A 288,358-nucleotide genomic window follows, 5' to 3' on the forward strand; every position below is an offset into this window, starting at 1 on the left:
TCTATGTGCAGTTTATCGCATGCCCACACCACATTGTGCCTTTTTGGTTAAGGGCACTGCTGTGTCTTTTTGCCAGCTATCTAGTACTTGAGATTACTGTTTCATCTTGCTTATTTGTTGACCCAGAGTGCCTGATTCCTACACTCGATGTTGACTCTGCCTATTCCTGTTATCCTTTCACCTGCCACCTGCTTGGACCCTCTGTCTAAACGCAGTGGCGACTGGTGCTCAAATTTTATTGGGGGCGCAAACAAACTGAAAAATCCGAAACACCCCCTGCCATGAATTGCGGCCTCAATGTGGCCATCAATTGCAGCCTCACTGTGCCCATCAATTGCAGCCTCACTGTACCCATCAAACCCAGCCCATCGCATGCAGCCATGTGTGCCCATCATATGCAGCCACGCTTCCAAGTATATGCAGCCACTTGTGCCCAGTATATGCAGCCACTTGTGCCCATCATATGCAGCCACTGTGTCCACCAACCCCCCTCGTGGCTCTGACAGCCCCCCCCCCAGCTTGCAGCTCTCTGGCAGCACCTCCCACCAGTCCTGAGTCCAGCAGAGCAGCCGCGGTGGCGGGGATGTCCGTCCTCATGTCTCTTCTGTGCCACCTCTACCTAAAAGACAGACATCCAATAGGTTTCCACGGCGCTTTGGCCAATCTGACAACCTGCCTCCCTGATTGGGTGGAATTGGGTGGGATCAGGGCACACTCTCTGCACTCCGCGCCCACCATATATTGAAGCCTATTAGAGCCTCTGGCTCTAATCAGGTGCTTCAAAAAGTACCCCCCCCCCCAACTCTGCCATAGGAATCAATGCGTCCTGAAAAGGGCCGGGCACATGGATGGGGGGGGGGGGGGGGGGCGGCGCCATGAGCCCACATTGCACGGGTCGCTCATGTCTGAACACCAATTACTCTCTTGCCTGCCACCTACTGTACCTTATCTCTGCTGGACAGAGATTCCCCAGTGCCTTTCTCTGCAGTCTCAGCTGCACTGAAAATCAATGGACAGGAGACAGAAGCTCCTGTTCATTCATAAGCTGAGGCATCATAAGCACAGTTTACAATGCCTAGTGATGAATTGACAGTCAGTGATCACTGACTGTGCATTCAGAAAAAGAAGGAGTTGGTAAATGACAGATTTACCAGCTCCTACCTCTGTTCTCCATCCTGACAGATCTGGGGCAGGGGGTGACCAGAGAAGGACAGAGGGGGACTGGAGGAGCATGGATGACATGAAGGGGGACCTGAGGAGCACAGAAGACATGGAGGGGGCCCGAAAGAGCACGGAGGACATGGAGGGGGACTGGAGGAGCACAGACAGGGGGACCAGAGGAGCGCAGAGAGGGGGACCAGGGGAGTAAAGAGACAGACTCTGTGCATTCAAAAAAAGAAGGAGCCGGTAAATGACAGATTTACCGGCTCCTTCCTCTGTTCTCCATCCTGACAGAGCTTGGGCGGGGGGGGGGGGGCAGAGGAGGACAGACGGGGACCAGAGGAGCACGAAAGACACGGAGGGGGACCGAAGGAGCATGGAGGACATGGAGGGGGACTGGAGGAGGACCGGAGGAGCACAGATAGGGGGACCAGAGGAGCACAGAGATGGGGACCGGAGTAGCACAAAGAGGGGGACAGGAGGAGCACACGGTGAAGGACACAAGGAACAGTCAGGGGTGATCGGTGCGTTGGTTGGGGGATTTGCAAGCTCTGATCTCCCTATTTAGATTTCAATAAAGCAGCTAAAAGCTGCAGGGGGGGGGGGGCTGGGGGGGAGAAGCGGCTTTCAGCTGCTTTATTGAAATCTATACAGGGTGCTTGTAACTGCCCCCACCACCGCACCGATCACCGCTGACTGCCCAGGTATTGAGTCAAGCACTGGAGCATTTGCAAGAGTACAAGTACAAGCAAATGCTTGGTATCTACACCGATACTAGTAACAGGCACTACCATAATAGGAGAGAAGCTAAATAGCCCCCCAAGCAGCCAGCATCAGGTAGAAACTGATTACTGGAATCTGCTGACTGCTGGGAGACAGCTGCTGGTGGACACTGGAATTACAAACCTCCGCTCAGGAAACCACAGTGCCACCAGCAGTGATCTAGGCCCTAACATCATAACAATCTCCTCCTCTGGGAGTGTCTAATTACTCTCTGTGCTGGCCCAGCAACTTTCCTCTTCCCTTCACCTTTGTTTTTTTATGTAGTTGATGGGGGTAAGAGTAAAGGGGAATACTATGGAGTTTCACTTGATTGACAGCTCTGAGTATGCTGAGGCTGCTAACATTATCTCGAAGGTGGTGTAGCCAAGCAGCAGTCTTAGGGCTTTTGGATGAATACTCAAGGGGTTGCTTTTACAGGTAAATAACATGAATAAAGGATGCAACACAACGATCCCAAAGAAGACTGAAACTGACTCATTGCTCCGGAAGATGTATGTTTGTCAAGCTGGAGTAGGGTTTGAGGTGTCAGTGAGGTTCAAAAATAATGGAGGCTGTAGACAGCACGTCCTAGAGGACAGCTAAATATTCAATGGCAATGAGGGAGGAGCATAAGAGATAGTTCTAAATGTGGATCTTTTAATACCTTTAAAAAATCTGTATGAATAAATTCCAGACATATCACACTGCACTGCAACAGTCTAATTTAAAAAAAAATTGTTATTAAATTAAGTCCGTGGACTCCAATCCAGTGACTTTGCCCGGGCTGAGATAATGCCACCAGTCTGCTGCAGGCAGGAGGAAGCATTTTCTCAATATACGCTAATTGGGATTTTCTTACCAAAAATATGTAGCAGAATACTGAATATGAAGAAATTAGATTTTTCTAATTGTTTATTGGATGTTTTATAGCAGAAAGTAAAGAAATATTGTTTTTTCAAAATTGTCGTTATTTTTTTGTTTATAGCACAAAAAATCAAAATCAAATACCACCAAAAGAAGACTCTATTTGTGGGAAAAATAGGACATACATTTTATTTGGGTACATCGTCGCATGCCCACACAATTTGCACTTAAAATAACATAGTGCCGTATTGCAAAAAATTTCCTGGTTGAGAAGGGGGGTAAATCTTCTGGAGCGGAAGTAGTAAAGAATAGGTGTAGCACCTTCCTAGATAGGTGTTAGATTTAGATAGATAAGAATTAGTTTGTGTTTTGATAGGTCAATTTAGTCGCCACACTGTAGTCAGAGTGGCTGTGATTGTTTGATTAGGTAAAAGTATAATTGGCTCACTGTACTCAGTACAGCTGCATTCTGCTAGTTAAGTCTGCACAGTGTGCTCAGTTGCTGCCAATCTGTCTGATAGCTTCCTCTGTATCCAGGGAATTTTAGAAGTTCGGATACAGCCCTGGCCAATCCCAGAGAGGTAGGCTCTGATGGCATGCTGGGAGACTGTATATATTCTGTGAGCACACTGAGCTCTGGGTCTTTTCCTGGAGAGGATTAGTCCAGCCTGGAGGGCATGCTTCCCGTCCAGGCAAGTGCTGCCATTTGTTTGCTGTTTGTGAGGTCTTAGGTGGGAAACATGAGGGCCTGGATGCTGAGAGTAATTTTACAGTTAACTACTGCTACTACAGTACTCCTACTACTAGTGCTACCTTAAAGCTGAAGTCTACTGTTTGTTACAAGCATAGACTTTGTTATAGCTTGCCCTAAAGAATACCCTCAAGAAGTCCTCAAATGTACATCGTTTTTGTTTTTGGAGTATCCCACCTAACTCCCTTAACTCTATCCAAATTCTCAAAAAATAAAAACAACATCCCCTAGACTAGTCCCTGAAGAAACGTGCAAATGAGCCCGTGTGCCTGGCTGCGAGGCAAAGGCTGTGGAGAAGACCTGAAAGTAATCATGCGGCTCCTACGGGAGTAGCGCTACATAGGGATAATTCGGTCAGGAAAGTCCACCACATTTCAGATCTCATATTAACATTTAAATCTGCCTGATCTGCAGAGAATTCCATACTTTTGCCCAATTCAATTTGTTCAGGCATCGTTAGCTGACATATCCAAATGACCATAATGTTACAATAATGAGATTTTGTAATATACAGTGGTGGGGATATGGAAAATCAGACTAAAGCGAAATCTCTTCCACCAAAGGCCTGTCCTCTGAGGAGGATACTACTCTATGAAAATAACATCACATGTCTCTCAGCAAGCAATCAGACAATAGTGCAATGGACTGCAACAACAATAAAAAAAGAAAATGTTAACGGCAAACATGGACAGGTAATAAAATAAGTATGTAAACATTTCCAATAAATTGTAACAAAAATGGGAATAATCATAAAATGCTCAGGGAGGGGGGCAAGAACTTTGTCAATGGAAGTGACCCAAGGAGCCTTTTATAAGAGAGTTCTGTCTCCAGAAAGGCCCCGCTGTGCCAGATGGCTGCCAGGTTATGGAATTTCTTTGTAGATCCCTTTGGTCCTGTATATGTATGTATGTAGGCATGTATCTATCTATCTATCTATCTATCTATCTATCTATCTATCTATCTATCTATCTATCTATCTATCTATCTATTTAATATAAATCTATATAATATCTATCTATCTATTTAATATAAATTTATATAAAAATGAATGAGCCTGATTTTCTAAAAGAGTAGATCATATTCACTTTCATTATTATTATTATTATTATTATTATTATTATACAGGAATTATATAGTGCCAACAATTTGCTCAGCTCTTTACAACATGAGGACAGACAGTACAATTCATTTTTATAGTGAATTTTCACTTATGTTAGTTAATGAGATGCAATGTGAAAATTAACTTTCAAAGAATACCCAGTCTTGTGAAAGGAATAAAAAAAAACCACAATGACTTTGGTTAAGCACAACTTAACCTCATAAGCTTCTGGAAAAATGTTCTCTTTGAGGATTAAATCTAACTGTATCTATATAAATAAATGTCTGATGTATCTATCTATCTATCTATCTATCTATCTATCTATCTATCTATCTATCTATCTATCTATATTATTCCATTATTACAAAGTAGCTCTAAATCCATCTATCTATCTATCTATCTACAGTATATATATATATATATATATATATATATATAATTCAGGAGCCTGATTTACTTCAGGAGTAGAGCATATTCACGTTCATTATTATTATTAATATTATTATTATTATCATTATACAGGTTTAATATAGCGCCAGTTTGTGCAGCACTTAACAAAATAAAGGCAGACATTACAGTCACATTACAATTTGGTACAAGAGGAATCAGAGGGCCCCACTCATTAGATCTTACAATCTAAAAATTACTTTTTACAGGATTTATAAAATGCCAACAGTTTGCACAGCGCTTTACAACATGAGGGCAGACAGTACAGGTACAATACAATTCAATACATTTTCGTGGTGAATTTTCACTTAGTGACTGAGATGCAAGAACGTGAAAATTCACTTTCAAAGAATACCCAGTCCTGTGCAAGGTCCGGGAATTAAAAAAAAAAATGACTGAGCACAACTTAACCTCATAAACTTCTTGAATTTTCACTTTGCAGATTAACCCTTCTAAATCTAAAATGTATCCATATAAATACATTGAGATTGGGAAGAGAACAGCTGACGGACTCTGGTGGTACCAGAAGGGGACAATGAAAATCCAATAGATAACATATTGTCTTTATTACAAAAGTTTAAATTGTTTATTTTCTAAGCTTCTATATAAATACATGTCTGATGTAAAATTAGGTACAATACAATTTACCTATGTATATAATATATTTCAATGTAATTAATTTTCTATCTATCTATCTATCTATCTATCTATCTATCTATCTATCTATCTATCTATCTATCTATCTATCAATCACAACCAGGCTCTGGACCAGAGGTACAAAATATAGCTGTAGAAGAGGGATATTTATGGCGAATCTCTCGGTGCCCAGACTAATGATACCAAGCCATACTTAGTGCACTCCAGTCATATAATTATCTGCAGTGTCCAAGCTCAGAGCCCGGTATTTAACCCTCAAATCCATGCAGCTTTGTGAGTTATAGAAATAAATAGAAAGTGCAAGGGCCTTATTTTTCTACTGCTATTTTCTTTTATTTACAAAAAAAAGTAATTTTTTTATTTTTTTGGGGTTTTCTGCTCAATGAGAATGTGATTTTACTTTACATTTTTGTTTAATTTGTATTTGATCATTTATTTATTTTTTCATTGATTTATTTTTCAAAGTCAAGCATGGCATTACAATACACAATGTCAAGCAGCATGGAAGCTGATGGAAAAAGATACAGTACTAGTCACATAGCAAAGTTGCAATAATAATAAGAAGAAGAAGAGGAAGAAGAAGGAGAAGAGGAAGAAGAAGGAGAAGAAGAAGAAGAAGGAGAAGAGGAAGAAGGAGAAGAAGGAGAAGAAGAAGGAGAAGAAGAAGAAGAAGGAGAAGAGGAAGAAGGAGAAGAAGAAGAAGAAGGAGAAGAGGAAGAAGGAGAAGAAGGAAGAAGGAGAAGAAGAAGAAGTAGAAGGAGAAGAATAAGAAGATGAAGAAGGAGAAGAAGTAGAAGGAGAAGAAGAAGAAAGAGAAGAAGAAGAAGATGAAGAAGGAGAAGAAGAAGGAGAAGAAAACGAATACTGTACACATATCAGACTGCTAGATGAAGCTTATATGTTATTCATTTATTTTTTAATGTTTTCTTTTTAAAGTCAAGCATGGCATTACAATACATAATGTCAAGCGGCATGGAAGCTGATGGACAAAGATACAGTACTAGTCACATAGCAAAGTTGCAATAATAATAATAATAACAAGAAGAAGAAGAAGAAAAAGAAGAAGAAGAAGGAGAAGAAGGAGAAGGAGAAGAAGAAGAAGAAGAAGAAGAAGAAGAAGAAGAAGAAGAAGAAGAAGAAAACTAATACTGTACACATATCAGACTGCTAGATGAAGCTTATATTTTATTCATATTATACTTCACCCTGATTAGCTTGCATGGAAACATAGAAGAGTAACAGCAGAAAAATGCAAAGTAGTGCATTGAGGCTGCCCCATTTCTTTTTGTCTTAGTATAGATCTATATTGTTCAGATAAAAAAAAAAAAAAATCAAATATAAAACAGAAAACAGGGACAGACTCAATGGGCCACTTGGACTTTTTTGCTGTCCCTCTTCTATGAAAGCCAATTAGGGAGAGGCATGATATGAATAATCAATAGGCTTTATCTAGCAATCTGATATGTGTACAGTGTTTGTTTATTATTATTATTTTGTATTTATTTATTATTCATTATTTATTATTTTTAGGATTTGTTTTTTCGTTTTTTTCATTTTTGAACCCAGTATTTTCCCATGTCTTGTTTGAACAGCCCGTAGGAAAGGTGTTACATAAGCTTCTGTCCTGTTTCCTCCTATCTTCCTTTCCTACAATTCAGATGTAAATGACAAATCATTAACCAGTAATTAGGCCATGACAATGTGAAATACAAAGGTCAGGGAATGACTGCACACAAGCTCACGTATCCCATACCCACAGCCTTGACAGAGCTCAGATGGCAGTATGGTAAGCACAATGACTTTTTAATTGAGGATAATCATTTATATCTGTTTTTATCTTTAACCTTGTCAGCTTCCTGCCCTCTTGTCAGGTTTTATCAGATAAAACACTCATGGGGGCATTTAAACCTGAACTTTGACTGTCATGAAAGGTGATTGGCGTTTCAAACCAAAAGACGGCTACTGGGCATGAACATACTGCTCAGTCATTAGTGTACCTAAAGTCTGACAATGATTACACTTATTTATATATAAAATAATCATTTTATAATTTCCTTTTTCAAACAAGATTTAAAAAGTATTGAGTTTAATTATTATTTTAAAAGTAACCATTGTTATTTGATTAATGACTTTTCCAGGGCTTGTTTATACTATGCTGTGTATGCTTTAGCACACGTGTTTTTATGGCGTATTGGGTTAGTAAGCCAGTTCATCGTGAATGGGCTGTCAGTGCACCTCAATGCAAAAAATAAATAAAAAATATGTGATCCTAACCAATATTTAAAAACACGATAGGTTTGATTTACTAAAGGCAAATAGACTGTGCGCTTTGAAAGGGAAGTTGCATTTTCTAATGGAATTTTCCCCAAAGCTTAGTGAATGAGGTGAAGCTCTGCTGACTTCATCCAATCGTGCGCAAGCAAAAATGCATTTTAATTTTTAATGCCCTTGCACGTGATTGGGTATTCTTTACTAAATTAAATCTTAACGTATTCACTAACCTCTGGCGAAAATTCCCTTGCAAAGTGGACAGCCTATGTGCCTTTGGTAAGTCCTATGCACAGAGCATTTGTATCTATGGTGTTGCTTTACTAAAGGCAAAAAAGGCTCCTCACTTTGCAAGGAAATTTTCCCCAGTGCTTAGTGAATGTGGTCAGTGGCGGCTGGTGCTCCAAAAATTTTTTTTGGGTAGGCGCAATTTTTTTTTAAAAATATCATCAATTGCAGCCACTGTGCCATCAAACGCTGCCACTGTGCCCATCAATTGCAGCCACTGTGCCAAACCCTGCCACTGTGCCCATTAAACGCTGCCACTGTGCCATCAAACGCTGCCACTGTGTCCATCAAACGCTGCCACTGTGCCCATCAAACGCAGGCACTGTGCCAAACCCTGCCACTGTGTCCATCAAACGCTGCCACTGTGCCATCAAACGCTGCCAGTGTGCCCATCAAATGCTGCCAGTGTGCCCATCAAATGCTGCCAGTGTGTGCCCATCAAACGCTGCCAGTGTGTGCCCATCAAACGCTGCCACTGGGCCATCACACGCTTCCAGTGTGCCCTTGAATGCCCCAAGTGTGACCCCCGCAGCTCGCCGTCTGCCCGGTCCTTACCCTGTCTTGGTGGGTCAGCGGGTGACGGCGACGAGCGGGGTCCTCCATGTGTCTCTTGCCGTGCTCATCTCCCGTCCTCTCCTCCTGATAGGCGTCCAGTATTGGCGCCTGTAGTTTCAGCCAATCAGGTGACAGGTAACAGACCTGAGCACCTGATTGGCGGAGAGGCGGTTTGGTGTTAGGAAAGTGAATAGTCATTCGCTTTTATAACACAGCTGAGATACCTGCGAGCAAACAGCATGGCACTCGCAGGTTACTTTTTTTGAAGCCTATTAGAGCCTTTGGCTCTAATCGGGTGCTTCAAAAACACCCCCGCCAAGGGGCTGGGCGCCTGAATGGGGGGTGGCAGCGGCAGCCATAGATAGAATCATGCAATGTTGAGAAAGGTTGGGTTATACTATGACATATAGTTGAAAAAAAATATTTAAAATAACTCCTACACCTTAACAAACTGATCAATTTTCATCCCTATTGTGTTTCATATTGATTACAACTTATCACTCACGGTTCAGCACATTTATCACAGTAGCATGAAATTCCGAGCTCTTTTGTCTGTGCTAACTCTTCCCCTAAATTTGCACAGCTTATAATTGTTCTCTCCTCATCTCATCACATTCTTCTCTAGACAGTATCAGTGTCGGCGTCATTCAGCGGGGAACCGTTCCTACAATTGGATGATCCCTCTTTGATTGACTAGCACAAGAATACAACTCCGAGTCGACCTTGAACAAATGACTTTTAAGTCTGGTGAGACTCAGACCTCGACCTGAGAATGCTGAGCAAGTGAGCAACGGGAAGTTGCCCGGTTTAAAAATAACTAGAGATAAGGAAATGTTAAAGATGAGGTCCTTTAAAATCCCGAAAACTTCCTGCTGAATTTTGGCTTTCATATTTGTATATACATTTTCTATTTTTGAAATATCAAATTGTTAAAGAGATCCTTTTCATGTTATTTTCTCTGTTTTTTTTTAGGCTCACACTGCTGCGAATTCTATTGCGAATTTGAGCTGTTGCGATCGCTCAAATTTCGCCAGTCATTTTAATAACATAGTTTTCCAGGAGTGCCGTTCACATTAATGCGTTGCGAATCTAAGCTGCGTAAAAAAAAGGGTCCTGTCGGAGTTTGATCCATGTGCGCTGCGAATTCGGTTCCATAGACTGCAAAATTTGCAGTAGAATCGCAAGAACACATAAAGAATTTGCGATGCAAATACGCAACGCGATTAAAATTGCGCTAAATTCGCACCGCAGCAGTGTGAACCTAGCCTCAATCCTTTAATTATTATCAATCTAAATATCCTTTGCCATGTCTTGCCCTGCAAATGCTTCCCCGTTCTTTGCTGTAAAAAAAGCTGCCAGTGTCTTTCTAAATACTGTCATCTTGCCTTCTACGGCAGCCGTTCCAACAGCCAAGGACCTCTCTACCAACTGTCAAACCATGAAAGTCATTAATTTGTTATTTAACCAGTTCAGCCCCGGAAGATTTTACCCCCTGACCCCCTGACCAGAGCACTTTTTACAATTTGACACTGCGTCACTTTAACTGACAATTGCACGGTCGTGCGATGCTGTACCCAAAAGAAATTTGTGTCCTTTTTTTTCCACAAATAGAGCTTTCTTTTAGTAGTACTTGATCACCTCTTTTTTTTTTTTTTCCGCTATAAACATAAAAAAGCGCCAATTTTGAAAAAAAATTAAATATATATTACTTTTTGCTATAATAAATACCCCCAAAAATATAAAAAAAAAAAACACATTTATTCATTAGTTTAGGCCAATATATATTCTTCTACATATATTTGGTAAAAAAATTGCAACAAGGGTATATTTATTGGTTTGTGCAAAAGTTATAGTGTCTGCAAACTATGGGAAAGATTTATGGCATTTTTATTTATTTTATTTGTTTTACTAGTAATGGCAACAATATGTGATTTTATATCAGTACTGCGACATTGCGGCGGACAGATCGGACACTTTTGACGCATTTTTGGGACCATTGACATTTATACAGTGACCAGTGCTATAAAAATGCACTGATTACTGTGTAACTGTAACTGGTAGAGAAGGGGTTAACACTAGGGGGCGATCAAGGGGTTAAATGTGTGTTCCCTGTATGTGTTCTAACTGTATGTGGATAGGACTGACTGGGGGAGGAGAGTCCTTAGTAGGAACAGCGATAGGTTTCCTCTTCCCTGACAGAACAGGGGTTTGTGTATGTACACACACACATTCCCGTGCTGGCTCTCATGCATGCGATCACGCATGGCTGGTGGCGATCGTGCCTGCCGGCCACGTGCATCGGGTCCCCCGCCATGCAGCTGTTAAAGGGGACGGCCTTCCCCATATGGGGTTTTGCCCAGCTGTGCCATTCTGTATATCTGTGTGAGGTGGTTGGCAAGCGGTTAAAAACCCTTTCATGCCTAATGCCCTGTACACACGATTAGATATTCGGCCATCAAAAGACCAATGAGAGCTTTTGGTCGGAAAATTCGACCGTGTGTATGCTCCATCGGACTTTTGAATTCGGCCAGCAAAAGATTGAGAGCAGGTACTCAATTTTTCGGTCGGAACAAATTCTGTACAAATTCCGACGCGCAAAATTTCTACGCATGCTCAGAAAAATTTGACGCATGCTCGGAAGCATTGAACTTAGTTTTCTCAGCTCGTCATAGTGTTGTACGTCATCACGTTCTTGACGGTCGAAAGTTTGGCGAACTTTTGTGTGACCGTGTGTATGCAATCCAAGCCTGAGCGAAATTCCGTCGGAAAAAACATCCAAGTTTTTTCCGATGGAAAATCTGCTCGTGTGTACCTATGTCAGCCTATTTCTGACATTTGTTGCTTACAAGTTAAAATCTGTATTTTTTGCTAGAAAATGACTTAGAACCCCCAACAATTATATATATATTTTTTAGCAGAGACCCTAGAGAATAAAATGGTGATTGTTGCAATATTTTATGTCACATGGTATTTGCGCAGTGGTCTTTCAATTGAATTGATAAAAAAAGTTAGCCCAATTTTTTTGTATAATGTGAAAGATGATGTTACACCGAGTAAATAGATACCCAACATGTCATGCTTTGAAGTTGCGCACACTTGGGGAATGGCGACAAACTACGGTACCTAAAAATTTCCATAGGCGACGCTTTAAAAATTTTTTTAACGGTTACCAGGTTAGAGTTACAGAAAAAGTATTTTGCTAGAATTATTGCTCTCGCTCTATTGATCATGGCGATACCTCACATGTGTGAATTGAACACTGTTTACATATGCGGGCGCATGCGGTTTCTTTGCTGTGTGAGCTCGCAGCGACAGGGGAGCTTTCAATATTTTTTTTTTCTTATTTTTTTTATTTTTATTTTTTTTACATTATCACTTAAAAAAAAAAAGATCTCTTTTATTGCTGTCACAAGGGATGTAAACATCCCTTGTGACAGGTAATCTTTATGGAGGGATTGGGGATCTAAAAGACCCCAGTTTTGCACTTCAAAGTATTCAGATCGCTAAAAATGGCGATTCGGAATACTGTCATTCTTTTTAATCAGCGCCATTGGCAGCTGAGTAAACCGGAATTTACATTGTGACATTGCTTCTGTGTTTTTACATAGGAGACTGGAACAAAGCTGTTTCTAGCTTTGTTCCAGTCTCAGCCGGCGGAAATGCCAGATCATGGATCGGGTCTTCTGGTGGGACTGGAAAGAGCTGCGGAAGGCAGCGGGACAGGGGGGATGTCCTCTCCCGCTCCTTTAGGATAACAGCTGAGTGGCTTTTAGCTGCATCGGTTGTTATCCCTAAAGAGTTGACCCCCTGCTCTAAAAAAACGATGCCTGCAGCCTCAAGCCGAGGCCGCATCTGTGCGTACGGTCGGCGCTGATGAGTTAACTTGTATGTGTATGGGCACCATTAGCCCTTGTACACACGGTCGGAGATTCCGACGGAATGTGTCCGATCAGAGCGTTTTGTCGGATATTCCGACTGTGTGTGGTCTGCATCCAACTGTTTCCGTCGGAATATTCGGCGGACCAAATTTTCTAACTTGCCGGAAATATTTTCCGATAGGACATACTCCGATCATGTGTAGAGAATTCCGATCGGACAAAGTGCCACGCATGCTCAGATCAAATTCCTACATCAAAGCTATTGGCTACTAGCCTGAACATAGTCCCGTCGTAACGAAATAACATCATCAACTTCGTCCGAACGTGTGTATACAACAGTTTCGGACAAAATCCGTCGGATTTGGTTGTCGGAATCTCCGACCGTGTGTACAAGGGCTTAGAGTCAGAGTGTTGTTGGAGTCATAAAAAGGAATTCAAAAATATTTGAAATAATTGCTGTTCAAAATAAGAAGGAGAGACTCTATGGAATGGAAAAAAAAATGGAAAAAAGTATTCTAGCAATCACAATGGCCTTTGGTATGCTATGGCCTCAAAATATCCATCACAGGCTACAGGAATGCAGCGTTATCTAGAGTATTTAAATATAGGTATTACAAGACTAGGACTGAACCAAATCATGAGTTTTAACTTAGCTAAAATTTTGGCGAAAAATCAGGACATAGGATATTGGAGTCAAAAGGGGATGGCAAAATTAGGTTGTAGTGGCTTTAAATGACCCTTGAGGGTTAGAGAAGCTGCTTTCAGCTATCCTGGACCTGTTCTGGTGCCAACAAGCCCAACCCTAATGGCAATGTTAAAGTTATTCCTAACCCCATTGCTAACCCTAAAACACAGTAAACAACACACCGCTCCAAAGCCCTCTAATGCCAAGTACACACGGTCGGACTTTCTGGCAGAAAAGGTCAGATGGAATCATTTCATCGGATATTACGATTGTGTGTGGGCTTCATCTGACTTTATTTTTCAAAAATTCTGACGGACCTAGAAAAAGAAAATGCTTTAAATCTTTCCGACAGAATCAATTCTTATCGGAAAAAACGTTCGTCTGTATGCTATTCCGACGGACCAAGGGCACCTATTGACTACTGGCTATTGAACTTCCTTTTTCTAGTCCCGTCGTACGTCATCACGTTCTAAACAAACGGACTTTGGTGTGATCGTGTGTAGGCAAGTCCGTTTCAGCAGAACCCTGTTGGAAAGACCGTCAGAGTTTATTCTGATGGAAAAAAACGGTCGCGTGTACGTGGCATCACAGTCAGACTTACCTTCAGTAGAAATCTCAACGGTATAAAAGAAGACCGTCTGCACTTAGTAGCTCAATAACATTCATAAAAGACGTTATTGTTCCAGACAGTACAAACTGAGCCCACCCTGGGAATTCCTCTACTGAGGCATTTTACCCAGAAAAGTGGGCTTCATTGTAGAGACCTAAGTTATTGCAGCTGGCTTTCTTTTATACCGAATTTTACCTAACCCTGGGTTTGTAAACAAAGTGATGTGATTTTTAGAAATGATATGGCAATCTCATGACTTTGTTTAAAAGCCTGGGGTTAGCAATAGGTTTAAAGTGGTTGTAAACCCAGGACCGTTTTTAAGGCAGGGCAAAAGGGGCAGCTGCCCTGGGCCCTGTCATTGTTATGGAGCCCAAAGCAGCTGCTTCATACTTGCCAACTATCCTGGTTTAAATTCCCTCGTCCCCTGAGGCTTTAGTCCTTTGATGTGTCCCAATATCTCAGTGTGAAGTGCTGCTACTAATGCTGCCCAGCTCTGCCCTATTGTTGTGTACAGATGACTCAGCTGCAGACCCTCAGTTTACAAGTAAATTACCGGCATTCATATGTAAATAGCAGTGGCATTCATATATAAATAGGGGCGACTGGCAGCACTGATATGTATATAATGCCCCCCTAATGTCATATCCACAGTAATCTCTAGCAACCAATCAACAAGCAGAAATCATGTGCTGTAAACCTCTAGCAACTAATCAGTGAGACTTAATGTGTGCTGTAACCTCTAGCAACCAGTCAGTGAGCGGTAATGATGCACTGTAACCTCTGACAACCAATTGCAATAGCCACCTAATCTGATTCAGTAAAAAGATTTTGAGTCTAGCTGCTATTTATTGTATGTCTCAGAGCAGGTGGAGAGCAAAACTGCATGGGGGGTGGCCCAAGAAAAGTTTTCCCCTGGGTCCAATCAATATTAAAGATGGCCCTATATAAACCTCGGACATGAAATATGAATAAAGCATATTCCTCTGTAGGGTGTCTTAACCCATTCTGGTCACTGTCTCATTCCTCTGCTATTTGCACAAGTTACTTCTGACAAGTTTTCCTGACACCAAGAGAAAAATGATGGCGGCGAGGAATCTCCAGCTCTGTTCCTGTGTGCTGCCTCCCTTCCCTCCAATCAGTTCTCAGAGCTCTCCTCACAAATGTAACTTCACCCCCCCCCCCCGCTTTTCAGAGCTGAGAGTTCCTGTGTAAATTCTGCACCTTGAATGGATGTAGGGGAAAGATGGCTGCAGATAAACAGGTACAACTTGTGTAGGAGGAATTGTTTCATCTCTGTATGTCACCTGGTCACCAGTCATGCCACTGGGTATATGTAATGGTTTACAACCAGTTTATTGGGCATTGTGTATCCATTTATGACCATGTTAGTGCTAAAATGGTGATCACATGGTGTTTGTGGATTTTTTACAAGCAACCCCTTCCAAGGTAATGTAGCGTTACCCACGTAAGGGCTGCTGATTTGGTTACTAGCAATCTGCCAATCACCCTGCGGCCAACCCCCCCATCCACCATTTTAAAGACAATGAACGGACACTTTGATCCGTTTTGTTGCTTTATTGTAGGGTACAACTTGGATGAGAGGAAAAATTAATATGAGATGCCCATCATACAGCACATTTTTGACATTACTCGTGACCTTGGCCTTGTAATTCTGTACTTCTGTGTGTTAACTTCTCTATTGATCGTTTTTTTTTCTTTCTGTTGCAAATGCTTTACTGAGTTACTAACTTCACTTCCAATGGAACAAGAGGAATCACTCTGAATAATTCTGACTTGTAGACCAGAATGATATTGCCTTTATGAATCAAAGACCCTCTCTTCCGGACTCCATGAAACTGACCACCCAGTCTTTGGAAGATATTACCCGTGCATTATCAGGCCAGAGAGGACACGGCATCTCCCCCCAATAACTTCACACTTGGCAATAAGTAGACTACTGCTCTCGGACAGTCCGTTACTGGCAATGCCGTGTTCCCCCCCTACACTGCTCTGACCAGCTTCTACTTGTTTTCTGTTGCACTGACCTTCTCCTCTTCAAAGGGCCACTCTCAGTACCAAAATCCAAAACAATCAGGCCTGTCCTAAAGCACAGACCTGGCTAAATTTACCTCCACTTGAGTCCTGCAGCTAGAAAAATGCTACTCTAGCACAAACCTTTATGTAGAGGGTGCTACAGTAATTTTTGCAAAGGTGAAATCAGTAATTTGGCCACAAAATCAGTTTCAGTGAAATTATTTTTCATATCCTTATACCACACATAGACAGATAACAAGAAAATGCTACCATTTATTCCAGAGTTATGGTACAGGGACATTGATAGCGAGGAGGTGTGCTATATGAGTTCCACAATCAAGAAATTGGCGGGCAAATACTTAACATAATCTCACGAGCTATGACTAGGTCTAGGATTTCCCGTGATACATAAGCATTGGCATGGATACTATTTTATCTAACCAAAGTAAATATAAAGATATGCCTAGTGGACATCTGATGAGTGCTGGCACTTTCTATTCTTGCTGTTGCTCACTTTAGGGGAAGTATGCTTTAGTACCACTCACTGCCAAAATTCCCACTATTGCCAGGGCAGGTGAGCTGATTGGTTGTCGATTGTTTGTTTGCAACATAATATCACGTTGTAACTTTTGTAATAGGTCAGTTTCAGATGGAGAGTGTTTGAGGACTCTCTCCAATGTGAGGTTTGGGGCTTCTTATCCATTTTGATCCATTAATGAAGGAGAATAAAACAAACTTCTATCCTTGCAGGGGCTCATTGATCATGAAATAGAGTTTTCCCGGCCACCTGGGTATTTGTTACACAGCTATGTCTGCTCGTGTCTCTCTCTTCCTCCATTTGATGCCACTCTTACGACCATATGAAGTTCTAGATAGATTAAGATTTGTTTAAGGGTTTAGCAATTTCGAGTTTGAGGACCTTGGGGATGTGCTGATTTCATCTTGTGGAATAAATGGATGATGTACACTAATACTGGTTTTGGCTGTATCTCCCTTCATTCGAATATTACTTGAAGTGGAGATAAGTTTGAGAGCGAGACCAGCAACCGCACCCGTGGGCATGAGTCAGAAGGGGCTTGGAACAGTGGCAGTTTGCTTCTCCCTGCTGGACTAGCTGTCTTTAAGGTCTCAGGCCCTTGGCCCATACAAATGTCCTCTACCATTGTCTCTTGACAGTTGCCCAGCTTGGCCAATGGCCTGATATGGCTTCTGGTCCGTTCTGCCTATCAGGATAGCCATCTATCAATGATATCAGGGTGTCTTCCTCAATCTGTAGCCTCACCAGCAATAGCTTGCTCAGTAGCCCTGACTGCAGATGCATTCCAGTGGTGGGCAAAATCCACCTGTCTCCAATCAGATTCCTCCAATGGGCTGACCTTTCATGGTCAGGCCTGACTCTCCCAGTTTCATTTACCACATTTAGACTCTGATATTCAGTTCTTCTTCAGTTCAGTTCTTTGCCCAGAAATGTGCAGTATAACATCATACTTTATTCCTACATCCCACCACAATATATTCCTATCTATCTATCTATCTATCTATCTATCTATCTATCTATCTATCTATCTATCTATCTATCTATATACAGTACAGGTATCTAACCAAAAATAATTTGAAGGCGGCATAGCTAAAAGGGCTATCTTATGCATAGACATAAGACTTTTTGGTGATTCCTTGATCGTTCAGTGTCTCATACCAAAATCTGTTCCATACACCCCGACTTTCTCCCCAGAGAGAACTCTATGTTTTGCAAATACATATGGGATGGGGCTGGGTAATATTAAAATAATGCTTCCAGGCCTATGAAATGTCATGTGTTACAACTAACAAACAATTGTTTCTTAAGAACCCTATTTTATGTCTTCAGCTGCAGTTAAAGCTTTCTGAGTTTACCCCAAGATATAAAATAGGGGTATTAAGAAACCATTGTTGGTTTGCCTTTGAAGAATTTGTGGCTACCTCCTCTAATGCATCTTCTTTAAATTATAACTTTTTTTTCTCTTACCGAGTCTGCGTTCTTACTGTTTCATGTCCATGTGTTTGTCATGATGTTATTATACCTCCCTCATATGATTTTACTTTGTAGATATCAGTGCTGTATACAGTATTAATTATAACGAGCATTTCGTGAAAAGAGGGTTGCATCTTCGCTGTGCTTGAAGGTTTTTCACTTCAGGAAATCCTGTTTGCTAAAGAGTTGCCAATTTTTTTGAGCTTCATCATAAAGTCATTTTAAAATACAAAGGTGGAAAATGCTTTGAAAGGGACCTGAACTCAAAGTGAAGATTTTCAACATTAAAGGGGATATCTAAAAATATGTACCCTTTGTCTGGAATTCTTGCTGGAAAAAAAACGTTCTGGTATGTAAGGGTGCCTAGGTACTCCTTTGTCTACAGCCTCAGCGCTAGGGATGAGCTGAACACCCCCCCCCCCCCCCCCCCCGGTTCGGTTTTCACCAGAACCTTCGAACGGACCTAAAATTCGTACGAACTTTAGAACCCTATTAAAGTTCGAAATCAAAAGTGCTAATTTTAAAGGCTAATATGCAAGATATGCAATGGAACAACACCAGCAATAAGGGGTATCTTCAGGTGTATACTGTGCAGGAGGCACACAACACCCACTTTAACTGCTGCAGATGCTTGTATTACAGAAACAGAACAACACCAGCAATAAGGGCTATCTTCAGGTGTATACTGTGCAGGAGGCACACAACACCCACTGTAAATGCTGCAGATGCCCGTGTTACAGAAACAGAACAACACCAGCAATAAGAACAACACCAGCAATAATCTTCAGGTGTATACTGTGCAGGAGGCACACAACACCCACTTTAACTGCTGCAAATGCTTGTATTACAGAAACAGAACAACACCAGCAATAAGGGCTATCTTCAGGTGTATACTGTGCAGGAGGCACACAACACCCACTGTAAATGCTGCAGATGCCCGTGTTACAGAAACAGAACAACACCAGCAATAAGGGGTAGCTTCAGGTGTATACTGTGCAGGAGGCACACAACACCCACTGTAACAGCGCTAGGTTCCCAAGCAAAAAGACACTGTCACTGCCTATCTTGCTCTTTCCCTGCACGCCAACACACTACACAAGGCCGCCACAATGGTGGCCTTATATAGTGTGGGGCATGTACTAAACCCCCCTGAGCTATCATTTGCCACAGGCATCCTGCATGTGGCCAATCATGGCTCTCCTCGCTGCCGGCGATGTGATTGACCAAGCATGCGGGGTCACAGTGCATGCTTGGCCAATCATGAGCCAGCAATGCACGGAGATGGCGTATTGCATTGTGGGCTGTTCATGCCACACGAATTTGGTGCCAACGGTCCACAAAGTTCTGAATTCGCGAACAGGCGAACGGCCCGTGTTCGAGTCGAACACAAGTTTGAGTCGAACACCGAGTTCATCCCTAGTCAGCACTGTATGTATATCTTTGGTTCTGCAGCCTTTGACTATTAATCTGGCCATATATGTTTAATTTTGTTCAGCCAGTGAGCTGATTTGTTTGGATGGAGAAATCTCCCCCACTGGGACATTTTATTCTAACAGTGGGACTCTGTACACTATAGTACCCTCCTAGTTAGGTTGCTAGTAGTATTGAGACAAATTTTGTTTTTGATACCTCTGTAGCCAGTGGAGCAAAGTTTGATTGCTTTTGGCTGCTTTGGGTTCTGCTGGTTGCAGGTTCAACAGCTTCCTCTTGGTTGTCCAGTAGGGGGCTGAGGAGGGCATTAATAGGCATCCTAGAACAGCAGGGTCGTTGTCCTGGTGGAGAAGACCCATCCTGACTCAGGGCTGTGGCCCTCTGGGTCACTTAGCTGAAGTTTGGAGTAGGCCATCAGGATCCCAGTGGAGAACTGAGGAGTTTTTGCCTAAATTGCTGGGATCAATTGCTGGGAGCACTATAGTACCCTCCTAGTTAAGTTGCTAGTAGTATTGAGGCAAAATTAGTTTTTGGTGCCTCTGTAGCCAGTGGAGCAAAGTTTGACTGCTTTTGGCAGCTTTGGGTTCTGCTGATTGAAGGTTCGACAGCTTCCCCTTGGTTGTCTGGTAAGTTTCATAATTTAGTAGGTTGAAAGAGGCAGACCCTCAACTTGCATATTCATACAGCCTCAGCCAATCCCTGGTAGAAAGAATGACCAGTAGGGGGCTGTGGTGTGCATTAATAGGCATTGTCCTGGTGGATAAGACCCAGCCAGAGAGCTGTGGCCCTCTGGGTCACTTAGCTAAAGTTTGGAGGAGGCCATCAGTGTCCCAGTTGTGGAGAACTGAGGGATGTGTGTCTAAAATTGCTGGGAGCAGTTTACAGGAAATCCACAGTGCAATTGACCTGGGGGCTCATATTACAGGAGCTGCCTGGTACTGCAGGAAAGCATTCAAGTACTCAGTGCACACTAAGTACAAGCCTTAAAGAGATCCTAAGGGCTGTCCTGGTTAACTCTTGGAAAGACTGCTCCAGATGTGCTGGCTCAGGGTTTGCTTTTGCATTGGAGTTCCCTGAGATGTAGTTCACTCATCACTAGCCTGAAGAGGGTTTCACCCTGAAGAAACAGTCATAGTCAGGGAGTCTCCACGAGGGGCAGCACGTCCAAATAAGGGCGTACGGGCGCTAGAGGCTCTAATAGGCCTCAATATAGGGTGGGCTTGGGTCGCAGAGAGTGTGTTCCAATTCCACCTAGGTGTGTTACAACAGCGAATTAATATTTGCTGTTGCAACACTGATCCTCCTCCCGGCCAATTAGGAAGCGGGTTTTGACACCGGTCACTCGATTGACTGAAAGGACAGGTGATCCTATTGAACATCTAGGAGGAGGAGGGGAGGAGCTGGAAGCTGCCATGGAAGAGAGGACTCTGAGCCAAGCCGCTGCACCACGCTGCCTGCCACCCGCTAACGATGGGGTAAATGCTGGATTGACTAGCAAACAATGGGGTTGGGTGTTGCTTGGGGTGGATGGGGGGTTGTTTGCCACCCACCCCCAAAAAAACACCACCAGTTGCCACTGGTGTCCTCTATTACGTCTTGCAAAAATTGGTAGTATTTCAAGGTTCACACAGTACCCTACCAAAGGTCTTCAAGCACTAAATCTAAAAAGACACTCCATGCCTGGTTTTTATGTAGAGAGACTGGGAAACTACTTGATGCCGATCAGGAATAGAACTTGGGATAAACATCAGGGCCCGTCAGGGGTCTGCACACTACAACACTTCTGATTGACTGCAGCCATTAATCAACAAACATTTTCTAACCTTCCATTCGAAAGAAGCCGATCTAACATTAGAATTCTGCCGAGCAGGGCCTGCCACACATGGATCAATATTTGGCCAATCTCTGCTGATCTGGCAGAATTTCGATCCATCTAAGGCCAGCTTTCGATTTTTGAGATTTGGTGATATAACCAATGTACTGCTCACTTTTCTTCTTCTTGGAGGCTCTGACATGAGGAAGAAAAACTGTGCCTCTACCAAGATGGCTGCCTTCCTACTGAGAAAGTAATGTCACCAGCACACCAGGATCTCCAAAAAATGGGTCCCGATCACATATTTACAGCAGAAAGTGACGTTTCAGAGCCACACAGGACCCCTTCATCAGGCATGTGCCACATTTCACGCTTTCTGTTGTAATTATGTGAACGCTGGTTAAAGCTTTGGACACATTTTTGGAGCTCCTGGTGTGCTGGTGACATTACTTTCTTTGACTATGCAGGGTTCCAGCCAGTGATTGCTTCAGCGCCCATTTATAGAGACTGCCATCTCTACAAGAATGTGTGTGTTGGGAATATTGCATTGGATGCCTCCATACAGAGACACAGTGCACTATAAGGCATGGCAAGTGAGTAATGGCGCAAACACAACCATTGTGGTGCCAACCTGGGGAAATGTATAGCTTTTGGGTATGATCATTTATCATACCCAATCAGCTCTGATGTGTTCTGCCGCATAGTAGTTAAATCATCTCCCAATTGAGATTATCATCTAATGTCTACAGGTGCCTTTGAACCTAGGGTGTATTTACAGTGCCTTGCAAAAGTATTCACCCCCTTGGCATTTTTTGTTTTTTGTTGCCTCACAACCTGGAATTAACATAGATTGTTTGAGGATTTGCATAATTTAATTTACAGAACATGCCCACAACTTTGAAGATGTTTTAGATAAAGAAGATAACAAATAGGACAAAATAACAGAAAAAGTCAATGTGCATAACTAATCACCCCCCTTAAGTCAATACTTTGTAGAGACAACTTTTGCGGCTATCACAGCTCCAAGTCTCTTTGGATAAGTCTCTATGAGCTTGCCACATCTTACTACTGGGATTTTTGCCCATTCCTCCTTGAGAAACTGCTCCAGCTCCTTCAAGTTGGATGGTTTACGCTTGAGAACAGCAATCTTTAAGTCTGGCCACAGATTTTCTATTGGATTGAGGTCTGGGCTTTGACTAGACCATTCCAACACATTTACATGTTTCCCCTTAAACCACTCAAGTGTTGCTTTAGCAGTGTGTTTGGGGTCATTGTCCTGCTGGAAGGTGAACCTCCATCCTAGCCTCAAATCATACACAGAGTGGTACAGGTTTTGCTGAAGAATATCCCTGTATTTTGCACCATCCATCTTTCCCTCAACTCTGACCAGTTTCCCAGTCCCAACTGCTGAACAACATCCCTACAGCATGATGCTGCCACCACCGTGTTTCACTGTGGGAATGGTGTTCTTTGGGTGATGTGATGTGTTGGGTTTGCACCAGACATAGCATTTTCTTTGATGGCCAAAAAGTTCAATTTTAGACTAATCAGACCAGAGCACCTTCCTCCATACATTTTGGGAGTCTCCCACATGCCTTTTCAGAAACTCAGAATGTGCCATTTTGTTTTTTTCTGAAAGTAATGGCTTTCTTCTGGCCACTCTGCCATAAAGCCCAACTCTATGGAGCGTACGGCTTATTGTTGTCCTATGTACAGATACTCCAGTCTCTGCTGTGGAACTCTGCAGCTCCTCCAGGGTTACCTTAGGTCTATGTGTTGCCTCTCTGATTAATGCCCTCCTTGCCTTGTCCATGAGTTTTGGTGTGCGGCTGTCTCTTGGCAGGTTTGCTGTTGTGTCATGTTCTTTCCATTTGCTTATAATAGATTTGATGGTGCTCCTAGGGATAATCAAAGATTTGGATATTTTTTTTATAACCTAACTCTGACTTTTACGTCTCAACAACATTGTCCCTTACTTGTTTGGAGAGTTCCTTGGTCCTCATGGCAGTGTTTGGTTAGTGGTGTCTTTTGCTTAGGTGTTGCAGCCTCTGGGGCCTTTCAAAAAGGTGTGTATATAGAATGAGAGATCATGTGACACTTAGATTGCACAAGGTTGGACATAATTTCACTAATTATGTGCCTTCTGTAGGTAATTGGTTGCACCAGAGCTTTTTTTATGAGTGAAACAAAATGATACCCCAGCTCCACTGCCAATATGATGATCTATGAACTGTGGACCGGTGTTCTAGCCAGGACTTTCAGGCTCCAAAATGCAGTACTTTAATCAGAAAAGGGCTGGCGACTCAGACCTTTTTATGGGCTTCATAACAAAGGGGGGGTAATGTAACAAAATAAGTAAAAAGCCAAGGGGGGTAAATACTTTTGCAAGGCACTGTATAGCCATAGCAGACCAGGCATCTTCTGTGGGGCCCATAGTTATCTGCCTACAAGCTAATTTATTTAGGAGCAATTCCATTTTCTTATAGAATGGTATCAAATAAGTGTCTATATAGCTATATACCTTTACTATGAAAGTACCGTATTTATCGGCGTATAACACGCACTTTTTTCCCCTTAAAATCAGGGGAAAATCATGGGTGGGTGTTATATGCCAATACTCCACGATTTCTGCACAATTTTTTGGGCTCTGGGCGGCTTTCAACCGCCTTCGGCCCTTCTCGCGGCTTTTGGCCGCCTTCGGCCTTTCTTGGCGGCTTTCGGCCGCTCTCGGCCCTTCTCGGCGGCTTTCGGCCGCTCTCGGCCCTTCTCGGCGGCTTTCGGCTGCTCTCGGACTTGCCCACACGCGGAGTAAAGTCCGTTCATTTTGAACGTGACTCCAGGTAGACGGGACTAGCGAAGGAAGTTAATGTCACCGCCTCTATCGGCGGGATTGACACCTCCGAGACCTCAGATTTTTCACTCCATAAGACGCACCTAGTTTTTAGAGGATGAAAACAAGAAAAAAAATGATTCTGAACCAAATAAAATATTTACCAGTGCCCATGAAATGCTACCTGACCTGTGCCAAAAAAAGTCAGCCTGACCTCAGAATTGCAGCCTTACCAGTGTCATAAATGCAGCTTTACCAGTGCCATAAATGCAGCCTTACCAGTACCATAAATGCAGCATTACCAGCCTTACCAGTCCTATAAATGCAGCCTTACCTGACGTCCTCACATCCGCCTGACAGTAGACAGGGCAGCACGAGCGGGGGCCTTGGCTGTACTCCATTCGGCCACTCGAGCTGCTCTGTCTTCTGTCTCAGCAACAGTGCAGCAACAGTGTCAGGCTTAGCCAGGAGATCGACCGGCGCTTGCGGGGGCTTGGGATGTCTGTCTTCCGCTCTCCTGCCTCTTTTTTACTAACATTGCGGCAGCAGCGGTGGGGGGCGGTGCCTAGTGTATATTCGCTCCATAAGACGCAGAGACATTTTCCCCCATATTTTTTTGGGGAAAAAGTGTGTCTTATGGAGTGAAAAATACGATATATATATATATCACTGACAGATTGCACAGCGCTTTACAACATGAGGGCAGACAGTACAGTTACAATACAATTCAATACAGGAAGAATCAGAGGGCCCTGCTCATTAGAGGTTACAATCTAGGAGGGAGGGTCAATTGATATGAAAGGGTAATAACTTTGGGGGATGAGCCAATGAAGAAAATAAAAGAACAGTTGTTAGGTGGAGGCAGGGTAGGCTTTTCCGAAGAGAAAAGTTTTCAGGGATCGCCTAAAAAGTAGATAGATTCGGAGACAAGGGGTCCTTTAATGGTTATTGGTTTTGCTATGGGGCCCCATTACACATAATTATGACTTTGCTTCAGACAATGAAATGTGATCAGTGATCAGCAGTGCAGATCTCCAATGTCTGATAATCATTGACTCAAAACAGTTGGAAGTTCAAAAGCAGTCAAGTTTAGAAAATATAATATTGATTGGATTAAGAATGCATTGAACATTACTGAGATTGAAGAATAGGAAATCCAGATGTTGAGAGAACAGCAGCGAAAGTGCTGCATAAATATGACAGATCTTTCGATGGCACCAAAACACGAATGTTCATTAAGTCAATTTTTATGCTTTTAAAGCTGTGCCCATAAATGTATTACAGGCATTTAATGAAGGTGTGATTTCAAATAAAAATACTTGTAGTAGAGTAGAAATAAAGTGTACCAAAACCCCAATATCTTGTAGCTCACCAGTCCCTAGATATGGTGGTTTTCTTTATTCTTCAAAGCTTTATGTTTTAATCTGGTGATTCTGACGATAACTTACTTAACTGCCCTAGCGTGACAGCACTTTGTACTGTATCTATAGTAGGGTTGTCACCCTATGGCAGGACATGCCTTAGGATTACAGAGCACCTTGTCCCTCTCTTCAGCTCCATAGAATGTGGGGGTTCAGGAGTTAACAGAAGCTAGAGCGGAGTTCCACTCATCTTTGTGTTTATTAAAAGTCAACAGCTACAAAAAGGGTAGCTACTAACTTTTAATAAACACACACTCACCTGTCCCACGGTCCAGCGATGCACCCGACTGAACCCTCGCTTCTCTTCCTCACCTCTCTGCGGGACTGGTATTGCAAGTGTGGGCACCTGGCCGTGACAGCTTCCGGCTGCACAGCTGGGTGTGCACTTAGCATGTGCGAGTTGTGCAGCTCCTCTCCATTGGTCGGGCAATCTTCTGGGACCTGTGACATGTCCCAGAAGATTGCAAGGAGGGAGGGGGAGAGGAGAACTTCCACTCGTGCAACCTAGATGGTCCCTGAATAAAGCCACCAACAAAAAAAAACGTAAACAAAAAAAGTAAACTGTTTCATCTCCCAAGGTTTTTGTTGCATTCATTTGCAAATACATGACTTTTCTCTGTGTGTAGGCAAGTCCGTTCATTTCAAAAGTCCAGTGGGCTAGCACACGGACGGGCTGAAAGAAAAAGTCCGCCGGAGCCCACACACGGGCGGATTGTCCGGCGGACTCTGGTCCACTGGGCCAAGTCCGCTGAATAGTCCGATCATGTGTATGCGGCATTAATCCAACCTCCAAAAGGAAGGGCCTCCACCTCTGTTCCCCTTAGGAAGGAAGGTTCCATACAGAGGTAAAGTACCCGGTCTTTAGGGACCTGCCAAAGCCTATCCTCCAAGCATTTTGTGAGGGTTTGATGGGAAGAGCAAAAAGATCCCAAAAGCCAAAGATACTCTCCTCTACATTAGGGCAGGCCCCAAAATACCTGTACCCTCCATCATTGTGAGTCAAAAACAACAAACCACATATAGCCGAGTGCTGCCTGCAGGCTGTGTTCTCTTGTGCCACTCTCTCTCTTCCCACCCTCACAAACACTCGCCTCCACTTCTCTCCCCACCTTCGTTCTGGCAAGAGGATCAAATCCAATCAGGGGCAGGTGTGGAGCAGCTTCTAAGGATCATGGAATATGTAATCTTTAAAGAGGCACTGCTCAATACAAATGCATGGAGGCTATAGGAAGCAGAACTACAATATCCCAAATCTCCTGTACACCAGAGGAGGATAGGACAGTTTTTCACAGGTAAACCACTGGACCTCATAGCAGTCCAGAGCTTGGATAGAGAGAGTGAGGAACTTAGCCTGGGGTGTTGATACCCACTCACAAAAGAGTGCCAAGAGACTGTGCCACCTTGGGCCTCTTGTGTGCGGGGACCTGGGGAAAAGCAGATCCATCGCTGGGGTGTCTGTACCCACACCAGGGCCACAGAACTGAGATGCTGAGAGTTCTCCTGCTGTGCCAGAACCCAAGGCTGGAAAGACCTGCTGTGTGTGTGTGTGTTTACATCAGAAATGAGAGACTGACTGACTTCAGAGGACTGCAGGCCACCAAGTGATCTGGACCAATTTTCTTTGTACCAAAGGTTGAACTGACCATCTGTGTTTATCCCCACATTGACACAGTTAAAGCAATAGAAACTGCTCCTGTTCAGCAGCCCACTATCCATCCACTGTACACACCTAAAGGGACAGCTACACATGTACCACCTACAGAAGGGCCCCAAGATAAGTTGGCCAGCACTAAAATGTTGGTGCCAGGTACTTCGCAGTCACTTTCAGGGCTACAGCTGCCTGTGGCCGATTTTCTGAATACAGTTTTAGAGTGGTAGCATACTAACGCTTAAGTTACCCAGGTAAAGCAGCTTTCAACCTACAACCAGATGTGTCACTGGGGGCCGAGCAGGTTTAAGAGTAAAGGCAGAACAGAGAACCCATCACCACTAGTGACTCCTTAGGGGTAAGCACTACACACACCTGCAGTATAAGTGCCCGTGATAAATATGTGCATAAATAACAAAGAACTGTGTGAAGTGCTATACCCAAGGCAGGTCTTTGGGCCAGAATAAAAATTGTTCTGGACTTGCCATAAGAAGCGAGTGGAAGAAAAGCAATAAATGACATGACCTAGTCCTAGTGCAACTCAGTGGGGTCCCAAATCCATAGTGCTATTCCAGCACCCCTGGGATACCACCTCAAGGTGGGCACATCACTGGGAGCTCTTTTCAGCTCCCAGTTCCTGACCAGATAAATGCAGCCCCACTCTTACCAGAAAGGCATTAGCACTTAGGAAGAATTCCGCATGCAACTGGGGATGAGTCTGGAAACCAGGCCAGATTCAGTTCAGGAGGAAAGGATCCCTTCCACAGTACCTACTTTATTACATCTAGAATTACTGACTGATTAATTACCTCCAGGGTTGCCATGCTGTCAGTATCCCCACAGCCACTCCAGTGGTCCAGGGATTTAAAATCTCAGCTCCTCTATCTTTACTCTGTCAGCACTTCTGGAATGGACCAGATAGATTCTTTTTGGATAGTGCTGTCAATACGCTGGCACTTACCATTCAAAATCAATTTGGTCCATGCTGGAAGTGCTGAGAAGAGCAGGTATTTTTAATCCTTGGACCACTGGAGTGGCTGTGCGGGTGCTAACAGCGCAGCAATCCTGCAGGTAAGTACAGCTGTGACCACGGTAGTGGCGAGGGTGTCCGTGTAAGTTCACCTTTACATTTTTTTCTCTAAGCCCTTGTACACACGGTCAGACATTCCGACAACAAAATCCATCGGATTTTGTCCAACGGATTTTCTTCTAAACTGGTGTCGCATACACACGGTCGAAAAAAGTTGTCGGAAAATCCGACCGTTCAGAACGTGATGACGTTATTTCGTTACGACGGGACTACGTTCAGGCTAGTAGCCAATAGCTTTGGTCTAGGAATTTTATCTGAGCATGCGTGTCCGATCGGAATTCTCTACAAACGATCGGACAAAGTCCGATCGGATCATGTTGTCGGAAAATTTTATAGCCCAGCTCTAAAACTTTGTCGGTCGGATATTCCGACGGAAACAGTCCGATGGAGCCCACACACGGTCGGATTATCTGACAACACGGTCTGATCGGACATTTTCCGTCGGAATGTCCAACCGTGTGTACAAGGCCTAAAGGTGAAAAAATCATTTAAAACAAAACGAAGTTGCGTGACGTCGCGTGACAACCCCTTCCGCGCATGCGTATGGGAGCCGCCTTTAACGGCATGACCCGAGCTAGAAACAGCACAGCCCTTTCTAACTCCGGCACATGCGCAGAAGAAATTGCCGTACAGTGATTTGCAAATATCTCCTACTAGACAGTACATGTCTGGGAGATATTTCAAGCACCTACAGGTAAGCCTTAATCTACGCTTACCTGTAGGTTAAAGTGGTTGTAAAGGGTTTACAACCACTTTAAAGTCTATGGGACACGAGCATGGAAAATCAAAAGTGCTCATTTTAAAGCCTTATTGCCATAAAAAGTGCCCCAGGGGACATGTATGAATGCACATTTTCTTTTTTAAAACTACAATTTTTTCAAGAGTAGTGATTTTAATCATGCTTAAAGTGAAACAATAAAAATTAAATATTCCTTTGAATATCGTGACTGAAGGCCCCCTTAGTCTGCCTGTAAAGTGGCGTATCTGTGCGTTGTTTAGAATAGTGCTGCAGCAATAATGACATTTCTAAAGGAAAAAAGGTAATCTAAACTTGGTCACAGCTGGCATGGTGTTCCCCCCCAAAATCCATAGCAGACTCTATCCGAGCATGTAGCCTGGATTTCAGGATAGGTGGGACGAGTGAGTGCCCCCCCCCCCCCTCCTGAAACATACCAGGCCACATGCCCTCAGCATGGGGAGGGTGCTTAGGGTCCCTCACAAAACACCTTGTCCCCATGTTGATGGGGACGAGAGCTTCTTCCCAACAACCCTGTTCATTGGTTGTCAAGGGGGCTTCCAGATTTCGATAATCTCCCTGCAGACCCCAAAAACCAATGGCCAGGGTTGTCGGGAAGAGGCTCTTGTCCTCATCAACGTGGGGCAAGGTGCTTTGGGGGGGGACTGCACTGCATCCATCTTTTTTCTCCAGAGGGTTGCAGTAATTTACCGACTTTCCCGGCCCTGTGTCACGTTTTCTTGACAAATTCTCTGCATGACTACCCTACTTCCTCTCCTCTGATGTACCTGCCATCATCCTTGGAGACTTTAACATTCCAATCAATGCTAACACCTCAGCCACTTCTCAACTACTCAATTTAACCTCCTCATTCAACCTAACACAATGGACACAAACCACCACTCACTCCAATGGCAACACTCTTGACCTCATATTCTCCCACCTCTGCAATCCTCGCAACTTCTCTAACACCCCTTTTCCTCTCTCCGATCACAACCTCATCAGTTTCACACTCTCCCTGTCTCCTACCTCCCATGCTGCCAGCCTGCAAACAGACACCCGCAGGAGCCTTCGCCACCACAACCCTTCCCTTATTCATTCTGCTACTGATTGCCTTTGTGACAAAATCACACCCCTGTCCTGCCCAGACTTGGCCACTGTCTACAACAACATATTGTCATCCTCCCTGGACACACTTGCCCTCATCTCCACACGCAGAACCAGGCCTCGTCTGCTACAACCCTGGCAAACAGATGATACAAGAAGTCTCAAGAAACACAGCCGTGCTCTCGAACGAGTGTGACGTAAAACTAAATCCCTACAAGACTTCACCCTCTACAAATCTGCCCTTCTCAAATACAACTCCTGCCTCCACTCCGCTAAACAAATCTACTACACCACTCTCATCAAATCCCTCTCATCCAAGCCTCGTCAATTATTTTCTACCCTTAATTCCTTACTCCACCCCCCACTGCCTCCACCCACCAACTTGCTTACTGCCCAGGAAATTGCCAATCACTTCAAAAACAAAATCGACACAATTCGTCATGAGCTATCCAGCATCCAGCTTCCTCCACCAACCAACACAGTCCAACACAACACTCATCACCTTCTTCCTTCAATCCTGTTAGTTCTGAGGAAGTTGCCAAGCTCCTTTCCACAGCCCACCCCACCTCCTGTCCCCTGGACCCTGTCCCCTTGCAACTACTGCGACCACCTTCCTGCTCTATCCTAAAGTCTCTAACTCACAACCTCTCCCTCTCTTCCGGCACCTTTCCCTCTCCGCTCAAACATGCACTGGTTAACCCCATACTTAAAAAACCCTCACTGGACCCCACCTGTTTGAATAACTTAAGACCCATTTCCCTGCTCCCATTTGCAGCCAAGCTTCTTGAACGCCTTGCCCACAACTGTATGAATTGCCACCTCACTAACAACAACTTTCTCGATCCCCTTCAGTCTGGCTTCCGCCCACAACATTCCACTGAAACTGCCCTACCAAAACTCACCAATGACCTTCTAACTGCTAAAACCAATGGCCACTATTCCATACCCATACAGACCTTTCTGCTGCCTGGCCTTTGGCACCCTGCCTTTGATTGGCCAAAGCATGCAGGTCAGGTGCATGCTTTGGCCAATCAGCAGCTGTCCATGCACTGCGATATCGCAGTGCATTATGGGGCGCACTGCGGCAGGGGAACGTACCATGAGCATCCCATATGTTTGTTTGTTCTACGAATAAATGAACACCCGATGTTTGAATCAAGCCTATGTTCAACTCATACATCGGGACCATCCCTAGTGTCCATCAGCTGGCTTTTTTTTCTTTCAAATATTGGAAAAAGAATTTACCCGCACTATGGATAATGTATACCCATGCAACGAATAATTTAAAAGAGAAGTATGGCACTTTTGTTTTTTTTAAGATTCACACTTACCTTACCTGTCCCCGACTGGCTCTAACACTGAAAACTGAGCGATCAAACACCACTGATCGCTCGACTCTCACAGCTCCCTGAGCAGAGAGCTGGTGAATATCAGGCAGTGCTCTCTGCTCTGCCCCCCCCACCGCACCCATTCACTTGCTCACTGGAGCGCAGGGCTGTGGAGGGGCGGGGTGGCTGGTTCAGGCTCTCAGCAGCTCGATGAAAGGCTGCGCCAGGTGCCGGTTCAGATCTCTGTGGGTGGATCTTGACTTCATTGTTGCGATCTTGCCGGAGCCTGGACTGACTCTGCGACGTATCATGTATATATACGTGATTTTGCTCTTCCAAGTAGGAAGGCACACGCATGCACTGTCGTTGTGCCGCTTCTGCTGTGACGATCAGCAGGTGACGGCCAATAGATGCCCGTTGGCACCCGCTGATCGGCAAGGAGACATACTGGAAAGAGCTCTGCCTATGTAAACAAGGCAGAGCTCTGTCCTATCAGTGGGGTTGTGTTAGATTTTGTTTACCTCCAAAGCGGGGATTAAAATCCAGCATATCCCTTCATGAAAGCAGTACATAGTTCACACAAAATCACTGGTTAGGCACGCATTTAACCCTTTGATCGCCCTAGATGTTTAACCCCTTACCAGCCAGTTTCATTAGTACAGTGACAGTGTATATTTTTAGCACTGATCACTGTATTAGTGTCACTGGTTCCCACAAAGTGTCAAAAGTGTTAGTTTGTCTGCCGCAATATCACAGTCCCTCTTTAAGACGCTACTCACCAGCATTACTAGTATATATATATTAAAAAAAGTATATATACCATAGTTTGTAGACACTATAACTTTTGCCCAAACCAAAAAAAATTGGCCAAAAATATGTAGCAGAATACATATTGGCCTAAATGAAGAAATGTGTTTTATTTTTTATTTATTTTTTCGGATATATAGCAGAAAGTAAAAAAAAATTGTTTTTTTTCCCTCAAAATTATCTTTTTTCATTTATAGCGCAAAAAATAAAAAACCCAGAGGTGATCAAATACCACCAAAAGAATTTGTGGGGAAAAAATAGTATATAGACAGTTAAAGATAAAAAAACTAAAAAAAGTTTTGCCTGAAGATACACTTTAATAAAAAGTTTACTATAGTTCATGTATACTCATCAAACTATAAACTGATGTAAAAGTGGAACATCCCTTTAACTGCTTGCCACCCGGCTCTCATTTTGGGATGCTGTCATATGACGGCATCCCAGAATGGCCGCTCTCGCACGCCTGCAGGGGCACGCATCGCGGCGATCGCGGCCGTGCCACGTTGCTAGGACACTGCGCAACCATGATCTCTGTGAAGAGCCGCATCTGCGGCTCTTTAACCATGTGATCGGCTGTGTCCAATCGGTCACATGTAAAGAAGGAAATGCCGGTAATCAGTGCTCCTCGTCTCACACTGACAGAGTGTGTGGTGAGGAGAGACGCTGAGCGGCATTTCCACACAGGGGGGCATCTAGGAATGTAATCAGGGCACTGATCATCAGTGCCCTGATTACAATATAGAAATACAGTGTCACCATACAGTGCCCACCATTGCCCATCAGTAACAGCAATCAGTGCCCACAAGTCCCACCAATCAGTGCCCATTAGCGATGCTAGTCAGTGCTGGCAATCAGTGGCACCTATCAGTGTGGCCCATCAATGCCCATCACTACTGTCGATCAATGCCCATCAGTGTCACCCATCAGTGCCACCCATCAGTGCCCATCAGTACCACCTATCCATGCTGCCTATCTGTGCCACCTATCAGTGCCCAGCAGTGCCGCCTATCAGTGCCCATCAGTGCCACCTAACAGTGCCCATCAGTGCCGCCTATCAGTGCTCATCAGTGCCCATAAGTGCGGCATATTAGTGCCTCCTCATCAGTGCCATCTAATCAGTGCCCATAAGTGCCTCCATCCTCATTAGTGCCCATAGGTGCCACCTCATCAATGCCCACCAGATCAGCCTATCAGTGCCCATCAGTGCCACCTAACAGTACCCATCAGTGCTGCCTATCAGTGCTCATCAGTGCTACATATCAGTGCCACCTCTCAGTGCCCATAAGTGCGACATATTAGTGCCTCCTCATCAGTGCCACCTCATCAGTGCCCATAAGTGCCGCCTCATCAATGCACATAGTTAAGCCTATTAATGTCCATCAGTGCTGACTCATCAGTGCAAAATCAGTGGAGAAAAATCCTTAGATTTACAGAGACTGCACTTCCAAGTGTACTTTCAGTGCAATTTCAAGTGCAGTTTGCACTTGTAGTTTGCATTGGATTTGTCTTTCGTAAATAACCCTCAATGAGTCATAGTTAGCAATGAATGGCACAATTTGTGCATATATTCATTTGATTGCAGTGCATTTTCCCAACATTTTAACTCAAGAGAAACTTTAATTTCACTAATGCTGGATACACACTATACAATTTACTGTAGATTTTTTTTCCTTCGGATTTACCAAAACCATATAATATGAGGTCAAACCTTAAGCCCTTGTACACACGGTCGGACATTCTGACGGAAAATGTCCGATTGGACCATGTTGTCGGATAATCCGACCGTGTGTGGGCTCCATTGGACTGTTTCCCTCGGAATATCCGACCGACAAAGTTTTAGAGCTGGGCTATAAAATTTTCCGACAACATGATCCGATCAGACTTTCTCCGAACGTTTGTAGAGAATTCCGATCGGACAAAGTGCCACGCATGCTCAGATCAAATTCCTAGACCAAAGCTATTGGCTACTAGCCTGAACGTAGTCCCGTCGTAACGAAATAACGTCATCACATTACGAATGATCGGATTTTCCGACAGCTTTGTCCGATCGTGTGTATGCAACACCAGTTTCGGACAAAATACAATGGACAAAATCCAATGGATTTTGTTGTCGGAATGTCCGACCGTGTGTACAAGGGCTTACAGTAGTTACAAAATTTACCGACAGAAAAAAAGTAAAAAACATTTTTTTTTTCAAAATTTTTGGTCTTTTTTTTTTTTTTTTTTTGTAAAAAAAAAAAAAAAAACCCAGCTGTGATTAAATACCACCAAAAGAAAGCTCTATTCATGTGAAGAAAATTATAAAAAATTAGTTTGGCTACAGTGTAACACGACCGCGCAATTGTCATTCAAAGTGCGACAGCGTTGAAAGCTGAAAAATGGCCTGGGCAGGAAGGGGGTGTGAGTGCCCAGTAAGCAAGTGGTTAAGAAATGTTGCAAAAAAAAATCAGGGTTGCCAGCCTCAATAAAACCAGGGATAGTGTGTAAAAATCTGTGTCTTTAAAAAAAATCCCAAGATTATAGCTGCCCCGCCTCTCCAGTACCTTTTCAGTGTGTGTATGTGTATTCTGTGTGTATATTGTGTGTCTGTGTGTGTGTATACTGTATGTGTGTGTATACTGTGTGGCCCCAAAATCTTCTATTGCCCGGGGGGCCCATAATCTTCTATTGCCCAGGGGCCCCATAATCTTCTATTGCCCGGGGCCCCATAATCTTCTATTGCCCGGGGCCCCATAATCTCCTATTGCTGGGGGCCCCATGAGTTGTCAGTCTGCCCCTGCAGGTATGTCATTGTAATTGCAGGATACAGCTGCACCTCCCAGCACCCCACTGCAACTCCTCTGTGCACCTTCATGATTATAAAAATACATATTAGCTTGATGGATGAATAATTCTATAGTATTCCAAATGAATAACTGAGAAGTTCCTTTATTCAAGTTTGATAGCCCTATACAATGTTAAAACTTGTATTATTGACTTGTATTGTATCATTCTCAATCAATTATATTAAAAAGGAATAATTCTATAGATACATATTATACAGATCATTATAAAGATACATACATCAAAAATAAAATACAAGTTTTGCTTATTAGGAGATACAGTTTAAGAAAACGTTTTGCTTAGAGATACAGTTGAATACAAAGTTTTCTATGATGTGTACACAGTTGATGTAAAAGTGGAACATCCCTTTAAGAAATGTTGCAAAATGTTAAAAAAAAAAAAAAGTATTTTTATCCTCCCAGCACAATTGCCTTCTTTTCGTGCAGAGCCCCCTCCTGCAGATCCCTGGTAGGGTGGGAGGTTTGGAGGATTGTGCTCCTCTTGCAGCACCTCATCCTGCACCTCCCTCCCTCCTCACAGCAGACCAGTGCAGCAGTGCAGTGCAGCTCCTCAGTCTACCCCAGTGCAGGAGGAGGAGGATGAGGAGGAGGAGGAGGAGGACAGCTCCCTGAATACATCAAACACCGCTTGTCCCCGTTTGAAGCTGCAAATCCGGAGCACTTTGTTATGCTAATGAAGTCTGACATCACTTGTGTGATCAAAGCCAATGACAGGAATATAAGCAGGTTGTGGAGCGGAGAGGGGCAGAGCAGCCTCTAGCTGGCAGTGTCCTCCAGGACTTCACACAGGCACCAGCACCTTCCACTTCTCCAGGACTGTACACTGCGCTGATCCCTATGGATGATCAGCACTTCTCCTCCTCCTCCTGACACCCAGCACCAGGGATATTACACTGCACTCTGGGATAAGGACAGGGACTGACTGCCTGCAGGGACAAGTGTCCAGGGATTCTGATTTGGCTGGACAAGTGACTCTGAGATCACACATCATGGTGAGTGCTGCTGGGATCTGTGCATGGAAAGGATGAGGGTGATCCAGGATTCATAGCAGAGATCAACTCTGTCTGTATGGACATTGCACTTATCTGGAGTTTTCACTGTATGTCCCAGAGAGGAGGGAAGAGGGGAGAAGAGAAGAGGGGGAGATGGGACAAGAGAAGATGGGACAAGGGAAGAGGGGAGAAGGGAAGAGGGGAGACGAGGGGAGAAGGGAAGAGGGGAGAAGAGAAAATGGAAGAGGGGAGAAGAGGGGGGAGAGGGGAGAAGGGAAGAAGGGAGAAGAGAAGAGGGGAGAATAGGGGGGAAGAGAAGAGGGCAGAAGAGGGGGAAAGAGAAGAGGGGAGAAGAGAAGAGGGGCTAATAGGGGGGAAGGGAAGAGGGCAGAAGAGAAGAGGGGAGAAGAGAATAGGGGGAAAAGAGAAGAGGGAAGAAGAGGGGTTCAAGTAGGTGTTCCAGCTAGTCTACTATATCTATCATCTATTCTTTTCTATCCATTGAATTATCCCTTCCTCCCTCAATAATCTATCTATCTATTTCAATGGTCTCACTATTTATCCATCCCTCGCCTTCTCTATCTATCTATCTATCTATCTATCTATCTATCTATCTATCTATCTATCTATCTATCTATCTATCTATCCCTTTCTCGCTCAATAATCTTGCGCTCTCTCTCTCTCAATAATATCTATCTATACATCCTATGATTCCTATCCTTTAATAATACCTATCAATCTACTGTATCTATCTATCTATCTATCTATCTATCTATCTATCTATCTATCTATCTATCTATCTATCTATCTATCTATCTATCTATCTATCATATCCTTTAATATCTGTCTATCCCTTTCTCACTCAATAATCTTGCTCTCTCTCTCTCTCTCTCAATAATATCTATCTATCTATCTATCTATCTATCTATCTATCTATCTATCTATCTATCTATCTATCTATCGTCTTAATTTATCTGTCTAATTATCTCACCCTTTTGTCTTCTCTCCCACTCTCCATCCATCCATCCATCTGTATTCTGCCTATCTATCTGATATACAAACTTCATATCTATAATTATCTAGCTATCATCTGGGTTCCCTATGAAATCTATAATACACATATTTAGGTAAACACTATATAGACTCCCCATGGTGTGATCATTCCTCCGGCTATGCCTGTCAGGTTAGATGTGTACAGTCCTCCCTCTAATAATGACAATCATTCACTCTACTTCTCACACTGAAAAAAAAACTTTTGTTTTTCTTGTGAATTTCCTCTAAATGATAATGTAATGAATTGGTCCTGTGTGCTCTCCAGGGAACCTCAGAGCGATCAGACATGCTCCATTATTTATTTTGCATTGTTGTAGTAAACTTAGATCTGTTTGTGGTTTATTTATCAATAGAAGATTCTTCTCCACTTCATTACACTGGAGGTTCTGCTAGAAACTGAGAGTGGAGGGGTGACTGTGGAGGCAAACTTAAAAGTGCTTTTCTTGAGTGTCCTGTGTGACTAAGAAGTGTAGAATAATAAAGAAGGAGATAGATAGATAGATAGATAGATAGATAGATAGATAGATAGATAGATAGATAGATAGATAGATAGATAGAATGTTTTTTATGAGTGCCTTGTGTAACCCAGGAGTGTAGAAAGAGATAAATAGATAATACATAGAAATACAGGATTAGATTTTTTTACAGTACTATAATTTTATATAGATTTTATGTAGACAGATATCTATCTATCTATCTATCTATCTATCTATCTATCTATCTATCTATCTATCTATCTATCTATAAATAGATAGATAGATATATAGATAATTAATTATATTGATACATATTACATATTAGATACATATTAGATAGTTAAATATAAAGATGCATATTAGATAGGTAAATATAAAGATACATATTGGAGAGATAATTATGAAGACACCTATTAGCTAGCTAATTATGAAGATGAATATAGCTAGTTATAAAGATACATATTAGATAGGTAAATTTAAAGATACATATTCGAGAGATAATTATAAAGATACATATTAGATAGGCACATTTAAAAATACATATTAGTGAGATAACTATAAAGATTAAAGATACACTTCAGAGAGATATTAGAGTGAAAATTATAAAGATACATATTAGATATCTAATTATGAAGATACTTATAGCTAATTATAAAGATACATATTAGATAGCTAATTATAATGAAACATATTAGGTAGTTAATTATAAGACATATTAGCTTGACAGATAAATAATTGTGTACATGCATATTGAACAGATAATTATAAAGATACATGGAGTATTATATGGATAGAGCTTGATTTACAATGGTCAGCATGCAGCCTGTGAAGATATAGATAGATATAGAAGATATAGATTAAGATATAGATTTATATAGAAGATACAGATGAAGATATAGATGGATAGAGATAGATTTACAAGGTTAGTATGCAGATAATGGGTGAACACAGAGCAGCCAGTGAAGATATTGATGGATATAGAAGATATAGATGATGAAGATATTGATGGATATAGAAGATATAGATGATGAAGATATTGATGGATATAGAAGATATAGATGAAGCTATAGATGAATATTGAAGATATAGAAGATATAGATGGATATTGAAGATATAGAAGATATAGATGAAGATATAGATGGATATAGAAAATATAGATGGATATAGAAGATATAGATGAAGATATAGAATATATAGATGGATATAGAAGATATCGATGGATATAGAAGATATAGATGAAAATATAGATGGATATAGAAGATATAGATGAACATATAAAATATAAAGATGAATATATCGATGGATATAGAAGATATAGATGGCTATAGAAGATATAGATGAAGATATAGATGGATAGAGCTAGATTTACAAGGGTCAGTATGCAGATAATGGTTGAGCACAGAGCAGGCAGTGAAGATGATGGATACTTCAGCAGAATACAGAATGGCTTGAAGGAGGCACTTTGGGTGAAGTAAGCAGTAAAGGAGAATTGGAGATAAAGGCGTAGAACAATAAGACTGGAACAATACTAGGAATGTCTTGGTGGGTAATCATTACAGGGCCGCTGGTGCCACATAAATCGGAGGAAGACATAAAGAGTGTGGGAACAAGGAGCCCCCTAAAAAAGAGAAAGGTCCATGTTGTGTGAAAACTTTGATACCAGCAGAAAAGATGACATGGACATCCATATATCTAGACTGGAACTTTCTTTGAAGACTTTTTTGAAATATTCTGTTTCTGGTACAGCCAGAGAACCATGTAATTAGAAGGTGCGTTTTTTTTGTTTGTTATAAAAAGCAAGGTTCACTCTAGCCCATAGTCATTGGTACGATCCTGCTTATGTATGTTTTCATGATTCTCTACTATATCAGCACATTTCTTTTCTTCTTAAACACCAAGCCAGGCTCAGAGATTTTTTTTTTCTTTTTCCAGGTTAGGTTCTCTAAATGTTTTAAATTTTTTAAAAATTTTAAAGAAGATTTTAAATGCCTTTATTGGATGCGTAAGTGAGTGCAGGTCACCTTGCCTGAGACATATTTAAGGTAAACAGGCCAACAGACATAGAATAATGATTGCAACAATCAGAAGGCAGAACAAGTTTTACAACGCTGTAAACATTGGAGATTGCGATTGTCCGGTTTTATAGTGTAGGGGACATACAACTTAAAATACAGAAGACCCCAAGTCTGGGTTTTCTGCTTCCTGTTGTTTGTTCAATTGTTCGTCATTGTTCAACATTAAGATCTGAATATATCTTTAAGACAACAGCAGGTAAAAATTCTCTTCTCTTTGTGCAAAATTAATTATGTACAGATGCTTGAATGGTCAAGGCTAAACTTGCTGTATTGAACATTTGATTTATTGGCCTTTTTTTGCCTTGCTTTGAATTGACTGTAGGTATAGGACTGTATACATGGAGATTTTCAATTTGTGTGTGTGTGTTTTTTTTTTTCTGTGGATTGAACTGGATGGAATTTTTTCAACCAGATTAACTATGAGGAGAAATTTACTAAAACTGAAGCACTCAGAATCCGGTGCAGCTGTACATGGTAGCCAATCAGCTTTTAACTTCAGCTTGTTCAATTAAGCTTTGACAATAAAACGTAGATGCTGATTGGTTTCTATGCAGAGCTGCACCAGATATTGCACTCTCCAGTTTACTAAAGTCCCCCGTACGTAACTATGGAAAGGAGAATATTATTTGTCTGTCTTGACTTTTAGACTGACTGTAGAGAGGTATATGTCTTATAGAGGGTATTGGGGGTTATAAGTTAAAGGCAAATCCACTTTAATTTACAAGTGCAAACTACAGGAATACCCCACTTTTAAGTACACAATAGGATTTATTTACTAAAGCTGGAAAGTGCAAAATCAGGCTTACTTCTGCATAGAAACCAACAAGCTTCCAGGTTTTATTACCAAAGCTTAATTGAACAAGTTGGGATAAGAAGCTCATTGGTTTCTATGCAGAAGTGAGCCTCATTTTGCACTTTCCCGCTTTAGTAAATAAACCCCATTGCGTACTTAAAAGTGGGGCATGCCTGTACTTGAAATTGCACTGAAAGTGCACTTGGAAGTACAGTCGCTGTAGATCCGAGGGGGACATGCAAGGAAGATAAAAAACAGCATTTTAGCTTGCACTTGATTGGATGATAAAATCAGCAGAGCTTCCTCTCATTTCAGATCTACCCCTTAGATTTACAGAGACTGCACTTCCAAGTGCACTTTCAGTGCAATTTCAAGTGCAGTTTGCACTTGTAGTTTGCACTGGATTTGTCTTTCGTAAATAACCCTCAATGAGTCATAGTTAGCAATGAATGGCACAATTTGTGCATATATATTTATTTGATTGCAGTGCATTTTCCCAACATTTCAACTCAAGAGAAACTTTAATTTCACTAATGCTGGATACACACTATACAATTTTCTGTAGATTTTTTTCCTTCGGATTTACCAAAACCATATAATATGAGGTCAAACCTTAAGCCCTTATACACACGGTCAGACATTCCGACGGAAAATGTCCGATCGGACCGTGTTGTCGGATAATCCGACCGTGTGTGGGCTACATCGGACTGTTTCCGTCTGAATGTCTGACCGACAAAGTTTTAGAGCTGGGCTATAAAGTTTTCTGACAAAATGATCCGATCGGACTTTGTCCGATCATTTGTAGAGAATTCCGATCGGACAAAGTGCCACGCATGCTCAGGTCAAATTCCTAGACCAAAGCTATTGGCTACTAGCCTGAACGTAGTCCCGTCGTAACGAAATAACGTCATCACATTACGAAAGATTGGATTTTCTGACAACTTTGTCCAATTGTGTGTATGCAACACCAGTTTCGGATAAAATCTGCTGGACAAAATCTGATGCATTTTGTTGTCAGAATGTCCGACCATGTGTTCAAGGGCTAAGAGTTTCAATTCACATGCAATCAGGCAGGCCCTTGCATTGCGTGGTTTAGGTAAATCTCAACAAAATCAGACTATACAACAAAAGTTGCATGTCTTAGTCCTCTGTGGATAAGACATTTTGCTAGTGACATTTTTCGATAAAGCCAAAAAAAGCTAATTGGAGGAGAACTTTTGCTCAATATTCCCTTAATAATTTTTGCAGAAATTTTGATGCTCAATACTAGCTGAGAGATAGGGGCCTGCAATCTCAGGTATTGGGTGCCATGACCTTCCACAGTCTTCTCTGCTTCTCAAGTGACCTGTGAAAGAGGCAAATTTGAAACGGGAAAACCAGTTGGGAAATCTATTATCACCCTGTTTTTGTGATCTTGGAAATGCTTTGGCTGGTTAATCTTACAATGCTTGTAGATCGTTGCCGGTAATGCTCAGTTCTGTTGCAGGACTGTGTATGGGCAATTTAATTCCTGAACTTCATGGACCATTTATTTTGGTCAAATTACAAGAATGAGTATGAACTTAAATGTATACTGTTGTTCAGTTGCTGAGTGAGAGGTTCAGTTGATTTTGATAAAAACGGGGCGATTTACTAAGGAAATCATTTTCACTCAAGCCTGCAGTCAAGGAACCCAATCAAGGTTTAAGAGATTTCCACAAAGAACATTCCACCGAAATGGATTTAGAACTTAAAGGATCTAAACTGAAAAACGCTACTTTGGCAAATTTAATGTTTTTTTTTTATTTTTTATTTTGACCTACAGTTTTTGCAAAGTTTGCACAGTTAAAGAATGTATTCTGATTATGCATGCTGACAGATAAGAATAATTCAGTTTATACTCTGCCAGGTGATTTACTAGAAGGGCAGTTTATAACTTTGCTGGCTACAATTGTTCCTTTGAGTTTGGGAAAAATATGGGTTATTTTTGAAATTTCCAGTAATAATTTTTTTTATTTCCTGGGGTCAGCAAGAAAAACAAAAAAAGACTTCTCTTTTGTCTTCGATCCCACACTGTTTCATCATTGTATAACAGCGCAGGATCAGTTGCAGAGTCTCCTTGTGTTTCTACAGAAATCCATTTGTGCAAAATATGTGTCAGATTGCAGCTAACTCCTATAGTTTCAACTTGCCCGTTTAGTCTACAGTGGCCATCCATGTTCCTTCACTAGCCAGTGGTGAGAACTGTTCAAGCGACAATGCAGTCATGTAGGGGCTAACAGTCAGTTAATAAGGAGCACTTTATAGTGTTGTTGCTCATATTCACACAGAGATTTTCACGTTTTGTGATCTCCCGGCGTGCGCTATTTCAGAACATTGGCCAGGTTGTGAAATTGTGATTGTGGGAATAGGGATTATGGTGGATTGAAAGATTGTGTATGCTTGAGGGTCTTTCAGAGATCAGCTTGTTTAATAAATGTTCCCTGTAGAATGTAGACGGTCTTTCATTAGCTTGTTTGCGTGTTAGCAAAATTACTTTGGGGCCCCATTTAGAGTCAACATTTACAATTGATATTCATGGCTATAATAGCTTCTCTGTATTCGTTCTCACCATACATTCACCGAGATAGAAATACAGAAGGATTTTGGTATGAACTTACATGATTTATAAAGACTTTTTAAGTCCGATTTACAAAAGAAGTTGAGAATTGCGCAAAGTGCAAATTGCTGTTTACTTATATATTCTGCACAGGATTGTGTATTCAAAGTAGCATGGATTTTGTTTCTTACACAATTAGATAATTCGCAAATTTTTTTGTGTGAAGATTCTCAACTTTTTTTGGTAAATCAGCCTCATTGGTCCTGACTTTTCACTACAATTCTACAACTTCCACAATTTATAAAGACTTTTTAGGCCTGAACTACAAGAGAAATTGAGAACTATGAGAATTGCGTAAAGTGCAAATTGCTTTTCACTTATATAAACTACACATGATTGGGTATTCAGTGTAACAGGAATTTGTTTCTTACACAATTGGATAATTCGCACAATTTTTTGTGTGAAAACTCTCAACTTCTTTGGTAAATCAGCCTAAATGGCTCTGACTTTTCACCACAATTCTACAACTTCCACAATTTATAAAGAATTTTTAAGCCTGAATTAACCTCCCTGGCGGTATGATTCGTTCTGGTTTTAGGTGCTGAAAGCGGTACAATTATTTTGCATGGAAATTTGGCGTTTTATATTGTAGTCCTGTAATTCTTAGGAATAACTCTCTTAAATGTGTTCAAACCAGAGTCTAGCAGACATCCTGGGTATGATAAAGTTTATAATATAATAAATAATAATAAAAATTATTCAATAATGTAATCAAATCCTAAAACACTGAAAAAGGGACACTTTCTGGTTGCTATGGACAATCTCCAAATTCCAGGCAGAACAAACAGTATTTATAATATAAAAGTGCATGCAGGGCACTGCACAGACCACTAGGGACAAAGGGGGTTGTGTATTTTTTTATACAGAACTGTAATCTGTAAGATTACAGTACTGTGTGTGTTTTGTGTACTTTTACTTTTTTGAATTTGGTGCTGATCTCCGCTCCCGTGCGCCGTAACATCGCAGGGAATGGAGCTCAGCAGCATTCGGCACTGTGTGAATCGAGCGGAGGACAGCTCGATCACACAGCACGGAGGACATCGCTGGATCCAGGGGACAAGGTAAGTAACTTCTCCGTGTCCTCCCTGTATCCAGCAATGCGATCCCGTGTCTGGCTCGGGGGTTACCGCTTGTGATAGTAAAATCCCAACCCGGGCCAGACTCGGGATTACCGCTAGGGAGGTTAACCTCCCTGGCGGTTTTCCCAACTGTGGCTCGGGGTTAAATTTCAGTACCATTAGCAGTAACCCAGTGGGCTCTGTCCTCCACCCGATGCCTCTGTGTGCCAGGCTCCGTTCCCTGCGAGCGTCGCAACGCATGGGGAGGAGCCCGGCGGCAAATTCAAAAAATGTAAAAATCTAAATCATAATCCCCAGTGCTTTGTCCAATGCCCTGCATGCAGTTTTATATTGTATATACTATTCTTTCTGCCTGGAAACTGGAGATCCATAGCAACCAAAAAGTGTCCCTTTACGTCAAAAGTGGTTTTAGACCAGCTAGAAAACAGCGATAATAAATTAGAACACTTGCAGAATTGAGCGATAGTGAATCGTGGGGAAATTAATTTTATTATTATTATATTATTCTTTTTTATAGTTATTTATATTTATTTATTATATTATAATTTATGATTTTGTGTTTCAAATGTCATCATACCCGGGATATCTTCTAGACTCTTGTTTGGACAGATTTAAGTGTGTTATTGCTAAGAATTACAAGCCTACAATATAAAACGCCAAATTTCTACGCAAAATAATTTTAGATGCAAAAATCTGACATAATCATACCGCCAGGGAGGTTAAAAGAGAAGTTGAAAATTGCGTAAAGTGTAAAATGCTGTTTACTTATTTAATCTGCACATGATTGGGTATTCACCATAACCAGAATGTGTTTCTTTCTTTTTTTTTTTTGTTCCATACATTTTATTGTGTATCAGAACAGCATACATCATAAAAAGTAGTAACAATAGAACAGATTTGGTTTCAAAACCATATAGTATTACACAACTGTAATAATATGCGCTAATGTAATCGAAAATGCGATTTTGTAATATAGGGAACATAACATGTTGTACACATAAACATCTTATCTTAAAAGAACTATATAACGTTCATATTATTAAAGTTATATTAAGTTATATTAATATGTATTTGTTATTTTTTTTTTATTATTTCCTTCTCACTCCTTTCCATTGTCTTTTGCCTTCTCTTTTCATTTTACTTATCATGTTATATTGCTGCTTCATAGACATTAGTAGATTTGAATTGTATCCCGTTATACCAAGTTGAAGTGAACTTTGAGATGTTTTCTTGTGATATGCTGATATGTTCCTCTATTTTCTCAATGTGATTGATTCTATGAAACCATTCTTTTTTTGAAAGAGTATTTTTTGACCGCCAATGGTACGTTATGCGTTGTCTTGCGGCATTTATTATAAACATAGGTAAACATTTGAGATATAATTTCTTAGATATTTTAGTATGGGGCAAGAGGAATTGGTTCGGAGTATAGTTTCAATTTTCTGACTTGACTGAACTAATTGTGTCGTCGACCATTTCCCAGAATGTTTGGATCATGGTACACAACCACCATATATGAATCATGGAGCCCTCTTCATTTCACATCTCCAGCATCTATTAGAGACTTGGGGATAGAATTTATTTAGCAGGGTGGGCGTTCTGTACCAACGTGTAATGACTTTATATCTGCATTCTTGAGTTGCTACATTAAGAGGCCCTTTGTGAGCATACATGAAAATTACTTCCCATTCTGTTAATGTCATTTGGATATTGAGGTCTCGTTTCCACACTTGACATAATGTACTGGTGAAGTCATTTAGTTCCCCAAAATGAGATATATATAAGATAAAGATGGTATGTCTTTGGGGAGCAAAGATTTTCTAGAGTAGTTAGAGGTCTTGTCCATGTGTTAGCTATCTCATGTTTGGTCAAGTAGTGTTTGATTTGTATATAATTCTATTGTGATATGACTTTCAGGGTAATGTCTCTGTTAACACTGTCTCTTGATTTGATAGCATTCCCTCTACAGAAGTGTTTAGGCAGAATCTCTTTATGGGGCCAGTCTCTCGAGAGGAAGTTTTGTTCTAGTCCTAGGGAAAGTCTGGGTTACCTTTCAGCGGAGTCAGATTACCCAACCAGGGTGTTAGATTGCTGGTTTTTGAGACTTCACAAAAGATGTCTAAAGTGGGACCTATTAGAGGGTGGGATTTAGCAGCCGATGGATGATGTTTTGGATGTAGCCAAGGAAGGGATTTTAAGGGTTGTGGAATTTGTATGTGTTCTATGGAAACGCAATTTTTAACCAGTTAGTGTATATTCCAATCCAAAATTCTTGCTAAGTGAGAAGCCTGGTAATATTTTTGTAAGTCAGGAAGGGCAATTCCTCCTTTATATTTTGGTAAATTTAGACGAGTATGTGTGATTTTGGGAGACTTGCCTCTCCATATGAAGGTTGAACAGGCACAACGAAAGGATGTAAAAAATTCGTTTGGCACTCGAGTGGGAGTTGTTTGCATGGCATAAAGGAAGCACATTAGAATAGTCATCTTAACCTCTATGCCAAGAAATATTTAAAGAATTCCAATGTTTTAGATCATTGTATGTTTCTTTTAAGATAGGTATATAATTGAGTTTAAAAAGGTCTGACATCTTAGTAGGAATTTGAATTCCAAGATATGTTATAGTATCTTTGGACCACGTGAAAGGAGAAGTTTTTTTGGCATAGTGTCACTGAGTCTGGTGTTAGAGAAATATTGAGAGCGTTTGATTTGGAATGATTAATTTTTAAATTTGATAATGATTGCAAATGTTCCAGGTCATGCATGAGGTTGGGGCGTGTTATGTGTGGTTCAGATAGGAATAGGAGCATATCATCTGCAAAAGCTGCATGTTTATATGTTTGATTGTGTAATTTAATACCTTTTATATCTGGATTTTGTCTTATGTTATTTAACAAATTTTCTAACATAAGGTCGAACAATAATGGGGATAGAGGGCATCTCTGCCTCATCCCATTGCGCAAATTAAAGGTGTCTGACAGGTATCCATTGAGAATTTGTTTCTACATGATTGTGACATTTTCTGTGTGAAGAATCTCAACTTCTTCTATTTTATCCTCAATGGCACTGACTTTTTACCAAAAATTTCACTTCTAGTGGTTAATTTACTAAAGCAATGGAGCATGTGCACTATGCAAACTAAATTTTCACTTTGCTAGGAGATATTCACTAACCTTAGTGAATGCTGAGAAAATTAATTTGCCAAAAATATCCGGTCACAAGCAAGGATAATTTAGAAAAACAGGATTTTTGCTTGCACATGATTGGAAATTAGAAGTCAATACAGATTCACCTCATTCACTAAGCTAAGCCAAAAGTCCCTTGCAAAGTGAAACAGACCCTATCCTTTAGTAAATCCACATGGCGTATACAAACCTTAGTGTAGCTGAAATCATTTTTTTTCACTGTTAGGAAGTTCTCAAAGGAACCTTTCTTACATATGTGTTATTGTTTTTTTTTTTTGGGCCATTTTTTGTTGTTTTTTTTTAAACCAATTATTTTTCTTATCTCTCTACTTTTATCTGTTCTTTTTTCTATTTCGCGTCAGAGTTGCAACTTAAAATCCATCAGGAGCGTGGCAGTGGGGGGAAAAAAGTAATTATCTTTCCAGTCTTTCGAAACAACTTTCTCAAATTCTGAAAATTCTATGTATAAGGCTGGTCACACTGAGACAATTTTGATAGATCCTAAATAAATGGTCCCAGTAGTGAAAGAACATTCATATCATTAATACATACATGACGTATTGTATGTGGAACACCACATCTTTATAGGAAAGACATTTTGGGGTTTATTTACTAAAACTGCAAAGTGCAAGGTCTGGTGCAGATCTGTATAGAAACCAATCAGCTTCCAGGTTTAATTGCCAAATCTTAATTGAAGAAGCTGATAGGCTACCATGCAAAACTGCATCAAATTCTGAGCGCACCAGTTTTAGTAAATCCACCCCTTTCTGTCTATAGTGCATTCCCTTTTTCTTTGTCATATGTGTGTAACACTGATCCCCGAAGGAGCTGCTGGTTTTGTTGGGCTTACCGTTACCTTCTTGACCTCGTCTGCGTCTAAGGGTTTCCCGTGGTAGATGGGCAAAAGAATTGCAGAAACTGACACTGGATCCTCTTTTTGGGATATTTATTTAAAAGATAGCACAGTTTCTTAATGAAGGGTAGAGGTTTAGGAAGGAAGTTCAGGTACTTTTGGAACTGCAAAAATAGGAAGTCTCTCACTATAGAAATCCAGAGAATTACCGTTTCACAACTGGATCCTTACAACCACCGGATAGACCTCCTCTCACTAGGCCTAGCAGCCAGAAGGTTGTTAAGTAAAGCAAAGTCTCTGCTACAGATGTGGATGTAGAACACTTGAAAAGCAAAAGTCTCTGCCACAGACTTGAATGTAACTGAGGGACATAGATAAATTTAGAGAACAATGATACGGTACCAGTATCTCTCAGCCAGTCCGGCAATATCGTATCAGTGTAGATCCATATAGTGTCCTTCAACTGAGCCTACAGGCTCTTTCTTAGAAACCAGCCTTACGCATGGCCTTCTCCCGAAGAGTCCTCCCCTGGATGCTTCTCCAGGTGCTGGGCCTCTCCCTAGATGAGACGGCACCGGACCACCTTTGAATCACTATGGCCTCATATCCATTCAGGCCTGTCCCTGCAGTTGCTTCGCCTCGGAAATTGCATGGATCCGCACCCCAGGCCAGGAGGGCCATGGGGGCTGGTCAGGAGGACCAGGACTGAACAGACTGAAAATCTTAAATACACTTTCCCAGAATGCACAGCAGGAAGACACTCCCACTGGGCTGGTTATGAGAGAAAGAAAAGCATGCAATACACCCAACTAGACTGCGTTCTGCCACTTGCTGGCGGTGACAGCGACACCTGCAGTCAAGGAGAACCCAGTGCAATCCAACTAGACTGGTACTGAAACCATAATTTGGCAAAATTAGCCCTAAAATCCAACTGTGGTTTTAGGAATATTTAATTTTTAAAACAAATAGCCCGTGCTCTTCAGGAGCCGGCGCTACATGTCTATAATATGTATTCGGAAATTGTTATGTTATCCCAAAGAATGGGGGCTAAACTATCAACTATTAGGCCGCGTACACACGCGCGGACTGTTCGCCCAACTTTGTCCGTCAAACAGTTTCGGCAAACAGTCCGCTCAAAATTAGCATGGACGGACATGGCCACACACGACGGACGAACAGTTTGCTGAAACCGTGCGCGATGACGTGAACGGCACGTACGACGGGACGAAAAATACGACGTCCTATACACTGCATTATAACCTTCGGCGTGTAAATCCTTTCTGAGCATGCGCGGAACTTAGTTTGACGAACAAGCCTACACACGAGCGGACTGTTCGCTGAAACAAGGTTTCAGCGGACAGTTTTTCGGAAATTCCGTAAAACCTTGTTCGTCAAACTGTCCGCTGAAACTGTCCGCTGAAAGCCCACACACGAGCGGACTGTCCGCCCAAACACTGTTCAGCGGACAAAGTTGGGCGAACAGTCCGCCCGTGTGTACGCGGCCTCAGAGGTTATCAAGCTGGTTGAGTTAATTAACCATCTTTTTATTGAGTCTAGACTCCAGATATCAGGCCATTCTTTTCTTCATACCTTGTCTAATAAGTGGCACAGTTTAAAACCTAGCCAAATGTATCTTTTTCTTTTGATAGCATATAATTGTTTGAACATGGGTCAGTAACCCGTTCCACATTAAGTATCAATTTACAAGTATTAGACAACCAGCTACTGAATGATAAGGCGCGTAGACCTCAGATCAGACTCAATTCCTGCATATAAAGACCTTAGATCAGCCCTAATTTATGCACTTTCAGACCCCAGAGCAGCTCCAGTTCCCACAACTTTAGATCTCAGATCTGCCTTAATTCTTCTACCTTCACACACCAGATCAGCTCCAATTCATGTACATTCAGACCTTAGATCAGTCCCAATTCCTGCACCTTCACACCTCAGTTCATCCCCAATTTCTGCACCTTCACTCCTCAATTCATCCCCAATTTCTGCACCTTCACTCCTCAGTCTCAGTCCCAGTTCTTCCACCTTCATACTTCAGATCAGCTCCAGTTCCTGCACGTTTACACTTCAGATCACCCAAATTCACCTTCACACCATGAATCACCCAAATTCCTGCATCTTCAGACCCTCAAATCACCCCAATTCCTGCACCTTCACACCTCAGAGCAGCCCTAATTCCCACAACTGCAGACCTCAGATCAGTTCCAATTCTTGCAAATTCAGGCCTCAGATCAGTCCCAATTTCTGCATGTTCAGACTTCAGATTAACCCCAGTCTTGCACATTCACATGAATCAACCCCAATCCCAGTACCTTCAAAATTGCAGTGGGTTTTTCATTTACACCTAATGCAGCTGGCTGTTCCACTAGAAGGAGGAGGAAAAGGGAAGACTGTAACGTCGCAGGGAACGGAGATCGGCGGCATTCGGCACTGTGTGAATCAAGCGGAGGACAGCTCGATTACACAACGCGAAGGACATCGCTGGATCCAGGGGACAAGGTAAGTAACTCTCCCTGTGTCCTCCCTGTATCCAGCGATGCGATCCTGAGTCTGGCTCGGGGTTACCGCTCGTGGAACTAAACTCCCAACCCGAGCCAGACTCTGGATCACCGCTAGGGAGGTTAACCAAGGTTCCTTCAGAGGTTGATTTGGAGGTTAATGTGGCTGATTGACCTCCCATTTGATATTGTCTGCATAGTTCTGGGGCCAGTGCCAAATGGCAGAGCCAACTCCAAGACACCATTGATCTTTTGAGCTAACAGAACAAGGGTGCACACACCGCTTCAGGCAAAAATGGACACACCTGGTCCAAGGTACTGATCCCGGCTCATCACCGTAGGCAGTATCAAGAAAAGCAGAAAAGACTGATTGCACACTTGGATCCAACAGATGCTGTTGAGATTTCTTTCTTGTCATGAGCCAGACAAAATTGCAATGATGATCAGTTGACACGTTTCACACAAACAAGTGCGGTTCTTTTCGTGTGAAACGCATCAACTGACCATCATTGCAATTTTGTCTGGCTCGCGACAATAAAGAAATCTCTATTGCATCTTTTGGATTCAAGTGTGCGATCAATCTTTTCATCTTTTGGACTATCTTTAATGATGGCTTTCTGACCATCAATGTAAGAGGAGCATTTTTTTTTTCACTGGCCACCAATACAAGGGGCATTTTCCTTCACTAATCCTCCAAGGAATTGGTTCCTGATTTCTCCAAGACCAACACAATTATTTCAAGGGTTCCTGTGGGTCAACCAGGTTGAGGAGGGCTGTTCTAAACACAAAACAAAACACTTTACTGCCACACTATTGCATAGCTGCTTCAGTTCCCAGGACACTGGTACAAAAGATAGTGAAACAGATTTGGAGTGGACAAGTCCAATCAACAATTTGAAAGCCACCATATATTTTAGTGACTATAAGTGCAATCCATCCTTTCAAACACTAAAGGCTCCAGCAAGTATTCCTCCTTGGAAAATTTTAGGAGAAGAGAGGAAAGTTACTTTTCACAGGTGTAAAGGGGGCAGCTTTCAACAAACCAACTCTTCCAAGCTGCAAGATTTGACCTTGTTCTTAGGCAGATATCACAAGCTGTCAGCAGATAGACTTACATTAAAGTTAGAGCATCAGCAATGCACAACCACAGTGTGGCACTATGTTGACTAAAGCTTGCATATATAATGCACAAATATGGCTATTCTCTTGCACTTATCACATTACAAACTATACACAAAAATTTTGTTTTCAAAACTTTTAAGGGCTCGTCTACACTTGTGCTTGGGGGGTGGGCAGCAAAAAGAGGCATTTGAACCTGTCTCCTGACCATTCCCTAAAGTAGCAAAGGCTGCAAGAAAGGGTTGTAAACATGACACATGTGTGATACTTTGCTTTGTGGCCACGGTAATGTTATACCCCATGTTGCGTTCAGCGGGCAGCACCATCACCAGACGCAAACCCATTTAAGTGACCAGAGCCGCACCAGAACAGCCCTGAAACTGCTTGTAACGCACGCGGTTGTGGCGTGGTGGTGCCAAATTGATGGGGTTAAAACAGACATCAAGGAGGTGACATATCACATCCTCATTGCCTGTCATACGATTCCGTCTCTGAACTTAGCCTAAAACACTTTGACATAAGATAGTTTACAATAAAGTGTAACTAAAGTCAAAGTATTTTTTTTTTTTTTAATAAGAGTGGTGAGGGGGTTAGAACCCTTGTCATGTTTTGCTGCTGTCAGAGTCCTGGCTGGGTAGGTTCACTGTATTTGTCTGAGTGATGGGAAATAAAAAAAGAAAATTGCACCGAGCTACAATGTGTTGTAAAAACGTATCGCTGTGTTTACCTATTTTCAGGTTTATTGAAACTTAGCAAAAATACAATTCATTGAACTCTAGAAACAACAGTGTGATGTAAGAGAAAAACTCACCCAAGATCTACCGCTATATAGTATAGTTGGTGTGTAGAGTAGTCGGTGCTCTGGCTAATTAAGCTCACAGAAGATCCATAGAAAGTACAGGCCGGAAACTCAACAGCTTCACCATAGAAAATATGTATTTAACCAGTTCCCAACCAGCGCACGCCGATGTACGTCGGCAGAATGGCACGGGCAGGCATATTGGCGTACAGGTACGTCCATTTTTATATGCTGCCCTGCCATCGCGTGTGCGCTGCCAGCGGCACGCTCGCGTGCCGGTCGGGACTCCCTTAATTCCGGTTGTGGGTCCAGCGGCCTCGATCGCTGCGAGGATACCCGCGTTCGTCTCACGGGGCGGCTGAACGGGGAGATGCTGTTGTAAACCGCATCTCCCCGTTCTGCCTAGCAACAAGTGACGCTGATCTCTGCTCCATGTGATTGGAGCAGAGATCAGTGTTCACTAGCACACAGCCAAGCCCAGCACCCCACAGTTAGTAACACGCCCCTAGGAACACTTAACCCCTACACTGCCACCCCCTGGTTAGCCCCTTCACTGCCTGTGTCATTTACACAGGAATCACTGCATTTGTATAGCATTGATTGCTGTATAAATGACAATGGTCCCAAAAATGTGTCAAAAATGTTTCCGCCATAATGTCGCAGTCACAATAAAAATCACTGATCGCCGCCATTACTAGTAAAAAAAAATTATTAATAAAAATGCCATAAAACTATCCCGTATTTTGTAAACGCTATAACTTTTGCACAAACCAAAAATATATAGAAGAATACGTATCGGCCTAAACAGAGGAAAACATTTGTTTTTTTATATATTTTTGGGGGATATTTATTACAACAAAAAGTAAAATAATTATTTTTTCAAAATTGTCGCTCTTTTTTGTTTATAGCGCAAAAAAATAAAAACCGCAGAGGCGATTAAATACCACCAAAAGAAAGCTCCTACTTGAGGGAAAAAAAGGACGTTAATTTTGTTTGGCTACAACGGCGCACGACCGCAAAATTGTCAGTTAAAGCAACGCAGTGCAGAATCGCAAAGTGCTCTGGTCAGGAAGGGGGTAAAATCTTCCGGGGGCTGAAGTGGTTAAAGGAGAATTTTACAAAAAAACAAGATTAGTTAAATACACAGTACTTTTTTTTTTTTTTTTACCACTACTGTTCCTTTATATTGGCTTTTGGAATTTACAAATGCAGCAATTTAGAGATCAGATGAAATGTTTAGCGCAGGAAAACACTTTTTGAAAGATAAAAAGTGCATTTTATATACATCTATATAGGTCAGACCAAAATGAGGGACAAATAAGGAGGAAAGAGGGACATTTCTCCAAATCAGGGACAGTCCCTCGAAAACAGGGAGAGTTGGGAGCTATGATTGCCTGTATTTGGAAAATGATCACTTAAAGTGGTTGTAAACCCTTACAGACCACTTTGACCTACAGGTAAGCCTAGATTAAAGAGGAAGTAAACCCAGATGAGTTTACTTCCTCTTTCATTCCCTGCAAAGGCAAAGCATAATGGACTACTATACATCGCATAGTAGTCCATTATGTGTCACTTACCTGACACAGGAGCCAGCGAAGTCACCGCTGTTCCCTGTAGTCCAGCACATCCATCTTCTCGTGGGGTCTTGCATCTCCGCCGCTGTCATTCGGCGAAGCCGCAATGACGTCACTCCGTCGTTGAAGATGCCGCGCTCAGTGCGCCTGCGCCGCCACTGTTTACTTCCTCTTTCATTCCCTGCAAAGGTAAAGCATAATGGACTACTATACATCGCATAGTAGTCCATTATGTGTCACTTAACTGACACAGGAGCCAGCGAAGTTACCGCTGTCCCCTGTAGTCCGGCGCATCCACGTTCTCGTGGGTCTCGCAGCTCCGCCGCTGTCATTCGGCGAAGCCGCGATGACGTCACTCCCGCACATGCGCACGGGAGCCGCCACGCGCGGCATCTCCGTCGTTGAAGATGCCGTGCTCAGTGCGCCTGCGCGCCGCTGTCTACGGCGCATGCGCCGTAGACAGCGGTGCCTGTCTTTGGGCAAATATCTCCTAAACCGTATAGGTTTAGGAGATATTTCTTGGACCTACAAGTAAGCTTTAATCTAGGCTTACCTGTAGGTCAAAGTGTGTTGTAAGGGTTTACAACCACTTTAAGGCTTAGGCCGCGTACACACGGGCGGATTGTCTGCCCAACTTAGTCCGCTGAACCGTGTTTCAGCGGACAATCCGCTCGTGTGTGGGCTTCAGCGGACTTTTTCAGCGGACAGTCTGACGGACTTTGTCTTTCGGAATTTCCGTAATTTTGTCCGTTCAAACTTGGTTTTGTCCGTCCAAACTTGGTTTCAGTGGACAGTCCGCTCGTGTGTAGGCAAGTTGGACGGACTAAGTATGGCGCATGCTCAGAAAGGGTTTACACGGCCGAAGGTTGCATTGCAGTGTATTGGACGTCGTTTTTCTAGTCCCGTCGTACGTGCTGTACACGTCATCACGCACGCTTTCAGCGGACTGTCTGTTCATCGTGTGTGGTCAAGTCCGTTCATTCAAAAGTTGAACGGACTGTCTGTCGGATTGTCTGACGAACTTAGTTGGGCAGACAATCCGCCCGTGTGTACGCGGCCTTACCTGTAGGTCCAAGAAATATCTCCTAAACCTACACGGTTTAGGAGATATTTGAAAAAAGACAGGCACCGCTGCGCCATAGACAGCGGTGTTCAGGTGCACTGAGCATGTGGCTGTTAACGGCGATATGCCGTTAGTGTTGGCTACCGTGCACCTGCGTGGGAGTGACGTCATTGCGGCTCGGGCCAATCACAGTGCCGGAGTCAAGATACCCGGAAAGAAGATGGACGCTCTGTGGAAGAGGGGACAGCGGTGACATCGCTGGCTCCTGTGTCAGGTAAGTGACACATAATGGGCTACTATGCAATGCATATTAGCCCATTATGCTTTACCTTTGCAGGGAAACAAAGAGGAAGTAAACCCATCAGGGTTTACTTCCTCTTTGACCTCCCTGGCGGTATGATTATTTCAGATTTTTGGAGCTGAAAGCGGTACAATTATTTTGCATGGAAATTTGGAGTTTTATATTGTAGTCCTGTAATTCTTAGGAATAACTCACTTAAATCTGTCCAAACCAGAGGCTAGCAGACATCTCGGGTATGATAAAGTTTGAAAAATGAAATCATAACTTATAATATAATAAATAATTATAAATAATTGTACCAAATAATAATATAACAATAATAAAACATATTCAATAATGAAATCAAATCAAAAACACTGAAATTTGCTCAGTTGCAGAATTGTCGCTGTCATTACATTTCAATGTTTGATGACGGATCTCCCCACAAATCGCTATCGCTCAATTCTGCGAGTGATTCTAATTTATTATCGCTGTTTCTAGCTGGTTTAAAACCATTTTTGCTGTAAAGGGACAGTTTTGGTTGCTATGGACAATCTCCAGTTTCCTGGCATAAAGAACAGTTTTTATAATATAAAACTACATGCAGGGCACTGGGCAGACCACTAGGGACAAAGGGGATGTGATATTATTACATACAGCAATGTAATCTGTAAGATTACATTATACTGTATGTAATGTGTGTGTTTCACTTTTTGAATTTGGCACCGTTCTCCTTCCCCGTGCGTTGCAGCGCTCGCAGGGAACGGAGCTTGGCTCTGTGATAGATCGAGCGGAGGACGGTTTGCTCGTACAGCGGAGGGACATCGCTGGATCCAGGGGACAAGGTAAGTAAGCTCTCCCTGGATCCAGTGATACGATCCCGAGTCTGGCTCAGGGTTACCGCTAATGGTACAAAATTTTCACTCCCGAGCCAGACTCGGGAATACCGCCAGGGGGGTTAATGCTGTGTACACACGACCGGACTTTCCGGCAGACTAGGTCCGACGGTCATCCCGACGGACTTCCGGCGAAGTTCGTTCGAAAGTCCGCTCGTTTTGAATGTGGTGACGTAAGACGGGACTAAAAAAGGAAGTTCAATAGCCAGTAGCTAATAGCTGCCCTTACGTCGTATTTGGTCCGTCGGACCAGCATACAGACGAACGGTTTTCCTGATAGGAATTGAGTCCGTCGGACAGATTTGAAACATGTTCTATTTCTAGGTCCGTCTGATTTTTTTAATGAAAAACAATCGGATTAGCCCTCACACGATCGGATTTTCCGACAGACTAATTCTGTCGGACCTAGTCTGCCGGAAAGTCCGGTCGTGTGTACGCGGCATAAGAATCACCTTCTGACCTTACTCCAATTCTCCAACATTGAGGAACCCAACTTTCCAGGGACAACCTAGTAATGCAATACAAGGACATTTGACAAGTGACTTCCATCAAAGCAAGTTCTTATTTTCTTGGGAATAGTGGGGTCATTGTGATTGCAAATGAAAAAAAAAAAGAGAGAGGGTCTCGCCCTCCCAGGATTATACTGAGCGCCGTAGGATCTATTTTAATCACTACAAACATGTCCTTCTTCCTCCAGTGTTGCACGCCTGGGAGGAGGAGGGTCTGTCGGGGAGTGGATCAGCTCCCTGTAATTTTTCCCTAATTAAAAATAAATGTCACTATAATTAAAGTCTATGCAAGGCATCCACCCTCACCACAACTGTGTTAACAGCCCAGGAGCTTAGAAGGGGGGGGGGCCTTTCGAAAAAGCATTTGCCGCAGAGGACCTGGAATGGTGATAAATAGACCAAAATAGTCTAACGTGCAATTAGCAGCTGCAGTTAGGGACTTGCCTTATCGCTCTTCACTGATAAAGTCAAGTAAAGAACTTTCCCAGATTAAATCTTTTCAACCAGCCACTCAAGGTGATGCTTCTAATAGCTTGCTCTCACCGGCATAAAAATACCAGACGTAATCCCTAAAACAAAAACAGGGAAAGCTCAGGACACGGCCGGTCAGGTAGAAGAGCCTCGGAGGACTTGTACAGACACACGTAGCTCCCAAACTTTGCTTACTTGTTAACAAACATGTTTCATTTCTTTGGGGATTAATTAAAGCTTTCTCTTTTTAAGGGATTATCCCAGCCAAGTACGGTTTGGGAAGACCTCCTCGGGGCGCATCCCCACTGAGAAAAGTTTTTGTATTGTCTGACGTTGGTTGCAAGATAGGTTGATGGCTTTAGTGGTGCCGGTCCTAAGTCATGGGGTCGATTTACTAAAACTGGAGAGTGAAAAATCTGCTGCAGTTCTGCTTTGAAACCAATCAGCTTCCAGGTTTTTCTGTCAAAGCTTAATTGAAGAAGCTGAAGTTAGAAACTGATTGGCTGCCGTGCACAGCCATAGCTCCCAACTGTCCCTGATTTCGAGGGACTGTCCCTGCTTTGGAGCAATGTCCCTCTATCCCCCATTCCTCCTCATTTGTCCCTGATTTCGAAGGACTGTCCCTGCTTTGGAGCAATGTCCCTCTGTCCCCCATTCCTCCTCATTTGTCCCTGATTTCGAGGGACTGTCCCTGCTTCGGAGCAATGTCCCTCTGTCCCCCATTCCTCCTCATTTGTCCCTGATTTCGAGGGACTGTCCCTGCTTTGGAGCAATGTCCCTCTGTCCCCCATTCCTCCTCATTTGTCCCTGATTTTGAGGGACTGTCCCTGCTTTGGAGCAATGTCCCCCTGTCCCCCATTCCTCCTCATTTGTCCCTGATTTCGAGGGAATGTCCCTGCTTTGGAGCAATGTCCCTCTGTCCCCCATTCCTCCTCATTTGTCCCTGATTTCGAGGGACTGTCCCTGCTTCGGAGCAATGTCCCTCTGTCCCCCATTCCTCCTCATTTGTCCCTGATTTCGAGGGACTGTCCCTGCTTTGGAGCAATGTCCCTCTGTCCCCCATTCCTCCTCATTTGTCTCTGATTTCGAGGGACTGTCCCTGCTTTGGAGCAATGTCCCTCTGTCCCCCATTCCTCCTCATTTGTCTCTGATTTCGAGGGACTGTCCCTGCTTTGGAGCAATGTCCCTCTGTCCCCCATTCCTCCTCATTTGTCCCTGATTTTGAGGGACTGTCCCTGATTTGGAACAAAGTCCCATTGCCCCTCTTTGCTCCTCATTTGTCCCTCATTGTGGTCTGATCTATATAGATGTATATAAAATGCACTTTTTATCTTTTATCTTTTTATCACTTTTTAAGGAATAGTAGTGGTAAAAAAAAAAAACACTTGTGGGTAGGGTTACCACCTGTCCAGGATTTACCCGGACAGTCCGGGTTTTGAATCTGGTGTCCAGGTTTCAGTCCACCTGAAACCCGAACACATTAATCAGGCCGGGCTGTGGCTCCACAAGCAACTGAGACAATTGCACACAAATCTGTTGCCGTACGGAAGCTGCAGGTGGCTGTCTGAGGGCAGATTTGGCATCGCTGAAGAGTGGGGTGATGATGTCAGCAAGAGCAATTTGACCACCCACCCTCTTCGCCATATTACTACTCTCCTTGGGACACCCAAACATGTCCCAGGTCTTTTATAATCCTATAATGTTTACTGCAACAAAAAAAATAAAAAATTGCCCAGTGCCGCTAAAGTGTTCGAGTTTGGCTTGCAGAAAAGGTGGCAACCCTACTTGTGGGTTTAACCAATCTTGTTTTTTTGTAGAATTCTCCTTTAAGGGGGTGTGTCCTATACCTGCATATTTTTGCTGATAGGTGTCCCTTATTCCCATCTCAAAAAGTTAGGAGGTATGTGCACAGCTGTACCAGATTTTGCACTCCCCAGTTTTAGTAAATCTCCCCCACGTTGCAGTTACAAGCACCAAAATGAGTCATTTAAACTGGCCAAAGATGGATCGAAATTCAGCAGGGAACGATTGAATATTGATCCATGTATGGTTATTCAATCTAACTATCGACTTCTGTTATACACAAATGTTGGAAAACTTTTGTTGATCAGTGGCTGCAGCCAATCGGAGGGTCCCCACTGTCTGAAAACACAATGGGGGGGGGGGGGGGGGTTATTAAAACTGGAGTATGCAAAATCTGGTGCAGTTCTGCATAAACGAAAAAACAATCAGCTTCCAGCTTTTTGTCAAAGCTTAACCACTTCAGCCCCGGAAGGATTTACCCCTTTCCTGACCAGAGCATTTTTTGCGATTCGGCACTGCGTTGCTTTAGCTGACAATTGCGCGGTCATGTGACGTTGCACCCAAGCAAAATTGACGTCCTTTTTTTCCCAGAAATAGATTTCTTTTTGATCACCCCTGCGATTTTTATTTTTTGTGCTATAAACAAAAAAAAAGCGACAATTTTGAAAAAAAGCAATGTTTTTTACATTTTGCTATAATAAATATCCCCCAAAAATATATAAAAAAACTAATTTCTTCCTCAGTTTAGACCGATACATATTCTTCTACATATTTTTGCTTAAAAAAATTGCAATAAGTGTACATTGATTGGTTTGCACAGAAGTTACAGCGTCTACAAAATAGGGGATAGTTTTATGGCATTTTTATTATTATTTTATTTTTACTAGTAATGCCGGCGATCTGCGTTTTTTTATCGTGACTGCGACATTATAGTGGACACATCGGACACTTATTGAACAAGCTGAAGTTAGAAGTCGATTGGCAATCATGCACAGCTGCACCAGATTTTGCACTCTCCAGTTTTAGTAAATCAACCCCATTGTCTCTGTGGGCAGGGTACCTCTATCCACTCTGTTTGTACGTATAGGAAGAAACACACTTTTTTTTTTTTAATCAGTCGACTGGCTGATCGAAAAAAAAAAAAAAAGTAATTTATGGCCAGCCTTAAAGTGTTACTAAACCCACAACAGTGAAATGAGTCTGTATATGCAGTAAAGCATGATTGTTATACTCACTGTGGAACCTAAGGGGTTAATCCTCTGCATTGTGTAAAAAGGCTGTTTGATCCTGTATGCACAGATCCTCCCCTACTTCTACAGCCCCAATCCATCTCCCGATAAGACAGAGCCTTCGGAGTCACTCTGCACATGCTCAGTTTGGTGTGTATTGCTACAGATTTTTTTTTATTTTCTTGGGAGGGTGCAGGTGATTAACACAGGGCCAATCAGCACTGTCCAGACAGAGGGTCAGGGGCCAGTCAGAGTAGAATGAAAACGCCTCCTTCAAGCTTTAACCAGACACTGATAGAAGTCGCAAGACTGCTATATACTGCTAATGATAAAAGGTATTTAGCAGTTTATATTTACTAAAATGGCAATGGAAGTTGCATCTCCATGTTATGTGTACTGTGGAGACCAGATAGAGTGAATGCAGGGTCCTGGGTTTAGTAACACTTTAAGTCTGCTACAAATTATGAGATTATCGGATGAAAGGCTTTACTCTGCATTACCGCAACACATAGGGGTTTGATTTACTAAAGGCAAACAGACTGTGCACTTTGCAAGTGCAGTTGCTTCAGAGATTAGTAAATGAGGGGAAGCTCCGCCGATTTCCATCATCCAATCATGTGCAAGCAAAAATTATGTTTTTTTTAAATTTCCGTTGCATGTGATTAGGTATTATTATTATTATAATACAGGATTTATATAGCGCCAGCAGTTTATGTAGTGCTTTACAACTTGAGGGTAGACAGTACAAATACAATACACTTTAATACAGTAGGAATCAGAGGGCAGCTTACAATCTAAGAGGGAAGGTCAAGAGATACAAGAGGTATGCTGTGCATAGTGAAGCTTTACCTCATTTACTAAGCTCTGGAGCAGCTGCACTTGCAAAGTGCATAGTCTGTTTGCCTTTAGTAAATCAACCTCATGGTGTGATTGGGTGCTGTTGGGGACCTTAACCGGACGGCTGAGCAACTCCCGACGGAGCTCCGGGAACCGGGAAACTCCGGCTCCTATTCTGTCGCCATTCATTTTCATAATGAGGTCATAAGCAGACTTTTTTTTCATTATCTCCAAAAAAAGGTGGTTATTTCAGGAGTGAGTAGCCAATGATAATTACAGCTGGCACCCACCTTTTAAGGGCTTTCTTTAATTGTGGTCAATGGACACAGCTCCTAAAAGAATCCTGCTGGCTTCTGTATTGGATTCAGTATTAATTGGTCCATTGCTGGTTTATTAAGCCAAAATAATAATGTAAAGACTTATTTGTTTTGTTTTTTTGTTGTTTTTTATCAGCACCCTGTTTGGATAACACACATCACTGCAACTTGCTACAACATACATATCGGTCATTGCAGTGCCATTCGCTAGGGGTCAGGACCGTATCTTAGTGAAGCAGGTCTTCACCTTCTTTTTCCACTTTCCATATTATTCTTTCCACCCTCCTTTCACACAATTGTATATATATATATATATATATATATATATATATATATATATATATATATATATAAAACCATTATTTTATTTTAGTTTTTGTAAGTTCCTTTTATTATGTAACTGACCTGAACTTGCCCTGGCAAGAATGACATAGTCCTCAGTTGCCCACAGCCCCCCCTGGCATACTTGCATCACGCATCCCAGGAGCCTTCTGGGCAATCTACAGCACATTGGAGGGGTGGACTCTCTTCTGGATACCGAGAGAATCTTAGATGCCCCAACAATTATATTGTATGACGTCCTTGACTTTGTGTGGGCATATCTGAATGGTGCCTGCAGGCATCATATCCTCTTTTCAACCGGCGATTCCCTACACCATAAGAATGATCATAACGGCTGTTCCGCCGCTTGATCGTTCTTACGGGCGGCGAGAGGGGACGTCCCCCCTTCCAACACCCGCCGGTGCTTCTACCGATTCACCGCTTCCATCAGTGAGTCGGAGAACAGATCTGCCGGCCCTGACTGTTTACCTTCGAGATTTCCGGTGGACCACATGGTCGCCGGAGTCTCTATGATCGTTCGGACGCTGGGCATGATGTTATGACGTCACACCTGGCCCTGCATTCAAACAAATGGTGCCGTCGTCAGCTGTGCAGCCAAGATCGTTTATTTATTTTTTTGATTTCAGGCTAAAGCCTAGAGGTGAGATGTGGGGTCTTATTGACCCCATATCTCACTGTAAAGAGGACCTGTCATGCCATATTCCTATTACAAGGGATGTTTACATTCCTTGTAATAGGAATAAAAGTGATCAATATATATATTTTTTTTTTGTGTTAAACTAAAAAAAGAAAAGTAAAATGAATAAAGAAAAATGTAAAGCGTCCCTGTCCCCATGTGCTCGCACGCAGAAGCGAATGCATACGTAAGTCCCTCCCACATATGAAAACGGTGTTCAAACCACACATGTGAGGTATCGCCGCAAATGTTAGAGCGAGAGCAATAATTCTAGCACTAGACCCCCTCTGTAACTCAAAACTGGTAACCAGTAAAAAAATTGTAAAGCGTCGCCTATGGGGATTTTTAATTACCAAAGTTTGGCGCCATTCCACGAGCGTGTGCAATTTTGAAGCGTGACGTGTTAGGTATCTATTTACTCGGCACAACTTCATCTTTCACATTATGCAAAAAAATTGGGCTAACTTTAAGGTTTTGTTTTGTTTTTTAAAGCATTAAACTGTTTTTTTTTTTTTTTTTTTTTTTTTTTATGTATTTGAAAAATTGCTGTGCAAATACTGTGCGAGATAAAAAGTGGAAATGACCACCATTGTATTTTCTAGGGTGTTTGCTAAAAAAAAACACATATATAATGTTTGGGGGTTATAGGTAATTTTCTAGCAAAAAAAAAATTATGAATTTTACATGTAGGAGAGAAATGTCAGAATTGGCCTGGATGGCAAGTGGTTAACTCTGTCCCTGTCCTCCTGGTGGTTTTGGGCATTCCCACCCAGTTTTGTGTTCTAGCTCTTCTTGTTAGATTGCCCGTGATATAAAATAAATATAAAATCCATGTTGTGAATAATACTAGTAGTTTGTTCATTTAAAGGCAACTTGTGTTTTAGGCTTACTGGCCCTTTAAGTAGGAGCTGGAGACCTGTGGGCCATCAAAGGACTTCACACCCCTCTGTGTATGAGCGGAGATGTGTGGGGGTTGTGGGGGGGGGGGGGTGACACAGACAATTCACGGTGTAAATGGGCTACCCTGTGACTTGATGGGGCCTCTCCGGCACTCCCTTTATGTCTTCTCTACAGGCACAGTAGGAGATGAAAGATCAGCAGAAAGTCATGTTGGAGGACATGAACACCCACATTTCATACAAGGGCAGAGCACATAGCTCAGGGCCCAATACACTGCCCACCGTGTACACCAAATACCCTCCCGAGTCAGCACAAAATATTCATTCTGATCCATGTATCTACAGACCAGCAAGAGGTGACGTGTTATAGGAAATATAGGAAACACGCAGCTAATGTGGATTACACTGGACCCAAGTCTGAAGTATTACAACGGAAGGAACGCTCACCAGATATAGATCATTACTTGTTTTCTTGAGAGTCCAACAGAGATTACTGAGGACCAGTGAGGACTTCCTGAAGGGAGAGTTGCAAGGAGTGCAAGGGGTGTTTGACCCCTAGCAGGGTCTTGTAAGGAGGTGAGCGAGCATTGCATGAGGTGGCGGGATCACGTTGCATATGGAGGTTGTATGAAGCAAAGAAGCACTTCACATCTTTCCGCATGTCAGCGGAAGAAATTTTCACTATATATCTGTATATCTATGCAGAGCTATCTCATTTACATCATCTGTCTATACATTATCTATCTATACATTATCTATCTATCTATCTATCTATCTATCTATCTATCTATCTATCTATCTATCTATCTATCTATCTATCTATCTGTCTTTATCTATCTCCATTTATCCATTCATCTGCCCATCTATCTATCTATTTATGTATCTATCTTTGTTTTATCCATATCCATAATTACTAATCTTATCTCTCTCTTGCTCTCTCTCTCTCTCGCCATCTATCTATCTATTCTTAATTGATCATATCAATCTTTATAGCATTCTTCATCCATCCATCTATCTCAACTGATCCATTCATCCATCTTTCTCCATTAATCCGTTCGTCTGTCTATCTATCTATCTATCTATCTATCTATCTATCTATCTATCTATCTATCTATCTATCTATTTATCTATCTATCTATGTATCTATGTTTTATCCATATCCACAATTACTAATCTCTCTCTCTCTCGCTATCTATCTATCTATCTATCTATCTATCTATCTATCTATCTATCTATCTATCTATCTATCATCCATCTATTCTTGATCGATCATATCTATCTTTCTAATATTCCAATCTCATGTTATCGCTCTGTATAATACATGGGTCATTCACATCCTGCACGGTTCACTCAGAATACTGCACTTACAGAACTCAACCATTTTGTATCTTTCCATTATCATATTGTAACAAATGGTCAAGAAGAAAAGGAAGAGGTGATAGAGAGGAGTAAAGCTGGGAATACACATAGATTTTATTGTTCAGTCTGTGGGCTGAACTAAAAATAAATGAAAAGATTACTCCATCCAGCTCAGTTGGACAAATCACCCCCCTGGGCTATTGTATTCTGTCAGAATACCTGAACAGAGGCTGCATCTGATTGGATGCAGGCACTGCATGGCCAACAACTTTCAGTCCAGATTATTTAAAGGGATTGTAAAGGTAAATAAAAAAATAAATAAAAAAAAATAACAAACATGTACTTACCTAATCGCACAGAGTGGGCGGAAACCTCTTCTGGCCCCTCCTCTGGCCCCTCTTCTCCATTCAGTGCCCCCCATGGGAAGCTGCTTTTTGGTGGGATACTCCCAATAGGAACACGTCTAAAGGGATGCAGGCCCAGCAGCTTTCCTCATTAGTGCCCTGCAGCTGCCACAGCTGACTGATTATGTTATGAAACCACTCCCATTAGACCCACTGAGCCCAGGGGCACAGACAAACACACAGGGATTTCTTCAGAATAACAAAAGGAAGGAATCTGCAACAAAGGTAGTTATAATCCTTGTGTACATAGATCACCCAGGGGGGATGTTTTTTTTTTTTATCAACAAAAGTGGAGTTATGCTTTAAAGTTTAATAAAGAAAAATGCAAGCACTGAGATTTAACCATGATCTGAAGGGGATGCGCACAAAGCACACCAGTGCACATGCTTATAGATGTGAATAACAAAGAGAGATGAGAGTGGAACATAAGAGAGAAAGAGGAGAGAATTTAGCATTTTAGAGAGGAGCATTAAAGACAAAAAACATGAGAGAATGAAGACTAAAGGAGAAAGAGGAGAGAGTGGAACGTAAAGGAGAAAGAGGAGAGAGTGCAATGTAAAAGAGAAAGAGGAGAGAGTGCAATGTAAAAGAGAAAGAGGAGAAAGTGGAGGGAGTGAAATGTAAAGGAGAGAGTGGAGAGTACAAGAGGCAGAGGAGAGAGTGGAGAGTAAAGGACAAAGAGGAAAGAGTAGAGAGTAAAGAAGAAAAAGGAGATAGTGGAGTGTAAAGGTGAAAGAGGAGAGAGTGAAGAGTAAAGGAGAAAGAGGAGAGAGTGGGAAGTAAAGGAGAAAGACGAGAGAGTGAAGAGTAAAGGAGAAAGAGGAGAGAGTGGGAAGTAAAGGAGAAAGACGAGAGAGTGAAGAGTAAAGGAGAAAGAGGAGAGAGTGGGAAGTAAAGGAGAAAGACGAGAGAGTGAAGAGTAAAGGAGAAAGAGGAGAGAGTGGAGAGTAAATAAGAAATAGTGGAGAGTAAAGGAGAGAAAGGAGGGAGTGGAATGTAAAGGAGAGAGTGGAGAGTACAAGAGACAGAGGAGAGAGTAGAGATTAAAGGACAAAAAGGAAAGAGTAGAGAGTAAAGGAGAAAAAGGAGAGAGTGGAATGTAAAGGTGAAAGAGGAGAGAGTGGGAAGGAAAGGAGAAAGAGGAGAGAGTGAAGAGTAAAGGAGAAAGAGGAGAGAGTGGGAAGGAAAGGAGAAAGAGGAGAGAGTGGAGTGTAAAGGAGAGAGTGGAGCATAAAGGAGAGAGTGGAATGTAAAGGCTAAAGAGAAGAGAGTGGGAAGTAAAGGAGAAAGAGGAGAGAGTGGAATGTAAAGGAGAAAGAGGAGATAGTGGAGCGTAAAGGGGAAAAAGGAGAGAGGGGAATTTGAAAGAGAAGAGAGTTGAACATAATGGAGAAAGAGGAGAGAGTAGAAAGCTTTAACATCTTTTGATTCTTCTTTGAACATAGTGTATTTTCACCCCATTGAAAGATTTAATCCAGCCTGCAGCTAGGGTTAGTGGCTTCTCACACAGGTCTTTAGACCAGCTTGTGGCCTCTGGTTCTCCCCGAAAGTCCTCCCCGACCGCCACACTCCAGTTCTATCATTGTAACGTTATTGGACCTAACAACCAATCACGTGTGTTTCCCACCATTCACAGGAAGATTGCACTTTTTCAGCCCAAACCTGATAAGGTCTGTGATTTAATGGGGATATTGATAGGAACTCTGATGTAAGAGGAGAACTCTTAGGGGCTCTGGTGTAAGGGAAGATTCTAAAGTAAGGGCAGTCTTGGATAGGGACTATGATGTAAGGGGGACTCTGAATGGGACCCTGAGATAAAAAGGAGACTCTGCTAGGTTCAAGTTTATTTGGAATTCCTTTGCTTTGTTTAACTGAAGTTTTTTTCTTTCTTCCAAATTACCGGTATACTGTACAATGCTGATTACAAAATAAGTAATTTTTTGACCCACAATTATTTGTAAAATATTAAAACTAAATGCAAAACTTATTTTTTTTTTTTTTGGTTTGGGATAGAGTGGGGAGGGGATTAGAACCCCTGTTGGTTTTTTTGCTGTTCTTTTTTTTTTTTACTTTTACTTTCAGTTATAATGGTAAACAAGACAAATAGAGAGGGAGATTCCCCCTACCATTATCATTGAAAGTGAATGTAAAAAAAAAAATCCCAATTTTTGTGTTGTCTCCAGAAAAGTAATAGAGGGGGCATCTTCCAATGGGGATACTGGTTCTGGTGACCTGGGGGGGGGCAAGGGATTCCCTTAATTTGCAGAGATTTCCTCGCTCTTCCTATTTGGCTATGGAACAGGAAGTGAAGGGAAATCTCTGCAATGGGACACAGAAGGCGCAAAAAAAAAAGAAAAAAAATATATCTGACAGAGGTTATGACCCTCCTGTACCCTATCCAAAATGCAAAAAAAAAAAAAAAAAAAGTTTTGCCTATAGTTCTACTTTAAGTGGGGCCCTTGTACTGAAAAGTTTGGAGACCCCTGGCCCATATGAACAATGCTGAGTCTTTTGCTCCAACAGTTTTCAGAACACCTAACTTTTTAGCAGCTTTTGGACTACTCTCATACTACAATTCATATTTTTGGAGCAAGTTTGTAATGTTATATTCTTACTGCTGCTTCTAATTTATCCAAAAAGAAATACATTTTTGCTTTATAGCCCCATAGCGGCAGAGGATACGATCGCTCTCAGAAGGACAGGCTGAGTGTCACAGAGTCACATTATTGTGTTCTTTCTGCTACCTGTCACTTGTATTCGTCAGTGTCAGCACACACAGGATATAAACAAACCGTCTTCTTCTATTATTATGCAGATATGGAGTAACTAAGACTAAGGGGGGGGGATGGGAGATCACAGTCCTTTGTGCAGGATGTCACATTGTCACCTCACTGGTGAAACCATAATAGATCTTTTTTTTCTGAAAACTTTTCAAACTCTAAAAAAAAAAAAAAAAAATCAAAACAAAAAAGGAATTTTTTTTTTTATCAGATCAGTTGCACATAAGCTGTCCACTAGTAGAATTACATTTGAAAATTTTCATTTGCGAAACGTTTGTTCTATGTAATGGTAAGTGGGGTCAAACCAAAAATCGTTTTAAACTGTAGTGTCAAGAAATTTTTCGAAGGAGCAGGATGGAAATTTTTTCTCAAACTAAATTCTGTTTTTATTTGGGAAAAAAAAAATCCTATTATTGTAATACGCATGTTCTGGGCAAAAAAACAAAAAACGGGGGGCGTGGCCTGGACATGGAGGGATAGAGACGTGCATCGCTTGAGCTCCCGGCCGTCTCTCACCTTGTAAGCTGCACATACCTGTTAAACCGCACTATGCCCACCTCAAAAAAGAAGGCCATGCAGAGGCAAAGTAAAACTACCCGTCCGTCGACACCCGCATCACACTCGGGTGATATTGGGAAGCTCTTTCAACTTTCCCAGCACCGCTCATCGGGGCCTGACATGGCGGCCGCGCCGGACCACGTGGACACTGATCGAGTTGTTTGCTCCTCACCGGACCTCGATTCGGAGGCTTCCCAGGCTTCCCTGCCTGCGAAGTACCTGGATACACCGGTGCCGACTCACAGTACTATCCCGGACGCTATGGAGACTCCCCGGCAGTCGCAGCCGGTGGATGCGGAGCTCCGCCTGCTCTTACGAGCGCTCCCCACGAAGGCGGACATTGCCGCCTTGATTGACAAAGTGGAGACTACTCACCGTAGGGAAATGGCCCTCGTCAAGGAGGAGGTGAAAGACCTGACAGCTAGGGTCTCTGGCGGCGAGCATTCCCTGACGGCCCTGGAACAGCGAGTGGCTGCAATGGAGGCCACACATGAGGTCCATAAAGACATGCTGCTCTCCCAACAGCTGCGATTAGAGGAAATGGAAGACCGCAGCCGTCGGAACAATCTGCGGCTGCGGGGGCTACCAGAGGCCACAGGCACAGAGGATCTCGCAGACACTGTCGCCGCGATCTTCCGCACTATCCCGGGAGTGGAGTTGCCGCCTCGTCTGGAATTTGATAGGGTGCACCGCGCTCTGGGCCCCAGATCCACGGATTTAGCTAGGCCGAGGGACGTTGTCTGCAGACTGCACCATTACAACCTCAAGGAGGAAGTTTTAAGGAAGTCCTGGGAAGCCCCTACCATAGAGTTTGACGGGGCAGAAGTGCGGATCTTACCAGACATTTCTCGGGCCACCCTTCAACGGCGTGCTCTCATGAAGCCCCTGCTGGAACTGGCACGCCATAGTGGAGCTACGTACCGCTGGGGCTACCCACTGTCTGTTACCTTTAGGAAGGACCAGAGATTTTTTACTCTCCGTACCATGGATTCCCTACCTGCGCTGTTCCTCTTTCTTGATGTGGACCCTATCACAGTCCCGAACTGGCTAGCACCTTTGCCCCATCCGCAGAGTCAAGATCCGAGACGGGGACGGCGGGGAGACCTACCACCGAGACAGCAGAGGAGCCGTCGACGACCCAGAGCGTCCTCGGGAGAGGACTCCCGTGAGCTATGAGGTACCTTCTGCTTTCCGCCCTCCTGTCCTCCGCTTCCCCCCCCCCTCCCCTCCCCTCCCCTCTTGCCGCCGCTGCTGCCAACGCTGCTATACTTGGGTCTTCCCATCGCCCTGAGTTTTGACTGGGGTTTGAGCGGCTGACACCCCCCTCAGTTTCCTCCTTGTTTTCTGCCGGACTTTCCCCCCCCCCTGCTCCCGGAGCCGCTTATGGAGCTGTCCCGTGGACTACCTGTATAGGGGACTGAGCCTCATGCGGAGACTCCTCTTCTCACGACGGGACACGGGGCGCAGCTCGCGTGCAACCAGCTGCCCGCGGCTCACGGGCGTTTATCCGATGCTCACATGCTGGACCCTGTAGCCCCAGTCTATTTTTGTCTGCCTCGCTGTAGACCCCTCTGCCGTAGGAAACTTCCCTGTCACTACCTTTGGAGCACTGATGGATGGAACTGCTTATAGAGACCCCGCTGTGGAGGTAGCGCTCTGTAGCGAATACGATGACTCCCCATTTCTGTGCCAGCCTGTTTTTCTGCTAACTATTGTGAGGACGCCTGGGCCCTACGGCCGAATACTTCTGAGACGCTACGCTGGCCAGGTTGCTTCGGTGGATGGCCCGGGCGGTGAGGGGGTTTTCTCATTGCTCCTACATTTGCACGTGTGCCGACTTTTACTTACACTGGGCTGCTCGGGGTCATGTCTGCAGTGCTCTCTGTGGGGAGGGGGGGTCTTTACTGGTGTCTTCCTTTTTTATTTTACTGCATTTTACCTTTTTATGTTTTCCATTTGATGTGCAGCAGGGGGCGCCGCTATCTGTCTAACTCGGTGGACGGCGCCTGCTGTTGCTGCGGGGTGAGGGATGTTTGGGGGCGGGGAGTGGTGGGGCTCGGGGGAGGGGCTAGCTGTGTACGTTTACTGCGGGCTCAGGTCACCCAGCCCGGATGGGGGATCGACCGCCGGGCCCTTCACCTGACGTGATGCTCATTGCTGTGTGATTACGTTTACTCTTTTCCTTTTGTATTTTTGTTTTCTGCTATGGTTTCCCTGCACTGTTTTTCTTTGCTTTCGATATTTATTTTGCATATTTTGGTTACCAATTTTTGAGGTGCTATACATAGTGCACTAGTGACTAATGCGAGGTGGGGGACGAGCCCATGGAGCTGGCTACCTGGTTCCTTGTCCGCCTCGTCTCCACCAATAGGCTAGCATATTCCACTGGGGGGTGTGATTGGCTCCCCCTGGGGGATTATATGCTTTTATTTGGTTTCTAGGGAGACAAGGGCAGTAGGCCCACTCCCGTGATACGGTTCTTTGTTTCTCCTTTTCTTTTTCTCCCCCTTCTCTATTTCTTTTCTCTCTCTTCTCTCCGTTCACTTTGACACCCGTTTTGGGGGTGATCCTCTTTGTGTCTCTCCTCTCCCTCATCTCACCTTTCCCTTTTCGGCTCTAAACCCCTTTCTAGTTCCTTTCCTCCCCCCCCCCCCCACTCCCTTCCCCGTCCTCATCCCTTCCCCTGCCTTCCTCTGACCCCTCCTGAAGCCTCCCTCTCTTCTCCCTGACCCCATCTGCCCGCCCCTGTACTCCTCCCCCCCGTTTTTCCCCACCCCTCTTCATCTGGGTTTGGTGGTTTTCTCGGTTTGCCAATGTCGGTGTCAAAAGTGAATATTTTGTCACTTAATGTGAAGGGTCTTAATACGCCCGAAAAACGCCGCGTCCTTCTAGCTGATTTAAAAAGACTACATGCTGATATTGCCTTTATTCAGGAGACGCACTTTAAACCAAATGCACTGCCTTACTTACGCAATAGACACTATCCGTGGACGTATCACTCGACCAACCCGCTGGCTAAGTCCAAGGGGGTCTCCATACTCCTCTCTAGTAAAATTCCATGGCATTGCCAGGGGTCCCTACTGGACCCTGCGGGCCGGTATGTTTTTCTTAAGGGGCTCCTGGGCCAAGTACAGGTGACCCTGGCGGCTATATACGCCCCTAACGAACTTCAAGCCACTTTTCTTGAGAGGACCATGGATAAGTTACAGGAATTTAAAGTGGGGCAGTTGGTGCTTGGGGGTGATTTTAATGTCCCGTTGATCCCATCTGTTGACACCTCGACTGGTAGGTCCTCTATGCCGATTGCTCAGCTTAAACGCATCGCGAAGACGCTGCACGACTCACAACTTGTCGATGTTTGGAGGCTCCAACATTCTGGCGAACGTGACTACTCGTTTTACTCCTCCATGCACAAACTCTATACCAGAATTGACTACTTTCTGATCCCCCACTCCCAATTACACGCGGTTGAACGCTCATCCATTGGAGATAGGACGTGGTCAGACCATGCGCCGATCTTCCTCACTTACAGACTATCTGATGTATCATGCCAGACGCATAGATTCTGGCGCCTAAACGAAAGTCTTCTACAAACTCCAGAAGTTCTAGAGGAGGTTACTAAGACTTTACGTTGTTATTTCCAGGAAAATGATATCCCGGACTGTGCTCCGGGCGTCCTCTGGGAGGCTCACAAGGCGGTAGTGCGCGGGGTTCTTATTAAACATGGGGCGCGGGTAAAACGTGAACGCACCAAACAGCTAAGCCAACTTCTGGAACAGCTACACGTGACGGAGGCCAGGCACAAACACGCACCCACACAGTCCTCTGAAAACGACCTCATGACCGTCAGGAAACAAATTACGGATATACTTCATTATAGAGCTAAAGCCGCAATTCAAACTTGCCGCAAGATGGTTTACGAGTCGGGTGACAAATGCGGGAAACTACTGGCAAGGCTAGTCCGGGAACGTAGACTTCTGACATATATTCCTCATATCATGGCGACGGGGGGTCGGAAGATCCATTTGCCCATACACATTACACGGGAGTTTAAGAATTTTTATTCAGACCTGTACAATCTACGGACGCCACCTCCCCCTCCATCAGCCTTATCCGAATACATTGCGAAGTCCCAAATGCCTTCTTTGTCACCAGTGGTGAGGGAGGAGTTGGAATCCCCCATTACTTTGACGGAAATCCACAGAGCTATAGGGACGATGAAGCCAGGGAAAGCTCCGGGTCCGGATGGCTATACCCTGCAATACTACAAAAGACTACCGGATCTGCTAGAGCAACCTATGCTCAAGTTTTTTAACACCATAGGATCGGGCGGGGAGTTCACTAGAGATTCTTTAGCTGCTCATATCTCGGTGATTCATAAAGAGGGGAAGGACCCGGCATCCTGCGGTAGTTACAGACCGATCTCTCTCCTGAATATCGATCTTAAAATTTACACTAAGATCCTGGCTACCAGGTTGGCGAGCCATCTCCAGCAGCTGGTCCATTTAGATCAAGTTGGATTTATTCCCTCCCGTGAAGCCCGAGATAGTACCACAAAGGTACTTAACCTGATTCATGTGGTGCGAAATACGGGTACTCCATGCGTACTGTTAAATACAGATGCCGAAAAGGCTTTTGACCGGGTGAGCTGGTCGTTCATGCTTGCAGTGCTCCGACACGTGGGGGTGGGGGACCGGATGATTGCCCGTATATCGGGAGTATACTCTAATCCGACGGCCCAAGTTAAGATTAATGGGATGTTGTCCGATCCTTTCCCAATCGCCAACGGGACGCGGCAGGGTTGCCCACTATCTCCTCTTCTTTTCGCGTTATCCCTGGAACCCTTTTTAGCCATGGTTAGACTAAATCCAGACATACAGGGTGTAGTGGTGGGAGGTTCGCAACACAAAATTTCGGCCTACGCTGACGATATGCTTTTTTCATTGACCAACCCCAGCGTCTCCCTACCTAACCTGCTCAAAGAATTTGAGGTGTACGGGAAACTCTCTAACCTAAAGATCAATTTCGCTAAATCGGAAGCGATGGGGATATTGATGCCACCGCGATTGCTCTCTACTCTACGATCTAGCTTTCATTTTAAATGGACGACGACAGCTCTGTCCTATCTGGGTACTAACATCCCTCCAGACCTGGCAGACCTGTTTACGTGCAATTTCCCTCCTTTGCTCACTAGGACGCGGCTGCTTTTGGACTCATGGCACAAGGGGACCCATTCCTGGTTCGGCAGATGTAATTTACTGAAAATGTGCATCCTGCCAAAATTTTTGTACCTATTTCAGACCCTGCCGATCAAAATCCCACCTATATATTTTAGACAGGTACAGGCACTGTTTACCCGTTTTGTCTGGGCACAGAAGCAGCCTCGGATACCCCGTTCCCAACTATCACTCCCGAAACAGTATGGGGGCGTGGCGCTACCAGATGTCAAACAGTATTACCGTGCTTCTCACCTCAGTAGGATAATTGATTGGGGCTGTAATCTAAACACCAAATTGTGGGCCCAGATTGAGCAGCACCAATGTCCGGTCCCATTACGATCTGCTCTTTGGTGCAGGGAGGCGTTGCCGAAGGAGGTGAAATCTCATCCTCTTATTGGCAACACTCTCTGCCAGGGTGAGAGGGCGGCATTACAGCACTCCTTGACGTCCACGGCATCGCCGCTGACACCAATTCTGGGTAACCCTAGATTTCTGCCGGGTCTACCGACCATGCAGTTCAGACAGTTGCGGGACTCCAACCTTACCATGGCCTCTCAGTTTGTAGCACGGGACGGCTGGGTCTCTATTGGTGACCTTATGGACCCCATGGGTCCATATTGTCTGGATTTTTGGAATGCCGCGCGTCTACATCACTTTCTTCAGTCCCTCCCGAACCCCTCAGCGTACTCTAGACCACTGACAGTGTTTGAGGGATACTTCTCCGCTACGGAGCCCACCTCCCGACTTCTCTCTAAAATGTATGTGTTGCTGAACACCCCACCACTGCCGCACAATATCCCGAGTCTTGTAAAATGGGAGGGGGATCTGGGTTACACTTTTACGCCCCTGCAAACGGCGCAGGTTCTGCGATTCGCCCTGAAATCGTCTATATGTACCAAAACGCAGGAGATGAACTATAAAATTCTTATGCGGTGGTACTTGACACCCAGCCGCCTTCACCTTATGTTCCCTGACACGCCGGCACATTGCTGGCGTTGCGGAGAGGATAGAGGTACGCTCCTGCATATTTTCTGGTCCTGCCCCAAGCTCACGGATTTTTGGACTGCGGTCCGAACCGTATCCCAGAAATTCACGGAATGGCAGATCCCGAATGACCCGGCATTCTTCCTCCTACATATGTCGACCCTGCCTCCTAGGAAATATGCGCGGTCAATATTGCGCCATCTCACCAATGCAGCCAAATCTTGTATACCTCTGCTCTGGAAGCAACAAACTCCCCCTACTGTGGCCATGTGGCTGCGGAGAGTGGAGGAGATCAACAAAATGGAAGACTTAATACTGACTGCTCAGGATCGACAGGAAGTTTATAGTAGGACTTGGTCGCTCTGGAATATATTTGTGTACTCGACAGAAGGCAAGACTCTTTTTGGCACATAAGGGGGAATAGATTAGCTCAAAGGAGCCCCTGAGGGGCTCCCCAGATCACCACCACTCCCCCTCCTCTGTCTTGTTGCCCGTCCTCCCTTCCCTTACCCGCATCTTCCCTATATTCTACCCTCCCCCCCCCCCCCCCCCTTCTTTTTTTTTCTTTTTTTTCTCCTTCTCTTCTCTTCTTCTCTTCTTTGTCCTAAGTTTCTCTCCTTCTTGGTTGTGCACTTACGTCCTCCCTTTTTTTTTTACAATTGCGACCCCAAGGCTGGCTCACGACGAAGTCGACCTATGATCACGGGTGAAAACCTGGTGGTATCGCTTAGACTTGGTTTGTCTTTTGCCCCCTGGCCGAATTAGGCTATGGGGATGCTGTTTGTAAGGTCAACTTGCTACTCACTGTGAAATGCATGGCTTTCGGTCGTACTACCTGTTACTGTTATGCACATTCAGGAGGCTGCGACCTTTACAGTTTACGTTGTACTTTCCTGTTTCAGGGCCTTACCCTGTCTGTGTGTAAAAATTTATAAATAAAAATTATATTTGCAAAAAAAAAAAACAAAAAACAAAAAAAAAAAAAATGTTTAATACGTCTGGGATTCTATTCATGTAGCAGGTCTGAATTTAATTTTAAGGGCTTTCAAATGATGATGACACAATGGTGACAAGGTTTAAAGTTCTGACAAACAATTGTTCAGGATTTAAACAAACAAAAAAAAAAGATTAAATAAAAAAAAAAAAAGGGAAAAAAGTAAATCATTTAAATGATGAATATGTCGATTAATAATATTAGATTAAATAAATATATATATATTTTATTATTATTTATATATATATATATGTATACACTATTATTGTAATATGCATGTTCTGGGCAAAAAAAACTAACAAAAAAAAACAAAATGTTTTATACGTCTGGGATTCTATTCATGTAGCAGGTCTGAATTTAATTTTAAGGGCTTTCAAATGATGATGACACAATGGTGACAAGGTTTAATGTTCTGACAAACAATTGTTCAGGATTTAAACAAACAAAAAAAAAAAAGATTAAATAAAAAAAAAAAAAGGGAAAAAAGTAAATCATTTAAATGATGAATATGTCGATTAATAATATTAGATTAAATAAATATATATATTTTTTATTATTATTTATATATATATATATATACAGCGGGTAAAATAAGTATTGAACATATATATATATATATATATATATATATATATATATATATATATTTATAAAAAAATAACAAATAAAAAAAAATATATATATATATATATATATATATAAATATTTAGCAGGTAAAATAAGTATTGAATACGTATATCTATCTATCTATCTATCTATCTATCTATCTATCTATATATATATATATATATATATATAAATAAAATAAATAAATAAATAATATATATATATATATATATATATACATATATACAGCGGGTAAAATAAGTATTGTACACGTCAACATTTTTCCAGGTAAATATATTTCTAAAAGTGCTATTGCATGAAATTTTCACCACATGTCGGTAACAACCCATGCAATCCAAACATACAAAAAGAAACCAAAACAAATATGTTCAGAAATGAAGTTACATGTAATAAAATAGAATGACACAGGGAAAAAAAAGTATTGAACATGCTAACTGAAATGTAAAATTTAAAGGTGCCAGGTTACGTCAATATTCACAAAATACATAATCAGGGCAGAATCATGTGCAAAAACAAATGAAAAATAAATAAAAATATTCATAAATTTAATAGGAAAACATATACACCGAGTCCATGCAACATTAAAGTCCTATAAGTTCATATATAAGTGCAGTGGAAATCTCCCATATGTGACTAGATGAAAAAGTGACCCATGATGATGTCAATGTGTGCAATCAACGTTGGATCACCTCACACGTGCCCCCCCCCCCCCCCCAAATGGGTGTAGGTTCACCTTTGGGAGTGTGACCCCTCAACTAAGCCGGGTCAAAAAGCGCTTGTGAGCCACACTAGGGCTCTTTAGGGTTAATACAATCAGCTGACATCTATGCTCCTCCAACCATCTCCACCCTAGTTGTCAGCGTCAGAGTGCATAAAGGAGACATGAAGACTAGTTGACTATTAAAGCGGTTCCTCACCCTAAAGGGGAAGTTCCGCTAATCTTATCCCTCCCCCCCTCCGGTGCCACAATCGGCACCTTTCAGGGGGGAGGGGGGTGCAGTTACCTGGATAATCCAGGTAACTGCACCCACTTCCGGGCAGACCGCCGCAGACCCCCGCAGACGCTCCGCCCCCGCCCCCGCCCCCCCCCCCGTTGTGTTCTGGGAAACACACAGTTCCCAGAGACACAGCAGGGGACCATAAGAGACGCGCAGCGCGACTCGCGCATGCGCAGTAGGGAACCGGGCAGTGAAGCCGTCATGCTTCACTTCCCGATTCCCTGACAGAGGATGGCGGCGGTGGCAGCAGCGAGACGAGCGATCGCTCGTCATCTGCCGCCGACATCGCTGGACCCTGGGACAGGTAAGTGTGATTTTATTAAAAGTCAGCAGCTGCAATATTAATAGCTGCTGGCTTTTAATATTTTTTTTTTTAGGTGCAGCTCCTCTTTAAGGTACCCTTTTTCCTCCTGTGTTGCCAGTTCAAGTACATTATTCCATACAAAAAGTCTTCAAATCTTGAAGGTTCTTTGGGCCTCTCCTATGAACTCTGATCTTTAGTTCTTTCCATAGATTTTCTATTGGATTTAGGTCAGGTGATTGGATGGGCCATTCTAGCAGCTTTATTTTCTTTCTTTGAAACCAATTGAGAGTTTCCTTGGCTTTGTGTTTGGGATGATTGTCTTGCTGAAATGTCCGCCCTCGTTTCATCTTCATCATCCTGATAGATGGCAGCAGATGTTTATCAAGAATGTCTTGGTACATTTTTCCATTCATCCTTCCTTCAATGATATGAAGTTTGCCAGTACCGTATGCTGAAAAACAGCCCCACATCATAACGTTCCCACCACCAAACTTCATGGTTGGTATGGGGGTGTTTTTGGGGTGATGTGCAGTGCTATTTGTCCTCCAAACATGGTGTGTATTATGGCATCCAAAAATGTTCAATTTTGGTCTCATCTGCCCAGACTATATTCTTCCAGTATTTCACAGGCTTGTTTATGTTGTGCAGCAAACTTTAACTAAGCTTTTACATGCGTTTTCTTCAGCAATGGAGTCTTGCGTGGTGAGCGTGCATACAGGCCATGGCAGTTGAGTACATTACTTGTTGTCTTTGAAACAATTGTACCTGCTAATTTCAGGTCTTTCTGAAGCTCTCCACAAGTGGTCCTTGGCTCTCAGAGAACTCTTCTGATACTTCTTCTCAATCCTCTGTCAGAAATCGTGCGAGGAGCATCTGGTCATGGCTGGTTTTTGGTGAAATTATGTTCTTTCCACTTCCTGATTATGGTCCCAACAGTGCTCACTGGAACATTCAAAAGTTTAGAAATCCTTCTGTAATCAATCCCATCAGTATGTTTTGCAACAATAAGGTTGTGAAGATCTTGAGAGAGCTTTTTTTTTTGCTTTTGCCCATCATGAGATGTTTCTTGTGTGACACCTTGGTAATGAGGCACCTTTTTATAGGCCATCAGTTGAGACTGAACCAGCTGCAGGATTGCTTTCTAATTACTGGTAGATTTCAGCTGGTGTCTTAGCTTTCCATGCCCTTTTCCCCTCCCTTTCTCCTTGTGTTCAAAAGTTTTTCCCTGTGTCATTCCATTTTATTACACACAACTTCTGAACTTATTTGTTTTGGTGTCTTTTGTATGTATGGATTGCATGGGTTGTTAACGACATGTGGTGAAAATTTTGGTGAAAATGTTATTAAATGGTGACGTTTTCAATACTTATTTTACCCGCTGTATATATATATATATATATATATATATATATATATATATATATATATATATATATATATATATATATATATATATATATGTGTGTCAATCTACATATGTCATATACATCATCAAATGTCCATGTGGTTTGATCTATGTAGGTGAAACCACACAAAAAGTCAAAGACAGAATAGCTAGACATAAATATTCTGTTAGGGATAAAAATGATATAAGTCTCTATATGTGTTGACCGATCTGCCAGATATTGGCCGATACGGCCACACATTATGAGATTTCTTTGTTTGTTGTTTAGTTTTTTTTCATGGTATGTGAATATACAAATTAATTTTGATGATTCATTGATTATGTTTTCTTTGTATTTTTTTGGATGAACTACATGATTCAGCATACTATCTTCAAGGGAAGGCGTCCTTTTGTCCCGTTTTTTTTAGCTATTGTTCAGATATACCCATAGATATAAAAATGATGTATGAGAGATACAAGGGGTGGTTTGTGGAGATTGATTCCAGCTGAATATAATTAACTGATTAATGATAGATGTGAGCTATAAGCCTTTATATGTGAAGTTGGTTACAATTTTTATTGCAGGTATGTGGTCATGAGGAAGGGAGATATCATGCTTAGCCCGAAACGTCACCTGAATACCTGAATTATACCTGATGTGATGTCAATTTTATCAATAAATTTACTTTTGTTTGTGCAGCAATCCCTTTTCTACTTTTTTTTTATTGAGTCTTTGGGAAAGACTCGATTGCTGGCACACCTGTTTCACTGACCGTGCGCGCATCTCACCTACTACTTTTATATATATATATATATATATATATATATATATATATAAAAAATAAAAATGGGGCAGACTCGGTGGACCACCTGACCTGGTCTTTTTTTTTTTTGCCATGACTTTTCTATGTTTCTAATTTCTGAACAAAGATATTCTACTGGTGTATGGCCAGTTTTAGACCCCTTTCACACTGGGGCGTTTTTCAGGCGTTTTTCATGCGCCTTAGCGTTAAAAAAAGCACCTGAAAGAAGCTGCAACTGCAATCCCAATGTAAAAGCCCGAGTGCTTTCACACTGAGGCGCTGCGCTGGCAGGGCGTCAAAAAAAGTCCTGCAAGCAGCTTCTTTGCAGCGCTTTTGGAGCGGTGAATACAACGCAATCCCAATGTAAAAGCCAGAGTGCTTTCACACCGAGATTTCTTTCACACTGGGGCGTTTTTCAGGCGCTTTAGCGTTAAAAAAAGCGCCTGAAAGAAGCTGCAACTGCAATCCCAATGTAAAAGCCCGAGTGCTTTCACACTGAGATGCTGCGCTGGCAGGGCGTCAAAAAAAGTCCTGCAAGCAGCTTCTTTGCAGCGCTTTTGGAGCGGTGAATACAACGCTCCTAAAGCGCCCCTTCCCTTCAATGGGAAGGGCCTGAAAAATGCCTGAAAAACGCTATTAGCAGCAGCGTTTTGTGGGAGCTTTTAACCCTTTATTTGGCCACTAGCAGGGGTTAAAAACGCCCCAATAACGCTCGAAAAACGCTGATAAAGCGATGCTAGTTTAAGTGGCGCTTTACGAGCGTTTTTCGGGGCGCTGACATTGTGAAAGGGCTCTTAAAGCACTTGGGCTTTCACATTGGGACTGCAGATGAGGCTTCTTTCAAGCGCTTTACAGGCGCTTTTTTTAACGCTAAGCGCCTGAAAAACGCCTGAAAAACGCCCCAGTGTGAAAGGGGTCTTAGTGATGACGTTGAACCCTTACCCTGTAGGAGATGGTACATTTATTTAGTTTTATTTACTAAATCTCAAGAGGAAATTGGAAAAATATTTAGGTAGTACATGAAGCTCCTTTTTCTGGATTAGAGTTTCCATCTGTCCCATTTTTCAGTAGGACAGTCAGATTTGTCCGAATTTATTAGTTAAATAATACATAATATAATAAATAATAATATCGTTTATTTATTTATTTATTTAGCTTTTTGGAAAAAAAACATTTTACCTCTACTCTGTACAACAAGGCTCCAGTCCTCTATGTTCTACACAAGGACCTGTTCATGATCAACAGTTTCCACCTTCAATTTTCACTCCTAGTTCCCATGGTCCAACCAGACAGCCAGGGTGCAGTGCTCCCAACCAGCAAGCATGGTGTTCACTGATTGGTCAAAGAATAGAGCAACATACAGGTCCTCTTTAGCACAGAGGAGAATCCACTAATAATCACTCCACATGTATTGCCCGGTTTAGCAGCAAAAATAGGAATTTGCAAATCTATTGAAACTGGTGTAGCTATAAATATTTGACCGTGTCCACTTTATACAGGCCCCTCCCATTCCCCACCTCTTTCGTTTTGCACAGGCCACATGGTTGCAATCCTATCACCAAATATTGCATAAAAGAGAAGTGCGGGATCACGGAATAATAAACATACATACTTACCAGATGGCCGCAGCATGGATCCGAGCTGCAACTGTCCCCCGCTGGCTCTAAGAACCGAGCGATCACATGACCACTGATCGCTCTGTTCTCGGTCTTCAGTGAGCATAGACTGCTAGTCACTGGCTCTCTGCCCCTCATTGGAGGGCTGGACTGTGGAGGGGGCGGGAGCAGCTGGCTCTGTGCTGTGAAAGGCTGAGATTGTTTTGCCCCATCCTTAGACATAATGTCCAAAAACAGCATTTAAGCATTTAACCTGGCATCCACAACCAATTCCGATAGTACTGCTCACCAAATGACAGGTCCCTGAGCTATCTTCAGCTATATAGAGGGATGGGGATGGTGGTGACATCTTTGGAAATGAAGTGATAGAAATAACAATTGTATATATGTTTCTTCTGCTAAACAGGGGGAAAGAAGGGGCAAAAGTTTGGGCATTCTTCTGAGCGCCTGAACAGTTCAGTCCACATCTAGGTTGGCACCAAACCATCGGCTCATTCCTAGTTAACACGTGTTTTGGTGTGTGTCCACACCGCAGAACTGTCTTCCCGCAACTTCCAATGAAAATTATTATATTTCAACATTTTCTATTTTAGAGAAATGCCTTGGAGTCAAATAGGAAGTTGAAACCTAGGCAAGTTCGTTGGCATTGAAGCACTTTAACCTCTTCAGCCCCGGAAGATTTGGCTGCTGAATGACCAGGCCATTTTTTGCGATTCGGCACTGCGTCACTTTAACTGACAATTGCGCGGTCAAGCGATGCTGCACCCAAACAAAATTGATGTCCTTTTTTTCCCACAAATATCCCCATTTTTAAAAAAAAGCTATTTTTTTTCTCAGTGTAGGCTGCTATATATTCTTCTACATATTTTTGGTAAAAAAAAAAATAGAAATCGCAATAAGCGTATATTGATTGTTTTGCACAAAAGTTATAGCGTCTACAAAATAAGGGATAGATTTATAGCATTTTTATTTATTTATTAATTTTTTTACTAGTAATGGCAGCGATCTGTGATTTTTATCAGGACTGCGACATTATGGCGGACACTATTTTGACACATTTTTGGGACCATTGTCATTTATACAGCGATCAATGCTATGAAAATGCATTGATTACTGTAACAATATCACTGGCAGTGAAGGGGTGAACATTAGGGGGCGGTCAAGGGGTTAATTGTGTTCCCTAGTGTGTGTTCTAACTGAAAGGGGGAGGGGACTGACTAGGGGAGATAACAGATCGCTGTTCATACTTTGTATGAAGAGATGATCTGTCTCTACTCCCCTCAGAGAACCAGGGATCTCTGTGTTCTCGCCGTGTTACAAGCGATCGTGGCAGCCCGGCGGTCATCAAGACCGAACACTCGCATCGCCTCCGGGGGTGAGCAGCAGTCGTGCATGTGTGCCCCTAGTGGCCACCAGAAGGAGCGACGTAACATGATCGCGATTTGCCTGCCTGTGCCATTCTACTGCAGTACAACTGCGATGGCTGGTTGGCAAGCAGTTAAATGGCTCCTGAGAGAGTTAGGCTGGGTTCACATTGATGGAGAAATATTTTTGGTAAAGTGTATATTGATTGGTTTGCACAACAGTTATAGTGTCTACAAAATAGGGGATAGATTTATGGCATTTTTATTATAATTTTTTTTTTTTTACTAGTAATGGCGGTGAGCAATGATTTTTATCAGGACTGCAACATTGTGGCGGACAGATCGGACATTTTTGACACGTTTTTGGGGATCTTGACATTTATACAGCGATCAGAGCTACAAATAGCCACTGATTACTGTATAAATGTCACTGGCAGTAAAGGGATTAACACTAGGGGGCGATCAAGGGGTTAAGTATGTTTCCTGGGAGGTGTTTCTAACTGTGGGGGGACGGACTGAGTGGGAGTAGAGAGAGATCGCTGTTCCTGATCACTAGGAACAGCAGATCTCTCTACTCCCCTGTCAGAACGAGATCTGTGTGTTTACATGGACAGATCCCTGTTCTGGCTCACTGAGGAGCGATCCTGGCCTCTGGTCATGCTGATCGACTCCAGCGTCGTGTCTCCTATAGCTCTTAAAGCGGCCGACATACACCTACGGCGGTTGGCGCAGCCGTGCCAACCTGCCGCAGTATAATGTCAGCGGCTGGTCGACAAGCGGTTAAAGGTCCACTTTAATGTAAACAATCGTATCAATATGCAATAATATTGGAAATCCCTTGACTCTATGTATGGAGGGTAATTTTACACAAAAGTGAGTACACCCCTCACGTATTTTATTTTATCTTTTCATGTGACAACACTGAAGAAATGACACTTTGCTACAATGTAAAGTAGTGAGTGTACATTTTGTATAACAGTGTAAATTTGCTGTTCCCTCAAAATAACTCAACACACAGCAATTAATGTCTAAACTGCTGGCAACAAAAGTGAGTACACCCCTAAGTGAAAATATCCAAATTGGGCCCAAAGTGTCAATATTTTGTGTGGCCACCATTATTTTCCAGCACTGCTTTAACCCTTTTGGGCATGGAGTTCACCAGAGCTTTACAGGTTACCACTGGAGTCCTCTTCCACTCCTCCATGACGACATCCCAGAGCTGGTAGATGTTAGAGACCTTGCACTTCTCCACCTTCTGTTTGAGGATGCCCCACAGATGCTCAATAGGGTTTAGGTCTGGAGACATGCTTGACCAGTCCATCACCTTTACCCTCAGATTCTTTAGCAAGGCAGTGGTCATCTTGGAGGTGTGTTTGGGGTCGTTATCATGTTGGAATACTGCCCTGCGGCCCAGTCTCGGAAGGGAGGGGATCATGCTCTGCTTCAGTATGTCACAGTACATATTAACATTCATGGTCACCTCAATGATCTGTAGCTCCTTGTGCATCATCTTTAGAAGAGGCTTCCTTCTGGGACGACAGTCATGCAGACCAATTTGATGCAGTGTGCAGCGTATGGTCTGAGCACTGACAGGCTGACCCCCCACCCCTTCAACCTCTGCAGCAATGCTGGCGGCACTCATATGTCTATTTCCCAAAGACAACCTCTGGATATGACGCTGAGCACATGCACTCAATTTCTTTGGTCGACCATGGCGAGGCCTGTTCTGAGTGGAACCTGTCCTGTAAACAGCTGTATGGTCTTGGCCACCGTGCTGCAGTCCAGTTTCAGGGTCTCAGCAATCTTCTTATAGCCTAGGCCATCTTTATGTAGAGCAACAATTCTTTTTTTCAGATCCTCAGAGAGTTATTTGCCATGAGGTGCCATGTTGAACTTCCAGTGACCAGTATGAGAGAGTGAGAATGATAACACCAAATTTAACACACCTGCTCCCCATTCACAGCTGAGACCTTGTAACACTAACGAGTCACATGACACCGGGGAAGGAAAATGGCTAATTGTGCCCAATTTGGACACTTTCACTTAGGGGTGTACTCACTTTTGTTGCCAGCAGTTTAGACATTAATGGCTGTGTGTTGAATTATTTTGAGGGGACAACAAATTTACACTCTTATACAAGCTGTACACTCACTACTTTACATTGTAGCAAAGTGTCATTTCTTCAGTGTTGTCACATGAAAAGGTATAATAAAATATTTACAAAAATGTGAGGGGTGTACTCACTTTTGTTAGATACTGTACATGGGGGCAGCAAAGTTAATTCCTTCTCATACACTTTAGTTTTCCTTTACCAAAATATACAGTACAATATGTTAGTTTTGGAAGCCTTGTCCTAAAAACGACACGGCGAGGGCTGAATTCCCCTTTAATGTGGGTCTAGGCGCACTTTGAAGGAATTAATACACGAGGCCCCCAATGTTTGTTTATTGAAGTGAGAAAGTTAATGAAGTGAGAAGTAAAATAATGGGTGTCACATATATATTACATTTCCCCCATCGTATGAGACGCACACCAACATCTGCAGTGCGGGGAGCGGGGGAAGGCGGGGGGCGTTCACGCTCAGCTCGGCGGCGAGGGCAGAGCCCTGTCCTCACTTTCTCTCCGGTGACAATTATTTTCAATGTCTAAGGATCAGCGCCGGGTTTTAAATTTGATTTTCACTTCCCTGGCATGTAAACCTATATAGAGAAAAAATAAACAGACATTTGAATCCGGACATATGTAGAGGGTTAAAGAATAAGGGGGGGGGGGGGGGGGATCGACGCAGTCAGAAGAATAATTCAAGCCATACGTTTTGGTGTTGTCCTTATAGAAAGGGGTAAAGGCTTAAAGAAAAACTATAGTCTCTTTACAGTGCATATATATTTAAAGATATATATACAGTATATATATATATATATATATATATATATATATATATATATATATATATATATATATTTTAAAGATATATATTATAAAAAAAAAATATATATATATATATATATATATATATATATAAAGATAGAAATATATATACAGATATATATAAATATCTATATCTACATACAGATAGATGGATAGATAGATAGATAGATAGATAGATAGATAGATAGATAGATAGATAGATAGATAGATAGATAGATAGATAGATAGATATTTTATAAATATATAGTATGTCTTTTTATTATTGTATAAATGTAATTAAGGTGTTCTGCAATAGAAGAGGTGCTTACATCTTCAGCAAAATGTTTTCCCACCTCCCCTCCATTTCATATATAGTTTATATTATATTATTTTATCTATCTATTGCTATTAGAGCTCCACGATTCTGGCCAAAATGATAATCACAATTTTTTTGCTTAGAATAAAAAGATCACAATTTTCTCGTGATTCCCGCAACATCAAATCTTTAACATTATATAAAAAAAAAAAAATTGGGCTAACTTTACTGGTTAGTTTTTTTTTTCTTTTTATTTAATTCATTAAAGTAATTTAAAAAAAAAATCATTTGAAAGACTGCTGAGCAAATAGAGTGTGACATAAAATATTGCAACAACCATCAAATCTTTAACATTATAAAAAAAAAAAAAAAAAAATTGGGCTAACTTTACCGGTTAGTTTTTTTTTCTTTTTATTTAATTCATTAAAGTAATTAAAAAAAAAAAATCATTTGAAAGACTGCTGAGCAAATAGAGTGTGACATTAAATATTGCAACAACCATCATTTTATTCTCTAGGGTCTCTACAAAAAAAAAAAAAAAAAAAAAGAATATATATATATATATATATATATATATATATATATATATATATATATATATATATATATAAAATGTTTGGGGGGTTCTAAGTAATTTTCTAGCAAAAAATAAATAAAAAATGATTTTAACTTGAAACCGACAAATGTCAGAAAAAGGTTTAGTGTTTAAGTGGTTAAACTTTCTTCATTTACACACAGAAGTCTATTCCATTGACAAATTGTTACAATGTTAATACTTCAGTTTCACTGCTAAAGAATGTTGTGATTCTATCTATCTATCCATATATATATGTGTATTTTTTATTGTATAAGGGCCTGCTCACACCACGATTTCTGCGTTCTGAATGTGTTTTCTTTGAGAACATGTGCATTCTGGTGCATTTTTGCTGCGTTCCAGACGTGTTCCATGCAGAAAAAAATGAAATGTTCTACTTTTGTTGACTGCAAAGGAATGCACTGGTGTAGATAAAGGAAAGTCGGCGGCTCGATCTTCCACAATGCATACATTTATAATTCCAGGTGTGGTACAAAATAACACAGGCCTGTAATTCAGGCGTTTTTTCGCCGTGGAGCCTTAGTCATAGCCAACGCTGGTGTGAACTAGGGCCATTGGAATCCATGGTAAATACTGTCCATACATTGTTTAGGGAGAATAAAAATGCACTGGACTACATCTGGTGTGAACCCGCCCTTAAAGGCCCATTCACAGCAAAAATTGCGTGTTTCCCTGCGGTTTTTGCATTTGATGCATTTTTTATGTGCATTTGCAGTGCATTTTTCTTAGGCTTGCATTTCCTTTGAAGTTACTCCCACCTTTTTCTTCTTTGGGCTTTTTATCTGCACTGTTTTGCGTTGAATTTTCATGCATTTACAGTACATGCATGTGTGTGCATTTGCAGTGCAAAAAATGCAGCTTGCTGTACTTTTTTTTTCACTGCACAGCACTGTAATGGTGTGAACTATGTCCATAGGATAACCTGGATTTTGGACTATCTCCGCAGTTAGAGTGCAGTCAAAAATGCATCCCATTGCATCTGGTGTGAATGGGCCCTAAATGTGAGGAAGGTGTCCTGAAAACAGAAGAGGTGCCTAATTCTCCGGAGGCCTGATAGATGTACGTATCTCCTATGCTCCTCAGCTCCATCTAGTGACAATAACGTGGTATTTTACTACTCCCTTCCCTTATAATAAAATAATATTATTTCAGAAGAGAAAATAGCCAAAAGAATGTTCTTTTTTTCCCCCCAATTCACACAAAACAAATGTCCATGTAGATTCTCAGGACAAATGGCTATGCAAATTAACCCCAATCGTGACGGAGCTATAGCCAAATGACAGCCGTACTTTGATGGGAGGCCGTCTTCTGACGTCTTCTTGTTCTCGCACTGCCTGTGCGCCCCCCTGCCGCGTGCATCGGCAGTGATCTATGATCAGCTAAAGTGCCGATTGGGGTAAAGAGCCAGCACTTTACCACGTGATCAGCTGTGTCCAATCACAACTGATCACAGGTGTAAACATGATTGGCTTGTTATCGGCAATCCTTCCCTCGTGCTGACAGGGCATGAGGAGAGAAGAGCCGTACACCAGCAAATCCACACTGGGGACATCTGCACTGACAATCAGGGTACTGATCACCAGTGTCCTGATTATCAGTGCAGGCCCACCAGTGCTGGCAATCAGTGCCCACCAGTTCTGCCAATCAGTGCCCATCAGTGATGCCTGTCAGTATCAATCAGTGCCGCCTATCAGTGGTGTCTATCAATGCCACCTATCATTGCCATCCATCAGTGCCGCCTAACAGTGCCCACTGCCCATTAGTGCCATTAGTGCTGCCTATCAGTGCAACCTGATAAGGTGGCACTGATGAGCACTGATAGGCTGCATTGATGGGCACTGATAGGCGTCACTGCCTATCAGTGCCCATCAATGCAGCCTATCAGTGCTCATCAGTGCCACCTTATCAGTGCCACCTATCAGTGCCACATATCAGTGCAGCCTCATCAGTGCCCATCAGTGCTGCCTTAGGAGTGACGCCTATCAGTGCCCATCAGTGCAGCCTATCAGTGCTGCCTATAACTGCCTATCAATGCCCATCAGTGCCACATATCAGTGCAGCCTCATCAGTGCCCATCAGTGCTGCCTATAACTGCATATCAATGCCCATCAGTGCCACATATCAGTGCAGCCTATCAGTGCTGCCTTTCCCTGCCCATCAGTGCCCATCAGTGCCAGATATCAGTGCAGCCTCATCAGTGCCCATCAGTGCCACCTCATCCGTGACGCCTATCAGTGCCCATCAGTGCAGCCTACCAGTGCTGCCTTTCACTGCCCATCAATTCCCATCAGTGCCACATATCAGTGCCGCCTCATCAGTGATGCTTATCAGTGCCCATCAGTGCACCCTATAAGTGCTGTCTTTCACTGCCCATCAATGCCCATCAGTGCCACATATCAGTGCCTCCTCATCAGTGCAGCATATCAGTGCCCATCAGTGAAGGAGAAGAATTACTTATTTACAAAATGTTATAACCAACATTTATTTTCAAAATTTTCGTTTGCTTAGCAAAAAATAAAAAACCCAATGGTAATTGCCTGCCACCAAAAGAAAGCTCTATTTGTCTAAAAAAAATGATAAAAGTAGTCTGGATCACCTTCATGAGCTCTGTGCGATCACCTCCCGCAATACTGACTTTCTGATGGGTAACAATGCTGCTCCGCCCCTTTCCTGTCTGGTCACCCAATTCCTCTCCTTACCCCACTCTGTTCTGCACCCTTAGCTACACCCAACCTGTCCACCACCTCATTGATTAATAATAATAATTATTCACTTCCTTTTTTCTTCCTTTTTTCTTTTCTGGTATTTGGTGATCAGTAGAACTTCCACACTGTCATAACTTCATTTTTCCCAGTGCAATGCCCAATGGAGTCGTATGGCACTTCTTATTCACGAGTCAGCAAATGTCCAGTGGGTGCCACAATTGTCTTACCTCCGATGTTATCCTCGCATTTCATTTTTTGTCCCATGTTACAGCTATAACTTTTGTCCTTACACTGATCTTTGATGATGTTTAATAAACCATTATTATATATAAAAAAAATAATAATAATATTATTCCTCTTTTTTTTTTTCCCCCCAGGATCCACTGTTGAGAAAGGACTCCTATCAGTGATAGAGGGACGGGACACTGTTGAAGATCCTTGGCAGGAAGTATTCTGGAAAGTCTCTATTACCCTGATTGTGTTGGATTAGAGCGCTTCTAAAAATGAAGATTCATCTTTTTATTGGGACTGTATTAACCTTCATTGTACACACGAGGATATGCCAAAGCATCAAATGGCTGTAAGTTTTTCATTTGACGAGTACCTGCGTTTATGTGTGTTTGACCCAATTTGCCCAGCCATTGGAATGTACTGGAACTCCAGCCAAAAAAAACCCAAAAAACTTTTGCGGCAATACTCACCTTCATTCCAGAGATGCTCTCCCACTTATTCCTTCCCACAATCAGATGTCCTCAGTCTTTCAGGTTATAATTTGATGATATATAAGGCCCTGTTGAGCGACACTACTTGAGTCATGTTTTTTGCACTTTTTTTGCCAGTTTATTTAACCTAATTTTGCCCAGCGATGGCAATGTATTTACGCAGAACTCAAAAATGAATAGCTCATTAAGAACAAACAAACAAAAAATGAAACCTTTGGCTGCAATACTCACCTTCATTTCAGAGATGCCCCCCTCACTTATTCCATCTAACCACTAGATGTCATCAGTCTTTCAAGTTAAATGGTGGCCAGCACCATCCAAACCACTTTGCCAAGGCTTTCATGGTTCTGCCCCCCCCCCCCCCCCCAGCCTATGACTGGACAGTGTAGGCATACCTCCCAACTTTTTGAGATGGCAATGAGGGACACCTATCAGCAAAAATTATGCAGGCATAGGACACACCCCTTGCCACACCCCCTTAAAAGAAAATTGTATAAAAAAACAAGATTGGTTAAACCCACAAGTGCTTTTTTTTACCACTACTAATCCTTTATATTGGCTTTTGGAATTTACAAATGCAGCAATTTAGAAATCAGATGAAAGGTTTATCACTGGCAAACATTTTGATAGATAAAAAGTGTATTTTATATACATCTATATAAATCAGACCAAAACGAGGGACAAATGTGGGACAGAGGGACATTGCTCCAAATCAGGGACAGTCCCTCCAAATCAGGGACAGTTGGGAGCTATGGTGTAGGAGAAGCAGCACACTGAGGGGCTCATCTCTCTGTCACTCCTCTCTCTCCTCCTACCAGCATGTCTCTTATCAGTACATAAACGACTGGCTACTTGTGTGGCTTCTCCCTCTCCCAGTCTGTGCTTCGCAGGGAATGCCAGTCGCTGATACCAGTTCAGATTTAGGGACTCCGCTCCAAAAATGCACTAAAAGAAGCTCATATCCCAGATTTTAAGCATGAGATGAGCACATTTTGCATTTTTTTTGCGCATTTTTTTGCGCTCTAAACTTGCAGCAAATGCGCAGCTGCTACCCATGTTTGGGGTGCCATTGGGAATTAATATCACTGCAAGCATGTCGCATGTCTTATGCCGCGTACACACGACCGGACTTTCCCGTCGGGATGAACTCTGACGGACTTTTCGATGGGGTTCCGCTGAAACGGACTTGCCTACACACGATCACACCAAAGTCCGATCATTTAATATGATGACGTACGACGGGACTAGAAAAAGGAAGTTTAATAGCCAGTAGCTAATAGCTGCCCTTGCGTCCTTGTTGGTCCATCGGACCTGCTTACAGACGAGGGATAGGAACTGGTTCTGGCGGAAAAGACTTGAAACATGTTCTATTTCTAAAGTCCGTCAGATTTTTCAACAGAAAAGGTCTGATGGAGCCCACACACGATCGAATTGTCCGACGGATTCGCTGCGTCGGAAACTTTGCTGTCAAAAAGTCCAGTTGTGTCGCGTGTACGCGGCATTAGTGCATTTTTTCACATGTTTGCAGATGTTTGTTTCTGCCTGTGTTTCTGCTACGCCCAAATATAAATGGGGCATTTATGATTACAGTCAATTTATGTCTTTTCTGCAGCTTTAAATCCCAACTCCATGAAAGTGCATTACATTTTATATTTACATGGCTTTTCAAGTGATGCTGACCAATTGGAGAAGTTTTCCCAACTTCCTGTTTTACTGACAGGTGTCACTTGGACAGGAAGTGAAATAAAATATCCTCAAACAGACACACGCATACAAGGAGAGAAAAAAGTATTTGATCCCCTGCTGATTTTGTACATTTGCCCTCTGACAAAAAAATTATCGGTCTATAATTTTAATGGTAGTTTTTTTTTTAACAGTGCGAAACAAAATAACAACAAAAATATCCAGAAAAAAACGCATTTCAAAAAATTTATAAATTGATTTGCATTGTAATGAGCGAAATAAGTATTTGACCCCTTCGCAAAACATGACTTGGTACTTGGTGGTAAAATCCTTGTTGGCAATCACAGAGGTAAGACATTTCTTGTCAGGAGGGATTTTGTCCCACTCCTCTTTACAGATCATCTACAAGTCATTAAGGTTTCGAGGCTGACGTTTGGTAAGTCGAACCTTCAGCTCCCTCCACATATTTTCTATGGGATTAAGGTCTGGAGACTGGCTAGGCCACTCCAGGACCTTAATGGCTTCTTCTTGAGCCACTCCTTTGTTGCTTTGGCTGTGTGTTGCATAGTTAGTAAGGTTGAATAAAGACACCAGTTCATCCTGAGTGTGGATGCATATCCACAACCCCTATACATTATGTCCCATCAAGATGCCCATCTATTATTATTATTTATTTAAAGCGGGAGTCCGCCGGGACTCCGCGTTTTTTATTTTTTTTAAAAGCCAGCAGCTACAAATACTGCAGCTGCTGACTTTTAAAATAGTGACACTTACCTGTCCAGCGCGCCCGCGATGTCGGCACCCGAAGCCGATCTCTAGATCGTCTGTCGGGTGCTGCCGCCGCCATCTTGGGTATGGGAATCAGGAAATGGAGCCTTTCGGCTTCATTTCCCGGTTCCCTACTGCGCATGCGCGAGTCGCACTGCGCAATAAGGACGGTCCCCGCTGCCTCTGGGATCTGTGTGTTTCCCAGCAGGCAGCGGGGCACTTGCGGAAAGGGGCGGGCACTTGCGGAAAGGGGCGTAATCTACGCCCCTTTCCGCAGAGAGCTATCCCGGAAGTGGGTGCAGAATACCTGTACTGTACAGGTATCTGCACCCCCCTCCCCCCTGAAAGGTGCCAATTGTGGCGCCGGAGGGGGGGAGGGTTCCGATGAGCGGAAGGTCCACTTTAGGGTGGACCTCCGCTTTAAGGTACCCACATAACACCATCAATGTTTTTATGCAGTGCTCCACACACACACACACACACATCGGTCCCCACCCCCCTAAGAGCTCACAATCCAAGGTCCTCAACCCATACACTAGGGCCAAGTTATTTTGGACAGAAGCCAAAGAATCCAATTAACCTACCAGCATGTCTTTGGACTGTGGGAAGAAACCGGAGTAAACGCATGCAGGCACAGGGAGAATATGCAAACTCCAGGCAGGTAGTGTCATGGTTGGGATTTGAGCCAGCGACTCTTATTACTGCTAGGTGAGAGTGCTACCCACTACACCACTGTGCCGCTCAAATGAGTGTTTTGGGTCATTGTAATGCTGGAATACTTATCCACAACCCATTTTCAATGCCCTGGCTGAGAAAAGGAGGTTCTAACCCAGGATTGAACTGTACATGGTCCCGTCTATTATCCCTTAGATGTGGTGAAGTTGTTCTGTCCCCTTAGCAGAAAAACACCACCAAAGCATAATGTCTCCACCTCCATGTTTGATGGTGGGGATGGTGTTCTTGGAGTCACAGGCACATTCTTCATCCTACAAACACAGCGAGTTGAGTTGATGCCAAAGAGCTTGATTTTGGTCTCAACTGACCACAACAATTTCACCCAGTTCTTCTCTGAATCATTCAGATTCATTACTAAGACAGGCCTGTACATGTGCTTGCTTGAGCAGGGGGACCTTGCGGGCGCTGCAGGATTTCAGTCCTTCAGGGTGTAGTGTGTTACCAATTGTTTTTTTGGTGACTTTGGTCCCAGCTGACTTGAGATCATTGACAAGATTCTCCCATTGGTTCTTGGTCCATTCCTCACCGTTCTCATGATCATTGAAACTCCACGAGGTGAGATCTTGCATGGAGCCCAGACCAAGGGAGATTGTGTTTCTTCCATTTGCAAATAATCGCACCTGTGTCACCTTCTCATCAAGCTGCTTAGCGATGGTCTTGTAGCCCATCCCAGCTTTGTGTAGGTCTACATTCTTGTTCCTGACATCTTTGGACAGCTCTTAGGTCTTGGCCATGGTGTAAAGATTGATATCTGATTGATTGATTGATTGATTGCTTCTGTGTACAGTTATCTTTTATACAGGTAACAAGCTCAGATTAGGAGCACTCACTTTAAGTGCCAGTTCACACAGGGGCGACTCAGATCCAACTTCAAGTCGCCCCAAGTCACCTCAGGTCGCACAACATGTAGAAATCAATGTAAGTGAATGAGAGCTGTCTTAATGCACACTACTGAAGTCACTCCGACTTCAGAAAAGGTTCCTGTACTACTTCAATCCGACTTGAAGGCGACTGGTACCCGTTGATTTCAATGGAGGTCGCCTCCAAGTCAGATCTCTGTCTATACAGAGGCGACTCTCAGAAAATTATCAGCTCTCAAAAGGAGTTCCCCCCTGAGAGCTCATTCCCTGATTGGCCACGGCAAGTCGCCTGGCCTGGGGCGACTTAAAGTAGTGTTGTAAGTCGCATCCAAGTCACGTCAAGTCACGTCAAGTCACGTCAGGTCAAGTCACGTCAAGTCACGTCAAGTCACGTCAGGTCAAGTCACGTCAAGTCACGTCCAGGTTGCCTCCAAAAGTCGTGTTGCCCCTGTGTGAACCGAGCCTAAAGAAGTGCTCCTAATCTCAGCTCGTTACCTGTATAAAAAATCTTGCTGATTGATAGGGGATCAAATACTTATTTCACTGATTAAAATGAAAATCAATTTATAACTTTTTGGAAATGTGTTTTCTGTATATTTTTGTTGTGATTCTGTCTCTCATTGTTGAAATAATCCTACTATTAAAATTATAGACTGATAATTTCTTTGTCAGTGGGCAAATGTACAAAATCAGCAGGGGATCAAATACTTCTTTCCCTCACTGTAGCACTAGCAGCTACCCTTGACAGATGTTCTAAACCTTCTCTTTTTGAACCAACAAAAAATTTTGGTTAGAGTTGATCTTCAAGGAAATATTTTAGAGGGACCATTTTAAAACGTTTAGTAGGCAATGCAACAAGGAGTGTGGGTGTGTGAGAAGGTCTTTGTTAAAGCTTACCGCTGCAGCAACCGTTCTGTAGCCATAGAATAGGACTCCTTTATATGTAGGCAGAAAGTGATCAACTGATGTGCACCCTGGCTGCTCCAATCTGTGATGCAACCTTGTGCCACAGCTTTGAAGATTTCGTATCAAGACCTTTTAGATGGTGGATTAAGTAGGACTAAGTTGGTTTTAAAGAGGATCTAGACTGTGGAAGCTGTGCCCAAACAAAGCAGAGGGCAACGGACTAGACACCAGTGATTACTGTGGTTTCCCTGCAGCTGAGCTTTTTCCTGTTACTGACTTGCCATGCCTCGTTCTGCATTATGTCCTTGTAAAGTTGTCCATCTTCATAGAGGCAGGACTTCTTCATATTAGAGCTGCCCCATTGATGATTGGTGATCTGATAACTGGTGGAGTATTTATGAAGGAACAGCAGGTGATGTGGAGCAAGCACAAATCTACAGAATAAATAAAGCAGGGAAATACTTGCAGTGCCAATCCTCAGGTACAGCTTCTTCTCAAGCAAGGAGAACAGTGAGCAGCACAGTAGTAATATCATCACATTTCACTCCAAATCTGGTGGCACAAGCAGTTAAGCCCCATACACACTATTCGATTTTCTGCGGATTTTTTTCTTCAGATTTACCAAAACCATGTAGTGCAAGGGCCTGCCTGATTGCAAACAAATGGAAACTCTTATACGTACACACGATCGGACTTTCCGACAACAAAACCGTGGATTTTTTTCCGAAGGATGTTGGCTCAAACTTGTCTTGCATACGCACGGTCACACAAATGTTGTCAGAAATTCTGAACGGCAAGAACGTGGTGACGTACAAGACGTACGATGAGCCGAGAAAAATGAAGTTCAATAGCCAGTGGGGCTCTTCTGCTTGATTCCGAGCATGCGTGGACTTTTGTGCGTTGGACTTGTGTACACACGCTCGGAATTTCCGACAACGAGTTTTGTCCGAAAATTTGAGAACCTGCTCTCAAACCTGCTCTCAAACACGTGTTGGCGGAAAGTCCGACAGAAAATGTTCTATGGAGCATACACGCGGTCAGACTTTCTGACAACCAGCTCACATCCAACATTTGTTGTCGGAAAGTTTGATAATATATATGGGGCATTAAGGTTTGACCTCATATGTTTTGGTAAATCTGAAGAAAATCTCATAGTGTGTATGGGGCTTAAGAGTATGAGGACCTGGATTTGAACCCAGGATCTCATCTTAGTCTGGTGGTAACTCTTCTTGCTGAGCCATCTAAAATGCTGGACAGGCCCCAATCTCTTAAGATAACCCTGCCTTATGCATTGTTTATCTTGAACCTTGAAGCCTTTACTCTCCTGTGAATGTCTTATTTAAGCTATGTCTTTGCACGTCCTGTTTGCCAGATTATTGTGCCCTCTCCATCCAAATTTCCCACTCTTGTCGCTGCTATCCTTATCTTCACTACCACTGACCTTTGGCCTGTTACTAGACTACATGTCTGCTTGAGCCCAACCTGCAATCACTTGTTACTGACCTTTGGCTTGTTTCTCAACTATGCTTCTGCTTCATCCCATCCTGCAACCACTTGTTACTGACTTTAGCTTGTTTTCTGACTAAACTACTGCGTGATCCCTCCTGCTATTTCTGCTACTGGCCCTTGGCTTTTCAACCACCTGGTGGAGCGATCCTGAGGACTGCGACCTGGTACTAACATGCAGCAAAACCCATATCCACCATCAGGAGTTCTGGTGAACACCCATTAGTACATAGACCAGGTGAGCTAGGCTATTTGGCTCAGTATAGGTTAAATTTAAAATTGAATTTGGTTCGCTCATGCCTTAGGCTGGCCATACACAGAGCAGATTTCTGCCTTGCAACCACGGGCAGTGTTGATTCCTTCCCGCCTGCCATTGTCTTCTCCCAATGGGGGGTGTGGAGGAAGCCGTCCCCGCCAGGAGAAGACAGTGATTATTGCTAGCGGCTATACCAGCCGCTTGCGATGATCTCAGGTAAAACCTGGCGCATGCTGGTTGTACCCAAGTTAATCGATCAACTTGGTACATTCAGCCTGCCCATACATGGTTTGAATCTCAGCCAGTTCCTGCTGAACCAGTGGAGATTCAAACCACGTATGGTCTACCTTAATCAGGAGGTTAAATTGTATGTGAAGCCAAAACGTTGTTTTTCTTAGGCCGCGTACACACGGGCGGATTGTCTGCCCAACTAAGTTCGTCAGACAATCCGACAGACAGTCCGTTCAACTTTTGAATGAACGGACTTGACCACACATGATGAACAGACAGTCCGCTGAAAACTTGCGCGATGACGTGTACAGCACGTACGACGGGACTAGAAAAACGACGTCCAATACACTGCAATGCAACCTTCGGCCGTGTAAATCCTTTCTGAGCATGCGCCATACTTAGTCCGTCCAACTTGCCTACACACGAGCGGACTGTCCGCTGAAACCAAGTTTGGACGGACAAAACCAAGTTTGGACGGACAAAATTACAGAAATTCCGAAAGACTAAGTCCGTCAGACTGTCCGCTGAAAAAGTCCGCTGAAGCCCACACACGAGCGGATTGTCCGCTGAAACACGGTTCAGCGGACTAAGTTGGGCAGACAATCCGCCCGTGTGTACGCGGCCTTAGAGTTTTTGAATAGAGTTTTGGGAGGTTGGAAGTCAAGTTTTTATTGCTGTCTATCTTCACACTGGGTTCACTTACTTTCTTTTTCATGCCCTTTGGTTTATTGTCACTGGGATTTAATGCTAAACTCCAGCCTTTGCTTCAGGCTTATACAATTGTACAGGCTTCTCTCCTGTACTGAAATTACTTGCTCTGTTATTACTGCATACTGTGAGCTTCATATGGCTCTCCTCATTTCCTTGATTGTGGACTCCCAGCATCTTCTAGCCCTATTCCCCTTATGCTGTTTCTTACCTCTTTCATTCATTGCATCTCAGTTCTTTCAATCGTGGAGGCTCAGCATCTCACATGGTCCTTACCTAAGGTGGTCTGTCCAGTTCCCTCCACCCTTCAAGACATTTTGATATTTGCATAACTCCTCCCAAGAGACAGCCCATTGCTTACATTAGGGCTGAGGGTTTTTAAAGTGGAACTTTAATCTAAAAATTTAAATTTGTGACCAAGCAGGATGTGCAATAAAGTTTTTTTTACCTACCTGTCCACACTGTACAGGTCTGTGCTGTAATCCAGTGTGAGACTTTCCATCTGTGCAGGAACTTCCTGTAATAAAGACCGCTCATTGCTGCTCTCTCTACTTGTGCAGGGTGACTGGTCTTGTCTCCGCCCCCTCCTGTAGTTTTCTGCAGGCAGCCTGTAGTGGGTGGAGCCTGCTGGGCCCCTTCCACAGTTCTGCTCTCTGTACAGCACAGTGATATAGCACAGCATAGGATTGGGAAAAATGAAACATTACAGGACTTTAATTGTGCCCTAACAGGAATACTCAACATAATACTGTTAAAATATAAAATCTTTATTACAATGGTTAAAAAAAAAACATTAAAGGTATGCACCAGAGTACATCAAATGACTTATCCTTAACATTACAAATGTGATGATAAACACACACATGCAATTACATAATAGCCTTATAGATCAACGCGTTTCACAGTATAGTTGCTTCCTATCTTTTCTTGTTTTTTTTAACCATTGTTATAAATAATTAATATTTTACCAGTATTATGTCGAAAATTCCTGTTAGGCACACTTAAAGTGCCATAATATTTAACCACTTGTTGTCCTCCACATAGCAGTTTTACTGCTACAATGTGGCTCTCGCTGGTGGGCCCCTTCTGCTGCCAGTCGGTGGGTGCTGGACAATGGATGTGCGCCAACACCTGACGATCATCAGTAATACACACAGAACTGAGAACAGCCTATGTAAACAAGGCATAGCTCAGTTCTGACAGGGGGGGAATGAATAGATTCTGTGTTTCTACAAAGCAGGGAGCAAAATCCATTTCTTGCCTTGTAAAAGCACCTAGATGTTTAACCCCTTCCCAACCAGTGTCACTAGTACAGTGACAGTGCATATTTTTATCACTAATCAGTGTATTAGTGTCACTGGTTCCCACAAAGTGTCAAAAGTGTCAGTTAATGTCCGACTGTCCGCAGCAGTATCGCAGTCCCACTATAAAATGCTGATCACCGCCATTACTTGTATAAAAAATAAAATAAATAAAAATTCCATAAATATATCCCATAATTTGTAGACTCTATAACTTTTGTGCAAACCAAATAATATACGCTTATTGGATATTTTTTTTTACCAAAAACATGTAGCAGAATACATTTTGGCCTAAATCATGGGTGCCCTCCAGCTGTTGTGGAACTACAAGTCCCATCATGCCTCTGGCTTTGGGAGACATGCTTGCAGCTGTCAGCCTTGCAATGCCTCATGGGGCTTGTAGTTCTGCAACAGCTGGAAGGCCACAGGTTGAGCACCCCTGGCCCAAATTTATGAAAAAAATAATTTTTTTTTTTTTTATTGAATATGTTTTATAGCAGAAAGTATTTTTTTTTTCTCCTATAGTTTGTAGATGCTATAACTTCTGCTCAAATCATTCAATATACACTTATTGGGATTTTATTCACCAAAAATATGCAGCAGAATACATATTGGACTAAACGGATGAATACATTTGATTTTTTTTTTTTTTTAATGTATTGGGTACATTTTGTAGAATAAAGTAAAAAATTTTGTTTTTTTTTTTCAAAATGTTCAGCCTTTTTTTTTTTTATAGAGCAAAAAAACCCCAAAACAAATACCACCAAAATAAAATTCTATTTTTGTGAAAAAAAAAAAAATGATATAAATTGTATTTGGGTACAATTGTCAGTTAAAGTAACGCAGTGCCGTATTGCAAAAAATCTACCGAAGGTCAAGTGGTTAAATAAAGCCACATAATATTTATTATAATTAAATCATATTTATTTTTTCCCATTCCTAAATTGTGAAGTATGGGATAATTTGGATGAAGTCCCATATCAGTTATTTTTTTATGACTTTTATTAAAAAATTTGGTGACATTTTAGTATTTAACGGAAATGTTTCTAGTAGAACAGCACACTGGAAGTTTGTATTAAGCTTTTCTACATTTTTGTAGACCTGCAGAACTTTTTAGGAAAAGAAAAAAAAAAAGTCCTTCATTGTCCTCCAAATGATGTTATTCGTGAGTCTCTCTTTTAGTCTCAATAGACACAAAAGAAGCTCCATTCAGTGCCAGGAATTCAGCTGTGGATAAGCGTTAAATGGAATGATATGGGCGATCAAGTTTGCACAAAGCCGCCCAGCCGCATATTGTGTGTGAGCCTTATAGGCGAATGTTATGGTTTTGAAAACACAGCAGCTACACAATTGGGCATCATTCATGCAGCTAATTATTGGAACATATCAGCGCCTTAAGAAAAGTTTTTCTCTACAAACCCCCCCCCCCCCGGCTTACTTTTAATTTACATTTACTTGTTAAACAAATCGTTCATATTATGGCTGCCTTTGCACGTTTTTCTTTTAAAGATAATAACTTGTTAAAGAATTTATCGTTATTTTAAGGCCAAGCCACGCTAGTAAACACCATTTTATTTGTGAAAGGTTACTAATGGCCTGATTACCGTTTATTCTTCCTTAATACCTTGTTAAATGGCAGCGATTAATTAAATTGACAGGCAAAAGGCGCTTAGGATTGTAAAAGAGGAAGTTGTTGGTACAAGCCGGAACAGGCATAGACCATCAAGTATGGTTTCGGAAAGTTGGGAGTTAATTGGCTCATGGAGAATGGATCCCCTTCCGCCCCCAGATGGTGCGCGGCATGTAAATTTTTGAGACAGATGAAAAGTCTGATTAAGCTGGTATTCCAAGTATGACATGCAGCCAGGTGTAGTTTTCCCGAAGTCACACCTGTTGTGTATCCCTTGGAACGCAACGCTCGGCTTCCATTTCACAACTGGAAACGTGCCCAAATTGGATTTTAGAAGAGCACGATCCTTCTATCCACCCTCGTTTGTTAATAGAGAACTGCAGGCAAGACACGAAATACAGAACTTTACACATGTAAAGTGAAAAGTTTAGAAGGCAGGGTTTTTTTTTTTTTTCGAAAATGTTATTTCCTCCTTGTGGGACAGTTATGAATTGACATTATTCAGGTGAAAGTTGAAGTTGATCAAATGGGAATGAAATCCATCCTAGAACTAGATATAGGTTTTTATTTTAGCCCTTGTACACACGGTCGGACATTCCGACAACCAAATCCGTCGGATTTTGTCCGACGGATTTTGTCCGAAACTGTTGCATACACACAGTCGGACAAAGTTGTCAGAAAATCCGATCGTACTTAACGTGATGATGTTATTTCGTTAGGACGGGACTACGTTCAGGCTAGTAGCCAATAGCTTTGGTCTAGGAATTAGATCTGAGCATGTGTGGCACTTTGTCCGATCGGAATTCTCTACACACAATCGGACAAAGTCCGATCGGAGCATGTTGTCGGAAAATTTTATAGCCCAGCTGGAAAACTTGGTCCGTCGGATACTCCGATGGAAACAGTCCGATGGAGCCCACACACTGTCGGATTATCCGACAACACGGTCCTATCGGATATTGTCCATCGGAATGTCCGACCGTGTGTACAAGGGCTTAAAGAGATCCTTCCCAAAAGGCTATATGTGCTTTTAATGTATATCATGCATGTCATTTTCCAGTAAAAACCTCCTTTGTGTAGATATCCAAAAGCCATGAGACTGCTGCAGGACACCACCATCTAAGATGGTGGCGCCAAGCCGCAAGCTCGAGGCTTTTGAATGTCTACATAAGAGAGGCTTGTGTGATGTTGGTAGCCCCAGCAGAGTCAGAGCTGTCGCCCAACTGACACTCTATATCGGCCATTCTCAGCCATGGTTGTGGAACTCTAGGGTTCCTCCAGGGGTTACATAGTTACATAGTTAGCAAGGTTGAATAAAGACACCAGTCCATCCAGTTCAATCTGAGTGAGTGTCTACAATTGTCCCTATCCCTGCACATTGTGTCTCATTAAGATGCTCATCTGTTATATTAAAAAAAAAATTGGGTTGTTAGGAGTTCTCCAGGCTGTGGCTGATTGACATCCATTTGATGGTGCCTGCATAATTCCAGGATCAGTACCACTTGGCAGAGCCAAGCATGACCCCAATGATCTTATTAGCTTTCTGTAAGAGGGACATTCTGACCACCACTGTAGGCGCTGCATTCTACCCACTGGCCACCAATGTAAGAGGTATCCTTCTCAATGGCCACCAATCTAAAGGGCACTCTTCTCACTGACCACCAATAAAAGGAGGGCATTCTTCTCACTGACCACCAATGTAAAGGGCATTCTTTCCTCTGGCCACCAATGTAAATGGAATTCTTCTCACTGGCCACCAATGTAAGAGGTATTCTTCTCACTAGCTGCCACTCTAGGGAACATTCTTCCCACTGACCACCAATGTAAGAGGTATTCTTCTCACTAGCCACCAATCTAAGGAACATTGTTCTCACTGGCCACCAATGCTTGTTTACATTAGCATCTCCCCGTTCTTCCTCCCCGTGAGGTGATCACGGGTATCCCCATGGCGATCGAGTCCGCGGGACCAATGACCCGACTCTCGAAACTTGCCGCTGGCCATCTCTTAAAGGGCCGCGTATAGGTATGTGACTCTGCCTGTATGAGCCCTTCTGCAGACGTATATCGACGTGAGGCGGTCAGCAAGCGGTTAAATTGATTGTAAAGGTTTGCTTTTTTTTTTAAATAAACATATCATACTTACCTCCACTGTACAGCTTGTTTTGCACAGAGTATGCCCGAACATCCTCTTCTGGGGTCCCTCGGCGGCTATCACGGATCCTCCTCTTTTCAGATAACCCCCTTGGAGAAGCCCCCTCCTGGGGGGTTACCTTGTGGACACTCTCCTGGAGTGCAAAGAGAACTTGTAAAAAAAACACGTGAAATGAAACAGCTCTAAAGGAAATGAGCTAGCATCCCTTCATCATAAGGGTGGTGGTGTGACCCCGGAAAATCCGCCAGGTCCAAGGTGTAAATGCACTTTGACATAGCTGGAGAGTCTCAAATTCCCAGGTTGAACCCAACCTAGGCCGACTACAGGAGGAGCTCCTATCCCTGCGCCCCTCTCGGGATCACACTGCAGAGGGAGAGGGCCCCCCGCACATAGAGCGGAAGCTCCCGATCACCCCCTCACAAGGGTTTACAACCCCTTTAAGGGCATACAGTAGATAGAGCAGTCGCTGCTGCAGCCTCCCACCTTGTGACTTGCTCGAAAGTTACTGGGGGGAGGAGACTAAGGAAATGCTTCTTTTTTTTCCTGCAGCAGAATGATGACATCTTCTCAGTCTATGCAGACTAGAACTCCAGGATGGCTTTTTAACCACCTGCCAACCGCTGCATGCAGGTATACATCGGCACAATGGCAGCGGTGGGCAAATGGGCATGCCTGTACGTCCCCTTTAATTGGCGGGGCTAGCGTGTGTGCGCACCCTCCACGTACAGCGTGACCGTGCCTGCGGGACCCGCGGACTCCATGTGAGAACAGGGGAAGTACTTATATAAACAAGGCATTTCCCCGTTCTGCCAGGTGACATGACAGAGATCACTGCTCCCTGCCGTCGGGAGCAGTGATTGCTGTCATGCCAGTGGTAGCTCACCCCCCCCCCCCCCACAGTTAGAATCACTCTATAGGACACACTTAACCCCTTGATCACCCCCTAGTGTTTAACCCCTTCCCTGCCAGAGTCATTTACACAGTAATCAGTGCATTTTTATAGCACTAAATGCTGTGTAAATGACAATGGTCCCAAAATAGTGTCAAAAGTGTCCGATGTGTCCGGAACACATGCCGCATAATGTTGCAGTCACGATAAAGATCGCAGATAACTGCCATTACTAATAAAAAAAATGAATAATAAAAATGCCATAAAACTATCCCCTATTTTGTAGACGCTATAATTTTTGGGCAAACCAATCAGTACACTTATTGCAATTTTTTTTACCAAAAATATGTAGGAGAATATATATCGGCCTAAACTGAGGAAAAAAATAGTTATATATATATATATATATATATATATATATATATATATATATATATATCTTTGGGGGATATTTATTATAGCAAAAAGTAACAAATATTTCTTTTTTTTCAAAATTATCGCTCTTTTTTTGTTTATATCGCAAAAAATAAAAACCACAGAGGTGATCAATTACCACCAAAAGAAAGCTCTATTTGTGGGGAAAAAAGGACGTCAATTTTGTTTGGGTGTAACGTCGCATGACCGTACAATTGTCAGTTAAAGCGACGCATTGCCGTATCGCAAAAAGTGCTCTGGTCAGGAAGAGGGGGTAAAGTCTTCCTGGGCTGAAGCGGTAATGAACATGCCTACAACATGGCGTCACACAATATGTATGTTTTTCCAGGAAAAAACGTATTCATCTAGCTCCTTAGAACTGTATCATCACTACAGTTAAATATGATCTCCATTTGACTCCACTAACCATTAGAAAGTCAAACAAATGTTCTGAAAATTTATTTTTTTCAACTGAATTCTGCAAGTGTATAGCCAGATTTTGGAAGAAAGGCTCCATGGGAATGAGTCCGGAGATCTACTTTAAGGTAACTCCGACCATTTTCAGTGCCTTTGCAGTAACGGTAGAAGCCTGATTGATTTTTTGCTGAATTGAGTTACCCTTTAATGATTTACTAAGTATTTAGGAATAAGAAGAGAATTTCCATGGTCCATTCAGCCTTTGTTACGTCTGATAAATGAACATATAGATCTGGAGTCTTTTGTGCTTATATGGGTGAGAAATTTGTACGGTGTAAGCGCCAGCTCTGTTATTCTCTCCTGTTCAATAGTAGTGAGGGCAAGGGGTAAGCATGAGTAGATGACAGACAGAAGAGTATTAAGCAGGTCTTCAAAGTAACCTTTTCATGGGTTTCCTCATTTGAGAATGACCCTATCCTCTCCCGCTACCCTCCTTCCATGCCATGTACATACAGTAGATGATAATAAACAGGGCACTGGACCAGTTCCTGCAATAACTGGTCAGATGTTGCCAGGCAAAGGTTCCTAGTAGAAATGTCTCAGGCTATGAGCATTCAAATATGTACTTATCCTAAACAAGCATTGAATAAGCATTAAAACAAACCATCACTGACCTCTGTAGCTGCATGTTCCCTTATAGGGGGACAGGAGGACCTCAATTACGAGGAACGACTGAAAACACTAAATTTATTCTCGTTGGAGAAACGACCCTTGAGAGGAGATATGATAGCGATTTACGAATACGGTGCCTTGAAACCGTATTGATACCTCTTGAAATTTTCCACATGTTCTAATGTTACAACCAAAGGCGTAAATGTATTTTAGTAGGATTTTACGTGATAGACCAACACAAAGTGGCGCATAATTGTGAAACAAAATGATAAATGGTTTTCCAAATTTTTTTTAGTGGAACCAATTTCCTTCTGAAGTCACCTAATTAGTAGAGTCCACCTGTGTGTTAATTAATCTCAGTATAAATACAGCCTTTCTGCGACGCCATCACAGGTTTGTTAGAAGAACCTTGGTGAACAAACAGCATTATGGTCAGGGATAAAGTTGTGGAGAAGTTTAAAGCAGGGTTAGGTTATAAAACTACATCCCAAGCTTTGAACATCTCATGAAACACTTCAATCCATTACCTGAAAATAGAAGTATGGCACAATTGAAAACCTACCAAGATATGGTCGTCTACCTAAACTGACAGGCTGGGCAAGAAGAGAATTAATCAGAGAAGCAGCCAAGAGGTCCATGGTAACTCTGGAGGAGCTGCAGAGATCCCCAGCTCAGGTGGGAGAATCTGTCCACAGGACAACTATTAGTTGTGCCCTCCACAAATCTGACCTTTATGGAAGAGTGGCAAGAAGAAATCAATTTTTTAAAGAAAGGCATAAGAAGTCCTGTTTGCAGTTTACGAGAAGCCATGTGGGGGACACAGCAAACATGTGGAAGAAGGTGCTCTGCTCAGGTGAGACCAAAATGTAAGTTTTTGACCTAAAAGCAAAATACTATGAGTGGCGGAAAGCTAACTCTGCACATCACCCTGAACACATCATCCCCACCTTGAAACATGGTGGTGGCAGCATCATGTTGTGGGGGTGCTTTTCTTTAGCAGGGACAGGGAAGCTGGTCAGAGTTGATGGGAAGATGGATGGAGTCAAATACAGGGCAATCTTAGAAGAAAACCTGTTAGAGTCTGCAAAAGACTTGAGACTGGGGCGGAGGTTCACCTTCCAGCAGAACAACAACTCTAAACAAACAGCCAGAGCTACAATGGAATAGTTCAGGTCAAAGCATATTCATGTGTTAGAATGGCCCAGTCAAAGTCCAGACCTAAGTCCAACTGAGAATCAGTGGCAAGACTTGCAAATTGATATTCACAGAACCTCTCCATTCAATCTGACAGAGCTATTAAGCTGGTAGAGACATCCCCAAAAAGACTTGCAGCTGTAATTGCAGCGAAAGGTGGTTCTATAAGTATTGACTCAGGGGGGCTAAATACAAATGCATGCTACACTTTTCAGATATTTACTGTATTTGTAAAAAATCTTGAAAACCATTTATCATTTTCCTTCCACTACACAATTATGTGCCACTTTGTGTTGGTCTATCACATAAAATCCCAATAAAATACATTTACGTTTTTGGTTGTAACATGACAAAATATGGAAAATTTTGGGGGGTATGAATACTTTTTCAAGGCACTATACCTCAATGACGATCCCAGCATAGGAAAAAAACTATTCGGTTTCAAGGAGTGTAAGCCCCTGTACACACGGTCGGAGATTTCCACAACCAAATCCGTCGGATTTTGCCTGTCGGATCTTGTCCGAAACTGTTGCATACACACAGTCGGACAAAGTTGGCGAAAAATCCAATCTTTCAGAACGTGATGACGTTATTTCGTTACGATGGGACTACATTCAGGCTAGTAGCCAATAGCTTTGATGTAGAAATTTGATCTGAGCATGCGTGGCACTTGGTCCGATCAAAATTCTCTACACATGATCGGAGTATGTCCGACCGGCCCAGTTGGTCGGGAAATATTTCCAACATGTTGGAAAATTGGGTCCGACGGAGATTCCGAAGGAATCAATCCGATACATACCACACACAGTCGGATTATCCGACGACACGGTCCGATAGGACACATTCCGACGGATTCTCCGACCATGTGTACAAGGGCTAAGAGGACACGGGCCACACAATGAGATTGGAGTAGAAGCGGTTTAACCTTAAACTGTGCGCAAAGGGGGGGGGGGTTTCACTGTCAGGGCAATAAGGATGTGGAACTCTCTTCCACAATTGGTGATGGCTGTGGGGAGTATTGTTATTTATAAGAGACTCTTGGATGTGTTTCCTAAAGAATACAACATACAGGGATATACAGGAAACAATTATAGGCACTGACACACGTGCACCTACACAGGTTGGACTGGATGGACTATTGTCTTTATTCAACCTTACCTACTATGAAACTTTGATGAGGAATGCCATGTGTGAATAGAAAGTATTGAGAAACTTCAGCCGGTTGAAGAGCAATGATCACTTTATAAGTGTTATTTACATACAGTACATAGCCAAGATGTTTTGGGGAATGCATGTCTTCCTTCTTCGGGACTTTAATAGTGCTAGGAAAACAAGATAACAGTACTTTTCAGTGTCTACTGTGCCTTCTGAGTTTTTTTTCCACTGTAGGCACAGCAATCACTCTGGAACGCCGTTACCACGAAGATGCAGACTACAATGCCCACAGCCAACATGTCTAACACTACCAAAGCCCTGAAGTAGGGGAGCCGCAAACCCTACGAAATGCATTGGATGTGTTGGATGTGTTTTAAGCCATAAACCATACGTTCTCAATCTTTTTTAACATAGAGGAACCCTTGAAATAATGTTCCAGTCTCAGGTAACCCCTGCTAAAAAATTACCATAGCTACAACTCATGATACATTCCTGTGATGGTCAGTGGGAAGAGTGCTCCTAAAGCCCCATACACACTATCAGATTGTCTGCTGAGTTTTTCCTTCAGATTTACCAAAACCATGTAGTAGAAGGGCCTGCCTGATTGCATACACATTGAAACTCCTAAGGTTTGTCCTCATATTATATGGTTTTGGTAAATCTGAAGGAAAAACTCAGCAGATAATCTGATAGTGTGTATGGGGCTTTACACTTGTGGTCATTGGGAAGAATTACCTCCTTACAGATAGCTAAAAAGATAATTGGTGTGAGTGGGAACCTATCTAACTGGCAAAAATTGATCATTGCTTAAGGAAACCTATGGAGGAACCTTAGGGTTCCACGGAACCCCGGTTGAGAAACTCTGCCATAAACGAATAAAGTGATAACTGTTCTTCAACCAGTTAAAGTTTCCAAGACTTTGTATTGACGCTTAGCACTCCTCACCCATCTTTACATGTTTGAATGGACCCGCTCCTAGGACTCTTCTTGAGCCACCACAGACCTACTCAACACTGACAGGGCTTAGCTCTCACTGGTACACTACAAATCTCTGGGGGTTATTTAAAGGCAAATCCACTTTGCACTGCAAGTGCACTTGAAAGTAAAGTTGCTGTCGACCTGAGGGCGACGTGCAATGAAAATAAAAAACGTCATTTTAGCTTGCACGTGATTGGATGATAAAATCAGCAGAGCTTCCACTCATTTCAAATCTAACCCTTATGCTGCGTACACACGATCGAAAGTTCGGGCAGCAAAAGACAGATGAGAGCTTTTCGTCGGAAAATGCGACCGTGTGTATGCTCCATTAGAATTTTGCTGGCCAAATTTCCACCAGCAAAAGATTGAGAGCATGTTCTCAATTTTTCCGAGGGAAAAAGTTTCGATTGGAAATTACGATCGTCTGTAGCTATTCCGACGCGCAAAATTCCTACGTGTGCTCAGAAACAATTCGATGCATGCTTGGAAGCATTGAACTTCATTTTCCCAGCTCGTCGTAGTGTTGTACGCCACCGCGTTCTTGCCAGTCGAAAGTTCAGCGAACTTTTGTGTGACCGTGTGTATGCAAGCCAAATGTGAGCGTAATTCCGTCTGAAAAATCATCATAGTTTTTTCCGACGAGAATTCCGATCGTGTGTATGTGGCATTAGGTTTAGAGCAACTGCACTTCCAAGTGCACTTGCAGTGCAAAGTGGATTTGCCTTTCGTTAATAACCCCTTCTGTATCTACAAGCACTGTAGAGCAATTCATCCTCAATAAACAGTAAAGTCATCCAGGTGGTGTCTCAACAATGTGCTTTTTTTATTTTCTGTGCATCTTGCCTTGTGTTTGCATTCAAAATGGGAAGTTGGGCAAATTCCAAAGTCACTGCTGGAAAGCTGATGAAATGAAAGTGAGTGTTTTTTTTTTTAAAACCTTGAGAAAGACCTACTCCACAGTGCTTGCAGCTATAGCGGTCAGAAAGGGCTTCCCTCAAAGCGTATTTACTGCTTGTTACAGATAGAATACATACAGTGGGGAAAAAAATTATTTGATCCCCCGCAGATTTTGTAAGTTTGCCCACTTACAAAGAAACAAAGGGTCTATAATTTTATCATAGGTGTATTTTAAATGATAGAGACAGTAAGGGCAAAGAGACTGTGCACTTTGCAACTACAGTGACACTATACAAGTGCAGCTGCACCCACTTTCCCCAGAGCTTAGAACCCTTTTGGGTATCCTTTACAAAGTGTAGCTTTTTACCATATTGACAATTACTAAGAAAAATTTGTGCAATTGCACTTGCAAAGTGCACAGTCTATATTGCGTTTAGTAAATCAACTCCACTGCCTTGCAAAAAAGGGCAAAAAGGGCAGCAGCGACTGGGGATGGAGGAGATATAGAGGGCATAGAGGATTGTTTAATTGGCTTTGGGTGCAGGCGCCAGCATCTTAGGTAAGGGAAACCAGCAGTCAGTTTCGTACTGCGCATGTGCAAGTCGCGCTGCACTTTTTGAATGGTCCTGCTGTCTTCTGGGACCTGTGTGTATCCCAGAAGGCTGCGGGGGGGGGGGGGGGGGGGGAGGTGCCGAACATCCTTGCAGATCGCCGTGGTGATCTGACCCAGAAGTGAGAGCGGGTACCTGTCAAAACAAGGTACCCACTTCCCCCTCAAAAAGTGGCAAATGTGGAAATGGAGGGGGGGGGGGGATGCAAACAAAAGGAACCTCCCCTTTTGGGTGAAGTTCTGCTTTAATAACTGACCATCAATGGAATCCAAAAGAAGGATTCTATGGTGAGTACAACAATCATATTTTCTTTTTCATCCATTGAGGGGGGAGGAGGAGGGAGGAACAGGGGCGTGACTGGGCTACGGGGCTGTTTGTTGATATTGATGCACACAGCGCAGGAAAACATAACTCTAGTCCCTGCATGCAAGGGTGGCTCCATAGGATGCTGCAAGAGAAAGGAGCCACCCGGAAACAGGAAACCTGGGGCAGCAGTCATTGCACTAGCTTAAACTGGAACACAAGGATTACAAGATATAAAAAAGCTGCATACTCAGTAGGTACCTAAATCAGTTGCTTAAAGTGATTACTGAGGGTTTAATATCACTTTAACTGTCAGGTTATACTACCACCTTTAGGAGGATACAAGAAGTTAACTGTTGGGTTATACTGCCGCCTACAGGAGGATACAGGAATTTAACTGTTGTGTAATACTGCCTCCTACAGGATCATACAGGATTTTAACTATTGGGTTATACTGGTACCTACAGGAGGATGCAGAAATTTAAGACCCCTTTCACACCACACTGCCCATAGTGTCGGCGGTAAAACCGTCGGATTTGCGGCGCATTTCGGCCGTTAGCGGTGCACTTTTACCCCCTGCTAGTGGCCGAGAATGGGTTAAAACCGTCAGCAATATGCCACAATAGCGGCGTTTTGCCGGCGGTATTACAGCGCTGCCCCATTGATTTCAATGGGGAGCAGCGGTGGAGGAGCAGTAAACACACCGCTCCTTCACCGCTCCAAAGAAGCTGCAGGCAGGACTTTTCCCTGAAGTCCTGCCAGCGCACCGCTGTAGTGTGAAAGCCCTCAGGCTTTCACACTACAGACAATGGTGCAGCTTTTTTAGGGCGGATTGCAGGCGCTATTTCTCACGCTATAGCGCCAGCAAAACGCCCTGGTGTGAAAGGGGTCTAATTGTTGGGTTATACTGCTGCCTACAGGAGGATACAGGAATTTAACTGTTGGGTTATACTGCCATCTACAGGAAGATACAGGAATGTAAGTGTTGGGTTATACTGCTGCTAGCAGGAGTATACAAGAATTTAACTGTTGGGTTATGCTGCAGCCTACAGGATGATACAGGAATTTAACTGTTAGGTTATACTACTGCCTTTAGTAGGATACAAGAAGTTAACTGTAGGGTCATACTGCCACCTATAGGAGAATACTGGATTTAACTATTGGGTTATACTGCCAAAAAAATACAAGGAGAGTTCCAAGCTCATATTTACCAACCAGTCAGCGACAAACCGCATTGACCTGTCTAACAGTAAATACATGTGTAAGCTACAGGCCCAGTCAAGGCACCCTGTTATCTGTAGTCCCTAACCCTGACTTCTGGGTCTCCACAATAAGAGAACATGCATTTTTATGGACAAGTAAGGACAGGTGGCCTGGAAGGGTTCCACCGTTCCTTAAAGGGTGCCTTGATGGGGCCTGAAGCTTATGAATGTATTCGCAAATGTGTGCAGATTAAACCACTGTCCTTAACGCATATTGTTAGACAGTTCAATTCGGTTGGTGGCTGGCTGGTTGGTAAGTTTGAGCTTGGAAGTGTCTCTGTATTTGTTTAACATGCATCACCCCCTTCCAGTGGTCCTTGCTGCAATAGACCAGCTATAGGTGGGGGCAGTGACCACTTGTTTGTATTTGGGTTATACTGCCGCCTGCAGGAGGATACAGTAAGATAAATATTCGGTTATACTGCCGTCTACAGGAGTATGCTGCAACGGTTGGGTTATGCTGCTGCTTAAAGGAGGATTGGGCACTGGCAAAAAAATGAAAGATTTCCTGTGTCTCTTGATTTTAAGAAAACTGACTTTAAGAAAATAATCTTACAGTGAGTACAAAACTGTACTTTAAAGAGGAGTTTCCCTTAAAAAATAAAAATAAAAATAAAAATTTAAAGTCAGCAGCTACAAATACTGCAGCTGCTGACTTTTAATAATCGGACACTTACCTGTCCCAAGGTCTAGCAATGCAGGGAAACGAAGCCCCGCTCACCCCCCCCCCTCTCAGTGGCGCTGGCATTGCAACTGTGAGCACCCACAGCGTATGCACGAGCGGCTCCACACACCGTGATTGGCCGCGCAGTCATCTGGGACCTGTCACATGTCCCCAGGGCAGCCATCAGAAATTTTGGGCCCCTTACACAGCTTTAGGCCGGGCCCCCAATCCCCCACCCTGGGCCTGACCATCAACATTTCATAGGGGCTAACCACTGGCCTTACCACCGAATCTGCTCACTGACATCCCAAATCAAGTCCCACTCTTCCTCCTTCCCTTGTCCTCTTCTTCCTCCTCCTCTTCTTTAAAGCCACTTTCACACTGAGGTGCTGGCCGCATTGACGGTAAAGTGCCGCTAGTTTTAGCGGCGCTTTACCATAGTTTTAACAGCGCTTTTCGGCAGCTTCCATCCACCTCCCCTTCCTCCAATCACAGTAGTGCATCCGGAGGCTTCTAATCGGCGGCGCCTGTGAGGAGTGAGCTTAGCATTGCCCTGGCAACCAAGAAGTGCGGCAAAATGGCTGAAAAGTGTCTGTCAATCATCCATCCTTCAGGCAGCGGGTGAAAATACCTTGGAGGTCTGAGTCGCTTGGGACACCCGGGCCCCTTGGGATGCCAGGGCCCCTTACATGAGTGTGGGCTGTACCCCCCTGATGGCGGGCCCTGCGTGTCCCAGATGACTGACAGGAGGGAGGGGGCGGAGCTGAGCCCTTCCTGCGCCGAAGGGAAGTGACGTCAGGAGCCCAGGCACCGAAGGAGGCAGACTACGAGGTATCCCCTAGCAACAGGCATTTAGAGGTGAGTTAAAAAAATAATAATTTCCAAATGTTTTTTCTTTTATTTTTTTAAGAATTTTAAGAATTTTTTTGTGGGTGGAACATCACTTTAAGTGCAGCAGAGCTCCTGTAAGGACTAATTTTTTTTGTTCCCTGGCACTGAATTTTCGAAACGACAGTATTTTATCTTCCCAAAAATCAGGCCTCCAGCCTTTGTATATGTACGGCAGGGACAGAACATTGAGTTATGACACTCCGACAATGTTCCCATTAGCCGTCCATTCATCTCCCCTACGAATGATGAATCACAGCCAGTGTTCCGCTCTTCTTCCTAGGAATGAAGGACATTTTTTTTTTTTACTATATCCGTTTTCAAAACATTGCGTCCTCTTGAAACCGAACGCCCAGAATGGGGTCACGGGTAGGGGCGCCTTTTCAATCCCCAGTAATGATCTGTTGAAGGGCTGTGATCCAGGCGAGAGCTCTGCCTTTGTTCTGCTGTCACCCGATAGCCCGCACCTTGACGTGTGAATGAAAAGGTGAGACTGGACAGGGAGAAGTGGCTGTTCTCCTCCTGGTGACACCACACTTGGCGTCTAAATATATCACCCGCATTCATCTGGAGAGACGTTCTCTGGGCCTGGATACTGTTCTCTATTTGTTGTCACTGACCCTTGAGCTGTTTAGAGGCCCTAAAGAAGAACTTCTCTAAGCACTGTTACCATCTAAAATATTGTATAGAGACATGTCCACCAAGAAGCCCTCATTTTATGACCACTGGCAGCTTAAATAAGTAACATTCATTATCTCATTACAATGGCATCTGAAAGTCGGTGGGATATATTAGGCAGCAATTAAACCATGACGTTGATGCGTTGAAAACAGAAGAAATGGGCATAGCCGTTTGTTGTGTATGGGGCTATAAAGCCTCAGACCACTCAGACCAGTCAGGGTACCCATGCTGACCCATGTCCACAGCCAAAAGCACCTACAGTGGGCGTGTGAACATCAGATCTGGACTATGGAGCAAGGGATGAAGGTGGCCTGGTCTGATGTATCACATTTTATTTTACATTATGTGGATGGCCGGGTGCGTGTGTATCGCTTACCCAGGAAAGAGATGGCACCAGGATGTAGTATGGGAAGAAGGCAAGCCAGTGGAGGCAGCATGATGCTTCGGGCAATGTTTTACTGGGAAACCTTGAGGCCCCATTCACACCTCAGCGTGTTGTAGCTCTAAGCCTGAAGCTCCAAAAAGCTGTAGGAGAAAAAACAACAAATATTCTGTATGGCGTTGGTTCACATCTCTACTCCAAGTCGCCTGAAGCCAAACGCCTGAAGCTCAAAAAAGTTCTGGAGCTTTTTTTTGTATGTCAAATTGGGCAGATTTGCGCATTTTTTGCGCTTGTTTATTCCCATAGAATTAAATGGAAACGTGCAACTTGTGCGCGCAAATTGGGCAGATTTGCATGTTTTGTCACGCGTTTTTGTGCGATTTTCTGCTCAAATGTAAAAAAAAATAAAAAAAATAAATAACTAATAATATATGAATAAACAAATGTAAAATAAACACACAAATAACTAAAAATCATCATAAATAAATAAAATAAATTCATGTTATGTAAAAATAAATAATAATTAACCCTTAACTTTAAAAATGTTTTAAGAAATTAATAATAATAATTATATATATATATACATATATATACATATATATATATACATATATATATATATATATATATATATATATATATATATATATACATATATATATATATATATATATATTAAATAATATATAATATTATATACTAATTGTTATTATTAATAATAATAATAATAATAATAATAATAGTATTATAAATAATACTAATTTATTATTATTATTTATTTATTGATCTATTTTGTGTTAGGGTGCTTATTTATTATTATTCTTTTTATTTTTTTTTATTTTTTTATTGACGTTAGAGGGCAGAGGTTGGCACCTGGGTTAGGGAGTTAAGGGTAGGGGTTAATTATTTATTTATTATTACATAGTATATTTATTGTATTTATTCATGATTATTTTTAGATATTTGTGTATTTATTTTATATTTATTTAATTATTTATTATTATTATTATTATTATTATTATTATTATTATTATTATCATCAGTAGTAGTCATAGTAGTAGTAGTAGTAGTAGTGGTATTAACACCCTAACCCTAAAAAAAAAAAAAAAAAAAACTAAATTAAATAACAACCATATACTTACCTCAACTGTGCAGTTCGTTTTGCACAGTGTGGCCCCGACCCTCATCTTCTGAGGTCCCACGGCAGCGCTTGTGGCTCCTCCTCACATCGGTAAACCCCCTAGTAGAAGCTCTCTCCCTGGGGGATACCTTGTGGGCGCTCTCCGGAGTCCAGCATTTGCGTGCATAGACACAGAATGCCGGACTCGGCTCAACCCCACGACGCCTGCATCGTTGGATTTGATTGACAGCAGCAGAAGCCAATGGCTGCGCTGATATCAATCTATCCAATCAAGAGCCGAGAACCCCCGGGAAAAAGAAGAGCGCGTCACCGCCAGGTGAAATTCCAGGTCTCAGGTAAGTAAAACGGGTTGAAAGTTTGATCACTTTCTATTTTTATTTTTATCCTATTTTCCTGTTATTTATTATGCACTAACATATTGGGTTGGGAATATATGATTAAGGTATATTGATTTGAAATTGCAAGGTAGTGCTGCATGTAACATGTGCAGCGCAATCAACGTTTTAATGCATAGCCACCCTGATGCATGCATTTATGTTCGTATGCGCGTGTTTGTGGGGGTGGGCTTAAAAAAATTGAGTGGAGGAATTTGAAGTGCTTGGGTGTAACTTTTTTTTTTTTTTTTACTTTTTCATCACATAGGGAACAAAAAGTCTGCATTTTTGGTGACAGGTTTCCTTTAACAAGACCCCTGATGTCTCACCTGTCCTCCAATGAATCGAATGGAATGCCGATCGCACTGCATTGGTTTCTTCCCTTGTGATACCAAGACCCAGAAGTGATGTTTTACACGTCATTTCGAGATCAGTAACAGGAAGGGGGGGGGGGGGTTACCAGCAATCCCACGCTATCATAAGGGATGTTTTTCATCCCTTGTGATAGCAATAAAGTTGATCCAAAAAAATGTACAGTGTAAAAAATAAATAAAAAATAAATAAAATAAAATAAAAACATTTTAAGCACCCCTGTCCCTCACCGTTCTCATGTGCAATTAAAAACGGGCACATAGGTCCCACAAGCATGGTGATTGCACCACTCATGTGAGGTATCACTGCGAACGACAGAGCAAGAGCGATAATTCTAGCGGCAGACCTCTTGTTTAACCTGTAAAGGCTTTTAAAGTGTGTGTGTCGCCTGGTCATTTCTGTGCAAGTCAGGAAAGTGCATGATTATTCTGAGCACTTTCCTAACACGCATTTATAGGAACCCATCCTAGATTCTTCCCTGGGAAAGGTCAGAGAGGGGATAGCTTATAAGGTCACTTTAAATGGATATATCATATTTTTTCTGTAGGCCACTTTAAAACATGTCCACGTTTTACTAAGGATGAGAGGCATCTGTCTGTCCCGAAACCTTTTGCTATCTCTTTAGTAGTCTATCCAAGATGAATCTTGTCCAGTGGTAATACACAGCTGTCCTCTGCCCCTACACAGAACAATGCAAACTCAAGTCCAATGGATAGGAGATTTTCCGGGATGTTGGAACATCTCACCATGTAAAGACCAAACACTTCCAAAGCTTAGACAAGCTCAGTATAATTCCTTGGGAGGTCAGAGATGGCCCGATCAATGCAAGCTCCAAACGACGAACTTTTAAAACTTACGTTTACAGAAATGAATGTTCAATGCATGACAAAGGATACTCGTAACACTATGGGTTAGCTAAAGTGATATCAACACATAAGTAGCGCCTTTTCAGACTCAGCGGACTCTCAGTGAAACTTTGTACTGAGTGCTCTGAAATGTACTGAGTTACTGGTGTAACTCATACAGCTATTTCTGTTTCTTTTCACCTACAGCTATTGATCTTGTGAGTGTTAATTTTAGTCTTAGGACTAAAATGGCATTTTAGTTTTAGTCCCATTTTAGTCTTTTGCAATTGTTTTAGTTTTATTCGTATTTAGTCGACTAAATCTCCAGTACATTTTAGTCGACTAAAATGTCTTACGTTTTAGTTGACTAAAATCTCCAGTACATTTCAGTAATGAAAATTTAGTTGTAGTTATAGTCTCTTGACTAAAATGGCTTTTAGTTTTCGTCATATTTTAGTCATCTCAATTGTTTTAGTTTTATTTGTATTTTAGTCAACTAAGATAGTATTCATTTAGCCGACTAAAATGTTTACTCAACTAAATTAACACTGCAATGGGGATGGTGGACCTTTTATTTATCTGCTAATCCTTCATTCATAGAGTGTTTTTTTATTGTTAGAAGCTATAGCACAGCTGCTATGAATGGTGGCGGGTCTGGAAAGGGAGGAGCATAGTTGGCACTTTTGATGTGTGCCTTTGACAGTATTACCACTGAGATCACAGCTGCGGGGGGTATGATGGTGGTGGTTAATTTATGATTGTTTATGAGCTAAATGAATAGAGCCACAAGCAGGGCTGCTGCTGATCAGGGCTGCTGTTAGAAATCAGGTGGTCCAATACGGCTTACCTGACAGGGCCCCCTTCCTCCATTTGAAAGTGACATCGATTTATCAGTCCCTTTCTCTGTAGATTCAGCTGCACAGATGAATGAACACGAAGTGCTCTGAGGCTTCCTGCTCATTCACAAACTGAAGCAAAGTAAACACAGTTTACAGTTTACTATGCTTCACTGAGGAATGGACAGCGATTGCTCACTGTGTTCATTCAGGAAATGAAGGGGTCAGTAAATTACATATTTACCAACATCTTCCACTGCTCTCCCTCTTCCGGCAGGAGAGGAGAGGAAGGAAGCTGGTAGTGCTTAGGAGGAAAGGAGCACACAGGGGAGAAGATGGAATGGACACATGTGTTAGAACCAAACCCCCTGCAGTGCACCCGAGGGGGAAAGAAGTGGAGAAGCTGGCAGCACTGCAGTGGGATGGCAGAAGAGGATTGGTGTTTGCAATAAGACAGCACAGCCGGACCTCCTGCTCAACAGGTGCCTGCCCCCCCCCCCCCCTTTTGAACTTATAGGGCACAGGCCCAGTACAGGAGGGTTGGCTGTACTGCCTTATCAAAGTGCTCACTGCCCCCACAGTGCAGTGAGCAATCGGTATCGATCGCTCACTGTGTTCATTCAGGATGGTGAGCATCCCCGCTCACTATCCTGAAATAACCCTCCTGTGTGCCCTCAGCTGCTGCTGGTTGGATAGTAGTGAAACCAGCAGCACTGAGGGGAAAGGGGCAGGCAGGGGTTCAAGACAGCAGGGAGTGCAGATACTAGAACCGATCCCCCTGCAGCATAGATGGAGGGAGAAAAGAAAAGTAGAAGCCAGCAGCACTGCAGAAGAGCCACAAGTGCCACCAATATGGCAGTATTGCCGGCCCTTCTGCTCTGCAGGTGCCCGAGCCCTTTCTTTTTGAACTGATGAGGCCTGGATCCAGTACAGTAGAGGTGGCTGTCCTGCCTTATCAGTGGCCCTGGCCACAAGTGTGATATACATTATTTGCACATAGTATAGTGTGATTGCAGCTTTTAGTGTAATGCCTCGTATACACGACCAGACTTTTCCGGCAGAAAAGGTCCGATGGTGTTCCCGACGGAGTTATGACAGACTTCCAAACGAACTGACTTGCCCACACACAAACGGACTAAAGTCAGTTCGAAAGTCCGTTCATTTTGAATGTGATGACGTACGACGGGACTAGAAAAGGAAGTTCAATAGTCAGTAGCCAATAGCTTCCCATGCGTCGTATTTGGTCCGTAGGACCAGCGTGCAGACGAACGGTTTTCCCGATAGGAATTGAGTCCGTCGGACAGATTTGAAACATGTTCTATTTCTAGGTCCATCTGATTTTTTAAAGAAAAGCAATTGGACTATCCCACACACGAACGGACTATCCGACGGAATGATTCAGTCGGACCTAGTCTGTCGGAAAGTCCGGTCGTGTTTATGCTGCATAAGTCTTGTCTTACCTCTTTCAAGAAAAGCCAGCCATTGTAATTCATGTCTACATTTTGACAAGATAAATCACTTCCTTCTCATAAAAGAACTTTGCTGGACATAGGGTGCCTATAGATGAGATCACATGACACTGTGCAGGGTCTGATCGTCACTTTTCCTTTCTTCTGATGCAGAGCACTATCGAAGACTTCAGCAACTCTCGCCCTGAACCAGACCCAGCACTGCAAGCAGCTGGACGGCCTGGTCTCCTCTCAGACGCAGCTGTGCCGGAGTAACCTAGAACTGATGCAGACCATCGTCCTGGCAGCTAAGGAGGTGAAGAAGACATGCATCAAAGCCTTCACTGACATGAGGTGGAACTGCACGTCCATTGAGCTGGCACCCAACTTCAACCAGGATTTGGAGAGAGGTAGGGAACCCGGAATAAATTGATAATCTCGCTGTGCTTTTCCCGTTTTACTGATCACTGTGACGCACTTAAAGCGGAGCGCCACCCTATTTTAACATAATATCTCAAGCTGATTGAATACATGTCATCCTTCAAAAACTGAAAGTTTTTTTTTTTTTCAGCATTACCTTTTTTTTGTTATCTTGTCCATTTCCTATCTATGGTGATCGCGGATATGGGCGGGGATAGTGCGGATATGGGCGGGGATAGTGTGGATAGTTCGTAATATCCTCAATCCGCACTGTCTCCTGGGAGCTTGTGTCATAGTTCCCAGGAGTCAGTGTGGCGGCCCGCTGACGCGAGTTATCGCGTGATTTCTTACTTGCACAGCTCCGTTGCCATCACAACGGGGCGGGACTTCCGACGACGCCGCCTGTTGCGATGGTAACCTTAGCTGTTGACGGCGCTCCTCTTTACAGTTACTGCGCATGCGCGAGATCGGGAATACAAGGCGCAGTGCCTCCTGGTTGAGAAGGGGCACTGTATCCTGGAAGAGGATGCCTGTGGGCTTCACATGCCCACAGGTAAGATGAGACCCGGCTACAAGAATTATTAAAAGTTGAAAACGGACATCTTTAAGACCGAAAACATGCAACAAGTGAGTTATAAATGTTAAGGACATAATCTTTGTGATTGTACCAAAAAAAAAAAAAACGTTTAGGGCAGTGGAGCGCCGCTTTAAGACTTTTCTAAAATATTTCTTCGAGAGTTGTAATAACAATAGAAGGTCAACCGTAGTACAGTGTATTTTGCCAGATGCCTCTTGTGATTTTTGGCCACTCATGTTTCTCCTCTCATATGGTAAAATGTAAAATTATTATCAAAAAGTGGAAGGAATTTAAGGGATGCGAGATATGTGTCTTGTAATTAATCAGACAGGTATGGTGACCTTGGCCAAGCATTATCCTCCCCCATAAAGCATGAAGTACTTTGTTTCCTTCTTCTTGAGCTGGCCATAAGCCAATAGAAAAACTTTCATTTTGGGAACAGTTGTTCGATTTTCTAATGCAGCCATTTTCAACCATGGTTTAATGGTACTCTAGAGTTCCTCAATGGTTGACTAGGCATTCTTGATCTGTGGCTAACTGATCCCCCATCTGATGGTGCTTGCAAAGTTACAGTTCCAACTCCACTTGACAGAGCCTGCTGCATGACTGCATGGGCGTAATTCCGGCCACACCTGTAATAACCACATTCTTCCCACTTACCGCCACCGATGTAAGGGGAATTTACCCAATGGCCCCCCAATGGACTAATCTTACTAGGGGTTCCCTGAGATCTGAAAATTATTTCAAGGGCTTTTCTGGGGTAAAAAAAGTTTGAGAAAGGCTCTTCTAATGGTTAGTGGGGTCAAATTGATGTGCGCTTTTGACCTTAGTTATGAGAAAATTCAATGCGATAGGAATTTTCGCACAAACTATCAAATTTGTAACTGAATGTGTTTTTTATTAGGGAAAAATCATACATATTTTAATGCATATGTTCTAGGCGCAAAAGAAACCTGTTGCATAAGTCTGGGAATCCATTCAAATAGCAGGTCCGGATGAAATGTTAAGAGGCATGGTCAGAGTGATCAGAAGATGTCCTTTTCAAGGAAATCTGGCCATATAGGAAGCTGATATGCACACCTCAACATATCCTGTAAAGGTCAACCATACTCCTCCCACACCCAAGACTCCATGAATGCCAGTGAGGTTTCTTAAAGGACCATTGGGCCGGTTCAGGTGGGAAGGGAATCAAACTCAACTTCTTCATATAACTTTGGCAGTCATTGTTTCTGGATTTACCATTCGTTCTGACATATGGTTTTCATTAGGTTAACTCCTCATATGTGTTTTTCTGCATAGATTGAGTTTAACCACTCGTGCACTGTGGTGCATTTTTCCACGGCTGATCAGTGGCCATTTTTTTACCCGGTGCCATTTATGAGTGGCACTGCATAAGTAGCCTTTGGTTGGCTAATGGTATTCGCCGTGTACTGAACTGACATTAGACAGCTGGGAAAACAGAGACACTGTACCCAACCGATCCAAGGGGCTGGGTACCATGTGATTGCTGTGATTGGTCATCACAGTGATCACATGGTATTGTTTACAGTGCTGATCCCTCCCCTTCTCCTTACAAGGGGGAAGGAGAGAGATCAGGAGGGGAAGGAGAGTGACACAGGCATCCTTTTTTAACCCTTTCCTGTCCCCCTCCTCTCCAAAACATACTATATCCAATACTGTCCTAGTGACCTGTAAAATTAACCCTTCGCTTCCCTTATCCTGCCCATCTCAACATTAACTCCTTCACCTCCATCCTGCCACTGAATGTGATTATTAAATTAACTCCATCACCTCCTCCTTCCTGTACATTCATTTATAGAATGCACTGTTCTCAAGCTCTGTGTTTAACCCTCTCAGCACTGGAATGTTTCCTAATTTCCCCAAAAATTGTGACAATAAAAGAGATCACCTTGCGGTGTCTACTTTCCAAAAAAAAAAAGGGCCATTTCAGGGGTTTTTGTACTGTTCTGGCATTTTAATTATTTTTTTAATGAAGTTCTGTTTATTGATTTTAAGTTAGGGCCAGTTCACACCATGCATCACACAGGAACACTCTGTATTTTCCTGTACGATTCACATGCAATCTGGATGCAGTGCGATTTTAGCCTATATGGAAAGATTTGACAATTGGTTTTTACCAAAATGACCAAAACAAATCGTACAAGTATCCAACGAGAATTAACAAATTTCTAATTGTTGAATTTGCTCCTGGATGAGAACATTTTTAACTATTCTTTTTCTTTATGCACTTGTCACAGTTAATCCCGAAGTTGATTGTTCATTCTACGGGAATTGTGATATTGACACAATGGGGTTTATTTACTAAAGCTAGAGTGTGCAAAATTAGTCACACTTCTGCATGGAAACCAATCAGCTTCTAACCTTAGCTTGTTCAATTAAACCAATCTTTCTCAACCTTTTTGCCCCAGAGGAACCCTTGAAATCCTTTTCATGTCTTGAGGAACTCTTACTAAAACGAATTGGTGGTCATTGAAAAAAATGCCCTTTACATTTGTGGCCATGCGGAATAAGGCAGCCCTTACAGTGGTTGTCAAAATGCAATTGCTACGGATGGCTTAAAAGCTTGTTGGCTTCATGCAACTGGCTCTACCAAGTGGTGTTGACCCCAGAAGTATGCAGACATCTTAAGATAGGAGGTCAATCAGCCACAGCTCAAGGAACCCCTAGCAACCTTTGGAGGAACCCTAGGGTTCCAAGGAAGCCTGGTTGAGAATGGCTGGATTAAACTTTGGCAATAAAACCTGGAAGCTGATTGGCTTCTATGCAGAAGTGTGATTCATTTTGCATTCTTTAGCTTTAGTAAATAAACCTCAATGACCTGTTAAATGAATGAAAAGTCATTAAAAATAATTCAAGTCCAAGAAGGCACCATCGAATGGTCGGATGAGCAATTTTTATTTTTCTGAACATTCGAACTAAATTCTACAGGCATAAGGCCAGAATAACACTTAAATCTTAATGTATCCCCAGGGAAAATATGAATAGAACCCGAAAGAATATTTTAATTATTCTGCAAGGAAATATTTAATGGGTTCTGAAGGAAAATTTTTGTGGATCCCAAAGAAGGTTTTATTGTTGCCACAAGGAAAACTTTAATGGAACCCGAAGGACATTTTTTGTGGATCCCAAAGGAAAGTTTTATTGTATCCCCAGGAAAAAATGTTATGGATCCCCAAGGAAGATTTTATTGTTTTCTCCAAGGAAAATGTTTGTTCCCCAAGAAAAGATCTAATGTATCCCCAAGGAAAAGTTTAATGGATTGCCAAAGAAGACTTTAATGTGACCGCAGGGGAAAAAATTTAATGGGACCTAAAGGAAAATTTTTGTGGATCCCCAGGGTAAATTTTAATGGCTCTCCAAAGATTTTATTGTTTCCGCAAGGACAACTTTACTGGAACCCCAAGGAATTTTTTTGTGGATCCCCAAGGAAAGTTTGATATATTGCCAAAGAATAATTTAATGTCTCTGTAGGGGAATATTTAATGGCGCCAAGGAAATTTTTTATGGATCCCAAAGGAAAATTTTAATGGATCCTCAAAGAAGATTTTAATGTTTCCACAAGGAAAAAATGAATGTATCCTCAAGAGAAAAATAAAAATAAGCATTGTTATATCAGATAAACATTAAATATATTACAGGCATACCCCACTTTTAAGTACATAATGGGGTTTATTTACTAAAGCTGGAAAGCGCGAAATCAGGCTCACTTCTACATAGAAACCAATGAGCTTCTAACCCCAGCTTGTTCAATTAAGCTTTGGTAATAAAACCTGGAAGCTCATTGGTTTATCATGGAGAAGTGAGGCTGATTTTGCACTTTCCAGCTTTAGTAAATAAACCCCATTGTGTACTTAAAAGTGGGGTATGCCTGTACGCTTCTAAATGTTACAACAAACTTTACCAAAAGTTATTGAATCACAATTTCCCAAAAAATAGCAAACTGCAGTTTAGAATTACAAATTTCCCATAGAATTCGGAGGTATGCTATGGACAGCGGCTTTCTACGAGGATGGTGAATCGCGGAAATCTGCCTATTTTCACAAATACCTCTTCAGGAAAGGTTTTTGTCTCCTTGTCCTAATCAATTACAAGGAATAAAAGGGAGTCCTGACCAGACAATAATGGGCGTCATGTCAGAATTAGCGAAGGATTCTGGGTAGGTTTCTTTGTTTTGACAACAAGCAAATAGCTCAATCAGTCGTGTGAAATACAGCGAATTAGTAAGCAAGACAGGCAGAAGTGAGCGACAGAGACAGGGATAATGGGGAGTGATGAGAGAGGAGCAGAGAGGTGGAGACGGAGAGATGAATCCCAGGCAGGGTGCGACCATTTGAGGCTCATTTAATGTCTATTTCAGCATTTCTTTTAATTACGTATAGAAAGCTTCTGCACATGGATGCTGCTTCTCCTTATACAATGTCACACTTCCGTCATCTTCTTATTTAAGGGACACATGCTAAAAACTGCAGTCATCTTGACATTTGTAGGACTCAACCCAGTGTTGTATCTATATACCTCGTAACCTTAAACCCGGCTTCCCGCCCCCTCCCAACCTTGTCCCTCTTAAAAAATGACTGGACAGATTTTGGAGTAAATGGCCATCAGGCCTAAACTTTTTATTATTAACCAAAATATAATCTTTAATAAATACCAACATTAAATAAGAAAATAACTTTCCCAGCCTTTCCAAGGGGTCATGGGTACGTAGCATCCCAACATCAAATTGGTCACTGCCTATAACTTCAACTGTAACCTTTTGACCTCCAGGCGGCAACCCCTGTCTCGGAGGCTATAACCAACTGTAGCAGTGACCTACCCGTTTTAAACCCTTCCAGGTTAAACCCTCGTAACCTGGAAGTACCTACAACCACTCCCATCCCATGGATGGGTACAACAGGCCTTTTTACCTGTACCTCACTTCTTCATCTAAAGACCCCTGAACCGCACAATGAAGAAAACAAGCACCCGAGACAAAACCCCGTACCAAAAAACCAGGGAGGGTGGGTGGGGATTCCTTCCTCCTCCGCTCTGCAACTGCTATCACTGCCCCTTGCTGACACGAGATGGCCGCCGTGGCTCCGCCCCCGGCTCCGCCCACCCCATGTTCTTAAAGCGGCCACACCTCCCCTAAAAAACGGCGACTGTGCAGTCCAGCACATGTCATGCCGTCCCTGCGCCTACCTCCCCCTAGTGGATGCTAGCTGCGGGACTCCCTTTTTGACCGAACCCAAAAAGTTTGCGAAGACTTTTTTTTTCCAAAAACCTCTTCCCCTTGTCTCCAAACCCCTTTGCTCCTTTCTCGGCACATGCACAGTGCAATATACATCTTCAACCCTTACCAACCTGTGTAAGATGTTGGAATTCTACAATTCCAGAGCACATCTGCTGAGATTAGATTATTGGGGACTGCCCAACGGTGAAGCCGTATTGAATGTGGGGTTAGGAGCACCTAGTAATGGTAACTTGATCATTGGTACAAGAATGTTTATTGATTAAGAATTGCATACTGCCCAACTTTCTGAGATGGGAATGAGGGACACCTATCAGCAAAAGTATGCAGGCATAGGACACACCCCTTGCCATGCCCCTTTAAAGGAGTGTTGTACAAAAAAAACAAGTTTGGTTAAACCCACAAGTGCTTTTTTTTACCACTTATATTCCTTTATATTGGCTTTTGGAATTTACAAATGCAGCAATTTAGAAATCAGATGAAAGGTTTAGCACTGAAAAACACTTTTTGATAGATAAAAAGTGCCATATAAATCAGACCAAAATTAGGGGAAAATGAGGAGGAATGAGAGACAGAGGGACATTGCTCCAAATCAGGGACAGTCCTTCAAAATCAGGGACAGTTGGGAGCTATGTATATCCCAGAAGTCTTATAGGAGTTGTAAAGTCAGAAGTTTTTTTTTTATCTTAATGCATTCTATGAATGAAGCCTTCTGTGTGTAGCAGCCTCCCCAGCACCCCTCTACTACTTACCTGAGCCCCTCTCTGTCCAGCGATGTGCATGAGTCCTTCAGCCATCCGGGACTCTCCTCCTGATTGGCTGAGACACAGCAGCAGCACCATTGGTTCCTGCAGCTGTCAATAAAAGTCAGTTAGCCAAGCAGGAGAAAGAGGGGGTGGGGCCGAATGGCAGCTTTGTGTCTGAATGGACATACAGAGCTGTGGCTCGGCTCGGGTGCCCCCATAGCAAGCGGCTTCCTGTTAGAGGGTGGCTATGTTCCTTCTCCGTGGTCCCTCTGTATGTAGGAATGTAGCCACCCTCTCTTGCTCGCTCCAGGGATGGAGTATGGGATGTGTAGTGTACATAGAACAGTGCACATGACCACAAGTGAGAAGAACTAAGAGTGGTAAAAAAAGCACTTGTGGATTTAATTAACCTTTTTTTGGGTTCATTCTCCTTTAAGGGGGTGTGGCGGGGGCGTGTCCTATGCCTACATACCTTTGCTAGTAGGTGTCCCTCATTCCCATCTCAAAATGTTGGGAGGTATGGACATATGACATTAACATTCCAGGAGTTTGTGGCCAAGGGGGCAGTACAGGCTTCATCAGTACAGGGACAAGAAGCTAAAAAAAAAAAAAAAAAAAAAAAAAAAAAGGTATTTACCAAAAAGAAACCAAAAAGGAGGGGGGTAAAAAAGTAATATTAGGAAATGTGTAAAATGAGGGTAAAGGTCACCACCACAGGTGCAAGTGACAGGGTGATAATGTAGGAGTAAAGTTGGGTAAGGGTTGTCACTCCTTAACATCAAGTGCTTAATAAAGGAATTTCAAGCATACCTCCCAACATTTTGAGATGGGAATGAGCTACACCTACCAGCAAACATATGTAGGCATAGGACACACCTCCTGCCACACCTACTTAAACGAGAATTAACCAAAAAAAAAAAAAAGTTTAATTCAATCCACAAGGGCTTTTTTTTACCACTGCTATTCCTTTATATTGGCTTTTAAAATTTGCAGCAATTTAGAAATCAGATGAAAGGTTTAGCACTGGGAAACACTTTTTGAAAGATAAAAAGTTCATTTTATATACAACTATATTAGGGCTGTGGAAATTAAAGATCAATTCCTCAATTAATCGATTCATTTTTTTGATCGATCAAAATTATTTTGATCGGTACTCACTTCCGGGACTTCAGGGAGTTCCGTCGGAGATCCGGTGACGTCACGGATATCGACGTCACTGGACTCCTCCCCCCTTCCCTAAGTGCCTCCGACTGCTAACGAAGGGAAGGGGGGAGGAGTTGGTGATGTCAAAGTTCTGATTGAACGTAACTCGTACGGGGGGAGGAGCTACACATGACGTCACCCACTGCTGCCCTACAGAACTAACACGATTGTCGGCTTTACATGCTGTGTTTTTATCATCTTTATGTGAGTAGTTTGTGTTTGAACACAAAAATGAAATCCTATACTTAAGCGGTGAGCACTTAGATCTTTTCTTTCTACCCATGACCCGGCATCCTTGCTGAGATCTAAGGAGACGTGAGAGAAGTTTATGGCCCGTGTTAACCCTTTTGATACCCGCTTGCATGACCACCTGTTTGCACAGGGGTCCATGCCATAAGGGGAGAGTGATTAGTTAGACCGGAGGTGGAGGGATTGTCACACTACTGTGGGGAAAAAAAATGACTTACGTCAGTGCTACAGTTTGAATCTAAAATGCATTTGTGTGAACTGTGAAGTTAAGTCATGGATTGTGGAAACGAACTAGTGTCAGGTGATTGTATATAGTGTATACCACATTTACCACTGACTAATGCAGAGCTGCAATGCAAGGAGATCAGCTAAAAGTAGTTGGATCTGTGTGTGCGTTATAATTAATTGAAATCAGTCAATTAATTGATTTTAAAAAAAATCGATTAATCCCACAGGACAATTTGAATCAGTAACATATATATAGATATATATAGATCAGACCAAAATGAGGGACAAATGAGGAGGAATGAGGGACATTGCTCTAAATCAGGGACAGTCCCTCCAAATCAGGGACAGTTGGGAGCTATGCCTTCAAGGTCGGGTCACCAGGGATTGTTTTAGAGAAAGCCGCAGATTCAAAAAAAGAACAAAAACAGCTTTAGGAATTACAATAACACATTAAAGCTTGTGTGAGATTTTAGGGGTTTAGATTTCTGTTATTGATTTTGGCATTCCTGTATAGTGCACTAGGCCAGTCCACAGTTAAGCCGCCTTTACCGCAAAGAACCCCTGCCCGTGTCTGTAGTAAAACCTGCTTTCCTCCATGCAGCACTCATGTCTTTTGTACAGACCTTGGAATAAGGAGTTTGTGAAATCTTTATGTTGACCTTGGATATTTGTATTTATACGTAATATGGAGATTACCGCTAAGGTGTCTCTTTTCCCCCCAATTAAACAAACCAGATTTTTCTGTGATGTGGGTGACTTGGAGCCGCTCGGGGTACACACACACCAAAGCAGACCTCTGGGTGAACTCTCACTTCTAAGGATTCATTTCACTCATTGTGTACGTACAAAGCCGCGTTCTCTTCTAATGGCATTGTGACAACAAGAGCGAGCTGAGGGCAGTGTGGCGGCTAAAAATTAGATATATTTTTATTTTATAAATATATATATATATATATATATATATATATATATATATATATATCCTATAATATTTATATATTTTTCATTTATCTATTTCTTTCTATCTTACTATCTAGAGCTATAGACGCTTATTTACCAAAAGTTTTGGGACACTTGCCTTTACACGCACATGAACTTTAATGACATCCCAGTCTAAAGCCTGGTACACAAGGTACGGAAATCAGAAGGAGACTGTCATTTGACAGGCTGTTGTCTGAAGTTCTTACCGTTAGTACGCTCCTTTTTGACAATTGTTGTCCAATTTTCGGCCAACAAATGTTGGATGACAGGCTAGTAAGTTTTCGGCGGACAACAGCTTGATGCCAGATTTTCATATGGTCAGTACACAAATCCGTCACACAAAAGTCGAAAGTACAAACACGCATGCTTGGAATCATTGCTCACCAAACACGAAATTAGCAGAAGGGGCCCAAAGGGTGGCGCTCAAGGGCCGAAATTCCTCCTTGTACATTCGTGTTTGTGGCACGTGTAATGTTAGTATGCAAGACAAGATCCTGGCACACGCCCTTTTGACAAAAATCAGACCCTCAGTTGTCCAAAAATCATACCGTGTGTACGAGGCTTGAGGCCTCGTACACACGGTGCGATTGTTGGCAGGGGATTGTCTGTTGACAGACTGTTGTCCTAAAATCTTACTGTTAGTAAGCTCCTTTTGACAATTGTCCAATTTTCGGCCAACAAATGTTGGATGACAGGCTAGTAAATTTTTGGCGGACAACGGCTTGATTTTCGGATGGTCAGCACACACGCCCTTTTGACAAAAATCAGATGCTCAGTTGGCCAACAATTGTACCGTGTGTACGAGGCTTAAGAGTTTCAATTTGTATGCAATCAGGTAGGCCCTTGCACTACATGGTTTTGGAAATTCTTAAGACACAAATCTGCAGAAAATCTATACCTTATACAATTTTCTTGTAAAACTTTTCTTTAGATTTACCAAAAACATTTCAATTTGTATACAATCAGGCAGGCCCTTGTACTACATAGTTGAAGGTACATGTAAAGAAAATTGAATAATAAAATTGTATGGTGCATGGGCAGCTTTAGTCCGTAGGGCTCAATACAGCTACCAGTGCCCATTAAATGCAGCCCACCAGCGCCCATAAAATGCAGCCTCTCCGGCACCCATCATTACAGCCTCAGCAGCACCCATCAAATGCAGCCTCACCAGTGCCCATCAATGCAGCCTCACCAGCGCCCATCAATGCAGCCTCACCAGTGCCCATCAATGCAGCCTCTCCAGCACCCATCAAATGCAGCCCACCAGCGCCCATCAATGCAGCTTCACCAGCGTCCTTAAAACGCAGCCTCACCAGCACCCATCAATGCAGCCTCACCAGCGCCCATCAATTCAGCCTCACCAGCACCTCCATCAATTCAGCCTCACCAGCGCCCCCATAAATACAGCCTCACCAACTCCCATCAAATGCAGCCCACCAGTGCCCATCAGTGCAGCCTCACCAATGCCCATCAAACACAGCCCACCAGCACCCATCAAATGCAGCCTCACCAGCGCCCATCGATGCAGCCTCACCAGTGCCCATCAATGCAGCCTCACCAGCACACATCAAATGCAGCCCACCAGCGCCCATCAATGCAGCCTCACTAACACCCATCAAATGCAGCCCACCAGCACCCATCAATGCAGCTTCACCAGCATCCCTTAAATGCAGCCTCACCAGCACCCATCAATGCAGCCTCACCAGCGCCCATCAATGCAGCCTCACCAGCGCCTCCATCAATGCAGCCTCACCAGCTCCCCCATTAATACAGCCTCACCAACGCCCATCAAATGCAGCCCACCAGTGCCCATCAGTGCAGCCTCACCAATGCCCATCAAACACAGCCCACCAGCACCCATCAATGCAGCCTACCAGTGCCCATCATTGAATGTTTGCTTGCTTCCATTCATTCGGGAGTCAGAACACAGACACAGTCCTCTGCCACGGCTGCGCCTCTGAAACTATGTGCGAATGCAGCGGCAGCTGCCTGCTGATGCTGAGACTTAGTTGCTTGCTTCAGAGAGAAGAGAGTAGAAACACCAGTAACCAGGTGCCCTAGGCAGCTGCCTAGTTTGCCTAGTGGTATCACCGGCCCTGCATAGGAGTGCAGAATCTATTTCAACCCTGTGATCCACAGGAGAAGTACAGCCAAACCAGCTTTGGCTGTACTTCTCCTTTAATAACATTGAGGACACAAGAAGAAAAAGGGTATTATTGTGAAACAAAAGGTAACATCTTATTTGTTGTCCTCCTACTACAAGAAACAGAAAGGTTAACCTTTTCTTTCCTGATCAGTTGAGGGGGATAACCTCTGCAAATCAATTTGTTCTCCATCTCATTAAGCATGTCATCACGATCTATGTGATCACTCACAATTCTTATTACTCGTGTCATTTGTGATCTAGGGATTGATTTAAAGACACCAGGCGGATGAAAGCTATTGTAGTATATTCAACAAGGTGTTGGAAACATTCCTCAGAGATTTTGATCCAAGAAAGTGTTGCTGCAGATTTGTTGGCTGTACATCCATGATGCCAATCTCCCGTTCCACCACATCCCAAAGGTGCTCTATTGGATGAGATGTGGTGACTGTTTAGGCCATTGGAGGACAGTGACCTCATTGTCCAGTGGTGAGATGATTGGAGCTTTGTGACATGGTGCATTATCCTGCTGGAAGGAGCCATCAGAAGATGGGGACACTGTAGTCATAAAGGGATGGACATGGTCAGCAACAATACTCAGGTAGGAGGTGGGGTTTAAATGATGCTCAATTGGTGCTAAGGGGCCCAAATTGTGCCAAGAAAATATCTTCCACACCATTACACCACCACCACCAGACTGAACCGGTGATACAAGGCAGGATGGATCCATGCTTTCATGTTGCTTACAACAAATTCTGACCCTCCATCTGAATGTCACAGCTGAAATCTAGACTCATCAGACCAGGCAACTTTTTCCAATCTTCTATTGTCCAATTTGGTGATCCTGTGCGAACTGCAGTCTCAGTTTCCTGTTCTTAGCTGACAGGAGTGACACCCAGGTGTGGTCTTTGGCTGCTGTAGCCCATCTGCTTCAAGGTTCAATGTTTTGTGCATTCAGAGATGGTATTCTGCATACCTTGGTTGTAACGAGTGGTTATTTGAGTTACTGTTGTCTTTTTATCATCTCAAACCAGTCTGCCCATTCTCCTCGGACCTCTGACATTAACAAGGCATTTTTCTCCACACAACTGCTCACTGGATATTTTCTCTTTTTCGGACCATTCTTTGTAAACCTGAGAGATGGTTGTGTGTGAAAATCCCAGTAGATCAGCAGTTTTTGAAATACTCGGATCAGCCCGTCTGGCACCAACAAACATGCCACGTTCAAAGTCACTTAAATCCCTGTTCTTCCCCATTCTGATGCTCGGTTTGAACTTATGCAAGTCGTCTTGATGCCTAAATGCACTGAGTTGCTGTGTGATAGTATTTAGGGGGTGACAGATACCCTTTATGGAGATATCAGGAGTCCCTAATGCCGCGTACACATGAATTTCGTCCAGCAAAATACAGATGAGAGCTTTTCATCGGAAAATGCGACCGTGTGTACGCTCCATCAGAATTTGGCTGTCCGAATTTCTGCCAGCAAAAAATTTATAGCATGTTCTCAATTTTCCCGACGGAAAAAACTTTCTATTGGAAATTTCGATCATGTGTATGCAATTCCGACACGCAAAAAATCACGCATGCTCAGATTCAGCTACGAGACGGAAGCTATTGGCTACTGGCTATTGAACTTCCTTTTTCTAGTCACCACGTTATAAATGATCGGAATTTGATGTGACCGTGTGTAGGCAAGACAGATTGAGCCGAATTCCGTCGGAATTCCGTTGGGAAAACCATCAGAGCTTTTTCTGACGAGAATTCCGATCGTGTGTACGCGGCATCAGAGCATAGTACCCACAGAACCCAACACATTCAAGTGAATAGGAACGCTCCGCAAGCGTCCTGCCACCACGTGCAATGCATGCAGTTGCTGCACACTGGTGCAGGGATCAAGGGTAAATTGGCGATATAGCACCTTCTCACCGTCTGTCAAATGTTCTCTGAAGAGCGATCCGAATACAGATCACACTTTACAGGCCAAAGCTAGTGTGAACGAGCCTTAAAGATAAATTCCAGATATGGATCTTTTATACGTTAGCTTGGTCCAGCTTGAACTAATGTGACTATGTACAGTATCTCACAAAAGTGAGTACACCCCTATTTTCGTAAAGATTTTATTATTTCTTTTCATGTGACAACACTGAAGAAATGACACTTTGCTACAATGTAAAGTAGTGAGTGTACAGCTTGTATAACAGTGTAAATTTGCTGTCCCCTCAAAATAACTCAACACACAGCCATTAATGTCTTATGCCGTGTATACACAACCGGACTTTTCGACAGCAAAGGTCCGACGGGACAAAACCATCAGACAATTCGACTGTGTGTGGGCTCCATCGGACCTTTGCTGTCCAAAAATCTGACGGACATTAGAAATAGAACATGTTTCAAATTTTTCCGCCGGACCCAGTTCCTCTGGAGAAATCCGCTCGTCTGTGTGCTAGTCCGACGGACGAAAACTGACGCGAGGGCAGCTATTGGCTACTGGCTATTGAACTTCCTTATTCTAGTCCGGTCGTACGTCATCACGTTCGAATCCGTCGGACTTTGGTGTGATTGTGTGTGGCCAAGTCCGTTCATTCGGAAAGTCCGTCGGAACTCCGCCGAAAGCCCGTCGGGAAGACCGTTGGACCTAGTCTGCCGGAAAGTCCGGTCGTGTGTACGTGGCATAAACCGCTGGCAGCAAAAGTGAGTAAACTATATAAATATAAAATATTTTCAAGAATGTGAGGGTTGTACTCACTTTTGTGAAATACTGTATATGCCATACCTGGCCAATGCCCCTGGAAGCTGGAATTCAGTGGGCACCGCTACCCCGGCGATCTCCACTTGCTTTTGAGCCCTGTGCTAAGCAGCTGCCCTGCTGCATTCTGAAAACAGGAGGACCAGAGCTTGGCACGGGCGTTATTCAGGGAATGTATTGCAGGGGCATCCAGGGGCATGGGTCAGGTATGGTATATACATAGCTACATACTGTAGGTCCAAGCTGGATCAATGCAACAATGTAGAAAATATCCAAACCTGGAAATCATCTTGAACCTCTGTTGGACACCAGTAGAGTAGGGGTGTTACTCTGCCTTTAAAGAGATGCTCCCAGCAGGGCCAAATGGTTTTAGCATGTAAGGGAGTCTGAAGGAGCGACGTGACATGAATTCCAGGTGGACGCCGGGGAAAGTCTCAGAAGTTGGGCCAGCATAAAGTCCCTTGGCTGACACTGTCACATTACCCTCCCAGTGTGGTGCCGTGACTCGCCGTATAGATGAGAGTGATGGCACGGTGTCAGGGCATGCTGAGAATTCCTGTCCACACTCTCCTGCTGTTTACGAGGATATATGAGTGCCACCTACTAGTCACCCGCCTTCTGTACTACGAGCTCTGGATCTGTACATATGAAATCCATCCGCTCCGAATGCCTCTAACACAACCCATCCATGTGTAAACTGCTTCTTACAGCCTAACTCCAGACAGTTTATTTTATTTTTATTTATTTTTTTACGTATTTATTTGGGTTTGGAAGAGTCCATTTAAACCAGCGGGCATGCATTGTGCTCTGTATATTGCATGCCCACTGGTGTGAAAGGGTGGCGTTGTGTGCTGCAGTGTTTATCTTTTTTTTTATTGCTTGTCGCAAAATAACATTTCATTTAACTTTATGCACTGCAGCGCATGCAGTGCGTCACAACGTGTGTAAAATGCATCATTTCCTACTTTTCTCCGGTGTGTTGGTGGAAACTGGAAATACAGAATACAGAATACTTTGTTAATCCCAAAGGGAAATTGGGAAATTGTTACAACACAGACACACCTAACAAAGACAACACAGGATCACAACAATAGACTGAACAAGATGCAAAAAACACAACAAAATGACCAATACCAGCCATTAACACCACATAACAAAATTAAAACTACACTACAAATAAAACATCCATACAATTAAAATACGACATACCAATAAATAACACTGATTAAAATAACAGGAAAACTACCAAATGCAAACAATACACCACTTTCTCTAACACCACCCCAGATAATAATCAACACAATACCAACATACTATAAAAACAACACAAAAAACAGGACATTTGTTGGAATCTTCATATATACACATATACATATACATATATAAACATATATAATGTGAATGGACCGATTCTTAGGTTTTTATTTCTTACCCACATGTACCCAATATGATATATATATATATATATATATATATATATATATATATATATATATATATATATATATATATATAATATACAGTATATGCTGTGTATGTATATATATATATATATATATATATATATATATATATATATATATAATTATTATTATACATTATTTATATAGCGCCAATAGTTTGCACAGTGCTTTACATTTACAATATAGAGGGAGACAGTACAGTTTCGACACAATACAATACAGATTGTATTGGTAGGGGAGCCCTGCTCATAAGAGCTTACAATCTAAAATATATACAGGACTGGTGCTACCACTAGGCAAACTAGGCAGCCGCCTAGGGTGCCCAGCCACTGGTGTTTCTACTCTCTTCTCTCTGCAGCAAGCAACTAAGTCTCAGCATTAGCAGGCAGCTTCTGTTCCGTTCCCACCTAGTGCACATAGTGTCAAAGGCGTAGTGGTGGAGGAGGACTGCGTCTGTGTTCCGACTTCCAAACAAATGGAAGCAAGCAAACATTCATTGATGGGCGCTGGTAGACTGCATTTGATGGGCGCTGGTGAGGCTGCATTGATGGGCACTGGTGAGGCTGCATTGATGGGCGCTGGTAGGCTGCATTGATGGATGCTGGTGAGGCTGCTTTTGATGGGCACTGGTGAGGCTGCATTTGATGGACGCTGGTGAGGCTGCATTGATGGGTGCTGCTAGGCCTCATTGATGGGTGCTGGTGAGGCTGCATTGATGGGCGCTCGTAGGCTGCATTAATAGGTGCTGGTGAGGCTGCATTGATGGGCGCTGGTAAGATGCATTGATGGGCACTGGTGAGGCTGCCTTGATGGGCACTCGTAAGCTGCATTAATGGGTGCTGGTGAGGCTGCATTTATGGGCGCTGGTAAGATGCATTGATGGGTGCTGGTGAGGTTGCAATGATAGGTGCTGGTGAGGCTGCATTGATGGGTGCTGGAGAGGTTGCAATGATGCAATAAGTCTTAGCATTAGCAGTCAGTTTCTGTTCCGTTCCCACCTAGTGCACATAGTGTCAAAGGCGCATTAGCGGCGGAGGACTGCGTCTGTGTTCCGACTTCCAAACGAATGGAAGCAAGCAAACATCCATTGATGGGCGCTGGTAGACTGCATTTTATGGGCGCTGGTGAGGCTGCATTGATGGACACTGGTGAGGCTGCATTAATGGGCGCTGGTGAGGCTGCATTGATGGGTACTGGTAGGCTGCATTGATGGACGCTGGTGAGGCTGCATTTGATGGGCACTGGTGAGGCTGCATTGATGGGCGCTGGTGAGGCTGCATTGATGGGCGCTGGTGAGGCTGCATTGATGGGTGCTGCTAGGCCTCATTGATGGGCACTGGTGAGGCTGCATTGATGGGTGCTCGTAGGCTGCATTAATGGGTGCTGGTGAGGCTGCATTGATGGGCGCTGGTAAGATGCATTGATGGGCGCTGGTGAGGCTGCAATGATGGGTGCTGGTGAGGCTGCATTGATGGGTGCTGGTGAGGTTGCATTGATGGGCGCAGGTAGGCTGCATTGATGGGGCGCTGGTGAGGCTGAGTTGATGGGCGCTGGTGAGGCTACATTAATGGGCGCTAGTGAGGCTGCATTGATGGGCGCTGGTAGGCTGCATTGATGGATGCTGGTGAGGCTGCATTTGATGGGCACTGGTGAGGCTGCATTGATGGGCGTTGGTGAGGCTGCATTGATGGGCGCTGGTGAGGCTGCATTGATGGGCACTGGTGAGGCTGCATTGATGGGCGCTGGTGAGGCTGCATTGATGGGCGCTCGTGAGGCTGCATTGATGGGTGCTGCTAGGCCTCATTGATGGGCACTGGTGAGGCTGCATTGATGGGTGTTCGTAGGCTGCATTAATGGGTGCTGGTGAGGCTGCATTGATGGGCGCTGGTAAGATGCATTGATGGGCGCTGGTGAGGCTGCATTGATGGGTGCTGGTGAGGCTGCATTGATGGGTGCTGGTGAGGTTGCATTGATGGGTGCTGGTGAGGCTGCATTGATGGGCGCAGGTAGGCTGCATTGATGGGGCGCTGGTGAGGCTGAGTTGATGGGCGCTGGTGAGGCTACATTAATGGGCGCTAGTGAGGCTGCATTGATGGGCGCTGGTAGGCTGCATTGATGGATGCTGGTGAGGCTGCATTTGATGGGCATGGGTAAGGCTGTATTTGATGGACGCTGGTGAAGCTGCATTGTTGGGCACTGGTGAGGCTGCATTGATGGGTGCTGCTAGGCCTCATTGATGGGCGCTAGTGAGGCTGCCTTGATGGGCACTCGTAGGCTGCATTAATGGGTGCTGGTGAGGCTGCATTGATGGGCGCTGGTAAGATGCATTGATGGGCGTTGGTGAGGCTGCATTGATGGGCGCAGGTAGGCTGCATTGATGGGGCGCTGGTGAGGCTGAGTTGATGGGCACTGGTGAGTTTGCATTGATGGGCGCTGGTAGGCTGCATTGATGGGCACTGGTGAGGCTGCATTTGATGGGCACTGGTGAGGCTGCATTTGATGGGCACTGGTGAGACTGCATTTGATGGGCACTGGTGAGGCTGCATTGATGGGTGCTGGTAGGCCTCATTGATGGGCGCTGGTGCTCTGCAAAAAAACACATAGTACATTGTTACCATGCGTTTTGGCATACACATTAGCAAAGTGCATTTTGGCACCATTAGGAATTAATGGCACCTCCGCGCATCTGAAAATAGGACTGCATGTTTTTTGTGGGCTGCAGCAATGCCTAGGATTCCCGCTATGCACAAATGTGATCCTAAACTTGGGGTCCTTAGACATGGAACTGATGTATAAACCTCAGATCTTCCTGACAGAATAATCCCGAGCAAAAAAAAAACCACAAGTCTGGTTCGGTTTAGTATGTGTGTTTACACGTGTCTATGTGTGTAAACGCTCATTAAAATGTTGATATCCTACTATTCAGGTGTGATTTAAGCACATGCGTGTACAATGCTGACCAGTGTGTATACTATAGACCCATTGAAAGCAATGGAATGGATTCAGATCAGGGAAAACAATACCAAAAAAGGCATCAATGCGTAAAAACGTGGCTTTTTTCCACCCATGTTCATGAGCACTTATTGTACAAAAATGTTTAAAAGTGGCCCTGGGTGGCCCAACATAAGATTAAAATCACTTAAAACATGGATAATATCACATGCTCACATACACTATATTACCAAAAGTATTGGGACACCTTCCTTCACACACACACACATGAACTTTCATGCATCCCATTCTAAGCCGACAACCAAATCCATCGGATTTTGTCCGACGGATCTTGTCCGAAACTGTTGTATACACACAGTCGGACAAAGTTGTCAGAAAATCCGATTGTACATAACGTGATGACGTTATTTTGTTACGACGGGACTACGTTCACGCTAGTAGCCAATAGCTTTGATGTAGGAATTTGATCTGAGCATGCGTGGCACTTTGTCCGATCGGAATTCTCTACACATGATCGGAGCATTTTGTCGGAAAATATTTCCAGCAAGTTGGAAAATTTGGTCCGACGGATATTCCGACGGAAACAGTCCCATGCAGACCACACACAGTCAGAATATGCGACAAAACGCTCCGATCGGACACATTCCGTCGGAATCTCCGATCGTGTGTACAAGACATTAGTCCGTAGGGTTCAATATTGAGTTGTCCCACCCTTTGCAGCTATAACAGCTTCAACTCTTCTGGGAAGGCTGTTCACACATTTTAGGAGTGTGTCTATGGGAAAGTATGACCATTCTTCCAGAAGTGCATTTGTGCGGTCAGACACTGATGTGGACGAGAAGGCCTGGCTCGTAGTCTTCGCTCTAAATTATCCCAAAGGTGTTCCATTGGGTTGAGGTCAGGACTCTCTGCAGACCAGTCAAGTTCCTCCACCCCGAACTCGCTCATTCATGTCTTTACGGACCTTACTTTGTGCACTGGTGCACAGTCCTTTTGGAACAGGAAGGGGCCACCCCCAAACTGTTCCCACAAAGTTGGGAGCATGAAATTGTCCAAAATGTCTTGGTATGCTGACGCCTTAAGAGTTCCCTTCACTGGAACTAAGGAGCCAAGCCCAACCCCTGGAAAACAACCCCACACCATAATCCCCCCTCCACCAAATGATTTGGACCATTGCACAAAGCAAGGTCCATAAAGACATGGATGAGCAAGTTTGGGGTGGAGGAACTTGACTGACAGTACAGATTCCTGACCTCAACCCGATAGAACACCTTTGGGATGAATTTGGGCGGACTAACTAAAAACCGGAGACAGCCAGGAAATTTGCATTTTCAGGAGGCCAGCATTGGCAATCCTTTTTTTTCTGATGTGTATTCTGCATTTTTTTTAACCCTGTAAGGCGATGCCATAATGTGCTAGTAAGCACCGCATACTAGCACATTATGTAAAACTTTCCTTAGAACGAAGCCCTCCACCGGCGCGCTGTCCAGGCGCTATCATCTGCCCCCATTCTTCCTTCCGGGTTTGCGTCCTCCGGCCATCTGATTGGCCGCGCCGCAATGACGTCACTCCTGCACATGCCTTCTTTTTAGAGAGCATGCACGTCATCGTGCTAAACCGTGCAGGCTTAGGAAATATTCACAGTACCTACAGGTGAGCCTTTGTATAGACTTACCTGTAGGGACAAGGTAAAAAAAAGAAAGAAAGGGATTTACTTCCACTTTAATCTTGACTTGCAAATGCTCGTCAGGAAAGCATCAGCTTTTACAAAGTGTTTGATAAGCATCTGGTGTAGGGTTGCCACCTGTCCGGGATTCACCCGGACAGTTCGGGTTTGGAATTATGCGTCTTCCATATTATTCAGACTGGACTATGACTTCCCAGCAGGGTTGCTGGCTGCAGTTGTCTAAGCTGAGCGTGTCTGTTACACTCTCTTTCACAACTGCCTAAAGCATAGCCATAACAGTTCCCCCCACATACAGATGGGAGAGGAGAGAGAGCTCGATCTGCATCTTTTCCCCTCGCCCCTACCCCTCTGTGTCTGTCCACGCTCCAATCCCCGGCACGGGGCCTCAGAAAAGGAAAGTGGGGGTGGGAAATTTGAAGTCGAGCAGCCTTAGATACATCTGGATGAGAGGTGCTGACTGCCAAGGGGTTTGTGAGCTCACCATCCATCCACGTCTGTGACTGAAGTCTCCCCCTTCTCTCTCCTGCCTCTGAGTGAGTACACTAAGGCAAATCAGGGTTCTCAGAGCATCCCTTACATCAGAGTTCCCCTTTTAGGTCCGGTTCACACCGCTGCGGGTGAGAGATCCGGATGTGATTCGCACCGCACTGCAGTGCAAATCACATCCGATCTCCGTAGCGATGCGAGTTCAGCCATACAGATAGTATGGCTGAATTCGCATCGCTCCCGCCGCAAACTCGCACGGGACCCTTTTTTTGGTCCGCAGCAGAATCGGATCGCATGGGTGTTCACACCATGCGATCCGATTCCTGTGCGAGTGTGCAGATCGCACTGCGATATGTGAACTGATCTGGGGGTGTCATTAACATTTCATTGACACTCCCAGCAGTCCGCATAGGGCAGTGTGAACTGCCGGCGGGAGGCATGCGATGCGGGAAAACGCCGCGGATTTGCGGCGTTCCCGCATCGCTATGGTGTGAACCTAGCCTTACACCAGAGGCCACAGTGTTCCCCCTTACATCAGAGTCCTCACTGTGCCTCAAAGTACTCAGAGTTCCCCCTTAAATCATGGTTCCCAGAGTTCCCCCTTAAATCAGGGTTCCCAGAGCCCCCCCTTAAATCAGGGTTCCCAGAGTTCCCCCTTAAATCAGGGTTCCCAGAGTTCCCCCTTAAATCTGGGTTCCCAGAGCATCCCTTACATCAGAGTCCGCTGAGTTCTCCCTTACATCAGAGTCTGCAGAGCCCCGCCTTACAGTGTAAGAGAACTCTCCAGATGCATATGTAAAAGGGGAACTCTGTGGACTCTGATGTAAAGGGGGGACTCTTGTGATTAACTTCATATGATTATAAATGTTATTTAATTGCAAAATATACGTATCGTTTATACCAAAATGAAAAATTAGCTGTGCACCGCTAAAGTGTTCGGGTTTGACTTAACCAGTTGCCGACCGCCGCACGCCGATGTACGTCGGTACAATGGCACGGGCAGGCATAAGGACATACATGTACGTCCCTTGCCTCCCGCGGGTCGGGGGCCCGATCGGGCCCCCGCCCGGTGCCTGCGGCGGTCGGTATTCGTTCGGGAGCGATCCCGGACGAGGGGACGGCCATTCATTCATGGCCACCCCCTCGCGATCGCTCCCGACGAATAGAAATCCCCGGTGACATCACTTCCTCTCCTGTAATGTAAACACAGGAGAGGAAGTGATGTATTCTCTCCTCCGTGTCGGTATTTTTCGTTCCGACACGGAGGAGAGCGGATCAGTAAGTTGCACCAACACTCTACACACACAGTAGAACATGCCAGGCACACTCACACCCCCCCTTTACCCCCCGATCACCCCCCCAATTACCCCTGCCCCCCAGTCACCGTGACACCAATGTCATTTTTTTTTTTTTTTTTTTTTTTTTTTTGCATTGGTGTCATTTGTGACTGTAATAACTGTTAGGGCAGTTAGGGTTAGCCCCCTTTAGTTCTAATGTACCCCCCTAACCCCCCCAATAAAGGTTTAACCCCGTGATCACCCCCCGTCGCCAGTGTCACTAAGGCTGGGTTCACATTGCAGCGGTTTATGAGAACGAATGTGATTCGCACCGCACTGCAGTGCAAATCACATCCGATCTCTGTGCGATTCGAGTTCAGCCATTCGCCGCACCCGCCGCACCCGCCACACCCGCCGCACCCGCCGCAAATTCGCACGGGACCCTTTTTTTGGCCCGCAGCAGAATCGGATCGCATGGGTGTTCACACCATGCGATCCGAGTTTGCAGATCGCACTGCGATATGCGAACTGATCTGGGGGTGTCAGTAACATTTCACTGACACTCCCAGCAGTTCGCATAGGGCAGTGTGAACTGCCGCCGGGAGGCATGCGATTGCGGGAACCCGCCGCGGATTCGCGGCGTTTCCGCATCGCTCCAGTGTGAACCCAGCCTAATAAGCGATCATTTTTCTGATCGCCGTATTAGTGTCACAGGTGACGCTAGTTAGGCAGGTAGGTATTTAGGTTCGCCGCAGCTTTTTATAGCGCCAGGGACCCCCATATACTACCGCATAAAGCCCCCTGATTGCCCCCTAGTTAACCCTTTCACCAGTGATCACCATATAACTGTTACAGGTGACGCTGGTTGGTTAGTTATTTTTTTATAGTTTCAGGGCACCCGCCATTTATTACCTAATAAAGGTTTAACCCCCTGATCACCCGGCGGGTGTCATTTGTGACTAATAACTGTTAGGGCAGTTAGGGTTAGCCCCCTTTAGTTCTAAGGTACCCCCCTAACCCCCCCAATAAAGGTTTAACCCCGTGATCACCCCCCGTCGCCAGTGTCACTAAGGCTGGGTTCACATTGCAGCGGTTTATGAGAACGGATGTGATTCGCACCGCACTGCAGTGCAAATCACATCCGATCTCTGTGCGATTCGAGTTCAGCCATTCGCCGCACCCGCCGCACCCGCCGCAAATTCGCACGGGACCCTTTTTTTGGCCCGCAGCAGAATCGGATCGCATGGGTGTTCACACCATGCGATCCGAGTTTGCAGATCGCACTGCGATATGCGAACTGATCTGGGGGTGTCAGTAACATTTCACTGACACTCCCAGCAGTTCGCATAGGGCAGTGTGAACTGCCGCCGGGAGGCATGCGATGCGGGAACCCGCCGCGCATTCGTGGCGTTCCCGCATCGCTCCAGTGTGAACCCAGCCTAATAAGCGATCGTTTTTCTGATCGCTGTATTAGTGTCACAGGTGACGCTAGTTAGGCAGGTAGGTATTTAGGTTCGCTGCAGCTTTTTATAGCGCCAGGGACCCCCATATACTACCGCATAAAGCCCCCTAATTGCCCCCTAGTTAACCCTTTCACCAGTGATCACCATATAACTGTTACAGGTGACGCTGGTTGGTTAGTTATTTTTTTATAGTTTCACGGCACCCGCCATTTATTACCTAGTCTCACTAGTGTACCCCTAAATTTAGGGGTGTCTACTTTCCAAAATGGGGTCATTTGGGGGGGGGTTTGTGCCATCTTGGCATTTTATGGCCTTCAAAACTGTAACGCCCTTAGAAAGCCTGAAGGCGGTGCTTGGTTTTCGGGGCCCCGTACGCGGCTAGGCTCCCAAAAAGTCCCACATATGTGGTATCCCCGTACTCAGGAGAAGCAGCAGAATTTATTTTGGGGTGTCATTTCACATATGCCCATGGCATGCGTGAGCAATATATCATTTAGTGACAACTTTGTGAAAAAAAAAAAAAAAAAAAAAAAAGTTTGTAATTTTCCCGCAACTTGTGGCAAAATATAAAATATTCCATGGACTCAACATGCCTCTCAGCAAATAGCTTGGGGTGTCTACTTTCTAAAATGGGGTCATTTGTGGGGGTTTTGTGCCATCTTGGCATTTTATGGCCTTCAAAACTGTAATAGGTAGTGAGAAGTGAACTCAAAAATTTACGCCCTTAGAAAGCCTGAAGGCGGTGCTTGGTTTTCGGGGCCCCGTACGCGGCTAGGCTCCCAAAAAGTCCCACATATGTGGTATCCCCGTACTCAGGAGAAGCAGCAGAATTTATTTTGGGGTGTCATTTCACATATGCCCATGGCATGCATGAGCAATATATCATTTAGTGACAACTTTGTTAAAAAAAAAAAAAAAAAAAGTTTGTAATTTTCCCGCAACTTGTGGCAAAATATAAAATATTCCATGAACTCAACATGCCTCTCAGCAAATAGCTTGGGGTGTCTACTTTCTAAAATGGGGTCATTTGTGGGGGTTTTGTGCCGTCTTGGCATTTTATGGCCTTCAAAACTGTAATAGGTAGTGAGAAGTGAACTCAAAAATTTACGCCCTTAGAAAGCCTGAAGGCGGTGCTTGTTTTTCGGGGCCCCGTACGCGGCTAGGCTCCCAAAAAGTCCCACATATGTGGTATCCCCGTACTCAGGAGAAGCAGCAGAATTTATTTTGGGGTGTCATTTCACATACGCCCATAGCATGTGTGAGCAATATATCATTTAGTGACAACTTTGTGTAAAAAAAAAAAAAAATTTTTTTTTTTGTCATTATTCAATCGCTTGAGGCAAAAAAATAAAATATTCAATGGGCTCAACATGCCACTTATCAATTTCCTTAGGGGGTCTACTTTCCAAAATGGGGTCATTTGGGGGGGTTTTGTACTGCCCTGCCATTTTAGCACCTCAAGAAATGAGATAGGCAGTCGTAAACTAAAAGCTGCGTAAATTCCAGAAAACGTACCTTAGTTTGTAGATGTGACAACTTTTGCGCAAACCAATAAATATACAATTATTGACTTTTTTTTTACCAAAGACATGTGGCTGAATACATTTTGGCCTAAATGTATGACTAAAATTGAGTTTATTGGATTTTTCTAATAACAAAAAGTAGAAAATATCATTTTTTTTCAAAATTTGCGGTCTTTTTACATTTATATCGCAAAAAATAAAAATCGCAGAGGCAATCAAATACCATCAAAAGAAAGCTCTATTTGTGGGAAGAAAAGGACGCAAATTTTGTTTGGGTACAACATTGCATGACCGCGCAATTACCAGTTAAAGCAGCGCAGTGCCAAAGTGTAAAAAGACCTCTGGTCATTTACCAGCAAAATGGTCCGGTCTGAAAGTGGTTAAAGAAAAGGTGGCAACCCTAATCTGGTGGCCCTAAAGCACCTTTTAGCTGCACTCTAGTAGTGTTCCGGTATATTCAAATCATAATAGTGTTGGTTGTATCTTTAACCACTTCAGCCCCAGCAGGATTTACCCCCTTCCTGACCAGGATCATTTTTTTCGAAACAGCACTGCGTCATTTTAACCGACAATTGCACGGTCGTGCGACATTGTACCCAAACAAAATTGATGTCCTTTTTTTTACCAACAAATAGAGCTTTCATTTGGTGGTATTTAATCACCTCTGCGGTTTTTATTTGTTGTGCTAAAAATGAAAAAAAGACTGACAATTTAAAAAAACAAACAAAAAAAAAACAATATTTTTTATTTTCTGCTATAAAACACACCCAATAAAAAAGTAAAAAAACCGAATTTCTTCATCAATTTAGGTCAATTTGTATTCTGCTACATATTTTTGGTAAAAAAAAACCCCAATAAGTGTATTTTGATTGATTTGCACAAAAGTTATCACGTCTACAAATAGGGGATTAATTTATGGCATTTTTAAAATATTTTTTTTTTTTTACTAGTAATGGTGGTGATCAGTGATTTTTAGCAGGACTGCGACATTGCGACGAACAGATCGGTCTCCTAACGGACATTTAAAAAAAAAAATTGGGAACCAGCTACATTATTACAGTGATCAGTGGTAAAGGGAAGGGAAGGGGTTAACACTGGGGTGGGGGGGGGGGTGATCAAGGGGTTAAATGTGTTCCCTGCCTGTGTGTTCTACTGAATGGCAGATGGGCTGCCTGGCATATCAGGAAGAGAGGATCTGTGTGTCATCCCCTGTCAGAATGGAGATCTGCCTTGTGGCAGATCCCCCTTCCGTCACTGTGGGGAAATGATCACGGGTGGCAGGCTGGCATTGATTCCGCCCCACCCACTGATTGGCTACCCCCACTGGCCAATGAGTGTGCCCACAAATTGCTGTGTACGAGCCCAATGTACACCTACGGTGATTTGCGAAGTCGAGCCAACCTGCCGCAGTTATAATTGCGGCGGCTGGTCTGCAAGAGGTTAAATAAGCTTTTAGTAAGCACTGGCAGGCTTTAAAGTAGACATGTGCAGAACGAAAAAAAAAAATCATTTTGTTTTGTTTCGATTCGTTATTTACATACATTTTTTTCATTCATTTAATTCATTTTCGGACTTTGTTTTGTTTGTTCGTTTTCAAATTGATTCAAATTTTTCGAATTCGGATCGGTTCGAAACGTTTTCGAATCAAGTTTGAATAGTTTTCGAATTTGAAAAGCTTTCAAATTCTAATCGTTTTTCCAAAGAGAGAATAAAAAATAAAATAATGCCCCGTACACACGAGCGGATTTTCCGTTGGAAAAAACTTGGATGGTTTTTCCTACGGAATTCCGCTCAAGCTTGGCTTGCATACACACGGTGACACAAAAGTTCTGTGAACTTTCGATCGTCATGAATGCGGTGACGTACAACACTACGACGAGCCGAGAAAATGAAGTTCAATGCTTCAGAGCATGCGTCTAATTGTTTCCGAGCATGCGTAGAAATTTTGCACGTGTTGAAATTGGTACAGACGATTGGAATTTCCGACCGCAAAATTGAGAACGTGCTATCAATCTTTTGCTGGTGGGAATTCCGCCAGCAAAAGTCCGATGGAGCATACACACGGTCGGAATTTCCGACTAAAAGCTCAGACTTTTGCTGGCGGAATTTCCGATCGTGTGCACGGGGCATTAGAAGAAAAATTTAAAAAATTGAATTAGAAAATAAATTAATAGAATAGAAAAAAAATAAAAACATTTTTTTCTATAAATTATATTCCTTTATTTTCTATTATATTTTATCCTCTAATATTTTATCCTCTAATGTTCTAATTCGAATTTAAAAACAATTTGAATTTGAAAAAAATTTGAATTTGAAAAAACTATTCAAATTCGGAAAGTATTCTCTCGGCCGCCTAACTAACCATAACCCTATTACACTTCCTGTACATCATATAATGTCAAAGATATTTGTATATTCACCTGTACCATCATTGTAACAGTTTTGCACCTTGATCTTTTCCATAATAAAAATCGTTTGTAAACAAAAAAAAATTCGGAAAGTATTCGAAAACGATTCTAATTCAAATACTGCCTGTATTTCCAGTCTGGAGCTATCAACTCAAAGGCTATCAAGCTGCTCAAAACTAGTTAAAGTCTCAGTAAACCATATTTTATTGTCATTGACTCTAAATTTCATCGATCGTACTGTTCGCTCAACACTTCTTTCATGGCTATATTCTTAGATAGTAAATACTTTGTTGATCCTGGTTGATTTCTTATACAAAACGATCGCATGATTCCATATGATCCTCTGTCTTCAGCCTTGCCACTCTCCCTGTGCATGCTTCCTCCCGCAGAGAAAGCTGTGCTTTGCTTTGAGGTTAAGCATTCCATGAAAATTAATTCTGACATCCCTTTAGGGGTACATGTTCCCCCATCATAGCCACTGCGTGTTGCAGACATTAGTTGTGCTATCTGTTCCAGAAGCAGGTCTGATAGAGAATGTAATCAAGCAACTGATCAGCGGATTGCACGGCTAAAGTGGCCAGCAGAAAGGAGTATGCACTTCTAAAGCCCTCTTGCTGCCTCCCAGAAGACGTCCCATTGGACGAAACGTACGTCAGGCTAGGCACGGAGCAGCGGTGACGTTGTGGCACCCATGGAGGGTGTTGAACAAATGTTTGTTTCCAATAGGCCTATTGTAACATCTTCGCTGTAAGTAGAACCTTGAAAAAAAAATTGTGTGCTTTTAATGAATGTTGCGCAATGAGTTTATTTTCCTCTTCCATATGGTATACCGTGTGATCAGGTTTTGGTGTTCCCTAAAGCAAGGGTCTCTAAAACTTTCTAAACAAAGGGTTAGTTTACTGTCTTCTGGCTTTAGGGGGGGGGGGGGGGGCTGGACTGTGGCGAGTTAGAGTAGAAAATGCCTTGGCATAAGTGCTCCATCATTGATTTTAATGGGAGGAATAGTGCCCCATTGTTGATCTCAATGAGAATAGTACCCCACTGGTGTCAATAGGGGGAATGCTCCATCATTGGTGTCAGTTGGTGGAATAGTGCCCCAAGGGCGAAATAAAGGCAAGCAAAGGGCCACATCTGGCCCCTGGGCCACAGTTTGGAGACCACTGCCCTAAAGGATACTTGCTGTGGGAGGTGGCATCATTGGAGTCCAGTAAGTAGGCTGAACAGCTGAGGTGGTATATACCCAAAGTGAGGGGTAATTGCTTACTGATGCGCATATAGACCTTGGGAGGTCTTAATATCTGGTAAGCAGATATAATTGCAGATCTATCCTGTGGGTGTTTGCACCGATTGAAATTGAAAGGACACTCTTTTCACTTTCACCTTGTGGATCTACAATTGGTTTTGGACTTTTACATTTTATATAAGTTTACACATCTGTTCTAAAGATGGACTTTTGTTTGCCTAATTATAGATAAGGCATTTTATCAGATATACATGACAGAGCAAGACGTTCATATATATAACTTCTAAAGGGGTTGTGTTCTTTCATATAGCATTGGGGCTAAGAGCTTTGTAACTTGCTAAAACGAATCTCTGCCCTACTATTGGACACTGGGATAGGGATGGGCTTTATGTTCGGGTTGAACATGAGTTTGACTCGAACATTGTCTGTTCGCCCGTTCGCCGAATAGCGAACAATTGTCAAAAACCGTCTCTTGCCTTTTTTAACCTTTTTGACACTTTTTTTGTGAAATGGTAGGGGTACATTTATATCCCATTACCAATTCACCCAGGTGGGCCGTGATCTGGGGGTCCCCTTGTTAAAGATGGCTTCCAGATTCCGATAAGCGACCCGCCCGCAGACCCCCACAACCACCGGGAAAGGGTTGTGGAGATGAGGCCCTTCTCCCCATCAACATGGGGACAAGGTGCTTTGGGGGGACCGCTACCCCAAAGCTCCCTCCCAGTGTTGAGGGCATGTGGCCTGGTAAGGTTCAGGAGGGGGGTGCTCTCTCCCCCCCCCTTTTCCTGCAGCCTGCCAGGTTACGTACTCGAATAAGGGTCTGGTATGGATTTTTGGGGAACCCCATGCCATTTTTTTTTTAATTGGCTCGGGATCCCCCTTAAAATCCATACCAGACCTGAAGGGTCTGGTATGGATTTTGAGGGGGACCCGCACGCCATTTGTTTTTTTAATTTTGGCGCAAGGTTCCCCTTTAAATCCATACCAGACCTGAAGGGCCTGGTATGGAATTTAGGGGGACCCCCACGCAATTTTTTTTTAAATTTTGGTTCAGGGGTTCCCCTGTGGGGAAATTCCATGCCGTTTTCATCAATGAACTTTTATGTGTATTGCCGGACCGACAATTCATTATAGCTGGCACTAGTGATAGTACTTTTAAATTACTTTTTTTCCTTTGGAAATGTCATTTTGCACTCAGAGTGTTCTAAACACTGGAAGCATGCGCCCATTTACAGGCATACTATAGACACCCCCCATGTACGAAATTTTATGGAATATTATAGTTTTATTGTTTCAAGTTAAGCATTATTAAAATCACTGCTCCTGAAAAAATTGCAGTTTTTAAAACTTTTTTTTGCATTGATACATGTCCCCTGGGGCAGGACCCGGGTCCCCAAACAATTTTTAAGACAATACCATGCATATAAGCCTTTAAAGTTAGCACTTTTGATTTTTCATGTTCGTGTCCCATAGACTTTAACGGTGTTCGTGTGTTCGAACAAAGTTTTTGCCTGTTCACATGTTCTGGATGCGAGCGGGGGAGTGTTCGGCTCATCCCTACACTGGGGTGCAGAAGTATATGGGACGCACACATCAGCTAAGCTGAGGGCAGGGTGTGTCCTTTACCCCCAAATTTTGTTGCCTAAAAGCTTATCCTCCTTCCCATCTCAGAAAACTAAGAGATGTGTTAAAAATATCCAACAACATACAACCACGGATAACAAAATCCGCAGTTATTTTTTTGCCAGTGTTGCTGAGATTTTTTTTTTCTTTGCACTAAGCTCTATTACTTCTGTTTCCATCTGAGAAACTTAGTAAAAAAGACATGAAAAAAAATATTTATTTAGAAAGTAAGTGGAGAATCCCACATGGTCGCCCCTTCATGCGTTTTTATTTACAAGTTGATTGGGGAACGCCGAAAACTGCCAAAATGTAATCTGCTGAATTTCAAACCTTGCTGTACATCCCTTTTCCATGTTCTGCAATCATCAAAAAAAGGGAAATTCTGTAAAGTGAACCTGTCACATCCCAACACCACTTCCAAAGCCGCACGAAGGGCTGCCGCTGCTATCCCCCTCCAGAAAATTCTACCTGGTCTGGTTGTCATGTCAGGGGTGTTAGAATTAGGAAAGACCTGGGGTACAGAGGCGAAAGCAGTTCTGGGACATGCATAACAGTGGTCACAGGTGCCACTCTATGCGATAGTCAGTGGTCTTCAAGATGGTGGTCGGTGGCCTTCAACATGGTGGTCAGTGGCCTTCAATGCAATGGTCAGTTGGGACATGCATAACAGTGGCCACAAGTGCCACTCTATGTGATAATCAGTGGTCTTCAACGTGGTGGTCGGTGTCCTTCATCGTGGTGGTCAGTGGCCTTCAATGCAGTGGTCGGTTCCACTCTGTAATGGTCAGTGCCCCCTTGTGGTAGTCAGTAATTAGTACCTTCCCCTTTAATTGGTGGATAGTGGGAGTAGTGAGTATCCACCAGTCAGGTTTTACACCACTTCCTTCTGTGTCCGGGATCTTCTCCAGTGCCATTGGGTTGGAACTATAGAGGCAACGTGAGGCTAAGGGACTTGATCTGTTAGCTCTCTAACTAGACCTGGTATACTAGGAACAAGGCCTTGGGCATGTGCCTCCGATGTCAGGGTCTACTGCTGTCTATGTAATGGAAAGGTTTGTTCTCACTGGGTGCGATTTTTAGCCATTAGGGTTTAAAATTCCAAACAATTACATCATATTAAAATTAATATAATTTATTAAATTATTTAAACCTTTGAAATGGATTAAAAACAATAAACCAGATGATGAAATGTAAGCATAGCTAAACCATCATCAACAATCACATAAGGCCAATTATAAATGCCTCAGTAACGTGACATGTTTTGATGCTTAAACACAATGGGGTTGATTTACTTAAGCTAGGGAAGGCAAAATCTGGTGCAGCTCTGCATAGAAACCAATCAGCTTCCAGGTTTTATTTGTTAAAGTGTTTGTAGAGGCAGAATTCTGTGCATTAAGATAAAAAGTCTTCTGTGTGTAACAGCCCCCTTAAGCCACCCTGATACTTACCTGAGCACCATCTCGATCCAGCAATGTTGCACAGGAGATATGGCTGTCTTGGACTCTCTCTCCTTGGCTGAGACAGCAGCAAGGCCATTGGCTCCAGCTGATGTCAATCAAACCCAGTGAGCGAATGAGGAGAGAGAGGGGACGGGGCCGGGCCATGGCTCCGTGTCTGAATGGACACACAGAGCTGTGGCTTGGCTTGGGCGCCCCCATAGCAATCTGATTGCTGTAGGGGCACTCAACAGGAGAGAGTATAACATGTTTGTTTTTGTTTTTTGTTTGTTTTTTTAAAAATGAGACTTTAAAGCGGAGGTCCACCCTAAAATGGACCTCCGCTCATCGGAATCCCCCCCCCCCTCCGGCGCCACAATCGGCACCTTTCAAGGGGAGGGTGGTGCAGTTACCTGGATAATCCAGGTAACTGCACCCACTTCCGGGCTAGCTCTCTGCGGAAAGGGGCGTACGTTACGCCCCTTTCCGCAAGCGCCCGCCCCCTTCAGCAAGTGCCCCGCTGCCTGCTGGGAAACACACAGCTCCCAGAGGCAGCGGGGACCGTCCGGATTGCGCCGCGCGGCTCGCGCATGCGCAGTAGGGAACCGGGAAATGAAGCCAAAAGGCTCCATTTCCTGATTCCCATACCCAAGATGGCGGCGGCATGAGCGAGCGATCGGCTTCGGGTGCCGACATCGCGGGCGCGCTGGACAGGTAAGTGTCACTATTTAAAAGTTAGCAGCTGCAGTATTTGTAGCTGCTGGCTTTTAAAAAAAAAAAAAAAACGCGGAGTCCCGGTGGACTGCCGCTTTAATATCACTTTAGTTGAACACGCTGATGTTAGAAGCTGATTGGCTACCATGCACAGCTGCACCAGATTCTGCACTCTCCTGTTTTAGTACATCAACTCCTATATCTTCATCAGGAGGTAAAATATAGGTGAAATATTTACAACATCAATGGCTAGAATGAGTGTGTTCAAATATGTGCAAATCCCACAGTATAGAGTCAAAAGGGTACAAAGGACTCCATCAGAGCTCTCCCGCATCACAGCAGATGAGATGGTCCAAATCAACAAGAAGTACAGAAAGTAGGTTTCTTGGTGAATAGGGCCTGCCAGCTTAGGACTAGGGTCTATTCTCCATGTAATATAGTATACCATAGATAATGTGATTCTATAGGTCCCAACTATATATGGCACTTACATTGCTTTTTTTCAGCGGGCAAGCGCAGTTCTGGCACCTCTGGCGCTGAAAGTATGTATGTAATGGCAAAGGGTGCTGGGGTGTTCTAGTGGGTCTATTGCTGGCTGCTTGGGGATCTGTTATCTCTGGAGGAGATCTGTTGTTGCAGGGGGATTATTGTTGCTGATGGGGGATCTATTATTGCTGGAGGCGATCTACTAATGACAGAGGGGTCTATTGATGCTGGCTGCTAGGAGATCTATTGTTGCTGGGGTAGATCTATTTTTCTGGGGGGGAGGTATTTTGGTGGAAGGTCTATTGTTTCTGGGTGGGGGTCTATTGTTGCTGGGTGATCTATTGTTTGTGAGGGATCTATTGCTCCTGGCTGCTGGAAATCTTTTTTACTACTTTCCTTCTTATCATTAACAAATTCCATACAAATTACGTAGCACCACACAATTATACTTAGTTCTGTATTTTCCAAAGGGCTGGTACTTGGAGGTAGGTAGGGGGTGGAACCAAGGGTCGGTGCTTGGAGGTGGGTGAGGGGCAGAGAAAAGGGGGGACCCAGAAGGCGGGAGTACCTGCACCTATTCTCTGAATAAAAAACCCCTGGGGACTTAGAACTGAGAAAGTTCTCAAGGTTCCTTCAAAGATTCGACAGGGGCTTCTCAAAGCTGTGGCTGGTAGTCTTAGCTACTTTGTGGATCGCTGGTGTGCACTTACTTAGGACTTTCGGTGATAATGGTAAATAGAACAAATAGAAAGGGTGACTAGAGGGTGAATCTACATAACGGGGACACAGACAGCAATAAATACCTTCCAATGTTGGACTTGCCATCACTTTATGTCTCAGTGATAGTGGTCACCAGGACAAATAAAGGGGGCAAATCTCCCCAGCAGGCACACGGACATTGATTAAAAAAAAAAAAAACTGAGGGGCTCCTAACCTTCCTCTGCTCTATCAAGAAATAAAGAAAAAGGTATGTTAAATTCTCTTTTTTTTCCCCTTGAGGTTCCTTTTAAAAGTACATTTTTTTAAGCTTTGAAATGGTTTGTTTGCCTTTTTGGCGACATGAAATTGATGAATGAAATTCCTCTGTTTAATTATCTTTGTGGCATTTTCTTGTGATTACCCAGTAATAGGCAGAGAAAACCCATAAAATGAATTTTCCCTTCGCCTTGTATACTCATCAGCAATTTGCCGTTGAAAGAGACCCTTCCCATTAAAGCAGCCCTTGCGTCCCCCACACCTAGGAGTGTAACCTTAGCTGTCAAGAGGCTCTGGAGAATGGCAGTTACGGCATGGGATGATGGTGGAACGCTGGTGTGAGGAAGCTTCCCTTCATTAGTATTAATGTTTTTAGTCTGATGACTACACGGATTGTGTTATTCTTTCTCATTATGTGGTCTACGGTAGCCAAACACCGGCAGGAAATGGTAACATTCCTACCCTGTGAACTGAAATATTCCACACCTCAAAGCTGAGAATTAAAGGGCAATGGCAGATAAACAGCTAATTATCAGACCAAAGCATATATATTTTTTATTTTTCTGCTGAAGTAAAGTAATGCACATACTCCCAATGGCTTCAAGGTGAGCACCATAATTTTTTTAGAATTTACAATTCACCAGACCCTATGGGGCAGTGAATGTGGCATTCATCAGGTATTCACCGCAAGTGAACCTTTCTGGTGTATGTGTTTTCAACTACAGTGATTAATTCACCGCCAGTGAATGTTTGGTGAAAGTCGCATTGACTGCTAAATATGCCCCCTGTTAATATCCTGCCTTCTGGCTTTTCTTTAAACTGATAGTAAACATCATCACATTGGTGAAACAAATCCTAAGCTCTCTCTGTTACATTATTCCACCTGAGTACCTCCTCCTGTCTATAAGTTTAGCACCTTTTCTTCCTTCTGCCATTATCTACTATAAATATGGCACCTCTCATTGAGTACCTCTCCTGCTCATTAACCTTTAAATAAGGTATAAGGTACATCCCACTGAGTAAATCCTCCTCCTCTTTAAACGTTAGATAAGGTTCCTCCCACTGAATTCATCCTCCCGCTCATTAATCTATCGATAAGGCAACTCCTACTGAGTACCTTCTTCTGCTCATTAACCTATATGTAAGGCATCTCTCACAGAGCACTTAATTTTGCTCAACAACTTATAGGTAAGATACCACCTTCTTTTCATTAACCTATAAGTAAAACACTTCCCACTGAATACCACTTCATGCTCTTTAACTTATTGGTAGGGTACCTCCCACTAACTTAATATATAGATGTCAGGAAAGGTTGCACCTGCTGGTGGCACTTTAGATCGCAGTACTGGTGTCTACCAGCGGGTGTCTCCTGGCAGTCTGAAACTGTCAGGAAAGGTTTCACCTGCTGGTGGCACTGTCTGATCCTTGGGCCGCAGTACTGTCCTTCCGCCCTGACCTGTGATCTCTGAACCTGACCCTGACTCTGAACCTGGAACCTGAACCTGTAACTCCTGTGATCCTGTTACCTTGGACCCTTGCCCTACAGCCTGATCCAGTCCACCTTTTCCCTGTCCTGTTTGCTCCTTGCCCCCATTTGCTGACCCCCGTTGATGACCCAGGCCTGGTTACGTTTACAATTTTGGTATTTCCCACCTATTGTATATACCTGTTTACTGTTGTTATTTATGGGTCTCTGTCTGGTAGTTGGATTGTTGTACACTGTGTTGTATTGGAGGTGTTTGTATTTATATTTATATTTCACTTACCTTAATAAATTACACTATATCACTTTACATGCGTTTGGTGTCCACACAATTCTGGTCACACCTGTTCATGACAATAGATAAGGCACCTCGTACTGACTACCTCTCCTTGCTTATTAATCTATAGGTAAGACACCTCCCACTGAATAACTCCTCCTTCTCATTAACCTATAGATAAGGCATCTCCCTCTGATAAGACTCTACTGAGTACCTCCTCCGGTTTATTAACTTATATGTAAGGCAGCTCTCACTGAGTACTTCATCCTGCTCATTAACCTATAGGTAAGGTAACTCCTCCTTCTCATTAACCTATATGTAAAGCACCTCCCTCTAAATACCATTCCCTGCTCATTACCTTTTAGGTAGGATACCTTCCACTGAGTACCGCCTCCTGTTCATTAACATATAGATATGGTACCTCCCACTGAGTACCTCCTGCTGCTTATCACCATATAGATAATGCACCTCCAACTGACTACCGCTTCTTGCCTATTAACCTGTAGGTAAGGTACTTCCCACTGAATATCACTTCCTGCTCATTAACTTATAGGTAAGGTGCCTCCCAGTGAGCACGTTCTCCTGTTCATTTACTTATAGATCCCACTGATTACCTCTTCCTGCCTTTTACCCTATCGATAGGGTGCCTCCCACTGTATACCTCCTGCTCCTTCTGCTTTTTAACCTGCTCTCACTGAGTAACTCCACTTCCTGCCCTTTTTACCTATAGATAAGCCATTGCCTACTGAGAATCTCCTCATCCTGGCCCTTAGCATATATAGAAAAGCACCACCTACTGAGTACCCACCCTCCTCCTGACCATTATCCTTTATGTATGGTATCTCTCACCACATTCCTTTTCCTGTACATTAACCAATAATTTTTCTCTGTTTTGCAGGGACACGAGAGTCAGCTTTTGTGTACGCTCTCTCTGCGGCCACCATCAGTCATACAATTGCCAGGGCCTGCACTTCAGGTGACATTCCTGGGTGTTCCTGCGGTCCTATCCCTGGAGAGGCACCAGCCCCAGGGTATCGGTGGGGAGGATGTGCCGACAACCTAAACTATGGCATTATGATGGGGTCTAAGTTTTCCGATGCCCCGATGAAGATGAAGAAGGCAGGCTCCCAAGCCAATAAGCTTATGCACCTACACAACAGCGAAGTAGGGAGACAGGTAAGAGTGCTGCTGAATCCTTAGTTCATTCAATCGTATGCTAAGTTTGATAAGTATTGCTTTGGTTATATATCCACTAAATTGGTTATCTACGGTATAAAAGGGGAAGCCAAGACAGTTCCAATGCCAAATGTTCACAGTGGAAATCAACTAACACCCTTTACCAACGTACTAAATCCAGGCATAAGAAGTGATAATTATTTTCATATATAAATATTGTTAAAATAATAATTGAAAAAAAAACTGAAAGAATGAGGATCTATGATCTAACTTCCTTATCACACGCACTCATAAAGAACTTTATGGGCCTTTATATCGGCTTCCAGTACCAGCTTTATGTCCATGACACCCAAATCTGTAATTCTACTCCTCAGCTCACTCCTTCAATATCAAATTTTACTAATTTACTAAGTGACATATCAATATGGCTGTTACACCACGTCCTCAAATGCAATCTCAAAAACAGAGTTCGCAATATTTCCATTCTCCTCCTCCCCCAACTTTACAGTCGAGATCAATAGCACAGCTATCGGTCCCTCCTTGCATGCCAGGGCCATGCCTTGCAATACTAGACTCTGATCTCTCCTTTGAGTCCCACATCAAATCACTGACTAAATCTCGCCACCTTAACACCTCAAAGTAACTAATCCAGGTTATCCCCTGCCTTAACTATTGTAACTACCTTTCACTGGCCTATGTCTACACAACCTATCCCCTTTCACTCTACCATAAATTTTGCTGCTAGATTAATCCACTTTACTAACCAATATGTGGCCGCTGGCCCTCTTTGCCAACCCCTCTGCTGGCTTCCAGTAACTAAAGTTATAAAATTCAAAATACTAACTATAACATACAAAGCCATTCACAACTCTGCCCCCAGACTACATCGCCAACCTCATCTTGAACTATTATCCACATTGTCCATTTAGCTACTCCCAAGATTTCCTGCTCTCTTCCTCCCTCATCACCTCCCACATTTGCTTCTAAGCCTCCAGGACTTATGTAGAGCCTCTTCCATCCTCTGGAACTCCCTACCTCAATCTGTCTGGTTATCTTCTACTCTGTGTGCCTTTAGGTGATCCCTAAAAATGTATCTATTCGAAGATACCTACCTCGCCTCCACCTCTTGTTTCAAATTGTATTGTAACTGGTCTGTCTCATTTTATTTTGTAAACTGCTGAGCAAAGGGTTGTCGCTATATAAATCCAGTATTATAATAATGTCCCTGTGACACATGCTTCTCTGTCCCTGCCCCACACACATTTTCAATCCTTGCTCCAGGGGACCTTACAGTGTAATATCTCCACCATACAACTTCATCTCTTCCTACTCCAGAGGACCTTACAGAACAGCGTTCCTTTCACACTCATTCATCAGATCCTGCCCCAAAGGATCTTACAGTTAAGTCTCTACAATACACACTACTCTGTACTGTCCCAGAGGACCTTACAGTCTAAGCCCTTGTACACAAGGTCGGAGATTTCGACGGAATGTTTCCTATCGGACCGTTTTGTCAGATATTCCAACTGTGTGTGGTCTGCATCGGACTGTTTCCGTCGGAATATCCGACGGACCAAGTCTTCCAACTTGCCAGTAAAATTTTTCGACAAAATGCTCCTATCGGACATACTCCGATCATGTGTAGCCTACTCCGATGGACAAAGTGCCACACATGCTCAGATCAAATTCCTAGACCAAAGCTATTAGCTACTAGCCTGAACGTAGTCCCGTCGTAACGAAATAACGTCATCACGTTATGTACAATCGGATTTTCCAACAACTTAATCCAACCGTGTGTATGCAACATCACTTCCGGACCTCTTCCGGAATTAATCCATCGGAAATTACTCAGACGGATTTGGTTGCCGGAATCTCCGACCGTGTGTACAAGGGCTAAGATCCCTACCGTACACAATCATTTGTCCCTTCGTCAGAAGATCTAATGTCCCTTCCACACACACTCTAGCATTCATATTCATTGATCTGAGTTATTGAAGTAATATTATACAAACATAACAAAGACCTATAATCCCCTCTTATATAGCGGAAGTGGTAGCCATTTGGCTACAGTGCCATCCATATAACACCCAACCCTAGGGTGAAGATACACACCTTGGCTTTAACAAAAAAGAGTGCATTTTCACAATCATTTAGAAGTCATGTTTTGTTGGATGATAGACAAAATGGTAATGAAGTGTGAAATCTAATAGGTTGTTATGAGTCACTACACTTTCTTGTTCTCTGCAATATGTTATTATGACTCTTTCATACATACACTTGTGTTTTTCTTGAAGGTGCTGAAAGGCTCTGTGGAGATGAAGTGTAAATGTCATGGAGTTTCGGGTTCCTGCTCTATTAAGACTTGCTGGAGAGGTCTTCAAGAACTTCGAGAGATTGCTCTGGATCTTAAAACCAAATATTTGTCAGCCACAAAGGTGGTTCATCGCCCCATGGGTACGCGGAAACAGCTAGTACCAAAGGACCTAGACATCAGACCAGTGCTGGAAACAGAACTGATTTACCTCCAAAGTTCACCAGATTTTTGTTTGAAGAATGAAAAGTTGGGTTCACATGGAACACAAGACCGGTAAGTCAGAGGCTGACTGACCACAACACTTTAAAAACATTTGATTATTAGGTATTAGTAATTATCACTGAAAACTTTATTAAAATTTAGTATTTCTAGGGGACAAACATACTTTTATTAGCTGCAAAGTTCAAATTTAGAAGCAGGTCCTATAAACATTGGGAAATGAAAAGGCTGATTTAATTTACTATCTTCCTTCTATCTTCTGAATAAAATGCAGACAACCTGATTACCATGTGCCACTGAACACTATTCTTTTTGACATTAGAATTGCTGAGAATACAATCCATCGCTCATCATGAGTTCATCTTCAAACACCAATAAATCACCTGCACAAACTAAGAACACTCCCAGTAGTAGAACAATCATACCTCATGGCTATTACCTTGTAGTGATTATCTAAAATCTTAAAACAATCAGAAACAATGACTGATCACCCCAATAGAACAGTCACGAACCTTGCTACTATGGTTCATTGACTTACGACTATTCCAGTAATGCAAAAATATATACAAAAGCCAATCTAGAAAAGATCTTGAAAACTGATTCCATGATTTCTTGGCTGACTGATGTTGCTCAAGTTCTTTGCTCAGAATAGAGGTGTTGAGGGGAGCAGCAACTGCACACAGCAAACTTTTGAACTTTCAACAGGGAAAGAACACTCAACACATAACAATCTAATAGCTTAGAATATTTTAGTAGTTCAACAGTAAAATCAACATGGCCTTGTTGGAATGTATTGGGTCTTTCTAATGTTCCTCTTTAAAGTTGGCTTTTGCCAGTGACTCAGGACTTGCATACAACTCATATCTCAAGCCCTTCAGCTCTGTGAGACAATCACAGCTTCATAGTTTCTGTCTACGCATTATGATAATTAACCTTTTAGGCAACTGCTGAAAGTAATAGATTCAAGCGAACTTATGAATCATGCGTGCCTCAATGGCTTTTGTAGACTGTGTTCAGGAAATGTAGTTGAATATCGAGAAACATGCTTTTATTGGAAATGAATCAAAAACATTTATTACTAGACTTCTGAATGAGGGAACAACGTATGGAGCCCAAGGACATAAAAGCAGATGTTGGCTATAACAGGCGATGAAAGGCTGAGTGAATTCTTTTTTGACATGTTTCATTGCAGTAGGAGTGATGTCAGGATACTTTTCTAACGTTAAAACAAAATTGAATTGACTAAATCGTTGTAAATGTATTTCTTTCTATTCAGTCCTGTGGAAGCAAACCTCACAATCATATTGTCCACAATCCTAGTCCCAAAAACCCTTAAATAACTTTATTTTAGGGTTCTGCATATTGACCCTTTTCTATTTTCTCATATGCGCTATAGCCTATGCTCTTTTACGCTTCACAGTAAAGTGAAATTATTGAGTTCAGATGTTTCCATGTGCGAAGGGTACTGTTAATAGTACAACACACAACAAAAATTTGAGACAGTTGTGCACTTCCAGGTTTGTGGTTATAGTTTGAATAAGACCCACAGCATGATTGTACCCCTGTGCCCAAATCCAGCTCCAGAAAGAGATGGTTTGATGAGTGGCCTGCACATAGCCCTGACCTCAACTCTGCTGAACACCTTTGGGGTGAATTGGAGTGATCATTATGTCTTCTCATCCAACATTAGAACTTGACATCACAAATACTGCTTTAACTGAATGGACACAAATTCCCACCACAGAAATGCACCAAAATCTTGTAGAAAGCCTTTCCAGAAAAGTGGGGATGTTATTGTGGAAAAAAAGGGGGGGGGGGCAACTCCATATTATTGCTCATGTTTTGGGTATGAGGTGTCTAACAAACTTATGTAGGTGTATATACCTCACACTGACACCAGCTATGGGGCACTCTATCTCTTATTAACCCCAACAATGAGACACTTTTCCTTCTAGTGACACCAACAATGGGACACTCTTCCTCCCACTGCCACCAACAATGATGCACTATTTCTCCCATTAATACCAATAATGGGCCACTATTCCTCCTACTAATACCAGAATGAGGCACTATTCCTCCCACTTACACCAGCGACGGGGCACTATTTATTCCTCTGACACCAACAGAGGTAAAATCTCTTTCTCCTGCTGACACCAACAAACGGGCACTGTTCATCCCACTAGTACCAGTGATGGAGCATTGTTTATTACCAATGATGCGGGGGGGGGGGATTTTCTTCTCCTACTGGCTCCACTGGCCCTTTGTTTAGAAAGATTGGAGACATACGATCTAAGCAATACATATCCTTGGAGAGATCTCCTCCCACATCATGTTGTGTCTCTGGAACATCAAGTGAAAAAGAAGACCTGAGAGTAGTTTTAACCGTTTGCTAATCTATCCAAAACAATACAAAAAAAATCTTAGCTTTAGGAAAAACATTTTTAGCAAGTTCAGCCAGTCCAATATGCTTATAAAATGAGATGAAACCTGGTCTGATACCCCAAGGTGGTGAGCAGTTTTTTCGCTGGCTTATGGTGTCTTTCTTACACCCATACATAATACAAGTACAAGATAATACAAGAGCTTATGCGTTTCAGCATGTAGCCTTATTCATAACCATTAATAAGGCCACACGCCGAAACACTTAAGCCCTTGTATTATATTGTACTTGAACTGCTACAATAAATTAATTAATTGCAGAAGATCGAGTTGCCGGCTTTTTTTCTCTCTTCAGCCCAGTACGCATAGCCTTGTTCCAGATTTTGGAAACCAGGGTCAATAAGGCAGACCAGGGACAGAATTTTAAAAATACAAGTCAGTTGCAATTATCTGTATTTCTATCCGGATTGGGTCACTTTAAACTTATAACCTTATATGGAAGTGATGTAAGTACTATAAGTCCAAGTAATGGCATTGGAAATGATGTAACATTTAAGTAATTACTAGAGACGATAGGTTGCTCTTAACAAATACAACATTCCAGTTGGTTGCTGATGATCTAATGCAATCTAGCACGCTAATGCCCTGTACACACGATAGGATTTTCCGAAACAAATGTTGGATGTGAGCTTGTTGTCGGAAAGTCCGACCGTGTGTATGCTCCATGGAACATTTGTTGTCCGAATTTCTGCCAACAAATGTTTGAGAGCAGGTTCTCAAATTTTCCGACAACAAAACTTGTCGGAAATTCCAATCATGTGTACATAAGTCTGACGCACAAAGGGTCATCTTCTGTCACTCTGAAAGAAACAAGGAGATCAAAGCATTTAATGAAAAGGGCCAATCAAATTGCTCAGCCATTCAATCATGTTGGGGATATAACATGGCGGACAATCTTGTCTGGGTGTGTGATTATGAAGGCACAGGTCTAGGAAAAATATTCATTGTAAGATTTAGTCTGTTGGATTTTGTCATCTGTTGCAAGACTTTGTTCTGTGTTGGAAGTCAATAAAGTGCATCTCTCTGGAAGCATTGGGTTGGTGCGGAAGAGAACTTATAATAACTACTAATCATCTACCCACCACTATAGGAATCAAGCAGAAGAGCCGCACTGGCTAGTGAACTTCATTTTTCTTGGCTTGTCATACCTGTTGTACATCACCACGTTCTTGACGTTCAGAATTTCCGGCAATATTTGTGTGACCGTGTGTGAGTTTGAGCCAACATGCGTCGGAAAAAAAAAAGATGGATTTTGTTGTCGGAATGTGCGATTGTGTGTACGCGGCATTTGAACCAACATCCTTCTGAAAAAATCCACGGTTTTGTTGATGGAAAATCCTATTGTGTGTACAGGGCATTAGGGTTATTGCAGTTTAAATTGACCCTTGCTTGAATGATTCCATGCACAAATTTGGAGAGTACCGTAATTCTATGTATATATTCTATGTATATCTCCAATAAACGTTGTGCAGTCAGTTATCAACAATTTGTTTTTATGATGGATCTGTTCTTACTTTGTCCATGTTGTGGTGCATGACTGGGAAAAGACAACCAATGCAACCTCTTTTCATTACTCCAATGCTACTTTGGCCTTTGGTGCCAGAAAGCCTTGTGTTAGTGCCAAGGTCATCTAGGTTGGGTTTACACAGTGCTAAAGACTCTTCCCCACCACCATGTGACAACACTTGACAAATGGTTACTTTGGCACCCAGTACTTGGGATTGGCAATTGGGTACTTAGGCACCCATTGCGGGAGAAAGAGGAGTCACATATTCTCCATACCTGGAAGTACCAGATACACTGGAGCAAAGATATATATCGGTATGGAAGCCAAGGTTAGGTGAGTATATGCAGTGAGGCTGAGTATTAAATGAACCTCTTTTCATTACTCTATAGCTGCTTTGGCCTTTGGTGCCAGAAAGCCTTGTGTTAGTGCCAAGGTCATCTAGGTTGGGGTTACACAGTGCTAAAGACTCTTCCCCACCACCATGTGACAACACTTGACAAATGGGTACTTTGGCACCCAGTACTTGGGATTGGCAATTGGGTACTTAGGCACCCATTGCGGGAGAAAGAGGAGTCACATATTCTCCATACCTGGAAGTACCAGATACACTGGAGCAAAGATATATATCGGTATGGAAGCCAAGGTTAGGTGAGTACATGCAGTGAGGCTGAGTATTAAATGAACCTGAAGATTTTTCTTGCAATGGAAAAGCGCAGGTTCACTTTAATTCTCTTATTCCTGTCCCGATTCCAGACGCACTCTTTGCCAAATAATATATATATATTTAAATCTCCCCCAGATTTCTTTCTTCATGCTGAAAGCCGATCTTGAGTAGAATTCCCAGAGCATCACATCCCGAAGCAGGTCTGTGGATTTATGACTGTCAATAAGCAGAGAAAACTCCATCTCAGCTCGGGACACTCTCTTCCCCATCATGTTTGCGATCTCATAAGCGCACACCCTATAACTTCCATCTAATGAGGTTCTACCTGACCCTGGAAAACACATTATCGGCTCTGATTAAAGAGGAGCTGTGGACGAAGTCAGCAAATTGTTTGTAAATACAAACTCTGCCTTGTTCCTGCAGGACTCTCAAGGGTCCTACAGAAATATGTTCAAAACCAAACCAAGCCTCGCTAGATAATTAATGAGCCCATACATGCATAAAATAATAAATAGATTCATAAAAACGTCTCAGTGTAGCCAAGTTATTTTAGCAGCGCTATCCTTAGCCTTGATGGTTATCCTGTCAAAGATCCATCTTTCCAGAAACACGCAATTATGGGAAAGGAGGCAGCTAGAATGTAATCATGATTGGGTCTCTTGAAGAATATGAAAAAAAAAACGTATTTTTTTTGTTTTTGCATACATTGGGCAAGTGTTAAAGTCGATACAAATTATGGTAACTTTCTAATCAGTCACTAAATGCATTTTAACCACTTCAATACCGGGCACTTAAATACCTTCCTGCCCAGACCAATTTTGAGCTTTCAGCGCTGTCGCACTTTGAATGACAATTGCACGGTCATGCTACACTGTACCGAAATGACATTTTTATAATTTTTTTCCCCACAAATAGAGCTTTCTTTTGGTGGTATTTGATCACCTCTGCGGTTTTTATTTTTTGCTAAACAAATAAAAAAAGACCACAAATTTTGAAAAAAAATATGTTTTTTTTTGTTTCAGTTTCAAAACTTTGTAAATAAGTAAGTTTTCTCCTTCACTGATGGGCACTGATAAGGCGGCACTGATGGGCACTGATGAGCTGGCACCAATGAAGTGGCACTGATGAGGTGGCATTGATGGGCACTGATATGTGGCACTGATAGGCGGCACTGATGGGTGACATGGATGGACACTGATAGGTCGCACAAATTGGCACTGATAGCTGGAACGGATTGGCATGGATAGGCGGCATAAATGGGCATGGATAGGCAGCACAGATGGGCATGGATAGGCGGCACAGATGGGCATGGATGGGCACTGATACTTGGCATGGATGGGCACTGATAGGTGGCATGGATGGGCTCTGATAGCTGGCATGGATGGGCACTGATAAGCAACATTGTATTGCATTTTTTTGTACTGATGGATGCCAATCAGTGCCAAACAATAATGCATGCCAATCAGTGATTGGCATCCATTGTGGGCACTGACTGGCAGCCCTAGTGGTCTAGGGTGGCATACCTGGTGCTGGGCATCCCTGGTGGTCTGGTGGCGTCCCTGGTGGTCCAGTGTGGGCATCCTCGGGGGGGGCTGTGCTGATAATCGATTAGCATAGACCCCCCCTGTCAGAGGAGCAGCCGATCAGCTCTCCTCTACTAGCGTCTGACAGACACGAGTGAGTTAATGCCGATCACCGGCTCTTCCTATTTACACTGTGATCAGCCGTGATTGGACATGGCTGATCACATGGTAAAGAGTCTCCGTCGGAGACTGAGATCATAGTTGCGGGGTGTCAGATTGACACCCCGCAACAACGATCGCCGCGATGCGCGCCCCCGGGGGTGCGCAGCGGCTCAAAATCCTGAGGATGTCCTATGACGTCCGGTCAGGATTTTGAAACCACTTTGCAGCCGTCATTTGACTATTGGCGGGCGGCAAGTGGTTAAATGCAAGAAGTGTTCGTATCTGAATCTGATTACTATTGGCCTCCTGCAATCCCTGTACAGCAGGGCTGGAGTGTGAGAGGAAGTAGCAGTACAAGGAGCCAATCAATTTATGTGCTGACATGAAGCATGTTGATAGGAGGAGGGAGCAGAGTGACAGAGAGATGAGCTCATTAATGTGCTGCTTCTCTTATCACTGTCCAGTCACAGGCAGGGGAAGGTCCAGGACTTCCTGGGCTCAAAGGAAGTGGATGGAAGAATGTTGGCCATTAGATTGAGGATGTGTAGTGGCAGAAAAATGCACTCTCTGGGTTAAAGAGGAACATAGCAGTAAAAGCTGGTTTTGTTATTTTATCTCAGTAAAAGCTGGTTTTGTTATTTTATCTCTTAATGGGCTATTAATGTTTATCTTATTATTTTTGGCTGAAGTTCTGCTTTAAAATCGCAGTTAGGTTTTTATTGCTAGAGGTACTGAGAGGAAGGAGCCAAGCTGATTATATTTTCTCCAGAATATGTTTTTATTTTTTTTTTAATTTAGCATTGTGATTAATAACAAAATGTGCTTTAGGATTCCAAGGGTCTCTTTTCATCAGGGCTAAGACAAAAGATAATATCAAGGTATTTATAAAGGAATATGATGGCATATCACATATACATTTCTGTGCTGGATATATACCGTATCTCACAAAAGTGAGTACACCCCTCACATTTTTGTAAATATTTTATTCTATCTTTTCATGTGACAACACTGAAGAAATGACACTTTGCTACAATGTAAAGTAGTGAGTGTACAGCTTGTATAACAGTGTAAATCTGCTGTCCCCTCAAAATAACTCAACACACAGACATTAATGTCTAAACCACTGGCAACAAAAGTGAGTACACCCCTAATGCCGTGTACACACGACCGGTCTTCCCGACTGACTTTTCAGCGGAGTTCCGATGGACTTCCGAATGAACGGACTTGGCCACACACGAACGGACTAAGTTAGTTCGAAAAGTCCATTTGTTTTGAATGTGATGACGTAAGACGGGACTAAAAAATTAAGTTCAATAGCCAGTAGCCAATAGTTTCCCTTGCGTCGTATTTGGTCCATTGGATCAGCATACAGACAGGAATAGGAATAGGTATTCCCGTTAGGAATTGAGTCCGTCGGACAGATTTAAAACATGTTCTATTTCTAGGTCCATCTGATTTTTATAACGAAAAATGATCGGATTAGCCCACACACGATCGGATTGTCCAACGGACTGATCCCGTCTGACCTAGTCTGCCGGAAAGTCCTGTAGTGTGTATGCGGCATAAGTGAAAATGTCCAAATTGTTCCCAATTAGCCATTTTCCCTCCCCGGTGTCTTGTGACTCGTTAGTGTTACAAGGTCTCAGGTGTAAATGGGAAGCAGGTGTGTTAAACTTGGTGTTATCACTCTCACTCTCTCACTGATCACTGGAAGTTCAACATGGCACCTCATGGCAAAGAAATCTCTGAGGATCTGAAAAAAATGAATTGTTGCTCTACATAATGATGGCCTAGGCTATAAGGAGATTGCCAAGACCCTGAAACTGAGCTGCAGCATGATGGCCAAGACCATACAACGTTTTAACAGGACAGGTTCCACTCAGAACAGGCCTCGTCATGGTTAACCAAAGAAGTTGAGTGCACGTGCTCAGCGTCATATACAGAGGTTGTCTTTGGGAAATAGACATATGAGTGCTGCCAGCATTGCTGCAGAGGTTGAAGGGGTGGGGGGTCAGCCTGTCAGTGCTCAGACCATACACCGCACACTGCATCAAATTAGTCTGCATGGCTGTCATCCCAAAAGGAAGCCTCTTCTAAAGATGATGCACAAGAAAGCCTGCAAACATTTTGCTGAAGACAAGCAGACTAAGGACATGGATTACTGGAACCATGTCCTATGTTCTGATGAGACCATATACTTATCCTTACTCAATTTCCGCCAGTGTGCCATCAAACACAGCCACTGTGCCCATCAATTGCCGCCACTGTGCCATCAAACGCAGGCACTGTGCCATCAAATGCAGCCACTGTGTCCCCTAAAATGCAGCCACTGTGCTCCATAAAATGAAGCCACTGTGCCCATCAATTGCTGTCACTGTGCCCATCAAATGCAGCCACTGTGCCATCAAATGCAGCCACTGTGCCCATCAATTGCCGCCACTGTGCCCATCAATTGCCGCCACTGTGCCATCAAACGCAGCCACTGTGCCATCAAATGCAGCCACTGTGCCCCATAAAATGCATCCACTGTGCCCATCAATTGCCGCCAACTGTGCCCATCAATTGCCGCCTCTGTGCCCATCAATTGCCACCACTGTGCCCATCAATTGCTCCCACTGTGCCCCATCAAACGCAGCCACTGTGCCATATCAAATTCTGCCAGTGTGCCCCCCCCCCCCCCGCCCGCCGTCTGCACTTACCTGTCTCTTGGGACAGCTCCTCGATGTCTTCTCCCGACTTCTCTTCCCGTCCTCTGCTATGATTGGACGCCTGGCATCCAATCATAACACCTGTCGTTTCAGCCAATCAGGTGACGGGTAACAGATCCGAGCACCTGATTGGCGGAGAGGTGGTTTAGTGTTAGAAAAGCGAATATTCATTCGCTTTTCTAACACACAGCTGAGTGACCTGCAAGCGCCCAGCCTATGGCTCTAATCAGGTGCTTCAAAACCACCCCCTCCCCTCCGCTGTATTTCAGGTGCCCGGCGCCTGAATAGGGGGTGGCAGTGGCGGCCATATATAGATTCATGCAATGCATGAATCTATCTATTGGTGATAGAGGGGGTGGCAGGAGAGAGGGGGCGGCGCCCGTGCGCCTTTATGGACGCACCGCCACTGTTAGCAATAGCTTAACAAGTAATTTTCAACCTTGCAGCACAATTGCTTGCTATCTGGGAGAATACAAAGACTCAGCAGGAGGGATTCCCCCATTCATATCAAGTCTGTGGATTGGGGGGGGGGGGGGGCGAGACATTTTCTTTTGTTCAACCTGCTAGTTGAATGAACAAAAAAAATTGACTGGTTTATGACCTGCCTTAGGGGCAGAATTGGCATAGAAGATATGTGACATGATAGAATATCTATGGCCAGTTTTACATGCTGCATTATTGAATAGAAGCGATTTGCCAGACAATGGTGACTCCATACAGTAGCAATGTGATATATCCAGTGTACAGTGTAATGTATACATCATAGATACACAATCACATCCACCAGCTGTGTATCACCAGCATAGCAGGATGTCTCTTACTGTAAGGAGGATCACTGATAGTCTGCTTCATGACAATGAACTTGTCCTTAGGCAAGGTAGGTTGGCTTCAATGATTGAGCAAAACTCTTTCTCTGAAATGCTTCTTTCGTTTCAGAAATTTTCATTGTTTTTCTGAATGATGGAATATAACGATTCCTGCTCTTTATTAGCTGGTAGTCCACACAAAAAAAGTACAGTACTACACCGGCCAATGCAAGTTTCATAGGTTAAAAAGACACATCATTCGAGTTCAACCAACAGAAAAATGATTAAAAAAAACCCAATTGAAAACCTACCTATACATAACCCTAGACCTTCAGCTGATCCAAAGGAAGGCAACAAAAATCTTATGAAGCATGATCCAATTTTGATGTAGGGGCACGCTGATGGGCATATTTTCTTAAGGGGCACACTGATGGACACATTTTGGTGTGCCCATCAGAGTGCCCCTTAACATAAAATGTGCCCATCAGCGTGCACATTAAAAATATACCCATCAGCGTGCGCCTTAAAATAAAATGTGCCCATCGGTGTTGCTCTTAAAATAAAATAGTGACCCTTATTTTATGTTGAGGGGCACACTGATAGGCACATTTCATGTTAAGGGGCACTCTGATGGGCATATTTTATTTTAAGAGCATCAAGTGCCCCTTAACATAAAATGTGCCCATTAGCGTGCCCCTCAAAATAAAATGTGCCCATCGGTGTTGCTCTTAAAATAAAATAGTGACCCTTATTTTATGTTGAGGGGCACGCTGATGGGCACATTTCATGTTAAGGGGCACTCTGATGGGCATATTTTATTTTAAGAGCAACACTGATGGATACATTTTGTATTAAGGTGCACTCTGCAGATTTTACATTAACCTCCCTGGCGGTATGATTCATTCTGGTTTTAGGTGCTGAAAGCGGTACAGTTATTTTGCATGGAAATTTGGCGTTTTATATTGTAGTCTTGTAATTCTTAGGAATAACTCTCTTAAATCTGTTCAAACCAGAGTCTAGCAGACATCCCGGGTATGATAAAGTTTATAATATAATAAATAATATTAAAAATTATTCAATAATGTAATCAAATCCAAAAACACAGAAATTTGCTCATTTGCAGAATTGTCGCTGTCATTAGATTTAGTGTTTGATGCCGAATTTCCCCACAAATCGCTATCGCTCAATTCTTCAAGTGATTATAATTTATTATCGCTGTTTTATAGTTGGTCTAAAATCACTTTTGACATAAAGGGACACTTTTTGGTTGCTATGGGCAATCTCCAAATTCCAGGCAGAAAAAACTGTATTTATAATATAAAAGTGCATGCAGGGCACTGCACAGGCCACTAGGGACACAGGGGGTGTGTATTTTTTTTTATACAGTACTGTAACCTGTAAGATTACAGTACTGTGTGTGTTTTGTGTATTTTAACTTTTTTGAATTTGGCGCCGATCTCCGCTCCTGTGAGCCGTAACGTTGCAGGGAACGGAGCTCGGCAACATTCGGGCACTGTGTGAATCGAGCGGAGGACAGCTCGACTACACAGCGCGGAGGACATCGCTGGATCCAGGGGACAAGGTAAGTAACCTCTCCCTGTATCCAGCGATGCGATCCCGAGTCTGGCTCGGGGTTAACGCTTATGATAGTAAAATCCTAACCCGAGCCAGACTTGGGATCACCGCTAGGGAGGTTAATGGGTACTTTTTGTTGTGCCCATCAGAGTGCCCCTTAATATAAAATGTGCCCATCAGGGTGCCCCTTAACATACAATTTGTCCATCAGAGTGCCCCTTAATATAATAATAACTATATTCTTGTTTTGAAACAACATTGATTCTTTCTTAAAAAGGGCAGGGCGCAGTTTGGCATCTTTGCCCTGGGCACCAAATGGCCTTTTTAGAAAGGAGGCTCTGAGGCTGCATTGTTTTTGTTTCTGAGGTCCTCACTAATTCAGGACAATCCTTCGGTGATCCTGTCACTGATGACAAATTACAAGTGACAAAAAAATGCAAGATGTTGCTCCCTTGTTTGAGATTGAGATTCTAGGTGATCGAGGGAGCGATACCCTTCCACCTGCTCCCAGAGTCAGACTATTTTCTTTACAGAAAGCTTCTATGACCACTTACCTCTATCCACCGTGCCATGATCTTGTGCCGCAATGGTGAAGGAAGGCATTGAGCTTGAGCAGTTCTGTATGCAGTGGACTGGTCTTGTTCCACCCCTTTAGGCGGCCATTGTCATATGTCATATCAACAAGATGGCCCGTGGTCACTGCTGAAAGGACTATTTCATTTTGCAACACTGGAGATCAGAGAACTTAGATCATGGAGGAAGTTTAGTATAAGTGGGTCATGGAAAGTTTTTTTTTTTTTTTAATTGTAGTAAATGGAGGGGTAGAACTCTTTAAACTCTTTAAAGTAGAACTCAAGGAATTTTATGTAGGATGGAAAAAACACCCCTGAGTTATTTTATTTTTTTTGTCATCTGTGTGCCATTGGGAAACAGCTATGCCCCAAACACACGGTCGGACATTCCGACAACAAAATCTGTCTGGATTTTTTTCAACAGATTTTGGCCGAAACTTGCGTGGCATACACACGGTCGCACAAAGTTGTCAGAAAATCAGATCATCCTGAACGAGATGACGTCAAACACGTACGTCGGGACTATAAATGGGCCAGTAGCCAATAGCTTCCGTCTCTTAGTTTATTCTGAGCATGCGTGGCACTTTGTCCGTCGGAATTGTCTACGCAGGATCGGAATTTATGCGATCGGATTTTGTTGTCGGAAAATTTTAGATCCAGATCTCAAACTTTGTGCTGAGTGGAAAAAAAAGAAAGAGGAGGAAGGCGCGTGATCAACCGATAGGATCAAGACAATACAATTTATTCAAGTTCAAAGTAAACAAATGCATATATAAAACCATAAAAAAAGTTCCTACGTTTTCATAAAAGCTGGGTTACAAAATATACACATTAAAAGTTTAAAAATTAGACATGCCCATGCAAGGGCAAATACGCAAAGTGGGCCGACGCGTTTTGGGGGAATTTCCCTCTTCATCAGAGCCTTGCAAAAAAGGAGAACAATCTGTATAGTGCAGTAGACCAAGATGAAAGGACCAGCTAGTTTGGAGGTATGTCATGTGGTGAGTGATCAGTTTTCCTACACGCTAGACCTGTCCACACCCCAACGGTCTGCCCTTTATGGTGTAGAGGGATGTGTATTTCTCTCTGTGTGGGTCTGTCAATAGTACCTGCATCCAAGAATTGTGAGGGTGCTGCAGCCTGCATGCATCAGTGAAAATACAGGAGGCAGATGTTTCTAAAAATGACTGAAAAGCCTCTTGCCAGAGAGTGCCTTCAGCTTCGGGAAAGCTTTTAGAGTTTTCAAATGTCTTCACCCTGAGAGACATCAGCTCAAACTTTGTGTGTCGGAAAATCTGACGGAAAAAGTCAGACGGAGCCTACACACTATTGGATTTTCCAACAACATGATCCGATCGCACATTTTCCGTCGGAGAATCCGACCGTGTGTATGGGGCATTAGTGAGAGGAAATCCCTGCAAAGTGAGGGAATCATTTGTCACCAAAACTAGTGTCCATAATGGAAGAATTCCCCTCTAGTCCCATTCTAGTGACAACCCAAAATTTGGGATCTTCTTTCACTTTTACACTTGGTGATATCAGTCACTAAGAGAAATAGAAAGGGTTATCCTTTATAACTGAGGCAGATACAGCTATAAAAACCTGACCATAATTTGGCAACCTTAACCACTTGCCAACCACGTTATAGCCAAACGACAGCTACAGCACAGCCGGCTAGTTCTGGGAGGCCATCTTATAACGGCCTCCCTTGATTGCGCCCCCTTCACGCCCACTGCGGGGTACAGGCGGCACGTATGGTTTCCGCAACATCCCTTTAATCAAGGACACATATATATTACACGGGTTCTGAGGCTGATTTAATGCAGATAAGGCACCAAGTGAATTTAATTACCACCGTAATCAGCCACAGAACCTGAGTAATTAATAAGTGTCCTGGATTAAAGGGATGATGTGGCAACACTAGCGGCACGCTCTGTGATCACAGTATCCTTCAGGCACTGCTAATCACAGATTGAGCTAAAGAGCCAATCAGAGGTTCTTTACTACGCAATCAGCTGTGTCCAATCACAGTTGATCATAGATGTAAACAGAAGCCGGTTATCTGCACTCGTTTTCCTTACGCTGACAGCATGAAGAGAGGAGAACTGTTAACCATCTTCTGTAAAAGGGACATGTACACTGATAATCAGTCCCAACAGTGCTGCCAATCTGTGCCCATCAGTGCCTGCTCGTCAGTGTCACCTATCAGTGCTCATCAGTGCTGCCCATCAGTGCCGCCTATCATTTTAGCCTCATCAGTGCCTATCAACGCCCATCAGCACCACCTGTCAGAGCTTCCTATCATTACAGCCTCATCAGTGCCCACCAGTGCCGCCTCAATAGTGTCCATCAGTGCAGCCTATCAGTGCCTATCAATGCTCATCAGCGCCACCTGTCAGACCTGCCTATCATTGCAGCCTCATGAGTTCCCACCAGTGCCGCCTCATCAGTGTCCATCAGTGCAGCCTATCAGTGCCTATCAACGCCCATCATCGCCACCTGTCAGAGCTGCCTATCATTGCAGCCTCATGAGTTCCCACCAGTGCCACCTCATCAGTGTCCATCGGTGCAGCCTACCAGTGCCTATCAATGCCTATCAGCACCACCTTATCAGTACAGCCTCATCAGTGCCCACCAGTGCTGCCTAATCAGTGTCCACCAGTGCAGCCTATCAGTGCCGCTTCATCAGCCCACATCAATGAAAGAGAAGAATTGCCTGTTTGAAAAATTTTATAGCAAACTATGAAAAAGTTTTTGTGTTTTTTTTTTCACATTTTTTTTGCATTTATTAGTTTATTTAGCAAAAACTAAAAAACCCAGTGGTGATTAAATACCACCAAAAGACAGCTCTATTTGTGTGAAAAAAAAATATATAAAAATGTCATCTAAGTGCAGCATTGCATGACTGCACAATTGCAACAGCTCTGAAAGCTGAAAATTGGTCTGGGCAGGAAGGGGGTGAAAGTGCCCAGTAGGCAAGTAGTTAATCACGTCCACTATAAAAACCAAAGGTGGTCTGAACACATGTAAGTAAACTCCAAGCTGCAATAGCTGCCAGGGGCCAGTTTACAGGGCTGAGCTGTAGTGGTAGAACTTACGTCCATGGCAGTAAAAGGGTTAATATGCTTTTTTTGTGAAGAAAATATAAAGTCTGTAGATTCTTAAAATGTTAAAAATGACTTTTTCTTGGTTTTTATATATGATTGAGTTTTGATAACTGTAAAATCTCATCTGATTCACTCCCTTGCTATCTCTCACCTTGACTATTGCAACTCTCTCCTCATAGGCCTACCTCTTCATAGGCCAGTGATGGCAAACCTTGGCACCCCAGATGTTTTGGAACTACATTTCCCATGATGCTCACCTACACTGCAGAGTGCATGAGCATCATGGGAAATGTAGTTCCAAAACATCTGGGGTGCCAAGGTTCGCCACCACTGTCCTAGGCTATCCCCTCTTCAGTCTATCATGAATGCTGCTGCCAGACTCATCCACCTTACCATCCGCTCAGAGTCCGCCACCCCTCTCCTCCAATCCCTACACTGGCTTTCGATTGCCCAGCGAATTAAATTCAAAATACTAACCACAACATACAAAGCCATCCACAACTCTGCCCCGAGCTACATCACCAACCTTGTCTCCAAATATCACCCAAATAGTCCTCTCCGCTCTTCTCAAGACCTCCTACTCTCAAGCTGCCTTGTCTCCTCCTCTCATGTTTGTCTCCAGGAGTTCTCTTGAGCCTCTCCCATCCTCTGGAACTCTCTACCTCAATCTGTTTGGCTATCTCCTAATCGGGCTGCCTTTAGACAATCCCTGAAAACGTATCTCCTATCACTTCCATCAGCTCATTCCCCACAGTTATAATCTTTTGTAAGACCTGCCCCACCCTATTATTGTAAGCTCTTATGAGCAGGGCCCTCTTAACCCTCTTGTATTTTATTGTATTGTAACTGTACTATGTGAATCGCTTTTCAGAGGACATTTGACAGGTGACAAACTATCGTCTCCTCACCGTCTGATTTAACCTTTTTAAAAGCTACACCGCAGTCATAGGGCGGTCACGGCACAACCCAATATTGCCCCTGCAGGGGGGCAGGTGTGGCAAAGCATCAGTAAAAACGTATGCTGTGGCACGTGTCCGAATCCGGCCCAACAGGCCTTGCCATGTGGCCCTTGCAGCGACTGCCGGCCCGCCACCTCCTGCTCTCGCCATCTGCTTTGTGCTGTCACGGAAAACAGGTTTCCTTGGCAACAAGAGTTAACACTTTCTGCACTCTCTTCCTCAGTCTCCACAGCGGCGCTGGCTCTGTTTGTAGCTTAGCGGATGCACTGTTGGTCCAGCATAGTCTGTCAGTGGCAGAGGTACCTGGCGGCTCCGGTGACTGTATGTTCTAATCTACATCCAGCGGCTGCCTCTTGTGGGTGGGCTTTTGAGTACTTGTAGCAGTTGGAAGCATCCTTGTAAATGCCAACTTACATCAGGTAGGAGAGAGTACACAAAATGTGAGGTATGCTTTGGTAGGTGGGGGGGGGGGGGGCTATGGAGGTGTGGAGGAAGATGTGTGCAGAGGGGGAGGGGGATATGGGCAGATGGTTTCAGAGGTCAGAATCCAGGAGGAGTGGAGATGAGATGTTGCACATTGGGCACAGCACAGCCCTGACTCCCTGCACTCCATACATAGTGCAGCCCTGACTTTCTGCACTCTGTACATAGCATACCCCTGAATCCCTGCACTCTGTACGTAGCACACCCCTGAATCCCCACCCTCTGTATGTAGAGCACTCCTGACTCCCTGCACTCCGTCACGTAGCATACCCCTGAATCCCTGCACTCTGTAGATAGCACATTCCTGACTGCCCACACTCTGTATGCAGTGCACCCCTGACTCCCTGCACTCTATACATAGCGCACTCCTGAATCCACATACTCTGTACGTAGTGCACCCTTGAATCCCCGCCCTCTGTATGTAGCGCACTCCTGGCTCCCTGCACTCTGTACGTAGCACACTCCTGAATCCCTGCACTCTGCATGCAATGCACTCCTGAATCCCTGCACTCTTTATATAGCACACTCCTCACTCCCTGCACTCTGTATGTTGTGCACCCCTGAACCCTGCGCTCTGCATGCAGCGCACTGCTGAACCCTTCACTCTGTATGTAACATAATCCTGACGTAATCCTGAACTCTGCACTTTGTACGTAGTGCGACCCTGATACAAATAGCCCTTTGAGGGCAACCACACTGCTGATGTGGCCCACGATGAAATTGAGTCTAACACCCCAGTCCTAGATGTACACATGCTCCCTCGTTCGGGCGGGCGTTTTTTTGTGTGAGCAAACCCTAAGGCTTGCTCTGTCCCCACAGTAGGCTGCAGAAAAAATGTAGAAAAATAATATGACATTGTATCTCTACTTCAGATTTTACTCTATAACACTGATGTCCATAAGCCTTAGCTTCTCAAATATCCTCCTACAATCCATAGCGCAGCTGAATAGTGTCTGCCTGTGGCATGCGAGTGCCCACGCCCTGCTATCTGGGACTACTACTACGAGGACTGTGTATCTACTGAATGCTGTTCTCCATCACATCCTGTGTAGGCTTTGATTTGACAGGAATATATTTTTATGACCTGTGTACATTACCCAGGAGACCCCTGAGCTATATTGCACAATATGATTAATATTTCCATAAAATATACACAGTGAGCTTGTCAGGCTGCTGGTTCCAGGCTGATTGTACAATCAGGCTCATTCAGCCAGGCAGCGTAAAGAGCAGTGATGGGGTGCAGAGGGTAGCAATCTATAGCAACTGGCTCCGGAGCAGAACGTTTATGCTGATCTCTAATCCCTTACGGGATGAGCGCATTCTAAGTTGATATTTCAATGCTTGGTGGAGTTAGACCAGATCCCCATTTTTACATTAAAAAAAATACCCCCAAATGCCATGAGGAAAAAGCAGGGCTTGACCACCTCTTGTGGCACTGTCCTCAAATTCAAACCTTCTGGCTTTATGTTCCAACTCACTAAGAAAAAAAGAATCCCAACCATAGTCACGACCCTTCTTCACGTAATCCATCAACCAGCAGCAATCGAAACCCAATTGATGAAATTTGAACACTCCTGTTTATTGGTTGCCAAAAAACTCATAATGACATGTTGGATTCAACCCCAAATGCCGTCAAAGGGGGATCTAAGAAAAAAACCTTTGCATAAACTGATGATGTTACACAAGCTAGATACCATCCAACAAAAACACAAAACAAAGCAACTGGAGTTCTGTTTTCAAGCACTTGATATTTTCTTAAAAGACCCCATTGGTGAGATCTCTGGCTGACTTCCCAGGTCTGCACACTGGCTGTGGCCATTATCAGGGGTCCCCACCAACCCTACTGGATTTTTATTTATTTTAAATGTAAAAGGAGTACCTGGAACACACAAATGTTTAGGAGGAGCACAGAAACTCCCAGGTGAAGAAGAACAGAGCATTTTGATGGGAAGTTCTCACTAAGTATATAAAACATATAAGATTCCAAGGGCTGACTCAGCACGTCAGGCTCCATCTTGACCTAAAATATCATTTTTGAAAGGACTGACCCCTAGGCAAGCCATAGATGATCGCTCAATTCCACCATCAACACAGTCAGTGTTGATGGAGGAATCCCTCCCGCACATCTATTGTGTTCTCCTGGTGGGGCGTGGCGGATGGGCTTGTTGCGAGAACACAGTGATGATTTCTAGCAGCTATAGCCACTGGAAACAATCACATGTAAAAATTTGACATACTGGTTGTACCCAAGTTGGTCAGCCTGCCCATAGATTATTCAGATTCCCTCACATGCCCTCTCTCTCCCCTGTCACAATGGGCCGGACTCTATTGAACCAGCCCATGGAAGGTTTGAATCTTAGCCGGTTTTGCAGGGACCAGCTGAGATTCAAACCATCTATGGCTGGCTTTAAAAATGGACCTATCATTAAAGCTAAACGCCTGGAAATTTGAAAGACACTTGCTTCCTCTCAGTGGGGGCTGGTGTCTAATATTTGGGGGGGGGGCGGAAAACAAACCTGCCGGATGGCGGCGATCAGTGGCATTACCTTAGGCCAACTGAGGCTGATGCTGCTCCTTGCTCCAGGAAAGAACCCTTCTCCTCCTGAATAGGAACTGGGTCCTCCTGAGACCCGATTGGCCGGGAATCCTAGAACTCCCTGGCCAAGCGGGTCTCAGGACCCGCTTCCTGATTGGTCGGGAGGAGAGTCAGGAAGACATTAGTGAATATTCATTTGCTATTGTCACACAATTGGGTGGGCTCAGAGCACAGTGCTCTGTGCCCTGAGCCCACCCTTTTTTGAAGCCAATTAGGGCCTCAGGCTCTAATCATGTGCTTCTAAAAAAAAACAACCCTATTGAAATCCATGTGTCCAGCGCCCTGCATGCAGATAATGGGCTGGGCGCATGGATTAGGGGGGCAGCACCCCAAATAACGAGCCGCCACTGCTTCCTTTAAAGGGATAAGACATGGAGAACTGTGCATGTATTGCTCAGATGTACTGCATATACTTTACAGTGGTATTAATGTAAAAAACCAAAATGTATTCTGTTGCAATTTCTTAGCTGTGATGGCTGCATTAGATTTATTTTTTTGGCTTTTTTTTTTTATTAGGGGACTCCCTCCCACAACACTATTGTGTTCTGGCCAATTGTGATGGTGGAGAAAGAGGACATGCGAGGGAATTTGAATAATCTATAGGCAGGCTGACCGACTTGGGTACAACCAGCATGTCAGATTTTTACTTGCGATTGTTGCCAGTGGCTAGAGCCACTAGCAAGTATCACCGTGTTCTACCAGCAGGGACAGCTCCCCCCCCGCCAGGAGAACAAAATAGATCCGTGAGAGGGATTCCCCTATCAACATGGACTGAGTTGATAGGGTAATCAAGCGATTTTCTTTCCTGCAACCCGTGGAAAGAAAATCACATCCTCTCATCCTTTCAAAACTGATATTTCAGGTCCAGATGGAGCCTGGCGTGCTGAGCCTGCCCTTGGCTTCTTATATGTTTTGTATACTTAGTGAGAACTTCCTATTACAATTCTGGGGTCTGTTACTGTCTACCTGGGAGTTTGTATGCTCCTCCTAACCATTTGTGTGTACCAGGTACTTATTCCTTTTACATTGTGCACGGAAGAGAGGGGAAGCAAGAGAAATTTAATCAGCTGGGAGTGTCTTAGCAACTTCATTGCAATAAGCAGGGTGGGATGATGCCATCTATGAGTTTTTTTTTAACCAGGCTTTAGAAGGTACATAAATGGTCTATACCTATAACAAGAGTATTATTTAATTTTGGTCAAAGCCGCATAGGCGTCCCTCACCTGCATAGATAGTTCTTGGTAGAGGTGAATTATGCCCTTTAAAAAGTGCTCACTGGAGTTCAGCTTTAACTTGCTAGTCCATCTGCAGTTAGGCCTCGTTCACATTGGAGCGACTTGTCATGCGATTTGACAGGTGAAATCGCATGACAGGATCGCACCCTATTGTCGGCAATGGCACTGTTCAAATCGGTGCAACGCCGACTTTGCTGTGCCGCATCGATTTGAAAAAAGTCGCTTCTGCACTACCTTTGGCGGTTTTGGGTGCGACCTGCATAGACATCTGTGCATGAAGCCGCACAGATGTCTTCAAAGTCGCGCATATGTCTTCAAAGTCGCACCTGAAGTCGCGTTGACATGCAGCTTTGAAATCGTGCAATTTCTGATGTCACACATATTCAAAGCTGCATTCAATGTGAACGAGGGCTAAATCTGCTAGTCCATATAACACTAGCCTCTCCCCAGACTGACAAAGCTTTTGTCCACAGGTGTCCAACCCAGACAGCAAGCAATTGAGCTGCAAGTTTGAAAATGACTTGCTAAGCTATTATTAGACTTGTCATGCTTTACAAGTTTGTTGCACAATTGCAGCAAGTCCGCATTGCATGACTCCAGATGAAATTTCTTTGCAAACATTCTGCAAGTCTGCTGCAAGTTCTGGTTCAGTTATGTTGTACAATAGTCATCCCACCACAGGGGGTCGCTGTGGCTGAATTTTCATGCTGTAGACTTGTAGAGCTCTTGCTGTAGACTCACCACTACAACTTTGCTCTTGCTAGAGACTTGCAATGCAAATTTGCTACAATATGGAAAAGTGTCAATTTGAATTTGTGCTTCGGGTGCTTTGGATTTTTCGTTATAATCGCAATTTGTAATTTCATCAATTCATAAATTTGTAAATTCGAAAATTCGAAAATCTTAAAATAAGAAAGAAAATCCAAAAATTCTAAAGAATAACTAACTAACCAATAATAACTAACTATTAAATTATAGGTATTGGAATTTCCTTTCAAATTTAACAAATACGAATTTATCTGAAGTTACGAATTATCCGAAATAACGAATGCCGCATATAAACGAATGGAACGGAACAAATTAATAATAATTAATAATAAATAAAAAGTTTTCATTATTATTATTAATTAGTTACGTTCCATTCATTGGAATTTGGTGCAGCATTAATTCGTTAGTTGGAATTTCGTTTCAATTTTGAACGTAATGAATACGAATTTATCTGAAGTTACGAATTATCCGAAATAACGAATGTCGCAGCTAAACAAATGTAATGGAATGAATTAATAATAATAAATAATAATAATAATAATAATAATAATAAATAAAACATTTTTATTATTACTATTGTTATTTATTATTATTAATTCGAAATAACGAATGCCGCAGTTAAACAAATGTAACGGAACAAATTAATAATAATAAATAATAATAATAATAATAAATAAAACGTTTTTATTATTATTATTGTTATTTATTATTATTAATTCGTTACATTCCATTCGTTGGAATTTAGTGCATAATGAATTAATTAGTTTCAATTAGTTGGAATTTCGTTTCAAATTTGGCTGTTAGTGAACGCAATGAATACGAATTTATTTGAAGTTGCGAATTATCCAAAATAACAAATGCCGCATCTAAACAAATGGAGCGGAACAAATTAATAATAATAAATAATAATAAAAAGCTTTTATTGTTACTTTTGTTATTTATTATTATTAATTTGTCATGGCATTCGCTATTTCGGCTATTTCGTAACTTCGGATAAATTCGTATTTCGTTACGTTCACTAATAGCCAAATTTGAAACTAAATTCCAATACCTATAATTTAATAGTTAGTTATTATTAGTAATTATTTCAGATTTTAGAATTTTTAGGTTTTCGGATTTTTGAATTTACGAAGATTCGGAAAAATCCGTTAAACGGGTTTTCGTTAATTCGGATATTTCCGAATGAACGAATTTGTCTAAATTCGTTAAACTAATTCGGAACGAAACAAATTGCACATATCTAGTAAGCTGCAATATATTAATTATTTGTTTTCCAGTCTTATCTCTGTACTGACCCCAGCTATGAGAAAGAAAAAGGGGAGTTACCTAGACCTCTCCAACCAATCACATTACAATATTCACATACCAAAGTTATCTTTTGGGACATGTTGTACCTTATACCATTGTATAGTTTGTTGCGATAATGCTGACCCTGCAGATGGGTTACAGCCTGCAAACAATACGCAGGGCTTAGATTTGCCAAGTCCTTTCCACCGAGTATAATCGGCATTTTATGCAGTATCAGAATGACATCTTATCAGTAGTTGCACTATTATCACTATCTCCTCTTATGTTCTCTTTTCCTTTCTTCTCCATTGTGGCAGTTATCACACTTCTCCCACACCGGCCTCCCCCATGATAAGTAATCCGCTCCCATTTCCTGGCCGTATTGTTGAGCCTTTCAGATCAGTTTTCAATATCTGCCTTGTGCTCCCGTGTGTTTATATACAACCTGTCATTCTTCCCTTTCATCAATGCAGACTTCATAAGACTCCGCCAAACAGCGCTGATTGTTAGAACAACGCCCAAAACCCACATATGACTGTAAATGAAGTTTAATGCTGTTGGCACTATATAAATCCTGAATTATAATAATAATAATAATAATAATAATAATAAAAAAAATAATCCATTGTCACTGGAGCATGCACAATTCTGGCTAAAATTAGAATCACGATTTTTTTTGCTTAGAATAAAGATCATGATTCTCGTGGCGTAACATCATCTTTCACATTAGACAAAAAATTGGGCTAACTTTACTGTTTTTCGTTTTTTTTTTTAAATTCCTTAGGCTAGGTTCACACTATTGCGATGCGGGAACGCCGCGAATCCGCGGCGTTTTCCCGCATCGCTCACCTCCCGCCGGCAGTTCACACTGCCCTATGCGGACGGCTGGGGGTGTCAATGTTATGTTAATGACACCCCCAGATCCGTCGGCATATCGCAGTGCGATCTGCCGACTCGCACAGGAATCGGATCGCATGGTGTGAACCCCCATGCGATCCGATTCCGTTGCGGACCCAAAAAAGGGTCCTGTGCGAGTTTGCTGCGGGACAGCTGCGAGTTCAGCCATACTATCTGTATGGCTGAACTCGCAGTGCTACGGAGATCGGATGTGATTTGCTGTGCGAATCACATCCGGATCTCCCCCCGCAGCAGTGTGAACCCAGCCTTAAAGTGTATTTTTGCGCAAATACAGTGTGACATAAGATATTGCAACTACCACCATTTTATTCTCTAGGGTCTCTGCTAAAAAATATATATATATATATATATATAATGTTTGGGGGTTCAAAGTAATTTTCTAGCAAAAAATACAGATTTTCTCTAGTAAGCAACAAGTGTCAGAAAAAGAAAAAGCTGTCTTTAACCACTTGAGATCCGCGCTATTGCCAAATGACGGCATTAGCGCGGACCTACATTTCCAGGACTACGTCTATTGACGTCGTCCCAGTTACGAGCGGCCTGCGCGCCCCCTGAGGGGCGCGCGCGGCGCGCTCTGTGATCGGCGAGTCCATGAGACTCGCCTGATCACCGATCCGTGTAAGGGGTCGATCCCGACCCCTTATCACGTGATCAGCTGTCAGCCAATGACAGCTGATCATGTGACAGAACGGAGCCGGTAATCGGCTATTATTCCTCCTCGCGCTGACAGCGCGAGGAGAGAAAAAAAAAGCCGATCACCGGCGGCCGTGATCGGGACATCAGTCCCGATCACGGCCAGCAATACAGCTGACCACCTGCCCCCTGCCAGTGCCCACCTGCCCACCGCAGTGCCATCCTGAATGAAAGTAAGTGCCCCCCATCAGTGCCACCCAGCAGTGCCCATAGTGCCCCCAGCGCCACCCACAGTGCCACCCACAATGCCACCCACAGTGCCATCCAGCAGTGCCACCAACAGTGCCACCCACAGTGCCCACAATCTGCCGCAAAGGTGCTGCACCCCAGTGCCGCCCATCAGTGCCCAGCAGTGCCGCCCATCAGTGCCCAGCAGTGCCGCCCATCAGTGCCCAGCAGTGCCACCTATCAGAGCCACCTATCAGTGCCACCTATCAGTGCCCATCAGTCCCATCTATCAGTGGTACCTATCAGTGCCCATCCGTGCCACTTATCCGTGCCACCCATCCATGCCATCTTATCTGTGCCCATCTTTGCCCATCAGTGCCGCCTTATCTGTGCCGATCGGTGCCGCCTTATCTGTGCCTATTAGTGCCGCCTTAACTATGCCTATCAGTGCCCACCAGTGCAGCCTATCAGTGCCCACCAATGCAGCCTATCAGTGCCCACCAATGCAGCCCATCAGTGCCCACCAATGCAGCCCATCAGTGCCCACCAATGCAGCCATCAGTGCCGCCTAATCAGCGCACTTCAATGAAGGAGAAAAATGACCCGTTTGCAAAATTGTATAACAAACTATTAAAACATGATTTTTTATTTTTATTTTTTTGCATCTTTTTTTGTTTGTTTAGCAAAAAATAAAACTCCGAGCTGTAACTAAATACCACCAAAAGAAAGCTCTATTTGTGGGAAAAAAATGATAAAAATTTCATTTGGGTACAGTGTTGTATGCCCGCGCAATTGTCATTCAAAGTGCATCAGCGCTGAAAGCTGAAAATTGGTCTGGGACTGAGGGGGGTTTAAGTGCCCAGTAAGCAAGTGGTTAAAGTTCGCTATTTTTTTGCTTAGAATAAAGGTCACGATTCTCGTGGCGTAACATCATCTTTCACATTATACAAAAAAATTGGGCAAACTTTACTGTTTCATTATTTTTTTTTTAATTCCTTAAAGTGTATTTTTTCCAATAATATTGCATTTGAAAGACTGCTGCGCAAATACAGTGTGACATAAAATATTGCAACAACCGCCATTTTATTCTCTAGGGTCTCTGCTAAAATATATATATATATATATATATATATATATATATATATATATATATATATATAGATCTATATATACACCCCACATCAAGTACCGCCACTACCACCCCCCTCAACATCACCGGTGCCCCCCCCCATGTGCCACCGCTGAGACCCCCCTCAACACTACTGCTGCCACCCCCCCTCATGTACCACCCCCTCAATATCACCGCGGCTACCCCCCTCAACACCACTGCTGCCAATCCCCCTAAAGTACCACCGCTGCCACCCCCTCAACATCACCACTGCCACCCACCTAAAAAAGTCATGCCTTTTTCGAGGGGGGAGGGCTTCATGATTTCTTGCACCGGGGCCCTCAGTGCGCATGTGCCACCCCCCTCAAGTACCACCCTCTCAATATCACCAATGCCACCCCCCTCAACATCACCACTGCCACCCCCCTCAAGTACCACCACTGCCATCCCCCTCAACATCACTGCTGCCACCCCCCCAAGTACCACCCACTCAATATCACCGCTGCCACCCCCCTCAACACCATCACTGCCAACCCCCCTCAAGTACCACTGCTGCCATCCCCCTCAAGGACCACCGCTGCCATCCCCCATCAAGTACCATCACTGCCACCCCCTCTCAAGTACCACTGCTGCCACCCCCCATCAAGTACCACCACTGCCACCCCCCTCAACATCACTGCTGGCCTTCCCCCTCAAAAAGTTAAAAGTCAGCAGCTACAAATACTGTAGCTGCTAACTTTTAATATTAGGACCATTACCTTTCCAGGATTTCTGCAATGTCGGCACCCCAGCCTATTTTCCAATTGGCTCTCAGGTGCTGCTGCCCTTCATTGCAAGGGAAACCACCAGAGCAGTATTGTATCGTCACAGATGGTTCCCTACTGCGCATGTTCGAAGCGCTCTGTGCTTTTTCAATGGCCCGGCGGTGGGGGGAAGCAGCAGGGGGGCCGAACTTCCAAGGGACCTTGTTGCGGCAATGTCTCCCAGAAGTGGGGATCGGCACCTGTCAAAAACAGGTACCCGCTCCACCTGGAAGGTGCTAAACGTGGCAGCGGAAGAATGCCCCTTACATTGGGGGTCAGTGGAAAGAATGTCTCTTACATTGGTGGTCAGTGAGGAGATTGGCCCATATATTGATGGTCAAGAGGAAGTATGCCCCTTACATTTGTGGTCAGTAGGGAGAATGCCTGTTAATTTGGTGGTCAGTGGGGAGAATGCCTGTTAATTTGGTGGTCAGTGAGGAGAATGCCCCTTCCATTTGTGGTCATTGGGGAAAATGTCCCTTACATTGGTAGTAGGCAGAATGCTCCTTACATTGGTGGCCATTGAGGAAAATGTCCCTGACGTAGGCTGCATCTTAACCCTCTTGTATTTTATTGTATTGTAACTGTACTGTCTCCCTTTTTGTATTGTAAAACGCTGGCCAAACTGTTGGTGCTATATAAATCCTGTATAATAATAATAATAAGATGTACTTTTATGTACATAACTCATCAATGTACATTAAAGTGCATCTAAGGCATTTTTTTTTGATTGTCAATATAGTAGGGAAGGGTTAGAACTTCTTTTAGTTTTTCTATCCATGACTATCCACTATTATGCATCCAGAGCTTTGCCCAATTTGCCTTCTCATTTATTGGTTAAAAAGTATAGATAGTGTGACCGTACGAGCCCCTGTCATTGTGTGAAGCTAGGCAGAAGACACACAGGGGTTGATTTACTAAAACTGAAGAGTGCAAAATTTGGTGCAGCTCTGCATAGAAACCAATCAGCTCCCAAGTTTTTTTTATCAAAGTTTAATTGAACCAGCTGAAATTAGAAGCCGATTGGCTACAATGCATGGCTACTCCAGATTTTGCATTTTTCAGCCTTAGTAAATCGGCACCATGGGATTTGCACGAATGCAGAGTGCGAAGCACCAGAGTATTATCTGTGGGAAGACTGGCTTGTCAGTGTCCTCCGTGTTTTATAATCCCTGACTGTGGGAAGACTGGCTTGTCAGTGTCCTCCGTGGTTTATAATCCCTGATTGGGGCCTGGAGCTTGGAGACTTTAAAGAAATTTGCGCAGGAAGAAGTTTTTGATCCTGCGTCCAGGTCTTATTGGAGGCCTGCAGGTTGTTTGAGTGTGCAGGTGTAAGTACTCATTGTAGGCAAGGCATGGGTATAGCTCAAGGGCCCCATCAGGCTGTGTACTTCAGCCCCAAGGGATGTGTGTTCCTGCCAGTAGACAGAGGTGCTCTACTCAAGAGACTGCATTCCATGTGGGAAATATTCCTTGTCCATTGGACTGAGAGAGCTGAGACGGCCACACAAGTTTGGGAGACTAAAAGAGAGAATCTGGGAGACTGGGAAAACCAGGACAACTAGGCGAGTCTCGGGAACTGAGGGAATCCATATGTCTCAGCGAAGTAAGCCCTTGTACACACGGTCAGAGAATCAGTCGAAATGTGTCCTATCGGACCGTGTTGTCGGATAATCCGACTGTGTGTGGTATGCATCGGACTGTTTCCGTCGGAATATCCGTCGGACCAAATTTTACAACATGTTGGAAATATTTTCCGACCAACTGGTCCGATAGGACATACTTCGATCATGTGTAGAGAATTTTGATCGGACCAAGTGCCACGCATGCTCAGATCAAATTCCTACATCAAAGCTATTGGCTACTAGCCTGAACGTAGTCCCATCGTAACGAAATTACATCATCACGTTCTGAAAGATCGGATTTTTCGACAACTTTGTCCGACCATGTGTATGCAACAGTTTCGGACAAAATCCGACGGATTTGGTTGTCGAACTGTCCGACCGTGTGTACAGGGGCTTAGAGAGTTTGAGATGTCAGGGACACCCTTATTAAGAGGTCAGGGAAGGGGTCTGTGTTGCTGGGAGCAGCAAATGTATGTTTACACTGACCAGGGTGACTTCTGGAATTACAGTGCCTGCAGGAAACATCAAGTAAACCCTTTTGTATTATGGACTGAGGGCGCTGTAACTGTTGGTTGAGTGGCCCAAGAGAACCAGGAGAGCTGGGTGATACCCTCTGAGAGACCAATGACAAGAACAGCAGTGCTGCTGAAGAGGGAGCCAGGTGGCTCAATATGTTGAAATTCCCCTGTGTGGGCAACCGTATTTGTGGAACTTTCAGTTAATAATGCCCTGTACACACGATAGGATTTTCCGACAACAAAAGTCCGACCGTGTGTATGCTCCATAGAACACTTGTTGTCGTAAAATTTCTGCCAACAAATGTTTGAGATCACGTTCTCAAATTTTCCAACAACAAGACTTGTCAGAAATTTCGAGCATGTGTACACAATTCCGACGCACAAAAGTCCACGCATGCTCGGAATCAAGCAGAAGAGCTCCACTGGCTATTGAACATCATTTTTCTCGGCTGGTCGTACATGTTGTACCTCATCGCGTTCTTGACGTTCGGAATTTCCGACAACATTTGTGTGATCGTGTATATGCAAGCCAATTTTGAGCCAACATCCTTCGGAAAAAAATCCATGGTTTTGTTGTCGGAAAATCCCATTGCGTGCCTCAAAGTGGTCCAAAAAAGAACTGAATCATGGTTCAGACTGGCATGATTCACTGAAAATGCTCCCACCACTGAGCTAAGCAATTCCAATATCACAATAGACATTTGTATATTATAGATAGGCAATTGTTCAAAATGAAAAGGTTAGGTTGGGTTATGGTGTGAAGGAACATTATTTACAAGCCAATTTTATATAATAAGAAGGTCTTTAATGACTTATTTATGACTTTAATCATTGTAGACATATGACATAATTTTTAATACAAGCCTGATCAAGATTAAAAATCATAAATATGCCATTAAACAATAACACCCAGCCGCAACATATCCTAAGGCCTATGAAATGAACCTCTGACAAAATGATTCAAACTACATTAATAACAAAACAAGAACACGTCTAATATGTCTGCTGTGGTTAGTTTGTAGAAAACCTCAAGGCGTTTGACTTTGTGTGTACATTCCACTAAGAGACGGCATCCAAGGACATGTAACCAGCTCATCCGTGGCCTTGGTGCCCACCCACACAAAGCATTCTGTTACCCCTGACAGGGACACTTTATTCTGCAATAAGTTGATGCATCTGCTGCCAAGTCTCGTTTGACATTAACTAGTCTGTTTTCTGCCAAACAATGCCATACGTTGAAGGTGACATGATTAACGCTCTTTGTTTTCTTCCAGACAATGCAATAAAACATCCAATGGAAGCGACAGTTGTGACCTAATGTGCTGCGGAAGGGGCTACAACCCGTACATGGACAAAGTGGTGGAGCGGTGTCATTGTAAATACCATTGGTGTTGCTATGTAACCTGCAAAAAATGCGAGAGGACTGTGGAACGATATATTTGCAAATGAGAAGCTTTTTGGATAAAGACGAGGCACAAAAAAAAGAAAAACAAAAACCAAAGCACTAACTTTCTATATGAACTTTTTTTTTTTGTTTTTTTTGTTTTTTTTGCATGGACATGGACCTCTCAAAGAAAGTGTGCCAAATGAGATTTACTAAGGATTAAGGGGAAAAAGAATGTTAGACATCTATTTTTCTTTGACCGACCTGAATGTTTTTTGGAGTAAAAAATAAAATTAAAAAAAAAAAAGGACTTTGGTCAACATCTATCAAAGCAAGACCGACAATACCGACCGACAGATATCATTTTGCTGGATTGTAAATATAATTAAATCCATTGATTTTTTTATTTTTATTTTTTATTGTGGCGAACCATTGCTGTTACACAACTTTGATGAATCCGGGAATTAATGAATTAATCTGTGAAAACATTTGGACTGGAAAAACGAAACCCGTCGATTGTATGTTCTGGTGAGCTCCACAAGTGCAATGAACCCCAGACTCTTATCATCTACATTGTTTACATTCTTCAGAATTCCGCAACGTTCAGCGCAAAAAAAAAAAAAAAAAAGCCGTTCCAAGCATCTCAGCTCATTGCCCAGACAACAGTGTTGTGCCACTGTCGGTGGATGTACAAATTTTCTTGTGTATTCAGAACGTACAAAGAGTTATTTATAAATATAGCGTTGTTTTTTTTTCTTTTCTTTATTCTACTTTTTTATATATATAAAATTATAAATGTAAGTAAACAGCTTAAAGTTTGTATGAAATGTATACTTTAAAAAAAGGTAAATATAAAATGTTTTTACAGTATATTTTTGATATTGGTTTCCTGTGTTTTTTTAACTTGCCGCTAAATAGGCAACTTAAAGCAGACCACCTAAGCACTACATGCACATGGACTTTAATGGCATCCCAGTCTTAGTCCATACGGTTCAATATTGAGTTGGCCCACCCTTTGCAGCTATGACAGCTTTAACTCTTCCGGGAAGGCTGTCCACAAGGTTTAGGAGTGTGTCTATGGGAATGTTTGACCATTCTTCCAGAAGTAAGGTCTGGCACTTATGTTGAATGAGAAAGCCTTGGGTCGCAGTCCAAAGGTGATCTATCGGGTTGAGGTCAGGCCAGTCAAGTTCCTCCACCCCAAACTCGCTCATCCATGTCTTTATGGAAGAGAAAACTCTTGCAAGCTGTACCGCTGTATAATGCAAATTAGCGTGCGGAGTGGTCAGTGCTCTGGCTGAATAAGTTCACAGTGAGCCCATAACAAGTAAAAGCTGGCAACTCAACAGCTTTTCCATAGAAAACCTTATTTTATCTTCGTAGCAGTAACATCATCCAAAGACTGACGCGTTTCAGCCGAAGTCTTCATCGTAGAAAGACCATGTGTTTATGGACCTTGCTTTGTGCACTGGTGTGCAGTCATGTTGGAACAGGAAGGGGCCATCCCCAAACTGTTAACATAAAATTGGGAGCATGAAATTGTCTAAAATGTCTTGGTATGCTGATGCCTTAAGTGTTCGCTTCACTAGAACTAAGGGGCCAAGCCCAACCCCTGAAGAACAAACCCACACCATAATCCCCCCTCCACCAAATGGTTTGGACCAGTTCACAAAGCAAGGTCCATAAAGACATGGATAAGTAAGTTTGGGGTGGAGGAACTTGACTGGCCTGCACAGAGACCGGCCCTTAGTGTACTGACGGTTCATTTCCTGAAAACACCAGGACAGTACCAATACCCCCCAAATTATTATTATTATTTTACAGGATTAATTTAGCGCTGACAGTTTTCAAAGCACTTTACAACAGATGACCCCTGTTTTGGAAACTAGACAGTCCAATGTATTTAGTAAGAGGCATGGCAATTTTTTTTAAGTTGTAATTTTATTGTCACATGCAGTACAGCATTATCATATAATGGGTGTGGTAGTGATCAGGGACACTGACAGTATGATTTTTTTCTAACACACTATGACCAGAGCAATACAGTGTTACCACAGTAACACTGTACTACTCTGGGGAAGTGATCAGGACTTTTTTTTTTTACACATTATGATTTGTATTTGCAACCATTTTTACTAAATTAATGTCTTTTGTTGTAATTAGCTGTGATTGGCCAAAGCTAATCACATGGTAAAGATGGGTTTGATTGATCCTGTCTGTACCAAGTTATCGCTGTGACCAATTGCAGCTAGCAACACGATTGTATACAATGGAGGGCGTGAAAGGAAGTCATCTATTGTTTACAACTGTTATGTGATCTGCTGTGATTGGTCACAACGATTACATGGTACTGGCAGCGCGCTGGTGGATACAGCTGGTCACAGATCATGCCGCTGTGTGGCCCTGCGAGAGACACATTCTGGGATGACATCATATGATGATATCACAGAACAACACTGGTCCCACCCCGCCATCATCTTACTATTCGCCAGGCAGGAAAGGGTTAATACACAGTGCTTCAGCTCTCCCTTGCCCTTCAATGCAACTAATAAAGCACAGGTCATGAAGGGGGAAGCCTGCATATCTGAGCCCAGTAAATGTGATTGGGGGGCTTTAGAGCCACCCGGATAATTTTTAATTTTAACCTCATGTTTGGCATGCTTTTGGTAGACAAGCGGTTAAAGGGATTGTTTACTTAGTTGTGCCTTGGTTGTTTGGTTGAAGATTTCCACTGCAGGTATTCATTAGCTTACAAAGTAATTTACCAGTTTCTATCCATGGGGCCAATGCTACATTTATGTTTCTCTGATGCTTTTCTTCTCACTGAGAAGGAAGGCAGTACTTCACTACAATGGGGTACATATGGAGGTCCTACACAGCACATTGCGACATGTCACAATGCATTTGAAGACTGGCAAATGTCCTCTTGTGTTTTATTCATGAGGAGACATTTGTCCACCTATGGCCACCTAGAAGACAGCAAAGTGTAAGACGGTTCATGATTGTGAAGAAACAACTTAGGCCGCGTACACACGCGGGGACTGTTCGCTGAAACTTTGTTCGTCAAACAGTTGCCGCAACAGTCCGCTCAAAATTTGCATGAGCGGACTTGCCCACACACGAGCGGACTGTTTCAGCGAACTGTTTGCCAAACAGTTCGCTCAACTTTTGAAATGAACGGACTCGCCCACGTAAGGCGGAGGCAAGTCCGCCCATTTCGAGCGCGTGTACAGGTAGGCGGGGCCCGCGAAGGAGACGTCGCGGGCACCGCCGCCTGGAATGGACTTAAAGGGACACCCAACGCCGAAAAAAATCGGCGTGGGGGTTCCCCCAAAGTCCACAACAGACCCTTGTCCGAGCACGCTACCCGGCCGGCCAGGAAAGGGGGGGCGAGCGAGCGCGCCCCCCCCCCCTGAGCCGTACCAGGCCGCGTGCCCTCAACATGGGGGGTGCCTTGGGGAAGGGGGGGCCGCGCGGCCCCCCCACCCCAAAGCACCTTGTCCCCATGTTGATGAGGACAAGGGCCTCTTCCCGACAACCCTGGCCGTTGGTTGTCGGGGTCTGCGGGCGGGGGGCTTATCGGAATCCGGGAGCCCCCACCCTATGTGAATGAGTATGGGGTACAATGTACCCCTACCCATTCACCTGTAAAATAAAAGTACCCAAAAAAAAAACACAACACACGAGAAAAAATATTTTATTGCACAGCTCCGGGGGTCTTCCGTCTTCGGGGGTCTTCTCGCCGGACTCCTCCGCTATCTTCGTGTAGCTCTTTTGCTAGCGGAGGAGTCCGGCTTTCTTCCTCCCCGCCGCCGGCCTCTTCTCCCGACTTCGGGGGTCTTGTCCCCCTCTTCGGTTCTTCTGCCGGGCCACCGCGCCTTCTTGTAGCTCTTTTGCAGGCGGTGGCCCGGTCTTCTGTCGCCGCCGCCTTCCATTCTTCTGCCGGGCCACCGCGCCTTCTTATAGCTCTTTTGCAGGCGGTGGCCCGGTCTTCTGTCGCCGCTGTCGCCGTCGCCGCCTTCCGTTCTTCTTCTTCTTCTTGTTCTTCTTCTTCTTCTCCAGGAGATGTTGACACGACGCTCTCTCCGGCCGGAATGCCAGAGCCGCCCTGCGCTGCCACTTATATAGTGACAATGGGGCGGTGTCACATGGTATATGTCACATGGGTTGGTCACATGGGTTGATGTCACATGGGGACTATGACATCGTAAGGGGCGGGGTCACCATGTGACATCAACCCATGTGACCAACCCATGTGACATATACCATGTGACACCGCCCCATTGTCACTATATAAGTGGCAGCGCAGGGCGGCTCTGGCATTCCGGCCGGAGAGAGCGTCGTGTCAACATCTCCTGGAGAAGAAGAAGAAGAACGGAAGGCGGCGACGGCGACAGCGGCGACAGAAGACCGGGCCACCGCCTGCAAAAGAGCTATAAGAAGGCGCGGTGGCCCGGCAGAAGAACGGAAGGCGGCGGCGACAGAAGACCGGGCCACCGCCTGCAAAAGAGCTACAAGAAGGCGCGGTGGCCCGGCAGAAGAACCGAAGAGGGGGACAAGACCCCCGAAGTCGGGAGAAGAGGCCGGCAGCGGGGAGGAAGAAAGCCGGACTCCTCCGCTAGCAAAAGAGCTACACGAAGATAGCGGAGGAGTCCGGCGAGAAGACCCCCGAAGACGGAAGACCCCCGGAGCTGTGCAATAAAATATTTTTTCTCGTGTGTTGTGTTTTTTTTTTGGGTACTTTTATTTTACAGGTGAATGGGTAGGGGTACATTGTACCCCATACTCATTCACATAGGGTGGGGGGCCGGTATCCGGGGGCCCCCTTCTTAAAGGGGGCTCCCGGATTCCGATAAGCCCCCCCGCCCGCAGACCCCGACAACCAACGGCCAGGGTTGTCGGGAAGAGGCCCTTGTCCTCATCAACATGGGGACAAGGTGCTTTGGGGTGGGGGGGCCGCGCGGCCCCCCCTTCCCCAAGGCACCCCCCATGTTGAGGGCACGCGGCCTGGTACGGCTCAGGAGGGGGGGCGCGCTCGCTCGCCCCCCTTTCCTGGCCGGCTGGGTAGCGTGCTCGGACAAGGGTCTGTTGTGGACTTTGGGGGGACCCCCACGCCGATTTTTTTCGGCGTTGGGGTTCCCCTTTAAGTCCATTCCAGGCGGCGGAGCCCGCGACGTCTCTGTCGCGGGCCCCGCCTACCTTCACACGCGCTCGAAATGAGCAGACTTTCCTCCGAGCGGGAACAGTTTGCTCATTTCGAAAGTAGCCTACACACGGGCGGACTGTTCGCTCAAACCAAGTTACAGCGGACAGTTTTTCGGAATTTCCGAAAGACTTTGTCCGTCAAACTGTCCGCTGAAACTGTCCGCTGAAAGCCCACACACGGGCGGACTGTCCGCTGAAACACTGTTCAGCGGACAAAGTTGGGCGAACAGTCCGCCCGTGTGTACGCGGCCTTACAGTTGTTTCCAGAGAGAAATTAACTTGAAGTAGAGCTGCACAATTAATCGTTAAAAAATCGTGATCTCGATTCACCCCCTCTGATGATCTCTCTTGCAGAGGTTGCTGATTCTTTCATATAAACAAGTGGAGAAACTATCTGCTCACTCAGCTGTCAAAAGAAAACATCTGGGCAGTCTGCCAAGTTTTTTTAACTTGCAACATTGTAACTAAGCTTTCTTATATCAAAGGGATAGAACTTCTGTGTAAATAAATAGGCAGACTGCCAAGTTTTCAACAAGTGTAAATGCAGGAAGTTTAACCACTTAAAGTCTAAATCTTTTTCTGACACTTTCTTCAGTTAAAATCAATATTTTTTGCTAGAAAATGACTTGGAACCCCAAACATTATATATATTTTAGCAGAGACCCCAGGGAACAAAATGGCAATTGCTGCAATATTTTATGTCACGCTGTATTTGTCCAGCGGTCTTCCAAATGCAATTTTTGGGGAAAAAAATTCACTTCAATGAATAAAAAAAAAAACGAAACCGTAAAGTTAGCCCATTTTTTTTTTTTGTTTTAATGTGAAAGATGATGTTGCGCCGCAAGAATCGTGATAGAATCATGATCTATCTTCTAAGCAAAAATATTGTGATTTTCATTTTAACCAGAATCGTGCAGCTCTAACTTGAAGCAATATATTGGGTGGATATAAACCAGGGATCTGAAATTAGCAGACCTCCAGCTGTTGCAAAATTACAAGTCCCATCATGCCTCTGCCTCTGGGTGTCATGCTTGTGGCTGTCGGAGTCTTGCTATTTCCCATGGTACTTGTAGTTCTGCAACAGCTGGAGGTCCGCTAATGGCATATCCCTGATATAAACCATGGTCAGTTTATATATTTTTGTTAATTTGTATTATGTGTCTTAAGTAGACCCAAGGAGGCTTTGGTCCATACCATGTGGTTGTCGAACAGTGCAAATGTTCTAGAGCTATACATTGTAAAGCATGTTCTGTTACCTAATGAATCAACAAGGAAAAAATGTATGGAGTGACTAAACAGATATAGCCTGGTATGTTTATTTCCCTGGAGTTATGTGCACCAAGGACCCATTTGTATTGGTATCTGCAACTAATCCCTGGCTGCTACTCTCTGTGTCTGGTTCATGTCACATCTTCTGTCCCTCAGCATAAGATGTTTTAAAGCTAAAAAAAAAGCACCCCCAATGATAAAGTACTGATCTATGAGCATTCACAGACCTGTAACTAGCTGATATGAATATACCAATAGACATGGGATTACAGTCCACACGATCTTGCTCCTGTTTCCTAATTACTCCATCGTGTTGTCACCCTATCACATGTACTTCCAGTGGAAATAAATAGGCAGCCATGCCAATGCTCATTGCATAGGCATAGTCCACCATTGTCCCCATCAGGATCTATGATGTGCAGCTGACACTGGAGAAAATTCATGTAATCAAGAACTGACTGAAAGAAGCCGGCGGAGATAAGCAGTACTGAAGCAAAATGGGATAAAAAAAAGGGAAAACAGATATTTATTATAAGGTAAAAAAAAGATACACAACGCTATAACAAACCAGGTGTCATAAAGTTAAGGCGTACATCTACTTTAATGGGAAATTCTATCAAATGGCCATTGAAGACCCCTATTGCGAATGTTCTGCTCTTTAGCATCATCCTTTGTGTGTGATTGCAAAGTCCCAAAATTCCCTGGACAGTTGCCTCCACATTCTGTTTGCTCCACTAGATGTTAGGCCTTTAGGACTTAATCTTCTACAACAGCCAGAGAATAGCAAAGGCTATCAGGTCAAAAATGTCACTTAAACAAAATCATTAAGGTCCAACTCCATTCAAGCCAATATTTTGGCTTCATAACGATAAGGCATATAACTGCTTTCAGGGGAAACTCCACTAAATAGCCTTTGAAGACTGAAGACTAGGGATGAGCCAAACACCCTCTGGTTCAGTTTTTACCAGAACCTTCGAACGGACCTAAAATTTGTATGAACTTTAGAACCCCATTAAAGTCTATGGGACTCGAACGTTCGAAATCAAAAGTGCTCATTTTAAAGGCTAATATGCAAGCTATGCAACAGACAACACCAGCAATAAGGAGTATCTTCAGGTGTATACTGTGCTGGAGGCACACAACACCCACTTTAACTCCTGCAGATGCGTGTATTAGAGAGCACCAGAAATAAAGGGTAGATATAGGTTTATATTTCACTGGAGGCACACAACACCCACTAACTCCTGCAGATGGCTGTATTAGAGAGCAACAGCAATAAAGGGTAGATACAGGTGTATACTGCGCTGGAGGCACACAACACCCACTAACTCCTGCAGATGGCTGAGAAAAGAACACACTGTCCCTGCCTATCTAGCACTTTCCCTGCATGCCAACACACTACACAAGGCCGCCACGCTGGCGGCCTTATATAGTGTGGGGCGTGTACTAAACCCCCTGAGCTATAATTGGCCACAGGCATCCTGCCTGTGGCCAATTATGGCTCTCCTCGCTGCCGGCGCTGTGATTGTCCAAGCATGCGGGATCACAGTGCATGCTTGGCCAATCATGAGCCAGCAATGCACTGCGATGGCGTAGTGCATTGTGGACCGTTCGTGCCACACAAATTTGGTGCAAACTGTCCACAAAGTTCTGAATTCGCCGAACAGACAAACGGCCGATGTTTGAGTCAAACATGCGTTCGAAACGAACACCGAGCTCATCCCTACTGAAGACCCTTTTTGTGAATGTTCTGCTCTGTAACTCTGTCTATCAGGTCCCACATGTGACTTTAACAAAAACTTTAAGGTCTAACTCCATTTAAGCTGACATTTTGGCTCCAGTTAGTTGAATCACCTGCTATAGCCTCATGGTCTCAAGCAATGCTATACATCAGGAATATTTGTTATTTTTGTGCTGACTTTGGCCATCCTAAGACAGGCACAACTAATAAGAGTCAGACTGTAAATTAATATTTGGCAAGTTAGGGCCACTATTAAAGAGCTGGGCCAACCACAAGGTATATTTTGGTTATAGATGGATCCTAATGGGCTGAGTTAGCCTCTGGCTTCTTATATATTCTGGATACTCCGATAGCAAGATCTCCATGGAATAATTCCCTGTTCTGTTCCTGTCCATATGAGAATTTGAAGTGTTTCTGCCCACCTTTGTGCTTCATCACCTGCTGTTTCATTCTCCATAATATATTATATAATAAAAATCCAGCAGGAACCCAGTTTGAGGCCTTGCCTGTTGTAAAACCTCCATCATGCACTTCCAACAAATTCAGGCTGATGTTTATTTTCACAGCAGCTAAGGCTTGAAAGTCAAGGCTGCCTACCATAGCACAAGTTAAACAAAATATGTCATAGTATTTAATCAACAAAAAAATGGCTACCACCTTATGTGACAAAAAATAAAACATTTAAGAAAGATTAAGAACCCCTGGAATTTTGAATTATCTATCATTAGGGGGTTCATTTTGTGGATGGGAATCAGATTTGGCCCAACTCCAACCTGTTCTTTTCTTTGCTCTTCTTTTTCTCCTTTTTCTCTCTTTCTCTTGCTCTTCTCTATTTGTTTTCCTAAACTTTATATCTATTCCCTATTGTGTTCATTCAGGGTCAAGGCTGTAGCTTCATCAACGTTTTGCCAGTTTTTTCAAACAAAGGATGAAGCTTCTAATATAGCCATATGCATGCAGTCTTTCATACTGATATCATATCTTGAAAACTGAGCCCGTTATATGTTGCACCCATTGGTACTTGGGTTTATGCCTTTTCTACCCTCTTTGGCTGAACTTAATGTGGTTTGTAAAGGCAGAAGTTTTTTTTTATCTTAATGCATTCAATGCATTAAGATAAAAATCCTTCTGTGTGGAGCAGCCCCCCTAATGCCGCGTACACACGATTGGACTTTCCGGCAGACTTGGTCCGACGGACCAGAGTCTGTCGGAAAATTCGATAGTGTGTGGGCTCCAGTGGACTTTTTCTTCCCAAAAGTCCGGCGGACCTAGAAATAAGACTGGCTTCAAATTTGTCCGCCGGACTCGGCTTTTAGCGGACAATCCAGCCATCTGTGTGCTAGTCTGACGGACTAAAACCGACGCTAGGGCAGCTATTGGCTACTGGCTATGAACTTCCTTATTCTACGTCATCACATTCGAATCCGACTGACTTTTGGAGTGATCGTGTGTGCCAAGTCCGTTAGTTTGAAAGTCCGGTGGATCTCAACTGTAAAGTCCGTCAGACTGTCCGCCGGACCAAGTCCGTCGAAAAGTCCGGTCGTGTGTACGCGCCATAACACTTATATTAGGTCCCTCTCTGTCCAGCAATGTCCAAGAGTGTCTCAGCCATCCGAGATTCTCCCTCCTAATTGGCTAAGACACAGCAGAGGTGCCATTGGCTGCCGCTGCTGTCAAAGTTAGTTAGCCAATCAGGGGAGAGAGGGGGCAGGGCCGGGTCAGTCTCCATGTCTGAATGGACACAGGGAGCTGTAACTAGGCTTGGGTGCCCCAATCGCAAGCTGCTTGCTGTGGGGACACTGAACAGGAGGGAGGGGCCAGAATCACAGAATAGGGACCAGAGAAGAGGAGGATCCAGGCTGCTCTGTGTAAATCCACTGCAACAGAGCAGGTAAGTATAACATGTTTGTAAAGTCTCGTATTTTTCCTATAAAAATAACAATGATGGGCCACTATTGTTTCCACTGAGACCAACAATAGGGCACTATTCCTCCCACTGACACCAACGAAAGGGCACAATTCCTTCCATTTACACCAACGATGGGCCATAATTCCTTCCATTGACACCAATGATGAGGCATAATTTATTTTATTAATACCAACAATGGGCCACTATTCCTCCCACTGACACCAACGAAAGGGCACAATTCCTTCCATTGACACCAATGATGAGGTATAATTTATTTTATTAATACCAAAGATGGGCCACTATTCCTCCCACTGACACCAATGAAAGGGCACAATTCCTTCCATTTACACCAACGATGGGACACTATTCCTCTAATGACACCAACAATGGGGCTTCCCACTGACACCAATGATGGGGCACTAGTCCTCCCACTGATACCAATGAAGGGGCACTAGTCCTCCCACTGACAACAACGATAGGGCATTGTTTACTTTTACTTAATACCAAGTCATCTCCTATTCCCACTGGCCACAGCCCAGCTCCCCTATAGTCTGAAGGACAGTAAACTGGCCCTTTGTTTAGAAAGTTTGGAGACCCCTGGTCTAGTCTACTAAGCTTACTAAGAATTAATTGACACTAAAAATCCAGCAGGGACAGTGGGAGCCCCTCATAATGGGCACATCAGGTGTGCAGACCCTGGAATTATACACAGAGATCTCTCCAATATAGTCCCCAAAGGGATAGAAGGGGTTTCACTTTCAAAGATTTGCAAAATCATTTAGAGCCCTTCCAGAATTTTCTAGTGGGGCATGCTGTGTGAATTTGCACGTTAACGCAATGCATGTTAATACCTGTTATGTGTGTCAGCATTTTGGAGTACCATTTACTGTCAATGGGCACTCCAGTGTATTAAACCAAGACACCTCTGATGCAAATGTATTGCAGCACACTGTAACGCACCGCTGCATGTTGGATTGAAAAAAAATGTTAAATTTTTTTTGCCCATTCCGGTATGTTGGCAGCCCATTCATTTGAATAGGCTACCTTAATGCAGCATATATGAAGATGTGATCTAATATGCATTAACGAGGAAGTAAAGGCAGTTAAAAAAAAATATGCAACCTGCAAGGCAAAGGCATAATGAGTTAGTATGCATAGCATACTAGCTCATTATGAATAACTTACCTGAGAACGAAGCCCCCGAAGCGGTCCTCCGTCTTCATCTTCGCCGCTGCCATGTATCCCGGAGTGACTTCCGGGTCTCACTGCTCCGGCGCTGTGATTCGCCGGAGCCGCAATGACGTCACTCCCACGCATGCACACGGGAGCCGACACAAGCGGCATATCGCTGTGATTTGCAGCCTACCCAGTGCGCCTGCGCCGCAACTGTCTACGGCGCATGCGCCGTAGACAGCTGTGACTGGCTTTTTGTAAATATCTCCTAAACCGTATAGGTTTAGGCTATATTTCTTGGACCTACAGGTAAGCCTTAATCTAGGGTTTACAACCACTTTAACTCTCCTGCGTTACTTCAACACACTAGAACAGTCGGAGTGAATGGGCCCTAAAGAAGCTTGACAGATTTAGTTATGTCAGTTGCTGCTTTCAAAGCACTTCACCTTATTTCAGCGCCAACAGCTCTAGAATATCCAGAAAAGCAAAACTGACAACGTCCTTCTCAAAACAGAAACGTTTAACAAGGAATTATTAGATCCTATCAGGGCCGTCTTTAATAATGATTGGACCCCGGGCAAATGTTTTCTTGCCCCCCCCCCCCCCATGCAGTTTTGCTCTCCACCTGCTCTGAGACACAATAAATAGCAGCTAGACTTAAAATCAGTTTACTGTATCAGATCTGGAAGCGATTGCGATCAGTTGGCAGAGATTAAAGTGTATAATCACCCTTACTGACTGGTTGCTAGAGGTTACATCACACATTACGGCTCACTGATTAGTTGCTAGATGTTACAGCACATGATTTCTACTTGTTAATTGGTTGCTAGAGATTACTGCACAGTAATAATGCTCACTGATTGGTTGCTAGAGGTTACAGCACAACATTTCCTCACTGCAGGGGGCATGATGTACATATGAATGCCGCCTTTATTTACATATCTATGCCGCCGGATGCAGCTTTTCACATACGAATTCCGGTTATTTACATGTAAACACAGGGTCAGCAGGTGAGTCATCTGTACACAACAATAGGGCAGAGATGAGCAGCATTAGTAGCATCACTTCACACTGAGATATTGGGACACAGCACGGGACTAAAACTTCAAGGGATGAGGGAATTTAAACTGTTATAGTTGGCAAGTATGAGGCAGCTGCTTTGGGCCCCACAACAATGACAGAGCCCAGGGCAGCTGTCCACTTTGCCCTGCCTTAAAAATGGCCCTGGGTCCTATTTACACTGGGCATAGCAGGAAGGAGTGTTCCCGCTCGTGCTTTTTAATTTTTTTTGCACATTTGCATGTCATGCATTGAGCAGCCCATTCATTTGAATGGTTTGCTCTATGCACAACAAATGCACCAAAGAAGCTCATGTACCAATGAAACCGAGCCAGACACTTTTGATGACATGCAACATGCTGCCAATTATGTGCTTTTTGTCACGCGTCAAGCGTGGCAAAATCGTACCGTGTTTGGGTTGCCATTAAGAAATAATGGCACCGCAAGCACATTGTGCGTTTTGCCTAGTTTCTGAAAACGTGTGCAGAAACGCACAATTTAGTCTGCCTTTTCAGAGCAACCAAGTGTAAATGCAGGCTTGGAGCAATACTGCCAGCCAAAAGCATTCTTACAAAATCATCCAACACGAGAAAAAGAATTGCTATGGTTTTAAAAAGGGCAGCTGAGGTTCTAGCCCTTTTGCCGCGTACACACGATCGGACTTTCCGGCAGAAAAGGTCCGACGGAATCATTCCTTCGGATAGTACGATCGTGTGTGGGCTTCATCTGACTTTTTTTCTTAAAAAAAAAATCAGACGGACCTAGAAATAGAACATGTTTCAAATCTGTCCGACGGAATCAATTCCTATCGGGAAAACCGTTCGTCTGTATGCTGGTACGAGGGACCAAATACGACGCAAGGACAGCTATTGGCTACTGGTTATTGAAATTCCCTTTCTAGCTCGTCGTACGTCATCACGAACGGACTTGCCCACACACGAACGGACTAAAGTCTGTTAGTTCGGAAGTCCATCGTAACTCCGTCTAAAGTACGTTGGGAAGATCGTCTGACCTTTTTTGCCAGAAATTCCAGTTGTGTGTACGCGGCATTTCCCTCTCAACCTGAAACGAATCACTTTGGGGTGGAGTGCTGTTAAAAAGTAGATCTAAACTAAGAAATTACAATAACATATTAATGCCATTTCAAAAGTTGTTTTCAACCTTTGTAAATCTGCTTTGGAATCCTGCCATGACAGTCTTTTTCAGGCACTTCTTGATATGGGGTGACAACTGTCCCTATCACATACAATGCCTTGAAAAAGTATTCACACCCCTTGAAATGTTCCATAATCGTAAATGTATCTTATTGGGATTTTATGTTATAGACCAACACAGAGTGGCACATAATTATGAAGTGGAAGGAAAATGATGAATGGTTTTCAAAATGTTTTACAAATAAATATCTGAAAATTGTGGCATGCATTTGTATTCACCCCCCCCCCCCTTTACTCTGATATCCCTTACTAAAATTTGGTGGAACCTATTGCCTTCAGAGGTCACCTAATTAGTAAATAGAGTCCACCTGTGTGTAATTTAATCTCAGTATAAATACAGATGTTCTGGGAAGCCCTCAGAGGTTTGTTAGGGAACCTTAGTGAACAAACAGCATCATGAAGGCCAAAGAACACACCAGACAGGTCAGGGATAAAGTTGTGGAGATGTTTAAAGCAGGGTTAGGTTATAAAAACATATCCCAGAAAGCCAGAAGTCCTGTTTGTGAGAAGACATGTGGGGGACACAGCAAACATGTGGAAGAAGGTGCTCTGGTTAGATGAGACCAAAATCTGACTTTTTGGCCTAAAAGTAAAATGCTATGTGTGGCAGAAAACGAACACTGCACATCAAACTGAACAAACCATCCCCACCATGAAACATGGTGGTGGCAGCATTATATTGTGTGGATGCTTTTCTTCAGCAGGGACAGGGAAGCTGGTTAGTGTTGACGGGAAGACGGATAGAGCCAAATACAAGGAAATCTTAGAAGAAAACCTGTTATGCTGCATACACCTGATCGGAATATCCGGCGGACTTTGAAGCGAACGGACTTGGTCACACACGATCACTCCAAAAGTATGGCGAATTCGAACGTGATGACATAGAATAAGGAAGTTCATAGCCAGTAGCCAATAGCTGCCCTAGCGTTGGTTTTAGTCCACCGGACTAGCACACAGACAAACGTATTTCCGCTAAAAGCCGAGTCCGGCGGACAAATTTGAAGCCAGACTTATTTCTAAGTCCGCTGGACTTTTCGGAAGAAAAAGTCCACTGGAGCCCACACACGATCGATAGTCCGATTGTGTGTACGCGGCATTAGAGTGTGCAAAAGATTTGAGAATGAGGCGGAAGTTCCCCTTCCAGCAGGACAACGACGCTAAACATACAGCCAGAGCTACAATGGAATGGTTTCAATCAAAGCATATTCATGTGTTGGAATGGCCCAGTCACAGTCCAGACCTAAATCCAATTGAGAATCTGTGGCAAGACTTGAAAATTGCTGTTCACAGACACTCTCCACTAGGGATGAGCTTCGAGTTCGAGTCGAACTCATGTTCGACTCGAACATTGCCTGTTCGCCTTTTCAGCGAACAGTGAACAATTTGGGCTGTTCGCAGCAAATTCGAAAAGCCGGAACACCCTATACAAGTCTATGGGAGAAATCTAAAGTGCTAATTTTAAAGGGTAATATGCAGGTTACTATCCTAAAAAGTGTTTGGGGACCTGGGTCCTGCCCCAGGGGACATGGATCAATGCAAAAAAAAGTTTTAAAAACGGCCGTTTTTTCAGGAGCAGTGATTTTAATAATGATTAAAGTGAAACAATAAAAGTGTAATATTCCTTTAAATTTCGTAGCTGGGGGTATCTATAGTATGCCTGTGAAGGGGCGCATGTTTCTGGTGCTTAGAACTGTCCCTGCACAAAGTGTCATTTGTGCAGGAAAAAAAGTCTTTTAAAATCACGTGCGGCTATATTGTTGGGTCCCGTAATACAGAGAACACTCAATGAGTGTTCTCTGTATTAGCCGACAATTCATTCATTCATTGATAAAAAAAAAAAAAAGCGTGGGGGTTCCCCTAAATTCAATTACCAGGCCCTTCAGGTCTGACATGGATATTAAGGGGAACCCCGCATCAAATTAAAAAAAAAATTGACGTGGGGGTCCCCCTAAAAATCCATACCAGACCCTTCAGGTCTGATATGGATATTAAGGGGAACCCCGCATCAAATTAAAAAAAAAATTGACGTGGGGGTCCCCCTAAAAATCCATATCAGACCCTTTATCCGAGCACGTAACCTGGCAGGCCCCAGGAAAAGAGGGGGGGACGAGAGAGCGGCCCCCCCTCCCTCCTGAACCGTACCAGGCCACATACCCTCAACATTGGGAGGATGCTTTGGGGGTCTGTGACCCCTCAAAGCACCTTGTCCCCATGTTGATGAGGACAAGGGCCTCATCCTCACAACCCTGGCCGGTGGTTGTGAGGGTCTGCGGGCGGGGGGCTTATCAGAATCTGGAAGCCCCCTTTAACAAGGGGACCCCCAGATCCCGCCCCCCCTGTTTGAAATGGTAAGGGCGTACAAAAGTACCCCTACCATTTCACAAAGAAAGTGTAAAAATGGTTAAATAAGACAATCACACTTTTGAAAAATTCCTTTATTAAAAATAAAAAAAGATTCCAGCGGTGCTAATCCACTCTTGCTATCCAGCGACGAATCTCCGGGGTCCAGCGATGGATGATCATATCCAGCGAGGGGGATCACTCAGTCCAGCGCTGTCCATACATCCGTCTTCTATCTCCACTGCGGAGACACTGCGGAGATCCCAGCGCTGACGTTTCTTATATTAGGAGGGCGGGGCCACCCGTCACCTGACCCCGCCCCCTCTGACGCTGGTGAAGGGAGCCAGGGGTTCCCCAGTGATGTGTGGGTGACCCCGCCCCCTCTGATGTAACAGAAACCTGCGTTACATCAGAGGGAGTGGGGTCACCCACACGTCACTGGGGAACCCCTGGCTTCCCTCTCCAGCGTCAGAGGGGCGGGGTCAGGAGACGGATGGCCCCGCCCTCCTAATATAAGAAACGTGAGTGCTGGGATCTCCGCAGTGTCTCCGCAGTGGAGACAGAAGACGGATGTATGGACAGCGCTGGACTGAGAGATCCCCCGTCTCTGGATATGATCATCCATCGCTGGACCCCGGAGATTCGTCGCTGGATAGCAAGAGTGGATTAGCACCGCTGGAATCTTTTTTTTTATTTTTTTTATTTTTAATAAAGGAATTTTTCAAAAGTGTGTTTGTCTTATTTAACCATTTTTACACTTTCTTTGTGAAATGGTAGGGGTACTTTTGTACCCCCTTACCATTTTAAACAGGGGGGGCGGGATCTGGGGGTCCCCTTGTTAAAGGGGGCTTCCAGATTCTGATAAGCCCCCCGCCCGCAGACCCTCACAACCACCGGCCAGGGTTGTGAGGATGAGGCCCTTGTCCTCATCAACATGGGGACAAGGTGCTTTGAGGGGTCACAGACCCCCAAAGCGTCCTCCTAATGTTGAGGGTATGTGGCCTGGTACGGTTCAGGAGGGAGGGGGGCCGCTCTCTCGTCCCCCCCTCTTTTCCTGCGGCCTGCCAGGTTGCGTGCTCGGATAAAGGGTCTGATATGGATTTTTAGGGGGACCCCCACGTCAATTTTTTTTTAAATTTGATGCGGGGTTCCCCTTAATATCCATATCAGACCTGAAGGGTCTGGTATGGATATTTAGGGGGACCCCACGTCAATTTTTTTTAAAAAATTTGACACGGGGTTCCCCTTAATATCCATGTCAGACCTGAAGGGCCTGGTAATTGAATTTAGGGGAACCCCCACGCTTTTTTTTTTTTAATCAATGAATGAATGAATTGTCGGCTAATACAGAGAACACTCATTGAGTGTTCTCTGTATTACGGAGACCCGACAATTTAGCCGCAAGTGATTTTAAAAGACTTTTTTTCCTGCACAAATGACACTTTGTGCAGGGACAGTTCTAAGCACCAGAAACATGCGCCCCTTCACAGGCATACTATAGATACCGGCCGGCATACAAACATGCGCCCCTTCACAGGCATACTATAGATACCGGCCGGCATACAAACATGCGCCCCTTCACAGGCATACTATAGATGCCGGCCGGCATACAAACAAGCGTCCCGTCCTCCCCTCGTAGAGCGTGGTGGCGTCACTGCGTACCTTCCCAGACGCGTTTCGTCATAGATGACGTTATCAATGGGGAACGTCATCTATGACGAAACGCGTCTGGGAAGGTACGCAGTGACGCCACCACGCTCTACGAGGGGAGGACGGGACGCTTGTTTGTATGCCGGCCGGCGTAGTTTGTTCTGTTCTAATGCCTGACAGAAAGCTGCTATATGTAAGTGCGATTCTTTTACTTTAATACATTTTCTGAAGTTTTTACGCTATGGAGGCATTTCTTTTTCTTTAACGGTGTTGCTGATGATATATCCATTGGAGCTCCAAAGACTGGGATTTGGCCATTTATCTACATTGGGGGTTATCTGGATGCAGGAGCCTTGATTGATGCTCTAACCTCTCTGCTTCGAATTAAATACCATTAAGGCTGTAATTGTTCATTCATCTGGTAAGCGCATCACTTATCTGGTGACGGGCACAGAATCTCTGAGTGTGTGTGTGATCACAGTGGTGATATGCTAAAGTAATAGACAAAAGTATCCCTGCGCTATCAAAAATCTATTAAGCCTCAATTAGGGTTGCAGCCAAACATCGACAGAGGTATAAGCCCTACCACTGAAACATATAGCAACAAATCAAATAAATGATCCCTGATGAAGTCACATGACGATATGCGTGGGAAGGAAGTGCTTGTGGATACAGGAAGCCACGTCTGAGAGACGAAAAGGAACATTTTAAACTGCTATCTGGCGTTTTTAAACTGATTTGTTTGTGAGTACCTTTCCATTTGTTTGAGTTTTGTAATAAAAGTGTATACATACTTCACCATTTGGAGCCCTCCTGTTTCCTTCTCTGTGAGATCCTGCCTTAATGTGGGGAGAAGTCCTCCTAGCTTGGAACTAAGGGTACACCGCTGTCACCATCTGAGACCTTGGTCTCTTTATGCTGTTTGCCTTACAGCAGTAAGGTAAGGGGCCACCCTATATGTTAACTGCGGGACACTGAAGAGACACCAGAGTGTGCACAGTTTACGTTGTATTGCACCTGCTACTACGAGAAGCACTTTACGGATTTTTTTGCCACTTTTTTATTTTTGTTTGCAGTTTGAGAGACTTCTACATTTGTTTGCACTGAATGTTTCACTATTTAATTTTGCTTTATACACACTTTGTGTGATACTTTATTTATTTGCATTTATCACTTTATGGGTATATGCGATTTCTTTTCTATTTATGTGATTTTATGTGTTTCTATTTACACCGAGTAAGAAAATCTATTTATTGGTATTCATCACTATCACTGTGTGATTTTATACTTTATTTATTTGCATTTATCACTTTATGGGTATATGCGATTTCTTTTCTATTTTTGCGATTTTATGTGTTTCTATTTACACCGAGTAAGAAAATCTATTTATTGGTATTCATCACTATCACTGGGTGATTTTATGAGATTTTTACTTTGGTCTATGCGATTTTATATATGTGGTTTCTATTTCTTTACATATATATATATTCGTTTGGAATGCTTTGTTGCACTAGTCACTTTGATCACTGATCACGATTTATCACGGGAATCAGAATTTATGCACAGATAATTTATGTTTTTATTGGTTAGCATTTCATGGATTAATATTATTTAGTTTAAGGGAGCGCAACACCATTTACCAGTATTTGATTTGGTGGTGATATGCTGATCGCTTGGAATATTGGAACATCTTAATGGACTTTAATGTATAACAATTTTTATGTTTATTTTTATTTTTATGTATGGTCCCTATTTTTCATACATTATTTAAATTGATGCATATATCTTTTTGTGAACACTATACGCATGTTTAGTGACCACTTTTGGCAATAGACATCTATGCCATATGTTCTCTGCATAGTTTATTATTTAGTGCTATTGGCGCAGCTCTTTTTATCTTTCTTTGTATTTTTGTGCTTGTATCCCACTTTGAGCTGCTGCCTATTATTTATGTTTAGTATAATTTTTAATTTATAGTTTTTTGTTCACTTACATCCAAGCGCAGTTTACACATTTTTCTATACTATAGATACCCCCCAGCTACGAAATTTAAAGGAATATTACACTTTTATTGTTTCACTTTAATCATTATTAAAATCACTGCTCCTGAAAAAACAGGCCATTTTTAAAACTTTTTTTTGCATTGATCCATGTCCCCTGGGGCAGGACCCAGGTCCCCAAACACTTTTTAGGACAGTAACCTGCATATTACCCTTTAAAATGAGCACTTTAGATTTCTCCCATAGACTTGTATAGGGTGTTCCGGCTTTTCGAATTTGCTGCGAACAGCCCAAATTGTTCACTGTTCGCTGAACAGGCAAACAGGCAATGTTCGAGTCGAACATGAGTTCGACTCAAACTCGAAGCTCATCCCTACTCAAAATCAGGGACAGTTGGGAGCTATGGCTGTGCACGGCAGCCAATCAGTTTCTAGCTTCAGCTTCTTCAATTAAGCTTTGACAGAAAAACCTGGAATCTGATTGGTTTCAAAGCAGAACTGCACCAGATTTTTCACTCTCCAGTTTTAGTAAATCGACCCCATGATGTAGGACCGGCCCTACTAAAGCCATCAACCTATCTTGCAACCAACGTCAGACAATACAAAAACTTTTCTCAGTGGGGATGCCGCTCTCTCGTCCCCCCCTCTTTTCCTGCGGCCTGCCAGGTTGCGTGCTCGGATAAAGGGTCTGATATGGATTTTTAGGGGGACCCCCACGTCAATTTTTTTTTAAATTTGATGCGGGGTTCCCCTTAATATTCATATCAGACCTGAAGGGTCTGGTATGGATATTTAGGGGGACCCCCACGTAAATTTTTTTTTTAATTTGACACGGGGTTCCCCTTAATATCCATGTCAGACCTGAAGGGCCTGGTAATTGAATTTAAAGTTTTTAAAACTTTTTTTTGCATTGATCCATGTCCCCTGGGTCAGGACCCAGGTGCCCAAACACTTTTTAGGACAGTAACCTGCATATTACCCTTTAAAATGAGCACTTTAGATTGTGAACGTTCGAGTCCCATAGACTTTAATAGGGTTCTAAAGTTCACACGAAGTTTAGGTCTGTTCGCAGGTTCTGGTGCGAACCGAACAGGGGGGTGTTCAGCTCATCCCTACTCTCCACCCAATCTGACAGAGCTTGAGGTATTTTGGAAAGAAGAATGGGCAAAAATGTCACTCTCTAGATGTGCAAAGCTGGTAGAGACATCCCCAAAAAGATTTGCATCTGTAATTGCAGTGAAAAGTGGTTCTACAAAGTATTGACTCCGGGAGGTGCCATACAAATACAATCCACACTTTTCACATATTTGTGTTGGTCTATCACATAAAATTCCGATAAAATAAATTTACGTTTTTGGTTGTAACATGACAAAATTTGGAAAATGTCAAGGGGTATGAATACTTTTCCAAGGCACTGTACACCCTTGGTGGGGTCTTCAACCGAACATGCTGGCACACATACCCGGGTATGGCCCACTGTGGTCTCTACCTGTACCAGAGCAAAGAGGTTGTAACCTTTGCATGATTTCGAGCTAGATAAAAAAGTCTTGCCTGGAGCTGGGCTTTAATTTAATTGAAGGAACAGATGGTAACAATGATTAATTTAATTTAAGGCACCTTACAGAAAAGGGAAAGTAAATCGGTTATGCCCCGTACACACGTTCCGATTATCGGACCACAAAAGTCGCTTTCGGACAGATCGTTCGATAATCTGATCGTTAGTACGCAGCTTTCGACAGCCGATCACGACAGTCCGTCCAACTAAATCCGAAGGAACAAACAGGAAAACTTTGGTCGGATGACAGCCCATCGTACGACAGTCGTGTAGTCAGTACAGTATGCGTCCGATAAAAGTCATTAGACAAACACCACGCATGATCGGAAACATGAAAATAAACCAGAAGGACACACAGGTCACACGTTTTTGACATCATTTAAAATACGTAGCTACGCACGACGGAAGATTTTTCCAAAATCGTACGATAAAAGTCTTACACACATTTTGCACTGTTGTATTCAATCTTAGTTGTATACAACAAAATGTGAACGATCGGTCGTACGATAATCGGAACGTGTGTACGGGGCATTAGTGATGTACTAAAGACATTCTGGAAACATTGCCAATAAAAAAAAAAAAAAAGACCAATTGAGGAACTTTAATGCGTGTGTTATATTATCCATGGGCTGTGTGCTGTGCAGAGAGAACACTGTCATGCATGGCTGCATATATGCAATATAGAACAAAAAGAGTGGCAAAGCACAGGTCAAGTTTTATTGATAAAAACTATTTATTCTAAATGGGTTCCACTATTTACCCCATTCAGTGTGTACCATCCCTAATACATATGGATAAACTGGAATACAAATCTGACTTTTTAGGTACAAATATCATTAGCGCAAAATATGTTGTTATAATGTTATCCTTATTTCATTACCCGCTTCAGCCCCGGAAGATTTTACCCCCTTCCTAACCAGAGCACTTTTTGCGATTCGCCACTGTGTCGCTTTAACTAACAATTGCGCGGTCATGCGACGTTGCACCCAAACAAAATTGACGTCCTTTTTTCCTACAAATAGAGCTTTCTTTTGGTGGTATTTAATCACTTCTGCGTTTTTTATTTTTTTGAGCTATAAACAAAAATTTTTTGAAGAAAAGCAATATATTTTACTTTTTGCTATAATAAATATCCCCCAAAAATATATAAAAAAAAGTTTTTCCTCAGTTTAGGCTGATGTGTATTCTTCTACATATTTTTGGTAAAAAAAAATCACAATAAGCGTATATTGATTGGTTTGCGCAAAAGTTATAGCGTCTACAAAATAGGGTATAGTTTTATGGCATTTTTATTATAATTTTTTTTTAGCAGTAATGGCGGCGATCTGCGATTTTTATTGTGACTGTGACATTATGGCAGACACATCAGACACTTTTAACACTATTTTGGGACCATTGTCATTTACACAGAGATCAGTGCTATAAAACTGCACTGATTACTGTTTAAATGACACTGGCAGGGAAGAGGTTAAACACTAGGGGGCGATCAAGAGGTTAGGTTTGTCGTGATTCTAACTGTGGGGCCTTCAACTCACATGACAGCGATCACTGCTCCCGATGACAGGGAGCAGTAGATCTCTGTCATGTCACTAGGTAGAACAGGGAAATGCCTTGTTTACATAGGCACTTCTCTGTTCTGCAGCTGCGTGACATGATTGTCAGGAGACTGGCGGACATCGAGTTTGCGGGTCCCGCAGGCACGGTCATGCTGTACGTGGCTTTAAAGGGAATGTACAGGGACCCCCACTTGCCCACTGCTGCCATTGTGCCGATGTATATCGGCGTGCGGCGGCCGGCAAGTGGTTAACTACTTAAGCCCTGGACCATTTGGCTGGTCAAAGAACAGAGCACATTTCGCGATTTGGCAAAGTATCGCTCTAACTGATAATTGCGCGGTCGTGCGACATGGCTTCCACACAAAATCGACGTGCTTTTTTTCCCAACAAATAGAGCTTTCTTTTGGTGGTATTTGATCACCTCTGCGGTCTTTATTTTTTGCGCTATAAATAAAAGTAGAGCAACAATTTTTTTTCTATAAAAAATATCCCCAAAAATATATTAAAAAACTATTTTTTTCCTCAGTTTAGGCTGATACGTATTCTTCTACATATTTTTGGTAAAAAAAAATCGCAATAAGCGTTTATTGATTGGTTTGCACAAAAGTTATAGCATCTACTAAATAGGGGTTAGTTTTATGGTATTTTTATTAATAATTTTTTTTTTTACTAGTAATGGCGGCGATCTGTGATTTTTATTGTGACTGCGACATTATGGCGGAAACATCGGACAATTTTGACATTTTTGGGACCATTGTAATTTTTACAGCGATCAGTGCTATAAAATTGCACTGATTACTGTAAAAATGATACTGGCAGTGAATGGGTTAACCACTAGCTGGCTAGAAAGGGGTTAAGTGTGTCCTGGGGGTGATTCTAACTGTTAGGGGGGGTGGCTACGTGTGACACATCACTGATCATAGCTCGCGATCACAGGGAGCAGAGATCAGTGACAGTGTCACTAGGCAGAACGGGGAGATGCTTGTTTACATTAGCATCTCCCTGTTCTTCCTCCCCGTGAGACAATTGCGGATGTCCCTGCGGACGTCGAGTCCGCGGGACCCGCAATCCTACTCAGGGAGCTCGTGGCAGGGGCGCGTGTGCCGCCGACGGCGCGCAGGCGACCACATGTCGGCAAATTCGAAGGGACGTACCTGTATGCCCATTTGTCCAGCCGTGCCATTCTGCTGAAGTAAATGTACATGCGGCGGTCGACAAGTGGTTAAAGACTCATATAGTTATCATTTATGTAACTATAGGTTTAATGGATGTAATATAAACAAGTATTTCCCTAATGCTACCGTATAGTACAGGGGTCTCCAAACTTTCTAAACAATGGGCTAGTTTACTGTCCTTCAAACTTAAGAGGGGTTGGACTGTGTCCATTGGGAGTAGAAAAGATCCTGACATTAGTGGGAATAAACAATGCACCATCTTTGGTATCAGTGGGAGGAGTAGCACCCCATCATTGGTGTCAGTGGGAGGAATTGTGCCCCATTGTTTGTATAATTGGAAGGAATTGCACTCCATCATTGGTGTCCTTGGGCCCCATTGTTTGTATCATTGGGAGGAATTATGCCCCATTGTTGGTGTCATTGGGAAGAATTCTGCCCCTTCGTTAGTGTCGGTGGGGAGAATCGTGCCTCATTGTTGGTATGAGTGGATGAAAATAGTGCCCCAAAGGCCGGATCAAAGCAAGCAAAGGGCCACATCTGACCCCCAGGCCACAGTTTGGACATCACTGGTATAGTATAATAAAGTATTCATACAATTATAGATATCTCCTACAGCCTTCTGAGGAAGTGGAGCCTTGGTTCCTGAAACACCTTCAGAAGTTACCATCTTATTATCTATGAATTATGCATCCGCATCTTTGGTTGATAAGTATTTCATGAAAAAAGATCTCATTCTATAACACCGAAACGTTATCTTATCTACACTCCTTAAAACATGTAAAAAGATGGTTTATTTGAAGTTGGTTTAGAGTTTCTATACATCAATAGAACCTCCCTGTCTACCCGTCACCAAACATTTTGCAGGTCTATTATTTGCAGATGAAATATACACTATATTACCAAGAAGTATTGGGACGCCTGCCTATCTTTACACGCACAGAATCCTGACCTCAACCCAACAGAAAACTTTTGGGATGAAATAGAGAAGAGACTGTGAGCCAGGCTTTCGCGTCCACATCAGTGCCTAACCTCACAAATGCTCTTCTGGAAGAATGGTCAAACATTCCCATAGACCAGTGATGGCGAACCTTGGCACCCCAGATGTTTTGGAGCTACATTTCCCACGATGCTCATGCACTCTGCAGTATAGTTGAGCATCATGGGAAATGTAGTTCCAAAACATCTGGGGTGCCAAGGTTCGCCATCACTGCCATAGACACACTCCTAAACCCTGTGGACGGCCTTCCCAGAAGAGTTGAAGCTGTTATAGCTGCAAAGGGCGGGCCAACTCAATATTGAACCCTGCTGACTAATGCCTTGTACACACGGTCGGACATTCCGACAACAAAATCCGTCTGATTTTTTCCGACTGATTTTGTCCTAAACTGGTGTTGCATGCACACGGTCAAACAAAGTTGTCGGAAAATCCGATCATTTGGAACGTGATGATGTTGAGGCTAGTAGCCAATAGCTTTGGTCTCGTAATTTGATCTGAACATGCGTGGCACTTTTTACAATCGGAATTCTCTACAAACGATCTGAAAAAGTCTGATCTGATTTTTTGTCGGAAAATTGAAGATACCGCTCTCAAATTTTTTTGAGAAAAAAAAAAGTCTGATAGAGCCTACACACGATTGGATTTTCCGAAAATATAATCCGATCGGACCTTTTCCATCGGAATTTCCGACCGTGTGTACAAGGCATAAGACTGGGATGCCATTAACCACTTGCTTACTGGGCACTTAAACCCCCCTCCTGCCCAGACCAATTTTCAGCTTTCAGCGCTGATGCACTTTGAATGACAATTGCCCGGGCATACAACACTGTACCCAAATGAAATTTTTATTATTTTTTTCCCACAAATAGAGCTTTCTTTTGGTGGTATTTAATTACAGCTGGGAGTTTTATTTTTTGCTAAACAAACAAAAAAAAATGCAAAATAAAAAAAAATAAAAAAATCATGTTTCTTAGTTTGTTATAAAATTTTGCAAACAAGTCATTTTTCTCCTTCATTGAAATGCGCTGATGAGGCGGCACTGGTGGGCACTGATAAGCTGCACTGGTGGGCACTGATAGGCACAGTTAAGGCGGCACTAATAGGCACAGATAAGGTGGCACCGATAGGCACAGATAAGGCAGTACTGATGGGCACAGATAAGATGGCACAGATGGATGGCACGGATGGGTGGCACGGATGGGTGGCACGGATGGTTGGCACTAAGGGGCACTGATAGGTACCACTGATAGGTGGCACTGCGCGGCACTGATGGGCACTGATGGGCACTGGTAGATGACACTGATGGGCATGGATATGTGGCACTGGGGTGCAGCACTGTTGTTGAGGCAGATTGTGGGCTCTGATAGGTGGCACTATGGGCACTGATGGGTGGCACTGATGGGGGGCACTTTTTATTATTTAGGTGGCACTGACAGGGGGCAGGTGGGCACTGATAAGCTGGCCGTGATCGGCTTTTTTTTTTTTTGCTGATCACAGAGCAGGCTGCTCGTGCACAGGACAACGTCAATAGACGTAGTCCCGGCAAAGCAGGTCCGCGCTGTAGCCATCATTCGGCTAAAGCGCGGATCTCTAGTGGTTAAAGTTCATCTGGAGGCTCCCTCCCCATGAAGGAGGCTCCCTTGTCACCTCCTCCCATGCTCGCCTCCAGGATTTCTCCAGAGCTTCTCCCATCCTTTGGAACTCCCTACCCCAATCTGTCCGACTGTCCCCTAATCTATCCATCTTTAGACAATCCCTGAAAACCCTTCTCTTCAAAGAAGCCTATCCTGCTTCTAACTAACACTGTTTTACTTCCTCCATCAGCTCATTCCCCCACAGCTATTACCTTTTGTATCAATTGCCCCTTCCTTTTTTAGATTGTAAGCTCTAACGAGCAGGGCCCTCTGATTCCTCTTGTACCAAATTGTAATGTAACTGTACTGTCTGCCCTCATGTTGTAAAGCGCTGAGCTAACTGTTGGCGCCATATAAAACCTGTATAATAATAATAAATAATAATAATAATGTGCGTGCAAAGGCGGGTGTCCCAATACTTTTGACAATACCGTGTATATAGTGACAATAGTAATTTATTTGTGAAGATTTGTAAAGTTACTAAAAGGTTCAAGTTTATGCTTTTTTCAACCAAGATACAATTCTCAAACATATTCTGGAACTCAAGTATTTATTGAGATTATTTTAGAGATCAAGTAATAATAAAAAAGCAAAAAACGGTGAATTCGAGGCTCTCTACAACCTTGGTTCCTCTAAAAAAAAGTTTACACAACCTTGTACTCGTGTGTCATAAGAAATAAGTGTGAACATTGAAATTCCACTCGCTTTGGTGCGTCCCAGATAAGAAACACATGTCAATAGTCTCTTACATTAACCAGTTGTTTTCGACCGACTGGCCGGTCTGTTTTCCCTGGAGGGTGGCGGACGTCAGGAGAAATATTAGAAGAAGAGGTTTTTCTACATTCGATGAAGAATTTCATCAGGAGTTTTTCTTTAATTAAAACCAGCAGCACAGTAGTCAAAATGAAATCGCTTCTCTAGTCTGGAAGTGAGGATGATATAATGGAGCTCTGTGCGGAGGAACAATAACTATACAAGCTCTTGTTTCCTAAAATAAAACATGTATAAAAAAAAAATGTAATAAATAATGGATCTTCCCTGGGAAATGTTATAAACTATAAAAAAGGTAAAGGTTCAAGAAATAAAGTAACAAATACAGTAAAAGTGTAGGCTACAGTATATACAGTATCTCACAAAAGTGAGTACACCCCTCACATTTTGTAATTATTTTATTCTATCTTTTCATGTGACAACACTGAAGAAATGACACTTTGCTACAATGTAAAGTAGTGAGTGTACAGCTTGTATAACAGTGTAAATTTGCTGTCCCCTCAAAATAATGCAACACAGCCATTAATGTCTAAACCACTGGCAACAAAAGTGAGTACACCCCTTAGTGAAAGTGTCCAAATTGAGCCATTTTCCCTCCCCGGTGTCATGTGACTCGTTAGTGTTACAAGATCTCAGGTGTGACTGGGGAGCAGGTGTGTTAAATTTGGTGTTATCGCTCTCACTCTCTTATACTGGTCACTGGAGGTTCAACATGGCACCTCATGGCAAAGAACTCTCTGAGGATCTGAAAGAATTGTTGCTCTACATAAAGATGGCCTAGGCTATAAGAAGATTGCCAAGACCCTGAAACTGAGCTGCAGCACGGTGGCCAAGACCATATTGCAGTTTAACAGGACAGGTTCCACTCAGAATAGGCCTCGCCATGGTCAACCAAAGACATTGAGTGCACACGCTCAGCGTTATATGCAGAGGTTGTGTTTGGGAAATAGACATATGAGTGCTGCCAGCATTGCTTCAGAGGCTGAAGGGGTGGGGGGTCAGCCTGTCACTGCTCAGACCATATGCCACACACTGCATCAAATTGGTCTGCATGGCTGTCATCCCAGAAGGAAGCCTCTTCTAAAGATGATGCACAAGAAAGCCTGCAAACAGTTTGCTGAAGACAAGCAGACTAAGGACATGGATTACTGGAACCATATCCTGTGGTATGATGAGACCAAGATAAACCTATTTGGTTCAGATGGTGTCAAACGTGTGTGGCGGCAACCAGGTGAGGAGTACAAAGACAAGTGTGTATTGCCTACAGTCAAGTATGGTGGTGGGAATGTCATGGTCTGGGGCTGCATGAGTGCTACCGACACTGGGGAGCTACAGTTCATTGAGGGAACCATGAATGCCAACATATACTGTGACATACTGGAGCAGAGCATGATCCCCACCCTTCGGAGACTGGGCCGCTGGGCAGTATTCCAACATGATAACGATCCCAAACCACCACTGCCTTGCTAAAGAAGCTGACGGTAAAGGTAATGGACTGGCCAAACATGTCTCCAGACCTAAACCCTATTGAGCATCTGTGGGGCATCCTCAAACGGAAGGTGGAGGAGTGCAAAGTCTCTAACATCTACCAGCTCTGTGATGTCATCATGGAGGAGTGGAAGAGGACTCCAGTGGCAACCTGTGAAGCTCTGGTGAACTCCATGCCCAAGATACATTGAACCCAATTTGGACATTTTCACTTAGGGGTGTACTCACCTTTGTTGCCAGTGGTTGAGACATTAATGGCTGTGTGTTGAGTTATTTTGAGGGGACAGCAAATTTACACTGTTATACAAGCTGTACACTCACTACTTTACATTGTAGAAAAGTGTAATTTTTTTTCAGTGTTGTCACATGAAAAGATATAATAAAATATTTTCAAAAATGTGAAGGGTGTACTCACTTTTGTGAGAAACTGTAGTCAAAGTGAATAAGTGAATGTGTGCTGAACACATTCAGATGACTAGTTACCAGTGTTCCCTGTGGTCTCCCTGCAGCTGATTTTTTTCTGACTTACCATGCCTTCCCTGTGTCTTTGAAGAAGGTGGCCATCTTGGAGCAGGACTTTGCTTCCTCTTGTCAGAGCTGCCACCAATGACTGGTGGGGGAACGGTCAAGAAGAAGCTGCAAGATAGGTGGAGGAAACACAGATGTACACAATGCTAAAGTAGAAGCAGGGGGATCCTTGCATTGCAGGTCTTCAGGTACAGCTTCCTCTCCAGCAAGTATAAGAGTGAGCAACACAGTAGGGGTATCACCAAATCTCCAGGGCCAGCAGATGATCTCACACTGCAGATACACAACTTTGAAGCTACAGAACCAGTGCCTAGCACAGAAAGTACACTGCTATTCAACATAAGTAATTCAGGAAAAAGGGTAAATTTGTAGAGTACGGTTAAGCCCATTTAACATTTCTAGATGTTCCCTATACGATAGCAAATCTTCACCTTTTGAGTTCAGGTTTACTTTTGTCAGAAATTGATCTCCAGGCAGATATATAAAAAAAAATCTCATGCCATCTCCACAAAGTGACTCATTTCTAATCTCTATTCCTCTATTCTTATAGGAGTAATCACTCACTGTGTTCATTCATAGCCGAAGCATAGTAAACATAGTTTACTATGATTCAGTTTGTGAATGAACAGGAAGCTCTGTACAGAGCTATTCCTGTCCATTAATTCAGTGCAGCTGGGGCTGCAGAGATAGAGAATGAGGATTGTGTCCTCAATCTCATTTCGCTGCCTCAAAAGTGAGACAAAGGAGTCTTTTTGACCCCAGATATTTCACCAAAGCACCCCAACAGTTGCATTTTTTTTTTTTAATTTATAAAAACAAAAAAAACTGCTGACACCGTCCACTGCCCTACTGACACTGTCCTCTGCCCTAATGACAAAGTCCACTGCTCTACTGACTAACACCATCTACTGCCTTACTGACATCAACCTCTGTGCAACTGATATGTCTATTGCCCTACTGACACCATCCTCTACCCTACCGACACTGTCCACTGCTCTCCAGACACCATCCACTGCCCTTATTATATTTTTCTAAATTTTCGTTATTTAGTTAGGGCTTGCTAGTTAATTTCCTAACTAAAAAAAGGGTGCTGAACCCTGGCGATTTTTGATCTCTTTCATGTTATTCAAGTAGATCTACACCTCTCAAAGGTTGCCTACCCCTACTGTGTCTCTGAAGAAAAGCACTTGTCGCCTCACCCTATGTAGGTAATTTGGTAAACTCAGAGGGTCCAGGCTAGCCAGGCAAGGGCCCGCCTTGGATCGGTTTTACTTACACAGGGTGACGGGGCAAGCCCTTTTCCCCTGTAGTGCACTCTCTACTCAACTCTACTAGGGGCAGGCAGGTCACACTCTGAGAAACCGGGTAAAATCTTTGGGCTTGTTTGTGAATCTGAAAGTCAAAGTGCCCTCTGAGTTTACACTTTTATATACAAGTCCACTCGGAGTATCTTGGTTTGTGGTGGAAGTGGCTGGTGGTAGTTTGGCGGGGGGGGGCAGGTCAAATTTTGCATTGGGATCCACAAGCTTCAAGCTACACCTCTGACACCTTCCAAGCAAATGACTTTGGGAAAATGACTTAGGCTGCTTTCACACTGGGGCGGGAGCAGCGTCGGCGGTAAAGTGCCGCTATTTTTAGCGGCGCTTTACCGTCGTTTTAGCGGCGGTCTGCGGGCGCCAGCGGGGTGGTTTTAACCCTCGCTAGCGGCCGAAAAAGGGTTAAACCCGCCCGCAAAGCGCCGCTGCAGCGCCGCTTTGCCGGCAGTATTGCCGCGGTGTCCCATTGATTTCAATGGGTAGGAGCGGTTTAGGAGCGGTGAATACACCGCTCCTTCACCGCTCCAAAGATGCGGCTAGCAGGACTTTTTTCACCGTCCTGCCAGCGCATCGCTCCAGTGTGAAAGCCCTCCGGCTTTCACACTGGAGTGAAAGGGGCCGGTTTTTTTCAGGCGCTACACAGGCTCTATTTTTAGCGCTGTAATGCCTGAATACCACCTCAGTGTGAAAGCAGCCTTAGGAGAACTGAAGGAAGATCAATGACCATACAATGCATCCGGAAAGTATTCACAGAGCTTCACATTTTACGCATTTTGTTATATTACATTCCAAAATGGATTAAATTCATTATTTTACTCAAAATTCTACAAACAATACCCCATAATGACAATGGGGCTGATTTACTAAGATGAATGCGCTGCGCCGGTTCATACCTTAATTTGTGCACCAGATAAATTATTAAGTGAGCGTATAAACCGGCGCACGCATAAGCGCAAGAGATGATAATATGCCGCCGCACGCGATAATAATATCCCATTGATAATAGCGCATGCCATATCATTAACAGTCTATTCACACAGGGGCAACACGACTTCCAGCGCGACTTTGGGAGGCAACTTGGACACGACTTGAGTGTGAATCACAGCGCGACTTGGGGCGACTTACAACACGACTTTAAGTCGCCCCCAGGCCAGGCGACTTTCATTTTAAAAAAAACGGCATGGGTTCCCCTCCAAGAGCATACCAGGCCCTTCAGGTCTGGTATGGATATTAAGGGGAACCCCGTGATAGAAAAAAAATTACGTGGGGGTCCCCCTCAAAATCCATACCAGGCCCTTCAGGTCTGGCATGGATTTTAAGGAGAACCCCGTGATAGAAAAAAAATGGCGTGGGGGTCCCCCTCAAAATCCATACCAGACCCTTCAGGTCTGGCATGGATTTTAAGGGGAACCCTGCACCAATAAATAAATAAATGGCGTTGGGTTCCCCCTCAAAATCTATACCAGACCCTTATCCAAGCACGCAACCTGGCAGGCCGCAGGAAAAGAGGGGGGATGAGAGAGTGTGCGCCCCCTTCTGAACCGTATCAGGCCACATGTTCTCAACATTGGGAGGGTGCTTTGGGGTCCCACCCAAAGCACCTTGTCCCCATGCTGATGAGGACAAGGGCCTCATACCCACAGCCCTGGCCGGTGGTTGTGGGGGTCTGCTGGTGGGGGGCTTATTGGAATCTGGAATCCCCTTTAACAAGATCCCAGATCCTGACCCCATGTGAAATGGTAATAGGGTACAAAAGTACCCCTACCATTTCACCAAAGAAGTGACAAAAGTGTTAAAAATGACAAGAGACAGTTTTTGACAAGTCCTTTATTAAAGTCTTCTTCTTTCTTCTGGTCTTCTTCCTTCTTCTTTCCTTCATCCTTCGGTTTCTTTCTCCATCTTCTTCTTCCTCCGATCCTCTGCTTCTTGCTCCGGTGTTCTCGTCCGGGATCTTCCTCCATGGCGTCTCTTCTTCCTCGCTTCGTTCTAGGGCCGCCCTGCGCAACGGGAGGCTCCCGCTGTGTGACGCCAGTATGATGTGCTGATTACATGGTCCTGGTCCTCCTGACCAGCCCCAGGAAGGCCATGGCCTGGGGTGCGGATCCACCCGACTGTAATGTCTCAGGGCTGGCTAGCCCAGGGCAAGGAAAATAAAGGAGGATTCAGAGGTGGTTGGGTGCCGTCTCCGGTTCGGGAGAGACCCATTGTACTTCGAGCATTCCAGGGGAGGACTCTTTAGAAGAACACCACGTACGGGTTGGTTTTCTTAACAGTTACAGTTACCAAAAGAATCCGGTCTTGTGGATATCGCCAAGCAGGCTGAAAGATTCAGGTATCCTACAAGTGTTCTAAAGCTTAGTTTCCCTACATGTTCTGCAACAACGTCTGTGACAAAGACTTTGTTCCTGAGTAAGCACCTTGTTGGCTGCTAGGCCTTGTGAGAGAGGGACTGTCCGACCTGAGTGTTCATCCAGCTGCGAATGGCTATTCTCTGGATACAGTCAAAGTAAGCAAGTTCTTTAATGTTTTTTGGACTTCGATATTGAGAGTACATGAACTTCCTTTCCAACCCTCTGATCCCAAGTTGAAAGACCGTTCAATGGTTTGAGTTTTGCAAATAAAATCTATTCAAGTGGACCTATTGTCAGTCTCAAGTTACTGGGTCATCTACCACGGGACATCCCCTAGACGTGTCACAAGGAGAATGGAAGGTAACGGTAAGCCCAAAAAATAACCAGCAGCTCTTTCGGGGGTTAGTGCTACATTATTATTACTATTATTAAACAAGTGTGATTTAACTGTACTTCTGTCTCAGTCTGATTCATGGTTTCTGACAGAATGTCGGTGCACAGCCATTTTCAGATTTCTTTAGAGATGTTCAATCTGGTTCAAGTCCAGGCTCTAGCTTGGCCACTCAAGGACATTTCTAGAATTGTCCCATAGCCACTCCTTTGTTATGTTTGCTGTGTGCTTAGGGTCATTGTCCTGCTGGAAGATGAACCTTCACCCCAGTCTTAGGTCCATAGCGCTCTGAAGCAGGTTTTCATCAAGAATGTCTCTGCACATCGCCGTATTGATCTATCCCTCGATCCTGACTAGTCTTCCAGTTCCTGCTGCTGAAAAACATCCCCACAGCATGATGCTGCCACCACCATGCTTCACTGTAGGGATGGTATTGGCCAGATGATGAGTGGTGCCTGGTTTCTTCCAGACATGATGCTTGCCATTCAGGCCAAAGAGTTCCATCTCTGTTTAATCAGACCAGAGAATTTTGTTTCTCATGGTCTTAGAGTCCTTTGGGTTCCTTTTGGCAAACTCCAGGCAGGCTGTCATGTGCCTTTTACTGGGGAGTAGTTTTGGTTTCACCACTCTACCATAGAGGCCTGATTGCTGGAGTGCTGCAGAGATGGTTGATCATTTGGAAGGTCCTCCTCTTTCCACAGAGAAACACTGGAGCTCGGTCAGAGTGACTATCAGGTTCTTGATCTCCTCCCTGACTAAGGCCCTCCCCCCTGATCGCTCAGTTTGGCCGGTTGGCCTGCTTCTTCCATTTACAGATGATGGAGGCCACTGTGCTCATTGGGACCTTTAATTCTGCAGAAAATTTTCTGTACCCTTCCCCAGATATGTGCCTTAATACAATCCTGTCTCGGAGGTCTACAGACAATTCCTTGGACTTGGCTTGGTTTGTGCATTGACATGCACTGTTAACTGTGGGACCTTATATAGACAGATGTGTTCCTTTCCAAATCATGTCCAATCAACTGAATTTACCACAGATGGACTCCATTCAAGTTGTAGAAATATCTCAAGGATGATCCGTAGAAACAGGATGCATGTGAGCTCAATTTTAAGTGTCATGGAAAAAGCTGGGAATGCTTATATATATGGGATTTTTTTTGTTTTTTATTTTTAATAAATTTGCAAAAATTTCAAACAAACTTCTTTTGCGTTGTCATTATAGGATATTGTTTGTAGAATTTTGAGGAACATAATACATTTAATCCATTTTGGAATAAAGCTGTAACATAACAACATGTGTAAAAAGTGGAGCGCTGTGAATACTTTCTGGATGCACTGTATATTCTGGGGGCTCCTACCCTTGTTTCCCTGTCACCCTCACAAAAATTTGCTAAGTTATTTATACTCCATATATTGTACCAAACACCTCAGAAATAGTTTCTTTATGGTTCTGTGCAACATGCCAGAAATGTGGACACTCTCCAAGTGCTCTCATTGATATGCTTTGGAGGTGCAAGAATTAACATACAGTAGATACTGGTCTGAAGTTCTATCTACTTGTTTTTGAAACCTCTTTTCAGTTGGGCCCTAACCTGTGTCTACTGAGCCTAATGGACAAAGAAGTAAATCCCTTTAATGTTACTCTTCCTCACCTGTAAACAGGGCCGGACTGGCCTACCGGGATACCGGGAGATTTCCCGGTAGGCCGCCTGACCTGGGGCCGCTTTTAGTTGCTCATTGCGCAGAGGTAGACTGCTCCTTTACCCCAAACCATCCAACCTAGGTTAAAATGGTTACTGATATGCTATTAAGAAAAAAATTATATGCACCAGATGCATACCTCCATACCAGATGGGAATGAGGGACACCTACTACCAAACGTATGTAGGCCTAAGACCCCCCCCCCCCGCAACCCCCCCTCAAAGGAGAATTAACACAAAAAAAGGTTAATTAAATTCACAAGGGCTTTGGTTTTACCACTACTATTCCTTTATATTGGCTTTTAAAATTTACAAATGCAGCAATTTAGAAATTGGATGAAAGGTTTAGCACTGGGAAACACTTTTTGAAAGATAAAAAGTTAATTTTATATACAACTATATAGATCAGACCAAAATGAGGGACAAATGAGGGGGAAAGAGGGACATTGCTCAAAATCAGGGACAGTCCCTCGAAATCAGGGACAGATGGGAACTATGCAGACGGGGTTGTCCAGTCAAATTTGATAAATTATGGGGAGAATGGCTCTATACTCCAGGTATAATACAAACTACCTAAATACTAGATAGATTGTTGTCTTGATCTATCAATCCCAAAGCTGAAATAAGTAATATCTATTTCTCTTTTTAGTATACACTATAATACAGAATCCTTGGATCATGGGAGGGAGCCCTGCAATGTATAGCTTTACCACAACTCAGCTAATGTATGACTGTTATATGACTCTTCATACATACTTTATTTACTGTTTATATATTGTAAATGTTCAGCTGCATTTGGCCTTAAGGAAATGTATTTTTGTATTGTACTAATTGACTATTTGTAGACCTCCCAGCTTGTAATTATGTATGTGTATTTGTATTTCATTTTGTTTTTGCAGCCCCAATGTTGGGAGAATTGTTGGATGGGAAGGGCACTTTTTTGGGGAAGGGGAAAAGAAGTTATTGTTTTTTTCAACCATACCAAAACCTCAATAAATATGTTTTTTATTTAAAAAAGAAAAAAAATCAACATGAATGAATGCAAGATTTTTATATATAAAAAAAACAAAAACAAAACAAAAACATTGACAGTATTATATTCAACTCGTTTAAGTCCCTGAATTTTGATATCGGTTTCCTGCACAGCAAGCCAAAAGAGGAAGGGGCAGTACCAGGAGCCAATCTGGCTCTCTTACATGCACATGTGCAGACAAGGAAACATACAATCAGGAGGAGAGAGCAAAAGGAGGAGTCCGCCACTCTGCTGCGTCTTCATTGTCCAATAACAGACTAGGGCACAGAGCTGACCAAGACTAACTACAGTTTATAACAGTGGTCTCCAAACTGCAGCACAAGGGCTGAATGTGGCTCTTTGCTTGCCCTCATCCAACCCTTGGAGCACTATTCCTCCCACTGATATGAGATATTATTCTGCCAACTAATATTAACATTGGGGACCCATTTCTCCCACCCTACACCAACAATGGGGCACTATTCCTCCCAATGATATCAATGATGGGGTGCGATTCCTCCACCTAATATTAAATATGGTGACGTTTACTCCCACTGATGCAAAGAAAATTTCCACTCCTGCTAATGGCAGTTTGACCCCCGTAAAGTCTAAAGGACAATAAACTGGCCATTTGTTTAGAAAGTTTGGAGACCCCTGGTTTATAATATGGCTCTACTGGCTGAAATAGCTGGGTAAATCGCAAGATTGGCTGGACAGGATTATAAACCCTTTGGTATGAAAACTGCACTTATATATGTATCTCAAATGTGTATTTAGGTGTTTGTCAGAAGCAATGTTTCTCAGCCATTTGGGTCCACCCGGGGGGCGGCAAGCATAAGACCTTGTACACACGGTCGGACATTCCGACGGAAAATGTCAGATCGGACCGTGTTGTCGGATAATCCAACCATGTGTGGGCTACATCGGACTGTTTCTGTCAGAATATCTGACCGACAAAGTTTTAGAGCTGGGCTATAAAATTTTCCGATCGTTTGTAGAGGATTCCGATCAGACAAAGTGCCACGCATGCTCAGGTCAAATTGCTAGACCAAAGCTATTGGTTACTAGCCTGAACGTAGTCCCGTCGTAACGAAATAACGTCATCACGTTACGAACAATCGGATTTTCCGACAACTTTGTCCGACCTTGTGCATGCAACACCAGTTTCGGACAAAATCTGTCAGACAAAATCTGATGGATTTTGTTGTCGTAATGTCCGACCGTGTGTACAAGGGCTTAGACTACATTTTCCCTGGAACAGAGATGGATGAGGGAACTCTGTAGTGATGTGGGACTTTAATGTGATGGGGAGACTCTGGTGTGAAGGGGGAGTCCGCCATAGGTGTATTCTGATATGATGGGGTTCTCACCTCTAGGAGAAACTGATGTGATGGGGAACCTATGATGGGGGAACTTTGTGGTAATGAAGGGCTTCTGATGTATTGAAGGGGCTTTAATGTGATAGGGGGGCTGCTAGCATGAAGACGGGGCCTCTCATGGGGTGGGACTTTGATGTGAGGGGGGGGGGGTCTCTGACTCTGTGATGGGGGGATTGTGTGGTGATGGGGGGGCTTTGATGCACATGGGAACCCTGGCGTGAACGGGGACCTCTGACATTATTGGAGCCTCTGATGTCAAGAAGGCTTCTAATGTGCAGTTCTTTTTTATCAAGGTGGTTGTGTGCATTATCCCAGGATCATGTTTCTCGTTAGCAGGTAAGATTTATGTTTTTAAACTTTAGTTTGGGGTGCCTTGAGATTTTGCATTCTTTTAAGGGGTGTTGCAACTAAAAAAAGAAAAAAAAAACTGGTTCAAGAAAATGTGATCTGGCCAATTCATTATTAGATTGGGGGAAAATGACAATGTATCTGCATTAAAAGACAATAGATTACCTATATATATATATATATATATATATATATATATATATATATATATATATATATATATATATATATATATATATATATATAGGTAAAGTAGCAGATAAAAATATCATTTATATAAAAAAAACACAGTGATAGGTGTAAAGAAATTAATAGTCCAAGAATAACTTCATAATCAAACACTTTGATTATTGGGCTAAGCAAACCAAAACTTCACCAGTCAGACGTACAATCACCAACTAATATTAAAACGACATTCCATCAGATAGAGGTCCAAGGAAAATCGTAATATGTGGAGAAAATAAACTCCAGATAGTGTGATACCTTATATAAAAGTTTATTTAAACATATCATTACATCACCAGCCTAATGGTAGTGCACTTACCAGAAGGCAATGAAGGTTTTGCACAGGTATCGTGTATGATGGCCGAAATATCATGTCGCGGCGAGCATAAGAGAAACCTACAATTTTGCCCGACTTCCCTTATCCAAAAAACACTCGAAATGTAATTTTCAGTGGTACGTGATCGTCACTGCCGGTTGCCGTACAGCCATGTCCCGGCACGTTTTGTCACATCAGTGTCGTCTTGGGATTGGCTGAACGGCACGGCAACCTCATTTAAGTACTCCCACTTTTGCAGATATTTATGCAACACGTATGAATGTATACGGGGGGATAATAGATATATCATTCCCATTGGGACATCGGATGGGCTGGGTTTTGGATCTATTATATTTGCATAAGTGAGAGTACTTAAATGAGGTTGTCGTGCTGTAAAGCCAATCCCAGGACGAAGTCGGTATGTACGGCAACTGGAAGTGACGATCGCGTACCACCGGAAGTGACGTTACGAGTGTTTTTGGATAAGGAAGTTGGACGAAATTTGAAGTTTCTCTTATGCTTGCCACAACGTGATATTTCTGGAATCATACATGATACCTATGTGATACTTTCATTGCCTTCTGGTAAGTGCACTAGGCTGGTGATGTAGTGCTATGTTTAAATAAAATTTATATACGATATCACACTATCTGGAGTTTATTTTCTCTACATATTACGATTTTCCTTGGACCTCTATCTGATGGGATGTTGTATTAACCCTGAGGGGTGACTCCTTTTTTTGCCAAGACACGAGAGTGTGAGGTAATATTAGTTGGTGAGTGTGCATCTGACTGGGGAATGGGGAAGCGGGGGCACGTTTACTCACATGGAGTGGTGACAGTTGGAAGCTTGGCCACAAAGTGTTTGATTATGAAGTTATTCATTGACTATTAATTTCTTTACATCCTATCACTGTGGCTTTTTTTTATAAATTATATTTATTGATCATACATCACGGGACACAGGAGCTTCATTACATAGTGGGTTATATAGGCACCTCTGGTGATTGGACACTGGTTAACCCCAATTAAGGAGAATTCCTCCCCTATATAACCCCTCCCATATGGGAGGCACCTCAGTTTTTTCGCCAGTGTCTATGGTGGTTGGTCACATAAAACATGTGCTATGAAGAAAGCTCTGTGCAGGTCCCTGCGGGGGCCTAAGGGCTACAACAAACCGGATCCATATCTCGGGCCGATATTTGACTCCCAAGATGGTATGGTACCCGGGCCTTGTCATCCGAAGAAACGAGGTTTGGCCTGTAAGTCCTCTCCTATTGGAAGACTGGGCTCTGGGAAAACCAGACTTGGTGTACTGTTTACACAGATGGCAAGAAAGTTTCTGGCAGAGTCTTTTACAAGGTCCAGGTAGGAGGTTCTTCTGAGAAAGAACCCCAGATAAACCTGAAGGTTGGCAAACTCTGCCCGCCGTGATGGGTGAAGGCTGGAATCTGTCTGTTTCAGCAATTCCTGCGGCGAGGACAGGTAAGGAAAGTTAATCCTATATATAATTATATTGTGGATTTCTTCATTTTGAGTAGTAGTATGTCTTACCTGGTTTCCACCACTAGAGGGAGTAAGAGCAGCCTGATGCATACTTACATGCCTTTCAGTACACACGCTCAGTGAAGCCTGGTTCTCCAGAGGTCTCACGTCTCCACTGCAGTCCCTGCCACAACAAGGTAATACAGGGGTCCCACGTAGTCTGGGGGTCCCACGCAGCTCTGATGGAGTTTCCTTTCCCCCCCTGTATTCCGGCCGAGCGCGCTCCCGGGCTAATGGAAGAGGGGAGAGTGTGGTTGTGAGCCGTGCACGTTGGTGTGCACGGCGCTGTACTGCGCAGGCGCCAGGCGGCAGTTTTAAAAGCCCAGAGCGTCAGGGGGCTGTAAGTGTGAGACACAGGAGCTGAGGGGATTGGATCCAGGCAAACCTAGACAACTACTCAGCATCAGGTTGTGCAGTATTAAGCATATATATGTATTGTGAGACTTTAAGCACAACAGTGATTGCACTTTATACTAGTACCTCTACTTTGTAGCTTAGGACTATGTCTCCTCGTAAGAGGGTCTCAGGGGGAGGTAACAAGGGCACTGGTAAATCACCGCTCAGGTCTAGGGGTTCTAAAAATGCCTGTAAGTTACCATCCCCCCCTGCAAGACTGGAGCCAGCCTCACAGGACGAGTCAGTGCCCTGTCAGGTTTTGCTGCCTCTCCTAATGTCTCAGCCCCAATATACGCCACTGAGGACTCCCTTAGGGCTACATTGGAGGGTTTTGAAGGGAGAAGCATGAATTTTATTTCTGCTTCCCTGAAAGATAGCACGAAAAGGGGTAGATCCCCTCCCTCTGCTGAGATTCCTCTTTAAGATGATTCTTCTGACAATGAGGAGAGATCCCTATCTTGGGACAGGGATCTTGAGCAGTCTGAGGAATCGGAGGAAGAGGAGAGAGTCCCCTCCTCCCAGGCGCTCAGAAGACAGGTGCAGTATTATACTGAATTGGTGCGTACCACATTCAGAATGCCTGCTGCTGAAGTCGCTACGTCCTCTGTTTCTTCCCTAGGAGTCATGAAAGTCCCACAGACTGCTTTTTCCTTTCCAATTCATCCCTTAATGGATAAATTGATGTATGAGGATTGGGGACATCCCGATAAACTGTTTACTCCTCCTAAAAAGTTTTCTATGCATTATCCTCTGGAGGAAAGTTTCACCAAGAAATGGGGGGTCCCATCTGTTGACGCAGCTGTTTCTTGTGTGAATAAAAACCTGACCTGTCCGTTGGATAATGCTCAGGTATTTAAAGATCCAACTGATAAGAGGTTGGAAACATTATTAAAAGCCTCCTTTTCCATGACTGGCGTGGTAGTGCAACCTACAGTCGCAGCCGTGGGGTTGTGTCAGTTCCTCAAGGAACAGGTTAAGCAGATGCTTGGCCTCCTTCCCAGTGAGGAAGTGGAGAATTATGCAGAAATACCTCAAATTCTGTTACATGATTGATGCGATTTTGGATTCTGTCCAACAAGCATCTCGTTTGTCTCTCCTGTTGGTACACATGTGAAGGGCCCTATGGCTAAAGAATTGAGCAGCTGAGCTATCATGCAAAAAGCATTTGATTGGGTTTCCGTTTTAAAGGGGAACGTTTGTTTGGAGAAGAATTAGACAAATTCGTCCAAAAAATTTCAGGGGGTAAATCTTCTCTCCTCCCAGTCAAAAAGAGCAATCGTCCATCATTTAGGCGTTCTCTCTCTCCCGGAGCATCAAGCTCTAAGCAGTGGCGACGGCCTTCTCAACCCTCCTCTACACTAAAGGCTCAGGGCCGGGCCCAGGGGCAGAAAAAGACTTGGGGGCGAAAGCCTGCCAAGCAGAGCCCAAACGCTTCCTTGTGAAGGGGCGCCCCCGCTCGACCGAGTGGGGGGAAGGCTTCGGCAGTTTGCAGAAGCCTGGCGGCAAGAGATCCGGGACAAGTGGGTGATCTCTTCGGTATCTCTGGGCTACAAGCTAGAGTTTCAGGAGATTCCACCTTCTCGCTTTCTAAGGTCAAGGATCCCCAGGGATCCAGTAAAGCAAAAAACGCTATCTCTGGCCTTAGATCACTTACTATCCCAAGGGGTGATAGTAGAAGTGGACCCAAAAGAACAGGGTTCAGGGTTTTACTCGAATCTCTTCACCGTTCCGAAGCCAAATGGAAGTGTCAGACCTATCCTGGATCTGAAGGATCTGAACCGGTTTTTACGCATCCGGTCCTTCCAAATGCAGTCAATTCGCACTGTGGTTTCCTCCCTGCAAGGGGGAGAGTTTATGGCATCAATAGACATCAAGGATGCATATCTCCATGTGCCAATTTTTCCCGCACACCAAAAGTATCTAAGGTTCGCGGTAGAGCGGAGCCATTTTCAATTTGTGGCCTTGCCGTTTGGGCTCGCTACGGCCCCTCGAGTCTTCACAAAGATTCTGGACCCTCTCTTGGCAAACCTAAGAGCTCAGGGTATAGCCGTCATGGCTTATCTAGACGACTTGCTTCTCATGGAGAAAACAGTAGCGTTCCTGAACCACAATGTTTCCAGAACACTAGAACACCTGGAACGCCTAGGTTGGATTATAAACCTAGAGAAGTCGTCCCTACAGCCTGCTACCAGGTTGGAATACCTGGGTATGTTTATCGATTCGACACCGCTCAGGGCAAGGTGTTTCTTCCAAGGCCAAAAGCCTTGGCCATCGGGGATCTGGTGCGCCTAATTCTGGGCAGGAGATCTTCCCCCATTCGGTTGTGCATGAGACTGTTAGGGGAAATGGTCGCCTCCTTCGAGGCCGTTCCATTTGCCCAGTTCCACGAAAGGCCTCTGCAAAGATGCATCCTTGCGGCTTGGAACAGGAAGCCCCAATCCTTGGATCTTCCTATGTGTCTATCCCCAGGGACACGCAAGGGTCTCGTCTGGTGGTTGCAAACCGAGAATTTGCTGAAAGGCAAAACCTTTCTTCCTCTTCCATGGAAGGTTATTACGACAGATGCCAGCCTGACAGGCTGGGGAGCAGTGTTAGAGGAGACGTGCTCGCAGGGGAAATGGTCTGCGATCGAGAAGCTATTGCCCATAAATGTCTTGGAGATCCGGGCAGTTTATATGGCTCTCATAAAGTGGTCTTCCAGACTACGGGGTCTCCCTGTTCGGGTTCAGTCCGACAATGCCACAGCAGTGGCCTATATCAATCACCAGGGCAGTACCAGGAGTCTGGTTGCGCAAAAAGAGGTGAATCGCATACTTGTCTGGGCAGAAAAGCATGTTCCATGCCTTTCTGCAGTCTTCATTCCAGGAGTTCCGCCAGCAGTTGTGCCCAGGAGAATGGGCTCTGCACCCCGACGTGTTTTTGGACATATGTCGCAGGTGGGGTACTCCAGACGTATATCTGTTTGCGTCCAGGTTCAACAGAAAACTGGACAAATTCGTGTCAAGAACATGAGATACACTTGCTCAGGGGTCAGATGCTCTGACAGTTCCCTGGAATCAGTACAATCTGATTTATGCCTTCCCCCCGTGCCCGCTTCTGTCGCGGTTCCTGGGAAGAGTCAAGAGGGAGACAAAATCGGTTAGCCCCGGCTTGGCCCAGGCGACCGTGGTACGCAGAGATCATGAAGTTGGCAGTAGGCAGGCCATGGATCCTCCCTCTCCGGCCAGATCTGCTCTCACAGGGTCCAATTTACCATCCACAGTCTGAATTTGACGGTTTGGCTGCTGAGACCCACATTCTGAAAGACCGTGGGCTTTCGGGGCCAGTCCTTTCTACTCTGGTTAATGCCAAAAAGTCGGCCTCCAGGCTTATTTACTACAAAATCTGGAGGGCATATGTTTCCTGGTGTGAACTCAGGGAATGGCATCCTAGAAAGTATGTCATTAGCAGGATCTTGGCCTTTCTCCAGTCAGACCTAGAAATGAATTTGGCCGTAAGCACTATCAAGGTGCAGATTTCGGCCTTGTCAGTGTTTTTTCAGAAGCCACTTGCATCGCATTCCCTGATGCGGGCTTTCATCCAGGGGGCTATGCGGATAAGGCCGCCAGCCAAGCCTCCGGTATGCCCATGGGATCTGAATTTGGTTCTCTCGGCTTTGCAGGGGCAACCTTTTGAACCTTTGCATCTGGCTTCATTAGTTCTTTTGACCAAAAAATTGGTTTTCTTGGTAACCATTTCCACGGCTAGAAGAATGTCAGAACTAGCAGCTCTCTTCAGCAAAGAGCCGTATCTAATTGTTCATAAGGACCGGGTGGTCATGCGCCCCAACAGGTCCTTTCTACCTAAGGTGGTTTTGGGATTCCATTTAAATCAAGATCTAATCCTACCATCCTTTTTTCTGGACCCACAGTCTGCAGAAGAAGAATTTTTGCACACTTTGGATGTGGTTAGGGCAATCAGTATCTATCTTCAAGCAACGGCTCAGATAAGGAAAACTGATTTCTTATTTATTTTGCCGGAAGGCCCTAGGAAGGGCCAGGCGGCATCAAAATCCACTCTCTCAAGGTGGATTAGACAGATTATTTCTCAGGCCTATAGTGTTAAAGGGAAAATCCCTCCTTTTCAAGTGAAAGCGCACTCTACTAGGGCTGTAAGTGCTTCTTGGGCAGTGCATCACCAGGCCTCCCTGGCTCAGATCTGTAAGGCTGCAACTTGGTCATCAGTCCACACATTCACCAGATTCTATCAGGTGGATGTCAGAGGGCAAGAGGATATCACCTTTGGGCGTAGTGTACTGCAGGCTGCAGCTTAGGTCCTCCGGCCCATGGCGGTCTATAATTATGATCTGTGTCTCCCTCCCCTCAAACTGAGCATTGCTTTGGGACATCCCACTATGTAATGAAGCTCCTGTGTCCCGTGATGTATGATCAAGAAAATGGGATTTTTATATACAGCTTACCTGTAAAATCCTTTTCTTGAGAGTACATCACGGGACACAGGACCCCCGCCCCTCTTGGGTTTTACGTGGTTTCTTATTGCTTTGCTACAAAACTGAGGTGCCTCCCAGATGGGAGGGGTTATATAGGGGAGGAATTCTCCTTAATTGGGGTTAACCAGTGCCCAATCACCAGAGGTGCCTATATAACCACTATGTAATGAAGCTCCTGTGTCCCGTGATGTACTCTCAAGAAAAGCATTTTACAGGTAAGCTGTATATAAAAATCCTATTTTTTATCTGCTAGTGCTACTATTTACCCTTTATATATATATATATATATATATATATATATATATATATATACTGTAAGTAATCTATTGTCTTTTAATGTTTTTCTTTCTATAGTGGCTGTTATACATGTTAATTACTACTAATTAGCTCTGTGGCGCAGTGCTTTGATCTTGGTTGGTGGCTCATTTTAAAGATCTTATTGTTATTGTGATATGCATCTGCATTCCCCAAACAATGTGCCACAACTATGTCTTCTTAAGGGAAGAAGCATTTGGTTGGGGTGGAATATCCTAGCCAATGCAATTGTTTTCTCTCAAGACTAGCTGGGAATCCTTCCCTCCCTCCCTGCTCCATAGTCACAATCGTGCAATAACATTCAACAATCATGCACATTCATAACAATTGACCAGGGGCCAGATTGCGTCGATGTCTAATGTCTGTAGGCGCCTATACATAAATATTCAGTCAAGAGTAATACTATCGGGGTTTGCATCTCACTCATCCAAACCTTTACTTATCACATTTTATCTCAGCTTCTGCAGAACTCCTATAAATATGGAAGTGTTCCTCAATGAACTCTCTTCTACAATAAAATGGTTTGGCGCTCTCCCGTTTAGCAGTCCTCGGGGAATGTCATAGAGCTGGTGAGGCTGAGCAGAGACACGCATTGAAATTTCGTAAATCGAACTGTAGGAAAATATAAACGATCCAAAGTCCAAATGTTTTTTTCCGCTTTGAACTCTTGGAGGAGAGTAGATGACATTCTGACTTGGAGCAAATGAAACACAAATGGATCATATTATTAAGACGCCGAAGTCCAAAGACAAAAATGTCCTTTGCAGAAGCTATAATGTAACCACTGCCAGCCTGAGAGATCTGGACTTGTAAAGGCTTTTAGTGTGCTTCATGGTGCCTTTTCCGAAGCTTAAAGCGTATCTAAACACAAGAAAAAAATATAATATATAGCAGCTTAGCAGTCTTTAGATGTGGTGGCTGCATTCCTTTTTTTTTTGAGTTTTAGGATTTTTATTTTAACCTGGCAAAATTGTAATTGGGGTGTAGATGCCACTGTATTCCCGCTATCCACATCCCAAACTGATTACTAAATAAACCAAGGGATTGCTATAAAGGGGCTTTATTTTTAACCACCTGAGCGCCAAAAGGTTTACCAGGCCATTTTTTTCTAATCAGCACTCTGCTTCTTTAACTGGCAATTGCGTAATGATGCAATGCTGTACCCAAAATACATTTTCTTCCCCCACAAATAGAGTTTTTTTAGTTTTTGCTATACAAATAACGGAATATTTTTCTACTGTCTGTTATAAAACATATCCAATAAAACCAAATTTCTTCATAAATTTAGGCCAAAGTGTATTCTGCAACATTTCTTTGGTAAAAAATCCCAATAAGTGTATATTAACTGGTTCCCGACCGGCGCACACCGATGTACGTCGGCTGAAAGGTACGGGCAGGCATATTGGCGTACAGGTATGTCCAATCTTTAATGCCCCCCTGCCATCGCGAGGGTGCCGCCGGTCAGGACCCCCATGAGTCCGGTCGCGGGTCCCGCGGACTCGATCGCCGCAGGCATACCCGCGATCGCCTCACGGGGTGGCTGAATGGAGAAATGCCGTTGTCAACAGCATTTCCCCGTTCTGCCTAGCAACTAGTGCCCAGGCCCCCACAGTTAGTAACACACCCATAGGAACACTTAACCCCTACACTGCCACCCACTTGTTAACCCCTTCACTGCCAGTGTCATTTACACAGGAATCACTGCATTTATATAGCAGTGATTGCTGTATAAATGACAATGGTCAGCCTAAACTGAGGGAAAAAATGTTTTTTTATATATTTTGGGGGAAATTTAATATAACAAATAGTAAAAAATAATGCGTTTTTTCAAAATTTTCGCTCTATTTTTGTTTATAGTGCAAAAAATAAAAACCGCATGGGTGATCAAATACCACCAAAAAGAAAGCTCTATTTGTGGGAAAAAAAGGACATCAATTTTGTTTGGGAGCCACGACCGTGCAATTGTCAGTTAAAGCGACGCAGTGCCGAATCGCAAAAAGTGGTCTGGTCTTTGACCAGCAAAGTGGTCCGGGGCTGAAGTGGTTAATTGGTTTGCGTTAAAGTTATAGCATCTACAAACTATGTTATATACAGTATATTTTAAAATTGATCAATTCTGATGTACTGACGGCCTATCTCATTTCTTGAGGCCCCTAAAATTCCAGGACAGTACAAATTTCCCCCAAATGACCCCTTTATGACAGTTTTTCTTTTGTCACAATTTGTTGGAAAATTAATAAATAAATAAATAAATAAAAAATTCATGTTTTTTTGTTTTTACCTTCTGTCACCAGTGCAGTACAGTGTCATCATATGACTGATGTGGTGGTGATTAGGGATACTGACTGGTGACAGCATGTTGAAAAAAATAAAAAATAAAATTTTTATTCAATTTGTTAAACTTTTTTTTTCTTTTCTTTTTCTTTTTTTTTACATACTCTCATCAGAGTAGTTCAGGATCACCATAGTAACACTGTACTACTCTGGGGTGGGGAAGGTGATCAATGATTTTTGTTTTCTTTTTTGCACTTTGCTTTTACAGTGATGATCATTGTAACAGCAATAGTAAGGAGCGATGGTATGGATAGGCGAAAGTGTCAAAAATATGGCACCAACATCCCTGTAAGCATATGTAGACAAGGGAAGATTTTTGGGGGTGACATGGAAAGAAATTTCGATATTCCAATCTATAAAAATATAATAAAGACGTTTATTACATGAAAAACAACTGTTAAAAAAGTTGGCTACTTGACTTTAGATGTTCTCTTGTATCTGCATTTGCAGCGTTATAGCCAACTTTTTCAACAGTTGTTTTTCATGTAATAAACTTCTTTGTTATATTTTTATAAATTGGAGTATTGAAAGTTATTTCTTTGCCTGCCCCCAAAAATCCCCACAAAAAATCTTCCCTTGACTACATATGCTTACAGGGATGTTGTTGCCATATTCTTGACACTGTCCCTTGTCTACATTGTAACAGCAATGTTTTCAATTGGTTACATTCATGACAGATGTGATTATTAGTAATCTGTGATTGGCTACCGCTAATCACATGGTACAGGGTACTGGGATTGGCCCAGGTCCCATGTGATAGCTGCAAGCAAATTACGGCATCACTCTGCAGGAAACAGCTGTTATGATTGAAATTCTTTCATAACAGCTTTGTTGTCATTGAGATCATGTGATCGCATAGCGACTGGTACCAGGATCCGTAATCCGCTGTGTCAGGTGGGTACAGCGGTCTGGGAGGTTGACAAGTGGTTAACCTGACCTTTGAGCTTGACTTGTAACCTAATCTTGACCTTAACCCTAAGCCCTTGTACACACGATCGGAGATTCCGACAACCAAATTCGTCGGAGTTATTCCGACGGATTAATTCCGGACGAGGTCCGGAAGTGATGTTGTATACACACGGTCGGACTAAGTTGTCGGAAAATCGGATTGTGCATAACGTGATGACGTTATTTCGTTAGGACGGGACTACGTTCAGGCTAGTAGCCAATAGCTTTGGTCTAGAAATTTGATCTGAGCATGCGTGGCACCTTGTCCGTCGGAGTAGGCTACACATGATCGGAGTATGTCCGATCGGAGCATTTTGTCGGAAAATATTTCCGGCAAGTTGGAAAAGTTGGTCCGAGGGATATTCCGAAGGAAACAGTCCGATGCAGACCACACACAGTCGGAATATCCGACAAAACGCTCCCATAGGAAACATTCCGACGGAATCTCCGACCGTGTGTACAAGGGCTTACACTAACTTATGCAGGCCATACATGGTCGAATTACGAACAAATTTTCTTCTCAAAATCAGAAAGTTTTTTTTTTTTTTGTGATCCGATGGTGCCACCAATGATTTTCAAAGCCTTCAATTTCACCTCATGTTGTTACATCTTCTTTTCTCTCCAAAAATTTTCTTTTCTTGCACATGCCCATTCTTTTTCTTATTACATTTCTCTCACTATTCTCCCATCGTTGATTAGAAAATCATTCATTTTTAAAAAAAATTCCAACATGTAAGATTACTCAAATTTGATTTCCGCACGAAAATCGGCTGTTGCTGCAGCCCACAAATGATGCGAAATTCGTACGAAAATTCTTAGATATGATTTTCGAAAGAAAATTCTTTCGAAATTCGAACCGTGTATGGTCGGCAGTAGATCAAACCCTGACTTAGCTATTTTATCGTGTTTTTTTTTTTGTATTATTTATTCATTTTTTCACACACACTTTTTGGTTTACAATTTTCTCCCCTCGTAAGGAGAAAAACAGACAATGTATCTTTTTCTTTATTCAAGAGGAGGAAAAAACCCCACAGGGACAGGTACTGTGACTGATCACTTTGACAGGCAATCAGAAGCTATCACAGCGATCAGGTGATCGGGAAACCGGACTCCTGATGGCAGATCGTTAATACAAGACCCTGAGCTGTCTCTGTACTGAGCATGCTCTAAGCATGAACACAGCAGCACGCATATGCAGCCTCACAGTTAAAGATCCATTTCCGTGAGCATATACAGGTGCATCTCATAAAATAATAATTTAATTTCAGTAATTCAATTAAAAAAAGGAAACTCATATATTTGATATAGGTGCATTACACTTAGACTGATATATTTCAGGCATTTCTTTCTTTTAATTTTGATGATTATGGCTTACTGCTAGTGAAAACCCAAAATTCTGTGTATCAGAAAACTAGAATATTTTATAAGACCACTAAAAAAAGGATAATTAATACAGAAATGTTGGCTTACTGAAAAGTATGTCCATGTACAATTGAAAATCAAACACTAACAGCGCTAAAAATAAACCACATGAAAACTCTCAGTTTTTCATTGCTACGCATAAAAATGCTTTAAAAACGCATAAAATCGCATGCATATAAAACATTAAATTAGCAGATAATAAATACTGCTCCTGCTTCATACACCACAATAAACTTCTAATCCATATAGAACTTACCACTTACGTGCTCCAGCTTATATATTTTTTATCAATGCATAACAGTATTCATGCAATAAAAACTGCTTCTCAGTGTCCATATAACTCAATGGGCCAGATGGAAAGGGGTGTAGCCAAGCAAAGTGTCCAACCAATTCCCGATAGTGAGAGTGTCTCTTCCTTATCCTCTACACCTTCACCGTTCACACCCTGTGCACTATCCCTTAGGTGGCTGCTTACCAGAGGGTCTATGCAATAAGGCTCTATTAGGGCTGTTTCACTGCTTGTGTCGGCTCTTCACTCCTCCACTGGTCTCAATGGTCTCATTCACGTCAATAGCATGTAAGGATACACATAAGGCTCCAATAGTGTTATACCCTTTATTAATCAAAACCAGTGCCCCACATACTAAATGCGCTTACATAAGAAACCTTTAAAAATAGCATTTCTTCAGAGCCTCTGAAGACGGAATTACGAAACGCGTCAAGGTGTGGCCACGCGACGTAGTACTCAGACACAGGTTGTGTCTCCCGGGACTCATCTGACCGACCTGTATAAAGAGAAACCGGCTGACGTTGAGAAGACCTAACTGTGATCTGTGACTCTTTGATATGCTGTTTTTAAAGGTTTCTTATGTAAGCTCATTTAGTATGTGGGGCACTGGTTTTGATTAATAAAGGGTATAACACTATTGGAGCCTTATGTGTATCCTTACATGCTATTGACGTGAATGAGACCATTGAGACCAGCGGAGGAGTGAAGAGCCGACACAAGCAGTGAAACAGCCCTAATAGAGCCTTATTGCATAGACCCTCTGGTAAGCAGCCACCAAAGGGATAGTGCACAGGGTGTGAACGGTGAAAGTGTAGAGCAGGGATATGCAATTAGCGGACCTCCAGCTGTTGCAGAACTACAATTCCCATGAGGCATAGCAAGACAGCCACAAGCATGACACCCCAAGGCAGAGGCATGATGGGACTTGTAGTTTTGCAACAGCTGGAGGTCCGCTAATTGTATATCCCTGGTGTAGAGGATAAGGAAGAGACACTCTCACTATCGGGAATTGGTTGGACACTTTGCTTGGCTACACCCCTTTTCATCTGGCCCATTGATTTATATGGACACTGAGAAACAGTTTTTATTGCATGAATACTGTTATACACTGATAAAAAATATATAAGCTGGAGCACGTAGGTGCTAAGTGCTATATGGATTAGAAGTTTATTGTGGTGTATGAAGCAGGAGCAGTATTTATTATCTGTTAATTTAATGTATTATATGCATGCGATTTAATGCATTTTTGATGCATTTTTATGCGTAGCAATGAAAAACTTAGATTTTTCACGTGGTTTATTTTTAGCGCTGTTAGTGTTTGATTTTCAATCAGACATTTGATGTTTTATATTGTAGTTTTATGATAACAGCAGCTGCAGGGATAATATATATAATCCATTTAGCGCTGGGTTCAGGAATACATAGTTTTTTCTGATTTTTTTTTATATGTCCATGTACAGTATAGTATGCACTCAATACTTGGTCAGGGCTCCTTTTGCATGAATTACTGCATCAATGGGGCATGGCATGGAGGTGATCAGCCTGTGGCACTGCTGAGGTGTTATAGAAATCCAGATTGCTTTGATAGCGGCTTTCAGCTCATCTGCATTGTTGGATTGGATCTGGTGTCTCACATCTTCCTCTTGACAATACCCCACAGATTCTCTATGGGGTTTAGGTCAGGCGAGTTTGCTGGCCAATCAAGCACAGGGATACCATTATCATTCAATCAGGTATTGGTACTTTTGGTAGTGTGCGCAGGTGCCAAGTAGGGATGAGCTTCGTGTTCGAGTCGAACGTACGTTCGACTCGAACATTGGCTGTTCGGCCGTTCGGCGAATTTCCGAACGTTTGGGCCGTTCGCGTCAAAATTCGAGTGGCGCGCGCGCGGACCACAATGCACTGCGGTGGCGCAGTGCATTGCTGGCTCATGATTGGCCAAGCATGCACTGTAACCCCGCATGCTTGGCCAATCGTATCGCCAGCAGCGAGGAGAGCCATGATTGGCCACAGGCATCCTGCCTGTGGCCAATCATAGCTCAGGCTGTGTAGTGCACGCCCCACACTATATAAGGCCGCCTTTGAGGCGGCCTCGTGTAGTGTGTTAGCATCTGAAGCAGTGGGTGTTCTGTGTACCTTCAACACAGTACACACCGATCGTTTTTGGCTGATTTCCTATCTTGCTGCTGTGTAGTGGTTGTTGTCTGTGCCCTGACCGCAGTATACACCACTATATTCACCTCACCTATATAGCTAGTGATCTAGCTTTAACCACTTAACAACTGCCCATTGCCGATTAACGGCTTCAGGGCGGTTGTTTAACTCTGAGAGGCCGTTAATTAACGGCCTCCCAGAATTCTGCTCTCGCGCGCCCCCTGGGGCACGCACTCGAGAGCATCCGTGACCGCCGGATCGCCGGATCGCCGTCGCGGCCGTTTACCACGTGATCGCTCCGTCAAATGACGGAGTGATCACGTGGTAAACAAACCGGCGTCATGTTATGACGCCGGTTCCTCCCTCCCCTCTCTGTACCGATCGGTACAGCGGAGGGGAAAGAGATCGGTGTCAGCAGCGATGTGGGCTGCATCTGCAGTGCCCACATCGCTGCTCACCGAATTTAACCCCTCAATTCCCTGCCAATACTCTGCAATACCAGTGCATACTCTGCAGTACCCTGCCATTACTCTGCAGTACCCTGCCATTACTCTGCAGTACCCCGCCATTACTCTGCAGTGCAGTACCCTGCCATTACTCTGCAGTACCCCCATTACTCTGCAGTACCCCCCAATACTCTGCAGTACCCGCCATTACTCTGCAGTACCCCGCCATTACTCTGCAGTGCAGTACCCTGCCATTACTCTGGAGTACCCTGCCATTACTCTGCAGTACCCCCATTACTCTGCAGTAACCCCCATTCCTCTGCAGTACCCTGCCATTACTCTGGAGTACCCCCCAATACTCTGCAGTACCCTGCTATTACTCTGTAGTACCCCGCCAATACCCCGCCAATACTCTGCAATACCCTGCCATAAATTGCCATACCCAGCCATACTCGGAGATACCCAGCCATACTCGGTGATACCCTGAAATACCCAGCCATAGACGCCCCCCACCCCTCACCGCCCTCCGGTGCTTCTACCAACTCGCCAGTACGATCAAAGCCAGAATCTTTTTTGTTTTTTTTATTTCAGGCTTCCCAGCCTAGAGGTGAGATGTGGGGTCATATTGACCCCCAGATTTCACTGTAAAGAGGACCTGTCACCCCATATTCCTATTACAAGGGATGTTTACATTCCTTGTAATAGGAATAAAAGTGATCAAAAATATATTTTTGGGAAAAAAATGTCAAACTAAAATAAATAAAGTAAAATGAACAATAAAAAAAAAAAAAATGTTTTTAAAGCGCCCATGTCCCCATGTGCTCGCATGCAGAAGCGAACGCATGCGTAAGCCCCGCCCACATATGAAAACGGTGTTCAAACCACACATGTGAGGTATCGCCGAGAACGTTAGAGCGAGAGCAATAATTCTAGTCCTAGACCTCCTCTGCAACTCAAAACATGTAACCAGTAAAAAAAAATGTAAGCGTCGCCTATGGGGATTTTTTAAGTAGCGACGTTTGGCGCCATTCCACGGGCATGTGCAATTTTGAAGAGTGGCATGTTTGATATCTATTTACTCAGCATAACTTCATCTTTCACTTTATGCAAACATTGGGCTAACTTTACTGTTTTTTTTGTTTGTTTTTTAAGCACAAATCTGTTTTTTCCCCCCAAAAAACGCGTTTGAAAAATTGCTGTGCAAATACCGTGTGAGATAAAAATTTGCAACGACCACCATTGTATTCTCCAGGGTCTTTTGGTATGCATATGCTGTGTGTGTGAAATAACCTGATAATATGACAATTTTGTGGAAAAAAAAAAAAAAAAGGAAATAGGCCGTCAGTACTTCAGGTGTGATCAATTTTCAGATATTGGCACCATAGCTTGTGGACTCTATAACTTTCACAAAGACCAAATAATATCCACCAATTTGTACTTATTTTTACCAAAGATATGTAGTAGTATGAATTTTGGCCAAAATTTATGAATAAAAAATTACTAATCTGCTAAATTTTATAACAGAAACGAAGAAAAATTCATTTTTTCGCAGAATTTTCGGTCTTTTTTCTTTTATAGCACAAAAAATAAAAAACTGAGAGGTGATTAAATACCACCAAAAGAAAGCTCTATTTGTGTGAAAAAAAGGACAAACATTTCCTATAGGTCCAGTGTTGCATGACTGAGTAATTGTCATTCAAAATGTGAGGGCACCGAAAGCTGAAAATTGGTCTGGTTATTAAGGGTGTTTAAGTGCCCAGTGGTCAAGTGGTTAATAATAGAGCTTGCAGTCAGTAGTGTTAGGAGATAGTGCGTGCTGTCTGCGTGCTCTGTACCCAGTACATACCGCTATAATATAGGGCAGGCCCCTACTTTCAAACATCCAACTTACAAACATCTCCTATTTGCAAACGCAAGGAGACAGCAGCAAGTGAGATGAAAAAAGATGGACGACAAAACAAATTATACAGGGGTGATAACCCTTCCCTATGTTTTCCAAAAAGCTTAAAAATAGTTTGTTTGACTGGAGCTACACTTTAAAAATGTACCGGTTGAAAATTACAAACAGATTCAACTTAACACAACAAACCTACACAGTCCCTGTCTTGTTTGCACCGCCTGTATACTGCTGTTCTGAGTATATAGGGCCTGGGGGCCACACGCATTTCCTTTTTTTAATATGGGTACGGGGTTCCCCTTAATATGCGTACAAGACCCAAATAGGCTGGTAATGGGCAGGGAGGGCTACCCATGCCATTTTTCTCAATGATTTTCAACCATATTGCAGGAACCAGATATAACATTAAAACCGCAAGCAGTTTTAAATGGTGTTATTTCCGTTTAATGTCATTTTGTGCAGGGACTGTTCTAAACACGGGAAACACGTGGCACTTCACAGGCATACTACAGACACCCCCCAGGCACCATATTTAAAGGAATATTTCACCTTTTTTTTCACTTTAATCGTCATTAAAATCAGTGCTCCTGCCAAAACGGCAGTTTTTAAAACTTTTTTTTGCAGTGACCCATGTCCCCTGAGGCAGGAGGCAGGTCCCCAAACCCTTTTTAGGACAATATCTTGCATATTAGCCGTTAAAATTAGCACTTTCCATTTCGAACGTTCGAGTCCCATAGACTTCAATGGGGTTCTAACGTTCGTTTTGAACGTGGGGGTCGTTCGCAAGTTCTGGTGCGAACCGAACCGGGGGGTGTTCGGCTCATCCCTAGTGCCAAGTCCTACTGGAAAATGAAATCAGCATCTCCATAAAGCTGGTGAGCAGAGCTGCACTGACTTTGGACTTGATAAAACACAGTGGACCAACACCAGCACATGACATGTCATGGCTTTTAAAAAATAGCCACTCACCCATCCCACATGCTTACCTCAGTTGGTTTCACCTGCTGTCTTCTTTTCTCGGCGCTGGCATCTCAACTATTGGCACCTGTCTGTGCATCATCATCGTCAGCAACATTGCTCATTTTGAATGGTGGATGCAGTCTTCTGGGACCTGTCCAGAAGACTGCAGAGAGGAGGGAGGAGAACTTCAGTTTCCGATCACCTAGGCGGTTGGATCGTAAGCAGGAGTGGGTACCTGTCAAAATTGGGTACCTGCTCCCCCCCTCCTCAAAAGTGCCAAAAGGAGTGGGGGACGAGTCCTTAAAGCAGAACTTCCCCTTTTGGGTGGAGCTCTGCTTTAAGATACAAATAACCATTCGCCTCCAAAAAGAGTCAAAGCAACTGTACACATTCACTTCATCGGTCAAACACAGGTGTAGTTACCTTGCATGTGTATAATATAACCAGAGAATATTGAGACAAGATTTGTGCAGACCCTCTTCGACACATTTTAGCTTCTTCAGGAGATAGATGAACGAAGGCAATGTTATATATATGTCTATACCAATTGTTTACATAGCAATAAAAACGTCAACTTTGTCCCAACATGAAAGACCAACCCAAATCCATAACATTCAGGAGAACCACAGGAACACCCCAGGAGCTCAACGCCATTAAAGTGGTTGTAAACCCTTACAACACACTTTGACCTACAGGTAAGCCTAGATTAAGGCTTACCTGTAGGTCCATGAAATATCTCCTAAACCTATACGGTTTAGGAGATATTTGCCTGAAGACAGGCACCGCTGTCTACGGCGCATGCGCGTAGCTTCCACGAGTGTCGGCTCCCGTGTGCATGTGCGGGAGTGACATCATCGCGGCTTCGCCGAATGACAACGGCGGAGCAGCGAGACCCCACCAAGAAGATGGATGCGCCGGACTACAGGGGACAGCGGTGACATCGCTGGCTCCTGTGTCAGGTAAGTGAAACATAATGGACTACTATGCGATGCATAGTAGTCCTTTATGCTTTACCTTTGCAGGGAATGAAAGAGGAAGTAAACCCATCAGGATTTACTTCCTCTTTAAATGTTAACAGGTTTAATTTTAACCTGGTGATCCTGCCAATAACACACTTCCTGTCCTGGTGTGACCACACTCAATGTACTGTATCTATGGAAATGTAGCATTGTCATCCTAGGACACCCTATGACAGCAGAACGCCCTGTCCTGGTATGACCACACTCACTGTGCTGTGTCTATGGAAATGTAGCATTATTATCCCAGGACACCCTATGACAACAGAACACCTTCTCCTTTATGGTACAATAATAGCAGAAAACCAATGAGATGAGGTAGTCACGTTTTATCATGTATCAAATGAATATTTCCTAATATAAGAGGTGTCACAAACATTTGTTAAACATTACGTTTTATTTCATGCTATAAGAAAAATAATTACTAATCTAATAGGATGGTGTGAAGCTGAGCAAAAACGAGATTTTGCCAATTTGGGCAAATGAGTTACACTCAAAGAGAAAAGTGAAATTAAAGCAGACCTTCAGTCAAATGCAACGTTTTTAATGCCAACACCCACTCCTCCCATCCTAAACACATATTTTTAAAGTGTATTTACTTATTTTTTTTTTTTAAATACACTCCACCTCACCTCCATTCTTGCCTAGATGAGAATGACATCTTCTTTGATCCTGAAACCTCCTGGGATATGAACACATCCCAGGGGGCATCAGTTTCAAAACAGCAGCTGGAGGAGAGCAGACTGGGCAGTGCGTCATTAGGGGGCCAGCTGCCTGAACCAGGAAGAGACAGCCAGTTCCCTATGGCATCAGGAGAGGAAAATGGTGGTGTGAGACCTGCCTGCCAATTTGGTGGATATCAACCACTGGATTTGCTGCACATGTGAGGACAACCCAGTGACCAAGGTAAGAGTGGAAAGAAGAAAAAAAATCTATGGGGGAAGGAAGTTCCTCTTTTAGGTGTTGTTTGAAGGCGCAGCTGGCCTTAAATGGGCCGTAAACTCTTGTGCCAAATATCAACTTTTCATTAGCTTCACCATTTACTTTATTTTCAATAGAAAGAGTAAAAAGAAAAAAAAAAGATATGTTAAAGTATAACTAAAGGCAAAAGTTTATTTTTTTTAGTTTTGGATAGAGTGGGGAGGGATTAGAACACCTGTCAGTTTTTATTACTGTCTGTGCCCCTGTTAGACCTTGTACACACGGTCGGACATTCCGACAACCAAATCCGCCGGATTTTGTCCCTCGGATTTTGTCTGACGGATCTTGTCCGAAACTGTTGCATACACACGGTCGGACAAAGTTGTCGGAAAATCTGATCTTTCAGAACGTGATGACGTAATTTCGTTACGATGGGACTACGTTCAGGCTAGTAGCCAAAGCTTTGATGTAGGAATTTGATCTGAGCATGTGTGGCACTTTGTCCGATCGGAATTCTCTACACATGATCGGAGTATGTCCGATTGGAGCAGTTTGTCGGAAAATATTTCCAGCAAGTTGGAAAATTTGGTCCGATGGATATTCCGACGTAAACAGTTCGATGCATACCACACACAGTCGGAATATCCGACAAAACGGTCCGCATGTACAAGGGCTAAGGGGGGTTCATCCTCTCTATTTGTCCTGTTTACGTTCATAATTGAAAGTGAAAGTAAAAGAAAATCCCAAATTATGAGTTGTCCCCAGAAAAGTAATATAGGGGATATCATCCAATGGGGACACTAGTTCTGGTGACCTGGGGGTCCCCAAGGATTTCCCTTAATTTGCAGGGATTTCCTCTCACTTCCTGCCTGGCTTTGGGACAGTAAGCAGAAAACCCATGAAGGGAAGTGAAGGGAAATCTCTGCAATAGGACACAGATGGCGAATAAAAGTCTAATGCCCCAAACACACGGTCAGATTTTCAGACGGAAAATGTGCGATCGGATCATGTTGACGGAAAATCCGACCATGTGTGGGCTCCATCTGGCTTTTTCCATCGAATTTTCTGACACACAAACTTTAAGAGCAAGATCTAAAATTTTCCGACAATAAAATTCGATTGCATATACTCCGTTCGTGTGTAGACAATTCTGACGGACAAAGTGCCATGCATGCTCAGAATAAACTAAGAGACGAAAGCTATTGGCTACTGGCCCGTTTATAGCGCCGACATACGTGTTTGACATCACCTCATTCAGAACGATCGTATTTTCCGACAACTTTGTGCGACCGTGTGTATGCAACACAAGTTTTGGCCAAAATCTGTTGGAAAAAATCCGACTGATTTTTTGGTCGGAATGTCCGACCGTGTGTATGGGGCATTACAGTGGTTAGAACCCTCCTTTTTTCCTATCCAAAATGAAAACACACAGTTCTTCTTTAAAGCACAGTACACAAATAATCATATACACACAAAAAATCACACATTTATAGAACACCTAATGAAATAAACTAAATTACCCAAAACAAAAATACACTCTTAAATAAAGAAAAAAAAAAGTTGAACTTACATTTTACCTAAGCAGTTCAATCTGTGTTTCCACTTTGGCAAGATTTCACCAACCAAATCAGTTGGTGGAGTTTAGCCATGAAGTCTTGGAAATTCATCTTTGAACCCAAGCATATATGCACATCCAGAAATTCACACTTGGATCTGATTTTTGAAAAATGTCAGCAGCTGCTATGCTTAGTATCTATGGATCAGAAGTAGGTAGGAATCTGTAATAAAACCTTACAATATGTATGATTGTTCTGGTTTTCTCTTTTAACAAAACTTCAGTTTCCCTTTACAATTTCCTGACCTAGTTAAAGGGTCTTTTGTAGGCGTTATTTTTGTAGTGTACTCTTCACGTGTATTTTCAGCAGAGCTTAGAACATTTCATTTATAATCCATGGTGGAAGGACAGATCCTGCAGAGAAGATTTGCGCTCCCATCTCTGGTTACCTGGCCACTGCCATCTGACATTGTTCCTGGGATAAGCGCTGATTGGGAAACCAATTGTGCAACAAGTCAGGAAAAACATCTGGGTAGCAAGAAAACAAAATGAAGGAAAATCAAAGCAGTTTTTTTAAAAATTATTTTGAAGTTAATTTAAAAAATAGAATATGCTGCTTATGGATACAGCCAACCCTCCGATTCATTTTTATGCTTTGGGGAATGTGGTGTCATGGCAGTGCTATCTGGAGGCAATCCTGTTGATGGACTGCTGTAGGTAATACCACCACCTTTCCTTTGGTGAGTAGCTCAGTGTTCGTAGCAATGGCCTTCAGCACTGATGGGCTGGCTTATAAGTAGGCTTATTGGCATTTGGTCTAATGCCGCGTAAACACGTTCGGAATTTCGGCCAGCAAAAGTCCGATGAGAGCTTTTCATCGGAAAATGTGACCGTGTGTATGCTCCATCGAAATTTAGCTGGCCGAATTCCCGCCAGCAAAGATTTGAGAGCATGTTCTCAATTTTCCCGATGGAAAATTCCGATTGTGTGTATGCAATTCCGACACGCAAAAACTCACGCATGCTCAGATTCAACTACGAGATGGAAGCTATTGGCTACTAGGTATTGAACTTCCTTTTTCAAGTCCCGTCGTATGTGTTGTACGGCACCGTGTTCTTGGCAGTCGGAAATTTGGTGTGACCGTGTGAAGCCAAGACAGTTTGAGCAGAATTCAGTCAGAATTCCGATGGGAAAACCATCAGAGCTTTTTCCGACAAAAATTCTGATCGTGTGTACGTGGCATTAGTGTGTGTAATTCTAGGGACGAAATTCGATTGTAGGCTTCTGTGGGGCATGGCTGATATTGAATGGTTCTGTGTATTCTGTAGCGGGTTGCAGAGTATATTGGTGGCATATAAAGAGGAAATCAAATCATAAACACCAAATGCCAAATTAATTCACAGAAATAGATATAGGGCAGTGATGGTGAACCTTGGCACCCCAGATGTTTTGGAACTACATTTCCCATAATGCTCTTGCACTCTGCAGTGTAGTTGAGCATCATAGGAAATGTAGTTCCAAAATATCTGGGGTGCCAAGGTTCACCGTTACTGATATAGGGCCTATACAAAAATCACTTCCAGCACTAATAGGTCTTCCAAAGTGTGGCGTAACAGATGTCAAATAAAATGGTGGTGTGAAAGGGTATATATGGTATCCAAAACAAGGTGGATGCAGCCTTCCTCAGATGGGGTAATCTGAAAGGGACTACAAGGAAAACAGAAATGGAAGGCATGCGCACAGCTAGCGCATTACCAAAGATAATTGAAAATGTTTTATATAAAAATGGGTACTCACAAAATGCAGCTGACAAAAGTCCATAAAAACAATGCATGGACATGCACAGTACACGGGGTACAGCTAACCTGTTTCAGGGGTGCACCCCCTTCTTCAAAGCTAGGCTAGTCTCGTACACCATGGGCAAGCGCTTTTATAGGGAATTGTGTAATTAAAAATTGTGTGTCAAAAAGAGCCACAGCGTTAAGGGGGTGGGAAAAGGTAAAAATAAAATAAAAATTATATTGATACATATATATACACATACATATACATACACACATACATATACATACATACACATATATACATATACACACATACACATAGTTGCACTAATGGAAAAATACAACAGAATCCATATCAAAAACCTATAACCAAAAACAATACAAAATCTCCATCATAAATACACAAATAGCTAAATAAATAATGATAATTCATTTGAATCCATGATATATTGCACATTCATTTATATTTAGTCAGATGAATACAAGTGTAGGAACACATTAGCAAAAGTGGATGCAGGATTGATAATTGGGTCAATCCATGTCTCACCTCTACTTGCCTAAAGTGGCTTGCGGGGGGAGGGGGGAGGGTTGGGGACTCAGAGGTGTCCAAAAATCACACACTAGGATCACCCGACAGGAAGCTTCAGAATTGCCAGGAACAGGGGGAAAACCCCAACAAACACAATGTCCAATTCCACCATATGCCTGCGATATTCATTGAAACAAAGTATTGCCAGACAGACTTTTCTGCCCAGTATTTTTTGATGTTTTACATAAACTATATCTAGGCTTTACATCTGAGAACGTGCTTACATCTGAGAGCTGCTTAAGTGAAATTTGATTTCCTTTTCCCCTTGATTCAGAGGGTGTTTTATCTTGGGAGGGTAGTATTTGGGGTAATTTAGTTTGGTTTAGTAGTCTTAGTATTTGTGTTTATGTCTCCTTATTTTCACTTTAAAGCTGAGCTTTACCTTAGATCAACCGCACAGGGAGTGCATTGTTTTCAGTGACTTGGCCAACTCATAGACTGGCATTATGAGAAGGAGCAGTAAAGCACAAACACTGTTTAGCACTCTAAAGCAAGACGCAAAGCCTGATTAAAAAACAAACAAGATCACATCTTATCTATAAACATTATATGGCTAATCACACATAGACACCCCAGGTTTTCCTGCTGAAGGGTACTGTCAATACTACATCATAAAAATACCTTTCAGATGATTGTACATTTCCAACCTTGTCACAACATTTTGGGGAACTGCTCTTCTGTTCCAATATGACTGTGTCCTTGTGTACAAAGCCAGCTGCATAAAGACATGGTTTAACCAGGTTGGTGTGGAGGAAATTGAGTGGCCTGCACAGAGTAGTGACCACAACCTTACTGAACACCTTTAGGATGATTTGGAATTATTCATGAAGACAATGGTTTGCTTGAGTGGCCAGAACCAAAACCTCAACCCTACTGAACACCTTTAGGATGATTTGGAATGATCTATGAAGACATGGTTTGCTTGAGTGGCCAGAGCCAAAACCTCAACCCTACTGAACACCTTTAGGATGATTTGGAATGATCTATGAAGACGTGGTTTGCTTGAATGGCCAGAGCCAAAACCTCAACCCTACTGAACACCTTTAGGATGATTTGGAATGATTTATAAATACATGGTTTACTTGAGTGGCCAGAGCCAAAACCTCAACCCTACTGAACACCTTTAGGATGATTTGGAATTATTCATGAAGACAATGGTTTGCTTGAGTGGCCAGAACCAAAACCTCAACCCTACTGAACACCTTTGGGATGATTTGGAATGATCTATGAAGACATGGTTTACTTGAGTGGCCAGAGCCAAAACCTCAACCCTACTGAACACCTTTAGGATGATTTGGAATGATCCATGAAGACATGATTAGCTTGAGTGGCCACAGCCAAAACCTCAATGCTACTGAACACCTTTGAACTGATTTGGAATGATCCATGAAGGCATGGTTTGCTTGAATGACCAGAGCCAAAATCTCAACCCTACTGAACACCTTTAGGATGATTTGGAATGATCTATGAAGACATGGTTTGCTTGAGTGGTCAGAGCCATAACCTCAACCCTACTGAACACCTTTAGGATGATTTGGAGCACCAATTTTGAGCCAGGGCTTCTCATTCAACATCAGAACTTGACCTTACAAATGTTCTTTTAGCTACATGGACACAACATAGCATTCCAATTCCATTGTGGAAAGCCTTCTGAGAAGAATGGAGGCTGTTATAGCCAGAAGGGGGGGTCAACTATCATATTTTTTTATTGGAATAAAGGACTATAGGTGATGTTCTCCACACTCCAATGCACTATTTTCTTTATTTTTTTACATTTATTTTCATCATATGTGCTGGTATATTGTGAGCTAGTAAAGGCAAGCAGACTGCCTACTGCTGGTACCATTCACAAGGACCTAAATCTGTTTGTCAACTTTTTTCTTCTACATTAACACACTTCAATAGCATTGTCTATAATGAGATGATCTGTTTTTTTACATGTATATGTAAGGTATAAATGTAAAGATGATACATCCTTCCTTTTGAAGGTCTCAGAATCCCACTCACCACATGAAGATTTGGATGGATATACTTTGAAATTCTCTATTTCTCAGTTCACTGGCAGCGGAGACCTCCACATATCAGCTGTCAGCTGTAGAACACTTTCCTCCTGAATGGAACCAGTCCCAGCACCCTCAGCAGGGCAGGAAGCATGGCCCGGAGTCTTGGAACCTGTTGGACAGACTGTCCACTTTCCAGTTCTGGGTTTAACATCTGTTAAAGGAGTTAAAGCCCCCTTTATCACTACAGACAGCCAGGGCAGTGCATGAGCACTGGTGGGGCTTGTGCCATCACAGCGACCCAGGCCAGGTGGTCTAGTGAGGATTTTTGCTTTGCTACAATGAGGAAGGAAGGGATTTACATTTATATAGAATACTGTATCCCCTATAAAGATTTATAGACCCAAAAGGCTGAAACGTTTTTCCTCTCTGGAACGTGGATTATGGCGGCCGCCAAGATTAATTTACAGTACATCCAAAAACAAAACCTTAAATCCTGGGATAGAGTAGGGAAAGTCTGAACCTTAATTGGATTTTTATTGCTGTCTGTGTCCTAGCTGGGAAACATTCACCTTCTCTATCTGATAATTGGCAAAAGTATAGACAGTGATGGGAAATCCAACATTTTACAGTTTTCAGCAGAACAAAAAGGGAAATCTTCCAATGGGGACACTAATTCTAGTGAGGGCAGATTTCCATTTGCTTTGGAGAGATTTCTTTTCAACCTCTATTTTGTCTTCAGGACAGGAAGTTAAATCTCCCAAGTGGGGGACACAGGCAGCAAAAAAACAAACAAGACAAAACAAAACAGTGGTCTTAACCATTCCTTACTCTATCCAATGCTAAAAAGTTGGCTTTAGATATACTTTAAATAAGGATCAAAATCTGTGAAATTATAACAAAGTTGAGCTTTCAAATGTCTAAACGCAGGAGCACAATGCTGTATTTAGAGGATATCCTAACCCATGTTGTTCTCCTAACCCAGGTTCTCCTAACCCAGGTTCTCCTAACTATGGCCCACAGGCCAAATCCATTCTGCTGCAAGATTTTATCTGGCCCTCTGATATACGATTGGACTGTAATGGGGACCGTGATGTAAGGGGGTCTTTGATGGGGACTCTGATGGGGACATTGATGTGATGGGGGCTCTGATGGGGACTCTCATGTAAGGAGGATTCTGATTAAAGAGGGCCTCCGATGTAAGGGGGACTTGATGGGGACTCTGATGGGGACTGGGGATGAGCTCAAGTTTATTTGAAATTTCTATGCTTTGTTTACTGAAGTTTTTTCTCTATTGTTATAAAGCTTACACTGATTACAAAAAACCCAAATTAAAATGTATTCTTTCATTTAAAGTTGATTTGTTAACCGCTTGCCGACCAGCCGCCGTCATTATACTGCGGCAGGTTGGCACGGCTGCGCGAATCGCCGTAAGTGTACGTCGGACACTTTAGGAGCGATAGGGATAGGGAAGAGCCTAGTGATCAGGAACAGCGATCTCTCTCCTCCTCCAGGCAGTCCCCTCCCCCCACAGTTAGAAACACCTTCCTAGGTAGCACTTAACCCCTTGATCGTCCTCTAGTGTTAACCCCTTCCCTGCCAGTGACATTTATACAGTAATCAGTGGCTATGATCGCAATATAAATGTCACTGGTCCCAAAAAATTGTCCGATCTGTCCACCGCAATGTCGCAGTCCTGCTAAAAGGAGATCGCTGCCACTACTAGTAAAATAAATTAATCATAAAAATGCCATAAATATATTCCCTATTTTATAGATGCTATAACTTTTGTGCAAACCAATCAATACACACTTATTGCGATTTTTTTTTTACCTAAAATATGTGGAAGAATTCATGGAATACATGGTCTAAACTGATGAAGAAATTATTTATTATAGCAAAAAGTAAAGAATATTGTTTATTTTTTTTTCAAAATTTACGCTCTTTTTTTGTTTATAGCGCAAAAAATAAAAAACGTAGAAGTGGTCAATTACCACCAAAAGAAAGCTCTATTTGTAGAAAAAAAAGGCATACATTTTTCTAGGGTACAGTGTCCCATGACCATGCAATTGTCAGTTAAAGTGATGCGGTACCGTATCGCAAAAAATGGCCTGGTCATTAAGGGGGCAGATCCTTCCAGTCCTTAAGTGGTTAATTTATAAAACTTTTTTTTTTATTGGTCCAGGAATGTTTTTAATATATACGATGTGGCCCTCACGCTGAAAAGTTAGTCGAACAACAAAATGATTAAATCCATGCTGGTGAAGCATTTCAGAGGAGTGGTTATTGGCTGATTAAAGTTTTGTTGGTGAAGATATCATTGGTGGTGGTTTTATTTGTTTTTTCATTTTCTGTCCCCCTTTCTTTTTACTACATTTTTTTTCTACTTTAACCACTGTTAGTTTTAAAGAAATGTAATGCTGCTGTAGGTAAAATGTATAAATGTTATTCTATTTGTCCCATGTATAATGACACTAAAATTATAGGATTAATTTACTAAAGGCAAATGGGTTGTTCAAAGTGCACTTGTGCTCTGAAAGAGCAGTTGCTCCAGAGCTTACTAAATGAGCCCCGCCCTTGTGACGTCACTTCCTGTGTCTCCGGTACCTGGAAGTCGGCAAGGAGGCGATCTGCTGAGATTTTGTATATAGATGCTTTATTCAAGTGTTTTTATTGTGAATGCTAGAGTTTACTTTTATCAGTATTTACAGAAGGCATATTGCACTATTAACTTTTTCTCTTCGCATCTTTGAGTAAACCAGAGGTGAGTGGAGTGTATCCATGTAAATCTTTTAAAGGGAACATCACCAGTGGAGAGCAGCTTCCCAGATGGAAGCTGGACCCTGAAGGTTATTATTATAAAGGCATTTTTTGATCTTTTGGTCATCTAATGCTGGCCATACACGGGTCAAATTTTGAAAGAACTTTCTTTTGAAAATCAGAAAATGTGTGCGTTTTGTGATCCGATGATGCCACCATTGACTTCAAAATTCGACCAACCAAACCTTCAATTTCACATCATGTTCCTTGCACAAAAGAGCTCTCAGAAGACCTACGATTAAGAATTGTTGACTTGTAGATTTGCTAACAGGGATGTTAGCATATGCCAGAAACTTTTGTAAGTCTTTAGCTGACACTCTAGGATTCTTCTTCACCTCATTGAGCAGTCTGTGCTGTGCTCTTGCAGTCATCTGCAGTCCCACCTAGGGAGAGTAGCAGCAGTGCTGAACTTACTCCATTTATAGACAATTTGTCTTACCATGGACTGATGAACAGCAAGGCTTTTGGGGATACTTTTATAACCCTTTCCAACTTCATGCAAGTCAACAATTCTTAATCGTAGGTCTTCTGAGAGCTCTTTTGTGCGAGGCATCATTCACATCAGGCAATGCTTCTTGTGAAAAGCAAACTCAGAACTGGTGTGTGTTTTTTATAGGGCACGGCAGCTGTAACCAACACTTCCAATCTCATCTCATTGATTGGACTCCAGTTGGCTGACACCTCACTCCAATTAGCTCTTGGGGATCTCATTAGTCTAGGGGTTCACATACTTTTTCCACCTGCGCTGTGAATGTTTACATGGTGTGCTCAATAGAAACAAGGTAACATTTAATTCTTTGTGTGTTATTAGTTTAAGCAGACTGTGATTGTCTATTGTTGTGACTTAGATAAAGATCAGATCACATTTTATGACCTATTTGTGCAGAAATCCATATCATTCCAAAAGGGTTCACATATTTTTTATTGCAACTGAATTTGGCTTTTTGCCATTGATTTATAATATGTGAGATGCAATGTTTGTTTTAACTAAACAAAGATTTGTTATACTTTTCACATATTCACAAGTTTAATTTTAGAGGTGCCCCTGAAATTCCTACCACCCAATACACTTTCTCCCTTATGGATCATGTGATGTATTATGGTCTGCTGAACTAATGCTTACAAGTACACATAAAATTAATTTAAAAAAAGTATATTTTATAATAAAAAAGTAACTCCTATAACAAAATTGTCCATATTTTAATAAAGCTTTACCAGTAAATGTTAATTTTTAAATTATTTTCAGTGGAACTAGAGAAGGATTTCTGAGGTGAAGTGACTCACGTTGACTTCTGATTTAGACTTGCAGTGGAATGTGAATAATATATCAGGAGTGAGTGTCAGACGGAGCCTCCAGTGTGGGGGTCATGACACAGGAGCAGGGGAAAACAATTAGTTCACTTCCATAGAATGCTGCCAACTTTTAAACATTAACTGAGCAGGGCGCTTCCCCTCCTCTGCTGAAGATGAATTAGTTTGCAGATAAAAGGCCCGGATATCAGAATGTGTTCTACCATCAAGAAACAAACAGACTTAGTGGATAGTTATAACCTAATCCATTTTAAAAGAATCTATAGTTTAAAATATATATTTTTTAGATATGGACGGTATGTGAATGTGGTCATTATAATGTAACTAATCTTGCTGTCTGTACAGTATAAAACCAAAAATGTGCAGGTGGTCTGCTCCAACATAGTAATGGATGGGCAGCAATACAGAAATTGATCTCAATCCGGTTTTGGTTTATTAAGTATTTATTTTTATTAAAGCAAAAACCTACTATTATCGGTATTGGTGCCAATACTAAGCATTTGCGCAAATATCACTACTCGTGGAAATGCTCCAAGACCTGAAACCGATACTTTCAGGCTCGCTTCTTTCAGTCGTCAGCGGGATTCTACCACTGACAGCTAAAATGAAAAAAAAAATGAAAAAATTACATAGAAACATAGAAAAATGATGTCAGAAAACGTCAGAGTAGTCCATCGAGTCTGCCCATTTCTTTTTTGGTTTATGCTTATTTAAATTTTTTTGTTTTTTTGCTTAGTTTTTTCAATCGTTAACGGCTGTTAAGGAGCGCGGTCGCCGCTTCCTTAACAACCGATGACTCATTCAGCTGTCAGTGGGGTTCCCCTGTTGACAGCTGAAATGTAAACAAAGTCCCGACAATTGGAGCTGTAAAAAAATAAGCCTGACAAAGTTTATCAACAACATTGCTCAGCCGATAAAACAAAAAAATAAAAAGAAACATTGTTTCATTTTGTATCTTTTTGTTTATTCAGGTACAGATCAAAGAGAGGAACTTCGATCTGCAGATCAAGTCAGTTTATAATCTTTTACATTCCTGTGTCAGCTGAACCTGTTTGTGTTTAAACATGAGGCATGAGGCATGCGGTATGGCACAGCATAGGTAAATGCATGACCTCTGTCTGTAGTCTAAGAACTGACCCTTCCTGTGAAGAAATGACATATCCCACAATCCCTGGGTAAATTAGTCTAGTGCTGGTGCAGGTGAGAGCTAAACAGTAATTATATCTGATACAGACACAGACAGGTCAAGATCACCATGCTGCAAGAGATGTGTTTAGCCACTTCAATACCTGCCACTTTCACTGCCTTCCCGCCCAGCACAATTTTCAGTTTTCGGCGCTTTCACACATTGAATGACATTTGTGCGGTCATGCAACACTGTACCCATACAAATTTTATACAACAAACAGAGCTTTGTTTTGGTGGTATTTAATCACCACTGTTTTCTTTTTATTTATTTTTTGAAAAAAGACTAAAAACCTTGAAAAAATAAGTGTTTTTCTTAATTTTTGTCAAACATTTTGCAAACAAATAATTTTTCCTTCATATATTTAGGCCAGACTGTATTCTGCTAAATTTCTTTGGGGAAAATAACCCAAATCAATGTATATGATTTAGCCTGTAGGAAAGTTATAGAGTCCACAAACTATGATATATATATATATATATATATATATATATATATATATATATATATATATATATATATATATCAATCCTGATGTACTGACAGCCTATGTCATTTCTCAAGGCCCAAAAACGCCACGACAGTACAAGTATACTTTTTGGAAAGTAGACAGTGCAAGCTATTTAGTAAGAGGCATGGCAAGTTTTTTGAAGGGCACAGTTGCATTTAATGGGCACAGTGGCTGCGTTTAATGGCAGAGTGGCTGCGTTTAATGGCACAGTGCCTGGGTTTGATGGGCACAGTGGCTGCTTTTAATGGCACAGTGGCTGTATTTAATGGCACAGTGGCTGTGTTTGATGGCCACAGTGGCTGCGTTTGATGGCACAGTGGCTGCGTTTGATGGCACAGTGGCTGCAATTGATGGGCTCAGTGAGGCTGCAATTGTTTTTTTTTTCAGAATTTTTCAGTTTGTTTGCGCCTTCCCCAACATTTTTGAGCACCAGCCACCACTGCCCCTGACTGTCACTTTTGCTGAACAGCTTGGTCTGAAAAATAACAGACTTAATGGCTTAATCACCAAGTAAAAATTAAGGAAAAACAGCCTGAAAAACGGAAATCAACTCCAGTCACCAGATTCCAAAATGGTCGCTATCAGTACCTCGTGCATTCTAGCTCAGCCCTATAAGTTTCATCACATATGACCCTGAAATCTGGTGACCAGAGCTGGTTTTGTGCATTGTACATGCTTGATTGCTGCCCATGTTTGTAAGTGCAATATATTAGGGCTGTGGAAATTAAAGATTAATTCCTTGATTAATTTTTCTGGGTCTTCAGGGAGTTCCCTTGGAGATCCGGTGATGTCACGGAAGTCAACATCACTGGACTCCTCCCCCCTTCCCCAAGTTCCTCTGTATGCTAACGAAGGGAAGGGGGAGGAGTCTGGTGACGTTGAAGTTCTGATTGAACGTAACTCGTACGGGGGAGGAGCTACGCATGACAACACCCGCTGCTGCCCTACGGAACTAACATGATTGTCGGCTTTACATGCTGTTTTTATCATCTTTATGTGAGTAGTTTGTGTTTGAACACAAAAATGTTATCTTATACTTAAGCGGTGAGCACTTTCATCTTTTCTTTCTACCCATGACCTGGTGTCCTTGCTGAGATCTAAGGAGAAGTGAGAGAAATTTATGGTCCGTGTTAACCCTTTTGATACCCGCTTGCATGACCACCTGTTTGCACAGGGGTCCATGCCATAAGGTGAGAGTGATTAGTTAGGTCGGAGGTAGAGGGATTGTCACACTACTGTGGAAAAAAAAATGACTTACGTCAGTGCTACAGAATTTAAAACATATTTGTGTGAACTGTGAAGTTAAGTCATGGATTGTGGAAACTAACTAGTGTCGGGTGATTGTATATAGTGTATACCACATTTATCACTGACTAATGCAGAGTTGCAATGCAGCTAAAAGTAGTTGGATCTGTATGTGCGTTATAATTAATCGAAATTAGTCAATTAAAAAAAAACAATGAATTGAATACGAAAAATGTACTCAGTAACAGCCCTACAATATATTTATATTTATTTTTTAATAAGTACTTCAAATGTTGATATGGGACTTCACTATGGTCAGCTTCTCTGTTCCATCTTAATGCGTATGATGGGGGAGACTGATGGAACCGCTTATCTTGTTTGGGTGGCGAGGAATTATAAGAGGCTTTTTTAAAGGAATGTGTGACCAAGACTGGAGTCAGTAACAAATAGTGATGGACGAACTTCCGACGGGACGTTTCGCGAACGCGAAACGCGAACGGGCACAAACGTTCGCGAAAACGACCGTTCGCCGCGGGCTCCATTGACTTCAATGGGAGGCGAATTTCGCAAACCTTTAGGTCGAATTTGCGGCCACGGGGTAATTATTAGGGGGTAGCACGTAGTCCCACCACCTGGACAATAGCATAATACATGTATGAGGTGAATTTGGGATCGATAACTACAAGCATTTTTTTTTTATTTGGGAAATTGTTCTGACAATTCAGGACTATGGAGCTAATGAAGGCAATGGAGGAGAGGGAAGGTCAGGGACCAGGGTAGGCAAACAAGAGGGTGCAGGAGATACAGAGCACTGACAGCAGCACCGTAATACAGAGCACTGACATCAGCACCGTGACATACAGCGCTGACAGCAGCTCCGTGACATACAGCGCTGACAGCAGCTCCGTGACATACAGCGCTGACAGCAGCTCCGTGACATACAGCGCTGACAGCAGCTCCGTGACATACAGCGCTGACAGCAGCTCCGTGACATACAGCGCTGACAGCAGCACCGTGACATACAGCGCTGACAGCAGCTCCGTGACATACAGCGCTGACAGCAGCTCCGTGACATACAGCGCTGACAGCAGCTCCGTGACATACAGCACTGACAGCAGCTCCGTGACATACAGCGCTGACAGCAGCTCCGTGACATACAGCGCTGACAGCAGCACCGTGACATACAGCGCTGACAGCAGCTCCGTGACATACAGCGCTGACAGCAGCTCCGTGACATACAGCGCTGACAGCAGCTCCGTGACATACAGCACTGACAGCAGCTCCGTGACATACAGCGCTGACAGCAGCTCCGTGACATACAGCGCTGACAGCAGCACCGTGACATACAGCGCTGACAGCAGCTCCGTGACATACAGCGCTGACAGCAGCACCGTGACATACAGCGCTGACAGCAGCTCCGTGACATACAGCGCTGACAGCAGCTCCGTGACATACAGCGCTGACAGCAGCACCGTGACATACAGCGCTGACAGCAGCTCCGTGACATACAGCGCTGACAGCAGCTCCGTGACATACAGCGCTGACAGCAGCTCCGTGACATACAGCGCTGACAGCAGCTCCGTGACATACAGCGCTGACAGCAGCTCCGTGACATACAGCGCTGACAGCAGCACCGTGACATACAGCGCTGACAGCAGCTCCGTGACATACAGCGCTGACAGCAGCTCCGTGACATACAGCGCTGACAGCAGCTCCGTGACATACAGCGCTGACAGCAGCTCCGTGACATACAGCGCTGACAGCAGCTCCGTGACATACAGCGCTGACAGCAGCTCCGTGACATACAGCGCTGACAGCAGCTCCGTGACATACAGCGCTGACAGCAGCACCGTAAGCAGCCCCAGGAGGAAGTCAGCACAGCACAGGGATGGTGTGATCCCCTCATAATAAGAACCCCCAGGAGGAAGTCAGCACAGCACAGGGATGGTGTGATCCCCTCATAATAAGAACCCCCAGGAGGAAGTCAGCACAGCACAGGGATGGTGTGATCCCCTCATAATAAGAACCCCCAGGAGGAAGTCAGCACAGCACAGGGATGGTGGGAGCCCCTCATAATAAGAACACCCAGGAGGAAGTCAGCACAGCACAGGGATGGTGGGAACCCCTCATAATAAGCAGCCCCAGTAGAAATATGACACCGCTCAACCTCTTCAAAGAGGAGGGTAGGGGCATATAGTACGGTGTGCTTTTTTGGGTCAGGGAAGTGAGCCAAATGAATTAAGAAGGTCTGTGTGCTTGATTCCAAAAATTGTTTATAGACATATACATGGTCTACTGATCACATGTGTTGAATTCCTCCGAGATCCATGCCTCATTCATTTTTAGAAATGTGAGGTAGTTAACACTGTGGTGAGCTAGGCGAGTACGCTTATCGGTCACAATCCCCCCTGCTGCGCTGAACGTCCTTTCGGACAGGACACTGGATGAGGGGCAAGCCAACAGTTCGATTGCAAATTGGGCAAGCTCTGGCCAGAGGTCAAGCCTGCCCACCCAGTAGTCTAGGGGTTCATCACTCCTCAGAGCGTCCACATCGGCCGTTAACCCAATGTAGTCGGACACCTGACGGTCTAGGCGTTCCCTGATGCTGGATCCGGATGACACCTGTCGATGGGTCGGCTGAAAGAATGACCTCATATCCGAAGTCACCAACACATCTTCAAACCGGCCTCTTCTTGCAGGCGCTGTTGGATTGGTACCCGCAAATCCTTCTCTGGGAGTGGGAATTGCTCCTCTGCCAGCGCACGCAAAAGCAGAATGCAGCATTTCTCGAAGCAAGGCCTGGAAGTGCTGCATTCTGACAGCCCTCTGCGACGGCGGTAACATTTCCGCCATTTTGTGTTTGTACCGGGGGTCTAAGTACGTTGCCACCCAGTACTGGTCCTTGACCCTCATGCTTTTTATACGGGGGTCCCTATTAAAACACTGGAGCATGAAGGCCCCCATTTGCACTAAAGTGGAAGCGGTGTGGTGGCCTGGCTCCTGCTCATCATCCAGGATAATGTCGTCCTCTTCATTCTCCTCTCCCCATCCTCGCACAACAGGGATCCCAGAAAGGTTTAAAGCATGCTCTTCTTGCTCCTGCTCATCCGCCCCGGCACCATCCTCCTCTGACTCCTCATCAGACTCCTGTTGTTGACTTGTCTCAGATAGAGTAGCCCCCCCTGGGAATTCATCCAGCATTGCGACTTCCTCATCTTCCCGCTCCTGCTCCTCCACAGCCTGATCAATGACACGACGCAATGCACGCTCCAGAAAGAAGGCATAAGGTACCATGTCACTGATGGCGCCATGGCTGCGACTGACCAGTTTGGTGATCTCCTCAAATGGCCGCAGAAGTCTGCATGTGTCGCGCATGAGCAGCCACTGGCGCGGTGAAAAAAAACCCAGCTCCCCAGAACCGTTTCTTTCGCAGAGTTCATACAGGTAGACGTTAACTGCACGTTTCTGCTGGAGCAGCCTATCAAGCATATAGAAGGTTGAGTTCCATCGCGTCGGGCAATCGCAAATAAGACGTCTGACCGGCAGATGGTGTCGCCGCTGAATGTCAGCAAGGCGAGCCATGGCCGTGTAAGATCTTCTGAAATGGGCCGAGATTTTCCTTGCCTGCCGCAAGATGTCCTGGACCCCAGGGTATTTGACAAGGAATCGCTGCACGACCAAGTTTAAGACGTGTGCCATGCACGGCACGTGCGTGATTTTGCCCTGTTTCAATGCGCTAAGCAGATTGGCACCGTTGTCACACACCACTTTACCAACTGTCAAATTGAGCGGTGTTAGCCACTCATCTGCCTGTGAACGCAAAGCTGAAAGGAGTGCCGGGCCAGTGTGGCTCTTTGCTTCCAGGCACAACAGACGCAGCACGGCATGGCAACGTCTCACCTGGCATGTGGAATAGGTTCTGGGGAGCTTGGGCGGTGCAGTGGAAGAGACGCTAGCAGCGGAAAAGGAGGAGGCAGCTGAGGAGGAGAGGGAGGAGGATGGAGTAGGAGGAGGAGAAGAAGAGTCAGGCCTGCATGCAATCCGTGGCGGTAAAACCAAATCTACACGGGTGCCACGGGTTACATGCTTGACGGCCGTCAGAAGGTTCACCCAGTGGGCAGTAAAACTGATATACCTTCCCTGCCCGTGTTTGCTAGACCACGTGTCTGTGGTCAGATGTATCTTGGCACCGACACTGTGTGCCAGAGATACATTCACTTGCCGCTGAACATGGCCATATAGCTCTGGGATGCCCTTCTCTGAGAAATACTTCCTTCCTGGGACCTTCCATTGTGGTGTTCCAATGGCCACAAATTTGCGAAAGGCCTCCGAGTCCACCAGTTTATATGGCAGTAGTTGGCGGGCTATGAGTTCTGACAAGCCAGCCGCCAACCGTTGGGCAAGAGGGTTATCCGGCGTCATCATTTTTTTACGCTCAAACATTAGGCCCACGGAAGCCTGCCTTTTTGCAGAAAAATGTGAGCTTGGCGTGATGGAAGGTGGAGTGGAGGACAATTGTGAGGAGAGAGGAGAAGGAGAAGTAGAAGACGAGGCTGGACGGTGAGAGCCTGCAGTGTGGCTTTGTGTGTTCCGTTGCTCCCACTGGGCTCGGTGATGGCTGCTCATGTGCCTTCTTAAGGCGGTCGTCCCTAGGTGAGTATTGGGCTTACCGCGACTAACGCGTTGACTGCAAAGATTGCAGATGGCAACGCTATTGTCAGCAGCGGACACGTTAAAAAAAGCCCACACTGCGGAGCCATGTGCCGGTGTCCTGGGAGCGCCAGATGTGACCGTACATGGTCGATGACTCGCTCCTGATACATTTGCAGTCTGCTTTGTCCCTGCTGTGCAATGTAAGTCATTGCTGCTTCTCCTCCCTATCTGCTGGTCCATATCTCCCTCTGAACTCCCCTCCTCTTCCTCTCTTGTGGGCACCCACGTGACATCACTAGACACGTCATCATCAACGTCACCTTCCCCACCGCTATAAGTAGAGTAGGCAGCAACACCGGGGACCAACCTCCTCCTTGGGCTGATCTGGGTACTGGCGTCAGACTGCTGAGTAGCGCTTGTTGCTACCTCCTCTTCCTGATCCAATACCAAGAGTGGCTGCGCATCAGAAATGTCCTCTTGATATGGATCGGAAAATAATTCCAGTGACTCAAGCGGAAGGTATGTGGTGGTGGTGGTGGTGGTCGTGTTGTTGGTGGTAGTGTCTTTGGGGGTGCACATAGCAGAGAGTGAAGAAGAGGGTGCAGATCGAGAGGATGAGGAGGGTGCAGAAGAATAAGGCTGAGTGAGCCACTCAACCAAGTCTGGTGCGTCCTTTAAAGTAATTGAACGCACCTTCTGCAACTTCCCACTTTGGCTCAAGGCTGTTGCTCCTGCCCTACCCCTACCACCCCTGCGGAAGGGCCTGCCTCTTCCTCTGCCTGTCATTTTTTAAATCACCCTGTGACAAAACTCTTAGTCCCTATACCGCTGAAGGACTGCTGCAGTATAGGGCAGCGGTCAGCAGTAGTGCACGTCAACCCTATGTATTGTGGACCGATAGCGGTCCTTACAGAACAGCAGACTGTACTGCACTCAGGCCTATGTACCGTAGCACCCTATACCAAGTTACCAGTCCTTATAAAAACTTTTGTGGACCAAGCAGGTTGTGTGTTAGTGATTAGCAGACTGTACGTCAGTCCCTATACCAATGAAGGACTGCTGCAGTATAGGGCAGCGGTCAGCAGTAGTGCACGGCAACCCTATGTATTGTGGACCGATAGCGGTCCTTACAGAACAGCAGACTGTACTGCACTCAGGCCTATGTACCGTAGCACCCTATACCAAGTTACCAGTCCTTATAAAAACTTTTGTGGACCAAGCAGGTTGTGTGTTAGTGATTAGCAGACTGTACGTCAGTCCCTATACCAATGAAGGACTGCTGCAGTATAGGGCAGCGGTCAGCAGTAGTGCACGGCAACCCTATGTATTGTGGACCGATAGCGGTCCTTACAGAACAGCAGACTGTACTGCACTCAGGCCTATGTACCGTAGCACCCTATACCAAGTTACCAGTCCTTATAAAAACTTTTGTGGACCAAGCAGGTTGTGTGTTAGTGATTAGCAGACTGTACGTCAGTCCCTATACCAATGAAGGACTGCTGCAGTATAGGGCAGCGGTCAGCAGTAGTGCACGGCAACCCTATGTATTGTGGACCGATAGCGGTCCTTACAGAACAGCAGACTGTACTGCACTCAGGCCTATGTACCGTAGCACCCTATACCAAGTTACCAGTCCTTATAAAAACTTTTGTGGACCAAGCAGGTTGTGTGTTAGTGATTAGCAGACTGTACGTCAGTCCCTATACCAATGAAGGACTGCTGCAGTATAGGGCAGCGGTCAGCAGTAGTGCACGGCAACCCTATGTATTGTGGACCGATAGCGGTCCTTACAGAACAGCAGACTGTAACGCACTCAGGCCTATGTACCGTAGCACCCTATACCAAGTTACCAGTCCTTATAAGAACTTTTGTGGACCAAGCAGGTTGTGTGTTAGTGATTAGCAGACTGTACGTCAGTCCCTATACCAATGAAGGACTGCTGCAGTATAGGGCAGCGGTCAGCAGTAGTGCACGGCAACCCTATGTATTGTGGACCGATAGCGGTCCTTACAGAACAGCAGACTGTACTGCACTCAGGCCTATGTACCGTAGCACCCTATACCAAGTTACCAGTCCTTATAAGAACTTTTGTGGACCAAGCAGGTTGTGTGTTAGTGTTTAGCAGACTGTGCGTCAGTCCCTATACCGCTGAAGGACTGCTGCAGTATAGGGCAGCGGTCAGCAGTAGTGCACGGCAACCCTATGTATTGTGGACCGATAGCGGTCCTTACAGAACAGCAGACTGTACTGCACTCAGGCCTATGTACCGTAGCACCCTATACCAAGTTACCAGTCCTTATAAGAACTTTTGTGGACCAAGCAGGTTGTGTGTTAGTGTTTAGCAGACTGTGCGTCAGTCCCTATACCGCTGAAGGACTGCTGCAGTATAGGGCAGCGGTCAGCAGTAGTGCACGTCAACCCTATGTATTGTGGACCGATAGCGGTCCTTACAGAACAGCAGACTGTACTGCACTCAGGCCTATGTACCGTAGCACCCTATACCAAGTTACCAGTCCTTATAAGAACTTTTGTGGACCAAGCAGGTTGTGTGTTAGTGATTAGCAGACTGTACGTCAGTCCCTATACCAATGAAGGACTGCTGCAGTATAGGGCAGCGGTCAGCAGTAGTGCACGGCAACCCTATGTATTGTGGACCGATAGCGGTCCTTACAGAACAGCAGACTGTAACGCACTCAGGCCTATGTACCGTAGCACCCTATACCAAGTTACCAGTCCTTATAAGAACTTTTGTGGACCAAGCAGGTTGTGTGTTAGTGATTAGCAGACTGTACGTCAGTCCCTATACCAATGAAGGACTGCTGCAGTATAGGGCAGCGGTCAGCAGTAGTGCACGGCAACCCTATGTATTGTGGACCGATAGCGGTCCTTACAGAACAGCAGACTGTACTGCACTCAGGCCTATGTACCGTAGCACCCTATACCAAGTTACCAGTCCTTATAAGAACTTTTGTGGACCAAGCAGGTTGTGTGTTAGTGTTTAGCAGACTGTGCGTCAGTCCCTATACCGCTGAAGGACTGCTGCAGTATAGGGCAGCGGTCAGCAGTAGTGCACGGCAACCCTATGTATTGTGGACCGATAGCGGTCCTTACAGAACAGCAGACTGTACTGCACTCAGGCCTATGTACCGTAGCACCCTATACCAAGTTACCAGTCCTTATAAGAACTTTTGTGGACCAAGCAGGTTGTGTGTTAGTGATTAGCAGACTGTACGTCAGTCCCTATACCAATGAAGGACTGCTGCAGTATAGGGCAGCGGTCAGCAGTAGTGCACGGCAACCCTATGTATTGTGGACCGATAGCGGTCCTTACAGAACAGCAGACTGTACTGCACTCAGGCCTATGTACCGTAGCACCCTATACCAAGTTACCAGTCCTTATAAGAACTTTTGTGGACCAAGCAGGTTGTGTGTTAGTGTTTAGCAGACTGTGCGTCAGTCCCTATACCGCTGAAGGACTGCTGCAGTATAGGGCAGCGGTCAGCAGTAGTGCACGGCAACCCTATGTATTGTGGACCGATAGCGGTCCTTACAGAACAGCAGACTGTACTGCACTCAGGCCTATGTACCGTAGCACCCTATACCAAGTTACCAGTCCTTATAAGAACTTTTGTGGACCAAGCAGGTTGTGTGTTAGTGTTTAGCAGACTGTGCGTCAGTCCCTATACCGCTGAAGGACTGCTGCAGTATAGGGCAGCGGTCAGCAGTAGTGCACGGCAACCCTATGTATTGTGGACCGATAGCGGTCCTTACAGAACAGCAGACTGTACTGCACTCAGGCCTATGTACCGTAGCACCCTATACCAAGTTACCAGTCCTTATAAGAACTTTTGTGGACCAAGCAGGTTGTGTGTTAGTGATTAGCAGACTGTACGTCAGTCCCTATACCAATGAAGGACTGCTGCAGTATAGGGCAGCGGTCAGCAGTAGTGCACGGCAACCCTATGTATTGTGGACCGATAGCGGTCCTTACAGAACAGCAGACTGTAACGCACTCAGGCCTATGTACCGTAGCACCCTATACCAAGTTACCAGTCCTTATAAGAACTTTTGTGGACCAAGCAGGTTGTGTGTTAGTGATTAGCAGACTGTACGTCAGTCCCTATACCAATGAAGGACTGCTGCAGTATAGGGCAGCGGTCAGCAGTAGTGCACGGCAACCCTATGTATTGTGGACCGATAGCGGTCCTTACAGAACAGCAGACTGTAACGCACTCAGGCCTATGTACCGTAGCACCCTATACCAAGTTACCAGTCCTTATAAGAACTTTTGTGGACCAAGCAGGTTGTGTGTTAGTGATTAGCAGACTGTACGTCAGTCCCTATACCAATGAAGGACTGCTGCAGTATAGGGCAGCGGTCAGCAGTAGTGCACGGCAACCCTATGTATTGTGGACCGATAGCGGTCCTTACAGAACAGCAGACTGTACTGCACTCAGGCCTATGTACCGTAGCACCCTATACCAAGTTACCAGTCCTTATAAGAACTTTTGTGGACCAAGCAGGTTGTGTGTTAGTGTTTAGCAGACTGTGCGTCAGTCCCTATACCGCTGAAGGACTGCTGCAGTATAGGGCAGCGGTCAGCAGTAGTGCACGTCAACCCTATGTATTGTGGACCGATAGCGGTCCTTACAGAACAGCAGACTGTACTGCACTCAGGCCTATGTACCGTAGCACCCTATACCAAGTTACCAGTCCTTATAAGAACTTTTGTGGACCAAGCAGGTTGTGTGTTAGTGTTTAGCAGACTGTGCGTCAGTCCCTATACCGCTGAAGGACTGCTGCAGTATAGGGCAGCGGTCAGCAGTAGTGCACGGCAACCCTATGTATTGTGGACCGATAGCGGTCCTTACAGAACAGCAGACTGTACTGCACTCAGGCCTATGTACCGTAGCACCCTATACCAAGTTACCAGTCCTTATAAGAACTTTTGTGGACCAAGCAGGTTGTGTGTTAGTGATTAGCAGACTGTACGTCAGTCCCTATACCAATGAAGGACTGCTGCAGTATAGGGCAGCGGTCAGCAGTAGTGCACGGCAACCCTATGTATTGTGGACCGATAGCGGTCCTTACAGAACAGCAGACTGTAACGCACTCAGGCCTATGTACCGTAGCACCCTATACCAAGTTACCAGTCCTTATAAGAACTTTTGTGGACCAAGCAGGTTGTGTGTTAGTGATTAGCAGACTGTACGTCAGTCCCTATACCAATGAAGGACTGCTGCAGTATAGGGCAGCGGTCAGCAGTAGTGCACGGCAACCCTATGTATTGTGGACCGATAGCGGTCCTTACAGAACAGCAGACTGTAACGCACTCAGGCCTATGTACCGTAGCACCCTATACCAAGTTACCAGTCCTTATAAGAACTTTTGTGGACCAAGCAGGTTGTGTGTTAGTGATTAGCAGACTGTACGTCAGTCCCTATACCAATGAAGGACTGCTGCAGTATAGGGCAGCGGTCAGCAGTAGTGCACGGCAACCCTATGTATTGTGGACCGATAGCGGTCCTTACAGAACAGCAGACTGTACTGCACTCAGGCCTATGTACCGTAGCACCCTATACCAAGTTACCAGTCCTTATAAGAACTTTTGTGGACCAAGCAGGTTGTGTGTTAGTGTTTAGCAGACTGTGCGTCAGTCCCTATACCGCTGAAGGACTGCTGCAGTATAGGGCAGCGGTCAGCAGTAGTGCACGTCAACCCTATGTATTGTGGACCGATAGCGGTCCTTACAGAACAGCAGACTGTACTGCACTCAGGCCTATGTACCGTAGCACCCTATACCAAGTTACCAGTCCTTATAAGAACTTTTGTGGACCAAGCAGGTTGTGTGTTAGTGTTTAGCAGACTGTGCGTCAGTCCCTATACCGCTGAAGGACTGCTGCAGTATAGGGCAGCGGTCAGCAGTAGTGCACGGCAACCCTATGTATTGTGGACCGATAGCGGTCCTTACAGAACAGCAGACTGTACTGCACTCAGGCCTATGTACCGTAGCACCCTATACCAAGTTACCAGTCCTTATAAGAACTTTTGTGGACCAAGCAGGTTGTGTGTTAGTGATTAGCAGACTGTACGTCAGTCCCTATACCAATGAAGGACTGCTGCAGTATAGGGCAGCGGTCAGCAGTAGTGCACGGCAACCCTATGTATTGTGGACCGATAGCGGTCCTTACAGAACAGCAGACTGTACCGCACCCAAGCCTATGTACCGTAGCACCCTAGACAGACCAAGTTACCAGTCCTGATAAAGAGCTTTGTGGAACAAGTGAGTTGTGAATGATTAGCAGACTGCAGCAGAAGGGCAGCAGTCAAGTATAATATTCTTTCTATATTTGGAAGAAAGAATATTATACGTGTACAAGCCTATTACCGTACCACTGATACCAGTCCTGAAAAGAACCTTTGTGGAACTAATAGTAACAGCAAGTCTTTAAAATTATCCTCACTGCCTGACAACACTGCTTCCTGCCTGTCCCTATACAAATTGGCAAAAAAGAGTAGGCTGGAACGATTAGCTGGAACAGCTCTTTTGTGGACCTGATAGTAACAGCTAATGATGATGATGATGATGATGATGAAGAAAGACTAATCTGGCTGAGCTGTCCCTAAAATAGCAGCATACAGCGCTCTGTCCCTTTATCTAAACTGACAAAAGAAACTCAGGCTGCTGACCTAACACCTATACCAGTCCTGAAAAGAACTTTTGTGTACCAAATAGCTAGCGTTTTCTCTGTCCCTACTCCACACAGGATCCTTTCCCTACAGTGACAGAAGAAAGAATGTAAAATGGCCACCGGATCGGGTGTATTTATAGGTTAGGGGGAATGTCCAAGTGTCCATGAGCTGTCATGTCTCAATTGGTTGTCCTGTAACACATGATAAACGTGTCACGAAAGGTTAAAGTTCTTGTATACATTAAACACGTAAGTCCGCCGGGGCGAACGACGGAAAAAGGCGTTCGAACCCGCGGACGGCGAAAGTCGGAAATTCGCCGCGAAACGACCGCCGGGCGAACCGTTCGGCCATCACTAGTAACAAACGATTGTACCCACTAATGCCGCGTACACACGATTGGATTATCCGGCAGACCAGCGTCAGCCAGACAATCTGCCGGTGTGGGCTCCGGCTGACTTTTTCTTCCCAAAAGTCCAGCAGACTTAGAAAGAAGCTTTGACTCAATCCGCCCGTCTGTGAGCTGGTCCGCCGGACTTTTGAAATGAACGGACTTGCCCACACACGGAGTAAAGTCCATTCATTTTGAACGTGGCTCCAGGTAGACGGAACTAGCGAAGGAAATGAATGTCACCACCTTCCATTGGCTAGATTGACACCTCGCTAGCCCCGTCACCTGATATGGATTTAAAAAAAAAATGTTGATGAGGCCGTTGGTTATCGGGGTCTGCGGGCAGGGGCTTATCAGAATCCGGAAGCCCCCTTTAATAAGGGGGCCCCCAGATTCCGGCCCCCTACCCTATGTGAATGAGTATTGGGTACGATGTATGGGGTACGAGGGAAAAAGTGTACATAAAAAAAACACAACACAGGTTTTTAAAATACTTTATTAGACAGCTCCAGGGGTCTTCTCTTCTTCCGTCTTCGGGGGTCCTCTCGCTGGACTCCTCCACTATCTTCTGCTCTTTTGCTAGCTCTTTTACTAGCAGAGGAGCCCGGCTTTCTCCTTCGTCGCCGCCGCCGTCCGGGGGTCTACTTCCAACTTCAGGGGTTTTGTCCCGCTCTTCGGTTCTTCTTGCCGGGCCTCCGCTTTCTTCTTCCAGCTCTTTTACTAGCGTTGGCCCGGTCTTCTGTCGCTGTCGCCGCCGCTGCCTCTTTCTGCTTTTTCTGCTTCTTCTTCTTCTCTTCTTCCGATGTTGACACGACACTCTCTCCAGCCATAATGCTGCTTCTTCTGCTTCTGCTTTTTCTTCTTCTTCTTCTCTTCTTCCGATGTTGACACGACGCTCTCTCCGGCCATAATGCTGAGGACGCGTTGTGCGGCAACTTATATAGGGACAAGGGGCTGGGTCACCGGGTGATGCCACATGGTGACCCCGCCCCTTGTAAGAAGGCCCATAAGAAGGCCCGTTTCCAGTTTGTGAGAAGTCGTGTGGGGGACACAGCAAACATGTGGAAGAAGGTTCTCTGGTCAGATGAAACCAAAATTGAACTTTTTGGCCTAAAAGCAAAATGCTGTGTGTGGAGGAAAACTAAAGCCCCGTACACACTATCAGTTTTTCTGCTGAGTTTTTCCTTCAGGTTTATCAAAACCATGTAGTGCAAGGGCCTGTCTGATTGCATACAAATTGAAACTCCTAAGGTTTGACCTCATTTTATATGGTTTTGGTAAATCTGAAGGAAAAACTCAGTGTGTATGGGGCTGTAGTTCACCCTGAACACACAATCCCCACCGTGGTTGATGGGAAGACGGAAGACGGAAGATGGATGGAGCCAAATACAGGGCAATTTTCAAAGAAAATCTGTTAGAGTATGCCAAAGACTTTAGACTACAGTGGAGGTTCACCTTCCAGCAGGACACTAACCCTAAACATGCAGCCAGATCTACAATGAAATGGTTTAGATCGGGGTCTCAAACTCAAATTACCTGAGGAGCCACAAGACAAGTTTTCATATCCCATGGGGGCCGCATGCAAACTTTCAAACTTCAAAAATAACAGGACTGGTGTCATCAGACGCATTATTAACCCCCAGCACTGATGTGCGTGGACGCATTATTAAACCCCAGTATTACCCCCTACACTCCACAAATAGCCCCCCTACACTTCAAGAATATGCCCCACACTCCACAAATAGCCACTCTTCACAAATCTCACTCAGCCTTTGGGTGATGGCTCTCCTTGCAGTCAGCTGGTGGCCTGATCTGCTGGCTCCAGAGACCTCTCCTACTGTCCCTGTTGCTCTTCTTTCTGCTGCCCGGGTCCCCCTTGCTCCCCCCTCCCTCCATTGTTTTCAGGATGGAGAGAAAGGAAGAGGCCAGTAAATATGTCACACATGCACATGTGTTGGAGCTTTGAGGCTCACACCCTAATGCAATAGGCTGTGCACATCTACACTCACCGACAACTTTAATAGGTACACCTGTTCAATTGCTTGGTAACAAAAATTGCTAATCAGCCAATCATGTGACAGCAACTCAATGCATTTAGGCATCTAGATGTGGTGAAGACGGCTTGCTGAAGTTCAAACCGAGCATTAGAATGGGGAAAAAGAGGATTTAAGTGACTTTAAACATGGCATGGTTGTTGGTGCCAAATAGGCTAGTCTGAGTATTTCAAAAACTGTTGATCTGCTGGGATTTTCACACCCAACCATCTCTCAAGTTTACATAGAATGGTCCAAAAAAGAGAAAATATCCAGTGAGCGGCAGTTGTGTGGATGAAAATGCCTTGTTGAGGAGAATGGGCAGACTGGTTCCAGATGATAAAAAGGCAACAGTAACTCAAATAACCACTCGTTACAACCAAGGTATGCAGAATACCATCTCTGAACACAGAACACATCAAACCTTGAAGCAGATGGGCTACAGCAGTAGAAGACCACACCAGGTGCCACTCCTGTCAGCTAAGAACAGGAAACTGAGGCTACAATTCGCACAGACTCACCAAAATTGGACAATAGAAGATTGGAAAAACGTTGCTTGGTCTGATTTCAGCTGCAACATTCAAATGGTAGGGTCAGAATTTGACATTAACAACATGAAAGCATAGATCTATCCTGCCTTGTCTCAGTGGTTCAAGGTTGTTGGTGGTGATGTAATGGTGTGGGGGATATTTTCTTGGCACACTTTGGGCCCCTTAGTACCAATTGAGCATCATTTGAACACCACGGCCTACCTGAGTATTGTTGCTGACCATGTCCATCCCATTATGACTACAGTGTCCCCATCTTCTGATGGCCCCCTCCAGCAGGATAATGCACCATGTCACAAAGCTCCAATCATCTCACCACTGGTTTCTTGAACATGAAAATGAGGTAACTTCTACTCCAATGGCCTCCACAGTCACCAGATCTCATCCAATAGAGCACATTTGGGATGTGATGGAACAGGATATTTGCATCATGGATGGATGTGCAGCCAACAAATCTGCAGCAATGGTGTGATGTTATCATGTCACTATGGACCAAAATCTCTGAGGAATGTTTCCAACACCTTGTTGAATCTATGCCACCAAAAATGAAGGCCGTTCTGAAGGCAAAAGGGGGTCCTAATAAAGTGGCCGGTGAGTGTATGTGTGCAACAAACACTGTAGTGAGTGTGTACACATGTAGTGGATGACATTTGGGACCAAATGTCACGCGCTTTGTAAATTTAGTTTTTGCCTCAGGACCTTACAGTACTGAGGGTTAATTGTATAGGTAAGACTTAACACCAGTCTGGCCAGGTCATGATTGATGTTCTGCCTGGTCATGTGAGCGGTGAGGTGCACATGACGGGCGAGAACCAGGCTTAGTTTGATGTTTGGGTATGGCCCTCTCGGAGCAAATCAGCGGGAGTGCCAGACCCGCTGAGGAGTCTGGGAGGGGGTACTTAATCAGATGTGGGTCACGTGTTCGGGGCTCCGGAGTTGTTCGAGAGACCCGTGTGGTCTGTTCTGGTTCCAGGACTGGGGTAGCCCCGTGAGGGGTCCCGGTCACGGGGTGTTTAACATCAGCATGTTCCTGTCAGTGGCCCCTATTAGACCCAGTAGGGATCCGTCTGTTCCCGAGTCTCGGAACCTGCCGGTCCGAGGCTCAGTAACTGAGGGAGGATTCAGAGTGTCTGGGTGTGCTCTCTGCTTGGAGGGGCACCACAGCTTGTGCAAGTGACTGGGGGAGGACTCTTCGGAGGAGGGCCGAGAAGTGGCATTCTGAGAAGTACCTGGTTACTGAGTTGGGAAGGACATTGACGAGTCCACACTTTTCCAGTACCTCAAAGGAAGCGGGAAACAGGGGTACAGTTGGAAAAAGGTTCCTGTTTATCTTCAGTTGATTGTTCAAGTTTGAGTCAACGTGCTGACTGCCATGACCTCTGGCTAGAGGTCTGTTCAGCCTTGAAGTACCCAGCTGCGAGTGGCTACTCTCTGGGTGTAAATAGAGACTTTATTAAACCTGCAGTTCAAGGTACCTGAGTTCTTCACCTGTGCCCTCTGTTCCTAAAGAGACTGTGTTTTGTGAAAGTTCTGCTGCAAAATAAAACCTTTTGAAAGGACTTTATCTGTGTCAGTATACAAGTCGTTGGGTATCAACCCTGGGAACCCCTAGACGCGGAGGAGCAGGCCAAGAGAAGGTAACCGGTAAGCCCATTAAGTCAAGTGCAATGGGTTATGACAGCTACACACAGAAAGTGTCTGAAAAAGGTTGCAGATGATCAGAAGCACCAAGATGGAAAAACAGGATAAAAAAAGTGAAAACAGCATTTAATGAAAATACAGTAAGCTTTGTTCCACAAAATTGCTTCATTCAGAATAACCTTTCCTAAGTAATCAGATATGGAACACACACACCATGTCTGGCTACTGACCCTTCAGTTCCACTAGCCTGGGCTTTACTGTAGCTTGCCGCAAGCCTTTTTGTTAAAATACAAGCCTCTTCTCAGCCCTAAATGGGCGCCAACATGGAACAATGTACTCGTTATGCCTAATGTGTATACAATGTATAGACAAATTATAGGCACTATAAATATTTGAGAATGTTATTAATAGCTTCTTTACATGTTGTGTTAAAGATTTTGCTTTTCAACATGTCTACAGAGCGGTTGCCAAGATGTTGCAGCACTGCGAGGGTGAGCTAATGTGCCACAGTGAGGAGTTCTAGGAGTAGGAGAGGAGTAGGTCATGGATGCAGTAGAATGAGCTTCATTGAAGCTCCAGGCTGTAGGAGCCAGTATAGAGATTTATGTGGTGGTTTGGCAGGTGGAGAACAACCAGTGAGGTCATTGAGTCTGGCAGGAGAATGCGGGATGGATACAAGTTAGTAAAAGCAGGGTTGGTGGGGTGCCAACGATAAGGTGGTTACTGTATTAAAGGTGGGACATGATGAAAGAAGGGATTATGAGTTTATTGAGTAAGGGCTGGGTTCTAGAATGCTGTAGCAGATGGAATGGGCTGCCCTACCTCCATAATTGCCAACATTTTCAGGGGCTCTTGATTGCTGAAGTAGCGTACTTAAAGTAAACGTGTCCAAATGTTAAATGGAAATGCGCTTTTATCATTTTAACACCCCACACTCGTGATGCTTTATATTTATAATTTAGAAAATATTTTAATTATGTTATATGTTATTTCAATTAATTTATAAATTAATGTAATTATTTTATGCATTATTTTAAAAGTAAGCTGGGTTTACTAAGAGGTTCCCCCCACTGCCAGCATGCTTTTTGACTGCCTCTTTGGACTGGACTAATTGAGACATCCCTGCTAGGACAGAGTGCTATTCAGATTCATTTTTAGCACAATAGTTGCAGGTAGTAAAACCTGAAAAAGACACACGTAGTATTTGCTGGTTGAAAAGAACGTTTATTCTCAACAAAACTGAAATTACACTACACATTAGAGGTTATGTATTAGACTATTTTTTGAGGGTTAAAATAAATAATTAATATTAAAACAGAACTAAAGTCTGCATATACTCATCTCTCCACCAACAGACTAACGCCACTGACTGGGGAGCTTGGGGGGGGGGGGGGGTGAGGACAGCAATGGGGTGCCATGAGGGGGGGGGGGCTGAGGATAGTAATGGGGTGCTGGGGGTGGGGGGGAAATGAGGACAGCAATGGGGTGCCATGAGTTGGGGGACTGGGGATAGTAATGGGGTGCTGTATAGTGCTGAGGGGTGTGGCTGTTACTCAGCTTTGCCAACACAGGACATTGCAGAGGGAGAGTCAAAAGCAGCAATTTCACTGAGAGGCAGGCACATCTAATGCCGCGTACACACGACCGGACTTTCCAGCAGACTAGTGTCCGACCGACTTCCGCCAGAATTCCAGCGGACTTTCCGAACGAACGGACTTGCCCACACATGGCCGGACTTTCCGGCAGACTAGGCCCGCCGGACTTCCTGGCGGAGTTCCGGCGGACTTCCATTTTGAACGTGATGAGTTACGACTTACGACTAGAAAAGGAAGTCAATCTCGCCGCTTTTATCAGCGAGATTGACACCTTACGAGCCCCGTCGCCTGGTATGGATTATAAGGGGGACCCCCATGCCGTTTTTTCGGCGTAGGGGGTTCCCCTTAAAATCCATACCAGACCTAAGGGCCTGGTATGCCCCTGGAGGGGCATTCCCCCTCGCGCTCGCTGTGATAGGAAAATTTGTTTTTTCTATTGCAGCAAGCGTGATCTGTACAGCACCCTGTCGCCAAGAACCAGCGCGATAGGATTGCGCTGGAAACATTCTCACGGGCAGGTGCTGTAGCTGGCCATGCGTTGTATTTGGTCCATTGGACCAACATACATACGAACGGGTTTCCTGCTAGGAACTGGGTCCGGTGGAGTTCTGGCAGGAATATTTAAAACATTCTCTATTTCTAAAGTCTGTCGGATTTTTGGCAAGCAAAGGTCCAATGGAGTCCACACATTATCGAATATTTCAGCAGATTCGTTCTGTCGGACCTTTGCTGTCAAAAAGTCCAGTCATGTATAAGTGGCATAAGACTGTAGAGGACTATAGCTAAAAAGGTCTGAGACATTCAGTGGACTTTAAAGCTCAATAGTACAGCTTCTATCAATGGTGGTGGGTGGCAGAAAGGGGGAGACATAGTCTAGTTAATTATTTTTTTTTATTTTCTTTTTTTATAAATGTGGGCTTTATTAGAAGACCTCTATTAAGTATCCCTGTGTTAGTGTGCATTCACCAAAAACATACTACAACATCTTCATTATACGCCTTTCTGCAGGTAACTCTGCTGTTTCCAAGTCAGACTTGTTGGTGGGTGCAGCGTGGTGCGGCGGCAAATACTTCACACAGTCATTGTGATAATAAACTTGTATTAAAGAAATGCAGCAACAGTTTACAATAATCCAAGTGAAAAGATTGCCCAACCAGTTACAGCAATGTGAATAGAGTAGGTTCTTGCCAGAATGACAGAGTTTGAAAAGAGGGGCAGAATGCAGCCTCACTAGGGAGCGATCTGGTTAGATGTTGTTGCCCCATGTGACTCTGGCAGCCATCTTTGGTCAGGTAGAGTCTTTTCAAGGCCCTGGCTCCTGGGCTTGGCGCACTTTAAACAAGTGAGTAGTGCAGGAAAAGGTACCTGTTAGTAACATTCCCCTACCCCTGTACTGTCCCTAACGAGTTGCACCTGTGCCCACTTGGGATGATGTCCAAAGGAGGTGCGACTCATCAGGAACCTTCCCCTACCCCAGTACTGCACCCTGAACTACTCACTCACATAAAGTGTGCCAAACCTGGGAGCCAGGGCCTTGAAAAGACTCTACCTGACCAAACAGGGCTGCCAGAGTCACATCGGGCAACAACATCCAACCAGATCACTTCCTAGTGACCCAAGAAGCCATAGAGCAGTGTCAACTTCAGACCTCAAGGCGCCCCAACAGGTCATGCTTTTAGGATTTCCCTCAGATGAAACGGCTGTGGTAATTACTAAGGCAGTGAAACTGATCAAATCACCTGTGCAAAATAATGGAAAGCCTGAAAACATGACCTGTTGGGGTGCCTTGAGGACTGCAGTTGAGAAACCCTGCCATAGAGGAACCAGGTTCCTCCTGACTTCCTCTCCAACTGCAGAGCCGCTGCGGTTGAACGCCACCTGTAGTGGAGAAAATGAACTGCACTTGCCTACAGACTAAAGGCCAGAGAATCTATCAGTGTTATGATCACATATTATTAACATATAGAGATGTGCACAGATGGCAGGAGATTTATCAGATTTGGAGCTGGAAGCCTTTCAATGCATACTATTACCAGTGAATTTATTATTTGCAGAGAAGTGTTGAAGGATGCTGATATTTCACTATCACTTTAAGCCCAACTTCGAACCAAAAAAAAAAGTTTTCCCATGCAGTGGGGCTGTGCTACTGCTCGTGTTTGTCTAGGGCAGTGATGGCAAACCTTGGCACTCCAGATGTTTTGGAACTACATTTCCCATGATGCTCAACTACACTGCAGAGTGCATAAGCATCATGGGAAATGTAGTTCCAAAACATCTGGAGTGCCAAGGTTCGCCATCACTGGTCTAGGGGATTGGAGAACGGAGATATTACTACCTAATCCTCTGATCCTCCCTGCACAAAGCTGGTCCCTATGGTTCCTGCCCCCTATGGTCTAGTGGTCTTGTCCAGTGGTGGACTGTTCCTGACGTCATAACGACCATTAACCTGCTCTGGATGTGAGGACGTCAGGAATAGTCCACCACTGGTTCATGGGGGAGAGCTGTTTACTGTTGGACCAGAGAATCAGGTGAGTATAAGCTTTCTCCAATCCCCTAGACCAAGGATCTCCAAACTATGGCCCTACTGCTGTTGTGGAACTACACATCCCATGAGGCATTGTGAAACTCTGACATTCACAGACATGACTAAGCATGATAGGAATTGTAGTTCCTGAATAACTGGAGGTCCATAGTTTGGAGACCCCTGCCCTAGACAAAAACGAGCAGTTGACCCGTGCAGTGCGGGCACAGACCCACTGCATGGGAAAACTTGAGTTGGGCATTCAGTTACTAAATGGCCCTTCTTTATTGCATGTGGCTAATGTCATGTGAGCTATAGAAATAATCATTTGAGAAGGTGTTCTTTGACACCTGAACATTATTTCAAGGGCTTGTCTGCAGTAAAAACTTTGAGAAAGGCTAGTCTAATCACTGGGGAAGTGGAGATTAAAGAAATGCATCCTTCTGCCTGCAGCAGACTGATGACATCATCCGGCCTAGGCAAAGTCGCTGTATTGGAGCTCAACAACAGCTTTTTTTTCATGATAAAGGGTGGAGATGATGGAGTGAAAAATAATAATGTTGCTGTGTAATGTTACCCGTTATATTGTTTTAAGCATATTTGTAACGTCCATTTTAACAATATAACTAAAAATTACCTTAGTATTGTAGATCTTTAAATAGGATCCTGATGTAGAATGTATAAATGTTTATTTCAATAAATACAAGTGTGCCACAACAGATCTCACCGACCCATCCTGATCCTTCCCCAGACACATCTGCTAATGAGATTCGTCGCTGGACCCGTCTTACATTTTATTGGCTACATTGAGAAGAGCTGGGAATTGATACCCCTAATGTACAAAGAATAGTTTTAAATCTGTCACATAATTGCTTCCTATGTCCTGCGTAATGCACGCTGCATATGGTATTGTTTAATCCTCTGCAATTATTCCCTATTTCAGGAAGAGAGATGACATTGTGAAAAGATCCATCACACATAAGGATAGACGCGAGGAGAAAGCACATCCAAGCGTCCTCATGTTTTATTAAACCCATATGTCCCCATATGGAGAGCCCAAATTTTCTTTTCAGAGTGTCTATAAAATTGAGGATTTGCAGGTAATTAAGGGCACATTGGCTATTATCTGCGGATAGTTTTTCAGCTGTTAAATAGCTTTATCTGGGCTGCAGTGTTTTCATTGTTCTACCCTCCAGGAATTCACCAAGCATAACCAAACTTCATATTTGTTACTGTAAGGAAAAGTCAATTGTTTTTAACAGTTATTTCAGTACACATGAACGTGACCAATTTCAAGTGGAAGCCTTTGGTGGACAAAGAGGTCCTGTATGCCCTCAATAAGTGTTACTGGCATGTGAAAGGATCCTTCCGTATGTGGGGTCCAGTCAAGTAGTTTGGCCTCCAGGCCATGAGGGAGCGCTGAACCCACATGTGTAACAGTACAATACAATCAACATGCAGTTTTCCCATACTAACATGCACGGCCGCCATTAGATATCACAGGACCCCATACAGGCGGCCAGACAGGGCTCGACCCCTCATACAGACTGACAGATAGGACCACCCCTCCCTTCTCTACCCCTCCACTTTACAACCCAACACAGAGAAAGGACTTTATTTTGCATGCACTGTCATTCCCTCAGTCACAGCTCTCAACAGTTAAATAAGTCCAGTTCAGCAATGGGCTTGGGGTCAGAGAGGGTACACTTTAAATATTATTGGGTGCATGCCCAGTAATCCCATGAGCCCTGTCTCCCAGTGATTAAATAAACGTTCCCCAGGTCCCATCAGTTCAGCAGCAGGGGCCGGGGACATAAAACTATTTACACATTTTCAGGAGCAGGCGGAGTGATGCACCCAAAGGTATTTAAAGATTCCCCTCTCTGCTCTAAGGCCCCTTGCTGAACTGATGGGACCTGGGCCCGGTACAGAATAGCCAACTCTACTCTCCTATCTGTGGTCCTGTGGGCATGGAAATAAAAAGCTACAGAAGTTCTAAGTGTAGCCCTGTCCCCGTAGGGTTTGCTGAGTGTTGACTTCATAGGCCTCTCTCTGGTTACCTGCAGCTGGTTGCCAATGGTTCCCACTTAGTTTCTGAGGGTCCCCACTTAGGTGCAGAGGGTTCCCCCTTAGCTACTGGGGGTCCCCACTTGGTTGCTCATGGTTTCCTACTTGGTAGCTGGGTTCACCACTGGGATTTCTTTTTCTTTTTTTTTTCCAAAAAGATTTTATTAAAGAAACGTAAGTCAGTCACAATAACAGAGTTGTCATACATTTGTCCAAATATCACAAAATAGACACAAAGTTAAACCATAGCCAGTACATACTGTGGGAGAGGTGTTAGGTATTCTGTACAAACCATACCGAGATAGTCCTAAGGTAAGTATTTCCGAAGATTAATGCGTCTGGGTCCATGTCATGGTGTAGATGTCAATGGCGGTTCCTACTCATCAGAGCATTCGGATGAGTATCTGTATAACAAGTCTGCGTATATATGTATTAGAGTAGACCTGGATGCCTTGTTTTGGACATCCAAGAAGTAGCTGGTGAATTTGAATTGTGATATATATAGAGATCGGGGGGGGGGGTTAGGTTAGTAGATTAGGGGGGGGGGGGCTTTAAGGGAGTGGCATTGAGGAGGGAATCTTAGGGGATTTCTGCTTGTTTGCAAGGAGTTCCCCCTTGTCCCACCCTTACTCCTGCTTGGTTGTTACTCAGAGACCAGTCTAGAGTATTTGGGTTTTTGTATTTTATTTTAACCTTGGATGGGAGAAGGGGTGAATAAGATACTCCAACTGGAACTGTTCACAATATATAAGGACAACTCTCACTTGACCTCACCAGATTATCCATGGAAGCAGACACACTGCTTTAACCATACAGCTACATGTATGGAAGGGTAAAAGGAGTTTTAAAGTTAGAAGTTTTTTTTTTTATCTTAATGCATTCTATACATTAAGATAAAAAAACATCTGTGTGTGGCAGCCTCCCCAGCACCCCCTAATCACTTACCTGAACCCCTTCTCTCTGCAGCATTGTCCACAGGTGTCTTAGCTGTCCCAGACACACCTCTTGATTGGCATGTGCATGAAGGTAAAAAACCTTGTGCCTTGACAACCATTTTATGTGCCAGTGCCCACCAGAACGCATTTAAAACACACTGCACTTGCGAATTGCAGCCGGTGTCTGTGTTAAATTAATAACACCCCAAACGCAGGGGTCCATTTTTTAAAGTAGCACATGCACTACTTTTGGTGCTGTCAGGTGTGTTTTTAGCTCATTCAAATGAATAGGCTGAAATCGCACCGTACCCGAATTGCATGTAAATCCCACAGGAAAGTACAGTGCGGTCCTGTGCGATTCATGGTATGAACCGGCCCTACCCATTGAATGTATGAAGAATACACTGACAGCTGCCTGTAACTGATATGGCTTTGTTTATCAACAAAGTTACTTATCCCGCATCAACTTGGTAAACATACAGCTTTGTTGGTAAACAAATCCATGTGATTTTTTTTCTGGTACAATGTTTTTATTGATATATGAAAAGGGGGAAACCAGATAACAAATTCCCACGCAGGGGATATGGACATGAAACATAAGATAGAATTTCACGTAAAAATACATAATAAAACATATTATGAGAGTATAGATTATAAACTGACATTGACCCGCAAGCCAAGGCCCGGGGTCACTGCATAATGCTCGAGCCGTGAAACCCAGGACCCAGGGTAGGTGTAGAATAGAGCAAGAGGCCCAGAAACGGGACGAGTAAGAAAGAGGGACAAAGAAGAGGTGGAATATAAAATTTAGATTCTCAGCCCTTGTACACACGGTCGGAGAATCCGTCGGAATGTGTCCTATCGGACCGTGTTGTTGGATAATCCGACTGTGTGTGGTATGCATCGGACTGATTCCGTCGGAATATCCGTCGGACCCAATTTTCCAACTTGTTGGAAATATTTCCCGACCAACTGGCTCGATCGGACATACTCCGATCATGTGTAGAGAATCTTGATCGGACCAAGTGCCACGCATGCTCAGATCAAATTCCTATATCAAAGCTATTGGCTACTAGCTTGAATGTAGTCCCATCGTAACGAAATTACGTCCAACCGTGTGTATGCAACAGTTTTGGACAAGACCCGACCGACAAAATCCGACGGACAAAATCCGACGGATTTGGTTGTCGAAATCTCCGACCGTGTGTACAGGGGCTTAGACTAGTCAGATGTAAAGTAGGGAATGCATAGGACCACCACGGGGCCCACACCTTAAGAAATTTGGCATGGGAGTCGTGGAAGACACTGGACATTTTTTCACGAATCATAAGGGTCGTCAAGGTATTCTTTACCTCCAAAGATTAAACAGCCACTTTTTCCAGGCCCTTGCTATTGTTTGTTTTGCTGCGATAAATAGGTATGTGGCTAGTTTCTGCCAGTGAGAGAAAAGGCCCAGGATTGGGAAATGGAGTAATGCAAATTTGGGGTCCTTGAAGAAGGGTACGTGAAATAGGGAGGATAGTAGGCAAAGGACCCTTGACCAGAATCCTACAAGACGGGGGCAAGACCACCATGTGTGCAGTTCATCACCTCGCTGGTGTGGGACCAGAAGATTTTCCCTAAAAGGGAATATCAATAGGGAAATAGGGAAATTGGTTGAAATGCTTGGGGTTCATAGGCCTCCTCAGTAGTGTTGGGAATTATGGAAATGTCAACCCGCAATGAGTCTGGGGAGGGCAGCGTACCTTGTTTCATGCAGTTAAAGTAGGCCATCAGGTGAGGAAGCAAGAGGGGAGAAAACTTGTGATAGTATAGTCCGGTGAATCCATCTGGGCCCGGAGCCTTCGAAACACGAATGCTCTTAATGGCCTGAGCCACCTCCAATTCAATGATGTCAGCATTGAGAGTCGCACAGGCTGCCGAAGAAAGAGGAGGAGGATGAAGATCATGGAAGAAGTCATCCACAAGATTAAGAGGGACGGGGCAAGGTTTGCTATAAAGGGAGGCCAGAAAGTCTGCCAGGACCGCAGAGACTTTGTTCGGATCCGAGGTGAGGTCCCCATTGGTGGAACGAAGGTGGATAGATTTATGGCCACAAGATGTAACATTGAGTTCCTAAGCAATCATTGTGCCCGGTTTATTTGCACAGGAATACAACTTGTGCTTAGTCCACCGCAGGGCCCTCTCGTCTCTGTCAGAGGCCAACAAGTCTAAATTCAGCTGCAAAGGTGTCTCTAGCCTTCTTGTTCGTTGGCAAGGGGTGGGATTTCCACTCTGCATCGGCAGAGGCCAGAAGATCTGTAAGTTTCTGAGTCCGCTTTTCTCTATGTCATTTTCGGGAGGACGCTAATTGTATGCAATGGCCTTGCATGGTAGCCTAATAGGCCTCCCACAGAGAGATAGGCAATGCATCCTACATTTTCCCTAAAGAAAGTTTGGAGGCGTGTATGCATCTCGAGGAGGGCGTCTTGCGATGTAAGGTGTGATTTAATCGCCACTAAAAAGTAAGGCGGATCATCCGGCTAAGGGGGTCGGTTATGGGGTCTGCCTAGAAATCTCCTGGTACCAGCCACCAACCGCTATTGCAAGTGATGGGCGGGCCCTCCGGAGAGTCCAGATAAATAAGGGACATAAGCATTGCAGGTTAAAGCCCAGTTAGGAGCAAGCAGGAGGTAGGGAAAGCAAGGGTACAGGCAAGGGGGAATGGGGGGGTGGAGGGGAAGGAAAGGGAAGGGAAGGGGAGGGAAAGAGGGGAGGGAGGGAAGGGAAAGGGCAGGGGGAAGGGGGCATGGCGAGCTCCTATGTACCGTGCACCCTCAGGACTATACATTCAAAGGAGGGGGGGGGGCGTCATTCAGACCAAACAGAGGGGTTCTGGTTTCTGTGCCTCAGCTTAAGGAATCAGTGGTGTTCACGCAACGTGAAAGTCCAGGGTAAGGATTAAGGGGGGGGGGGCTTGGGTGGTGAGTGGCAATGAAAATCAGGTGCCACATTTATGGGGGTGAGCTAATAAGTTTGGAAGTCCCAGAGCAGCACAGTTGAATCTGACAGGAAAACAAAAAGGAATGCAAGGGCTCAGGGGTAGTCGTTCAGCACGCTTTATGCTTCAGGAGGTGAGTGGATAAGTGTAGTAGAGGAAAATCTAGTAAAGGCTTCAAAGATGGCGTCCAGCGGAGAGGCCCCAGTCAGTGTGCGGTCCACGGTTCTCGAGCTGGATGCTCGCGTGAGCATTGCCCTTCACTTCACAGGGCACACGGCAGCTGCGGGAGTCAGCGAGCGGCAGTGGGGTCGGGGATGCCCTCTTAGAATGCTTGCTGAGAGCGAGGATAGAATGAGACCATCTTCGTTCGCTGCTCACGAGCAATGTGAGGTTAATTTGTGCAATATTTTAGCTAGGGAAAAATTTGTATATGAATTTCTGCAAAATAATTCTGCTCATCCCTTCTTCTGATTGACTATAACTGGCTCTCAGTCAGGAGTTGGTGTGGGTATAGAGCACAAATGTGGTACAACAAGGAATATATCTGCCGTGTAATTATTATTATAAAGCAAGGGTGTCCAAACTTTTTTCAAAGAGGGCCAGATTTGATGAATTAAACATGCGTGAGGGCCGACCGTTTTGCCTGACATTCTTTGAACCATTAAAATGAAATGCAAATTAACTAATACACTGCCCAACAAGAATTCTCTTGCCTTTGTGGCTGTGTGTGGTGAAGAGTCTAAGGATGAGCTCGGGCATGTTATTTGGATATAACGTATTTATCGGCATATAAAACGCATAGGCGTATAACACTCAAGCCGCGTACACACGGGCGGACTGTATGGCCTACTTAGTCCGTCATACAATCCGACGGACAGTCCGTCATTATTTGGATATAACGTATTTATCGGCATATAAAACGCATAGGCGTATAACACTCAAGCCGCGTACACACGGGCGGACTGTATGGCCTACTTAGTCCGTCATACAATCCGACGGACAGTCCGTCATACTTTCGTATGAACAGACTTGACCACACACACCACTTTTTGAGCGGACTAATAAGGGGGCCCCCGGATACCGGCCCCCTACCCATTCACCTGTAAAATAAAAGTACAAAAAAAAACACAACACACGAGATAAAATATTGCACAGCTCCGGGGGTCTTCCGTCTTCGGGGGTCTTCTCGCCGGACTCCTCCGCTATCTTCTTGTAGCTCTTTTGCTAGCGGAGGAGTCCGGCTTTCTTCCTCGCCGCCGGCCTCTTCTCCCGACTTCGGGGGTCTTGTCCCCCTCTTCGGTTCTTCTGCCGGGCCACTGCGCCTTCTTATAGCTCTTTTACAGGCGGTGGCCCGGTCTTCTGTCGCCGCCGTCGCCGCCGTCGCCGCCGCCTTCCGTTCTTCTTCTTCTTCTTCTTCTTCTCCAGGAGATGTTGCCTCGACGATCTCTCCGGCCGGAATGCCAGGGACGCACTGCGCGGCCACTTATATAGGGACAAGGGGCGGTGTCACATGGCTTTATGTCAAATGGGTTGGTCACATGGGTTGATGTCACATAGGGACTATGACATCATAAGGGGGCGGGGTCACCATGTGACACCAACCCATGTGACATAAAGCCATGTGACACTGCCCCTTGTCCCTATATAAGTGGCCGCGCAGTGCGTCCCTGGCATTCCGGCCGGAGAGATCGTCGAGGCAACATCTCCTGGAGAAGAAGAAGAAGAAGAACGGAAGGCGGCGGCGGCGGCGGCGACGGCGGCGACAGAAGACCGGGCCACCGCCTGTAAAAGAGCTATAAGAAGGCGCGGTGGCCCGGCAGAAGAACCGAAGAGGGGGACAAGACCCCCGAATTTGGGAGAAGAGGCTGGCGGCGAGGAAGAAAGCCGGACTCCTCCGCTAGTAAAAGAGCTACAAGAAGATAGCGGAGGAGTCCGGCGAGAAGACCCCCGAAGACGGAAGACCCCCGGAGCTGTTCAATAAAGTATTTTATCTCGTGTGTTGTGTTTTTTTTTGTACTTTTATTTTACAGGTGAATGGGTAGGGGTACATTGTACCCCATACTCATTCACATATTAAAGGGGCCCCCCCTTCCCCAAGGCACCCCCCCATGTTGAGGGCACGCGGCCTGGTTCCGCTCAGGAGGGGGGGGGGCGCTCACTCGCCCCCCTTTCCTGGCCGGCCGGGTAGCGCGCTCGGACAAGGGTCTGTTGTGGACTTGGGGGGACCCCCACGCTGATTTTTTTCGACGTTGGGGGTCCCCTTTAAGTCCATACCAGGCGGCGGGGCCAGCGACGTCTCCTTCGCGGGCCCCGCCTACCTGGATTCCCTGCTCGAAATGAGCGGACTTTTCTCCGGGTGGGAAAAGTCCGCTCATTTCAAAAGTACGGCGGACTGGCACACACACGGGCGGATTGTCCACCGAAATGCGAGTACGACGGACAGTATTACGGAAATTCCGAAATACTTAGTCCGCCAGACTGCACGCTGAAAAAGTCCGCTGAAGCCCACACACGAGCGGACTGTCCGCTGAAATGTGTTTCGGCGGACTAAGTAGGCCATACAATCCGCCCGTGTGTACGCGGCTTCACATTCACTTTTAAGTTTCAGGAAAAAAATTAAATTTTAAATAAAGAACTGTGAAGCAAAATATGGGTCAGTGCCCATCATTGCAGCCTAATCAGTGCCCACCTGCCGCCTCACCATTGCCATGAATGCAGCCTCACCATTGCAATGAATGCAGCCTTACCAATAACATGAATGAAGCCTCGTCATTGACATGAATACAGCCTCACCATTGACATGAATGCAGCCTTACCATTGACATGAATGCAGCCTCACCATTGCCATGAATGCAGCCTCTGAATGCAGCCTCACCATTACCACGAATGCAGCCTCTGAAGGCAACCTTACCATTAACATGAATGCAGCCTCTGAATGCAGCCTCACCACTGCCATGATTGCAGCCTCACCATTGCCATGAATGCAGCCTCTGAATGCAGCCTCACCATTGCCATCGGTACAGCCTGATCCATGCCCATCTGCAGCCTCGGAGGGGACAGGGAGGGGGCGGGACAAGCGCCAACAGATTACATACATGAGAATTTCCTGTTTACTAGGTGACCTC

At 43.8% G+C, this 288,358-nt stretch overlaps 1 protein-coding gene across 2 annotated transcripts; it reads left to right on the forward strand.

Moving 5' to 3' along the window:
- The first annotated feature begins 7,469 nt into the window (after positions 1-7,469).
- WNT11 (Wnt family member 11) lies at positions 7,470-189,616 on the forward strand. Of its 2 annotated transcripts, none has more exons than XM_077451435.1 (6): positions 7,470-7,527; positions 89,886-90,088; positions 119,564-119,799; positions 156,328-156,605; positions 158,900-159,192; positions 188,637-189,616. In XM_077451435.1, exons 2-6 carry the CDS (start codon positions 90,012-90,014, stop codon positions 188,809-188,811), a joined length of 1,059 nt encoding a protein of 352 aa, XP_077307561.1. In that variant the 5' UTR covers positions 7,470-7,527; positions 89,886-90,011; the 3' UTR covers positions 188,812-189,616. The 2 variants fall into 2 exon arrangements, with proteins under 2 accessions (XP_077307561.1, XP_077307560.1); XM_077451434.1 differs by lacking the exon at positions 7,470-7,527 and adding an exon at positions 35,631-36,116.
- Positions 189,617-288,358: the final 98,742 nt, after the last annotated feature.

Source organism: Lithobates pipiens, unplaced genomic scaffold, assembly GCF_037356315.1.
Source record: "Lithobates pipiens isolate NorthernLeopardFrog02 unplaced genomic scaffold, aLitPip1_a1.2 Scaffold_23, whole genome shotgun sequence".
In the NCBI taxonomy this organism is placed as follows: Eukaryota; Metazoa; Chordata; class Amphibia; order Anura; family Ranidae; genus Lithobates; species Lithobates pipiens.

Coding starts and splice junctions, on each gene's coding strand:
- WNT11 (XM_077451435.1), top strand. CDS start 90,012: ATGAAGATTCATCTTTTTATTGGGACTGTATTAACCTTCATTGTACAC. Junction 90,089..119,563: donor TGCCAAAGCATCAAATGGCT/GTAAGTTTTTCA, acceptor CTTCTGATGCAG/AGCACTATCGAAGACTTCAG. Junction 159,193..188,636: donor TCACATGGAACACAAGACCG/GTAAGTCAGAGG, acceptor GTTTTCTTCCAG/ACAATGCAATAAAACATCCA.